Source organism: Aptenodytes patagonicus, chromosome W, assembly GCF_965638725.1.
Source record: "Aptenodytes patagonicus chromosome W, bAptPat1.pri.cur, whole genome shotgun sequence".
NCBI classification, from domain to species: domain Eukaryota; kingdom Metazoa; phylum Chordata; class Aves; order Sphenisciformes; family Spheniscidae; genus Aptenodytes; species Aptenodytes patagonicus.
In genome coordinates this window covers 20,440,408-20,696,363 of record NC_134981.1, presented here as the reverse complement: position 1 = coordinate 20,696,363, position 255,956 = coordinate 20,440,408, and the positions used below count along the sequence as shown (strand labels likewise).

At 43.5% G+C, this 255,956-nt stretch overlaps 1 protein-coding gene across 2 annotated transcripts; it reads left to right on the top strand.

Annotated features, from left to right (window-relative positions):
• The first annotated feature begins 36,591 nt into the window (after positions 1-36,591).
• LOC143171861 (SWI/SNF-related matrix-associated actin-dependent regulator of chromatin subfamily A member 2-like) lies at positions 36,592-246,237 on the top strand. 2 transcript variants are annotated; one of them, XM_076360967.1, is made up of 34 exons: positions 36,592-36,627; positions 53,826-54,086; positions 64,515-64,638; positions 75,071-75,400; positions 76,780-76,881; positions 78,013-78,262; positions 112,902-113,028; positions 114,288-114,461; positions 115,824-115,997; positions 118,894-119,071; positions 120,989-121,035; positions 125,382-125,512; positions 125,710-125,770; positions 127,095-127,195; positions 127,538-127,685; positions 129,600-129,763; positions 134,568-134,634; positions 135,184-135,294; positions 138,766-139,008; positions 139,315-139,428; positions 145,976-146,083; positions 149,460-149,546; positions 150,432-150,478; positions 157,761-157,927; positions 158,761-158,924; positions 164,239-164,466; positions 170,777-170,854; positions 190,676-190,894; positions 208,394-208,611; positions 238,687-238,792; positions 239,608-239,709; positions 242,873-243,008; positions 244,590-244,732; positions 245,358-246,237. In XM_076360967.1, the coding sequence occupies exons 2-34, from the start codon at positions 53,862-53,864 to the stop codon at positions 245,391-245,393; spliced, it is 4,710 nt and encodes a 1,569-aa protein (XP_076217082.1). In that variant the 5' UTR covers positions 36,592-36,627; positions 53,826-53,861; the 3' UTR covers positions 245,394-246,237. The 2 variants fall into 2 exon arrangements, with proteins under 2 accessions (XP_076217082.1, XP_076217083.1); XM_076360968.1 differs by lacking the exons at positions 36,592-36,627; positions 53,826-54,086; positions 64,515-64,638; ... (23 more) ...; positions 170,777-170,854; positions 190,676-190,894 and adding an exon at positions 206,589-206,697.
• The last annotated feature ends 9,719 nt before the right edge of the window (positions 246,238-255,956 follow it).

The following is a 255,956-nucleotide window of genomic DNA, read 5'->3' as shown; positions in this document are numbered from 1 at the left end:
ATGGTATGGAATGTCCCTTTGGCCAGTTTGGCTGTGCCCCCTCCCAGCTTCTTGTGCACCTCCAGCCTTCTCAGTCAGTAGAGCATGGAAAACTAAAAAGTCCTTGGCTAGTGTAAGCATTACCTAGCAACAACTAAAACATCGGTGCGTTATCAACTTTGTTCTCATCCTAAATCCAAAACACTGTACCAGCTACTAGGAAGGAAATTAACTCTATCCCTGCCAAAACCAGGACAGTAGGGGAATCAGTCCCATGGGGAATTCTAACTATGAATTTGACAAAAATAGAAAAAAATGAAACAACACATTGTGAACCAAAACCTGTGGTGGAATGGCAAGAACAGATCACAACCATTCGAAAACAATGGAAATTCATGGGTTATCAGGATGACTGTGAAAAATTGTTAAACCATGTTTTTACTAGAACTCAGTCATCTTTCTTCTCTTTTGGCACAACAAATATGGGATATTGTTCCTATGATGAACAAAGAAAGAAAAATGTGAGTCGAATGATCATGGAATGGAAATGCGATAAGTCAGGTACGAGAAAATGAGGCAAATTGGGATTCTGTTTGGACTATGGCCATCCTATCTCAATATCAATACATGGCTAAGGCACCTTGGTGTTTTATTTGGGATGGAACAATTTTTGCGACCTGGCCAAATGTAAATGATAGAAGTAGTACATTACGAGAAAAGGAAAATATTGTGTCTTGGTGGAAGTGTGGGAAAGTGTATAATTGCAGTACCATTGATGAGGCAATTCAGGCCATTCCTCTGTTAGCTGCTGCTTTAAAATATGGATGTTTGTGTAGGGGCCTTAGGAACGATCTCAAATTAACCGAGGAATATATACCTAAGAGAGGAACAATATTTAGTTGTAAAAGATCTGCAATCCGGAGCCCAGGACACTTAGTGTGGACAATGAGTGATGGGACTTGGACGACTCATTTACCTGTGGATGGTAAAGTAAGACAAATAACATGAGGCATGCCAACCTTATGTCCAATTTGGAAGAGATCTCCTTTTAGAGGAGCATTAGAAAATTTAAAAGTGGAACGAGTAAAGAGGTCAGAAGTGGATGAAGAATGGAACGAACCTGAGTCTGGAGTGAAAGTCGGTTGGGCTTTGGAATCTTTGCTGACTCCTCTAGGAGTATATAGAAATAGAGAATGGATATATCAATTAACGGGACAAGTAGAAAGAATAGCTAATGTGACTAAAAAAGGATTCAAGGATCTGAATTTACAACTACAGGCAACTTCAAGGATGACTCTACAAAATAGAATGGCTTTGGATATGCTCTTATTAAAAGAGCATGGGGTTTGTGGATACTTGAAAGATAGGATTGATCATTGTTGCATACACATTCCGAATGTGACACAAGATGTGGAGCATGACTTAGATTTATTGGAGAAGGTAGAAGAGGATACTCAAAAGCTTCAGCAAGACATACAGGAAAGTTGGATAGATAAAATCTTCAAGGGACTAGGATGGAATTTGAGTTCATGGATAAAATCATTGATACACACTGCATTAATCTTATTGATAATCATTTTAACAATTAGTTTGATCTATTACTATCTAAAAAGGCAAATAAACAGTAAGACGACATTTAATCGAATGATCATCCAAGCAGTGGCCAGACAACAGGATGAACCAAATACATTTCCAAAGATTCCCACTAAGATCATTGAAATGTAGTGATTAGCACATCACTAAAATAGATATTAAAATGAAAGTATTGAAATGATTTTCAAAACTTTCAAAGGGGGGAAATGTTGAACTTTATCTTAAGTTTTACTGAATCTTTAGGTTGTGAAATAATCAACTATAAGAACATTTTGATTCTAATAAGTTAGCCCCTATGGTAGCGTTATGTATTGGATGCTGTGTTACTTATTATTTGAGGCTGTGTTGCTTGAAGTCCCTATTCCCTATTCTCTGGACTCTCTAGACCATAACCAGAGCCCCTAGGTTCTATTGTATATGGGATGAGTTATTTGACAACCTGGCAAGGTAGATATCTAGCTGGCCAACTTGGCAACAAAACCTACTTTTAAGGTGTCCTGAAGTGAACTGCCTTCATTATAATACTAAAAACCACACCCACAGGTCAAGAAGACCCTTGCCCAGGTGAAGACCCTTCCCCCGCACAAGCGTAGTAACCGAAAAGAATGACATAACCGATATTATAATTATATGTAAATCACTAACCAATCATTGTAACTGGGAGTGTACTACCTTATAATTTTTGTGTATAAATGTAACGGTGATCTAGCCATAGGTGTGCTTGATTTGTGGAATTCCACCTTGCACCCAGCGCCGTGATAAAGAATGCCTGCTTTCTAAAACTCCAAAATTGAGTCTTAGAGAGTTCATCATCTGCCGACTTACGGTAACACTGGCACCTTCTGATAAAAAGGAACTTTCGTGTTTTGGAGGTCACACGTTCCTGGATTCAGCGTTCTAGCAAGACCTCTCTGTGATTCGCTAAAGAAAAACACAGTATGGAACTGGGAACAGAAACATCATAACGCATTAACTGCTTTAAAAGATTAAATTTTTACTTACCAATCTGTGGAACCCATCCACCCTACACGCCCATTTACACTACATGTAGGCGTAGGTGATTAGGGATATCCACGGGGATTATGGCAACAAGATATGCAAGGTAAAAAGGATTACCCTATTGCCTTTGGCTCTAAATCCTGTCAAGGCTCCCAACGGAACTACACTCTGAGAAAGTGCTATTAGTGGCATATGAAGTGCTGCTAACTACTGAGCCATTAACTCAAGAAAGGGAAATCAAGTTACGTGTGCCTATTTCTATCTTAAAACCGATTTTAACTGGTAAGCCGTTACCCCTAGGGGTAGCACAAAAGACTACAGCGCAGCGATGGGCTTTGTATATACATCACCGGGTGACAAGTGATGGGACGAATAAAAAAACCCAAGCTGTTGGAGAGTAGAGCGACTCGAGATGCCTGTGGAGTACTCCCAGCCGCCCTCCTCACCGATAACTGACGCCCCGCCCTGGGACGACAAGACAAAAGCAGGGATTTGGATCACAGACGGGAGCACCAGCGCATAGGGAAACAGTGGAGAGGCAAAGCTGCAGCTATAGCGTTAGAGACTGGAGAAGCTTTCACAGAGGAAATCGACGGCTCGGTCAAATTGGCAGAGCTCAGAGCGGTGGAAATGGCCCTGGAGCAAGGAGCTACTTGTGTCTATACGGACTCATATGCTGTATGGGCCGGTACCACTCAGTGGCTAGAGAATTGGGTGAAAACCAATTGGCAAGTAAATGGTAGAGACGTATGGGGAAAAACACACTGGGAAAAGATTTATGATATAGCTCAATCTAAAAGCATATCCATAAGACATGTATCTGCCCACCAAAAACCTAAAAACCCCGAGGCACAGCGGAATCAGATGGCTGATCATTTAGCTGGAATAAATGTATTACAAAATTCTGAGGCAGAATGGCTAGGTAAATAGTTACATGAATGGCTAGGATACACTGGGAGTTATGATTTATTGCAACAGGCTGCAAGGAGAGGATGGCCTGTGACAAAAGCTCTGGCAAAACAATTTGTGGACTCATACCATGTTTGTCAAACAGTGGTACAGTACATGTCAAAAGGACAACAGTTTGCCAGTCTCGGGGAAGGTAAACTTCTCTGGGAAACTTGGCAAGTAGATCATATTGGTCCCTTAAAGTGAACACATGAAGGCTGGAAATACATCCTCACAGGAGTAGAATTAATTAGTGGTATAGGGAATGTGCACCCCACCAAAGCTGCACCTTTGTAAACCAGCAACTGTTGCTGGTTTAAACCGGTGGTTTGCTACTTTTCCCTTACCCAGAGAAATACCATCTGATAATGGATCACATTTTAAGAATAAAGAAGTGCAAACTTGGTGTGCTTCTAAATGGAGTACAATGGACTTTTCACCTACCATATCGACCTCAAAGTAATGGAATAGTAGAAAGTTGGAATGGACTACTAAAACAGCAACTTCACACAAGAGTGAATCTATTAATACCTCTAAGTGGGGATCCGATTTGTGTTGTAAGTCAGCTAAATAAGTAACAAACCTCCATGGGAAGTCCCATAGATAAGGGATTCCTGTCAGTAGCTGCATGAATTCCTGTTAAATCAGAGATAAAACCCCATCGAAGTCCTGGAGATGTGGTTATGGTTAAACATCCAACTCAGGGATTAATCTGGGTGACTCTTGTTTTACAAAGGAAAAGGAGTATGGGATGCTGTAGACACTAAGGGGAGTAAATTAACCATAGCTGAGGCTTGGATTATGTCCAAGACCTAGATGTCTTCTTTTGCAGGAAAATGTGGTGTTACCTTATCACCGTGGGAACACTGATAATGGGAACATACACCTGAGACCTGTCTCTAACAGGTTCTGTGTGGGGATGGGAATCTCCTGAGTTTGACTCTAATGAGCAAACACTGTACCACCTGGCATGAGAAGGCACGTAAACAGAAGATAATGGAGGAAGGAATGTGCTGCAGCTGAAAGGAGAAAAAGGAATGTGCTGCAGCTGGAAGGAGAAAACAAGATAAAGGCCACGAAGGCATTTTGCAACAGATGAAGGAGGAAGAATGGGCTAGTCTGCTAGAGCATAGATGTGTGTGAACACGAGGCTATAACCTTTCTGCAAGCTGCAGGTAGCACATGAACACCTCTGCTAGCTATAAAAGATGCTAACAAAGAGCAATAAAGGTCTTTGGCTACTGCCTGCCAGAGTCCATGCTGTGTAAATCCCTACAAATAGTGCCCAAACAGGGACTGAATGCTGGAGTTAAGCAGAGTCTGTGGTGTTAACCCCCACAAATGGTGCCCTGTGTGGGGTGAAAATGCTGGAGCAGAGCACTGGTGGGGAGCCAGCTGAATGAGTCACAGCCAGTGGGAGATGGAGCTGGAACTTTGAATCATTGCCTTGTTGGAGTAGAGGTGAGCAGCTGGAAACTGGAAAATGGGATTGCATCTAACTAAGCAGAAGGAATCTATACTATGTATTATTAAGAAGCTGTTAGAAAAGCGTGGAATTAAGTATGATGACTATATCCTCTGCCTACTGTTTTTATGGCTAAAACTCTTTCAACTAACTAAGGAGGAGGAATCTATACTATGATGATGACTATATCCTCTGCCTATTGCTTTCATGGCTAAAACTTTTTCGGCCCTGATGATATCAAGTGATTTCAGACAGTCTCCTCAACAACAGAGACTAAAGAACAGAGACAAATAGAGGTCTCAAGCCATAACAATGAACCCTTAGACTATGATCTGGCTGCTCACTGGTAGGCCGTTTGACAACAGGAATTCCCTGCCTCCAGTGTCCTGGATCAACACATCACACACGAACTCAAGTGTAATAGTTGTGAAAGAAACTGGTAATGTTACTCTCAATTCCAGGCGGGAAGGTGCACAAGGTGTAAAGGGCATACCACCGGGAGCACCGAACCACAGATTCTACAGCTAGTGTGTGGGAGATCACATTGTGTCCCCCAGCTGTGGACTGTGTGGGAAACAGACTGGGAAAGTACCAAACGATAGTGTAACAAGCGCTTTGGGTGGAAATGGAACAAAAGAGAACGTAAACCATGACGCCAGTATGGGGGGGCATCTTGTGGCTAGTATCACTGTGTGCAGTTGCTGCGTTATGGGTACCCTCACAGCCGAAGGAAAATGTTTGGGTAACTCTGGCCAATCAGACAGGAACAGGATTCCATCTGCCTGTCGATATCTTCCCCCGGTAACCCCTTTTCTACCTGCTTAGTGGGGCTCCCTTTAGATAATTGGGACTTGGGCCTGAGTAGTCCTTTCAAGGAGGCCTGTGGGGGGGGGGGGAATGACACACCACTGATAATTGGGATGGATGCCTGCTGCATCTTAATCACTTGCCAATAGAACCTCAGGAACTCAAGCTATTAGGGTCCATAAAAATGGATTGGTGTTTGTATTTCAATTACTTTCAATTATTCAGGGGCCAAGGTTTCCTGAGCCTGGTCAGTTAACACTACCCTGGGAATCTATAAAAATGAATTACCTATAGGATTACCCAGGGGGGTCTTTTTAATATGTGGAGACTGGGCCTGGTCTGGCATTCCCTCTCATAAAGGTGGGCTGTATTCGTTGGGGAGATTAACTCTACTAATGCCAAACATGGCTAGCCAAGCTAGGGAGGGCTATGTTTAGTAATGTTCTTTTGCATCTTGGTTTGTGTGCTGTGTTTATTACAGGGAATGTGGAAAATGATTGAGAGATCAGTTTCAGCAGTGTTTCTAGTAAAACAAAAAGGGGGAGATGTGGGGATGGGAATCTCCTGAGTTTGACTCTAATGAGCAAACACTGTACCACCTGCCACGAGAAGGCATGTAAACAGAAGATAATGGATGAAGGAATGTACTGCAGCTGAAAGGAGAAAAAGGAACGTGCTGCAGCTGGAAGGAGAAAACAAGATAAAGGCCACGAAGGCATTTTGCAACAGATGAAAGAGGAGGAAGAATGGGCTAGTCTGCTAGAGCATAGATGTGTGTGAACACGAGGCTATAACCTTTCTGCAAGCTGCAGGTAGCACATGAACACCTCTGCTAGCTATAAAAGATGCTAACAAAGAGCAATAAAGGTCTTTGGCTACTGCCTGCCAGAGTCCGTGCCGTGTAAATCCCTACAGTTCTGCTTTTTCACATTTCCCATGGAACAACTTGGGTGTTGAATACCATCTGTAATAGCACAAGATCAAGGATTGATAGTAGATGATGATGTTACATTAACCCTAAGATCTAAAGTTAATCTGAATTTAGTTATATGTAATAACACTGGGTGGTAAGCTGCACATGGTTTTAACAATAAAATGAATTGGGTACTACAGACATGTAAGGCATGTACAGGTCCAGTCTCTCTGTTGGTCTCTCTGGGTCTCGGTCAATCTGTTGGTCTCTGTGCCTAAGTCCCAGTCTGTCTCGGTCACAGTCTGACAGTCTTCTCTTTCTGCATTTCGGTCTCTCTGTCTTGCCTGGGTCCCAGTCCCTCTGTCCTGCTCTTGTTTTATCTGTCTAGGTCCCAGTCCTTCTCTCGGTCTCTGTCTCGCTCTTGGTTTCTCTTCCTGTCTGTATGGGTCTCGGTCTCTCCGTGGGTCCCAGTCTCTCTGGCAGTCTTTGTCTCTCTGGCGGCCTCAGTCTCTCTGGGTCTCTGTCTAGGTTTCGATATTTCTGTCGATATCTCTCTCTGGGGTCCTGGTCTCTGTTGGTCTTGGTGTCTCTATAGGTCTCCCTTGGCCTCCATCTCTTTTGGTCTTGGTCTCTCTGGGTCTCAATCTTTATGTCTGCATGTCGGTCTCTCTGGGTGTCAGTGTCTCTGTCTGGGTCTTGCTGTCTCTGTGTCCTGGTCTCTGTCAGTCTCTGTCTGGGTCCTGATCTCTATGTCTGGGTCCCCGTCTCTCTGCATCTCAGTCTCTCTGTCTGGTTCTTGGTTTCTCTGGATCCCCGTCTGCCTGTTCATCTGTCTGGATCTCTCTCTCTCTGTCTGTCTGGGTCTTGGTATCTCAGTCTGGGTCCTGGTCTTCCTGTCAGTCTCTGCTGGTTTCTGTGGGTCTCTGTCTGGGTCACATTATGGGTCCTGTTGCATCTGGGTCCCAGTCTCTCTGGGGGTCCTGATCTCTCTGTGTGGGTCTCGGCCTCTCTGTCTTGGCCCCTTTCTCTCTCTCTAGGTTTTGGTCTCTCTGTTCGAGTACCAGTCTCTCTGTCTGGGTCTCAGTCTCTCTGTCGGTCTCTGGGTGTCTTGGTCTCTCTGGGTCTCTGGCTAGGTCTCAATTTCTCTTTCAGTCTCTCTGGGGGTCTCAGTCTCTCTGTCAGTATCTCTGTCTGTCTCTTTGGGGATCCCAGTCTTTTTGGGGGTCCTGGTTGTTATGGAAATTATGCATGCCAGCCACCATAACAGGGTTCGACTCTAGGTTTTCTGAAAAAGAGATTCTTCTATAAAGTTCCTTTTATTAATAGTGCTACAGCTTGAGCTGGGTGCCTCCGAAGAGAGACCCCGTGTTACCATAAGTCGGCAGATTAAAAACTCTCTAAGACTCAATTTTGGAGTTTTAAAAAGCAGGCATTCTTTATTGCGGTGCTGGGCACACAGGGGATCACTCCTCCTAATGTGCGCACTGAGTTGTTCAACTCCAGAAGTTATATACAATTAGAATATACATACTCATTAGATTTCTGAGAAATTATTAGCATATTCATGTTACTTCCTGGAACTCATCAACATATGTAAAAGTCTTTGATGCATGCGCTCTTATGTTCATTGGTGGCCTTTCAGGGTCCTCTGGTGGTTGTCAATAGTCTTCCTCACTGTGTCCTTTTGCTTACCTCTTCAATTTGGCGTCCTTCAGTCTGAGTCATTCTTGTCTTCCTTAAAGGTTAACTTTAAAGGTTAACTGTTGATGTATGGTTTGCCCTTGTTCTTTTCCTATTACTGTTACAGGGTGTTACATATACTTCTGAGCACTGATGTTATCATTCCCTCCTATTCTTTTGAGGATCTGGAGCTATACTTCTGAGCACTGATGTTATCACCTGAACAAAGAAATCCCTAGGCAATTATACCCTTACAATCTAAGTTCCCCACCCCTCACGTGACAGTTTGGACCAATAGTAATATTAAGGTCTGGGGTCGTCTTGCTTTTTTATTGGTTTGATTTGTTTGCCGCTTCGTTACTAAGCGGTTGCTAAGTGGTCATCTTCTTACACAATATATAGTGGTTCTATATCCTGTTTCACATCCTCTTAGGTCAATTTCAGCTGGTTCTGTAGTTAGCTATTCGGCATGTTGTAATACGGTTGTTACAGTTCATATACCATGATCTATAGGCTTTGTCTACTCTAGCTATTAATGTTTAAGCTGCTAGTGCTAAGTTTTGACTAACTTTTTCTACAACATGGTCTTTCTGACAGTCCCAGTCTCTTTGATGGTCTATATGTGTCTCTTTCTGGGTCTCACTGTCTCTGTCTTGACACCAGTCTCTCTGGGGGTTCTGGTCTCTCTGGGTCTCTATCTGGATCTCTGTCTGGGCCTCAGTCTCTCTGTCAGACTCTCCGGGGGTCCCATTATCTCTCAGTCCTGGTCTCCCTGTCGCTCTCTCCATAGGTCTCTGTCTCTCTGGTTCCCTGGTCTCACTGTCTGTGTCGTGGTCTCTCTCTCTCTGCATCTCGGTCTCTCTGTCTGACTCTCTGGGGGGGTGCGTGTCTCAATCTCTCTGTTGGTCTCTCTGGGTCTCTTTCTTGGTCCTAGTGACTCTGTCTGGGTCCCAGTCTCTCTGATGGTTGGTCTGGGTCTTGATCTTCCAGGCTGAGATACCGAGACCAGGACCCAGACTGTGTCTTGGTCTCTCTGTCTCTCTTTCTGGGTCCTGGTCTCTGTCGGTCAGTCTTTCTGTAGGTCTCTCTGGGGGGTCCTGGTCTCTCTGATCTCTCTGGGTCTCAGTCTCTTTGCTGGTCCCTCTGCAGGTCCTGGTCTATCTTGCTCCATGTCTATCTGGGGGTCCTGATCTCTTGGTAGGTCTCTCTGGGTCTCGGTCTCTCTGTCAGTCTCTCTGGAGGTCCTAGTCTTCCTCTGCCAGTCCATCTGTGTTTCTGTCTGAGTCCCACTCTCTCTGGGGGGGTCTGTATTGGGAGCCTTGTGGAAGACAACATTGTATTCAAGGATTTAGTGATACTGAACGGGCCATGTCTGCTCTATTGGGCTTCATGCTTAGGGCTTGAGAAGCCTGTATGTTATTAGTATAATCTGTAACTTATATCATTGGGAAAGGTAAACTGTATGTGGATCAAGGGGTGGTGGAATGTAGTGATCCTGACCGAGAGACTGTTGCACGTTTAGGAGTTAGTGATCCACATAACAATTAACCTGAGCAGGCACAGGGCTGTGCTGTGCTGCAGTACAGCATGACCTTCAGGCCTGTGTTGTGTTGCACAAATTCCCTAGCCGCAGGGTAAACTTAACCAGCTCATTGTAGTAGAGGATCCTGCAGTCAGCTCTGGGGATCAATAGGGCTTATGCAAGGAACCAAAGAGAAAATGTCATTCTAAATAGTAAAAGGAAAACTTAAATTCCAATTTCAAGGCAAATTTGGGCTTGTTTGAGCACAAGGATACTCCTGTGGTAGTTATAGTATTCCTAGAAGTGAAGCTGGCTAGAAAGAGAAGTCCAAATGAGGTAAATTTACTAAGACAGATGATCAAATTGCAAGTGACTATTGTAAGCAGTGAGATCTAAATGATGTTCCTGGATTGCTAGTGTGAATCCTTTAAGAATAAGGGAACCTAGGTTCTGATTGCTTTTAGCAGCATCATAAATGATGCATGTTCTGGCATTAGGTTACCTGATGTTCTGCACAGGGGAGGTATAGGATTCTTTCTGGACCTCAATAAGAAAGGCACAACAGCAAATAATATAATAATAAAATTGCTTTAAAATAGGATAGAAAGGGAGAAGAAATATAGATAGCGAGTAAATCTTACATCCCTTCAGATGCTGGGAACTCTGCTTTCATGCAGCATCGGACAGACTCCTGGTGGACAGCCATGGCATGCTGTGCAGATCCCATCCATGGAGAGGTTCACCCTCTCCCCTATACCATGGCTCCTTATATCTAGTGTAACAAACAAAACTATCCCTCTTGTTTTGACAGGTAGGAATGCTATCTCTTTCTTAATACCCACCAGAGCATATCTAGCTACATGTATCTAGGAACTGTATCCAGGAAGAGTACATACCCTTATGTTAGCATGAGTGACTGCTGTATAACCCCAGGTATATCATGCTGGAAGGCTCTGGGTATCTCAAGCTTTAAACACAAGACCCAATATGGCTGACAGAGCCTGTTCAAGATTACTAACTCCTCAAATATAATGCCTTCTGCAAGACTCCCTACACACCTCACCCCTTGATCTTGAGCACAGCCATGCTCACCATCTAATAAAAGGCCATTTTTATCAGTTAATTAACAAGCTGCTTAGCAACATTATGTTTGTAACTCCCCTGCAGTAGTGATTTTGTATCTCAAGGGATCACAACTAATGCAGGAGTAGTTTAAGGCAATCATAATTGACTGTGCCTTAGGGGATACCGATATAGTTGTGATACCATTTGTCCAGTGCAATATGACACCACCTGTTATTTGCTCTAAGTAAGTTCCACATCCTTGGCTCTCTATCACCTTCACGATGCAGGCTTAAATCTTGACTTTGAGCCCCTACCAGCCATCGGGCACTGCTCGCCATTCCATGTTCACTTAAACATTGACATCTTAGCTCCCAACAGAGTCCATCGTCTTAAATGATATACCAGGCAGGTGAGGCCTTGAACATTGGTGTAATTTGCAGGTTGTCAATGTTAAGAGTGGCTGCCTCCTCCAGCAGCTCTGGCCCAGGACTCCCTCCTGTCCGGCCACTGGAGCCCAGCCCAGTGTGTCCTGGGACCCGGGATCTCTGCCCAGGCTGAGGGACGTGAGGGATGTGGCTGCTGCTTTCCCGTTTGCAGGTTCAATCAGTAGCGAAGCTGAGCACATATCACAGAGATGCACATGCACAGCCATGCACACAGATGCACAAAGGATACTGACATGGCCAGTCACAGACTGCCACAGACAAGGCACTGCCTTCAACAGCATCTACTTACAGGAATCACATAAAGCATAAGTATAGACAGCCATGTCCCCTTCATCCTCTTTGGCTGGTAGAGATAGAAGTTCACTAGTGAAGGCACATACACAACACTCTAAATTCACAAGCACACACATGTTCGGGGATCCCCTGAGTACTGGCACAGCCCCTCTGTCAGCCTGGTACCCCTGCCCAGATCCCAGGCCCTCTTATCCACTTCACAGGTCCCCTGATCACTGGCTAGCTCAGTTTGATGCTCATTAGCAAACACACATGCACATACACTCCCACAGGCACTCCATACTCACAAGTCCCTTCAAATACCAGCATGGACCCTCTGCCTGCCTGATACCCCTGTCCAGACCCAGGGCCTCGTACTCACTGGCTAGTCCAGCTTGAAGTTTGCTAGAGAATTACACGTGCACACCCCCACACATACCAGGTTTGGGGAAGATACAGCCACTCAGTCCCCTGCCAACAGCCGGCTCCAGGTGCACAGGCTGTGACCCACAGTCCTGCTCCAGCCTCTGGCACTGAGCCTCTCGCTTGCCTCACTCATGTCAGTCCTCCCCAATAGTTGCTGGTGCCCAAGACCCCCACTCACTCCAGTAGCTGATACCACAGGGCACCTACACCCCTGTCTAACTCCAGTAGCTGGCCACAATTCCACTCACACAGGCCTCACCAGTAGCTGGCACTTAGTCCTCACAGCAAACATACACACAGGATAGAAAGATTACACAGAGAGCTAGTTAAGAAAACATTTAATAAGATAGGATAGAGTGCTGTGATCAGGTTGTGTGGCTCAGACAAGCGTACTGACTGGCCCTATTTTACATGTGACCGGCCCCTTTTATACCCCTTTCTGTCTACCCCACCTTTGTTCCTCCTCGATTCCCTTCCCCTGCACATTGCCTCATCGGTTTGCATAGTTCCACCGACCCCCCTCCAACATCCTGGAACCTCAGGTTTGAAGCCTTATCAGTTGCAAAGTCAGGGTTTGCCTGCAGTTTCTTGATAGCCCATCAATTAGTGTGACTGACCACGTTTGTTTCTGGTTCTTGTCTTTGTTAAGACTAATTGGTCAGGTTTTATGTCTCTGTGTTTGTCTCTCCCTCCCTTTCCTTAACATCCCAATTTGGCAAGATCCTTAGTCAGATAATCTTACTGAAAAAATTAAACATTCCTCACACTCCACCTATCCTTACCAATTAGCGTGACTGACCAGGTTTCTTCTCATCACTGCCTCCCTTATCATTTGTTGGTCAGGTTTGTGTCTCTGTATGTTCTTGTTTGTGGCTCCTTTGACCAGATACCTTTAAAGGAGCAGGCGCTCTCCTTCCACATACCCTTGCAGTCAATTCCAGGCTAGTGCAACAGTGAGACTTATCAGGTAGAGCATCAGTATCCACATTCTGCAAAATAAATTGAATTAACTATTTTCTGTAAATCAAATATTGCAGAACATATTTAGGGGTATGAGTAGAGTGTTCTAAAATTAAGAATGTAGCTCCTGGCCCTTGGGCTAGGATCTCGGCAGGGACCAATTGTAGTGATCCTAACAAGGAGACCATTGTACACTGAGGAGTTAGTGATACACATAACAGTTAACCTGAGTAGGCCCAGGCCTGTGCTACACATACAGCTTGCCCTTCAGGCCTGTGTTTTGCTGCACAAATTCCTTGGCTGCAGGGCAAACTTAACCAGCTCATTGTAGTAGAGGATCCTGCAGTCAGCTCCCACCTAGTACTGGTGATTGAACCACCTGTGTGGCCTTGCCTTTATCTAAAAGTGCAGCAAGAAGTTCTCATGTGAACATCCTTTAGGAATAGAATTGTTTTCTTCGAAGAAAATTATATAATAACTCAAATGATGAAAAAGGAGGAACCTCTCTCCACCAACAGGATCTGCTCTGTGCAGTGTGCCATGGAAAAATCCATCCAGGCTCCATCCGATGCTGCATGAACGTGAGGTGCCCAGCATCTGAAGTGACATAAAATTTACTTGCTATCCATATTCCTCTTCTTATTCTGTCTTATTAAAACAGTTATCTTAGTAAGCTGTTTGTTGTTGGGCCTTTCTTATTGAGATCTAGAAAGAACCCTGCATCGTCTCTCTCTCTCTCACCTCATCCCTTCCCCGCTGGTACAGAACACATGGTCAGAGCAGTAAGAGGTGCTCCATGTCAGAGCAGGTACAGCCCTGAAGGGACCGTGGCCTGTGGAGGGCCCACACCGGAGCAGAGGAAATGAGTAAGAGGGAAGGAACAGTAGAAGAAAAGAGTGAGAAACAAGGAGACACTGAAGGGACTGGGTGTAATGTGTGGCAATAACAAGGGGAAGGGAGACTAGGAAGCGGGGAGGAGCGGTGTCTGGAGTGAAGTTAAGCCTGGGAAAGGGGGAGAAAAGGTGTTTTCCCTGAGTGTTTAAATGTTTGTCGTCTTTGTTTCCCAACCTAATACCTGAATCAGTAATTAAATGTTTATGTTAATTGGCAATAAATTAACTTAAATTCTCCAAGTTGAGTCTGTTTTGCCCATGACAGTAATTGGTGAGTGATTTCCCTGTCTTTATTTTGACCCATTAGTTTTCTTGCTCCCGTTTTTCCTATTTTCTCTCCTGCTGGTGGGGGTGGATGAATGAGTGGCTGCGTGGGTGCTAGCTGCAGCCAACTCATGACAGTGAGCCAGAGCATGATCAAGAGAATGAGGAAGAATGCAAGAGCGAGTGAGTGTGAGCAAGAGACTGCAAGTGAGCAAGAGAGTGAGAAAGCAAAAGCAAGAGAGCATGAGCGAGGCAGCACAAGCAAGACCATGACTGAGAGAGTGTGAGGAAGAGTGAGTGTGAGCAAGATCAAATTAACACAAGCAAGAGTATGAGGGAGAGAGAATGAGATGGGGGGTGGGGGAGAGGGCATGACTGAAAGAGTGTGAGCGAGCAAAAGACTATAAGTGAGTCAGAGTATGACTGGAAAAGCATGGGAGCAAAAGAGCAAGCAAGAACGTGAGAGCAAGTAAGAACAAGCATGAGACTGTGAGCGAGCAAGAGAGTGCAAGAAAGCACACGTGAGCGAGAGAATGTGGGCGAGACAGCAAATGAGATTGCAAGCAAGCCTGAGGGTGAGTGAGCGAGACTGAGCGAGTGCAAGCAAAAGCACAAACGAGGGAGCGCAAGAGGGAGAGAGCACGAGTGAGAGCAAGAGAGTAAGAACGAGCAAGAGCGAGAGAATGAGAACAGGATTGAGCAAATGAGCAAGAGCACAAGGGAGAGCGCAAGCAAGGGAGCTCACAAGAGAGAGTGGCTGAGCGAGCACAAGAGTGTGTGTGCACAAGAGAGCACAAGTGTAGAGGGAGGGAACATGAGTGCGCGCACAAGTGGGCCAGAGTGAGCGAGAGAGCATGAGTTTAAGAGTGAGTGAGACTGACAGAGTGAGATAAGCATGAGTGAGAGCAAGGTCACGGAGTTTCTTTCCTTGGAGATATTCAAAACCTGACTGGAAAAGACCCTGAGCAACCTTCTCTAGTTGAGCCTGGTTTTAGCAGGAGGGATTGAACTAGAGTATCTCCAGATGTCCCTTCCAACCTCAACTATTCTGATTCTGTGATCCAAGGATATGTGAATAAATAAAATTACAAGATAATTTCTGAAGCGTTTAGTAATTTCAATATTGTATGGCTAAAAATCATGTTTATTACTGCTATTAGGCTGGTAATTTTTCAAGGTGAGATCATACTTTTCAGGTTATAAATGGTTTATTTTATGCTGCATTTTGAAATACTGCTTCTTGACTTTTTTCAGTGCTGTACTATAAATCAGCCCAGTAGTAAAGGAATTCTTATTCATATCAGGTGATGCATTTAAAAATGGGGAAGAAGTTAAGCTTATAATTTTGAATGGAGATAAACTGTCTTGAAGCTCTTACATTCTGGTCGCATCTGGTTTATGTGATTAGTCCTTTAAGAAAATAAATCAGATGAAAGTTTGCACAGTACACATAGTCAATGTATATACCTCTAGATGTGTAACTATGTACAGAGAATTCTTTCCCTGGTATTTTTTTTTTGTCTGGTTTTTTTCCTCACTAACCATACGTGCTCATGCTTCTGTCATGCCTTCTACTTTTTCATATATTTTATTATTTTTAAGGGAAAAAAAGTAAATTATATTTTGGTAATATGTTTCTAACATCTCAGCATCTTTATAAAGCCAGTTTGACCCTTAAATCATTGGGGGGGGTTGTTTTGATTTTTTTTTTCCCTTGAAGTTGCTATCTGTCTATCTGACCAGGTGCAATGCAGTAGTTAGACTAGCAAATCACACTAAAAAATGCTAAATACTGGGATCTCGTGCTCTCTGAGCAAGAAAAATATTATGTTGGATAGTCAATTAGTGGGATTTGGGGTAACAAGCCAGCGAACACACATTGTAAGCACATGCCTCTAATGTTCCTCTGTAGAATATTTTACAAGAACACTCTGAGTTTTACTTCATTTATAATTACACAAATTCCTCAGAAAGTATTGGTGATGCAGGAAAAAGTATAAGGCAATCAAAAATAAATTAGATTTGATTCCTGTGTGCTGGCAGTGGGGCAACTATGAAGGCAAGTTAGGGAGAAACTCAGGTGAAGTTAGAGTATGAGTAGAGCCTGTGCTCTAATTCAGGGACTATAGACTGTGGTAAGGCATGAGCCTTGCTCATGGATTGGAGGCTAATTCTGACTCCCCCATTTCTGTTCCTGCAATCCCTCCAAAAAAAAGAGGGAAGTATTTCATAGCTTTTAAAGCATTCAAAGGGCAATCTTAGGAATTATTGCAGACTGTCTTAATTGCCAAAAAACAACTTCAGATGAGAAATGCAGCATAGTTTCATAGCCTCCTGAACAATCCTGGTATTTTTCTTTTCTAGGACACAAAGCTGGAATCCTGTTAAGCATCACTGAGTGGTTGCAAGAGAGAACAAGTGTGCAACAGATAGTCTTACTACTTTTTCAGTCCTCCCTAAATTGGGTTTGAGAGTGCTGCTAAGGATGTTAAAAAAGCACCAAATCCAGTAGATGGTCTAATGCATTCCTCCTTCCTGGCCACTGAAGGCCAGCCTGGTGTACTCTAAGACTTGGGAGGTCTCTCTGTCCCAGTCGGATAGATGCGGATGCTGTTTCTGTTTGCAGGTCTGGCCAGTAGTGAGGCTGAGCATGTATTCTGGAGAGGCACATACACAAACATGTGATACTAACACAGGTGGCCACACGGTATAATAGACGGAGCAGTGCCTTTAGTAGCACTCACATATAACACTACCAGAACTCACATAAAATATTAAGTACAGAGCGCCAAATCCTGTTCCTCCTCTCTGGCTGATCAGGATTGAAATTCACTAGTGAAAACACACACATCCTCACTCTCTAGATTCACAAGCATATACACATTCATGGATACCTTGAATATTAGCATAGGCTATAAGTCCATCTGATATCCATGCCTGGGCCCCTTACCTGGTGTGCAGGGTCTCCTCTTACTCACCAGCTAGCCCAGCTTGATACTCACTAGCAAACAGATGCATGCGCTCACACACTTGTCTCACAAACACCCCCACAATCATGGAGCCCTTGAATATTATAGCACAGGTTTTCAGTCCACCTAATGTCCATGCCTGGCTCCTGTGTCCCCCCCCTTACCTAGCCACTGTTTCAGACCACGTTCAGACCATGAGTCTTTCCAGATGTGGGTCTTCTACTTGCTGGCTAGTCCAGCTTGAAGTTTGCTAGCAAATTACACATATGCACAGGATGAAATTTACTGGAGAAAAATAAAAACACCTAGGTGTGACCATCAACAAACCCCTACAATGGAAGAAGGCTCAGAGAAGATAGGCAAAGGTGATGTGCTCAAGAAGCTCCGAGAATAATGTATCTTCCTAAGCCAGCCAGACCAACATGGGGGAAGGGTATATGTGGCTCAGCCCAACATAGAGTATAAAAATCAAACCACCACCAAAATGAACTTTGAAGACAGCAATGGGCTTGAGCTGACTTCAACCCATTTATTCTCTCCCAGCGACTGGGGATGTGTGGTGCTGAGCATATAGAGACTGGTAATTGGAATCACATTTGTATTGTGATCCAACTGTACATTGCAATTGCTATATTGTGCTTGTATTGTTATTTCAGTATATTGCAGTATCATTCCTCTAAATCAAAATGCCATGTAATGTCAAATACTTACAAATAAGTAAACAAAATGCCATGTAATGTCAAATACCTACAAATAAGTAAATTTGCTATTAAACATTAAACCCTCCTCTTCTGGAATATCTAAAAGAACCTGGTCAGAGTATTGGACTCTGACATTAATAGGCAAGTAGGCTGGGGGTGGGCAAGCATTTTTGAGGGGACACAGCCAGGACAGATGATCCAAACTGACCAAAGGGATATTCCATACCATATGATGTCATGGGGGGAGTTTTTCCAAGGTAGCTGTTGCTCAGAGACTGCCTGGGCATCGGTCTGCTGGTGGGAGGTGATGAGTGATTGCTTTTGCATCACTTGTTTTTTCTTTCTTGCTTTTTTTCCTCTTCACTTATTCAACTGTCTTTATCTTGACCCACAATTTCTTCTCTCTTTTGCCCTTATGCTTCTCTCCCCCATCCTGCTGGGTGCAAGTGATCGAGTGACTGGGTGGGGGCTTAGCTGACAGATGGGGTCAACCCACCACAGTCCTTTTTGGCACCCAATGTGGGGCATGAGGGGTTCAAGATAACAACAGATTTGATTGGAGTGTGCTAGACTGAATTTATAGTTGTTATACCTGTTTAGCTGCTACTTGGCAGGCTGTTACTTGCTGTTGCTGATTGCGATGTTGACTTGTTTGCTCTCGATACTGGTTTATTTGTTCCCTCACCTGCTCCGTGGCGTGCTCCCTCTCTTGCTGTACATCAAACTTCAGGGCTTGTTAATGGCTGCTTTCGGCTTTTCCTGTTTGTTGTGTTATCACTTTGTTTTGCTTTGCCTGGGAGAGCACTGGCCTTGAGCCTAATCTGGTATTTAGCCCCTGCATTGCTGCTGTCCCAGTACTCCATGAATCATTTTGTGGAGACAATTAACAATTACACCTTCCTCCTCTTCTCCTCTCTGAGCCACTTTGTGGGGGAAATGAAGAATAGCACCTTCCCCTTCTCCTCCGGGGTAGAGGTTTTCTGCCTTGTTACAATGGCCCTTCAGTTTCTTGAATATCCAAGAACGCTCGTATTGGTGTGTGTCATAAATCTGATTTCGGCTTTTCCTAAGCTTAACCAACTGCTTGGGAATGCCACGCAGGGATGTGCCCTGAGGCAGTCAATTCATGGGTGGCAAGGTGTGTGGGAGAATTTGGGCAGGTACCTAGAGAGCAATTTTCACCTCCAATTGTTTGGGATTTCACACCTGAACAGGCATGGAATCCTGTTGAAGTGACAGAACACTTGAAGGAAGGATGCCTTGCCTATAGCAAAGAGATGCAACAACCTCTAGCACTGTGCTGGGGCCTGACTGATGCCTACCGAGCCTGTCCAGCACCCTCAAAGGAGCGAGAGGGTGTCTGGATCTGAGGACATACAAACAGACATTGTGGCTAAGCCAGAGACCTAACCCTCGACTATAACAGTTGCTCCTGTAGTCAAGAAGAAACAGTGGAAGCAGAAGTCAACTTGCTTAGTAAGGGAGGAAGAAGCTCCTCCTGAGAGGGAGCAGGAGGAAGAACCAGAGGAGACAGCCCGTTCTGCAGCAGGACAGCCGCAAGAACAGGAGGGGGAAGAGACAGAAATCATAAATGAGGCAGAAACCACCTGATCCCTATCCCTGAGTGAGCTGTGAGATATGTGAAAAGATTACAGCCATAATCCAGGTGAGTAAATTATCACATGGTTGCTCCAGTGCTGGGATAGTGGGGCCAATGGTCCCACCCACAGAACTAGAGGGTAAGGAAGCCCAGCAGCTGGGATCCCTTGCTAGGAAGCATGGAATCAACAAAGGTATCGGAAGAGGGGCAGCAATCCACAGGCTCTGGAGGCAGCTCCAGTCAAGTGTGAAGACAAGGTATCCCCTCAAAGAAGATCCTGCAAAACTTCTGAGGCAAGTGAACCACCGTTGAGGGAGGTATCCAGTATCTGAGGGAATTAGTGGTGGTGGAGGCGATCTACAGCAACCGGGACAATAACCAGGTCTCCAAAGATCTGGATGACATCCAGTGCATGCGGTCCATGTGGCCAAAGTTTGTATGGAACACACCAATGCTGTACACCAGCACCCTGGTGATAATGGACTGGACAGACATCAAGGCACCAACTGTGGATAGACTGGCCTACCAGCTCTGGCAATTCAAAGAGAATGTTTCTTCCTCTCCGACCCTACGATCCTGTGTCTTGGCTGTGAAATAACTGTCCCAACAGTTCCAGCAACTCAAAGAGAATCTTCCTCCTTGCCCTTACAGGCTGGTGTCTCAGCTATCAAGAGTGCCATACAGAGTTGACCTTTCTTTGCTCAAAGGAAAGGGAACCGTGGGCACACGCCATGTACCACTCTGTGGTTCTATCTGCGCGACCATGGGGAGGACATGGGGAAGTGGGACGATGTACCTATGTTGAACCTAGAAGCTCATGTACGTGAATTATGAGTAAAAACAGCATCCAAAAAGGGTCCATCCAGGAAGATGACTGCTCCGATTGCTGTTGAGCAATTCCCCAGATACAGTAGAAGGGCTGATCCCCCTTCTGATCCTGATGAAGGGACTTCTGGTTTGCAATTAGGGGAGTCAGGTGGATCTAGGGGTGTCCTGTCCACTACTGCCTTCTTTTCAGCTTAACTTTGTTTAGCTTTAGTGAACTGAATAAACCATTCTTAAACCCTAATCGGTGTTAACTAAATTAGTGAAGGTCTGCATATTGATGGGGCCAGTGTATTCTGGCTGAAATGATAAACTCCATGCACTAAACCACATACCTTTGTTATTAAACAGGAATACATAATTTTCTTGCTAATGCCTGATGCAGTGAGTGAGAAGCATAAAAATGAAACAGAAATATTTCTAGAGTTCTACTCATAATTGTTAACAAGGTTTTTCTGTTCATGCCCTTCTGTGTGTTAGAAGAAAATATATCTTGCCAAATCTGACAGCCCGAGAGGCAAGGCTGCTGCAGCTCCATGTCTCCAGGTCCAACCAGTAGTAAGGCTGAAGAGGTATTCCCAGCAGGCACATGCCCACAAAGCACACATATACACCACATATATACATTATATGCATGACTGGCCACACAGATTACAGACAGACTCACAGAGCACTCTCAAGAACACAGGTAGCACCAACAGCCTCATCCTGCTCCCCTCTCTGGCTGAGCAGGATGGAGGTCCGCTAGCGAGAATATATATATGTATGTACGAGGTAGGTCCCTCCAGCATACTGAGTGGGAGCTGCCTGCAAATCACCTAAACCCCTCCCTTGTCCTGCCTTTGGTATTTCCCCTAAACATCTGTGGTGAGTTAACCTTGGCTGGCTGCCAAGTCACTCTATCACTCCCTTTCCTCAGTGGTGGGGGGAGAAAATAAGATTAAAAACTCATGGGTCGAGATAAGGGCAGTTTAATAAAGAAAAGCAAAGGCTATATGCAGAAGCAAAGGAAAACAAAAAGATTTATTCTCTACTTCCTGTCAGCAGGCGATGTCTAGCCACTTCCTGGGAAGTATGGCCTCAGTACGCGTAGTGGTTGCTTCGGAAAACAAATGACTTAACGAATGCCCCCCCCCCCCCCTTTCTCTTAGCTTTTATTGCTGAGCACGATGTCATGTGGTATGTAATATCCCTTTGGTCAGATTGGGTCAACTGTCTTGTCTATGTCCCCTCCCAACCTCTTGCCCACCCCTAGCCTACTGGCCTTTGGGGGCAGGGGTGTGTGTTGGAGAGACAGCCTTGATGCTGTGTGAGCACTGCTCAGCAGTAGCCAAAACACTGGTATGTTATAGTTCTAGCTACAAATACAAAGCACAGCACTATGAGGGCTGCTATGGGGAAAGTTAACTCCATCCCAGCCAGACCCAATACAACATCCCATAATAAGTCCTGTGCAATCCCCAAATGCTCTTCCCCTGCATCCCATTATGAGTCCTGCACCCCTAGGCATTAATCCCCCCTTAGTCCCAAAGGTGATCCAGAGAGCTGCTCCTGATGGGTTTCACGCCTGGACAAGGGGGGTGATCCCTTGCCTGGGACAGCCCTGGGAGGTGCCTGGACAGGGTGTTCATTCCTCTGGAGTCGTTAATTTCAGTTCCCACCTGCCATTGTGCCCCTGTGCTCCTCTGGACTTGTGGAGGTGGGCATTTGATGGGCTGCTGGCTCCTCTGATGGGCCTGGGAGTAGCCCAGCAGGGTATTATTTGGTCTCCCCCTCCTGCCATTGTCTTTCTGTGCTCCTTTGTGGGTGTGCAGACAGCTTTTATCACATAGCATAACACTATGAGCTCATTAAGACTATATTTTGTCCTCATTCTACAAATTCAATAATATTAGAGTATGGCTCTAATTTATCCAGGTGTTTGATAGTGTCTGGAGAAGCTTACACATCCTAGGCCTGCTATCTGCCTTTGGCTTTTCTGATCAATTTCAGTGACTAAGCCAGGGAACTGTCACTTACCTGAGGAAGCCATGTTTGTAGTACATATGCCAAATATATTTCCTGCATGCCAGGACAGTTGTAATCATGTAACAAATCACTCAATTATCTTTTCTTTTTTATTGTTCAGTTTTTACCATTACTTTAAATTCTTCATAGGGAGGAGCTTAAGGTTCTCTACTAGTTTGCTGTTTGGCAAAATGGATTTTGAGATATGGAAACTAGTGAAAGTGATTAATTCTGGACTTACCTCAGACATTCCACCTTAAGGTAGAACAGAATCTCAAAAAAACTCTTCTACTTGATATAAAATATTTTGTTTGCTGCGCTGACTTGGGCAGAACATATTGATCAGTCATATTTTGTTTGACATATTCTGATTTATGTTATTAGGCAAATTAGAAAAAAAAGATGCTGAGGTTGGGAAACGAAATATATCCTACTGCTGGCTCAAGATATTTTCAAAGAAGACTGGAATTGCACTGACCTAATCATAGGTTTGCTTGTAGTTCACCACTTACTCTAAGCTATAAAGTACACATGAAACTTATGGCAGTATCCCAAAATGATAACATGAACATAGAAAAAATCTTTATCTATACTCTTTCTCTCCCAGCAGTGGGATTTGGAGTAGTGTTTTTTCCTGCAATGTTGTTTTTCCCCCAGGTTGCTGTCATGGTGTAGATCAGGACAGACTAAACACATGCATTAAGTATTATGCAATAATTGTGTGTGAAGGAGTTTGGATATTTATTGCCTCTGTGAAAGAGTGATTAATCACACAGAGAACACTACAAAGCAACAGAAAAGTTATCTCTACTTCCCCTTTTCCTTGCTGACAGGATCCACAGTTGTCAGCGGTCAAAAGGAGCAGGGTGTTAAGCATGCTGGTTCCAGATGCAGATTTGTGCCATCTCTTTTGGGCTGAGGTGGATAAATTTTATGAGGTGGAGAGCATCTTCCAGATTGTTTGATCTTTACTGGTTAGTGGGCTGCTTCAAGCTCTTGCTTGTGACTGGTGTAGTGAGTCGCCAGTCAAATATTCTTATATAAGTTTAGTTCTGCTATTTCTACCAATTAGGTGGTATCTTTTTTTCATAACACCTACCTTAATGTGCTTTATCTAACAAAAGTTACATCCCAAACAACTACCAACCAACATACTGAAGGTCAAGGAATTTGCTTAAGGAAAGCAAATGTCACTCCTATCTTGAAAAAGGGCAAGAAGGAGGACCCAGGGCCAGTCAGCCTCACCTCAATCCCTGGGAAGGTGATGCGTCAACTAATCCTGGGAACCATTTTCAGACACATTAAGGACAAGGAAATCATCAGGAATAGTCAGCATGGATTCACCAAGGGGAAGTCATGCTTGACCAACTTGATCACCTTCTGTGATGAAGTGACTGGCCTGGTAGATGAGGGGAGAGCAGTGGATATTGTCTATGTAGACTTCAGTAAGGCCTTTGACACTGTCTCCCATAAGACCCTCATAGACAAGCTGATGAAGTTTGGGCTGGATGAGCAGACAGTGAGGTGGATTGAAAATTGGCTGAACAGCTGGGCCCAGAGGGTGGTGATCAGTAGCACGAAGTCTAGTTGGGGGCCAGTAACTAGCGGTGTACCCCAGGGGTCAATACTGGGTCCAGTTCTGTTCAACATCTTCATTAATGACCTGGATGATGGGGCAGAGCACACCCTCAGCAAGTTTGCAGATGACACAAAACTGGGAGGAGTGGCTGATACACCAGAGGGTCGTGCTGCCGTTCAGAGGGACCTGGACAGGCTGGAGAAATGGGCTGACAGGAACCTGATGCAGTTCAACAAGGAGAAGTGCCAAGTCCTGCACTTGGGGAGGAACAACCCCATGCACCAATATATGCTGGGGGCTGCCCAGCTGGAAAACAGCTTGGCAGAAAAGGACCTGGGGGTCCTCATGGGTACCAGGTTGAACATGAGCCAGCAATGTGCCCTTGCTGCAAAGAGGGCAAACTGTATCCTCGGCTGCATTAGGCAAAGCATTGCCAGCAGGTTGAGGGAGGTGATCCTTCCCCTCTCCTCAGCACTGGTGTGGCCACACCTGGAGTCCCGTGTCCAGTTCTGGGCTCCTCAGTACAAGAGAGGCATGGACACACTGGAGAGAGTCCAGCAAAGGGCCACAAAGATGATGAAGGGACTGGAGCATCTCTCCTATGAGGAAAGGCTGAGAGAGCTGGGACTGTTCAGCCTGGAGAAGAGAAGGCTCGGGGGGGATCTCATCAATGTATATAAATACCTGAAGGGAGGGTGCAAAGCAGATGGAGCGAGGCTCTTTTCAGTGGTGCCCAGTGACAGGGCAAGAGGCAATGGGCAGAAGCTGAAACACAGGAGATTCTGTGTGAACATCAGGAAACACTTTTTCACTGTGAGGGTGACTGAGCACTGGAACAGGTTGCCCAGAGAGGTTGTGGAGTCTCCCTCCTTGGAGATATTCAAAAGCTGTATGTATATAGTCCTGGGCAACTGGCTCTAGGTGGCTCTGCTTGAGCAGGGTGGTGGACAAGATGACCTCCAGTGGTCCCTTCCAACCTCAACCATTCTGTGATTCTGTGAAACTGTGGACCTCCGACAACAGTCTAATTATTCGAGTGATGTCAGCTCAGTAGGCCAAAACACATTCCACCCCTTGCTCTACACCTCCGTAACTCTCACTCATGTAATGATATATAGTTGGAAGTTACTTGCATCGTAAATTACACCCTCTGTGACAGTCTCTAGATCTTTACATACAGGACTATAACAATGATAATTAAGATTATAAGTGCTCACAACAAATAAAAAAATGGGGTGAATGAGGAGTTGGAGCAAGGCATTAGCATTTGGTCTATAACTAGAGAATATATCATACGAATGTGCTTCATCTGCAGTGGCTACACAGTGAGCAGTCTTAAGTATATTCCCATGTTGATGTAACACTTCCATCTCTACCTCCCAGTGGGTATCTAGGCCTCCTAACAATTTTGCAATTTGTGTCTCTTGTTCTGCTTGGCTTTGGAGGATGCTATTTAGGTATTCCCCAACCTCATAGCTGGATACTGTCCATCAAATACTTTCTTTGGACAGATTTCTCACATCTGCCAATGCAATTGCTTGGGCATGATAGGTGTGATTACCAATGATAGCCACAGTAGCGTTGGTTTTACATTCTCACACGAGAGGGAATGAACATGTTCCATCTTCCCACTCTACTGGTAGATCTACAGACACTACACAAAAACTTGCGTTCCGATTAATGGATACAAATTCTCTAAAAGATATAGAGGGTACAGATATCTTGAGTTCCACTACTTGCATAAGAGTCAGTCACAGTTTTTCCATTCCTCCATCCATTACTTCTCTGTAAAGCAAAACAAAAAGACCTACCAAGGCCATTAGGTTGTTATACTTTGGCTTTAACTGTAACTGTTGAAACTATTTTTCTTAAGATTACTCAAGATGACATCCATCTACTACTTAAATTTGAACTGTTTACGTTGATTTTTTTCTTTATGAACAGAGATTTTATTAGATCTTGGGACATTTTCTAGCCCCTTCTGGTTTATTATAACAGTGTTGGTAATTGAAGATGCTGGCTCTACTTTTCTGGAGGTCTTGGGATAATAGGGGATATGGTATATCGAGTCATTTCCATGTTCATATGTCCATAACTTTTTCATTTCATTTTTGAAATGAGAGCCACTGTCAGACTCAATTCTTTCAAGTCTACCATGTTTCCACAAAATTTGTTTTCTGAGACCTGCTATCATGTTTTTAGCAGTGATATGGACTACTAGATAAGTCTCTAGGCAAGCCTGTAGTCATTTCTACCATTGTTAGGATAAATCCATGCCCCCTACTAGTCCTGCACAAAGCTCTAATCATAGAATCATAGAATGGTTTGAGTTGGAAGGCACCTTTAAAGATCATCTAGTCCAACCCCCCTGCTGTGTGCAGGGACAGCTTTCACTAGATCAGGTTGCTCAAAGCCCTATCCAACCTGACCTCGAACTCTTCCAATGATGGGGCATCCACGACTTCTCTGGGCAACCTGTTCCAGTGTCTCACCACCCTCAGTGTAAAAAACTTCTTCCATATATCCAGTCTAAATCTACCCTCTTTCAATTTAAAACTGTTGCCCCTTGTCCTGTCACTACAGACGCTGGCAAAAAGTCTGTCTTTCTTATAAGCCCCCTTTATATATTGAAAGGCTGCAATAAGGTCTCCCCAAAGCCTTCTCTTCTTCAGGCTGAACAACCCCAACTCTCTCAGCCTTTCCTCATAGGAGAGGTGTTCCAGCCCCCTGATCGTTTTTGTGGCCCTCCTCTGGACCCACTCTAACAGGTCCATGTCTTTCTTCTACTGAGGACTCCAGAGCTGGACGCAGTACTCCAGGTGGGGTCTCACCAGAGCGGAGTACAGGGGGAGAATCACCTCCCTCAAATTGCTGGCCACGCTTCTTTTGATGCAGCCCAGGATACAATTGGCTTTCTGGGCTGCAAGCGCACACTGATGGCTCATGTCCAGTTTTTTGTTCACCATTATTCCCAAGTCCTTCTCAGCAGGGCTGCTCTCAATCCCTTCATCCCGCAGCCTGTATTGATATCAGGGATTGCCCCGACCCAGGTGCAGGACCTTGTACTTGCCCTTGTTGAACTTCATGAGGTTCGCATGGGCCCACTCCTCAAACCTGTCAAGGTCCCTCTGGATGGCATCCCTTCCCTCCAACGAATCAACTGCACCACTCAGCTTGGTGTTGTCTGCTGTCGTGGTTTAACCTCAGTCGGCAACTGAGCACCACGCAGCCGCTCGTTCACTCTTCCTCCCCGGTGGGATGGGGGAGAGAATCGGGAGAGTAAAAGTGAGAAAACTCGTGGGCTGAGATAAGAACAGTTTAATAATTGAAATAATAAAATAATAATAATAGTAATAAGAAGAATATACAAAGCAAGTGATGCACAATGCAATTGCACCACCCGCCAACCGATGCCCAGCCAGTCCCCGAGCAGCGACCCCCCCGGCCAGCTTTCCCCCTGTTTATGTACTGAGCATGACATCATATAGTATGGAATATCCCTTTGGCCAGTTTGGGTCAGTTGTCCCGGCTGTGCCCCCTCCCAGCTTCTTGTGCACCTCCAGCCTTCTCAGTCGGTAGAGCATGGGAAGCTGAAAAGTCCTTGGCTAGTGTAAGCATTACCTAGCAACAACTAAAACATCGGTGCGTTATCAACTTTGTTCTCATCCTAAATCCAAAACACAGCACTGTACCAGCTACTAGGAAGAAAATTAACTCTATCCCAGCTGAAACCAGGACATCTGCAAACTTGCTGAGAGTGCACTCAATCCCACTGTCTATGTTGTTGATGAAGATATTAAATAGTATTGGTCCCAGTACGGACCCTTGAGGGACACCACTCGTTACTGGTTTCCACTTGGACATTGAGCCATTGACTGTGACTCTTTGGACGCAGCCATCCAGCCAGTTCCTTATCCATCTAACAGTCCATCTGTCAAACTCATATCTCTCCAATTTAGTGGCCAGAATGTTGTGGGGGACCATGTCAAAGAAGTCCATATAGATGACATCAGTTGCTCTTCCCTTGTCCACTGATGTAGTCACTCCATTGTAGAAGGCCAACAGATTAGTCAGGCACGATTTGCCCTTGGTGAAGCCATGTTGGCTGTCTCGAATCACCTCCCTGTCTTCCATATGTTTCAACATAGCTTCCAGGAAGATCTGTTCCATGATCTTACTGGGCACGGAGGTGAGGCTGAATGGTTGGTAGTTCCCAGGGTCCTCCTTTTTACCCTTTTTAAAAATGGATGCGATATTCCCTTTTCTCCAGTCACTGGGGACTTCGCCTGACTGCCATAACTTCTGAAATATGATGGAGAGTGGCTTGGCAACTACATCAGCCAATTCCCTCAGGACCCTGGGACACATCTCATCAGGTCCCATGGACTTATGTATGTTCAGGTTCCTCAGGTGGTCTCGAACCTGATCTTCTCCTACGATGGGAGTGACTTCATTCCCCTAGTCCCTGCCCTGAGGTTCAGGGACTCGAGAGATGTGGGAAGAGAGATTACCATTGAAAACTGAGTCTATTTATCATGCATCTCAAGATTGGTAGTTTAAATGTTGTCTTTAATGCTTCAGAATTTTTAATTGTTCAGCTTTTTTCACTAACATAAAAAATTTAGTCCTTTATTATTTGTATAATGGCATGTCTAGACAAGTCCACCCCTCAGTCTCTCACCCAGAGATAGGTGATATCTCATCCTGACATTTCGTGAGTCCATGAAGCTACAAATAGTTCCCCTCTATGTTCCCAGTACAGGTTTTTGTTGATTGTGGCAATCTGAGCAGCTTGGTCTGCTTGATGGTTGTTGGTTTGTTCTTTGGTGGCCCTTCCCTTTGGGATATGGGCATTGACGTGTCGTACTCCCACACTGAGTTTTTCCAAATCCTGTATGATGTTTATCCACGTGTTAGCCATCCAAATAGGCTTTTGTCATCTCTGCCAATTCCTGTTTCCACTGTGTGAGCCAGCCCCAGAGGGCACTGGCCACCATCCAAGAATCAGTATGCAGGTATAACCGGAACCATTTCCTCTGCAATGCAACATCGATGGCTAGTCTTATGGCTTGGACTTGTGCAAACTGACTCAATTGTCCTTCACTTTCATCCATTTTTATCACCTGATAGATGGGATTCCAAAGGACAGCTTTCCATCTTCTCTATTTGCCAATAATTTGACAAGAACTGTCAGCAAACAGAGCACATTGTCGCTCTTCTTTGTATAGTTTGTCGTATTTTGGGGCTTTGTGGTAATACCTTGAATGAGGCCCCAAAATCACAATTTTCGGGCCATTCCATCAGCTCTTCTACCAGACCTGGATATCCCTGTTTCCTCATCTGAGCTTGCTGGGTAATCAGGACTGTCCATTTACTCCAGGTAGCACTTGTCACGTGATTAGTGGAGGGCATTTTTCCTTTCAGCATCCAGAGAGGTGCTAGAAGTAGTTGTGATTCTGTTCCCACCATTTAAGATGCTTCCCAGATTCCCTCATACGCAGCTAATATTTCTTTTTCTGTTGGGATATAATTTTCCTATTATTCTCAGTAGCCTCAGCTCCAGAATCCAAGGGGTTTTCTTCTGGTCTCTCCTGGTGCTTTCTACCATAAACGCCATTGGACTGATTGGTCCCTTGCTGATGTGTAATAGTATGTTTCAGACATTTGGACTAGTTCTGATGGGGTCTAGGGCAACTGCACATGCTACTTCTTGTTTTACCTAGTCAAAGGCTTGTTGTTGCTCAGGTCCCCACCTAAATGAGTTCTTTCTCCTGGTGACTTGGTACAGTGGGTTCATGAGCTGACTGTACCTGGGCATGTGCATTTGCCAAAATCCCACCATTCAAAAAAAACCCCTTATGTTTCCTTTTTATTGGTTAGTGGCGCTATTGCCACGATCTTGTCATTCATGTGAGTAGGAATGTGATGGCGCCCATCTTGCTATTTGACACCCAGAAACTGTATTTCTAGCAGCTTCTAACAAGCTCTGTCAGCTATTTCTGATCCAAGGGTGGTTTGAGCTTTTTTTTCCCAGCCAACTCCTGATTAGGGAGGGTCAAGCACCCTTTCAGCATGTGCTAGGAAGAGGCTTATGTAACTGCTAGGCCCAGAGCACAGGCAACAGATGCAACAATTTACATAGCAGTTTGCATAGAAGGGGGCCAGCAACTCTGCTGAGGGCAATGTGCACATGCTCAGCAATGGTTGTGATGTGCCACAGGGCAAGGTTCCCAGCACCCAATGGAGCAACTATCCCTGGAACATCAGAGGCTCCAGAGGGAGGCTGTAGCTCTCCAGGTCTCAGGCCCTAGGGAATGCCTGGGGTCTTTTGTTGAGACTGGGGCAAGGAGAGATGGTCTCTTTGCCTGCAGCTGTGTGCTGGTAGAAGATCTGTGTTGCCAAGTAAAGGAGCTGGGAGAAGAGGTCAGCAGACTACATAGCATCAGGGATGACAAGGAACAATCCAACTGTATCTTTTCCAAGACTGCAGATACAAAGGCCTGAATCCCCAACTGCACTGAAGGAAGGGCAGCCAGAATCTGTGCTTATTGGGGTGGGAAATGGAGACTCCCATGATGGCAAAGGCTGGAAACTTGTGACTTCTGGCACCAGGAGGAAGGCTCCTGCTCTACCCATAGATCTGCAATTGCAGAATAGGTTCAGTACCCTAATTGTAAATGAAGGGCTGGAAGCTCTGTCCAACAAAGCATCAGAGCCAGCTGAGCCTGAACCAAGCAGTAGCACCAAAAGGAAGCAGCAACCAATAGTAGTGGGAGACTCCCTCCTGCAGGGGGTAGAGGCTCCCATCTGCTGAACTTGACCTGCTGTCCAGGGAGGTTTGTTGCTTGTCAGGGGCTCAGATCCAAGATGCTATGGAGAGACTGCTGAGACTTGTCCAGCCCTTGGACTATTAAGCCCTGCTGCTCATACATGTGGGCACCAATAATACTGCATATCAAGAGTGACCACATGGCTCTGGGGGCAAGGGCATTAGGGCCTACGTGGTTTACTCCTCAATTTTGCCAATGAGGGGGGAGGACTTGAGGAGAAGGGGACAGAGCCTGCAGGTCAACCATGGGTTTCATAGATGGTAACAACAACAGGGATTTGGCATTTATGACCAAGGGACCCTTTGGGGTTTGAGAACTGATAGGGATAGACAGGATCCACCTGACCAAGTGAGGCAAAAGCATCTTTACCAACAGACTGGCCAGCCTTGTGAGGAGAGCTTTAAACTAGGAACAATGGGGAAAGGGAGAGGACAACCCACAGTCAAGTGAGAAAGTGGTGGACTGGGTTGACAAGCAAAAAGGGTGCAGGGTGATGTGCACAGGAGAGACCTCAAAATCAACAAAACAGGGCTGAGAGGGAACCACTTCAAGCATATACACACAGATAAGGAAGTGCCAAGAGGACAGAATTAGGAGGAAAGTTCTAACACATTTTCTGGGAAATCAGCATGACTGCATGCCTCTGAAGTGCATATACACTAATGCACACAACATGCGGAACAGTCAGGAAGAATGAGAAGTTTGTGTGCAGTTACAGAGCTAAGATCTCATAGGGATCACAGAGATGTGGTAGGATAGTTCACATGATTGGAGTGCTGCAGTGGATGGATACAAGCTCTTTAGGAAGGACAGGCCAGGAAGGTGAGGAGGGGCAGCTGCCCTTCATGTGAGAGAGCAGCTGGAATGCATGGATCTCTGCCTAGACACAGATGAGAGCAAGCTGAGAGCTTATGGGTTAGGATTAGTGGGCAGACCAACATGGGCGATGTTGTGGTGAGTGTCTGCTACAGCCTGCCTGATCAGGAAGAAGTAGTAGATGAGGCCTTCTTCAGACAACTGGAAGAAGCCTCACTTTTGCAGGCCCTGGTCCACTTGAACCACTCTGATATCTACTGGAGGGACCACATAGCAGGGCACAAGCAATCTATGAGGCTTCTGGAGTGCATTGATGACAACTTCCTGACACAGGTGATCAAGAAGCCAAGGTGGGGAGGCACTCTACTGAACCTCATATTTACAAGGTTGAGGATGTGAAGTTTGGTGGGGAGGGGGCAGTGGAAGAGCAGCCTTAGTCACAGTGACCATGAGATGGTAGAGTTAAGGATCCCATGAGGAGGGAACAAGGCAAATAGCAGGATCACAATCCTAGACTTCAGAAGAGCTGACTATGGCCTCTTCAGGGAGCTGCTTGGAATAATCCAAGGGGCAAGGGACGTGGTGACAAAGGACACAGAAAAGGTTGATGTATTGATTGCTTCTTAGCCTTATTTTTTTACTGTTAAGATTTGCTTTCAGGAATCCCAGGCCCCTGAGACTACTGGGTAAATCTGGAGCAAGGAAGACTTACCCTCAGTAGAGGAGGATCAAGTTAGGGAACATTGAAACAAACTGGACATATCTAAGTCCATGGGACATGACAAGATGCACCCATGAGTACAGAGGGAGCTGGCTGATGTCATTGAGAGGCCACTCTCAATTATCTTTGAAAGGTCATGGTGATCAGGAGAGGTTCCTGAGGACTGGAAGAAAGCAAACGTCACTCCTATCTTCAAGAAGGGCAAGAAGGAGGATCCAGGGAACTAGAGGCTGGTCAGCCTCACCTCCATCCCTGGGAAAGTGATGGTGCAAACAATCCTGGAAGCCATTTCCAGACATATGACAAAAAGGTGCTTGGGATTAGTCAGCACGGATTTATGAAGGGAAAATCATGCCTGACCAACTTGCTAGCCTTCTGTGATAAGATGACTAGCTTGGTGTATGAGGGGAGAATAATGGATGTTCTTCTTGACTTTAGCAAGGCTGTTCACACTGTCTCTCATACTATCCTCATAGACACACTGATGAAGCACGGACTAGATAAGTTGCCGAGGGGAGCTGCTCTGGTGCCGGCCCGGTCCGCAGCGGAGCGGCAGATCTTGGTGTACAGGGGGGGTTTCCTGAGGCAGGGAAACGCCAGGGCAGCAGAGAGACCCGCCAGGAGCCGGCAGCTCTCGTGAAAGACGCTGACGAGGCCTGGGCATTGCCAGAGCAACCGCGGGAGATTTAAATGCGGTGTAACTGAAACTAGCAGTCAGTCGCCGAGGTGAGCTCCTCTGGTGTCAGCTCGGTCCGCAGCGGAGCGGCAGATCTTGGTGTACAGGGGGGTTCCTGAGGCAGGGAAATGCCAGGGCAGCAGAGAGACTCGCCAGCTCTCCTGAGAGATGCTGACCAGGCCTGGGCGTTGCCAGAACAACTGCAGCCACCCCTACACCTATAAAAAGCAGCTTAGGAAGTGCTAGCGACCAGGGTGTGGTGCGTCAGTTTGCGCGTGAAGGGTGTTGTCAACCTACCAGCTCCAAAGGTGAGTTCAATTGGTGGTCATCACCCTCCCAGAAGGAGCTTAGCTATGGTATCCACCCAGCAGAAAGCTATGTCCTCTGCACTCACCAGAACTGATGTGGCCACCCAGACAGAGCTCCCATGAAAACATGCAGCCATCCAGGTCTCAGGCTGCAGGGAGTGCCAGAGCCTTTCACTAGTATCTGATGGCAGTAGTGAGAACAGATGTGTGAGGTGTGACCAAGTGGATGATCTGCTCAGCTTGGTGGCAGAGCTTTGAGAGGAAGTGGGCAGGTTAAGGAGCATCAGGGAGTCTGAAAAAGAGATAGACTGGTGGAACCATGCTCTGCCCTCCCTGAGACAGAAACAGGAACATCCACCAGAAAAAAAACCAAGATCAAGGGGATCCTGTATCCTTCCCCCCGCCAGGCAGAAGGCAGTAACTTAAAGGAAAGGAGTGAATGGAGGCAAGTCTACACTCGGGGCGGCAGGCAAACCCCCTCCTTGCCTACCTCGCCTTCCCAGGTGCCTCTATACAACAGGTATGAGACTCTGGATGTGGAAGGTCAGTCAACTGATGGTGTGGATGATGGTCCATCTACGCCAGAGGTGTTGCCAAGGTCAGAAAGGCCTACCCCCAGTATCACGACCACCTCCACGAGGAAGAAAAGATGGGTTATAGTTGTGGGTGACTCCCTTCTGAGGGGAACAGAGGGTCTAATATGCTGGACAGACCCTCCTCTTAGGGAAGTCTGCTGCCTCCCTGGGGCCTGGGTTAAGGACATCACTAGAAAACTTCCTAGCCTGATACAGCCTTCGGACTATTACCCATTATTGCTCTTCCATGTGGGTGGCAATGAAGCCGCAATGCGTAGTTCAAGACAATCAAAAGAGACTTCAGGGCCTTGGGACGGTTGGTAAGGGAATCTGGGGCACAGGTAATTTTTTCCTCTATCCTTCCAGTTGCAGGCAGCAATATTGGAAGAAACAGACGGACCCAGTCTATTAATACATGGCTCCGTGGCTGGTGTCACCGCCACAATTTTGGGTTTTTCGATAATGGGATGGCCTACATGGCACCAGGCCTGCTGGCATCGGATGGGATTCACCTTTCTCAAAGGGGGAAGAGGGTCTTTGCTCACGAGCTAGCGGGGCTGATTGACAGAGCTTTAAACTAGACTTGAAGGGGGAGGGGGATAATATCAGGCTCGCCCGTGACAAGCCATGGGATGACATGCCAAGGTTTGAGGGACAGGGTGCTAGCGAGGGCCCTCAGCCTGTTGCTCTGAGACTTGCTGGGTACACTGGAGCACACCTGAAGTCTTACAGAGATGAGCCGGGGGCTCCTGAGGTAATAGGAGCCAACAGGGAAACACTGGTGAAATACCTCAAAGGAATTAAGGTGTGTTCCTCTAAGAAGGTGACACGGCCGACAGCCCAGCTGAAGTGCCTCTACACCAATACACGCAGTATGGGCAACAAACAGGAGGAGTTGGAAGCCACCATGCTGCTAGAAAGCTACAACCGAGTTGCCATTACTGAAACTTGGTGGGATGAATTCCGTGACTGGAGCGCTGCTATCGATAGCTACAAGCTGTTCAGAAGGGACAGGCGAGGAAGGAGGGGCGGAGGGGTTACCTTCTACGTCAAGAAATGGATAGATTGTGAAGAGCTGTCTCTGAAGAATAGCCACGAGCAGGTTGAAAGCTTATGGGTAAGAATTAGAGACCGAGGCAACAAAGGGAACCTTGTGGTCGGTGTTTACTACAGGCCGCCCGATCAAGGGGAGCCTATTGACGAAGCCTTCTTACTCCAGCTACAGGAGGCATCGCGCTCGCAGGCTCTCGTCCTGCTGGGGGACTTCAACCACCCCGACATCTGCTGGAAAAGTAGCACGGCGAGCTGTAGGCAATCCAGGAGACTCCTGGAGTGCATTGAGGATAACTTCTTAGGCCAGGTAATAGACAGCCCTACCAGAGGGGATGCATTACTGGACCTGATGGCCACCAATGCAAGTGAGCTAATTGGAGACGTCAAGATTGGAGGCAGCCTGGGCTGCAGTGATCATGCACTGGTGGAGTTCGCAGTCCTGAGGGATATGGGACAGGCGAAGAGTAAAGTCAGGACCCTGAATTTTAGGAAAACAAAATTCCAGCTGTTCAAGGAGTTAGTCAATAGGACCCCCTGGGAAACTGCCCTCAGGGACAAGGGAGCAGAACAGAGCTGGCAGATCTTTAAGGACGCTTTCCATAGAGCGCAAGAGCTCTCGATCCCCAGGTATAAAAAAATCAGGAAAGGAAGGCAAGAGACCGGCATGGCTGAGTCAAGACCTGCTGGTCAAACTAAAGGGCAAGAAGGAAATGCACAGGCAGTGGAAGCAGGGACAGGTATCCTGGGAAGTGTATAGGGACGCTGCCCGGTTGTGTAGGGATGGGGTCAGGAAGGCCAAGGCGCAGCTGGAGCTGAATTTGGCAAGGGACACAAAGAATAATAAGGGCTTCTATAGGTACGTCAGCCAGAAAAGGAAGGTCAAAGAAAGCGTACCCCCACCGATGAACATGACGGGCAAACTGGTAACAATGGACAAGGAAAAGACTGAGGTACTCAACAACTTTTTTGCCTCAGTCTTCACTGGCAATCTCTCTTCCCACACCTCTCGAGTGGATGGACCACAAGGCAGGGCCTGGGGGAGCAAAGTCCCTCCCACTGTAAGAGAAGATCGGGTTCGAGACCACTTGAGGAACCTGAACATACATAAGTCTATGGGACCCAATGAGATTCCTGAGGGAATTGGCTGATGTAGTTGCCAAGCCACTCTCCATGATATTTGAGAAGTCACCAAGCTGAGTGGTGCATTTGACATGCCTGAGGGACAGGATGTCATTGAGGGACCTGGACAAGCTCAAGAAGTGGGCCCATGTGAACCTTATGAGGTTCAACAAGGCCAAGTGCAAGGTCCTGCACCTGGGTCGGGGCAACCCCCAGTATCAATACAGACTGGGAGATGAAAGGATTGAGAACAGCCCTGCCGAGAAGGACTTAGGGGTACTGGCCTCACCAGTGCCGAGTAGAGGAGGAATGATCACCTCCCTCGACCTACTGGCAATGCTCTTCCTAATGCAGCCCCCACCCCCTCCGTTCCAGGCTAAACAACAGTTAATCGGATCGCCCTTTCTGAACAGGAGGCGGGTGCTCTCCTTGAGGTGAACCAATGGGAGAACCCTTTTCTTGAGTGATGGTGTCGGGTTGGAGAAGCGGTGGGACGAGGCAGGAGGAGGGAATAGTTGTCATCAATGAAGTCATAATCTCATCCCTCTCTGGTTTTGTACTCTGAGTGACTCACAGAGAGGGAAGCTGTTCAACACAACATTTTTCCAAAGCAAGGTAACTGTAATTTACGATTTCATCCCTCCCCTTTCCCATGTATGCTCTCAACCTTTTCCATTATAGGTTTTTTTTAAAAATAATTTATTTTTATTAATTATGTAAGCACGCATCATGCCCACTTTCACTCCTTAAAAAAACATGCTTGCTGGCTTCAAGGATTATGTGCCTTCCTTTTATTCCTTTATGCCGTCTACAACTTCCATTTCTCCAAAGATATTTATATTTTTCAGTGGGTGAAGAGAAAAAAGTTTTGATCCAGCATTTCTGGAATAATCATAATGTAAATCTCTAATAAGAATAAAAAAACCCACCAGCCTTCCTGATTTGCAATTCAGCTGCACCAACAGAGAGAAGGAGGAGGAAGCAGGGAATGGTGTGTATGTGTATCTATCAATCTATCCGTCTGTGTGTATATGTAATTTTTAAAGAAAGTGTCTGAAAAATTAAGATAAGAATAATTGGCTGCTTTTGTAATCCCTTGGTATTGCGTTTGAAAGGCTCTGGGCAAAGCAGTCTAAATAGAAATAGATCCCAGAAGCAATAGCCTCTTCAGGAGTAGCTCAGCAGCTATGATGGGGCTGGGAGTTGGTCTTGTCTTTTTGAATTTTTTTTTTCCCCTGCATTAATTGATTGATCTGTATTTTAGTGGCTCTAAACAGCGTGTTGGGAGGGAGATTATAATCTTCCAGTCTTTTGAGCAGAAGGGTTAGATTTATTGCAGCTGAACGTTGCACTTTGAAATTCATTGCCTTCTGTCTTGGGGAAGGGGACAACAAATGCTGCACTTTGTGAGTGTTTTGTAATGGCGTTGTTGTTTTCTATTGCAAAGAATTAAGTAGATGTGGCTGAGGAAAGAGAAGTGGAGTGGAAAGAGCTGTGTGTGAGGAGTGGTGTTAATTGTTAGAGCAGCAGCATTAACTAGCAATGCCAAGGAGGCTGTGAGCTGGATAATCTTCCTGTCTGACTGCCCCAAACATATGAACACGCGGGAGAACGTTTGGGGGGTGGGGGGATTCACTAACCAAGGCTGCAGCTCCTGTTGCCTTTCATTTTAGTATCTTTCAATCTCTGGTTTTAATTGCACAGTCAAGTCACTCCTCCTGTAAAAATTTTGTGATTAATTTCCTAAAATAGTTTCTCTCATTCCCTTTTTTTCTGGGAAAAAAAGCAAGTGTCGTCCGTCCCCCCCCCTCCGCACCTTGCAATAGTCTGAGCAACAAAGAGTAGCATAAAACAACATGCGCTTACAAATTTATAATTGTCTTCCATACATACCGGAAATAACATGCAAATTGCATGGAAAATCTGCCTTTTTTGGGGGAGTACATGCATCTATATTAATATAAGCGTGTAAGTTCTTTGTAAAGATGTGATTCTCATCATCCTGTTGGGAGAGGGATCTTGTATTTTGCACAAAAAAAAAAAAAGGGGATGGGTTGGGTTTTTTTGTTTGTTTTTCTTTTTCTCCCCCTCCCCCTCTCGGTGGTTAAGAGGAGGTAAGGAGAAAATGGGGCTTTCGGGAGTGTTCCAGTTTGTTACTGGGTGCTGTGTGCTGAGTAAACCTGGAGAAGGAGAGCAGTTACAGCCTGTCTCTATCTCTGGAGAGAGAAAGGCAGTGTTTTGTGGTAGCTGGGGGTGGTTTTTTGGTGTTTTTTGTTTTGTTTGTGTGTGGTGTGTTTGTGAGGTTTTTTTTCTTTTTGTTTTTTTTTTCTTTCTTTCTTCCCCCGCATATGCGTTCAGCGGCAGAGAATCGGGAAGTCACAGCAGCCAAATACAGACTTACACATTTATGGACGTGTTTGATTGGTGTGATATGATGACGGAAGAAGAGGAGGAGAGAGGCCTAGCTTTGCCATGAAACATGCTTCCTGTCTGTGCATCTGGTTCTTAACCCAAGTTGTGCGTGCTTAGATCTCACTTTTGGGTGTCACTTCATCAAGGTAACCCACCAGGAAAAGCAGTGCAGCCATTGCTTTGTAGAGTGAGAGAAGAAAGTAGGACTGGCTCTTTCAAAATCAATTTTGAGATCCTCTTGATTTGGGGCTAAAACTTCCTAGGAAGGAAATATAGTTCTGCTAAATATGCTTGCATGTCACTTGTGTGTTTGTGGATGGAGGTGCTGGGGTGTGTTACAGTTATAAAGTCAAGGCCTGTACATTCCCCAGCAATTCTGGAAAATTCATGTTGGGGTTTTAAAAGAAAAAGCTTACTGTTTAATGAAGACAATCAGAGTGGGAAACTTGCGATCTCTAACGATCTAGTCTCTTTGTGCGTAGGGGGAAGGGAGTGATTGAGTTTAGATCCTTTTTTTTAAAATATTATTTTATTTTAATATTATTCATATGAAGTTTGTATGTAGATAAAACAAGTGGTACTTCCCCTGACCACATTTAAGGAAGCACTTTATATTTGCTAGGGGAAGAATGGAGTTTATAAATTTGTCTTTTCGTGCCCAAACAAAATGTATGATTAAGGAGAAACAAAATATATACAATGGAAAAAAGTATTTTTTAACCTATAATTGGAATCAGATTTTTAAAAATTATTTTTAAAGTGAGTGTAAATATTATTGAATAAATACTGTGCTGTAACCTCAATATGACTAAATAGGTTACATTGGAGTTGATTTTTTTCCTTTATATTTGCTGTTTATTTTGTTTTTTGGTGTTCAATTTTTTTTTTTGATGTCTAACATTTCCAAACATTAGATGAACTCCATTCTTTCTAAGGTCTTTGATAAATATTTTAGGTAAATAATTGGCTGAAGAGTCAAAGATATATGGATTTTTTTTTTTTTCTTTAACTGTAGCAAACTAAATCTTGTGTTAGGTTCCATATCATTTAAACAGAAAACAATGGCAAATGGAACGATGCTGTAAATGACACCTTTCCTGTATATTTAGATCTTTCTTCGGTGTTACTCGCATCTAACCATAACCCCTGAGATCAAGGCAATAAATGTTACACCAAAATTTTCTTCCTTTAGTATTATGAGAGTTACATGTCAAGGCCGACAGCTTTTTTTGTGAGAGTCAGTGTATTGTTATACAAATGAAGGCCCTTCTTTCTAAAAGGGAATTTTAATTTAGCAGCAAATGAGACTGATTTTACAAATCATTGCAATACTCATTATATTTTTTGTTTCCTACTGCAATTGATCTCCGTATATAGAGCGTCCTTGGCTTCCGCCTCTTCTGTGCTCCTTCATTTCAGTTTTTCATTTCAGATTGATCCTCTAGTGGGAGTAATAAATGGAAAATTACAACATAAAGATCATTTGCCATGAAAATGGAAGCAAGTAGAAGCTTATGCCTTATTTGCACAGCTTTGATAGTTTGCAAATATATAGGATAATAAGACTGAGATTGAAAAAGATTTTGTCAGTAAAAAACCCACAACTATCACTTTTCGTATGAGCATCTCTTTCTCTCTGCTTCCCCTTGATCCCTAACCAGTCAACAAAGTCATGAGTGAGTCTTCTGTCCCCTAAAAGTAGAGTAAAATCTGTACATGTAGCACTGAATAGTGCTACTCCAAGTGTAGACTTGATTTTTAGGCACTGGCAGAGTGTTGTGAATATTGATATGTGGTGAAGTAGTTCCTTAACTCCAACTAAATAGTTTTACTCTTTTCCTGAAGGTTATTGCCTTCTGTAGCAAAGCTACCTTTAACAAGGGATCATATACACATGCCTCAACTTCTTCGGTGAAAAATTTGATAACATTGCTTATGCTCATCTTCTATGGGCACTGACTCTTGATGACTTCCCTTGGGATGGCTGTAGTAGATCCAGCCCCTAGCTGTTAGTTGCTCTTTTCTTGGTGCTGATTTTTTGTTTTATTAAATAACTTAGGCTGTAATTTACAGTGCTTCAGAAACTGCTTCATGAGAAACCAAAACAACTAGACAATAGGGATGAGCTTCTACAAGAGGACTGGGAAAGAGTTGGAGGTGGGGACTACTAGAACTATCCAAAAGTAAACCATCTCTCTTTGTAAAAGAGCCTTATGTTATTTGACCTCCACACTGAAATGTCTGTGATGCAGGTACACAACCCATTCTACTCGCTGTACTGTGGGTGAGGATGGTGATCTCTGTCAGAGGGCTGGAGAAAAAGCTGGGGCAGTGTACAGAGCTTGTTTGTCTCTGTCCTAAGTGTCTGGATCAAGAACTGAGGTGATGTGTGGGGATTTAAGCAGCACGGACTCTGGCAGGCAGTAGCCAAAGACCTTTATTGCTCTTTGTTAGCATCTTTTATAGCAAGCAGAAGTGTACACGCACTACCTGCAGCTTGCAGAAAGGTTATAGCCTTGTGTTCACATGCATCTACACTCTAGCAGACTGGCCCGTTCTTCCTCCTCCTTCCTCTGTTGCAAAATGCCTTCATGGCCTTTATCTTGTTGTCTCCTTCCAGCTGCTGCACATTCCTTTTCCTCCTTTCAGCTGCAGCATATTGCTTCCTCTGTTATCTTCTGTTTACGTGCCTTCTCATGCCAGGTGGTACAATGTTTGCTCATTAAAATCAAACTCAGGAGATTCCCATCCCCACAGTGATGTATTTCTGATTCTGTGGTTTGTATGCAAAACTGCAAGTTGCCTTCCAAGAGTGAACTTTCATGAGTTCAGCTCCTGTTATGTAAGTTGAATAACACTAGTTTATGTCAGCTGAAGATCTCTTTCATTTTTACTGGTTTTATATTGTTTCATATACATTTTGTGTTCATTGATTGAATCATTGTTTGACCCTGGAATGGCAATAGTTAGGTCCTGATAAATGTTATCTAACAAATGGTGTTTTATGGGGATCTAAAATGCAAAACACTGACTTGTAAGCTACTTGTTCTAATTATAGTGAGCTGTCTTCCTATTATCGGTTCTTAAACTTGCAGAATCTTAGTTTTGGTTATAGTTAGTAAATCAAGCAAATATCATGAAACATTCATAGTGTCATTTTGTATTTTTCATGATGTAAGAAAGGTGGCCCCAAGCTTTCCTGTTCCCAGTAACAGTGTGTTGTGATTTCATAATGTATTTTTTTTTTCCAAAAGTACCTGTGGATCGTGACTTCAGTTGGAGGGAGGAGGTGGACTAATTATTTTTCTGTAGATTTAAAGATAAGGGAATGTGATCTGCACAGTAACATTCTATTGGCATGCAGCTGAAGCTTGGGTCTACATTGCCTTTTCATCAGATCTAAATGGTTCAGTTTACTTGCTTTCCAATATCTTGCTAAGGCAGGGGATCTGATCAAAAATACCCTGTGGCTGAAACTCATTTTGGGTTGATTCAGGCTATAAAAAGACAAAAGCTATATTAGATAGCGAGGAGAAACAGAGGAATTGAAAATACTTATTGCTCTATGTGTTGCTAGAATCAGTGCAACTGTCTTGTGCCAAAGTAGTCTGCCATTTCTGGAACTTTTGGGATGTCCTGCTTGTTGTAAATTCCAAAGTAATCATAGAATTGCTGAGGTTGGAAGGGACCTCTGGTGATTGTTTAGCCCACCCCCCCACCCCCACCCCCCGCTCAAAGAAGGGTCAACTAGAGCAGGTTGCTCAGGGTCATGTCCAGTTGGGTTTCTAATATCTTCAAGGAGGGAGACTCTACAACCTTTCTGGGCAACCTGGTCCAGTTTTGGACCATCTTCACAGTAATATTTTTTTCCTTACATTTAAGTGAAATTTCTTGTATCTTAATTTGTGTCCATTGCTTCTTGTCCTTTCACTTGGGTACCACTGAGAAGAGGCTGGCTCCATTTCCTTTACGCCCCCCTGTCAAGTATTTAGACACATTGATAAGACTCCCCCTGAGCTTCCTCTTCTTGAGCCTGAGAGAGCGGGGATTGTTTAGCTTCTTTTTGTATGAGAGATGCTCCAATCCCATAATCATCTTTGTGGCCCTTCACTGGACTTGCTCCAGTATGTCCATGTCTCTCTTGTACTGGGGAGCCCAGAACTGGACACAGTACTCCAGTTGGGGTTTCAGCAGTGCTGAGTAGAGTAGAAGGATCACCTCCCTTGACCTGCTGGTGATGCTCTCCCTAATGTAATCCAGGGTGCTGTTGGCCTCCTTTGCCATAAGGGCCCCTTGTGGACTCACACTCAACTTGGTGTCCACCAGGACCCCCAGGTCTTTCTCTGCAAAGCTGTTTTCCAGCTAGTTCAGCCCCAAGCCTATACTGGTGCATGGTGTTATTCCTCCTCAGGGGCAGGACTGGGCATTTCCCTTAGTTGAACTTCATGAGTATCGTGGTTTAATTTCAGTCAGCAACTAAGCACCACGCAGCCGCTCGCTCACTCCCCCCACCCCCGGTGGGATGGGGGAGAGAATTGGAAGAGCACAAGTTAGAAAAACTCGTGGGTTGAGATAAAAACAGTTTAATAATTGAAATAAAATGATAATAATATGATGATGATAATAATAATAATAATACACAAAGCAAGTGATGCACAGTACAATTGCTCACCACCCGCCGACCGATGCCTAGCCAGTCCCCGAGCAGCGGCCCCCCCTGGCCAGCTTTCCCCCTGCTTATGTACTGAGCATGACGTCACATGGTATGGAATGTCCCTTTGGCCAGTTTGGTTGTGCCCCCTCCCAGCTTCTTGTGCACCTGCAGCCTTCTCAGTCAGTAGAGCATGGGAAGCTGAAAAGTCCTTGGCTAGTGTAAGCATTACCTAGCAACAACTAAAACATCGGTGTGTTATCAACTTTGTTCTCATCCTAAATCCAAAACACTGTACCAGCTACTAGAAAGGAAATTAACTCTATCCCTGCCGAAACCAGGACATCATATTGTTATTATTATTATTATCATTTTATTTCAATTATTAAACTGTTTTTATCTCAACCCACAAGTTTTTCTCACTTGTGCTCTTCCAATTCTCTCCCCATCCCACTGGGGGTGGGGGGAGTGAGTGAGCAGCTGGGTGGTGCTCAGTTGCCGACTGAGGTTAAACCATGACAGTCCTTTTTGGCGCCCAACGTGGGGCTCGAAGGGTTTGAGATAATAACAGATTAACCGGAGTGTATTAAGGAACTTATATCTGTTAGTAGTTGTGGGTCACAATGTTGGTTTCTCTGTTCTCGATATTGATTTGTATAATCTGCATCGCACTCTTTTTCCTGCTGTACATGTTAAAGATTGGTGTTGGGTTTTGCAGTTTGCTGTGGTCTGCAGTGATTAGTGATGTCTCACTTGTGAGGTTTGTTTTTAGAACATTGACCTTGACGTTAGTGTGGTATGTAGGTTTCGCAATGAAGCCGTTACTGTACCACGGATACCATTTCGTGGAGACAACTAGCAATTACAGTGACTTTTCTGAGAGTTTTTTTACGGAGGAAATACAGAATGGCAGCGTCACTACCTTCTTCTATGATGTTTCCTCCTTCATTACAGTAACTTCTCAGTATTTTGAACAGCCTTGGGTAGTTAAGATACTTCTATTGGTACTTCTTGGGAATATTGTTTCGGTTTTGTCTAAAGTTGGTAAGCAATTTAAGAATATCATCCAGAGATCTGCCCCAAGGCTGAATAGTTATGAGTGGCAGGGTGTGTGGGACAAGATGGGCAAGTACCTAGGCCAATGGGCACCCCCAGTGTTTTGGAACTTCACCCCTGAGCAAGTGCAGAATCCTGAAAAGTTAGTAGAACATTTGGACAAAGTATGCTGTCACCCTGGCAACTCCAGAGAGATGCAGATCATTGCAATGTGCTGGGGCCTGGCCCATGCCTACCGAGCCCTGTTCGACACCATTCAGTACCCTCAAAGGGAAGAGAAGGTCTCTGGCTCTGACAGTAAGACGACACGCCCTGCAGCCACTCAGACCCGGGCAACATGCCCTGCAGCCACTCCAACCCCGGCGCCAGGCCCTGTGGCCACTCAGACCCCAGCGACACGCCCTGTGGCTGAACCAAAGAACTAGCCTGTGCTGGTATCAGTCGCCCCTGTACACAAGAAGAAATCTTGGAAGCGGAAGTCGGCTCATTTAGTAAGGGAGGAAGAAGCTTCTTCTAAAAGGGGGCTGGAGGAAGAACTGTACGAATACCCTGGAGAAGGGCCATCACGAGAACGGGAGGAGGAGAGACGGCCGCTGATTGTGGAGGAAGAAGAGGAAGAACTCATAAACGAGGCATTGACCACCCGATCTCTATCCCTGAGTGAGCTGCGAGATATACGAAAAGATTTCAGCCGTCGCCCAGGCGAGCACATTGTCACCTGGCTGCTCCGATGCTGGGATAATGGGGCCAGTAGCCTGGAATTAGAGGGTAGGGAAGCCATGCAGCTGAGATCCCTTTCTAGGGAAGGGGGCATTGACAAAGCAATTGGAAAAGGGACACGAGTCCTCAGCCTTTGGAGGCGACTCTTGTCAAGCGTGAAGGAAAGGTATCCCTTTAAGGAAGATGTCATATGTCGCCCAAGCAAGTGGGCCACCATGGAGAAGGGTATCCAGTTTCTGAGGGAATTAGCTGTGCTGGAGGTGATTTATGATGACCTGAACAATGAACAACTATCCAAAGATCCAGATGAAGTCAAGTGCACACGACCCATGTGGCGGAAGTTTATAAGGAGCTCACCATCGTCATACGCCAATTCATTGGCAGTGATGACCTGGAAAGATGGAGAGGAGCAAAGACTGGATGAATTGGCTGGTCAACTCCAGCAATACGAGGAAAGTCTTTCTTCCTCCCTCGTCTCGGCTGTGGAGAAACTGTCCAAAAAACTGTCCCGGGAGATCCAGCAACTCAGAGAGGATAGGTCCTACTCCTCACCTGTACGGACCAGTATCTCGGCTATTAGGAGTCAGCGTTCTTTTCCTCAAGAGAGAGAATATAAAGGGTACACACCACGGGGCACCCTATGGTTTTACCTGCGTGACCACGGAGAGGACATGAGGAAGTGGGATGGGAAACCTACCACAGCCCTAGGGGCACGGGTACGTGAATTGCAAGGGAAAACAATCACAGAAAGGGGTTCTTCCAGGAAAATTGCTGCTCCAGTTTCCAGCGGGCAGTTCCCCAGACAGAGTAGAAGGGCTGATTTTACTCCTGATCTTAATGAAGAAACTTCTGACTCGTATGTACGAGAAACGAGTACTGTGATGAGGACTAGAGGGGCCCTCCCTCCAGCCAGGGGGAGGAAAGGGACAACTGGTTTTACTGGACTGTGTGGATTCGGTGGCCTGGCACATCAGACCCACAGGAGTATAAGGCTCTAGTAGACGCCGGTGCACAGTGTACCCTAATGCCATCAAGCTATATAGGGGCAGAACCCATCTGTATTTCTGGGGTGACAGGGGGATCCCAACAGCTAACTGTATTGGAAGCCAAAGTGAGTCTAACTGGGAATGGGTGGCAGAAGCACCCCATTGTGACTGGCCCAGAGGCTCCGTGCATCCTTGGCATAGACTACCTCAGGAGAGGGTATTTCAAGGACCCAAAAGGGTACCGGTGGGCTTTTGGTAGAGCTGCCTTGGAGACGGAAGAAATGAAACAGCTGTCCACCTTGCCTGGTCTCTCGGAGGACCCCTCTGTTGTGGGGTTGCTGAAGGTCGAAGACCAACAGGTGCCAATCGCTACGACCACGGTGCACCGGCGGCAATATCGCAGCAACCGAGACTCCTTGATTCCTATTCATGAGCTGATTCGTCGACTGGAGAGCCAAGGAGTGATCAGCAAGACTCGCTCACCCTTTAACAGTCCCATATGGCCAGTGTGGAAGTCTAATGGAGAGTGGAGACTAACAGTAGACTATCGTGGCCTAAATGAAGTCACGCCACTGCTGAGTGCTGCTGTGCCAGACATGCTAGAACTGCAATACGAATTGGAATCAAAGGCAGCCAAGTGGTATGCCACAGTTGATATCGCTAATGCGTTTTTCTCAATCCCTTTGGCAGCAGAGTGCAGGCCACAGTTTGCTTTCACTTGGAGGGGCGTCCAGTACACCTGGAACCGACTGCCCCAGGGGTGGAAACACAGCCCCACCATTTGCCATGGACTGATCCAGACTGCGCTGGAACAGGGTGAGGCTCCAGAACACCTGCAATACATTGATGACATCATCATATGGGGCAACACAGCAGGAGAAGTTATTGAAAAAGGGAAGGAAATAGTCCAAATCCTGATGAAGGCCGGGTTTGCCATAAAACAAAGTAAGGTCAAGGGACCTGCACAGGAGATCCAGTTTTTAGGAATAAAATGGCAAGATGGACGTCGTCAGATCCCAACGGATGTGATCAACAAAATAACAGCCATGTCTCCACCAACTAGCAAAAAGGAAACACAAGCTTTCTTAGGCGTCGTGGGTTTTTGGAGAATGCACATTCCAAATTACAGTCTGATTGTAAGCCCTCTCTATCAAGTGACCCGAAAGAAGAACGATTTCAAATGGAGCCCGAAGTCATGGACTAAATGAACTCACCGAACATTTTAGAGGGATGGCCCACAGACTAAGGGAATGATATCTCTGTGTGTGTGTTTGTATATAGAAAAAAAAGGGGTGGTGATTAGTGAAAATGTACTGGAAAATATGAGACTTGAGCATGACACAGATGGTGTAGAATAATGGGTGGATATTGTCCTGGTTTTGGCAGGGATAGAGTTAATTTCCTTCATAGTAGCTGGTACAGTGCTGTGTTTTGGATTTAGGAGGAGAACAAAGTTGATAACGCACAGATGTTGTAGTTGTTGCTAGGTAATGCTTACACTAGCCAAGGACTTTTTAGTTTCCCATGCTCTACCGACTGAGAAGGCTGGAGGTGCACAAGAAGCTGGGAGGGGGCGGGGCACAGTCAAACTGGCCAAAGGGACATTCCGTACCATGTGACGTCATGCTTAGTACATAAACTGGGGAAAGCTGGCCGGGGGGGCCGCTGCTTGGGGAGTGGCTGGGCATCGGTCGGCGGGTGGTGAGCAGTTGTACTGTGCATCACTTGCTTTGTGTATTATTATCATATTATTATTATCATCATTTTATTTCAATTATTAAACTGCTTTTATCTCAACCCACGAGTTTTTCTCACTTGTGCTCTTCCAGTTCTCTCCCCCATCCCACCGGTGGTGGGGGGAGTGAGCGAGCGGCTGTGTGGTGCTCAGTTGCTGACTGAGGTTAAACCACGACAGGGACTTTGTCAATTGGGAAACTAAGGTAAAAAGGGGGAAACCAGAAAGAAAATATGCAGAGACACAGACCTGACAAAACTAACATGGGGACAATGACAAGAAACAAACCTTGCCAGTTACACTAATTACTGGGATATCAAGAAGAAACTACAGGTGCCGCTTCCAGGAAGATCAACCTGGACTTTGCAACTTATAAGATTGTAAAGAGGGGGGAGGAGGATCCTCGACACCAGACTGGAAGAGGTGCGGGAATCGATAGCTATACAAACCCGTGAAAGAATGTGCAGGGGGAAGGGGGAGCAGGGAGGAACAAAAAGGTGGGGTAGGCAGAATGGGGTATAAAAAGGGCCGGTTGAGTGTAAAATGGGGCCAATCAGTACGCTTGTCTAGCTGAGCCCTGTGCCTGATCACTGCAGTCAGTCCTATCTTCTTATATGTACTTATTAAATCCTTTCTTAACTATCTCGCTGCATAATCTCACTCTCTATCCTGTATGTATGTGTGCTGCAAGGACTAAGTGCCAGCTACTGGTGAGACCTATGTCTGTGTGTGTGTGAGTGTCTGCATCTTCCCCAAATCTAGTGCGCGTGTGTACCCCAGGGATCAATACTGGATCCAGACCTGTCATCCAGACCAGATGCCTTCCCGAGGTCCTTTCCAACCTCAACCATTCTGTGATTCTTATTTACAAAATTCAGGATAATACAAGAAAATAAATATAAAAATGATTGACTGTTATGTGACTTTTTTATTTAAATATTTACTTAAGGACATTCCTGATTAGGTCTATGCAATCATAACATCAAGTGAAACACACAAAAGACAAGACTGCTTTAGGGTGAACACAGCTGTAATTCACTTGAGGGGTTCGACAAGCGTTGCAAACCATGAGAACACAGCTTAAGTGTCTTATACGATGCTAAGAGCCCAGAAAATGAATTATAGGCCTTCAACTTGCTGGAGAACCAACTACTGTTTTTTTTAGTTACTTGTACTTAACAAAAATTGAGGCAGACTACAAGTTAGAATCAGTCTGCTTTTCTAGCTTTCTGAAAACTCTTATCAGTGTCTAACAGTTGGAATTTGTAGTCTACTAAAATCCGTGTATTGCAACACAGATGCCATCCTTTTATAAAACTGCTGGTCAGTTGCTGCCAACAAGATCAGTCCTGTTTCTTGGTACTTCTCCCTCCCAGTGACACCAGTTCCACATGTCTGATAACACAGTAATTTCATTATCCGAAGAGCTAAAGCAGCAGAAAACTAACCCCACAAAACATAATTTTCTGCTGATTTGGGTTCCTGAACTGACTTGCTGTAGGGTCAGATGTGTGCCAGCACAAGGGAGGAGGTAGTAACACTCCCTTTAGTGGCAACTGGCCATTAGACTGGCTTAGTCTATTTGCTTCTTTTACTTGACTTTGAGAGCAGTTTTATAATAAGGGTACCTGCCCATGGTCACTTATCCCATAATAATAAGTATAATGCAATAAAAACCAAAGCTTTTTAAACAACATTTGACTATCAGATTTTGATTTATATCAAAATCTTCCCTGATCTTTCAAAGATAATTGAGTGTGGCATTGCAATGACATCAGCCAGCTCCCTCAGTACTTGTGGGTGCATTCCTGTCAGAGCCCATGGATTTGTGTATGCCTAATTTTTTATATGTTTCCTTAACTTGATCTTCCTCTACTTAGGGTAAGTCTTCCTTGCTCTAGAGTTTCCACCTGGTCTCAGGGGCCTAGGATTCCTAAAGACTGGTCTTAACAGCAAAGGCTGAGGTGAAGGCGGCGATGAGCACCTCAGCCTTTTTCATGTCTCCTTTCACCAGACCCCTTGCCCACATTTTCTTTAGCTTTCCTTTTGCTGCTGTTATAGCTGTAGAAGCCCTTCTTGCTGCCCTTCATGTCCCTTGACAGATTCAACTCCAGATGAGCTTTGGCTTTCCTAACCCCATGCCTGCATGCTCACAGTGTCTCTGTATTCCTCCTGAGTCACCTGACCCTGCTTCCATCTCCTGTACACTTCCTTTTTATGTTTGAGTTTAGTCAGGAGCTCCTTGTACATCCATGCAGGCAGTACATTCTGCTGCCTTTGCATGTTTTCCTGCTCATCAGGATGGACCATTCTTGAGTTTGGAGGAGGTAATCCTTGAATATCTACCAGCTGCTATATTTTTCAACATAGTGATTTTTGTCTTATAAAACTTCCTTTTGGTCTGTCTCATCTGTCATACAGCAGAATTGCTAGGCCCCTTCTAAGAAGCTTTGACATGATATATAAATTTCTGACGATTTTAAAATGTGGTTCCTTTTGTTGGTGATGCTGTGGGATTGTGGGGTGTTAATTAGCCCCTGTGGTGTTTTGCTGTGATTTTTTTTTTTTTTAACAGAAAAGCATCAGAGATATCAGCATGTCTTACCCTGCAAAGAAATGGGATCCCAAGGTAGTTAATTTTAATTGAGTTCAACCCTTTTTCTAATTTGTTTACTTGAATCAGAATAGAGATGTAACTAATAAAACATAACAAAAGGGAGTTTATAAGCAGAACCTAGTAAACATTTTTGGTCCTGATAGAACATGTAGGTAAGGGGGGGAATACCCAAATAAGGTCTTGATGCAACTGCGTTTTGCTTGCTTGAAATATTGGGTCTGTTGGGTAAATGCTGTTTTACTTGTGACAGGAACAAGGTTGGCGGTTCTGTAAACCTGACATTCCTCATTTGCAAGCAAATGGGGCAGCCAGCAGTAATGACCATCCTACTTTCCTACTCCATTACATCTTCTCAGTGAGCCTCTTCTCTGCTTTGGTGGGAATCCTGGGAGGGTACATTGTGTTAAGTGATGTTAGGAGCCAGGGCCACCTCCTCCAGCCGCTCCAGCTCAGGTCTCCCTCCTGCCCAGCTGCTGGAGCCCAGCCCAGGGACCCTGGGTCTCTGCGCAGGCTGAGGGATGAGGCTACCACTTTCCTGTTTGCAGGTTCAACCAGTAGCGAAGCTGAGCATGTATCCTAGGAAAACACACACAAACACAGGACACTGACACGGCCAGTCATATAGACTGCCGCAGACAAGGCACTGCCTTCAACAGCACCTACATATAGGACCCACATAAAACATAAACACAGACAGCCAAGTCCCCTTCCTCCTCTTCAGCTGGTAGAGATAGGAGGTCACTAGTGAAGACCCACACACAATGCTCTCTAGATTGACAAGCACACACACATTCGGGGATCCCTTGAGTACCAGTATGGCCCCTCTGCCCACCCGATACCCATGCCTGGATCCCAGGCCCTCTTACCTGCTTCACAGGTCCCCTACTCACCAGCTAGTCCAGCTTGATGTTTGCTAGCAAACATGCATGTGCTCACACGCTCATCCTACAGGCACTCCACATTTGCAAGTCTTCCTGGGCATAGCAGCACGGATCCCTACCTGTCTGATATCCCAGCCCGGACCTAATCCCCTTGCTCCCCCGGCGTTATTTACCAACTAGTCCAGCTTGAAGTTTGCTAGTGAATACACAGAATCACAGAATGGTTGAGGTTGGAAGGAACCTCTGGAGGTCATCTTGTCCACCACCCTGCTCAAGCAGAGCCACCTAGAGCCAGTTGCCCAGGACTATATACATACAGCTTTTGAATATCTCCAAGGAGGGAGACTCCACAACCTCTCTGGGCAACCTGTTCCAGTGCTCAGTCACCCTCACAGTGAAAAAGTGTTTCCTGATGTTCACACAGAATCTCCTGTGTTTCAGCTTCTGCCCATTGCCTCTTGCCCTGTCACTGGGCACCACTGAAAAGAGCCTCGCTCCATCTGCTTTGCACCCTCCCTTCAGGTATTTATATACATTGATGAGATCCCCCCCGAGCCTTCTCTTCTCCAGGCTGAACAGTCCCAGCTCTCTCAGCCTTTCCTCATAGGAGAGATGCTCCAGTCCCTTCATCATCTTTGTGGCCCTTTGCTGGACTCTCTCCAGTGTGTCCATGCCTCTCTTGTACTGAGGAGCCCAGAACTGGACACGGGACTCCAGGTGTGGCCACACCAGTGCTGAGGAGAGGGGAAGGATCACCTCCCTCAACCTGCTGGCAATGCTTTGCCTAATGCAGCCAAGGATGCCATTAGCCTAGTTGGCTGCAATACTCTGGCATATCAGCCACTCCTCCCAGTTTTGTTTCATCTGCAAACTTGCTGACGTTACACTCTGACTGTACTGGTTTTGGCTGGGATAGAGTTAATTTTCTTCTTAGTAGCTTGTATGGTGCTATGTTTTGGATTTGTGCTGAAAACAGTGTTGATAACACACTGATGTTTTAGTTATTGCTGAACAGTGCTTACACAGCGTCAAGGCCTTTTCTGCTTCTCATACTGCCCCGCCAGCAAGTAGGCTTGGGGTGCACAAGAAGTTGGGAGGGAACACAGCTGGGATAGCTGACCCCAACTGACCATATACCATACCATATGACGTCATGCTCAGCCATAAAAGCTGGGGGAAGAAGGAGGAAGTGGGGGACGTTCGGCTCAATGGCGTTTGTCTTCCCAAGTAACTGTTACTTATGATGGAGCCCTGCTTTCCTGGAAATGGCTAAACATCTGCCTGCTGATGGGAAGTAGTGAATAAATTCCTTATTTGCATTGTTTGCATGTACAGCTTTTGCTTTACCTATTAAATTGTCTTTATCTCAACCCACGAGTTTTCTCACTTTTACCCTTCTGATTCTCTCCCCCATCCCACTGGGGGGGGAGTGAGCGAGCAGCTGTGTGGTGCTTAGCTGCCTACTGGGGTTAAACCACGACAGTCTTTTTTGGTGCCCAACATGGGGCTCAAAGGGTTTGAGATAATGGCAGATTTGATTGGAGTTTGCTAGCTGATTTTATAGCCCATCATCCAGGTCATTAATGAAGATGTTAAACAGGATCAGACCCAGTATTGACCCCTGGGGTACACCACTAGTCACTGGCCTCCAACTAATCTTCATGCCACTGATCACCACCCTCTGGGCCCGTCCCTTCAGCCAATTTTCAGTCCACCTCACTGTCTGCTCATCCAGCCCATACTTCATCAGCTTGTCTATGAGCGTCTTATGGGAGACAGTGTCAAAAACCTTACTAAAGTGTACGTAGAGCATATCCACTGCTCTCCCCTCATCTACTAAGCCAGTCATTTCATCATAGTCGTTTCACCTCCCCTTGGTGAATCCACATGAATTTCCATGTGCCTGAAAATGGTTCCCAGAATTAGTCGCTGCATCACTTTCTCAGGGATCGGAGGTGAGGCTGACTGGCCTGTAGTTCTCTGGGTCTTCCTTCTTGAAGATACGAGTGATGACATTTACTTTCCTCCAGTCCTCAGGCACCTCTCCCAATCGCCTTGATTGTTCAAAGGTTATCGGGAGTGGCCTCGCAATGACATCAGCCAGCTCCCTCAGCGCTCATGGGTGCCTTCCATCAGGGCCCATTGGGCTTGTGTACATCCAGTTTGCTTAAGGATTCCCTGACCTGATCCTCTTCCTTGCTCCAGCCTTTCCCTGTGGTCTCTGGGACCTGGGATTCCTGAAGGCTGGTCTTGCTAGTAAAGACTGAGACGTAGAAGGCATTCAGTACCTCAGCCTTTTCCATGTCCTGTGTCACCACGGTGGAGCAGATATCCACACTGCAGCCCATGGAGGACCCCACACTGGAGCAGTTGGCTAATCCCTGAAGAAATTTCATCCCGTGGAGAGCTCACACTGGAGCAGATTTTCCTGAAGGAATTGTGTTCCATGAAGAGGACCCATGCTGGAGCAGGGGAAAAGTGTGAGGAGGAAGGACAGGCAGAGAGGAACTGTTACTACTGACTGTAACCCCCCATTCCCCGTCCCCTCTGCGCTGCTGGTGGGGAGGGGTAGAGAAGTTGGGAATGAAGTTGAGCCTGGGAAAAGGAGGGATGGGGAAAGGTGCTGTTTTAATTTTTTTGTCTTTGTTTCTCACCATCCAAATGGTCTCCAGTATAGTTTTTTTTCCTGGCTATATTCCACTGACCCTAATGACACATAGAAATTCTGTTTTATTTATTTTTTTCTTTTCATTAGAGCTATTCTGTTAATTGAAAAGGAGACAGAAAATAGATGTCTACACCAGTGGACCCTGGCACAATGCCTCATCCTGGTCCTTCCCCAGGGCCAGGTCCTTCACCTGGACCAATTCTAGGACCTAGCCCAGGACCAGGGCCATCTCCTGGCTCAGTACACAGCGTGATGGGGCCGAGTCCTGGACCGCCCAGTGTCCCACATCCTATGCCGACAATGGGGTCTACTGATTACCTGCAGGAGGGCATACACCAACGGCATAAGGTAATTTTGCTTTTAATAAATGAGATTTTTTCCTAGACTTCTCTCCATTGATTAAAAAGCATACTTTTACTACATTTAGACCTGCAAAACAAGCTACTGCACTTCATACATCACCTGCAAAACTGCAGCTACACTTTGATTACATCTTTATTACTAAAGATGGTATACATATCGGATCAAACAGAACTTGTTTGTTTTTAATAGACCAGTTCGAACTACAGTGCTAGCAATTATGCAAATCTTAACTTGTAAACTGCACATTTCAATAGAATAGGCCTTGCTAGAGAATAAAATTGAAGTGCTACAAGAGCATTCTAGTAGTCATTTTTTGTAGTTAAACCTACATGTTAGATCTTGTAAGGATCTTTTTTGACATCTGTTTGGAACTATTCTTTTTCCATATTATATTTTTCTGGGGTGACTTATTTTTTCATGAACTTTTATTTTTATTATTATCTCTTAAAAGGCTTAAATATTTGTTTCATCTTCCATGTTGATTTAAAAATTATTGTCAAATTAATTTACATAGGCTCTATCTCATTAAGGAATTTAAAACTATTTAATTTAAAGCATGTGAATAATCTGACTTGAGTGCTTGTCATGCTTAAATTTATGTGTGTGCTTACACAATCAATTTCCTTTGCTATAAGGAAATATGTCTGAAATTTTCTTTTTTAAGACATTCTCTTACTAATTCTCTTTTTTTTATTTAATTATGAAGTAAATTTATGGTAACTTCACTTTTACAGGTGTTTTACCTTCATAAATATGCAATAACTGCTTACAGAAGCAAGATATCATTTCAAAACCTTTTGGTGATTATCATTGGTGTCACTTGGAATTGTTGTTCTTATTGCTATAAGCATATAGACAAATTTCAAATTAAAATAAAAATGAACCACTTATTTACTTTTAAAACATTTTTGAACTCTCTGAAATGGCAACTTTTTCAACTTGCCTTTTTCACATATGGCTCAATCTTAGTTATTAAAACAATGATTGTCATGTCCAGTCAATAAGGACATGACACTGGTTGTCATCTACAGTATGAAAAAACACATCATTAAAACTTTTGATAATGCAAAGATGTCTAAGGTGGAGGGGAGCCATGGTCCCAAGTTGTATTGAACTGCTGAAATAATCATCTTTGACAGGTTGGTACATTCAATACTTGCATTTTATGCACATGAATCTTGAAGCATCAAGTTAGTTTAGTTGTTAGCCTCAAGTTGCACCAGGGGAGGTTTAGATTGGATATTAGGAAAAATTTCTTCACCAAATGGGTTGTCAAGCATTGGAACAGGCTGCCCAGGGAAGTGGTTGAGTCACCATCCCTGGAGGTATTTAAAAGACGTGTAGACGTGGCACTTAGGGACATGGTTTAATGGTGGACTTGGTAGTGTTAGGTTAACGGTTGGACTCGATGATCTTAGAGGTCTTTTCCAACCTACATGATTCTATGATTCTATGATAATTAGACATTTGCAATTGCCATTTCCTTGTTTGTGGGGTCAGTGACTGCCCAAGATGCCAGCATTCTAGTGAATACCAAAAACTCAGTAGGCAATCTGGGTTTACGTTCTTCAATTGTCTCTCTCTTGAGAGATTCCTGAACTGCACAAGAGAGGAAGCACCTGGAATTCTGCAGTAGAACAGTTGAATACTCAATACAGTAAGTGTAACTTCTACATCTGGCTCCACCTTGTGCATTCATCAGGAGCTGTATGCTATGTCAGCAATGGAAACAAATACATACCACAGAGCTTTTATAGAGATTTTAGGAGCATCTTGAAGTTCTGTGTACCAGAGTACAAGTTATGCCTTTGAGATACTTCAGGGCTTCTTTTAAAATTTACCATGACCGTAGAGTCCAGATAGTTGATCTAAAGGTGACCAATCAGTATAGCTAGAATAAAATTACTTCCCCTTCTCTCTACTGATTTTGCAAATGAGGCTAAGACTGTAACTACACAAGTATTTGTTTTAGCAGCACTGTTGGCTTAAACAGCCTTGTTCTTCTCTAGGCTGCCAGTTCATTTGTTGTAGTACACTTGTGTGTGTGCATGACTAGAGTAGACAAAATATACTCTGATTCATGCAGATATTTGTAGGATGGGCATATTTGTGCATATATATGCAATGGGATATGATTCTCACTTTTAAAATTGACAAACTAACCAGTAAACTACCTTCATTCTGTATTGGATACTTGACTAACTTACAGAGAATAATATAATGCATACAGAATTTGAAAGAATCCAAAGTATGCAGAAATATATGAAAAAAAATGCTTGATATAAGGGGTTGCTAAATCCTGTAATAGGGTAGGGGCAAGGCTGCCAGTGCTCTGTGTCTCCAGGTCTAGCCAGTCGTGACAGTGAGTGTGTGTTCCTAGTAGGCACATATGCACACAATACACATATACATACAGCTGCACAGATCAACACCAACAGAAAACACTGCACTTGCAAGCACAACCAGCACCAACAGCCTCATCCTGTTCTGCTCTCTAGCTGATCAGGATGAAAGCCTGTTAGTGGAAAATATATACTGTCGGAGTTTCCCTTTGTTCAGTGTCGACGACGGAGCGGGAGTTGCGATTCCGGAGTAATGACAGATCTCAATATGAGTATGGTCATTCTCCTTTATTTACACTTATAACAAGGCTTATATAGTTATCTACTATGGACACGCGCTACCTGCAGCTTGCAGATAGGTTACAGCCTTGTGTTCACGCGCATCTATGCTCTAGCAGATTGGCCCGTTCTTTCTGATCATGCGAAATGCCTTCATGGTCTTTATCTTGTTTTTCTCCTTCCAGCTGCACATTCCTTTCTCCGTTATTTTCTGCTTAAGTGCCTTGTCATGCCAGGTGGTACAGTGTTTGCTCATTAAAATCAAACTCAGGAATGTCCGTTAGTGAGACTCCCATTCCCACATCTCCCCCTTTTTGTTTTACTAGAAACACTGCTGAAACCGATCTTTCAATCATTTTTCGTATACATTGCAACAAACAGGGTACACAAAACAAAAATGCATATAAATACTATTACACATATCCCTCCTAGCTTGGCTAGTCCTTTTAACCAGCCACGAGGAGGAGCTGTCTGATACCCGCAAGTCTGCAAACGCAGCAGCCAGGGGGTCTTTCTCCCCGGCCACTCCCCCATCATTCACCGGAACGGATGGGGTGGCTGGGCACGCGCTCACAACACCTTGGGACACGTGCTTCATAACAACCTATAATTGGTTAATCACAGCTGTCCACGCGTTCACAACACCCTTCTCATTGGTAGCTGCCGGCTGGTCTCACCGATCTCTGCCTCCTCCTTATCCCGGGTGTTGTTCCGCTTTTGTTGTTCATCACGTGGCGAGGTTCCTTCTTCTGCTCAGGGAAGGATGGTCAAGGTCACCAGCCGTCTTTGTCAGCATATCCCTGCTACTGTTAAAAACATGGGTTGCTCACGGATCCTAGATCGTGCCCCTGCTGTACCAGCCACTCCTCCACAATTCCCCCTTCTTGTTTTTGAGCAACCCAGACTTGATTAACAATTTTCATAATTGCTTTCTTCACACAGCTAAAAATTATACAAGAGCATATACTTATTACTAATATAACAATTAAAATGCGTAAGCTTTCTTTTATTAAACTTATTATCCAAGATGGCAGTTCCCCAAATATATTCTTAAGCCAGGTATCGAATAACCCCTGATCTTGTTGAATATTCTTGGCGTGGTCCTTTAACCATTGTAGCTGTTTGTGGATTGACTCCCCATGGTCAGACAGATTCATACAACACATCCCTTCAAAATCCTCACACCCATGCCCTTGTGCTAATAACAGAAAGTCAATAGCAGCTCTATTCTGTAAAATCGCATGACGGAAGCTATCCTGATCTGCAAGTAATTTTTCAATAAGCTCTGTTGTCACATCAGCCTGCTTTTTAGCCCAACAAGCTAATTTCCCTACCTCATTTAGGGCCCTCGCAGCTGCAGCGCCTGGTACAAATAGTGAAAGGAAGACCTTTTCGGTGTCGCTAGGCAGAATTACGTCATCACGACAGTCTGGGGAAAGACCCGTGGCGGCTCTTTTTCGTCTTTGTTGTTGCCCTTTTCTTGTTATGGTTTTCCACCAATTTTGTCCCGGGGCCAGCAGGGTCAATTTTCCTAAGTAGCATGGCCCTCCTACAGCATTTGCTGGGATACCCTGCCAGGCCCTGTCCCCACATATTAAAAATACCTGTGGGGGCAATGCCTTTGGGGTACCATTGTTCCAGATCCCTATTCCTCCCTTTGTTTCCGCTCCAGCCGCTCCTAAACCATAGCTATTACCACTGTCGTTGGTACCACAAAAATCGCCCGCATCCTGATACTTGTAGTAAGATGCGTGAGAGGTGATATTAGTCCACCCTGTCCAATTTCTTGCCTGGTAGAACTGGATACCCGTCTGTAGGGGTCCCCCAAATATAAAACATGTCTGAGTCCAATTTTTAGATGTATTTCCAACTCGCATCGACCCTAACAGTTCCAACTCCTGGGGATTCCAGGGTAGCGAGTGATTTAATACTTTTATCAAGTTAGCACTACAGTTGCTAGTTGCAGTCACATTAGTACAGCTGCCATTACTGAACCCGGCAAAGTCACCCTCCTTATATCCAGGCATACCTAACAAACAAGTCCTAAACGGCTCAGTTGCTGAGGCGAGGGAAAGGCAAAACGCGGGCTGCCCTGTTTTATTTGCCCAGGTTACCCACATATTTTCCCTTGGGTTAATGCGATATATAGTTGCCGACCCTGGGATTATTAAGATTAGCCCAATTACGATCACATCTGCCCGGCTCACCGTTTTCCCTTCCAGGCGAATCGCCTTTGACATTAGATCTTTGCTGTTTCCCATCATTCTGCAAGCACGTCCCACAACTTTTTTACATTCAATCCCACAAACAATAATCAATTTGGCGTTTTCGTGGACTGTATTTCGTGTCCAGTGGTTATTAATATTCTATACAGCACTATTTCTTTCAGATAGCAAGTTTCAGATCACCTTTGTGTGCGCGTGCACCGGGCCCACCACTTCTTATCACAATGGTAACACTGACACAATACTCACGGTACACACCGTAGGCACTCTTTGTTTTTTTTTTTTTGTTTGTTGTTTTTTTTTCTTTTTTTTTCTTTTTTTTCTCTTTTTTCTTTTCTTTTTTCCTCCTTTTTTTTTCTTTTTTTTTCTTTTTTTCTTTTTTTTCTTTTTTTCCCTCTTTTTTTTCTTTTTTTTTTCTTCTTTTTTTTTTTTTTTTTTTAACCACCGTTTTTGGAAAACTCATCGCATGAGCTAAGTTCTGCGGTTACGGGTCCTCTGATTCTCTTTGTCCTGATGATAACGCAGGCTTCACAGATCTGCTGGGCACCCCGACCGGTCCATTACCTCCTTAATGGCGGTTTGTAGTGTGGCAGCCATCACTTCAGTCTGTTTCTTAATTTGAGCACGCTCTACTCGCATGAGCATGTCTTCTACCCCTGCATCTTTGGGTAGCGTGGCCAAAATGTTTTTAGTGGCATTATTGGCATTGTCAAAGGCCAAAATGCGAAACATTTGTTGTTTATTATCCTCCCCCAAATCTGGATGATCACGTATCGCCCCCCACAAGCGATCGACAAAATGACTATACGCTTCAGTGGCACCTTGCTGTACAGAACTAAAGGATGGAGTGGACGAACCGGGTAAGGCTAAAAAGGCGTCTAGCGCCAGTTTGGCAGACAACTGCAACAAAGCAATAGGAAAGACCAACTGAGCATTAATATCGTTAAACCTTCCCGTCCCCGTTATCATTTCCGCGGTAATCCCATAGAGGGGATCCCTCTGTGTTTGATGCTGTGCCGCAGCACTTGCCGCCCGCCGTGACCATTCCAACCCCCATAACAAATACTGCGTAGGTGACAATAAAAGCCTCATAAGGTTTTGGCAGTCAGCAGGGCACATCAGGTCAGCCGAAAAGATCCAGATTACAATTTGACGTGAAGCTTCTGATTTTATCCCATACTGGGACACAGTGTTTTTTGCTTGCTGTAGGATTTTCCAATCATGAGGCGCCCACTTATTGCTGTTATTCTCTTGCAGCACAGGAAAAGTACTCGCCCCCAAGCTGGATGCCGCTTGCCACTGCCCGTCCAGCATAGCGTCTCTAGCCACTTCGCTCCAGCGTCTGGGCTGAACCGTCGCTGGTGGTCCAGAGAGGCAAGGGGGTAGGGATTCCCCTGATGCCCCGGACAGGTGCTCCATTCCTCCCCTCTGGGCTGTAATTGTTGAGTCCTGTAACTGTTGCACTACCTTCTTCAGGAGCTCATTAGTCTCAGCCATACTCTGTGCTTTGCTGTCACCCTGTGGCGGAGTAGACGCACCTGAAGAGACTCCTAGAGGCGGGGCTGTTGGCCAGGGAGGGGTTAACGGAACCAGCCGCTCCTCCTCCCCGGGCCGTCGCTCTTCCGCGACCGCCTCAGTTGCCTGGTGAGCCTCCCCACCGGCAACTTCCGGACTCTTAGAACAATGGGTCGTAACCGGGAGACCCGGGGGACATGTTTTAGCCGGGTTGGACAAACCGGAGCGACACTCAACACTGTCCTTGAGCTCCTGTACAGTTTTAAATGGACTTCCCGACATTCCTCTTACCGCCGACAGCCCAAAAAACCGTGAGAGTCTAGACTCTGTGCTCTTTGGCTTTTCAGGCGGAGGCTGCGGGGCCAGCATCTGAGCGGCAGCACACGCCACCTCCCTCTCCGCCTTCATGGCTTTCAGAGTCTCTAAAACAGATCTCCACAGTTCTCGCACTGTTTTAATTTCTTTTTCCGTTTTTTCGTTCCCTTCGATAGTCTGTTCCCACATAGTGTTTCCTAAATCTCGCCATTCGAGCACAGAAAAGATCGTATGGCTGTCCTTAAAATGTCCCCAACGTTGTCCTAATTTAATCAATGTACATAATTGCTTTACCGTTGTCTCGATCCCTCTCTTTGAGAGGATGCTTACGAGCAACGCCGCTGCCGCCTCTATTTCCATGATAGCGGTCGCTCACTGGGAGGCAGTTGGCCAGACTGCTCCGTTATCTTATCCCCCTCCGATCATCGGGATAGTACAACTCCCAGCCACTTTTCTCCCGCTCCCCTTCTCTCGCTGCTCTTACCGCAGTCTCGAAGAGGCGCGCCGAACCATCCTCTGCTACCAGATGTCGGAGTTTCCCTTTGTTCAGTGTCGACGACGGAGCGGGAGTTGCGATTCCGGAGTAATGACGGATCTCAATATGAGTATGGTCATTCTCCTTTATTTACACTTATAACAAGGCTTATATAGTTATCTACTATGGACACGCGCTACCTGCAGCTTGCAGATAGGTTACAGCCTTGTGTTCACGCGCATCTATGCTCTAACAGATTGGCCCGTTCTTTCTGATCATGCGAAATGCCTTCATGGTCTTTATCTTGTTTTTCTCCTTCCAGCTGCACATTCCTTTCTCCGTTATTTTCTGCTTAAGTGCCTTGTCATGCCAGGTGGTGCAGTGTTTGCTCATTAAAATCAAACTCAGGAATGTCCGTTAGTGAGACTCCCATTCCCACAATATACGATATGGATCCTTCCAGGAGCTGGGGTCAGACACTCAGTCGACCCATTAGCTGGCCCCTGGATCCCCTGGTCTTCCAGTTGCTGGCACCTTGGCATGCAAGCCCTCAAGACCTGCAGCCTCATTCCAGTTCCTGGTACTTGCCTTGCCCCCCCACCCCTTGCACACACAGACACACACGCTATAGATCCTTGCAATAACTGGCCATAGACACTCAGTCTATTCAGTAGTTGGTCCCTGGATCCCTTGGCTTCCCAGTCGCCTCACAGATACACACACATGCAAATAGATCTCTCTGGTAACTGGTCCAGATCTATGGCCTTACCGGTAGCTGACCCCCATACCCCATCATCTCTCCAGTAGCTGGCTTGGACCTCCTGGTTCTTCTAGTAGCCAACTCGCAGACCCTCTGGTCTCTCCAGTATCTGGCCCAGGCTTATACCCTAGCTCCCAAACCTCTTATCCTACTTGCTGGCTAGTTTGGCTTGATATATGTTAGCAATCACACACTGACATACATACCCACACAATAAGCATGCACTCCAGTCTCTCCAGTTGCTGGTACCACAGACACATGGACCCCTATGACTTGTGGTTCCCCACTGCAATTGCTGGCACTTAGACCTCCATACACACACACATGCACGCAGAGTTGAGAGCCCCCTCACCCAGGGGGTGAGTTTAATGACAAGACAGGACAGACTGTGCTGATCAAGTGCAGGGCATGGTCAGACAAATGCACTCACCAGACCTGTTTATGTGCAACCAGCCCCTTTTATCCCCTTATACCTCCATTTTCCCACGCTTGTTCCTCCCAAAATCACCTAGATCCCTCCCTTTCCCTGCCTTTGGTTCCTCCCCTAAACATTCCATAATAAGTCTTGCATGATTCCAAAATGTTCTTCCTGTCATCCCATAATGAGTCCCATACCCTAGTAGGCAGTAACCCCTCTCAGTCTGTAGGTGCTTGGGAGAGCTGCTCCCATTGACTCATCAGGTGGGTTTCACACTGGAGCTGAGGGTCTCCTTGGGACAGCCCTGGGAGGAGCCGGGGCAGGGGCTCTGTCTCTAATTAGGTTATTGGGGTTCCTCCACCTGCCATTGTGCCTGTGCTCCTTTGTGTTTACAGAGATTTGCTTTTAATAGCATAATCTAACATTACATTGGCATTAATAAATCATATAGTTCCCATACTTAACAACAATTATGTGAAAATTAAATATTATATATTTAAATAACCAGAAAATCTGTACACAGGAAAATTTACTGTTGATTTATAGGATATAGTTAGGCCAGAAAGAATAAATGTAACTTTTTCTCACTAATTTTTGGAATACACTTTAGTCCATCAATCACATTATCAGCAGCATCAGGGTGTCAACAGCATCAGGAAATCTCCTGAACTCAAAATATTTGGAAGCTGGGAGGATAGAAGAGGGAAGCGTTGCTATATGTTTGCCCTGATCTTATTCTTCCTGGGTATTCACCTCTGGTCCCTTCTGGAGACAGAAGAAAGGGAAAGATGGTCTTGGTCGGAAGTGGTATAGCTGTTCTTATGCACCAACTGGGTCGTGTATTTTTTAACTATATATATTTATTAACCAGAACAATGGTATTTTCCATAGATCTTACTCGAGGGACAGAGAGAGAACTGTGCGCTCTATGATCTCTCTTCCTATTTGCTCATAACCAGAAGCATAATCCCTTGTTTTGGTTTTTTTTATTTATAACCATGTGTGGCAGGTTAGCCTTGGCCAGCAGCCAAATGCCCACCCAGCTGCTCACTCACTCCCCCTCCTCAACAGGACGGGGGAGAAAATAGGATGAAAAAGCTCATAAGGTGAGATAAAGACAGGGAGATAGCTTACCAATTACTGTCACGGACAAAACAGACTTGACTTGGGGAAAATTAATTTTATTTATTTATTTATTAAAATAGATTTGGACAGTGAGAAACAAAGACAAAAAAAATAAAGCATGGTGTCCTTCATGGGCCGCAGGGGAATACCTGCTCTGGCGCCCGGGGCACCTCCTCCCTCTCCTTCTTCTCTGACCTTGGTGTTTGCACTGCTGTTTCTCACTCCCCCCCCCCCCCACTTGTCCAGTATTTGGCTCAGCTCTGGCCTGCAGTGGAACTATTGCTGAGCTGGCTGGAACTGGCTGTGTCAGGCATAGGGCAGCCCCTTACCTCTTCTCCCTCTTCTCACAGAGGTCACCCCTGCAGTCCTGCCCCCTCCCGCTACCAAAGCCTTGCCACTTAAACCCAATACACCACGTATACCATAAATGATTGCTGGCTGTAGAAAAATTAGCATGATGTCACAAGCAGGATTTTTACTTGAAGTAAAAATATACGAATAAGAAATTGATTCCTTTAATGGAATCTTTGTGTTTGAAGGAAAACAGCATTTGGGACGTTCCAGTATAGTGGCAACTGAAAGGCAAAAGGTTGGGTTGATAATTTGGCCTAAGCCACAGGCTGTACTGTTCTAAGTTGGTCTGCATTACACTGCTTTGTTATATGAAGTCAACACAGTTCATTTGTTTCTGTTTGGACAATTTTCCTCCAGTTTGTAGTACTTGATATTGTCCAAACAGCTCATAAGGAATCAGAAAAAGAAAAGGAAGCAGCAGGAAGGGGGATAAATGTTCTCATGTTGTGCTCTGCTTTCCAAAAATCTGATTCCAGGGACAGAGTCCCATTGTATTTACTTATAATAGGTAGTATGAGAAGTTTATATGCTTCTTTATATACTTGTGTAAATTTTTATTTTATGACCCTTTGATTTGTTTTAGTAGATATATTTTTTTTTTACAGCCTACTGATGGCTTGCATGAAAAAGGAATGGTTGAAGATGTTCATTGTAGCTCTATGAAGAGTATGCGACCTCCTCACCCTGGAATGGGCCCACTTCAGAGTCCAATGGACCAACATAATCAAGGTTTATACATATTATGCATGCAGTATGATTTTTGGGGCCCTTTTGTGCTACAGGAAGTCACAAGTTCCTTGGAACAAGTTTCTTATATTTCCTCTGTGCTCTGTTTGGAAAAGATAAATTGTGATATTGAGGGGAGTAGAGGAATAACTTAATTATCTTGCTTTTTGGAGTGTTCATCAACCATGTACTGAAAAAAAGGGGGAATGTAAGGGCTTGGGTAAGGTTATAATCTGTGACCTGGGTAACTTTCTACGATCTTCAGCAAATCACTAAAGTCCATTATAGATTTCAGTTTCCATTTTTAAAACAGTTTTCTTCTTTTTTATGTCAGTATTGTAAACATAAGTGCATTAGTTTGATTGGTTTGAATCCTATGATGGAGGAATCACAAGGGAAAAGTCAAACCAGCCTGGAGTGGCCTTATTTAATATCTGCCGTGTTTGGTCAAGTACTGTTCATAGGTTTTGCCAAAAAATTGTGCCCAACAACAGAAACAAAATAGAAGCTAATTTCATCATATGTCTTCTTCATGTCCTTTAGTTCACAAGGTAAAAGGAAACGTATTCTATAAGCAGCTCAGTATGTTGAAGGTTTAACTGACAACACCTACTTTCATTAATTAGTTTAGCAGATAAGGTTCTGTATATTGCATAACTAGTTGTATTACAGCAATGCCTAAAGACCCTGACTAGAATTAGGAGGCCTGTTTTACCAGTCCCTGTACAAATCTATTAAGAGATGGTTACTTTTTTTGATGTGTTTTTGTGTTTGTTAGATTGGATAAGACAAATGGCGGGAAGAGAAAACAGGTATAGATTAGCAGAATGTCTTTGCTTGAACCGCTGTGTGACTCTGAGTGGGATCCTGGTCAATACTTGTTCCTGTACCTTGAGCATTGGAAAGTATTGGTTTTCAGTTACACCTTTCACTACCAATTAAGTGAAATAGAACTGACTTCTGAAGGTATAAATTCTCCATCAGATTAAAGTGTTTTTCTGCTGATTTCAGTGGAATTCAAGCATGCTCATCTGAGAGCAAAACTTTACCTGAGTATGCATTCAGAGACAGTTTTGCTTGTAACAAATGTGTTTCCTAAAATGAACAGAATGTTTACTCTGAAAATGAAAACTGGTTCAATTTAAACATAATGTGCTAATAATACAGTACAATACTTAGCACTGTGGGTCATGGCTCATGCATGGGACTTCTCTGTGCTACAATAAAACTAATAAGCAGTAATAACAGGTACGACTGTCTATATAATAGACATGTATAGTGCTTGGCTTGCTTCTGCATAGCATTCTAATTTAGAAGAAAAGTAGCACTAAGCAAAATGAATATAACCCATATTAAACAGACTAAAACTTGTTAAGTGATAGCTTATAAAAATAACTAAATAGCGAATCATCAACCAGTTGGGGACATTTCTAGTTGGTCTTGCGGGAATCTGAATATATTTGTCATAAATATGTCATAAACTCATTGCTGGTAGAATTTGCAGATAACAGTGGTGTAGCAGTAAATAACAAAAGGAACAAGTTGATTATATATGCTAATCAAGATCATAGAAAGATATCAATGAATTGAAACAAACCAAAAAACCCTCTTGTTTTTTTCATGGAATTTGGAACTAAATAAGTGCAATTACTGTGATACATCAGTGAAACCCACTCCAATTACAATGTTTAAAGTGCTCTGTTCACAGTTGATAAAAGAACTTGAAATGCAAAGATAAGCACTGCAGGGTTTTTAAGGCTCTGGGACTTAATCTCTATACATTTTTAATCATGAAGCAGTGTTTGCTGAGCTTTTTACAATAAAGCTACCCAAATTTAGGTTAACATAGAGTTCACCAAGTTACTGCTTCTTCACAGAGAATATTGATATTTACTGTCCCTACTGTTCTTAAACTTAGCTGCACTTTCTTTTCTGATCCTTTCAGCCTTTTAAAGATGAGAAAAATCTATTTGGTCATCTTATCCATCTGTCTGCTAGTGGAAGACTACCTCTCAACAGTATATTTCTCCAGTCCTAATTTTGAATGAATTGCATGCTTGGGGCCTTCATATCTTTCTCTTAGTTGACAGTTTCACAAGAGATGATATTAGCACTGGCCATATTACCAATGAGGAAAATTTTATACTTTGCTTACCTTAAATAAATCTTCTTGTAGCTTCAGTCCTGTATGAATATATTTCTCACTGTATATTTCTTCTAAGATGTTATGTGCTCTCACTGTGTATTGTGAATACCTATTCTGTTCCTCCTTCTGAGACTACATTTAATTAATGAAAAAAGTGATAGTCAACCTAAATGAGCCATTGAACTAAATTTCTTCAATTCTGGTTTATATCTCTCCTCCCAAAACTTGTTTGCATTCATCGTTTCAATAAAAATCCCATCCCCACCCCCCTGCCATCAGTTGTATCAGAGCTGACAGCAGTTGAAATTTTAATGTATATGGTCCACATACATTTTCATCATTTAAGTCATCTTAATATTTAGTGGTAGTTAAGAGCTTAGTTGACTTAAGCACTGTTGAATGTTCCACTGCTTGGAATGGTGGAATCTTGACTGTGCATCTAGTGCTATTATGGTATTGTGGTTTAGAATTAATAATGTCATCTGCTGTTTATTCATAGAGTGGAAAAGGAGTACAAGTTTTCCTCAGCTTTCAGCTCCCATTTTCTCAACTTTGAAAGAATTAGTCCAAATGAAGAAAAAGTTCTATTTGCATCTGCTAAATAAAATGAAAGCAGAAGCAATTAAGGCAAAAAAATTATATACGCTCCTCCCCCCCCCCCCCCCCCTTGCTTCTGGAGGTGTGTTAGAACTAGGGTTTGTTCCACTGTGAAGACTGAAAATAATATGCTTAATTTATATAACACATGATGCTATGACATACTTGTGTAGATCAAGTTGTATCAAAGTTTGAAAAAAAATTGGTTGCTAATTATATATATAGTTAAGAAAGCCTTTTAACTTCCTAAAATTTGAGAAGGACTCACAGGAACAGCCTCTTCTACTAGGGGTCACAGAGAAGATGGAGCCAGACTATTCAGAGGTGCCTGCTGCCTAGCAAGAGGTATTCTAATTGTGCATAAGGAAAAAAAAATTCACAGTGAGAGTTGTGCAGCACTGGAACAGAGGCCCAGAGAGGCCTTGGAGACTTTCAAAATTTGCCTGGATAAGGCTCTGAGCAGCCTGATCTAACTTTGAAGTTAGCCCTGTTTTGAGCAGAAGGTTAGAATACATGACCTCCAGAGGTCCAACCCAGATGATACTATGATTCTATTTTTTAACAAGATACTAATGTTGTTTGATTTTAAATAATTTGGTAAAAGAAAGTATATTCATATAAGAAAAAAAAAAAAGCTGATTGTTTCCATTCAGAATATTGGCAACCATTAGAATTATAGCATTAAAGTCTTTGTTATTATGGTACTATATGCATCTCTGATTTAAGTTGTCTTTGTAGCTCTGCATTTTAAATAGCAATGAATTAATACTTTTGTAATGCAGAGCATTGCATAGATATATGGTTTACATTAGGCCCAGATGCAAGTGGCAGAAAATTCACATGAAATCTGGGGAATTTACTTGCGATGTCAAGGCTATTTTTTTTCCTCATATTTCGTGTCTTTTCCCCTGTATATTTTCCAGAATTAACAGTTATCTGATTGTCCTCTGCCAGCACACAGAACTCCCTTGTTGCAATCACTCTGTGCTGGGGTCATCTTACCTTTCCCAGATTAAACTAAGCAGGATGGGTTTATGTCAGGACTAAAATCAAAGACATCTGAGGAAAATCTAGAAGTGGTGGTATTGGCATTCAGTAGGTAGCATTCTTCTGAGCAATTAATGGGCTGGGTTTTGAGAAATTGATGCATACTTATGGTAGAAATTTATGTGTACTGCAAAAATGCATTTGAAATGCCTGCTAATTGAGGAAAACTTGTTTGCAAAGTCTGAAAAGAAGTCCAGACTCTTCTTGTCTGTATCTTTAATATTCTTTAGCCCTATATCTTTAACTTTTCCTTTTTGATATATACCAGATAACCTTTACCTTCATCAGTCTCCATCATAAGTTTCTACCTTATTCAGCACTCGTGCATGCTCACCTGTAGTAGAGCATGTGTAGATAGGAAAAATCAAGTGGTATAGAGGCTTTATGAGTACAAGCTTGCAAGTACTGTCACTGGTAAACCAGTGAATCACAGAATAGTTGAGGTCAGAAGGGAACTCTGGAGATCATCTAGTTCAACCCCCCTGCTCAAAAACGGGTCAACTAGAGCAGGTTGCTCAGGATCTTGACCAGTTGGGTTTTGCATATCTCCAAGGATAGAGACTCCAGAATCTCTCTGGGCAACCTGGTCCAGTGTTTGACCACCCTCACAGTAAAAAAAAAGCTTTTTCTTACATTTAAGTGGAATTTCTTGTGTTTCAGTTTGTGCCCATTGCCTATTGTCCTTTCAGTGGGCACCACTGAGAAGAGTCTGGCTCCATCTTCCCATCCCATCTCATTCAATCTCTCCTCATATGTCAAACGCTCTGATCATACTTCATGATATTTGTGGCCCTTTGCTGGGCTCACTCCAGTATGTCCATGTCTCTCTTGTACTGGGAAGCCCAGAACTGGACACAGTACTCCAGGTGTGGTCTCACCAATGCTGAGTAGAGGGGAAGAATTGCCTCCCTTTATCCGCTGGCAACACTCTTCCTAAAGCAGCCCAAGGTGCTTTTGGCTGCCTTTGCTGCAAGGGCACATTGTTGGCTCATGTTACACTTGGTGTCAACAAGGACCCCCAGGTCCTTTTCTACAAAGCTGTTTTCGAGCTGTTTGGCCTCCAGTCTGTATTCGTGAATGGGGTTATTCCTCCTCAGGGGCAGGACTGGGCATTTCCCTTTGTTGAATTTCATGAGGTTCCTCTCTGCCCATTTCTCCAGCCTGTTGAGGTCCCTCTGAATGGCAGTACAACCATCTGGTGTATCAGCCACTCCTTTCCAATTCTTTATTATCTGCAGACTTGCTGAGAGTGCACTCTGTCCCATCATTCAGGTCATTAATGAAGATGTTAAACAGTACTGGCTGCAGTATATCTCATATCTCACCAATTTGGTTATAAGGATGCTGTGAGAGACTGTGCCAAAGGCCTTGCTAAAGTCAAGGTAAACAACATGCACTGATCTCCCCTAGTCCACCAAGTGAGTCATCTCATCATAGAAGGCTATCAAGTTGTTTAAGCTTGATTTCCCCTTCATAAATCCATGCTGACTACTCCCAATCGCCTTCTCATCTTTCATATGTTTGGAAATGGCTTCCAGGATTATTTGTTCCATCACCTTCCCAGGGACAGAGGTGAGGCTGACTGGCCTGTAGTTCCCTGGATCCTCCTTCTTGCCCTTCTTGAAAATAGGAGTGACATTTGCTTTCTTCCAGTCCTCAGGAACCTCTCCCAATCATCATGACCTTTCAAAGATAATCAAGAATGTCCTCGCAATAATATTGGCCAGTTCCCTCAGCACTCATGGGTGCATCACATCAGGTCCCATGGTCTTGCGTACATTCAGATAGTTTAAATGTTTCCCTAACCTGATCCTCCTCTACTGAGGGTAAGTCTTCCTTTCTCTAGACTTTCCCTCTAGTCTCAGAGGCCTAGGATTCCTGAAGGCTGGTCTTAACAGTAAAGACCAAGGCAAAGAAGGCACTGAATACCTTGGCCTTTTCTATGTCCTTTGTCACCAGGTTCCCAGCCTCATTCAGCAGTGAGCCCACATTTTTTTTTTTCTTCCTTTTCCTGCAAGTATACTTGTAAAAGTCATTCTTGCCCTTCACATCCCTTTCCAGTTTCAACTCCAGATGAGCTTTGGCTTTCCTAACCCCATCCCTGTGTGCTTCTACAGTGTCTCTATACTCCTCCTGGGTCACCTGCCTCTGCTTCCACCTCCTTTGCACTTCCTTTTTTTCTTTGATTTTAGTCAGGAGCTCCTTGTCCAAAACTGCAGGCCTCCTGTTGCCTTTGCTTGACTTCCTGCGTGTCATTGAGCTTGAATGATGTGATTCTTGAATATCAACCAGTTCTCTTGGATCCCTCTTCTTTCTAGTGCTGTATACCCTGAGATTCTTTCAAGCAGCTCCCTAAAGATGCTAAAGTCTGCTCTCCTGAAGACCAGGGTTGTGCTCGAGGTTGGCCAGTGTGTCTTGACTCTTTTTAAAGGTTTTGCACTTAAAGTAGAAAACCTCTATATGGCATCACAAAACTTTATAGAGTCCATGAATGTCACATTTTATAGCTAATAATGAGAAGTTTGGAAGGTTTTTGTCCTTACCTGAAATAATTATTGGTGTTTTATTTTAATCTTTACTTTTGTAAAACTTGTTTTCCTTATTACCAAGATTCCCAATGCATGTGACTTTGAGGGAGAGAAGAAATGTAATTATTAAATATGTAGAAATCTAAAAAAAAAATTCATTTCTAGAAATTCCTCTCTCCATAGCAATGTCATGCACTTAAGGCTTGAATTGTCAGGGTTAAAACCGAGTGCTGTATGTCTCATTTCACTTTTTTGACTTCACTTTTTTGTAGCTCAGATAGATTTAAGATCCAGCATCTCAAAACCTATCACTGATTTAGGACTAAATAACTTTGAAAAGTATAATGTAGCGGGGAGACAAAGAAATCTTTCTTTGGCAGACAGTTTTGAAAACAGCTTAGTTAAAAGTAGCTGCTATTTAAAGGAAATTGTGAGATTTGGAAATGTAACAGTAATGGAAAAATACAATAAATAAGAAACCAAAATTTAAAAGCATAAGACGATAGAGCAATTATATGCTTTTTTAACACCATAATGTATTCATTTAGAGCAGTGTCTTCAGTAAGTGGGATTTTAGCCCCCCCCTTTTCTTAATAAAGAAAGAATTATTTTTGAGAGTAATTAGTAGTCTCAGTCCTGACACCTTTGGTGGACAGAGATTAATAAATGGAATAAACCGTATGATCTGTATGATTATTTATAATGGCTTTTATTACCAGCAATATATTTATGAATATATGTATAAGCAATTTTGATATTAATCTTTCTATTGAATAATCTCAGTAATTTTAGCTTTTTACCCTTAATGTCTCTTATTCTTCCTTTTCATTCTTTCCTCAACTCTTTCTTTCTATCTTTCCCTTAGGTTCCTTATTTTTTCTTATTTTCAACAGGGTCGTCTTTTCTTGCCTTTTTGCTCTTTAGTTATAAAACTGAATTCTTAGTCTCTTTCTGTCTTATCTGATCTTTTCCCAACTAAACCTTCTTTTTCTGTCCTGTCCTTCCATTTCCTTTTCCTATTTTTGAAAAACAAAACAAAACACAACCAACCCCAAATCTTCTGTTCTTCTTTCTTTATCTTTTCTCTCAGTTATTTTTAACGTGTACTTCACAGTAGGATATTAGTATCCTCAGACCCCACCTTTCATTAACTTTCAGTTCTTTAGCACTCTCATGTCTCAGCTTGTATGAATTCTGAATCTACAGCTACTGGCATCTCACCAGTCAAAATTTGTAGAGTTCCCCTATGCTGCCCTTATTGGAAGAACAGTGAAATAAGGGAAGGAGTAAAATTGCTTGTTACTGTGACCAGGACTAGGTATCGATAAAGTTGGCATAGTTTTAGTTCAGAATGTCAGATCAGCCAAGGAATCACAGGACTAGATTTGATTCCACAGAACTCAGGGAAGTCTACATGAACTTTTGAGTTCTGTGACCTATAACTTGGTCAAAGACTGTGAAAGGGAACTAGATTTGTTGTTTTGTAAGGCTCATCAGATTGATACTGTGGTGGGTTGACCTCAGCCAACAACTAAGCACCCACCAGCTGCTTCCTCACACACCCCCTCCCCCAGCAGTATGGGGGAGAGAATTAGAAGGCCAAAAGGAAGAAATTACTTGTGGGCTGAGATAAAGAGAGTTTAATAAGTGAAGGAAAGAGAAAAAAAAACACCAAGTGATGCAAAGGCAATCGCTTGCCACCTCCCACAAGCAGACTGATGCCCAGCCAGTGTCCGAGCAACGGCTACTTTGGAAAGACTTCCCCATCGTTTTTTATTGCTCACCATGGCATGGAATATCCCTTTGGCCAGTTCAGATCAGCTGTCCCGGCTGTGTCCCCTCCCAACTTTTTGTGCACCCCCAGCCTACTCCCTGAGGGGGCAGAGTGAGAAACAGAGAAGGACTTGACACTGTGCAAGCACTGTTCAGCAATAGCCAAAACATTGGTGTGTTATCAACAGTGGTTTAGTCACAAATCCAAAACACAGCACCATACAGGCTGCTATGAAGAAAATTAACTCCATCCCAGACAGACCCAGTACAGATATAAATGTTATTTTTCTTCTGCAAATCTCTCTTTCACAGCTGGTGGACATCTTTAAAATCTAACTGTAGTGCATCACCTAAAGGAGTCTTAAGATTTTTTTGTCTTGGATATGCTTTGGAGTCTTTGATCTCTCACTTAAAAAGCATATCCATACCGTCTATTTTCATGGATGTGTTATGAAGCTCAGGGAAATATTTGTGAAGTATAATTAAAATTCAAAACCTAAACCCACCAAAAAGCAAGGATTGTAATAAGATGAATTCTGTTCCCTTCAGAGTTGTGCTCACCCTGTGTGGTGGGTCAACCGTGGCTGGCCTCCACGTGCCCTCCCAGCTGTTCTCTCACTCCCCCTCCTCAGCAAGATGGGGAGAAAATAAGATGAAAAAAACCTCATGGGTCAAGATGAGGACAGGGAGATCACTCACCAATTACTGTCACAGGCAAAACAGACTCAACTTGGGGAAGACTAATTTAATTTATTTCCAATTAAAAAGAGAGTAGGATAGTGAGAAACAAAAACAAAGCTAAAAACACCTTCCCCCCACCCCTCCCTTCTTCTTCCCAGGCTCAATTTCACTCCTGGCTCTTCTACCTCCTCCTCCACCACCGAGTGGCACAGGGGAGATGGGGAATGGGGGTTGCAGTCAGTTCATAAAGCTTTTTCTCTGCTGCTCCTTCTTCCTCACTGTGTTCCCCTGTTCCAGCATGGGGTCCCTCCCATGGGATACAGTCCTTCACGAACTTCTCCAATGTGGGTCCTTCCCACGGGCTGCAGTTCTTCATGAACTGCTCCAGCATAGATCCTTTCCACGGGGTGTAGTCCTTCAGGAACGGCATGCTCCAGCATGAGTCCCCCACAGGCCACAGTTCCTGCCAGAAAACCTGCTCCAGTGCAGGCTCTCCACAGGGTCACAGCTTCCTTCAGGGCACATCCACCTGTTCCGGCGTGGGGTCCTCCATGGGCTGCAGGGTGGATATCTGCTCCATCGTGGTCCTCCACAGGCTGCAGGGGGACAACCTGCTTCACCATGGTCTTCACCATGGGCTGCAGGGGAATCTCTGCTCCGGTGCCTGGAGCACCTCCTCCCCCTCCTTCTTCACTGACCTTGGTGTCTGCATAGTTGTTTCTCTCACATTTTTCTCACTCCTCTGTCTCCCAGCTGTTGTGCAGCAATTTTTACCCAATTTAGCAATTATTTAAATATGTTATCACAGAGGCACCACCAGCTTCACTGATTGGCTCAGCTTTGGCCAGCAGCGGGTCTGTTTTGGAGCCTGCTAGAACTGGCTCTGTCCAACATGGGGGCAGCCCTGTGTCTCTTCTCACAGAAGCCACCCCTGCAGCCCCCCCTCCCCACTACCAAAACCGTGCCATGTAAACCAAATATACCCTGTTAGATCTTTTATAGGATTTAATGTTCAACAGCTTCTTCAGAAGATAGTTTTTGTGTTCAAAGTTGATACTCTGGGTTTTCCAGCACCTGGATGGTAAAAGGTAGTGAACGTTATTTCTCAGACTAAAAGCTTTAATCTACGTAAGCTTGAGGAATTATATAAAAATATGAATTAGATACTGTCTGTTTTTATATTTGTATGTTGGAGAGTATTAGCAAAAAGGTTATGTATCATTAAATAGGTGCTTTGATGTATGCACATCAAAATAAATATATAAATATATAAATATATAAATATAATGCTGTTTTTATAAACTGTAAAATAGGCAAACATCTTTGAAAACATTCTACAATGAAATATTCATTCAACATACAGGTGAACCAGTGCCCTATCATGCCATTTGATTGCTGTATTTCACATGCAATTTAGTTTTAGGTTGTTTTACCCCAAATGTGAGGGGAGTTAATTATTCTGTTTGAATAATAGCTCTTGTAGCCTTCTTGCTGTCTCAGGGAATTTCAGATCATACTTCTGTTCTTGTAGAAAATATTACAGCTCTACTAATGTGAGAGAATTTTTTTATACTTCAGATACTGTTTAAGGTAAAGAAACTTCAGTGGAGTTTAGACTTGATTAACCTGGAAAATAAGTTTTTGAACCTCTTATCTGCTCCAGGCTATATGTCTCCACACCCATCTCCACTGGGAGCACCAGAACATGTGCCCAGTCCAATGTCTGGACGAGGTCCAACTCCACCCCAGATGACTCCAAATCAGCCAGGACCCATGATACCAGGAGACCCACAAGTTATGAGTCAACCCAACAGAGGTCCTTCCCCTTTCAGTCCTGTACAGCTACATCAGCTCCGAGCTCAGATTCTAGCATACAAAATGTTAGCTAGAGGTCAGTCTTTACCAGAAAACCTCCAACTTGCTGTTCAAGGAAAGAGGACCCTGCCTGGCATTCAGCAGCAACAGGTTCCTGCTGCCTATAGCAGGCAATCAAGTAAGTGAATGTAGGCACCATGTCATTGGCAAGATGCTTCTTTAAGTTCTACCTGTGGAAAATAACAGAAATTGTTGGTGTGCAGGCATATAATTTGGAACCATTTGCAGACATCTATATGAATAATGACCTATGGTTTTAAGTTGGAGTAAGTGCATAAAGCACATTATTAATAGGATACTGTAATTTTTTTAAAAATAGAGATAAAAGTAATTTATATACTGTCTGTCCCGATTATGCCTGCCACTTTTGCAAATGTTTGTCACAATTTGCCAATTACATTTTACTGCTTTTCTTAGAATGCGTTTTCACTCCCCTGTGAAAAATAGATATAAAATCTAGAAGTTGACTGATTATGCAGATCATGAAAATTGAAACTATATGCAGTATGCTGTCAAGTGCATAACATAGGGAAAAGAGTTTCTCATAATAATAATAGATGTTATAATGCAGTACGCAAACTTATTTTGGTCTTAAACAGCTGTGTTACTTTAAACAGCTTGCACCTGTTACGTTTTCTGAACAAGTCTAATCCTAAGATCAATTTAATGGGGAGGGAGGGAAAGGAGGGGAGTTTTCTGTTGTTGAAGTTTGGTTTTGTTTGTAAGTTCATTAATTTGTATGATGATTGTCTTTCACTTTTTCCCTCCTCCACAACCTCAAGAAAATAAAGAAATGGTTTATCTAGCTATATGGATATTATATTGATCCCATTGTGATATCTTAATAACAGTATTATGTGCATATTTTTTGACTCTTCGTTGCATTCAACCTCAGACCTTTTAGGACCTTTTCCCATGGGAAAAAAAAATTCCAGTTTACTTAAAGGCAGTTTTAAATATCCTTTATGTATTTCTTTTGTCTTTTCCATTTTGTACATTTTTTAACCAAGGGCTATGAAAATGTGATCTTTATTTTAAAAAATTTATCTCCTCCTGCTGTTTATTACTCACTTGAAATAATAATCCTGTCTTCGTGATATCATAATATACACCATACAAATTATTTTGGGCACAAAATTAGCTTCAAGAACAGAGTAAAAAATATGCTGATTATTTTAAAGAGTTAACGATTTCTGTAAACTGTTATTTAGCTTTAGAAACTGAGGGTAAAGATGATCCTATTTTCTTATAAAAAGTAATTTGAATAACTGGTCACAATTTCAATGCATGTGGCTTTGTCATCAAGTATTTTAAAAGATGTGATTTTAATATACCTCATTACATTAATTTTTTGCACAGTGGAATCCACTTAAATCTGTATTTAATGCACAAAGCTTATTTGCATAAATAGACTGGCATATTGGAATGCAGAAGGATTTTTTAATGTGTAGTAATGTTTTATATTTTAATAATTTTCTTTCCTCTGTTAAATTATAGGTATTGGGTCACATGCAATGAGTGGTCCTACAGCTGGCCCAGGACCAGCTCCAGGAGTACCTGGACATATAGCTGCCATGACCCCTAAACCTTGGACAGAAGGTAGAAGGGAGTATAGCAGTAATTTTATATCATGCATACAGTTAAGGTTAAACCGTGTGGGTAGGGATTGGGGAAGAGGCAGGAAAAAGAATGGGGAAATAAAAAGGCATAAAGAAGAAATGGTGTGACCTTTACTTTGCCTAGCACTTAAATATCAAGGAGTGTTTTACCACTTATTCAAAGGTGAATGAGTTGACCAGATGAAATTATTGCAGCTGTTAGGCAACCTGAACATGAAGCACCCTCTACAATCAGAATTAAATATATAAGCTTGTTCCTTTTCCACAGATTGATGCAGATGGTTGAATGCCAGATGGATGCTGGATCTGAAGTGAAATTGATTACAAAACTACAGGCATATTGTGTAGTTGTATTTTTAGCAATAAATTATTATGTTTCCTCAAACAATCAAGTGATATCTTTATTGTTGCAGATGTCTGTTCTCAGTGACTCTCTCACATCTGTGTGCATGAGTGACTTCCTGACTTGTTAGGGTACTGAAACCTGTGCTGTCATTGGCAGGTGCTATATTCATGTTAACTGATGAGTTAGTTAACTTTCAAAATAGTTAGAATGCTATAACATAAAAGAGTAATCAGATACAAAGTATTTCAGATACATAAATATATTTAATTGGGAGTTGGGGGCAAAATGGAAGCTATTTATATTTGCCAGGTATATTTAAGTACTATTGCTGAAATTTTAATACGGCTTACTGGTTCTCACAGAGAGTTGTAAAAGCAGGCCTACTCATGCTTCTAGTCAAATTGTGACTGTCGATTCATCCTTGCAAGCGGTATAAGGACAATGAACATATGAAGAGGCAGAATTTGGTCCTGCGCTTATATGAAACTAGTTCTAGAGGGCTCTTACTAACACTAGATATACTTAAAAAACAGTGTGAATTAAAAAAAAAAGAGGTGTTGTTCATAAATTGACATGCACTTTTTTTTTTTTTTTGATCACTTTCTGCAATGTCCATTTGAGTTTGTTTCTCTATAGGGAGGGAAACGTAATATTTTTCCTGATAAGTTTGAACGTTTGTCTTAGCTTCATGTTTTGACCTAAAAAATCATCTTGGATTTTTTACTGCATTCCATATTTCATGTTGTCATGTTTCTTATGTTCTAGGCCAAGCCCCAGATATGAGCATTCCCAATATACCACAAAAGCTCTCCATACCATCTCCTAGTGGGAGGCCTTCTCCTGCCCCTGCTGCTTCCCAGCCTTCTGCAGCCATGCCTGGGCCCTCTGTACCACAGCCCATACCTGGACAGCCTTCACCTATTGTGCAGCTGCAGCAAAAACAGAATCGTATCAGCCCTATCCAGAAACCACAAGGATTGGATCCAATTGAAATACTCCAGGAACGTGAATATAGGTAAAAGCTGAATAACAAGATTTAAAAGCATATGCTTATTTTTTACTTTCTCAGTGGGCACTCTTGCAATCATCCCCTGTATTGTAGTGATCGTAGTTTAAATTGAGTTTCCATAGAGGGACCATGTCAAAAACAAGTACAGAGACATCAAACTGTAAAGCATGATTTAATTTCAGCCCAAGTTCTGAATTAGCAAAGCATATTGGTAGTATCATTGCAAACCAGCTTAACTTTAAAATGGACTCAAGTACTTGGCTGGATTAGTGTGATATTTGGAAAGCTGCAAATAATAATAGCTATGAAATTAAAATCCTTGGAATCCACATGGAAACTATTTTAGTACAGAAAGTATTCAGAACCGTAAACAAAAGGAAATCAGAAGAAAAAAAAATGGCAATGAAAAGACTGAAGAATAAGTGGCCAAAGCAAAAACTAATTTTGTATAATGATAAATGGGTTGGCTGGACTACCAAAGAATAGTGAGAGTATTAAGGAGGTGAAAGTGAAGATGAAAAATAGGATACCAGGAAGTATGGTCCATAAATGTTGAGTTAGACTCCTAAGTAAGTACACTAATTAAAAGGTGATGAGTACCCAGTAATATTCCTAGTAACACACAGAGGATCTAATCTCTTATGATTTTCTGTGGTTAGAAAGTGTCGTGGTTAAATCTCAGTCGGCAACTAAGCACCACGCAGCTGCTCGCTCACTCCCCCCTCCCCAGGTGGGATAGGGGAGAGAATTGGAAGAGCACAAGTGAGAAGAAACTCGTGGGTTGACATAAAAAACAGTTTAATAATTGAAATAAAATGATAATAATATTAATATGATAATAATAATAATACACAAAACAAGTGATGCACAGTACAATTGCTCACCACCCGCCGACCGATGCCCAGCCAGTCCCCGAGCAGCGGCCCCCCTGGCCAGCTTTCCCCAGTTTATATGCTGAGCATGACGTCACATGGTATGGAATGTCCCTTTGGCCAGTTTGGGTCAGCTGTCCTGGCTGTGCCCCCTCCCAGCTTCTTGTGCACCTCCAGCCTTCTCAGTCAGTAGAGCATGGAAAACTAAAAAGTCCTTGGCTAGTGTAAGCATTACCTAGCAACAACTAAAACATCGGTGCGTTATCAACTTTGTTCTCATCCTAAATCCAAAACACTGTACCAGCTACTAGGAAGGAAATTAACTCTATCCCTGCCGAAACCAGGACAATATCCACCCCTTATTCTATACCATCTGCGTCATGCTCAAGTCTCATATTTTCCAGTACATTTTCATTAATCACCACCCCTTTTTTTTCTATATATACACACACACACACACACACAGACACAGATATCATTCCCTTAGTCTGTGGGCCATCCCTCTAAAACGTTTGGTGAGTTCATTTAGTCCATGACCTCGGGCTCCATCTGTCATAATAATCTTCCAGGGCAGGAAAAAATGGAGATGGTATGTGGTGTTGGATTGTTTCATGTTGAAGTCAGTTCTGGTACCGTCATCACTGTGCTTTGCTTGGTTTCACTGAAGTTATTCTTCATTAGTCTGGGTGATTCTTATTGTAATAACATTAGTATGGCATATAATATTATTAGTATATCTGTGTATTATTAGTATAACTATTATAACTATAATTAGTACTTAACATCACATAATTCAGATCATTGGCTATTCTCACCCAAAATCAAATCCCCTTGAGGTACACATCGGACTTCCCCATCCTTCCGCATTATCCACCAAGTGCACCCAGGTCCTTGAGCAAAAGCAATCCCACGGATGGGTTTGCCTTTGCCCGAGGCAGGAATAACCCAGACTGTCTTCCCCAACACATTTTTTATGTGCACTACAGGGACTTTATTCCCATCTACAGTACATAAAAGTTCTGACTGGGCAGGGCCTGCTCGATTGGCAGATCCCCTCGTGTTGACTAACCAGGTGGCCTTTGCTAAATGTGTATCCCAATGTTTGAATGTCCCGCCACCCATTGCTCTCAGCGTAGTCTTTAACAGTCCATTGTATCGTTGGATTTTCCCAGAGGCTGGTGCATGATAGGGGATGTGATACACCCACTCAATGCCGTGCTCTTTGGCCCAGGGGTCTATGAGGTTGTTTCGGAAATGAGTCCCGTTGTCTGACTCAATTCTTTCTGGGGTGCCATGTCGCCATAGGACTTGCTTTTCAAGGCCCAGGATAGCGTTCCGGGTGGTAGCATGGGGCACGGGATATGTTTCCAGCCATCCGGTGGTTGCCTCCACCATTGTAAGCATGTGGCGCTTGCCTTGGCGGGTTTGTGGGAGTGTGATATAATCGATCTGCCAGGCCTCCCCATATTTATATTTCAGCCATCGTCCTCCATACCAGAGGGGCTTTAACCGCTTGGCTTGCTTGATCGCAGCGCATGTTTCACATTCATGGATAACCTGTGCAGTAGTGTCCATGGTCAAGTCCACCCCTCGATCACGAGCCCATCTATATGTTGCATCTCTTCCTTGGTGACCTGAGGTGTCATGGGCCCACCGACCTATAACTAACTCACCCTTATGTTGCCAGTCCAGATCCACCTGAGCCACTTCAATCTTAGCAGCCTGATCCACCTGCTGGTTGTTTTGATGTTCTTCAGTGGCCTGACTCTTAGGTATGTGAGCATCTACGTGACGGACTTTTACAACCAGGTTCTCCACCCGGGCAGCAATATCTTGCCACAATGTGGCAGCCCAGAAGGGTTTGCCTCTGCGCTGCCAGTTGTTCTGCTTCCATTGCTGCAACCACCCCCACAGGGCATTTGCCACCATCCATGAGTCAGTACAGAGACAGAGCACTGGCCACTTTTCTCGGTCAGCAATGTCTAAAGCCAGCTGGATGGCCTTTACTTCTGCAAATTGGCTCGATTCACCTTCTCCTTCAGCAGTTTCTACAACTTGTCGCATAGGACTCCATACAGCAGCTTTCCACCTCCGATGCTTTCCCACAAGACGACAGGACCCATCAGTGAACAGGGCATATTGCTTCTCATTTTCTGGTAGTTCATTATGCAGTGGGGCCTCCTCAGCACGCGTCACCTCCTCCTCTGGCGATATTCCAAAATCTTTGCCCTCTGGCCAATCCATGATCACTTCCAGGATTCCTGGGCGACTGGGGTTTCCTATTCGAGCCCGTTGTGTGATTAGTGCGACCCACTTACTCCATGTAGCATCAGTTGCATGATGTGTACAGGGGACCCTCCCTCTGAACATCCAGGCCAGCACCGGCAGTCGGGGTGCCAGGAGGAGCTGTGCTTCAGTGCCGATCACTTCCGAAGCAGCTCGAACCCCTTCATATGCTGCCAAAATCTCTTTTTCAGTTGGAGTATAGCGGGCCTCGGATCCTCTGTATCCCCGACTCCAAAACCCTAGGGGTCGACCTCGAGTCTCCCCTGGTGCTTTCTGCCAGAGGCTCCAGGTAGGGCCGTTCTCCCCGGCTGCGGTATAGAGCACATTTTTTACATCTTGTCCTGCCCGGACTGGCCCCAGGGCTACTGCATGAACTATCTCCTCTTTAATTTGTTCAAAAGCTTGTCGTTGCTCAGGGCCCCATTTGAAATCGTTCTTCTTCCGGGTCACTTGATAGAGAGGGTTTACAATCAGACTGTAATTTGGAATGTGCATTCTCCAAAAACCCACGACGCCTAAGAAAGCTTGTGTTTCCTTTTTGCTAGTTGGTGGAGACCTGGCTGTTATTTTGTTGATCACATCCATTGGGATCTGACGACGTCCATCTTGCCATTTTATTCCTAAAAACTGGATCTCCTGTGCAGGTCCCTTGACCTTACTTTGTTTTATGGCAAAACCGGCCTTCAGGAGGATTTGGACTATTTCCTTCCCTTTTTCAAAAACTTCTCCTGCTGTGTTGCCCCACACGATGATGTCATCAATGTATTGCAGGTGTTCTGGAGCTCCACCCTGTTCCAGCACAGTCTGGATCAGTCCATGGCAAATGGTGGGGCTGTGTTTCCACCCCTGGGGCAGTCGGTTCCAGGTGTACTGAACGCCCCTCCAAGTGAAAGCAAATTGTGGCCTGCACTCTGCTGCCAAAGGGATTGAGAAAAACGCATTAGCGATATCAACTGTGGCATACCACTTGGCTGCCTTTGACTCCAGTTCGTATTGAAGTTCTAGCATGTCTGGCACAGCAGCACTCAGCGGTGGTGTGACTTCATTTAGGCCACGATAGTCTACTGTTAGTCTCCATCCTCCATTAGAGTTCCGCACTGGCCATATGGGGCTGTTAAAGGGTGAGCGAGTCTTGCTGATCACTCCTTGGCTCTCCAGTCGAAAATCAGCTCATGAATGGGAATCAGGGAGTCTCGGTTGGTGCGATATTGCTGCCGGTGCACCGTGTTGGTAGCGATTGGCACCTGTTGCTCTTCGACCTTCAGCAACCCCACAACAGAGAGGTCCTCCGAGAGACCAGTCAGGGTGGACAGCTGTTTAATTTCCTCCGTCTCCAAGGCAGCTATACCAAAAGCCCACCGGTACCCTTTTGGGTCCTTGAAATGCCCTCTCCTGAGGTAGTCTATGCCAAGGATGCACGGAGCGTCTGGGCCAGTCACAATGGGGTGCTTCTGCCACCCATTCCCAGTTAGACTCACTTCGGCTTCCAATACAGTTAGCTGTTGGGATCCCCCCGTCACCCCAGAAATACAGATGGGTTCTGCCCCTATATAGCTTGATGGCATTAGGGTACACTGTGCACCGGCGTCTACTAGAGCCTTATACTTCTGTGGGTCTGATGTGCCAGGCCACCGAATCCACACAGTCCAGTAAACCCGGTTGTCCCTTTCCTCCCCCTGGCTGGAGGCAGGGCCCCTCTAGTCCTCATCACAGTACTCATTTCTCATTTCTTGTACGTACGAGTCAGAAGTTTCTTCATTAAGATCAGGAGTAAGATCAGCCCTTCTACCCTGTCTGGGGAACTGCCCGCTGGAAACTGGAGCAGCAATTTTCCTGGAAGAACCTCTTTCTGTGATTGTTTTCCCTTGCAATTCGCGTACCCGTGCCCCTAGGGCTGCAGTAGGTTTCCCATCCCACTTCCTCATGTCCTCTCCGTGGTCACACAGACAAAACCATAGGGTGCCCCGTGGTGTGTACCCTTTATATTCTCTCTCTTGAGCAAAAGAACGCTGACTCCTCATAGCCGAGATACTGGTCCGTACAGGTGAGGAGTAGGACCTATCCTCTCTGAGTTGCTGGATCTCCCGGGACAGTTTTTTGGACAGTTTCTCCACAGCCGAGACGAGGGAGGAAGAAAGACTTTCCTCGTATTGCCGGAGTTGACCAGCCAATTCATCCACTGTTTGTTCCTCTCCATCTTTCCAGGTCATCACTGCCAATGAATTGGCGTATGACGATGGTGAGCTCCTTATAAACTTCCGCCACATGGGTCGTGTGCACTTGACTTCGTCTGGATCTTTGGATAGTTGTTCATTGTTCAGGTCATCATAAATCACCTCCAGCACAGCTAATTCCCTCAGAAACTGGATACCCTTCTCCATGGTGGCCCACTTGCTTGGGCGACATATGACATCTTCCTTAAAGGGATACCTTTCCTTCACGCTTGACAAGAGTCGCCTCCAAAGGCTGAGGACTCGTGTCCCTTTTCCAATTGCTTTGTCAATGCCCCCTTCCCTAGAAAGGGATCTCAGCTGCTTGGCTTCTTTACCCTCTAATTCCAGGCTACTGGCCCCATTATCCCAGCATCGGAGCAGCCAGGTGACAATATGCTCACCTGGACGACGGCTGAAATCTTTTCGTATATCTCGCAGCTCACTCAGGGATAGAGATCGGGTGGTCACTGCCTCGTTTATGAGTTCTTCCTCTTCTTCCTCCCCAGTCAGCAGCCGTCTCTCCTCCTCCCGTTCTCGTGATGGCCCTTCTCCAGGGTCATGTGTCTCGTACACTTCTTCCTCCAGCCCCCTTTTAGAAGAAGCTTCTTCCTCCCTTACTAAACGAGCTGACTTCCGCTTCCAAAATTTCTTCTTGTGTACAGGGGCGACTGATACCGGCACAGGCTGGTTCTTTGGTTCAGCCACAGGGCGTGTCGCTGGAGTTGGAGTGGCCGCAGTGCATGTCACCGGAGTCTGAGTGGCCGCAGGGCCTGTCGCCGGGGTTGGAGTGGCCGCAGTGCATGTCGCCGGGGTCTGAGTGGCCGCAGGGCCTGTCGCCGGGGTCTGAGTGGCCGCAGGGCCTGTTGCCGGAGTCTGAGTAGCTGCAGTGCATGTCGCCGGGATCTGGGTGGCTGCAGGGCCTGTCGCTGGGGTCGGAGTGGCTGCAGGGCCTGTCGCCGGGGTCTGAGTGGCCGCAGTGCCTGTCGCCGGGGTCTGAGTGGCCGCAGGGCCTGTCGCCGGGATCTGGGTAGCTGCAGGGCCTGTCACCAGGGTCTGAGTGGCTGCAGGGCCTGTCGCCAGGGTCTGAGTGGCCACAGTGCATGTTGCCCGGGTCTGAGTGGCCGCAGGGCCTGTTGCCGGCGTCTGAGTAGCTGCAGTGCATGTTGCTGGGGTCGGAGTGGCTGCAGGGCCTGTCGCCAGGGTCTGAGTGGCTGCACGGCGTGTCGCTGGGGTCGGTGTGGCTGCAGGGCGTGTTGCCCGGCTCTGAGTGGCCGCAGTGCGTGTTGTTTTACTGTCAGATCCAGAGACCTTCTCTTCCCTTTGAGGGTACTGAATGGTGTTGAACAGGGCTCGGTAGGCATGGGCCAGGCCCCAGCACGTTGCAATGATCTGCATCTCTCTGGAGTTGCCAGGGTGACAGCATACTTTGTCCAAATGTTCTACTAACTTTTCAGGATTCTGCACTTGCTCAGGGGTGAAGTTCCAAAACACTGGGGGTGCCCATTGGCCTAGGTACTTGCCCATCTTGTCCCACACACCCTGCCACTCATAACTACTCAGCCTTGGGGCAGATCTCTGGATGATATTCTTAAATTGCTTACCAACTTTAGACAAAACCGAAACGATATTCCCAAGAAGTACCAATAGAAGTATCTTAACTGCCCAAGGCTGTTCAAAATACTGAAAAGTTACTGTAATGAAGGAGGAAACATCATAGAAGAAGGTAGTGACACTGCCATTCTCTATTTCCTCCGTAAAAAAACTCTCAGAAAAGTCACTGCAATTGCTAGTTGTCTCCACGAAATGGTCTCCGTGGTACAGTAAGGGCTTCATTGCGAAGTTTACATACCACAGAAACGTCAAGGTCAATGTTCTAACAACAAACCTCACAAGCGAGACATCACTAATCACTGCAGACCACAGCAAACTGCAAAACCCAACACCAATCTTTAACATGTACAGCAGGAAAAAGAGCACGATGCAGATTAGACAAATCAATATCGAGAACAGAGAAACCAACATTGTGACCCACAACTATTAACAGATATAAGTTCCTTAATACACTCCAGTTAATCTGTTATTATTTCAAACCCTTCGAGCCCCACGTTGGGCGCCAAAAAGGACTGTCGTGGTTTAACCTCAGTCGGCAACTAAGCACCACGCAGCCGCTCGCTCACTCCCCCCACCCCCAGTGGGATGGGGGAGAGAACTGGAAGAGCACAAGTGAGAAAAAACTCGTGGGTTGACATAAAAAACAGTTTAATAATTGAAATAAAATGATAATAATAATAATAATATGATAATAATAATAATACACAAAGCAAGTGATGCACAGTGCAATTGCTCACCACCCGCCGACCAATGCCCAGCCAGTCCCCGAGCAGCGGCCCCCCTGGCCAGCTTTCCCCAGTTTATGTACTGAGCATGACGTCACATGGTATGGAATGTCCCTTTGGCCAGTTTGGCTGTGCCCCCTCCCAGCTTCTTGTGCACCTCCAGCCTTCTCAGTCGGTAGAGCGTGGAAAACTAAAAAGTCCTTGGCTAGTGTAAGCATTACGTAGCAACAACTAAAACATCGGTGCGTTATCAACTTTGTTCTCATCCTAAATCCAAAACACTGTACCAGCTACTAGGAAGGAAATTAACTGTATCTCTTCCGAAACCAGGACAGAAAGAAACTGTTCTTTCCCCTTACTGAGACTATTATACAATTCCCCTTGAGGACTGGGGGAGGAGAAAGGTTGACTTATATCTAAAGTATGTTCCTGGTCACTGTCAGTGACAGGAAGCAGACTCCACATAGTTTATTTGCTTGATTTGAAATGATAATGCCTCTTCTTGTTACTAAAACAATGAGGGTATAGGGGGAAAGTAGACAAAAGATGGTAATCTCACTGAAAACAGATTAAATGAATACTTGCTTTGTGAATGTGTTCTACCTTTTCAGATACAGGAGGGAGGGTAAGTGGCATGAACTTTTATAGGATATCAAGTGTCTCAGGAAGGATATGGTGTGATATCCAGAAACCAGGCCTTGATCCAGCAAAACACTTGCGGTTTTTACATAAGAGCATGCTTAAGTGCTTTTCTGACTTATAGTTGTGGTTGTTCTGTTAGTCTCATAATTTTGACCTTAGCATGGAATGGCTGTAGCTATTTTGGTGTGTACAGTCATGATCTAACAGCTTTTTCAGAAAACATGTAGGATGCACCATAATACAGTTTCACTGTTGCTCTGAATGAGGGATCATAGCATTAACCTGAGCCAGCAATCATTTGGCCGGTATTGCATAAACTCATTTGTAACCACTTCTGCCCTTCCAGCCCTGCTCCACTGCTGCACTGTTTGTGCCAAATTTTATGACTTGAGGATATGCATAAATGAGGGAGGAAGGGGAGTGAGGGACAGCAGAAAATAACTGAGGTAGATCTACTCAACTATGTAGAAATTGGTTGCAGTCACAGCATATCCATTAGGTTCTAAATAGCCTGATCTGGGCAGGCTAAATAAGATGGAAGTTTGAGAGGGATTCTGGAATAGTAGAATTGTTTTTGTAATGACTGGCTAGTAATTCAAGCTTTTTAAATATTGAGTGTTGTTGGGAATTTGTTTTGTTTTGTATACCAAGGTGCTTAGAACTTGTATAGGTCTTTTCATTATTTAAACCTAAATAAGTAACACCAAACTAAAGCTGTGAAAACAGCTTTTATGCTTTGGATGGTAATAGACTTAGTTTTAGTACAAGTAGAGTTAGCATAACAGTATGAAGTATTCATGCCTTCTTAGTAAAATGGGAATAGAAGTAAGTTAATATAAACATTTGCATCCTGAAAACCCAGTTAAGTTAGCAATATCTTTGAAAAACAATTACTGGATAGTAAACCAGAGTGCTCCTTTTTTTAATAAGAGAAAGCATTTTACTATGAAATAATTTTTTTAAATAAAAAAGGTGAATTATTCACATCTTCAAAAAAAGATGCAAGATGCTTCAACAAATCCCATAATTCAAACATCCAGACCAAAAGTTAAAATTTTGGCATATTGCTTCACTGTGGAGAAGTCTCTGCTTTGAATCATAGAATCGTAGAATAGTTTCGGTTGGAAGGGACCTTTAAAGGTCATCTAGTCCAACCCCCCTGCAATGAGCAGGGACATCTTCAACTAGATCAGGTTGCTCAGAGCCCAGTCCAACCTGACTTTGAACACTTCCAATGATGGGGCATCCACAACTTCTCTGGGCAACCTGTTCCAGTGTTTCACCACCCTCAGCGTAAAAAATTTCTTCCTTATATCTAGTCTAAATCTACCCCCCTTTAGTTTAAAGCCATTCCCCCTTGTCCTGTCACAACAGGCCCTGCTAAAAAGTTTGCTGCCATCTTTCTTATAAGCCCCCTTTAAGTACTGATAGGCTGCAATAAGGTCTCCCCAAAGCCTTCTCTTCTCTAGGCTGAACAACCCCAACTCTCTCAGCCTTTCTTCATAGGAGAGGTGTTCCATCCCCCTGATCATTTTCGTGGCCCTCCTCTGGACCCGCTCCAACAGGTCCCTGTCTTTCTTATGCTGAGGGCTCCAGAGCTGGACATAGTATTCCAGGTGGGGTCTCACCAGAGCGGAGTAGAGGGGCAGAATCACCTCCCTCGACCTGCTGGCCATGCTTCTTTTGATGCAGCCCAGGATACGGCTGGCCTTCTGGGCTGCGAGCACACATTGCTGGCTCATGTCCAGCTTTTCCTCCACCAGTACCCCCAAGTCCTTCTCGGCAGGGCTGCTCTCAATCCCTTCATCTCCCAGCCTGTATTGATATCAGGGATTGCCCTGACCCAGGTGCAGGACCTTGCACTTGGCCTTGTTAAACCTCATGAGGTTCACACAGGCCCACTTCTCCAGCTTGTCCAGGTCCCTCTGGATGGCATCCTGTCCCTCTGGCGTGTCGACTGCACCACTCAGCTTGGTGTCGTCTGCAAACTTGCTGAGGGTGCACTCGATCCCACTGTCCATGTCATTGATGAAGATATTAAACAGTACCGGTCCCAATACGGACCCCTGCGGGACGCCACTCGTCACTGATCTCCATCTGGACATTGAGCCGTTGTCCACTACCCTCTGGATGCAACCATCTAACCAGTTCCTCACCCTTTACTGGACAGTCCACCCATCAAATCCATACCTCTCCAGTTTAGAGAGAAGGATGTTGTGGGGGATCATGTCAAAGGCCTTACAGAGGTCCAGATAGATGACATCTGTAGCCCTTCCCGTGTCCACTGATGTAGTCCCTCCATCCTAGAAGGCCACTAGGTTATTCAGGCAGGACTTGCCCTTGGTGAAGCCATGCTGGCTGTCTCGAATCACCTCCCTGTCCTCCATGTGCCTTAGCGTGGCTTCCAGGAGGATCTGCTCCATGATCTTCCCAGGCACAGACGTGAGGCTGACTGGCCTATAGTTCCCCGGGTCTTCCTTTTTTCCCTTTTTAAAAATGGGGGTTATGTTTCCCCTTTTCCAGTCAGTGGGAACTTCACCAGACTGCCACGACTTCTCAAATACAATGGATAGCGGCTTAGCAACTTCATCCGCCAGTTCCTTCAGGACCCACAGATGGATCTCATCAGGTCCCATGGACTTGTGCACCTTCAGGTGCCTTAGATGGTCTCGAACCTGATGTTCTCCCACAGTGGGCGGCTCTTCATTCTCCCAGTCCCTGCCTTTGCCTTCTGCGGCTTGGGCGGTGAGGCTCAAGCACTTGCCGGAGAAGACCGAGGCAAAAAAGTCATTGAGTACCTCTGCCTTCTCCGTGTCCTGGGTAACCAGGTCTCCCGTTTCATTCCGGAGAGGGCCCACATTTTCCCTTGTCTTCCTTTTATCCCCGACGTACCTATAGAATCTTTTCTTGTTGCCCTTGACGTCCCTGGCCAGATTTAATTCTATCAGAGCTTTAGCTTTCCTAACCTGGTCCCTGGCTGCTCAGACAGTTTCTCTGTATTCCTCCCAGGCTACCTGTCCTTGCTTCCACCCTCTGTAGGCTTCCTTTTTGTGTTTGAGTTTGGCCAGGAGCTCCTTGTTCATCCATGCAGGCCTCTGGTGTTTTTGCCTGACTTCCTCTTTGTTGGGATGCATTGCTCCTGAGCTTGGAGGAGGTGATCCTTGAATATTACCCAGCTTTCTTGGGGCCCTCTTCCCTCCAGGGCTTTGTCCCATGGCACTCTACCAAGCAGGTCCCTGAAGAGGCCAAAGTCTGCTCTCCTGAAGTCCAGGGTAGTGAGCTTGCTGTGCGCCCTCCTCGGTGCCCTCAGGATCTTGAACTCCACCATTTCGTGGTCGCTGCAGCCCAGGCTGCCCTTGAGCTTCACATTCCCCACCAGCCCCTCTTTGTTGGCGAGAACAAGGTCCAGCGTAGCACCTCTCCTCGTTGGCTCCTCTATCACTTGGAAAAGGAAGTTATCATTGACGCACTCCAGGAACCTCCCGGATTGCTTATGCCCTGCCGTGTTGTCCCTCCAACAGATGTCGGGGTGGTTGAAGTCCCCCATGAGGACCAGGGCTTGTGAGCGTGAGGCTGCTCCCATCTGTCCATAGAGGGCCTCATCCGCTCGGTCTTCCTGGTCAGGTGGCCTGTAGCAGACCCCCACCGTAATGTCACCTGTCCCTGACTTCCCTTTAATCCTGACCCATAAGCTCTCGGTTGGCTCCTCATCCATCCCCAGGCAGAGCTCCATGCACTCCAGCTGGTCCTTGACATAGAGGGCGACACCCCGTCCTTGTCTCCCCTGCCTGTCCTTCCTAAAGAGCCTGTATCCCTCCGTCCCAGCACTCCAATCATAGGAGCCATCCCACCACGTCTCCGTGATGCCAATAAGGTCGTAGCCCTGCAGGTGTGCGCACGTCTCTAACGCCTCTTGTTTATTCCCCATGCTAAGTGCGTTTGCATAGAGGCATTTAAGTTGGGCCCCCGATGAAGCTGTCTTACTGGCTGGAGTTCCTTTGTGCTGCTCTTCAGGTGCTCTCCTGCTGACCTGTGATCCTTCTCCAGGCTCTGGGCATCTATTGCTGGCCCTGGCATCAAACTGGTAGGAGTGGGATGGATTGAGGTTCCCCTCCCCCGGCATCTCTAGTTTAAAGCCCCCTTCACCAGCTTGGCAAGCCTATGACTGAAGATGCTCTTCCCCTTCTCTGACAGATGGACCCTGTCAGCCCCCAGGAGACCAGGTTTCTCAAAGCGAGTCCCATGGTCTAAGTAGCCGAACTTCTGGCTGTGGCACCAGTCCCGTACAGTCTGTGGCCTTGAGCATGGTGTTTCTTGACTGAAGATGTGAAGTCTGCTGTGTCACATTCACTTACTGCTAATTTATCTGCTATATAAGAAGTCACTTGCTGAGGTATTTGGCCATTCCTCTTTGTGCATATGCACCCCCATAAGTGATTAATAGTTTGCTTTTGGGGGAGATGCATGTTTCTATAACACCTTTCAATTTTTATGGGTTGCTTATGTAGCATATATGTTAGAGCATGTCCTAGTTGCATGCAGGGCATCTCATCTCCCTCTTGTCCTCTCTCATCTCATCTCTCTCATCTCTTGCTCCCTCCTTTCTCGTATCTGTCTAACGTCTATCTTGTTTCTCGTCTCATCTCCTCTATTCTCTCAATCAGGGGAAGGGGTTCAGGAAGGAGGAGACAATTTGGACAGGTGAATGCCTGGCTGCATAGCTGGTGCCATACTCAAGGTTTTGGCTTCTGTCATCATGGATCTACCTTTGAGAAGCTGGGTCTGTTGGGAGCTGATGGGATTCACCTCACCAAGAGGGGGCAAGAGTGTCTTTGCCAACAAGCTGGCCAGGCTTATAAGGAAAGCTTTTAAGCAGACTTATAAGGAGAGCTTTAAACTAGATTTAAACTAGATATATTGGGGGAAAGGGATGGAGTTTTGAGTAACAGAGAAGAGCCAGGGGCTGCTGATGTATTAGGAACCAACAGGGAAACATCGGTGAAAAGCCTCAAAGGAATTAGGGTGTGTTACTCTAAAAAGGTGACACAGTTGACAGCCCAACTGAAGTGCCTCTATACCAATGCATGCAGCATGGGTAACAAACAGGAGGAGCTGGAAGCCACTGTGCAGCTAGAAAGCTATGATTTAATTGCTGTCACTGAAATGTGGTGGGATGAATCACACACCTGGAGCGCTGCAATCGATGGCTATAAACTGTTCAGAAGGGACAGGCAAGGAAGGAGGGACAGGGGGGTTGCCCTCCATGTAAAAGAATGGATTGACTGCACAGAGCTGTCTTCGAAAAACAGCGATAAACAGGTTGAGAGCTTGTGGGTGAAAATTAGGGGCCAAGCCAACAAAGGAAACCTCGTGGTTGGTGTTTACTACAGGCCACCCGATCAAGGGGAGCCTGTTGATGAAGTGTTCTTATTTCAAGGAATAACAATCTTCCGTGGACCTGAAAAAATATCTGTTGCTTTTAATGGTACTCTCTTGCCAGAAGAGTAACCCTTCTTGATTTGGTGGTCAATCAGTATGGAAAACTTTACTGACCTAATTCTGCTTTCATTTTCTGTTCTCTTGAGGACACTAAATGAGTCTCCTGCAGTTAATGCAGTATTACATACATTTTGTTTTTTTCAGGAATTTTAGAATCTTATATCAGACTGTCTACTGTGCCTTACTGATGTTAAGACAAAATTGAGCAGCACTTAAAATTACTAATACTAAGTTCCAATAAAAAAAATTAAAAATCAATTTTAAATCAGTTCTGAACATAATATTTTTGATGAATTTCTAACGTACCCTAATGCTTTCTGATGCATTGTCCCAAATACATATATATGCAGTATGGAACTTTGTTCTTTCTATTGCATTCTTGCTGTCATGTATGTGCAGCTGCACTTTGCACAAAGTGGCGTCAATAGGGGTATGTCTACTTTTGTCATCAGTTAATGTATGTATAATTCTCCATATCTGTCCTGGTTTCAGCAGGGATAGAGTTAATTTCCTTCCTAGTAGCTGGTATAGTGCTGTGTTTTGGATTTAGCATGAGAATAATGTGATAACACATTGATGTTTTAGTTGTTGCTAAGCAGTGTTTATACTAAGTCAAGGACTTTTCAGCTTCCCATACTCTGCCAATGAGGAGGTGCACAAGAAGCTGGGAGGGAATATAGTCAGGACAGCTGACCCAAACTGGCCAAAGGGATATTCCATACCATATGACGTCATGCTCAGTATATAAGCTGGGGGGGACTTGGCCGGGGGGCAGCAATCACTGCTCGGGGACTGACTGGGCATCGGTTGGTGGGTTGTGGGTTGTGAGCGGTTGCATAATTTTTTTTTTCTTTCCCTGTTTTTTTTTTGTTTTTTTTCTCTCTCTCTTGGTGTTTTACTTTCCATTACAATTAATGATAATAATAAAATAATATTTCAAGTATTAAACTGTTCTTATCTGAACCCATGAGTTTTCTTACTTTTGCTCTTCCAAATCTCTCCCCCATCCCACCGGGGGTGGGAGAGGGTGAGCGAGTGGCTGTGTGGTGCTTAGTTGCCGACTGGGGTTAAACCACGACAGTCCTTTTTGGCACCGAACGTGGGGCACAAAGGGTTGAGATAACGACAGATCTGACCAGTGGGTGTTAAAATAGATTTGTTATAAGCATTTAATAGTCGCTGGTCACAATGTTCTTTTATTTGTTTGCATGGTTGTATTATGTAAATCCTTGCTTGCAGTATGTATTCCCTGCGGTGCTGTTTATCACTTCTGGGAGATGGGTCAGGATTTCCATTTTGCTGTACTGTGAAACATCGGCTTATGATACGGTAATATTACTGGTAAAAAGACTAATTTGGTATTTGTATTTGGTGTTGCTGTCATCTCTGTACCTCAGGCACCATCTTTCAGAAATAATTAATAATGACACTTCACTTTTTCTCCTGGGAGAACAAATCTATGGAGAAGACGGGGGGATGACTTCCCCCATTTTTTCACCCTCCCTTTCTCCTTCAGGCTAGTTACACCAGTTCTCGAGAATGTTGAATATCCATGGGATGTTCAAGCCAGCATGCTCCTATTGCTATGTCTCCTGAATGTGTTTCAGGTCTTGTTTAGGGTTAAACAACTATTTAAAAAAATCACCCAGAGATGTGCCCCGAGGCTGAATAGTTATGAGTGGCAGGGCGTGTGGGATAGCATGGGCAAGTACCTAGGACAGTGGGCACCCCCAGTGTTTTGGAACTTTGTCCCTGAACAAGTACAGAATCCTGAAAAACTAGTGAAGTATTTGGACAAAGTATGCTGTCAGCCTGGCAACTCCAGAGAGATGCAGATCATTGCAACGTGCTGGGGCCTGGCCCATGCCTACCGAGCCCTGTTCAACATTATTCAGTACCCTCAAGGGGACGAGAAGGACTCTGGATCTGACGACAAGGTGACAGGCACTGCGGCTACTCCAACCCCGGTGACAGGCACTGCGGCTACTCCAACCCCAGTGACAGGTACTGTGGCTACTTCAACCCCGGCGACAGGCTCTGTGTCCACTCTAACTCCGGCGGCAGGCCCTGCGGCTGAACCAAAGAACCAACCTGTGCCGGTATCAGTCGCCCCTATACACGAGAAGAAATAATGGAAGCGGAAGTTGGCTCGTTTAGTAAGGGAGGAAGAAGCTTCTTCTAGAAGGGAGCCGGAGGAAGAAGTGAATGAGGCAGACTACCCCGAAGTAGGGCTATCACGAGAACAGGAGGAGGAGAGGCGGCTGCTGCTTGGGGAGGAGGAAGAACTCATAAACGAGGCAGTGACCACCCGATCTCTATCCCTGAGTGAGCTGCGAGATATACGAAAATATTTCAGCCGTCATCCAGGCAAGCATATTGTCACCTAGCTGCTTCGATGCTGGGATAACGGGGCCAGTAGCCTGGAATTAGAGGGTAGGGAAGCCAAGCAGCTGGGATCCCTTTCTAGGGAAGGGGGCATTGACAAAGCGATTGGAAAAGGGACACAAGTCCTCAGCCTTTGGAGGCGACTCTTGTCAAGCGTGAAGGAAAGGTATCCCTTTAAGGAAGATGTTATATGTCACCCTGGCAAGTGGGCCACCATGGAGAAGGGTATCCAGTTTCTGAGGGAATTAGCTGTGCTGGAGGTGATATATGATGACCTGGACAACAAGCAGCTATCCAAAGATCCAGATGAAGTCAAGTGCATGCGACTCATGTAGCAGAAGTTTGTACGGAGTGCACCATCGTTGTATGCCAACTCATTGGCAGTAATGACCTGGAAAGACGGAGAGGGACAAACGGTGGATGAATTGGCTGGCCAACTCCGGCAATATGAGGAAAGTCTTTCTTCCTCCCTCATCTCGGCTGTGGAGAAACTGTCCCGGGAGATCCAGCAACTCAGAGAGGATAGGTCCTACTCCCCATCTGTACGGACCAGTATCTCAGCTATGAGGAGTCAGCGTTCTTTTGCTCAAGAGAGAGAGAATATAAAGGGTACACACCACGGGGCACCCTGTGGTTTTACCTGCGTGACCACGGAGAGGACATGAGGAAGTGGGATGGGAAACCTACTGCAGCCCCAGAGGCATGGGTACGTGAGTTGTAAGGGAAAACAATCACAGAAAGGGGTTCTTCCAGGAAAATTGCTGCTCCAGTTTCCAGCGGGCAGTTCCCCAGAGAGAGTAGAAGGGCTGATCTTACTCTTGATCATAATGAAGAGACTTATGACTCGTATTTACAAGAAGTGAGTAATAAATACTATGACCAAGACTAGAGGGGCCCTGCCTCCAGCCAGGGGGAGGAAAGGGACAACCGGGTTTACTGGACTGTGTGGATTCAATGGCCTGGTACATTGGACGCACAGGAGTATAAGGCTCTAGTAGACACCAGTGCACAGTGTACCTTAATGCCATCAAGCTATATAGGGGCAGAACCCATCTGTATTTCTGGGGTGACGGGGGGATCCCAACAGCTAACTGTATTGGAAGCCGAAGTGAGTCTAACTGGGAATGGGTGGCAGAAGCACCCCATTGTGACTGGCCCAGAGGCTCCGTGCATCCTTGGCATAGACTACCTCAGGAGAGGGCATTTCAAGGACCCAAAAGGGTACCGGTGGGCTTTTGGTATAGCTGCCTTGGAGACGGAGGAAATTAAACAGCTGTCCACCTTGCCTGGTCTCTCGGAGGACCCCTCTGTTGTGGGGTTGCTGAGGGTCAAAGAACAACAGGTGTCAATCGCTATCACAACAGTGCATCGGCAGCAATATCGCAACCAACCGAGACTCCCTGATTCCCATCCATGAGCTGATTCGTCGACTGGAGAGCCAAGGAGTGATCAACAAGACTCGTTCACCCTTTAACAGCCCCATATGGCCAGTGTGAAAGTCTAATGGAGAGTGGAGACTAACAGTAGACTGTCGTGGCCTGAATGAAGTCACGCCACCGCTGAGTGCTGCTGTGCCAGACATGCTAGAACTTCAATACGAACTGGAGTCAAAGGCAGCCAAGTGGTATGCCACAGTTGATATCGCTAATGCGTTTTTCTCAATCCCTTTGGCAGCAGAGTGCAGGCCACAATTTGCTTTCACTTGGAGGGGCATCCAGTACACCTGGAACCGACTGCCCCAGGGGTGGAAACACAGCCCTACCATTTGCCATGGACTGATCCAGACTGCACTAGAACAGGGTGAATCTCCGGAACATCTGCAATACAGTGATGACATTGTTGTATGGGGCAACACAGCAGGAGAATTTTTTGAGAAAGGGAAGGAAATAGTCCAAATCCTGCTGAAGGCCGGATTTGCCATAAAACAAAGTAAGGTCAGGGGACCCGCACAGGAGATCCAGTTTTTAGGAATAAAATGGCAAGATGGACGTCGTCAGATCCCAATGGATGTGATCAACAAAATAACAGCCAGGTCTCCACCAACTAGCAAAAAGGAAACACAAGCTTTCTTAGGCGTCGTGGGTTTTTGGAGAATGCACATTCCAAATTACAGTCTGATTGTAAACCCTCTCTATCAAGTGACCCGAAAGAAGAACGATTTCAAATGGGGCCCTGAGCAACGACAAGCTTTTGAACAAATTAAAGAGGAGATAGTTCATGCAGTAGCCCTGGGGCCAGTCCGGGCAGGACAAGATGTAAAAAATGTGCTCTACACCGCAGCCAGGGAGAATGGCCCTACCTGGAGCCTCTGGCAGAAAGCACCAGGGGAGACTCGAGGTCGACCCCTAGGGTTTTGGAGTCGGGGATACAGAGGATCCGAGGCCCGCTATACTCCAACTGAAAAAGAGATATTAGCAGCATATGAAGGGGTTCGAGCTGCTTCAGAAGTGATCGGCACTGAAGCACAGCTCCTCCTGGCACCCCGACTGCCGGTGCTAGGCTGGATGTTCAGAGGGAGGGTCCCCTGTACACATCATGCAACTGATGCTACGTGGAGTAAGTGGGTCGCACTGATCACACACCGGGCTCGAATAGGAAACCCCAGTCGCCCAGGAATCCTGGAAGTGATCATGGATTGGCCAGAGGGCAAAGATTTTGGAATATCGCCAGAGGAGGAGGTGACGCGTGCTGAGGAGGCCCCACTGCATAATGAACTACCAGAAAATGAGAAGCAATATGCCCTGTTCACTGATGGGTCCTGTCGTCTTGTGGGAAAGCATCGGAGGTGGAAGGCTGCTGTATGGAGTCCCACGCAAAAAGTTGTAGAAACTGCTGAAGGAGAAGGTGAATCGAGCCAATTTGTAGAAGTAAAGGCCATCCAGCTGGCTTTAGACATTGCTGACCGAGAAAAGTGGCCAGTGCTCTATCTCTATACTGACTCATGGATGGTGGCAAATGCCCTGTGGGGGTGGTTACAGCAGTGGAAGCAGAGCAACTGGCAGCGCAGAGGCAAACCCATCTGGGCTGCCGCATTGTGGCAAGATATTGCTGCCCAGGTAGAGAACCTGGTTGTAAAAGTCCGTCACGTAGATGCTCCCGTGCCCAAGAGTCGGGCCACTGAAGAACATCAAAACAACCAGCAGGTGGATCAGGCTGCTAAGATTGAAGTGGCTCAGGTGGATCTGGACTGGCAACATAAGGGTGAATTATTTCTAGCTCGGTGGGCCCATGACACCTCAGGTCACCAAGGAAGAGATGCAACATACAGATGGGCTCGTGATCGAGGGGTGGACTTGACCATGGACACTTTTGCGCAGGTTATCCATGAATGTGAAACGTGGTGCAATCAAGCAAGCCAAGCGATTAAAGCCCCTCTGGTATGGAGGACGATGGCTGAAATATAAATATGGGGAGGCCTGGCAGATCGATTATATCACACTCCCACAAACCCGCCAAGGCAAGCGCCACATGCTTACAATGGTGGAGGCAACCACCGGATGGCTGGAAACATATCCCGTGCCCCATGCCACTGCCCGGAACACTATCCTGGGCCTTGAAAAGCAAGTCCTATGGCGACATGGCACCCCAGAAAGAATTGAGTCAGACAACGGGACTCATTTCCGAAACAACCCTGGGCCAAAGAGCATGGCATTGAGTGGGTATATCACATCCCCTATCATGCACCAGCCTCTGGGAAAATGGAACGATACAACGGACTGTTAAAGACTATGCTGAGAGCAATGGGTGTTGGGGTGTTCAAACATTGGGATACGCATTTAGCAAAAGCCACCTGGTTAGTCAACACGAGGGGATCTGCCAATCGAGCTGGCCCTGCCCAGTCAGAACTTTTACGTACTGTAGATGGGCATAAAGTTCCTGTAGTGCACATAAAAAATGTGTTGGGGAAGAGAGTCTGGGTTATTCCTGCCTCAGGCAAAGGCAAACCCATCCGTGGGATTGCTTTTGCTCAAGGACCTGGGTGCACTTGGTGGTTGATGTGGGAGGATGGTGAAGTCTGATGTGTACCTCAAGGGGATTTGATTTTGGGTGAGAATAGCCAATGAATTGAACTGTATGATGTTAATTGCTACGTAACATTATATGCCAAAAGTGACTCCACCGGAGAAACAGGTATTGAGGTGGGAGGGAAGCTTTCCTTAGGAGTTGCTTCATTTTTGCTCTTTGCAGTCCTATATCCCTGCTAGCCCACCAAAAATTTATTTTAAGTTCTTTTTAACTAGGACATCTGCCTTGCTCTCACTGAGGGCAGATTACCAACTTTGGTGTTTACTGTGTCACAGAAATAAAAGTGCAGGATTAATGGTTGCTGAGTACCGTGAATTGGGGTAGCTTACTAAAAGAAAATTAGAAAAGTAAATTTAGTGCTAGTCCAGTGTTCAATAACCCTGAAAATTTCATGTTGCTTGTCTGTTAATGCTGAAATCCAGTGATTGCCTGCCACTAAATTGTCACAAGGTATTGTAAGCAGACTTTTTTAACTTCTAAAGGATTTGAAAAAAAAATCTATATGGTTATATATAAATTGTAGCTTTATTGCCTGATAATGCAAATTTTATTATTACTTAGGTGTACAGTTGCTGTGGCAATATACATTAAATTTTTAAGAATGCAAGAACAGTATGTCTTAATGATTAAATGTATATCAGTTCTGTACCTGTTCTTATTTTACTGGATTCTTCTCCCATTTCTCTCCCCCCTGTAGTTTTTCCATTTATATTTATCATAGCCTTATGAAAGTAATTTATGATATTAATAAAAGGAAATATTTCATTAAACAACTACTGTCTGCAAACGAGGGGAAGAGATTTGTTTTATGGTTTGGAGGTTAGTTAAAGGTTGCAGTGTCTGGACTGCAAATACTGCAACTTTATTGTTCTTTCAAAAATCTATATAACAGAAGAAAACTTTTTAGGTTTGCTCAGGTTGATTTTGGAATCTTGTACTGAACCTGAGTCTAACGCCTCCTGGCTTGTCTGTTTCTGGTTCCTTTCAAATTTCTGGCACTGTCTTTTTTGTTAGGTTCAGAACTAGGGCTTTTGAACCACTAATGATAATGAACTAGCCATGATAATAAAGCCAATGAAAAGCACAGGCATGGTTTTAGGATGTATGAGGGGGGAGATATTTCCAATAGAGAGTAAAAACTATTAATATAATAATTCACATCCCTAAGAGGACCTACTATATGCTATTCTTGACACTCAGGTTAAAGAAAAGTTAGTTGAAACCAGAACAAATGCAGGAAGGGTTATCTTAGATGATGCAGAGAAAGGATGTTCTGGCTTAGCGACAAAAAAAAAAATAATAGTTTATATAGCCTAACCTAGTGAAGGCTCAAAAAACCATGGTTGCTTTATTTAATCATTCAGGTTGGAAGAAACTTGTGGAGAGCATCTAGTCCAACCTTCCTGCTCAAAGCAGGGCTAACTTCAAAGTTAGATCAGGTTGCTCAGAGCTTTGTCCAGGCAAATTTTGAAAATCTCCAAAGATGTAGATCCCACAACCTCTCTGGGCCTCTGTTCCAGTGCTGCACAACTCTCATTGTGATTGTTTTTTTCCTTATGTCCAATCAGAATTTCCCTTTTTTGCACCTGCCGTCTCTTGTCCTTGCAGTGTACGCCTCTGAGAAGTCTGGCACTCTTTTCTGTAACCTCCCTGTAGGTAGTAGAAGAGGCTATACCAATGAGTACTTCTCAACTTTTAGGACATTAAAAGGTACTGCTTTCCTTATTATATGTATATTTACATTAAAGAAGAAAGCATCAGTTCAGGAAAGAACTAGTTAATGTAACAGACAGTTTGTACAAGAACAAATGGTAATAAAGAGACCAGAAATAAATTTAGGCTGGGAAATAGAAGATGATTTCTAACTGTCAGAGGTACAGGGTTCTGGAACAGCTTTTCAGTAAGCATAGCCTCTAGTTTTAAGATGGAGTTTGAGCAGCACATGAAAGGAAGTTCTATGGTGTGGCTAGCTATGGCAGCAGGGGAATCTGAAGGCCCCCTCAAGTCCTATACCCCTCAATGCAGAGGAGAATGGGACTAAAAACTGACATAACTTGGATATGGAGGGTAAGATTGGATACATGCATAGAGGACGAGCGGAGAGAGAACTAGCACAAGCAGTTAGCTGAGACAGGTTTGAGGAGATGTGTCAGAGAAAAGAGACAAACTTAGGGAATGGACAGAAGCCTCTATACCCTCTAGAGAGTAATTCTCAACAGAGAAGTGCAACAAACAGGACCAGCGAACAGGGATATTGGTAGTTAGAGGGCAGTTTGTGTCGGAAAGGGGCCAGAAACTCTGCTCAATAAAGTGTGGGACTGCTTGAGGCTGCACAACAATGGTAGTGACGTGCCACAGGGCTTGGTCCCCAGCACTTGCTGGAGCAAGTACCCCTGGCACGTCAGGGAGCTTGACCCAGACACAGAGCCCACAGAGGAAGAAGGATGCAGCTGCCCAGGTCTGGGGCTGCAGGGAGTGCCTGGGGCCTCTCCCGGGGGCTGGGGGCAGTGGTGGCCTCACTTGTGGGAGACGTGCTATGTTTGAGGCACTGAGCCACCAGGTGAAGGAGCTATGCGAGGAGGGGAGCAGGCTATGTAGCATCAGGGAGTATGAGCAGGAAATGGACAGGATCTTCACAGAGACTCTTCAAAGAAAAGTGGAGGTATGGGGAACAGCAAAGAAGTGCCCACAGGGACAGCATGATGTGGAGGCCTTCACACTTCTCCTTCCCACTAGCATGGCTAGTGGCCCATTTTAAGTGACTGTACACAAACACATGCAGCATGGAAAAGAAACAGAAGGAATCAGAACTCCATGCACAGTCACAAAGGTCTGACCTCATTGTGTTTACTGACATGCTGGGATAGCTCATGTGATTTGAGTGTTGCAGTGGATACATAAAGCTCTTTAAGAAAAGAGCAGAAAAGCAAAACCCCACCTGGAGTTGAATCTGGAGAAGGATGTGAAGGACAACAAGAAGGGCTTCTACAGCCTGTCAACTTGACCTCGGTGCCGGAGAAGGTTATGGAGCAGATCATCTTGAGTGCCATCACATGGCACGTACAGGACAACCAGGTGATCAGGCCCAGTCAGCATGGGCTTGTGAAAGGCAGGTCCTGCTTGACCTGATCTCCTTCTATGACAAGGTGACCCACTTAGTGGATGAGGGAAAGGCTGTGGATGTTGTTTACCTGGACTTTAGTAAAGCCTTTGACACCGTTTCCCACAGCATTCTCCTGGAGAAACTGGCTGCTCATGGCTTGGACGGCTGTACTGTTTGATGGGTAAAAAACTGGCTGGATGGCCGGGCCCAGAGAGTTGTGGTTAAATCCAGTTGGCGGCCAGTCACAAGTGGTGTTCCCCAGGGCTCAGTATTGGGGCCAGTTCTGTTTAATATCTCGATCAATGATCTGGACGAGGGGATCAAGTGCACCCTCAGGAAGTTTGCAGACGACACCAAGTTGGGCGGGAGTGTTGATCTGCTCGAGGGTAGGAAGGCTCTGCAGAGGGACCCAGACAGGCTGGATCGATGGGCCAAGGCCAACTGTATGAGATTCAACAAGGCCAAGTGCCGGGCCCTGCACTTGGGTCACAACAACCCCATGCAGCGCTACAGGCTTGGGGAAGAGTGGATGGAAAGCTGCCCAGCAGAAAAGGACCTGGGGGTGCTGGTTGACAGCTGGCTGAACATGAGCCGGCAGTGTGCCCAGGTGGCCAAGAAGGCCAATGGCATCCTGGCCTGTATCAGAAATAGTGTGGCCAGCAGGACTAGGGAAGTGATTGTCCCTTTGTAGTTGGCCCTGGTGAGGCCGCACCTCGAATACTGTGTTCAGTTTTGGGCCCCTCACTACAAGAAGGACGTTGAGGTGCTGGAGCGCGTCCAGAGAAGGGCAATGAGGCTGGTGAGGGGTCTGGAGAACAAGTCTTATGAGGAGCGGCTGAGGGAACTGGGGTTGTTTAGTCTGGAGAAGAGGAGGCTCAGGGGAGACCTCATCGCTCTCTACAATTACCTGAAAGGAGGTTGTAGTGAGGTGGGTGTCAGTCTCTTCTCCCAAGTAACAAGCGATAGGACGAGAGGAAATGGCCTTAAGTTGCGCCGGGGGAGGTTTCGATTGGATATTAGGAAAAATTTCTTCACTGAAAAGGTTTTCAAGCATTGGAACAGGCTGCCCAGGGAAGTGGTTGAGTCCCCATCCCTGGAGGTATTTAAAAGATGTGTAGATGCAGCACTTAGGGACATGGTTTAGTGGTGGACTTGGTAGTATTAGGTTAACGGTTGGACTTGATGATCTTAGAGGTCTTTTCCAACCTTAATGATTCTATGATTCTATGTATATCAACAGCAAAAGGAAGATTAGGGGAAAATGCAGGCCTGCTGCTGATTGGGGCAGGGGACCTGGTGATAAAGGACACAGAAAAGGCTGAGGTATTCAGTGCCGCCTTCGTCTTGGTTTTTAACATGGAAGATTTGCTTTGTGGAATCCCAGGCCCCTGAGACCACTGGGAAAATCTGGAGCAAGGAAGACTTACCCTCAGTAGAGGAGGATCAGGTTAGGGAACATTTAAACAAAGTGGACATATATAAGTCCATGGGGCCTGATGGGATGCACCCATGAGTGCTGAGGGAGCTGGCTGATGTCATTGCAAGGCCATTCTCAATAATCTTTGAAAGGTCATGGTGATAGGGAGAGGTTCCTGAGGACTGGAGGAAAGCAAATGTCACTCCTGTTTTCAAGGACAAGAAGGAGGATCTGGGGAACTACAGGCCAGTCGGTCAGCTTCACCTCGATCCCTGGGAAGGTGATGCAGCAACTAATTCTGGGAACCATTTCCAGGCACATGAAGGACAAGACAGTGATTGGGAGTAGTCACCATGGATTTATGAAGGGGAAATCACACATAACCAACCTGATAGCCTTCTATGATGAGATGACTGGCCTGATGTATGAAGGGAAAGCAGTGCATGTTGTTTACCTTGACTTTATCAAGACTTTTGACACTGTCTCCCATAATATTCTCATAGACAAACTGATGAAGCATGTACTGGATAAGTGGACAGTGAGGAGGATTGAAAACTGGCTGAACTGCTGGGCTCAAATAGTGGTAATCTGTAGCAAAAAGTCCAGTCGGAGGTCAGTCGCTAGTGGTGTTCCTTAGTGGTCAGTTATTTGGCAAATACAATATCTTCATTAATGACGTGAATGATGGGACAGAGTGCACTCTCAGCAAATTTGCAGATGACACAATATTGAGAGGAGTGGCTGATACACCAGATGGTTGTGCTGCCATTCAGAAGGACCTTGACAGACTGGAGAAATGGGCAGAGTGGAACCTCGTGAAGTTCAGCAAAGGGAAATGCCCAGTCCTGCCCCTGGGGAGAAACAACCCCATGCACCACTACACTGTGGGATCCAGCTGGCTGAAAAGCAGCTTTGTAGAAAAGGACCTGGGGGTCCTGGTGGACACCAAGTTGAACATGAGCCACCAATGTTCTCATGTGGTAGAGAAGGCCAACAACATACGGGATTGCGTTAGGAAGAACAGTGCCAGCAGGTCTAAGGAGGAGATCCTTCCCCTCTACTCAGCACTGGTGAGGCCGCATCTCGAGTACTGTGTCCAGTTCTGGGCTCCCCAGTACAAGAAAGATATGGACATACTGCAGTGAGTCCAGAGCAGGGCCGCAAATATGATTATGGGATTGGAGCATCTTTCATATGAGGAGAGGCTGAGGGAGCTGGGACTGTTTAGCCTAGAGAAGAGAAGGTTCAGGGCGGAATCTTATCTATGTGTCTAAATATGTTGTGGAAGGGATTAAAGAAGATGGAGACAGACTCTTCTCAGTAGTGCCCAGTGACAGGGCGAGGCAGTGTGCACAAATTGAAATACAAGTAATTCCATTTAAATAAAAGAAAAGGCTTTTTTACTGTGAGGATGGTCAAACACTGGACCAGGTTGCCCACAGAGGTTGTGGAGTCTCCATCCTTGGAGATATTAAAAATCTAACTGGGCAAATTTCTAAGCAACTCCTTCTAGGTGACCTGTCTTTGAGCAGGAGGGCTAGCCTAGATCATCTCAAGAGGTCCCTTCCAACCTCAGCTATTCTGTGAAGAAGGTCAAGCTGGGAAAGCGAGGATGAGGGGTTGAGGGTTTCATTTAGACAGCTGGAGGAAGCCTTTTTGATCACAGGCCTCAGTACTTATGTGGGACTTTAATCACCCTGAGATCTTTTTAAAGGGCAACATGGCTGGGCACAAGCAGTTGATAAGATTTTTGGAGTGTGTTGAAGACAAATTCTTGACACAGGTTTTGGATGGCCTGACTAGGAGAGATGCTCTGCTAGACATGTTACTTGCAGACAAGGAAGAACTGCTCAAAGATGTGAAGGCTGAGGTCTTCACTGGCCGCAGTGACCATGAGATTGTGGAGTTCAGGATCCTGAGAGAAGCGAGTAAGACAAACAGAATCACAGCCCTGCACTTCAGGAGAGCAGTTTTCAGCTTGTTCAGGTATCTCCTTGGCAGGATCTCATGGGAGACTGCTCTGGAGGGCAATGGGGCCAAGGAGAGGTAGATAATCTTCAAGGACAGGCTCCTCAGAGCAGAAGTTGTTTCTTATGACGTGGAAGAAGTCGAGCAAGCATGGCGGAAGGCCAGCGTGGATGAACAAGGAACACATGACTGAGCTCAAATGCAAAAAGGAAGCACACAGAAGGTGGAGACAGACATGGGCTACCTGAAAGGAATATAGAGACATTGCCCAGGAGTGCAGGGATGAAGTTAGGAAAGCCTAAGCTCAGCTCAAGTTGGAACTAGAGAAGGATATGAAGGGCAACAAGAAGGGCTTCTATAGGTACACTGACAGTAAAAGGAAGGCTAAGGAAAACAGAGGCCCACTGCTCAATGGGGCAAGGCACCTAGTGCCAAAGGACACAGGAATGACTGATGTACTCAGTGCCTTTTTTTGCTTCAGTTTTCACTCGTAAGGCTTGTCCTCAGGCCTCACAGGTCCCTGAGCCTAATGGCAGAGTCTGGGGGAGTGAAGCATTACTCATAGTAGAGGAAAATACAGTTAGAGACCACTTAAACCAGTTTGACTGGCTATGTGGTCAAGGGGAGAGCAGTGGAATTAGTTTACCTTGACTTTAGCAAGGTTTTTGACACAGTCTCCCATAGTATCCTTATAACTGAAGTGGTGATATATGGACTGGATAAGTGGATGATAAGGTGGGCGGAAAATTAGCTGGACCATTGTGCTCAGAGGGTTGTGATCAGTGGTACAAAGCCTAACTGGTATGCAGTTGCTAGTGACATCCCTTGGGGATCAATACTGTGTCTGATATTGTTTAACATCTTTAATAAAGACCTGGATGAGCGGACAGACCACACTCCCAGCAATTTTTCTGACAATACCAATTTGGGAAGAATGGTCAATACGCTTGTAGGCAGGGCTGCTATTCAGAGGGACCTCGACAGGCTGGAGAAATGGGCTGACAGGAACCTCATGGAGTCCAAAAAAGGCAAGTGTAAAGTCCTGCATCTGTGCTGGAATAAGCAGGCTGGAGGCTGACTGACATATATAAAGCATGGGGAACCTAGGAAAATTCAGGAAGGACTAGGAAGTTCTTAGCTTTCTGATAGACGTTTGTTGTGGCTTAACCCCAGTTAGTAGCTAAACAACACACAGCCGCTCGTTCACTCCCACGCCCCGCCAAGTAGGATGGGAGAGAGAATAGGAAGAGCAAAAGAGAGAAAACTCATGGGTTGAGATAAAGATAGTTTAATCAGTGAAGGAAAGAGGAAGAAGAAACAAACAACGAAGTGATGCAAAGGCAATCACTCACCACCTCCCACAAGTAGACTGATGCCCAGCCAGCCCCCGAGCAATGGCTACCTTCCCAAACCACCCCAATCCCTCCATTTTATTGTTGAGCATGATGTTATATGCCATGGAATATTCCTTTGGTCAGTTTGCATCAGCTGCCCCAGCTGTGTCCCCTCCCAACTTCTTGTGCACCCCCAGCCTAATCTCTGGAGGATGCAGAGTGGGAAAAATAAAAGGCCTTGACACTGTGCTAGTACTGTTCAGCAACAACCAAAACACTGGTATGTTAACAACATTGTTTTAGCCACAAATTCAAAACACAGCACCATATGTGCTGCTATGAAGAAAGTTAACTCCATCCCAGCCACACCCAGTACAACGTTCCATGGGGTACAATCTAATGTTGCCCCCAGGTGTTCTCTAAGGTTAAGACATTGTGGTGGTCAGGGAATAGAACTTAAGGGCTCCATCCTTAGCAGCTGTTCAAAAGAAAAATTAGAACTGCCATTGTTTACAAAGATGTACCTCAAGAAGCAGACAACTGTGTTTTTGACCTAAATGTTCCAACCCTGATTATGAATAACATAGATGTCAATATGATGTCTTGTAATGAAACTTCTATTTTTTAAATCCACTTCATTTTTAAACTAAAGCTTTTTTATGTATGATGTGCTAGATTAAGTTAAAAAAAAAACTGAGTTCCCTTATGTTAAGTAATGATATTATTTCATTGCATAATGACATATTTATCATGGGAACTCTACCTCAGAGAGTAGGGAAAGCCAGCATAATATTGATTCTTGGAACATCTTCATTAAGCAAGGGTAGAGAAGATGTAATTATTTTCTTTAATTTGTTTTGCAAGACTATTGAAGCTTTGCATTAGAAAACTTTAGTAACCCCAAAACAGATTGAATAGCAGGGCAGAAACGTTGACATATTCTACTTCTGCAGGGCACCATAATTAAAAAAGCAGCATGTTCTTCTGGTGTGATTTGACAGTACAGCTAAGGCAGTCTAATTGTTAGCTGTTGCCAAAAGAGGTACTCCTGTCTCCCATTTTTACTTCTCCCTCCTGCTGACCCTTCCCACTGTCTCCCCATTGGCACTTCTCTAACGGTAATCTAGTTCAGGGAGCAAAACTGGCAGAAAGATACCCACACAAAATAGTGAATAGTGTTCTGCCCTATACACTTCACTGTGGAGTCACATGACCACAAAGGACAGTTGAAAGCAGGGGAGAGAAGTGTATGGGCCGGAAGGAAAACAAGGGAGGAAGTGTAGTCCCTTTGGGCAGCAAATCACCATTAGATGGGAACCTGAGTCATCATCACTTCTTATTTAGGTAAAGAGCCTATCGCCATTATATTTCTGTGGAATTTGATTAAGAATCCCTGTTTAATGGTTTCTTTGAAATAATAAAAATTTTAATTGCTGAACTGGGTCACTGATTAATAGAAAATCTAAGGTATTCCAAGAAATCATAGGTGTTATATGTTGTTTTAAAATTGCTATCCCATCCCTGATGGGATGCACCCATGAGTGCCGAGGGAGCTGGCTGATGTCATTACGAGGCCACTCTCAATAATCTTTGAAAGGTCATGGTGACTGGGAGAAGTGCCTGAGGAATGGAGGAAAGCAAATGTCACTCCTATCTTCAAGAAGAGCAAGAAGGAGGACCCGGGGAACTACAGGCCAGTAAGCTTCACCTCGATCCCTGGGAAGGTGATGGAGCAGCAAATCCTGGGAACCATTTCCAGGCACATTAAGGACAAGAAGGTGATTGGGAGTAGTCAGCATGGATTCACCAAGGGGAGGTCATGCTTGACCAACTTGATAACCTGTGATGAAATGACTGGCTTAGTAGATGAGGGGAGAGCAGTGGATATCGTCTACATAGACGTCAGGAAGGCTTTTAACACTCTCTCCCGTAACATCCTTATAGGGAAGCTAATGAAGTATGGGCTGGATGAGCAGACAATGAGGTGGACTGAAAACTGCCTGAACGGCCAGGCCCAGAGGGTGGTGATCAGTGGCACGATGTTTAGTTGGAAGCCAGTAAATTGCAGTGTACCCCAGGGATAAATACTGGGTCCAATCCTTTAACACATTCATTAATGACTTGTAAAATGGGGCAGAGTTTTCAGATGACCCAAAACTGGGAGGAGTGTCTGATACGCCAGAGAGTTGTGCTGCCGTCCAGAGGGACCTGGACAGGCATGAGAAATGGGCAGAGAGGAACCTCATGCAGTTCAACAAGAGGAGAGGAGGAACAACCCCATGCACAACTACACACTGGGGGCCACCCAGCTGGAAAGCAGCTCTGCAGAGATGGACCTGGGGGTACTGGTGGACAACAAGCTGACCATGAGCCACCAATGCACCCTCATGGCAAAGAAGGCCAACAGCATACTGCGGCACTGGTGAGGCCACACCTCGAATACTGTGTTCAGTTTTGGGCCCCTCACTACAAGAAGGACGTTGAGGTGCTGGAGCGTGTCCAGAGAAGGGCAACAAGGCTGGTGAAGGGTCTGGAGAACAAGTCTTATGAGGAGCGGCTGAGGGAACTGGGACTGTTTAGTCTGGAGAAGAGGAGGCTCAGGGGAGACCTTATCGTGCTCTACAACTACCTGAAAGGAGGCTGTAGCAAGGTGGGTGTCGGTCTCTTCTCCCAAGTAACTAGTGATAGGATGAGAGGAAATGGCCTCAAGTTGCGCCAGGGGAGGTTTAGATTGGACGTGAGGAAAAATTTCTTTACTGAAAGAGTGGTGAAACATTGGAACAGGCTGCCCAGGGAAGTGGTGGAGTCCCCATCCCTGGAGGTATTTAAAAGACGTGTAGATGTGGTGCTTAGGGACATGGTTTAGTGGGCCTGGTGGTGTTGGGTCGACGGTTGGACTCGATGATCTTAGAGATCTTTTCCAACCTAAATGATTCTATGATTCTATGATTCTATACTGGGCTGCAGTAGGAAGAACGGTGCCAGCAGGTCGAAGGAGGAGATCCTTCCCCTCTACTCAGCACTGGTGAGGCCACATCTCGAGTACTGTGTCCAGTTCTGGGCTCCCCAGTACAAGAAAGATACGGACTTACTGGAGCAATTCCAGCAAAGGGCCACAAAGATCATAGAATAGAATCATAGAATAGTTTGGGTTGGAAGGGACCTCTAAAGGTCATCTAGTCTAACCCCCCTGCAATGAGCAGGGACATCTTCAACTAGATCAGGTTGCTCAAAGCCCCATCCAGCCTGACCTTGAATGTTTCCAGGGATGGGGCAGCTACAGCCTCTCTGGGCAACCTGTTCCAGTGTCTCACCACCCTCATCGTAAAACATTTCTTCCTTATATCTAGTCTGAATCTACCCTCTTTTAGTTTAAAACCATTACTCCTTGTCCTATCGCTACAGGCACTACTAAAAAGTCTGTCCCCATCTTTCTTATAAGCCCCCTTTAAGTATCGAAAGGCCGCAATAAGGTCTCCCCGGAGCCTTCTCTTCTCCAGGATGAACAACCCCAAGTCTTTCCTCATAGGAGAGGTGTTCCAGCCCTCTGATCATCTTTGTGGCCCTCCTCTGGACCCGCTCCAACAGGTCCCTGTCTTTCTTGTACTGGGGACCCCAGAGCTGGACGCAGTACTCCAGGTGGGGTCTCACCAGAGCGGAGTAGAGGGGCAGAATCACCTCCCTCAACTTGCTGGCCATGCTTCTTTTGATGCAGCCCAGGATACAATTGGCTTTCTGGGCTGTGAGCGCGCATTGCCGGCTCATGTCCAGTTTTTCGTCCACTAGTACCCCCAAGTCCTTCTTGGCAGGGCTGCTCTCAATCCCTTCATCCCCCAGCCTGTATTGATACCAGGGGTTGCCCCGACCCAGGTGCAGGACCTTGCACTTGGCCTTGTTGAACCTCATGAGGTTCACACAGGCCCACTTCTCCAGCTTGTCCAGGTCCCTCTGGATGGCATCCCGTCCCTCTGGTGTGTCAACCACACCACTCAGCTTGGTGTCCTCTGCAAATTTGCTGAGGGTGCACTCGGTCCCACTGTCCATGTCATTGATGAAGATATTAAACAGTACTGGTCCCAATACGGACCCCTGAGGGACACCACTCGTCGCTGGTCTCCATCCAGACATTGAGCCATTGGCTCTCTGGATGTGACCATCTAACCAATTCCTCACCCACCGAACAGTCCATCCATCAAATCCATACCTCTCCAGTTTAGAGAGAAGGATGTTGTGGGGGACCGTGTCAAAGGCCTTACAGAAGTCCAGATAGATGACATCTGTAGCTCTTCCCGTGTCCACTGATGTAGTCCCTCCATCCTAGAAGGCCACTAGGTTGGTCAGGCAAGATGATTGACGGACTGGAGCACCTTTCGTATGAGGAGAGGCTGAGAGAGCTTGGACTCTTCAGCCTGGAGAAGGCCCAGGGGATATCTTATCAATGTGTTTAAATACTCAATGGGAAGGAGTAATGAAGAAGAGGGAGCCAGACTCTTCTCAGTAGTTTTCAGTGACAGGACAAGAGGTAATGGGCACAAATTAAAACACATGAAATTCCATCTGAACTCCCAAAAATACTTTTTTACTGTGAGGGTGGTCAAACACTGGACCAGGTTGCCCAGAGAGGTTGTGGAGTCTCCATCCTTGGAGACATTTAAAACGTGACTGGACACAGTCCTGGGTAACTTGCTCTAGGTAACCCTGCTTGAGCAGGGTGGTTGGACTAGCTGATTTCAAGAGGACCCTTCCAACCTAAATGATTATGTGATTCTGTGAAATAGAATTTATTTTTAAGATTAGAAAAACTGATAGCATTTTATTTTTATGTACTTAAGGTCTGTAAAATCAACAAGCTCTTAAAATGAAAACAGGATAAAATGCAGAAACCTCTATTAAAAAAATAAACTATTAAATTGAAGAGGAGATAGCAGGTTGTATGAGGAAGCCTAGAATGCTGGAGAAAAACTCAGAAAAAAAGGAATAATATATTAAATAATTTTTCTTTGTCAGTACCTGGGAAGACTCAAAATATATTATTCTTGAGTTTTGGGTAGGAGTACTGTTACAGAACGGGTACTTGTCTGCAGCTTTAAAAAAGAATTATATTTTCCTTTTCAGATTACACATTGTTCAGTATGCATATAGTTATTGTGAAATATTAATATTTTGATCTGTTAGCAAGTTATCAGGATTTATAAGTTATATGGTTATGCTAATAATGGATTTCTTATCTTTATTCTATTATAGTGGATAGGAGATAAGTAACTGTGAACTTCTCTGTAGAAATGAGTAGGTTCAGTCATCTAGTCCTTATAAACAGACTACCCACAGAAGAGTGTGTGTATGCATGTGTAGACATGAACTTGTATTCAGACACAAACTTGCTCTGTGATCTGCCTTCCAGCTGTGCATCTGGAACACTCAGTGTATGAGAGCACCTGTGGCACTGTGCTACTGCTGTAGTGTGATGTGGGGAAAGGGCAAGGGAAGTACAAAGAAAAAATTATCTTAATGTGCAGAGAAGCAACACTAGAAGATGTTTTCTTTCTGCCTGCAGGCTAGCGCTGAAATCCTCATCACAGGATAACATGTAAATATGCACCAGACACCTCTTCCTCATGTGATCTGATGTTTTATACATTAGGAGAGTGAAAAATGGAGATGTGATGTAGAGATTAAATATGTTTCCATTCCTGTGCTTTGGGGGATTTTAATTGGGGGTGTATGTGGTTTTTTTTTTTTAAAGTATGTAGGAAATAGAGGGAATGTGAGGAAGAGCTCTTATTTCTGATTCATTTGAACTTAAATGCAACTTTTGGACCACTTAAAATGTTGTGGTCTGTCATTTTGCTGCCTTGGCCAAATTTAGAGTTTGCAAATAAACATTTACTTGTAAATAAAAAAGCTCAAAAAGATTATATAAATGTTAGCTCTGTGATCTTGATTTTGAATGTGAAAAATAGAACCAAGTAAGTTTTTTCTGACTTGTGTATTATTGTCAGTCTCTTTTGGATTTGTAAATGAATTAAGAATTCCATGAAGAAAGAGTGAAATAGAACCCAGTTTGTAGTCCAATAGCTATGTAAGTGCTATCATTTTATTGAAAATGTGACAACTTTAAGTTGTCACAATAAAACAAGCAAGTAGAATTATGAATATTAATATTAGGAATATGTAATGTAAGAAAATTCCATTTGCATATGGTAACTATTCTGACAACACCATGTGTTAAAGGCATAAAATAGTACCCACCAAACAGACCTGCAGACAGAATGCTAGGAAGCATGAGTAAAATAAAATTTCCAAGTTGCTATGCACACATATACTTTCTGTCAGAATTAAAAGAGGGGAGGAGGGGCAGAGGAGGGTTTTCATTATTTGGCAATTTATTCTGTAAATGGAAAATTAAACCATATTATTCTCCATCTATACAAACACCTGTTAGTTCAGAAACAGGTAGTAAAAGCCAACTAAGTATCTGAGGTAAATTGCCAAATTTTACTATATACTGTTGATAACTACTGATGGATTTTTCCCAGTATCTTTTCCAATCCTATATTTGTTTAGGCTTCAGGCTCGAATTGCTCACAGAATCCAAGAACTGGAGAACTTGCCTGGCTCTTTGCCTCCTGATCTGCGAACCAAAGCTACAGTGGAGTTGAAGGCACTTAGATTACTGAATTTCCAGCGCCAGGTAATGCCTTTTGCTGCAGGGAAGTTCTTGTAGTGCTCACAGTCAAATGTGATGTTGTGGCATGGGATCAAATGTGATGTTGTGGCATGTGTCAAGAGATTTTACAGCAGCACTGACCTTAAACAGGAGATTTTGTACAAGAGCACACTTGATAAGAAGAATTTCACAGAAATGTTTAACTTAGTATTTATTTTGGTTTATTACTGAATATGTACATGTGTTCTCTTTCCCTCCTGCTCCATCCTCCAGTATAAGTTGTAATCCTAGAATTGTGGTAGTTTTTCATGAAAATAATGGCAGTGGCACAGAGACACAAGAGAAGGACAGGCTGCAAGCCTATTTTCAACACAAATCATAATAGATGTAATTTTCATGACACTCTATACTTGTCATGGGTCTTTTATTGGTGAGAGTTGAATGCTCTTGTTGTGGGTAGCATTTCTCTGTAATCTGTTTTCAGCATTCCCACTGTGACACACAGACTGTGAAAATTAAGCCTAACAAAAGCACATCTAAGATACAAGTTAGATCTTGAATACATGTAACAGCATCTGAATTTCAGAAAGGGAGTCACAATGCCAGACCATTCTGGGCCCCTTGTCATTGGCTTGCCTGGCTGGCCTGGAAGCAGCAGAGATGTGATTTGTCAGGCCAAGCAAAAATAGTTCCTTTAGAAGTCTTTGGCAATATTTGTACCATGTTATCTACATCTTCCTTCCCACTGCCCTTGCAATTCCTTTATAGTGAGGCTTTGTCAGAGGTTAGTTGAAAAGTGGCAGGCTTTCCCTGCTTGCATTGCTGGGACTGTGGCTGTATTATTCCAAGCCTTCCCAATTTCCTACTCCCTATTCTGTTTCCCATGCAACTGACAATGAGAACAGTTGTCACCTATGTTCAGCACCAATTCTAGAAAAGCATGCAATATCTGTTCTTTCATGCTTTACTTGGGTGGTGTAACATCTTGACTAGTGCCTTTCATACAAGCAGGACAGTCATTTTCAGTAGGTAGGAAGGAAAAAAGTGATGTGCCTACGTTGTTTGACTCTTTCTGTCATCCTACAGAGACTGAAGATTTATTTAGGGAGACAGACCTTTCTGCTACAACTGAGGAGTTGCAGAACTGTAATGGAAAGGGGAAAGGAAGCTGGGAGATCTCCTGCACCACTAAAATTTTAATTTACTGTATTACTAATTAAAGTTGTTCTTGTGTGTGTGAAAAATGGTTTTCTTTTGAACTGTTTCTTTTTTCTCACTGGTAGCTAAGACAAGAGGTAGTAGCCTGCATGCGTCGTGACACAACACTAGAGACAGCACTAAACTCCAAAGCCTACAAGAGAAGCAAGCGCCAGACTCTGAGGGAGGCCCGTATGACAGAAAAGCTTGAGAAACAGCAGAAGATAGAACAAGAGAGGAAACGTAGACAGAAACATCAGGTATTTTAACTCCTATTAACTGTTCTCCCAGACATGGACATGCCATTCAGTTGATTGTTGCATCTTGTTATGATCTGCCAGTCATTGTCATTTTATATTTTATTCACCTCTGGAGACTGAGGCACAAGAAAACAAGTTTATGCAATAAGCAAGCATAAAACTCTAAAATTACAACTCTTGTATTCCTGATCTCAAATCTTAGAATCATAGAATCATAGAATCATTAAGGTTGGAAAAGACCTCTAAGATCATCGAGTCCAACCGTCAACCCAACACCACCATGCCCACTAAACCATGTCCCTAAGCACCACATCTACACGTCTTTTAAATACTTCCAGGGATGGGGACTCAACCACTTCCCTGGGAAGCCTGTTCCAATGTTTAACCACTCTTTCAGTAAAGAAATTTTTCCTCACATCCAATCTAAACCTCCCCTGGCGCAACTTGAGGCCATTTCCTCTCGTCCTATCGCTAGTTACTTGGGAGAAGAGACCGACACCCACCTCGCTACAACCTCCTTTCAGGTAGTTGTAGAGTGCGATAAGATCTCCCCTGAGCCTCCTCTTCTCCAGACTAAACAGTCCCAGTTCCCTCAGCCGCTCCTCATAAGACTTGTTCTCCAGACCCTTCACCAGCCTTGTTGCCCTTCTCTGGACACGCTCCAGCACCTCAACGTCCTTCTTGTAGTGAGGGGCCCAAAACTGAACACAGTATTCGAGGTGCGGCCTCACCAGGGCCGAGTACAGGGGGACGATCCCTTCCCTACTCCTGCTGGCCACACTATTTCTGATACAGGCCAGGATGCCATTGGCCTTCTTGGCCGCCTGGGCACACTGCCAGCTCATGTTCAGCTGGCTGTCGACCAGCACCCCCAGGTCCTTTTCCGCCAGGCAGCTTTCCAGCCACTCTTCCCCAAGCCTGTAGCGCTGCATGGGGTTGTTGTGGCCAAAGTGCAGGACCCGGCACTTGGCCTTGTTGAACCTTATACAATTGGCCTCAGCCCATTGATCCAGCCTGTCCAGGTCCCTCTGCAGAGCCTTCCTACCCTCGAGCAGATCAACACTCCCGCCCAACTTGGTGTCGTCTGCAAACTTCCTGAGGGTGCACTCGATCCCCTCATCCAGATCATCGATAAAGATATTGAACAAGACCGGCCCCAGTACTGAGCCCTGGGGAACACTGCTCGTGACCGGCCGCCAACTGGATTTAACTCCATTCACCACAACTCTCTGGGCCCGGCCGTCCAGCCAGTTTTTTACCCAGCGCAGAGTACACCTGTCTAAGCCATGAGCCACCAGCTTCTCTAGGATCTTGTGATCTTGTGCTGTCACATCTCTGAATTAAATTGTTTTCTTTCTCTAGGAATATCTGAACAGCATATTGCAGCATGCTAAAGATTTTAAAGAATACCACCGGTCAGTGTCTGGGAAAATACAGAAAATTTCTAAAGCTGTGGCAACTTGGCATGCCAACACTGAACGTGAGCAGAAAAAGGAAACTGAGAGAATTGAGAAAGAAAGAATGAGAAGGCTAATGGTAAGGAATGGGGGAAGGGGTATGACAAGTTTGGCTAAAATTACATACAGTCTGATGTACACCCTCAGGTGCTTATGTATGCTCTTTTCAGAATAAAATCTCTTTAATTCAAGAAGTTTAAAAAGTATATACCTAAAACTACTGCAGAAGAGTTCCTTGTATTTCTAATGATGGTAGTGAACCTGATAGTGTTCACTTTGAGCTATAGCTACTTTTTTCTTAAGATTTCTGATAATATATAATTGTCTTTTCTACAAGCTTAAAAACTTGTCATTCATGCATATCACAGCCACTTTTTTATAACATCACTTAATCTCTTTGTCAACATTTTTACAACATTGCAGAGATATTCAAGTTATTTACTATACAAGTACTGTGTATTCTTTCTAGCTATTATAGTTTTGAAGACTACTTATGATTAACTTTTTATGGTATTACTCAGAAACTTTGTATTTGCACACATACATATTCAATAGCAGTAAATATATGCAGTTTTTTCCTGGGAATTAATGGCAGTCAGCTGTAGTTCCTCTTGCTGCTGTCATTTCTTATTCTCTCCCTTCTTTGCACCTGAACAATACCAGTTGCACCTTTTTTAAAAACAGAATATAATGGTTTTGTATATAACTGTGTGTCTTCAGAATGCTGTGGAATTGATCAATGGACTACTTACATTTCAAGAGTTAAAATATCTCTGTCTTAGAACTTAAAATGTAGACAGAGTAGTTTTTATGTACAAGTGTGTTAGCAACCAGAGTTAGATTAATTTTCTTATGAAAAACTTCTACCAGACACTGGGTAACTATAATGCTTTTTTTTGAATTGTTGAAACCTACAAGACAGTAGGTGACTGGGAAAATATAGATTCTCAGTCAGCAATTGAATGATACAATGTAAAAACAACATAGAAGTTAATGGGAATCGGCACGTTTTCATTGAAACACAGTGCTAATAAAAATCCAATTATTTAAGGTGATGTGAAATAAAACTTTAATCCTTGTCGAAAATCAGTGCCCACCAAGCATAAGGACTGAACAGTTTGGTTTTAAATCACCAATGAGGATTAAAAGTGCATATGAAATGTAACTGAAGGGCTTGTAGAAGAGAACAAATGTTTAGGCCCTATGGCTTTTCTCAAGGTTACATACCAATCTACATTATAGAGCTTCTTTATATTATCAATAGAGACAATTGCCAATGGTTTATCTGTTCAAGCTGTTGCAATGTTAATTATCAGATAAAAATATGATGACTTTTGTAAAGTCTCATTGTTTTAAAAATATTTTTTAGATTCTGAGGTGAATGAGCTTATGTCTCTCTGAAATATATATGATATATGGTAAAGAAGTCCACAGCTAATAAATACAAGATGGATTTGTATGTCCAGAAATATCACAAAACACTAATATCCAGTGCTTCCTCCTAAAACCTCCTACCCAAAGCCTGTGACTCAGATCTGCTATCAGAGACACAGCACTCAGTAGGAATCTTCAACTGGGTTTTGCAGTCAGAAGCACTTACCCTGTTTCCTTCTAAAAGCTTAATTAAATTTTCATGGAAAAGCAAAACAAAATGACACTAATTATGCATATTATGTTAGTGGAGTTATTTCCCCTGTTTAAATTTAGTCCAACTGTGATATGTTCTTACAGTTTTTACAGATCTTTAATTCAGTGTAGCCAGAAGTTAATCTTCTATATACTAGAAATTTCTAAAGACTTCATCTCCTCTCAGACACTTGGGCTAGCCTAGGAAAATAGGCTATGTTTAAAAGTATGATAACATACTTTTTAACCAAAGCATCTTAGATAATAGTGTTAGATTCCTTACGCAGATTGTCCTTAGATAACTAGGATTAGCAATGGTGATTGTGTCCCAGGGAAGTTCCTTAACATTTATATCGCATGCAAGAACATTCATGATATGCTTCAAAAGATCTCGCCAAGGAAAAGATAGTATGTATAGGGGAAATACCTTGGCTAAGTTATAATGATACTATATTTAATTATAATAGTCATAGAAGCTTACTTTTTGAGCACTGTAGTTCTGTTGCCTTGAATGCTGAAAATGGATTTTACCTTGCAAGTTCTTGCCAGGTTACTGCAGTTCTGGTATGTCTCCAGAAAGGCAGGAGTTTGTTCATATCTCACAACTGCGCTATTTTTATTGAAAGTAATGGTCTTCAAAATATTTCTTATTTTTGTTTGGTTTTATAAGGCCCTGTATACTTCTTCAATTATTAATTTATTCACTGAGTTATCTTGGCCAAGATCTGCAGTGGGCTTTGTGATGCTTGTCTTGTATTTCCTGATATGCATAAAGATGTCATTATATCTTTCTGGCATACACAAGTAATATTTCCTGCTATGCCCTAACAACACACTTATGCAGAGCTGTAGGGATATGGGAGTTGCTGAACTGACTCAGAGATGTGGCTGATCTGATCTGATATCCTGTTTCTAACAGTGGCCAGCATCAGATTCTCCATAGGAAGATGAAACAACACCAGAGTAGATAGATGATGCATAATCTGCCCTAAGGAAAATTTCTTGGTAACACCTGACAGATAAAGATTATTACTTATACTGGGTAAAGGGCCAAATAAGAGTTAATCATCTGGGTCCCATTATCTTTCTATGAGAGTGGGGGATAACTGTACTTCATGCTTTTGAAAAATCTTCTCTGTAGGAGTCTTATCAATTCCCTCAGTTTCCCAGCATTGTAACTTGTCTGATGTGCTGTTGTATAATTTTTTTCTGTTCTCAGTCCTGTTGTAGAATGCCCCCCCCCGCAAGAGTAGGAGATATTTAAGGTAACACATCATCATTGAGACTGCAATTGTAGGTTCTTCTTCAGAACATTTCTTTCATGGATGATGTTTGTCCTGTATTGCTAGGCTGAAGATGAAGAAGGCTACCGTAAGTTGATTGACCAAAAGAAAGATAGACGCCTAGCCTACTTATTGCAGCAGACAGACGAGTATGTGGCTAATCTGACCAATCTGGTATGGGAGCACAAACAGGCACAAGCAGCCAAAGAGAAGAAAAAGAGGAGGAGAAGAAAGAAGGAAAGTAGCTAAAACTAACATTTTTATCCCATTTCCCCCTCAAACCCCATTTTAACATTGGTAAATGCAGTGATCTCCAGTTGTCTTACAGAGATCAGAGTGTCTGTAATCTGCATTGTCAAATTCTTAACATTGAATGAATTCATATTTCTCTGAAGTCTGTTGTAGGAAATGCTGTATTTTTGCCATGCTAACATTATTCCAAAGATGGAAAGAAGAAGATGGGATTAGAAACCTGTGGGTTGTAAGCATTTGAATTACTGATAAACTTCCTATAGGCAAAAATGGGCCAACCATGTAAATTAGGAATAAGTTATGAGTCCAAACTAGAGTATATCAGAAAAGGCTAGTATATTCAATTGTAACATATAGAACTGCTTATTTAGACCTCTGGATTCTAAATTCAGTTCCATATTTGGTTTGTAGGGCCACTAGAAATAGCCAGAGAAAGAGAACTTTAATAGGTGTATTTTGTATAAATGGGTATTCTACAAGTAGTATTGTTCATTGTCTACATTGTAACCATTTAATTTAAGCCTTTTGAAAATCCACTTTGTATGTTATTAAATATTTCTATCCCTTTCAGAGAGACTAGTTGGTAACTGAACAAATTTATGGAAAAAAAAAAGTTATAATTAAGTAATAATTTGTCATTTTTGTGACCCCTAAATTCCTTTCCTCTCCCAGAGGATGGGTAAGATGGCCTTAATAGCCCATTTCCATCTCTAGTTTTCATGATGTGAATGATCTTACTATCAGCTTGTCGTGGTTTAATCTCAGTCGGCAAATAAGCACCACGCAGCCGCTCGCTCACTCCCCCCACCCCCAGTGGGATGGGGGAGAGAATTAGAAGAGCACAAGTGAGAAAAAGTTGTGGGTTGAGATAAAAACAGTTTAATAATTGAAATAAAATGATAATAATAATAATAATATGATAATAATAATAATAATACACAAAACAAGTGATGCACAGTACAATTGCTCACCACCCGCCGACCGATGCCCAGCCAGTCCCCGAGCAGCGGCCCCCCTGGCCAGCTTTCCCCAGTTTATGTACTGAGCATGACGTCACATGGTATGGAATGTCCCTTTGGCCATTTTGGCTGTGCCCCCTCCCAGCTTCTTGTGCACCTCCAGCCTTCTCAGTCGGTAGAGCATGGGAAACTAAAAAGTCCTTGGCTAGTGTAAGCATTACCTAGCAACAACTAAAACATCGGTGTGTTATCAACTTTGTTCTCATCCTAAATCCAAAACACTGTACCAGCTACTAGGAAGGAAATTAACTCTATCCCTGCCGAAACCAGGACACAGCTATAAGAAAAAGTGTCTCAGAAGTTTCATGTGCTTGTATATAAACAGATTGCTGTAGCTAATATTCCTGACAATTTAACTTTGTATAGTTTGGACACCAAAAATATATACCATTTAAAATGTTAATATATGCATTGCTTAAAAGCAATGCTCTACATGTGGTAATAAATGCCAATATATAATAAATGGACAATTTTGAAATGACTGACATAAAAAAATATTCCTTATTCCCCTCTATCCATCTCCAAGACAGCTGTACATTTTGTTAAGAATATATTTTTAACAGAGAAAATGGCCTGTGCCTCCAAAGTAAAGATGTAGCTTCTCCTGGACCAGAAATCCAGTAGGCTAGCCATGTACCAGGCACAGATTTACCAAGGCTACTAAGAGGGTAGTAGATTTCCCATTAATACTGCTAAGTGCTGTGAGTGCAGTAGTACCTGTATATATATCCCTCCTGCATCCATCAATATCTTTATTTGCATTCATCCCAGGCTATGAAAATGCAAAGTGAAAAACTGCTCATGCTCTAGAATGCTTTCATCATATAAAATGTTTTTTATGCTCATAGCTTAACTATAATAGTTTTGCCTCTATTTGTTGTAGAAGGCAGAAGAAAATGCAGAAGGAATGGGATCTGGTCTTGGTCCTGATGGAGAGGTATGAATTTTACAAGCCTTTTTAGTTTGTGGGGTTGGTTGGTTTGTTTAATTTTCCCAGAGCTTGTTATAACTTGTAGTGGTGGTAAAAGATTAAAATGTATGCAAGACATTTGACCTCTTTGTTCAGTTAGTACTCTGTAGGGCTTTTGCGTGTGACCAAGAGCCACGTATACATTCAGGGAGAGCGCAAAAATTAAACTGATTTGGGGAAATTAGTTCAAAAGGTGCCTACACATTTGGAATCTCTAAGGTCGAGGGTAGCAAGTGTGCATGCTGAGGTCCCCATGAGACACACACAGAGATCACAGTATTCATCAATTTAGTCTTATTTGAAAGAAAAGAAAATACAGTAACATGAATGTACAAGCATATATATTTTAGAATAGAATAGAATAGTTCAGTTGGAAGGGACCTACAGTGATCATCCAGTCCAACTGCCTGACCAATTCAGGGCTGACCAAAACCCTGACATGTTATTAAGGCCATTGTCCAAATGCCTCTTAAACACTGACAGGCTTGGGGCATCGACCACCTCTCTAGGAAGCCTGTTCCAGTTTTTGACCACCCTCTCGGTAAAGAAATGCTTCCTAATGTCTAGTCTGAACCTCCCCTGATGCAGCTTTGAGCCATTCCCACACATCCTGTCACAGGATACCAGGGAGAAGAGATCAGCACCTCCCTCTCCACTTCCCCTCCTCAGGAAGCTGTAGAGAGCAATGGGGTCGCCCCTCAGCCTCCTCTCCCAACTAGACAAACCCAGAGTCCTCAGCCGCTCCTCATAGGACATGCCTTCCAGCCCCTTCACCAGCTTTGTTGCCTTCCTCTGGACGCATTCAAGGACCTTCACATCCTTCTTAAATTGTGGGGCCCAGAACTGCACACAGTACTCAAGGTGAAGCCGCACCAGTGCTAAATACAGCGGGATAATCACCTCTTTTGACCAGCTGGTTATGCTGTGTTTAATGCACCCCAGGATGTGGTTTGCCCTCTTGTCTGTCAGGGCACACTGCTGACTCCTATTGAGCCTACTGTCAACCAGCACCCCCAGATCCCTTTCTGCAGGGCTGCTCTCCAGCCACTCCTCTCCCAATTTATACTTGTGTCCGGCATTACTCTGTCCCAGGTGCAGAATCCGGCATTTGTTCTTGTTAAATTTCATGCCACTGAAGATTTCCCAATGCTCCAATCTATCCAGATCCCTCTGCAAGGCCTCTCGTCCCTCGAGAGAGTCAACAGCACCTCCCAGTTTAGTATCGTCAGCAAACTTGCTAAGGGTGCATTCAACTCCTGCATCGAGATCGTTGATAAAAATATTGAACAGAACTGGCCCTAGAATTGAGCCCTGAGGAACACCGCTGGTGACTGGTTGCCTGCCAGATGTAGCCCCATTCACTACAACCCTTTGAGCCCTGCCACTCAGCCAGTTCTTCACCCAGCGCACCGTGTACCTGCTCATCTCCCAGTTGGACAACTTGTCCAGAAGGATGCTGTGAGGGACAGCATCAAAAGCCTTACTAAAATCCAGAAAAACTACATCCACCGCCTTCCCTTCATCCACTAGGCGGGTGACCTTATCATAGAAGGATATTAAATTTGTTAGACAGCACTTTCCCTTTGTGAACCCGTGTTGACTGTGCCTGATGATTGCATTGTCCTTTAAATGCCTTTCAATAGCACCCAGCATGATCTTCTCCATAATTTTCCCAGGTACTGAGGTTAGACTAACAGGTCTGTAGTTTCCTGGGACTTCCCTCGTGCCCTTCCTGTAAATTGGAATAATGTTGGCTAGCTTCCAGTCAGCGGGGACCTCCCCAGACTCCCAAGACCTTTGGTAGATGATCGAGAGAGGTCCTGCTGTAACGTTCGCTAGCTCCTTCAGTACTTTATTTTGTTTCTTAAAAATAGTTTCTACTATGAACAAAGAATCATATCTTCAGTTTGTCCTTTGTTAATTTAGCAACTCTCAATTTCATCAAATAGAGGCTATATCCCCAGGAATTCCTCTGACAAAAGGCTCCCCCAGAATCTGGAAGATTATCCAATTGCAATTTAAAGCAACTTACAGCAAGGATGACTGACTAAAGACAGAAGTCTGAGAGCATCAGGAAAAGAGAAAGAAAGACTATGAGAGAGTGTGTGTGAGAGACAGCTTCACTTTCTCATATGAGTAACGTGAGGAGAATTATACCCATCCTTAAGTTTTTGTGGAGTGTGGAGTCAAGGTCTCTGGTTTCGGGTTTGGACCTGCTTGCTTTCTTTCCTTTCTTCTTTTCTTCTACTTTTCTCTCTCTCTCTCTGTTGCTATGTGTAGACCCCATATTTATATGAAAAACTTATATTGATTCTTATGGAGTCTTGTTAGATTTACATGTGTTAACAAAAAGGAGCTCTTAAAAGCTCTGTTTGGGGCAGTAGAGTCAGAGAATAAAAGATGGCTGTTAATCCTGGTCTGAGTCATGGGAGTGGTATATGGCTTCTCCTCCTGGGAAGAAAAGAGAGGTTCCAGAGAGGCATTACCTTGGAAATCCCACCCAGAGCAGCAGCATCAAGAGCTACCAGCTCTTCCTAGCTCTCTCTATGTACTGGGAGTTGTCCAAAGAAGGAGACTGTACTGTCATGTGTGGAAGGAGAATTGCATGATCATGCATTCTCATCCCATGCCCATCATAGGTATTGCTATCCCTGAGCTGGCACAAGAGAGGGTCCAATTGATTCAGAAGCCTTTGATATTGACTACCAATCAAGCTCATTTACTCCTCTTCAATTGCTCACAGCTCCTGCCTGACTCGCCCTTAGGCATGGCTGGGCAAACCTTACTGTTTAATCCTTGCAGCTTCAGATCTGACCTTCTGCTTCAGCCAGCATGGCTGTGGGTCAGTGGATTGCCTGGGCACAAGCTGGGAGCTCTGTGTTACAGTACATAGGAGTGAAGGAATTTGGAGAAGTCATATACCATTGCCATAACTTTTTTTATAACCAGGAGAAAACCAATCTGGATTAACATTGGTGCTAACTTGTTTCTCTTCAAAGAGTTGAAGTCTACAACAAAGGTACATTGAATCTATCACTGAGTATGCTGAAAAATCCTTTTCAGCTTCGGCAGACACTTAAAAATAAATGTTTTTCTTGAGATAAAAATCTGTGTATAGTACATTATTTATTTTTCAAAATGCACTTGTAAGCACAACAGATATCATCTCATTACTAGAAAATACACTGTTGACATTGCACATCAATTCCCTTTCTGGCATAGGGTAAAATATACTGTCACAAAGGCTTCTCAAGATACCTGAAGGTACTTTGTCCCTCAGAAGCAACTGAAAATGAAAAGTTTTCCCATGTTGTTCTTTGAACAGTTAGCTCTCTTTTTCTTTTTTTTTTCAGTAGAATTGGAGGACATATGCTGCCTCATTAAGAGCTATACTGTTATGCCCTTTTTTACTCATTTATGTGTAAACACAACTTGAAAATTCTGCTTATTACTTTACTTAGTCTTACCTACACATGAAAGTAATATCTTTGCTGGCGTAGTTAAAAAAGTACAGCCACATCCTTTAATGTATATACAGTTGCACCAGGAAAATGTACATATACTGCTGTAACATAATCATTTATAGAAGGGGGAGTAAGTTTTATACTCACTGTAAGTCATCTTTATACCTGTTCAAGTCATCTTTATACCTGTTCAAATTTTTTTTCCAGTTTTGTGTTTATATATTTTGGGAAAGGGTTCTTTATTGTGCTAATTATTATTAAAAAGAAGATATTTAGCCAAAATAGTTTGTAAAGTAGAAAATCTGTGGTTTGAGCAGGCCAAAGAAGTATCAAAGACATAATTTTGTTCTGTTTTTCTTTTGTTAGAGCACCAGAGTAAGTGAAAGGGAATCAGGACAGTGAATCTTTAACTAGGCCTTCTTTACTTTAAAAGTTAATTAAAATCTTATAGCTCCATTTCTTCATCCATAAAGAAAGAAAAAGGCTGAAAGCTCATTGTTTTTTCTCCTTACAGATCTCCATCAGTATAAGCAGCAAGAGTGAAAGGACTGTAAGCATAATATACTTTCTCTCTTCTTTCAGAGAGATCAAGTTACTTCTGTTCCACACTGCTCTCATTTATTTACTTGGAATACTGTGATGCATGTGTGGATATCAAATGTAGAGATATGTTACACACAGAAATACTGTGACTTAGTGTTGACTTGGTAGCAGTATGGGAAGTCGAGGCTTCAGTAACACATTAACTTATTCAGAGTCATAACTTTGCAGTTGCTGTTAGCTCTCTTAATTAACTGTGGCAAACACAGGAAGACCAGTTATCTTATAAAATTTCATCTGAATTTTTAGCCCATAGATGAGAGCAGTCAGATGAGTGACCTTCCAGTCAAAGTGACTCACACTGAAACAGGCAAAGTTCTTCTTGGACCAGAAGCACCAAAAGCAAGTCAGCTAGATGCTTGGTTGGAAATGAACCCTGGGTAAGTAGCTAGCAACCAACGGGGTATTTTTATTATTGGGGGGGGTGTCAACTGTATTGTTATTTTTGATGAAACTTTTTTGTCTATTCCATTTGCCTTTTAATTTATTACTTGTAAGTTGAGTAGGAAATGTATTGAATCTATTCCATTCCTCCCTTTGTATTTCTAATTCGTATTCTTTTGTCTTCTCTGTACAGCTATGAAGTTGCTCCCAGGTTAGACAGTGAAGATGAAAGTGGCTCTGAATATGAGGAGGAGGTAGGTATGCTTTTCTTCAAATTTCATTTTTAGTAGTGCAGTAGAGCAAAACCCACGTTATTTTCCTGTGTTCCTTTTTTCATAGGCTTGAAGAAAAGCAGTAGCAAGTGTCTAATTGTTTTAAACATAATACAAACAGCAAAATACATCCTTTTTGCAGTGATGCTCATTGCATAGCATGTCTTTTATATGTGCTGTAAATGCCTACCTGATAATCTGAATGAGGGGAAAAGAGAACTTGTTTTACTCTCATATCATCAGAGTAAAAATAATGAAATAATCATGTCAGAACAGGCAAGCAGGTTCCTATTTTAAAATACACCTCTGTAAAGGATGTATGGTGGCTTTGTGCTGAATGAAATTAACATCTTTTATCTTCTAGATGCTTCTTGTGTCTGTTATGTAATACTTTTCTACAGAAAGCAATGCTTTCCTAGTCTTAACATTGAAGTATTGCCTATTGAGAGGATGAGAAAAGACAAATTTTATTGATTGTGGTGTGATTCTGACTCAGGTGTTTTGAGTCAGTAAATGGCAAAGGTTTATTAGGATCATTTGCTAGAATACACCTTCATTTTTACAGTTGCACATCAGCATTTGGAAGCTTTCAGGGTCATTTTGGTTTTTTTTCCTTGGTAATTCTTCAGTAGGGATGAAATAGGGCCAATGTAATAAGACATAGTTTGGTACATTCATTTGTCTGCTTATATCATCTTTGATAGATGCAATATTATAGAGCAATATTTTGCTCTGTTTAATAGTTAAGAATTTAAATTGTTCCACAACACCCTTTTCTTCAAATGGTTCAAGCATTGTTAGAGACCCCCCAGTAAAATCAGAAAAATTTACCCATTTGTCATCCATTGCAACTATAGCTAGAAGGGAAACTATAAATAAAGATTAAAAATATAATCTGTTTAAAAAAAAAACCAACCAAAAGCTTAAAACAGCATGAATGCAGGAGCTCTTGCCAGTTGTCTTACAGTATCGTGCATCTTGAATATGATACAAACATATGCATAATGTCAGTCTGCTCTATGAACAGGACAGGTAGAGTAAGATTTTTATAAATGAGAACACTGAAGAGGAAAATATTTTTTCTTAAAGTATTGTGACTTTCTGTTAGTTAATCTATGTATATTTTTTTTTGTTTTGTTGCAGTGCATCAAGGTAGCTGTCAGTTGAACTTTTTGGTTCAGGTTCCTGTCAGTATAAAGCATTGTTCAATGAAAACTGTTAATAAATATGTGAGTGTTAGCCAAAGTTACGACTGAGTAGCATTGGAGAGTACAACATTTTCCTGTCCTTTTTCCATCTTCTCTAGGATGATGAAGAAGAATCAAGCAGGTTAGAAGCAGATGAGAAGATACTTCTGGATCCTAACAGTGAGGAAGTTTCTGAGAAAGATGCTAAACAAATCATTGAGTGAGCTTTGGATTCTGCCTTTTTTTTTCTTTTTTTCTTTTTCTCTCCTCCCCCCCACTGCCCCTGAATGGTGATTTCTTATCAGGGCTCTCAAAGTTAGCGTGCTCTAGATTACCATGAGTGGCTGGTTGTTGTAGCACCTGTGACATGCATCTGCAGGAGAAGGGATATGACTGCTTGGTAGTACTTGTGTACTACTTAAAAAGTAACATGCATTCTTCTAAGGGTGAACTTCCCACAGTTGAGGATTTCTACTGCCTCTTTACCACTTGTATAAATAAGTGAACTGTATTGAAAAATATATGTATTTGTGGGAATTTACCTTTATTCTTTGCTTTCCAGGACAGCCAAACAAGATGTGGATGATGAATACAGTATGCAATATAGTGCTAGAGGGTCTCAGTCCTACTACACTGTTGCTCATGCAATCATAGAGAGGGTGGAGAAGCAGTCTTCTCTTCTTATTAATGGTACACTAAAACATTATCAGGTAAGAAATATAGTTGGAGTTAGCTTAAGTAGTTCCAAACCCTTTTATTCAAAATAATACCCTGCTCTACAGCCGACAGTTGCATAATAATGGCCAGGCTCCTATATAATATACTTTTTTCATTGAGTAAAGAATGTTATAATGTTTAAGACTTGCCTTATCCTGGATATTTCATTACAGTACTTAAAATGACAAACTGTTTGAAAATGCGTGCAGAAACACAAGATATCTATTAGGTTAGAAATTGATGATCATATGGAGAAAGGGAATGTAGTCTTCTATCCCAGATCAAATTTCATACATACTGCTTGAATAACAACATCAACTTTCTATATATACCTGTAAACATCTCTTTTCATTGCAGACCAATAGTGTTTTGGTTTTGCTCTCCTTCCCATCAACCCAGTATTTGGATTTTTGCTCATTATTTTAATTTTAATTTATTATTTTTTTAAATAAACTTTTTCTTCTTTTAATATTTAAAAATTTAACAATTTGAGCTTTTAGCACCTCAGCGTGGATCTCTAGTGATTGAATTGATAAAATTGTTCTATACAATATTTGTTTTATATACAGATTGTTAGCGTTACAGATAAGGTGCACACTTTTCCAGAGAGCTTTACAGCAGGCGTGTTGAGGCCTGGTTTTGGTTCTTGTCCTATCACTCTCCCTTTGACTCTTATGCCCTTCAATTTCCTCTAGATCTTATCCATTTTTTCCTGTCCCACTTTCCTTCTCTTTTTTTTCCTTTTTCATGTGTTCTTCATTCTTGATTTTAGTTAGGCTGCCTCTTCCTTCTGCACATCAGTACATGTCAGTGAAGGGGTGATTGATGACACAGGAGTTTCTCTATTATCAGTTCTGTAGCCACTTGTAAGTGGGAGACAATTGCAGAAAAAGTTCAGTAAGAGTTCAGTAAGAGTTCAGAAAAGTTCAGAAAGAGTTCAGTAAAGACAGTCTTCAGAGAATTTAGTACCTAAATATAAATCAATCAGCATATGTGTGAAGCTGATAGATTGGCTGTATTATTTTGTATAAATTTTCATGGATACAACAGATTACTTTTGACATACAATGTTTTCCCCATACTTCTTAGCTGAACTTTCTCAGACCTGTTAATTTACTTATCTCCCCATGCATGAGACTCATCAAACATCTGGATCATGGAAGTGGGAATGTGTCTAGATTACACTTGTATGGGATAATATGATATGTACATACATAGAAGGCTGTGTGACAAGAAAGTAGTCACTGTGCTAGGATGCAATAGAGTGTGCCTTCTAGCTAGCCCAGCTAGGTAGATACTGTTTACTACGCTGTTGTGGCTTCTTCCCAGCTCTGGGATTCTACATGTCAGGCATAGTTGATCAGTGGACCTCTTCTGACACATGGAATTGTGGACAGCAAACACTGGGTGTGTACTACAAGAGTTTCAAGATGCTAGTGATACAGTCAGGGGGTGTGAAGTGGAACCAAATGTGAGCCTTACGGCTAGTGCATGAGACTTGATAGGTTTGGTTTTGAGAAAGTTTTGGTTGAGGCAGAGATCTGACATGAAATTTTACTCCAAAGGTTTTAAATTTGATGGTGTCTAAATTAATGAATAGAATTTTTTAGTGGTGTTAAGAAACCTGAAGTATGGGCGGCAGTGTTAGTCTGCCTACAGTACAAAAAAACTTCAGTATGTATAAAATATGACTTTAGCATGGGCCATACTGGCCCTAAATAGCAGCGATGACTTTCATATAGATGTAAGTCATATCACCTTTTTCAAGACATATTGGGAACTGCATGCACATAGTACTGTAGAAGGAAAAACAGCATCTAAGTAGTAAGAGAAGAACCTCACTTCTGTAATATTAGTACTACCTACCTATGTGGATTTCAAATAATTGAGATGATTATTCATTTCAGCTCCAGGGCCTGGAATGGATGGTTTCACTCTATAATAACAATTTGAATGGAATTTTAGCTGATGAAATGGGACTAGGAAAAACCATACAGACTATTGCACTCATCACTTATCTGATGGAACACAAAAGACTCAACGGCCCCTATCTCATCATTGTTCCCCTTTCGTAAGTAAAGAAATTCATTCTGCTATTATTCTGTGTATTGTAGTTTGGTTTCTTAGCAACATGTACTTTTTTTTCACACAATGACAAGATGAGGCACATCTTGGAATTGCACTGAGCGTATACTCTGAATTTAGCCTGTGATTATTTCTTCCTAACTGATTGCCTAGCATTGGAAAGGTGACCAGATGGCTGATAAAAGCACTTTGTTTCATTAATTTTGCTGTTCACTCTGCTGGCATGCTATATAGTATGTCCTACTTCACTGTTACTCCTCACATTAGCCACGAGAGAGGAATGATACTTTTTTTTTATATTACATGCCTGTAGTTTTCCCCATTCTAGGAACCTTTTAAAGTTTCTAGAAGAGAGAAGCTGAAACTTCAGTGACTTTAGTTATTTTAAAACTCTTTCTTCCTTCTCTTCTCCCCTGTCGTGGTTTAACCTCAGTCGGCAACTAAGCACCACGCAGCCGCTGGCTCACTCCCCCCTCCCCCGGTGGGATGGGGGAGAGAATTGGAAGAGCACAAGTGAGAAAAACTCGTGGGTTGAGATAAAAACAGTTTAATAATTGAAATAAAATGATAATAATAATAATATGATAATAATAATAATACACAAAGCAAGTGATGCACAGTACAATTGCTCACCACCCACCGACCGATGCCCAGCCAGTCCCCGAGCAGCGGCCCCCCCGGCCAGCTTTCCCCAGTTTATGTACTGAGCATGACGTCACATGGTATGGAATGTCCCTTTGGCCATTTTGGCTGTGCCCCCTCCCAGCTTCTTGTGCACCTCCAGCCTTCTCAGTCGGTAGAGCATGGGAAACTAAAAAGTCCTTGGCTAGTGTAAGCACTACCTAGCAACAACTAAAACATCGGTGTGTTATCAACTTTGTTCTCATCCTAAATCCAAAACACAGCACTGTACCAGCTACTAGAAAGGAAATTAACTCTATCCCTGCTGAAACCAGGACAATATCCACCCCTTATTCTATACCATCTGCATCATGCTCAAGTCTCATATTTTCCAGTACATTTTCATTAATCACCACCCCTTTTTTTTCTATATATATACACACACACACACACACAGAGATATCATTCCCTTAGTCTGTGGGCCATCACTCTAAAACGTTTGGTGAGTTCATTTAGTCCATGACCTCGGGCTCCATCTGTCATAATAATCTTCCAGGGCAGGAAAAAATGGAGATGGTATGTGGTGTTGGATTGTTTCATGTTGAAGTCAGTTCTGGTACCATCATCACTGCTTTGCTTGGTTTCACTGAAGTTATTCTTCATTAGTCTGGGTGATTCTTATTGTAATAACATTAGTATGGCATATAATATTATTAGTATGATTAGTATATCTGTGTATTATTAGTATAACTCTTATAACTATAATTAGTACTTAACATCACATAATTCAGATCATTGGCTATTCTCACCCAAAATCAAATCCCCTTGAGGTACACATCGGACTTCCCCATCCTTCCGCATTATCCACCAAGTGCACCCAGGTCCTTGAGCAAAAGCAATCCCATGGATGGGTTTGCCTCTGCCCGAGGCAGGAATAACCCAGACTGTCTTCCCCAGCATATTTTTTATGTGCACTACAGGGACTTTATTCCCATCTACAGTACGTAAAAGTTCTGACTGGGCAGGGCCAGCTTGCTTGGCAGATCCCCTCGTGTTGACTAACCAGGTGGCCTTTGCTAAATGCGTATCCCAATGTTTGAATGTCCCGCCACATGGGTCGTGTACACTTGACTTCGTCTGGATCTTTGGATAGTTGTTCATTGTTCAGGTCATCATAAATCACCTCCAGCACGGCTAATTCTCTCAGAAACTGGATACCCTTCTCCATGGTGGCCCACTTGCTTGGGCGACATATGACATCTTCCTTAAAGGGATACCTTTCCTTCATGCTTGACAAGAGTCGCCTCCAAAGGCTGAGGACTCGTGTCCCTTTTCCAATTGCTTTGTCAATGCCCCCTTCCCTGGAAAGGGATCCCAGCTGCTTGGCTTCCCTACCCTCTAATTCCAGGCTACTGGCCCCATTATCCCAGCATCGGAGCAGCCAGGTGACAATATGCTCACCTGGACGACGGCTGAAATCTTTTCGTATATCTCACAGCTCACTCGGGGATAGAGATCGGGTGGTCACTGCCTCGTTTATGAGTTCTTCCTCTTCTTCCTCCCCGATCAGCGGCCCGCTCTCCTCCTGCTGTTTTCGTGATGGCCCTTCTCTAGGGTCATCTGCCTCGTACACTTCTTCCTCCGGCTCCCTTTTAGAAGAAGCTTCTTCCTCCCTTACTAAACGAACCGACTTCCGCTTCCAAGATTTCTTCTTGTGTACGGGGGCGACTGATACCAGCACAGGCTGGTTCTTTGGTTCAGCCACAGGGTGTGTTGCCGGAGTCTGAGTGGCCGCAGGGCCTGTCACCGGAGTCTGAGTGGCCGCAGGGCCTGTCGCCAGGGTTGGAGTGGCCGCAGTGCGTGTCGTCGGGGTCTGAGTGGCTGCAGGGCCTGTTGCCAGAGTCTGAGTAGCTGCAGTGCCTGTCACTGGAGTCTGAGTGGCCGCAGGGCCTATCGCCAGAGTCTGAGTAGCTGCAGAGCATGTCGCCGGGGTCTGAGTGGCCGCAGGGCCTGTCGCCGGGGTTGGAGTAGCTGCAGTGCATGTTGCTGGGGTCGGAGTGGCTGCAGGGCCTGTCGCCGGGGTCTGAGTGGCTGCACCGCGTGTCGCTGGGGTCGGAGTGGCCGCAGGGCATGTCGTTTTACTGTCAGAGCCAGAGACCTTCTCTTTCCTTTGAGGGTACTGAATGGTGTTGAACAGGGCTCGGTAGGCATGGGCCAGGCCCCAGCACGTTGCAATGATCTGCATCTCTCTGGAGTTGCCAGGGTGAGAGCATACTTTGTCCAAATGTTCTACTAACTTTTCAGGATTCTGCACTTGCTCAGGGGTGAAGTTCCAAAACACTTTGGGTGCCCATTGGCCTAGGTACTTGCCCATCTTGTCCCACACACCCTGCCACTCATAATTATTCAGCCTTGGGGCAGATCTCTGGATGATATTCTTAAACTGCTTACCAACTTTAGACAAAACCGAAACAATATTCCCAAGAAGTACCAATAGAAGTATCTTAACTGCCCAAGGCTGTTCAAAATACTGAAAAGTTACTGTAATGAAGGAGGAAACATCATAGAAGAAGGTAGTGACACTGCCATTCTGTATTTCCTCCGTAAAAAAACTCTCAGAAAAGTTACTGCAATTGCTAGTTGTCTCCACGAAATGGTCTCCGTGGTACAGTAAGGGCTTCATTGCGAAGTTTACATACCACACTAATGTCAAGGTCAATGTTCTAAAAACAAACCTCACAAGCGAGACATCACTAATCACTGCAGACCACAGCAAACTGCAAAAACCAACACCAATCTTTAACATGTACAGCAGGAAAAAGAGCGCGATGCAGATTATACAAATCAATATCGAGAACAGAGAAACCAACATTGTGACCCACAACTATTAACAGATATAAGTTCCTTAATATGCTCTGGTTAATCTGTTATTATCTCAACCCTTCGTGCCCCACGTTGGGCGCCAAAAAGGACTGTCGTGGTTTAACCTCAGTCGGCAACTGAGCACCACACAGCCGCTGGCTCACTCCCCCCACCCCCGGTGGGATGGGGGAGAGAATTGGAAGAGCACAAGTGAGAAAAACTCATGGGTTGAGATAAAAGCAGTTTAATAATTGAAATAAAATGATAATAATAATAATAATAATATGATAATAATAATACAGAAAACAAGTGATGCACAGTACAATTGCTCACCACCTGCCGACCGATGCCCAGCCAGTCCCCGAGCAGCGGCCCCCCTGGCCAGCTTTCCCCAGTTTATGTACTGAGCATGACGTCACATGGTATGGAATGTCCCTTTGGCCATTTTGGCTGTGCCCCCTCCCAGCTTCTTGTGCACCTCCAGCCTTCTCAGTCGGTAGAGCATGGGAAGCTGAAAAGTCCTTGGCTAGTGTAAGCATTACCTAGCAACAACTAAAACATCGGTGCGTTATCAACTTTGCTCTCATCCTAAATCCAAAACACAGCACTGTACCAGCTACTAGGAAGGAAATTAACTCTATCCCTGCCGAAACCAGGACATCCCCCCATAAGATGCACATTAGACCACATTGGTGCTGCCTTGGCATGTCCAATGACTTCACAAACAAAAAGGTTATCTTCTGTTCCCGTATCATACTGGCAAACACACTTTTACCCATTTTAAAGACTATTTATTGTGATCGTAAAGCTGAAACCACACAGTGCAAAACCAAATTTGCCTAGTGGTAATAGTATATCATTACAGCTGAATACAGATGTATTTTACTGTAGACTTCATATGGCTATATCTGAAAAGTTTCAGGCTCAATTTATGAGAGGCGATCAGCTTACAATGACACATAAGTCTTTCTATGTAGGTATATCTTCCCCTTAATACGTGTCAAAATACAAAGGTATACTTCAAATACTTTGCTGAATTGGTCTGAAAGGGACCCCTGAATATAAGGGGAAGAGACATTTTCCCCACTTTATTTCTATTTCCTCCCCTCTCAAATAAAGATACATATATCCTGTTACAATATATTATGTGTTTCTTTTTAAATATACTGTTTATTATAGGGGGTGTAAGAAGCACGTTGAGAATCCAGCATTCAGTGGGAAACAGATGGCATAATTGTGAAGTTTAACTTTTTTTCTTTTAACAAATAATGTAATATATTATTTTTACCTATTAATCTTGTATTTAGAACTTTATCCAACTGGACATACGAATTTGACAAATGGGCTCCTTCTGTGGTGAAAATATCTTACAAGGTTTGATTTATTTTTTTATATGAACATCAAGCTGAAAGAATAAAACATGTTTTTTCCTCAGCCCCTACATTCATTTGTAAACTGTTTGTAAAGTTTTGTCATGTACATTATGTACTAAGCAGTGAGAGTTAATCATCCCAAGATTACTGTAATTAACTATAATTGCTTTCGGTTAGCGAAATGCAGAATAAAATTGTTAAATACCATATTGCAAGGATTTGCTGAGAGCAATACAAATGATAAATACTGCACATTTTGTATACAGCTGAATATTTTGTTTTTTGGCTACTGCAGTTCCTATAAATTCAAGCAATTAGTAAGGTGACTAGACTGCCGGCTGCATGCTTCCATTCCCATATAAACAGAGCTTTACAGTCCAGCAGCTGGTTAGGGAAACCACTCTTGAAGGAGTATGGAATATAACAATATATTTGGTATGATTTTGCAGGATTACAAGGTCATATATTGGCTCTTTCTCTGCTAATTCATGACTCTACTGCATAGAAATATAGGTATATCTGTTTTCTTCATCCTTTGTCTCTCTTTTAGGGGACACCTGCCATGCGTCGCTCACTTGTTCCTCAGCTTCGAAGTGGAAAATTTAATGTTCTTTTAACTACTTACGAGTACATAATAAAGGACAAACATATTCTTGCTAAGGTAAGGAATGTCTGTCATCTCTTAACAGCTAACCCTTAAAGACATCATCTTATTTGGTGCCTAGCACAAAACACCTGTTTTTGATTTATAGCCCTGGATTGCTGTTTTGTCTTGCTAAAAATTAAGCATTTCATCTACCTTTTCATTCCCTTGTTGACAATTGGATCTCTCCCTCCTGAAAACAGCAGGATTTTCCTGGATATAATTCAGAGAATAATATTATTGCTCTGGAATTTTGTCAGTACTGTAGACTTACCTGTCTTTAGAAAAGTGTGATTTTTCTTTCCACTGCCTGATAGCATTTATCCTAATCTATCCTCCTGACTCTACTTTTTTAGTTCTGTTTCTGAGCTGAAGCTCACTGTTATTACAACCTCTCCAGCTGTGTGGTGTGTTTTTCCCAAGTGACCACCTATATAATGAATTTGATATCCAGACACTTTATTACATAAGACTCAGTTTTTAAAAGCTCACAAACTGATCTGTGGATATTGGTGCCTCAGACGTAATGAACTGTTTTGAAAACTGTATGGTAGTGTAAGAGTATTTTATAAAATACACACAAACCCGACCAGGTAGGTATGTTTTGCCATACCGTGAAACCTTGTGATCCTATTGTCTTCCTTTTATCCTATTATATATTTAGATGTCTCATTTGTCCTCTCTGGAACATAGACAATACATGATCTTAGCATAATTCTGAATGGTTGAAAACAGTTTTAATCTGCACAGTTTTTCTATCCCTCTAGTTTTTGCCCACCATTACTAAAAGATAAGAGCAGGGAACAGCAGTGTGGCACCGATCTTTTCTGTGCAATGGAGCTATGTAGCATCTGATGAAAGCACTTGAGGACTACAAACTGTGACCTTACTGGTCATGTGATCAGTACTTCATAGTCTTGTTATGTTTCTGTGTACCCTATCACATGACTCAAACGTTGTACATAACTACAGAGGTATCCTGTGGTTTATGACTAGCATGCCCTTGGCATAGGGATTTAGGGATCTGGGGGTGCTGGTTGACAGTAGGCTCAATAGGAGTCAGCAGTGTGCCCTGGCAGTCAAGAGGGCAAACCACATCCTGGGGTGCATCAAACACAGCATAACCAGCTGGTCAAAAGAGGTGATTATCCCACTGTATTCAGTGTTGGTATGGCCTCACCTTGAATACTGTGTGCAGTTCTGGGCCCCATAAATTAAGAAGGATGTTAAGGTACTTGAATGCATCCAGAGGAGGGCAACAAAGCTGGTGAAAGGGCTGGAAGGCATGTCCTATGAGGAGCAGCTAAGGACTTGTCTAGTTTGGAGAGAAGGAGGCTGAGGGGTGACCCCATTGCTCTCTACAGCTTCCTGAGGAGGGGAAGTGGAGAGGGAGGTGCTGATCTCTTCTCCCTGGTATCCAGTGACAGGATGCGTGGGAATGGCTCAAAGCTGCGTCAGGGGAGGTTTAGACTGGACATGAGGAAGCATTTCTTTACCGAGAGGGTGGTCAAACACTGGAACAGGCTTCCTAGAGAGGTGGTCGATGCCCCAAGCCTGTCAGTGTTTAAGAGGCATTTGGACAATGCCCTTAATAAGATGCTTTAATTTTTGGTCAGCCCTGAAGTGGTCAGGCAGTTGGACTGGATGATTGTTGTAGGTCCCTTCCAACTGAACTATTATTCTATTCTATTCTATTCTATTCTATTCTATTCTTGGCATGTGACCTGACTTACATGAAGCCTCTGGTCACATGGCCTAGGATTTGGATATATGCCCAACTTCTGTTGGGGGTGGTGGTTATATTTTTGGTTGTGTGACACATGCTTGTCTACTGGTTATCTGCCCACTTCTTTCTGATCACTGAGGGCCTCAGCAAGCATATAAAGCAGCAAGAGGCACTGAAAGCTTCACATCTGTAACAAAGTAGGTTGTGAGGCAGTATTTGCTTTTTAAAAAGCAAAAACAACAAAAAAAGCCCTAAACAGCTGTCATTAAGTGTCTGAAAGGACCGAACTAAAGAACTGCCTGAATGTCCTGGTTTCGGCAGGGATAGAGTTAATTTCCTTTCTAGTAGCTGGTACAGTGTTTTGGATTTAGGATGAGAACAAAGTTGATAACACACCGATGTTTTAGTTGTTGCTAGGTAATGCTTACACTAGCCAAGGACTTTTCAGCTTCCCATGCTCTACCGACTGAGAAGGCTGGAGGTGCACAAGAAGCTGGGAGGGGCACAGCCAAACTGGCCAAAGGGACATTCCATGCCATGTGACGTCATGCTCAGTACATAAACTGGGGAAAGCTGGCCGGGGGGGCTACTGCTCAGGGATTGGCTGGGCATCGGTCAGCGGGTGGTGAGCAATTGTACTGTGCATCACTTGTTTTGTGTATTATTATTATAATTATTATAACTATAATTAGTACTTAACATCACATAATTCAGATCATTGGCTATTCTCACCCAAAATCAAATCCCCTTGAGGTACACATCGGACTTCCCCATCCTTCCGCATTATCCACCAAGTGCACCCAGGTCCTTGAGCAAAAGCAATCCCATGGATGGGTCTGCCTCTGCCCGAGGCAGGAATAACCCAGACTGTCTTCCCCAGCATATTTTTTATGTGCACTACAGGGACTTTATTCCCATCTACAGTACGTAAAAGTTCTGACTGGGCAGGGCCAGCTCGATTGGCAGATCCCCTCGTGTTGACTAACCAGGTGGCCTTTGCTAAATGCGTATCCCAATGTTTGAACGTCCCGCCACCCATTGTGGGGGGGAGTGAGCGAGCAGCTGCGTGGTGCTTAGTTGCCGACTGAGATTAAACCACGACACTGAATCACTGATGTTCTGAGGTTCAAGCAGTGTCCCATCAAACTCATCCTATGGGGTATAGGTTAGCTATCCATGTCTTAGCACAGAAAGTAATAAAAACCATGGCAGTTTTCTTTCAACATCTGCTCTGACTGCATTAAAGTTTTATTTCAGAAGATGCAGTGACTGAGATGTCCTTTATTATGTTGCTTCATTTTGGGGTTAGAAGAAAGGGATTAACTGAATCAAAGCAAAGTTCAGGGTTACTATCTTTTGAGAGAATACAGTTATTTTGTCTGAAAATGCCTTTGCATCCTGTCTATTTTCTTCTTTCTGACAGTTTCATTTGGATTTCTCGTGTTCTTTTTCTTCCCCAGTAAGACAAATTCTGACCTTATGGTGCCAGTCTCCTGAACTCCTCCCAAGAAATGAGGGGATTCAGCTGTTTGCTGATGCAAGCTTATTTACAGATGTAGCCTACCTAGTATTTGTTTCTCCTCTTGTTGCTTGGGAGGCCACTAATGCTTGGATAATGTCAGATTTGGGTTTCCAGTCATTCAACAAGAATGACTGATGTTTCGGTTTTGAAACGTTCCTGTTTTAAATCTACTGGGAGGTAGGTTCTAATTCTGATGATATCTGACCTGCTTTTTCTTTACCAGCTTTTATTCTTCTTGCAGATTCGATGGAAATACATGATAGTAGATGAAGGCCATCGAATGAAGAACCATCACTGCAAGCTGACTCAGGTCTTGAACACTCATTATGTGGCCCCTAGGAGGATATTGTTGACCGGGACTCCACTTCAGAACAAATTGCCTGAACTCTGGGCTCTTCTCAACTTCCTCCTCCCTACCATTTTCAAGAGCTGCAGCACCTTTGAACAGTGGTTCAATGCTCCATTTGCCATGACTGGAGAAAGGGTACTGCAACAGTTTGCTTAAAGTTCATTAGAAACAAACCATGGAAAAAAAATGGAGGCCATGTTATAGGAATAGTCTTTGAACTCTCCTTTGTGCTCAGAGAATTAGCATACTTAAAAGCCACCTTTATTACAGCTTTAAAAGTCTTCATTAAAGTGTCTCTTTCTGGACTCTGAGTCAATTTAGTTGTAACATAACAAGTAATTACTGCAAACATTTATAATGAGAAATAATCTTTTACCTAATCACAAAGACATTACATAACACACTGAGTTGCCTTGTTGTGACCTTTATAAACTTTTGTAGGTGGACTTAAATGAGGAAGAGACTATCCTGATCATCCGTCGTCTCCACAAAGTGCTCCGGCCCTTTTTGCTAAGGAGACTGAAAAAAGAGGTTGAATCTCAACTGCCAGAAAAGGTTTGCAATAGAAAGGGGTTTTATGCTTCTTTTTTGAGCACTATATAATATTGTTTTTTGAGATGCATCCTAGATAAGAGGACTTATTAAGCGTCCGATATTGTTGTGGTTTATGTTTTTAACTCTGCAAAGAAGAAATACCGGCCACTGAGGAATCCTGATTTCTGCATTCTCAGTCTTAATCCTCAGTCCTACAGCTTTAATTCTGTATGTAGCCACCCAAGGTTTATATAAGACATACAGCTTGTTTCCATAGTATTTGGTTTCAAGGCATTAATAAAAGCCAGTCATACCCTGAGGGTCAGATTGTGCCACTCTCTCATGCACTGAGAAGAAACTTTGCTCGCTGAATTGTTTCACTGAAACTCCTAAAGGACTGTGTGACATTCATAAAGTTAGCAGAATTTTAGTTAACTTTTCAGGACTCTTGAGTTGTGTGAAGTATTTTGTTTGGCTTGTATATGTATCTTAACCAGTTTGTGCATCTCAGAATGTAAAATTCAACGCTAATTGAAAGACCACTATTTTAATTTCCAGGCATCTCACTCTACCCACACCCCTGCCCTCCTTTGTGATTTTGAGCCTCTTTCCCCTTTCACCCTTCCCCCCAAACCCACAAAAACATAACCAAAAATGAAAATTGAAGGCAGGTTGGGGGGACATTTGATACTTAAACCTGCTGGGTTAAAACCATAACAAAAATCAAGTTATTGTTACATGTGAGTTGTGAGGTTGTATTTACATTGAATGAATGAAGAGTTCTTTATCTGCATTTAAAAAAAAGACTTCTAATTAAAGAACTAAAAATTTAGAATGTTATGAAGATTGTTGCTATTTTGACCTTCTGTTCCCCCAAATGTCATATTCACAATAGCCTTCTACGTAGCATTTATTTGAGCTTGAAACATAGATCTGAAAATGTTGTCTGACATTCTACCAGGAAAATCTCATTACTGAAATTTTTATTGCATTTCAAATTTCTGCCAATTAGAGCCACTGTATTTGATAGAACAATTGAGAGTCATGGGAGAAAAAGGATTTATAAGTTGCATATGCAGTTACTTAGCGGAGCACTTATTTCATTTCTGTCCCCCTGTTTTCAAAACAAAGCATGTCTGACTTGAAGCATCAGACTTTTTGACAGAAGTCTGTTGGTGACAGTTTTAGCTGCTCTGACAGGCCCCTGATAAAGATGCTAAGTGGATGTTCATGTTTCTTACCTGTGAGCTCATCCCCCTGTCCTTCTGAGATGAAAATAACCTATTGATTTTTTAGTCATAAAATCATATAGGTTGGAAAGGACATCTGGAGGTCTCTAATACAACCTCCTGCTTAGAGCAGGTCACTCAGGACCTTGTCTAGTTGAGTTTTGAATATCTCCAAGGATGGGGATCCCACAACCTCTCCGGGTTCCTGTTCTAGTGTTTGACCATCCTCATGGGGAAATTTTTTCTTTATATCTAATCAGAATTTCTCACTTTCCAACTTGTGACCATTGCCACTTGTCCTTGTGCTGAATGTTTCCAAGCAGAGTCTGGCCCATTAGGTAGTTAAAGAAAGCAATAAGGTCTCCCGAGCCTTCTCTTCTCCAGGCTGAACAAGTCCAGCTCCCTCAAACTCTCCTCATGTGTCGTGCTCCAGCCCTCTGTCCATTTTGGTGGCCCTCTGCTGGGCTTGCTCCAGTATGTCCATGCCTGTTGTGTAGTGGGGAGACAAAAGCTGGGCACAGCACTCCAGATGTGGCCTCACCAGTGCTCAATAGAAGGGAAGGGTTGCTTTCCTTGACCTGGTGGCTGTACTTTTGCTAATAAAGCCCAGGGTGCTGTTGGTTTTCTTTGCTGCAAGGGCACGTTGCTGGCTCATGTTCAACTTTTTGTCCACCAGGATTCCAAGGTACTTTTCTGCAAAGCTGCTTCCTAGCCAGTTGGCCCTCAGAGTATACTGGCATTATTCCATCTCCAGTGCAGGACTCGGCATTTCCCTTTGTTGAACTTCATGAGGTTCCTGTCAGCCCATTTTTCCAGCCCGTTGAGGTTCCTTTGAATAGCAGCCCTGCCTCCAGCATATTGACCATTCATAGAATCATAGAATCATAGAATCATTAAGGTTGGAAAAGACCTCTAAGATCATCGAGTCCAACCGTCAACCCAACACCACCATGTCCACTAAACCATGTCCCTAAGTGCCTCATCTACTCGTCTTTTAAATACCTCCAGGGATGGGGACTCCACCACTTCCCTGGGCAGCCTGTTCCAATGTTTCACCACTCTTTCAGTAAAGAAATTTTTCCTTACATCCAATCTAAACCTCCCCTGGCGCAACTTGAGGCCATTTCCTCTTGTCCTATCGCTTGTTACTTCGGAGAAGAGACCGACACCCACCTCGCTACAACCTCCTTGCAGGTAGTTGTAGAGAGCGATGAGGTCTCCCCTCAGCCTCCTTTTCTCCAGGCTAAACAACCCCAGTTCCCTCAGCCGCTCCTCATAAGACTTCTTCTCCAGACCCCTCACCAGCCTCATTGCCCTTCTCTGGACACGCTCCAGCACCTCAATGTCCTTCTTGTAGTGAGGGGCCCAAAACTGAACACAGTATTTGAGGTGCGGCCTCACCAGGGCCGAGTACAGGGGCACGATCACTTCCCTACTCCTGCTGGCCACACTATTTCTGATACAGGCCAGGATGCCATTGGCCTTCTTGGCCGCCTGGGCATACTGCCAGCTCATGTTCAGCCGGCTGTCGACCAACACCCCCAGGTCCTTCTCTGCTGGGCAGCTTTCCAGCCACTCTTCCCCAAGCCTGTAGCGCTGCATGGGGTTGTTGTGGCCGAAGTGCAGGACCCGGCACTTGGCCTTGTTGAACCTCATACAATTGGCCTCGGCCCATCGATCCAGCCTGTCCAGGTCCCTCTGCAGAGCCTTCCTACCCTCGAGCAGATCAACACTCCCGCCCAACTTGGTGTCGTCTGCAAACTTCCTGAGGGTGCACTCGATCCCCTCATCCAGATCATCGATAAAGATATTAAACAAGACCGGCCCCAGTACTGAGCCCTGGGGAACACCGCTCGTGACCGGCCGCCAACTGGATTTGACTCCATTCACCACAACTCTCTGGGCCCGGCCGTCCAGCCAATTCCAGCCATTCCCCCCAATTCGAGTGTTATTCCATCCCAGATGCAAGACTTGGCATTTATCCTTGTTAAACTTCATGAGGATCCTGGCAGCCTGTTTCTCCAGCCTGTCCAGGTCCCTCTGACCTACAGCATATTGAGCACTTCCCCCCACCTCCAATTTGGTGTCATCCACAAACTTGCTGAGAGTGCACTCTGTCCCATTATCCGGGTCATTCATAAAGACATTAAACAGTATTGGCCAAGTATTGACCCTTAAGGGACACCACTGATAACTGGTTGCAAGTTGGACTACTACTGAGTAGTAGTACTGGATTTGTACCCTTTGAGCCTGGTAATCCAGCCAAATTTCCACCCACTTATCCAGTCCATATCTTACTAGTTTGGTTATAAGAATACTATGGAAGACCATGTCAAAGGCCTTACTAAAATCAAGGTAAACAAGATCCACTGCTCTCCCCTTGTCTACACAGCCAGTCATCTCATCATAGAGGGCAATCAGTCAGGCATGATTTCCCCTTGATTAATCTATCCTGGCTGTTGCCAGTCACCTTCTTGTCCTTCATGTACTTGGAAATGTCTTTGAGAAGGATTTGTTCCATAAGCTTCCCAGAGACAGCGGTGAGGTTCACTGGCCTGTAGTTCCCTGGATTCCCCTTCTTGCCCTTCTTGAAAATGGGTGTGACATTTGCTTTTACCAGGCATTCAGAACCTCCCCTGATCAACATGACCTTTCAAAGATGATAGAGAGTGACCTCACAATGACATCAGCCAACTCCTTTTGCTGCCTTAGATGAATCCCATCTGGTCCTATGGACTTGTATATGTCAAACTGGTTTAAGTGGTCTCTAACTGTATTTTCCTCTACTATGAGTAATGCTTCACTCCCCCAGACTCTGCCATTAGGCTCAGGGACCTGTGAGGCCTGAGGACAAGCCTTACGAGTGAAAACTGAAGCAAAAAAAGGCACTGAGTACATCAGTCATTCCTGTGTCCTTTGGCACTAGGTGCCTTGCCCCATTGAGCAGTGGGCCTCTGTTTTCCTTAGCCTTCCTTTTACTGTCAGTGTACCTATAGAAGCCCTTCTTGTTGCCCTTCATATCCTTCTCTAGTTCCAACTTGAGCTGAGCTTAGGCTTTCCTAACTTCATCCCTGCACTCCTGGGCAATGTCTCTATATTCCTTTCAGGTAGCCCATGTCTGTCTCCACCTTCTGTGTGCTTCCTTTTTGCATTTGAGCTCAGTCATGTGTTCCTTGTTCATCCACGCTGGCCTTCCGCCATGCTTGCTCGACTTCTTCCACGTCATAAGAAACAACTTCTGCTCTGAGGAGCCTGTCCTTGAAGATTATCCACCTCTCCTTGGCCCCATTGCCCTCCAGAGCAGTCTCCCATGAGATCCTGCCAAGGAGATACCTGAACAAGCTGAAAACTGCTCTCCTGAAGTGCAGGGCTGTGATTCTGTTTGTCTTACTCGCTTCTCTCAGGATCCTGAACTCCACAATCTCATGGTCACTGCGGCCAGTGAAGACCTCAGCCTTCACATCTTTGAGCAGTTCTTCTTTGTGTGTGGCTATCAAGTCCAGCAGAGCATGTCCCCCATGAGCTGTGTAAAGAAGGCTTCATGTGCTTCCTTTTGTCAATCAGAAAGCCTGTAGCAGATGCCTACCACAATAGCACCTGCACTGGTTTGTCCTCTGATCCTTAATCATAAGCTCTCAACTGGCACGTCACCTGCTCCAAGGCAAAGCTCTGTGCATTTGAGCCCCTCCTGTGCATAGGGCACAATCCCCTGTCCTCACCTTCCCAGTCTGTCTTTCCTGAAGAGCCTGTACCTATCCACGGCAGCACTCCAATCACGTGAGCTATCTCCCGCATCTCTGTAATCCCAATGAGATCAGAGTTTTGCAAATGTGCATGGACTTATAATTCCTCCTGTTTGTTGCCCATGCTGCGTGCATTTGTGTACAGGCACTTGAGATGGGCCCCAAATCATGCTGCTTTCATAGGGGAAGCACAAGAACCTCCCAAGTCATGCTATCTCCCAGATACTTCTTTGCTGCCCCCCATACCTTTGCCTTTCTTCAGGTAATGACAGTCCTTCCCTGATGTACCTAGTTGAAAGCTTTCCTCACTAGGTTAATGAAATTGTTAGCAAAGATGCTCTTTATTTAGTTTGTTGCAGAATAACTGGAATTACAGTTTTGACCAGGTCAGAACAGAAGCAGTTTATTACTATAGCTATAGGAGAGAACACAGAGCAGCAGTGACAGCCTCTGCTGATATGAACTCTGCCCAAATGAGGCAGTTACAGAGTTTATATACCTTTGGGTTATACAACTCGTTCTTCACCAAACCATGTCAGAGAAACAGGACTATAGTAAATTGCAACAAAGAGCGGTAACGTGGATTTCTTCATATAGGGAGGCTCCAAACAGTCAGATAAGGAAGCTCTAGCCAGTACCTCTTTTTTACAAATAATTCACTCCTTTGTTAATTAAATTGTGCTGACTCAGTGAGGCTGTTAGGTCATGCTGACACGTATTTCTTAACTAGTGAGGCCTCCAAAGGCCTATGAAGTGTTAAATATAACTGTTAACTTCCACAAGTTTATTTATAAAACATTAAGCATCTTGCTCTTTTTTCTTTTAACCACTTCTTGCATTATTTGTCACCATTATTCTGGCTTCATTATGTGACTATTTTCATTTTAGCCTAGTTATTAAAGACAGTGAAGTATACAAGTCTGCAGTCTAAAAAATGTGTGTTAAATTGATACATGAAAACTTTACTTGTGTTACTGGACTTAAGGGTGGTGTGCAGTCAAAACATTCTGAAACTAACTTATTTTAATCATATTTAACAAGAAATCAAAATGAATTTGGTGTTCATACTCTACTTCATTAGTTCCCCTTTTTTTAGTAGATATTGAGAAACAAAATAGCATGTTTCCATCCCCACATTGGTAAGTAGAATGCTACTTGGGACTGTAAGTGATGTTATTTATTTTGTGCCAGGTTGTGCCAGTTGTGATTGATGCTATGCAGGTATAATAAATTTCACAGGTTATTAGCCATTCAGTCTTTTGACAGTTGGTTAAAGTTATAAGAAGAGAGAAACAGGAAATAATAATTCCTTTTTAATATGTTTGGTAAAACAACACTGAATCTACAGTCATGCCCTTAGAATCTATGTGTCTTGTAGTAATCATAAATCCCACAGTTAATCTTTTCAAATAGTCATTATTATGCTTGCAAGTGGATTGCAACTTGTTTAAAGGTGCTGTTATGATGAGGATCAAAGAAATATAGGTTTTGTTTTATTTGTTTAGGAGGGCAAGGACTTAGAATTAAAATCACACTGAAATGATTATATCTTGGTAAAACTTGACACTGTATTTGTTAATTGTGTTTTTACACTAGGTTGAATATGTAATCAAATGTGACATGTCAGCTCTTCAGAAGATTCTGTACCGCCACATGCAAGCCAAGGGAATCCTTCTCACAGATGGTTCTGAGAAAGACAAGAAGGTACAAAGGGGAAACTAGAATGCTTACGGAACAATAGATCATGATCATGTGTTAACTACATGACTTCTTTTTAAAAAAAATAATAAGTAGGTTCTTACCACAGATATCTTTGAAGAAAGAAATCTCAATTAGACATGTTTGTGTTTTAAAAGACAGTAGTTTGTGCTCTCCATTCATAAGGTAAAAATATGCTGAGTTTAATCCAATAAAAAACCTGACTAATTGGGATTGTGGCAGCACTGACTACTACCGGGCATTCATCTTTTCTCTCAGAGCCATTATTAAGCACAAATCTTGTTTTGGCCAGCTAGGGTATGAGTGCCTCTGTTCATACATACAAATAACATCTGTTCATGCAAAAAGGTGTTAAAAGAAAAATAAGATTCAAAGTCATGTAGTCATACATTACAATATGCCAAAATAAATGTTGACTTTTCTATCTTAGGACTTCGGCACATGGTCAAGTTATTGTAGAGAAAACAAGTAGCCATGCATCAGCTTGTCTGTAAATACATATTTTGCATTGCAATAGATGTGAGGTAGGTTGGATTTACTGTGAGATTCCTCAGAGTAAGGTCATGTAGGCACTTAACACAGAGCAACAAACATGAGCCAGCAATGTGCCCTTGTGACAAAGAGGGCCAATGTTATCCTGGGCTGCATTAATAGGAGTATTGCCAGCAGGTCGAGGGAGATGATCCTTCCCCTCTCCTCAGCACTGGTGAGGCCACCCCTGGAGTACCACGTCCAGCTCTAGGCTCCCCAGTACAAGAGAGAGATAGAGCTACTGGAGACAGTCCAGCAAAGGGCCACAAAGATGATGAAGGGACTGGAGCATCTCTCCTATGAGGAAAGGCTGAGAGAGCTGGGACTGTTCAGCCTGGAGAAGAGAAGGCTCGGGGGGGATCTCATCAATGTATATAAATACCTGAAGGGAGGGTGCAAAGCAGATGGAGCGAGGCTCTTTTCAGTGGTGCCCAGTGACAGGGCAAGAGGCAATGGGCAGAAGCTGAAACACAGGAGATTCTGTGTGAACATCAGGAAACACTTTTTCACTGTGAGGGTGACTGAGCACTGGAACAGCTTTCCCAGAGGGGTTGTGGAGTCTCCCTCCTTGGAGATATTCAAAAGCTGTTTGTACATAGTCCTTGACAAAAAGGCTCTTGGTGGCCCTGCTTGAGCAGGGGGGGTTGGACCAAATGACCTCCTGAGGTCCCTTTCAACCTCAACCTTTCTGTGGTTCTAAGCAGCTGGTGTGTAATAGCTTGTATGTGCGCCAGTCCCATATATTGGCCCCATATAATGTGTTTTCATGATACAATATGATCACATACTATTTTTCCACCTGCCTCCTGCCAATTTCATTGTCATAATGGATGATATTTTTGTTCAATATCTTATTTTGTTTTAACCTCTATTTGGTGTGGTCTGATGTGTTATTTACTGTTGAGTATTCAAACCCTGCTCTAAAAACAAAGTTAGTCCTTTCCTCATAGGATCTTCTATGACAGTCATCTCTATATAGGTTCTGAGTACTTTGCAAACATTGGTTTACTTTCTTTTGTTGTATTTTTAATGTAATTTTTCAGCTACCATTTTTTAAGCCTTAGAAAATGTCATTTGACACATTTACATCCAAAGGAGGTCATCAGAATGATTGGAAGTTTAGAAGCACTACAGAGACCTATGCTAGAGGTTTGAGTTACTTGAATAACTGATAGTAGTTGCCTTTTACAATGCAACGTTTGATGTGGTTGAGGGTTTAATACATATTTGATGACAGAAGAACAGTGAGACTGGGGAGTCTTCAATTTGCTCTAAGATCTGGAGAGAGGGTACTTGAATGGATGTTGTCCCTCCTGCTCATCTCCTCCTATTCCTGACCTGACTGTGATGCCTTTTACCATAACCACTTTGACTGGTTCATGTCCAGTCTATTTTCTTCCTTATCCCAACATCTTCTGCTAGTTCAGTTCTCTGTGCCTAACTAGGCCCAGTTTCTTGGCACAGCCATTCCTGTTGCCCTTCCTCTGACTCAAGATTTGTGTGCAGTCACCTTACTCAACTAAATAGAGGTCAGCCATCTCTATGCCCTCATTCCCTGTTCCCAGTCCACCTCAGCAGGTTTATGTCCACCTCAGTGTTGCCTATCTTACATCCTGTTCCTTATTCTAACTTCCCCCCCACCCCCCCCAATTTCTTTTTGCATCCCAGCCTTCTGCTTACCTCTCTGTCTGGTTTCTCTTGTTCACTAGTTCAGAATCTTCTCTGCTTTTTCTTCCTTGCTTCCCTGCCCAGCTCTTTGCCTTAAGCAGTTCTAATTGCCTCTGCTGTCCTCTAGCTTTCTAGTCTCTTTGGCCAGAACATTACAATCTCAACTTCCTCATGCTCATAGGTCCAATTTTTCTCCATCCTCCAACTTTTTTCTTTTCTGTAAGTAATTCATCAGGTTCTCTTATTCATGCTTCCTGGTGCCAGCAGAAGGAGGTCGTGGTCATTGAGAACTCTTGGCTTTGAAGATCCAATAACTATGGTTTTAGGGAAAACTCTGTCATTCTGCAGCTCTGGCCTGCAATCTGCTCAAACTAGAGAGAATTCATTAGGATGCAAAGCTCTAGTAAACGTTTCATAAACAAATGCAAACTGCAGTTTGGAGCAAATTGAGATAGACTTTCAAGGGATCAACAGTAGACTTTGACATGTGGACTACCCCCAATCAAATGTCAGTTCCTTTCCAGAGATGAATTTACCAGAACATAAAATGATCACATAATGTAATTTTTCCTAATCTCACCCTTGGAAATGTCTGAATTGTTTTGGCTGAGATATTTTAAAATAATTTCACCTGAGTGACATAGTGAGTTTGGAAATTGTACCAACTCTGGTAACAGTTTCACAAAGTTATAGCAAATCAAAATGGAACCTTAAAGTGAGAAGTGTTAGTCAATCTTAATATGGTGTTACCAAATGTATTAATCAGTGATAATTAGATTGTAACCATCCCAGCTTAGTGGAACACCTGATAATATTTTACTGTTTACAATTTACATGGTTTCATAAATAAGCAGTAGAAATAAGCAGTAAGTGCTTATTGTGACTGCTGTAGACAGATATGAGATATAGTACACTTTCCAGGTTACTTGGAAGTCTTTGATCTCCCTGTCTTTTTGGATCATCCTCATGATATTTTAATTTGAGCAGCCAGATAACTGCACCTTATTTCACAGCTTCAAATATTTTTATTTCATGGTGATATGGTGTTCTGCTTTGGGGTAGAAGTATTTTTATGTCTCCTTTTGAAATTGAGTTTCAAAAGTTTCATTAACAAGCTAGGAAATGGGTTTCATAATATGATTTGTGTTCTTTGCTTCCCTAGGGAAAAGGTGGGGCAAAAACTCTTATGAACACAATCATGCAATTGAGAAAGATATGCAATCACCCATATATGTTTCAACATATTGAGGTAAGTCTGTCATGTTTGATTTTGGGGGCCTTTTTTATTCAGGTGGCTAACAAAGTCAAAAACTGCTAGCGCGAGAGGGAACATCTTTGGTAACAACACTTGTGCTGGAAAGAACACATTTGAGAAACACTCATTCCATTCCTCTGTATAAGTGAAGAAATGGAGCAGTCACCAGATTTTTATCCGCAGTTTTAAATTCACTTTTACAGCATTTGTTCTTTTTGAGGCACTATCTTTAAAAAATATAGTTTTCTGAGTTTAAGATATTCCATATCAACCTACCACTACCTGTGCTTAAAATAAAACTAAATTTTAAAATAGAGATATCAGTTTAAAATGCCATATAGTAGAACATATAGTAGAACCTTGTTATCTAGCAGACTGCTAATCCTTTAGAATATCTATCAAAAATTGCCCCCCCTCCATACCCCTCCTTTTTTTCAGCAAAGATTTGTTTACTGTGTAGCATTTCTCATTACTGAGCTAAAGCTAACTAAAATGTAGCTACAATATACAAAGAAATGAGCAAGTATCTCCTGTGGTGTATTATTGTGTTTTTTATTGTTTGCTCACTTGCTTATTAACTCATGAAATTCAGTATTTTGCAAATGGGTCTCCCTGTAATCAGTGCAAATTAATTAGGTTCTACTGTATTTCTCATCTAGTAAAAAGCATACAGAGGGAAATTATTCCTACAAGCCACGCATTTTAAATAAAGCAGTAGCAGGAAAACATTAGAGTACTTGTGCCACAAGGCAAATTCCAAGGGTATGAGTGTAATGGGACTCAAACCCCATTCATATAATTTCTTGATATAGGGATACATAATTCTGGCCACTGTATAAACTGTGTCTAATATTCTGTTTATTGCTTATAATTCTGCAGGAATCCTTCGCTGAACATTTAGGCTACTCGAATGGTGTCATCAATGGGTAAATCTTTATCTTTTTCATATATGCTGCAATGAAACTATTGTATCATATCTTGTTTCCAAAAGCTATACGTTCTCAAAAACTAAGCAGTTTCTAAGATAAATCTAATCAGCTATAGAAATAACATGCTTTAGAAGGAACCTAACCAGCTTAAAACTCTTCCCATAGTCCCCCAGCCTAAGGGACTGCTTCTTACTTCAAGGGGTGTTTCTGCTCTGAAATGGCAGTTTAAAGTTGCTTTTATAGCTGGATGGTAATTAGAATCTTCTGGACTCCAGTCTTGTCTTTGACTGATGCTGAAGCCCTGCTGAGTGACTAATGTCAAAGCAAGAAAGTTTTTATCTGATTTAAAGTAGTCTTGTGCTTTGAAAAGAAGCATTTGGCTAAAGCAGAGAATAGTTAGGAGAATTCTGAAGATGGATTTCCATTATTTTCATTAACATCATACCAAGATATAGGATCCTTTCTTTCACAAAACTTCCAGTCCTTGGGAAATGATTGAACATGGTAGAAATGATTGCTGGTTCTTCAGAAAGCTTTTATTCCTGTTGCAACAAGAGTCTTTTTTCTTTCCCATCACATAAGGAAGAATTATGGTGGTCACATGCAGGATTCTTGTTTATTTATTGATAACTGTATGCTAGTCCTTGCTAAATTAGGGACAAGATTGACACCTTTGCCCAACTGCAATGGCATGAGACATTATGTCACATGGAGAAGACAAGGGGCAACGGGTACAAGTTGCACCGGGAGAGGTTTCATCTCGACATAAGAAAGAAATTTTTTACAGTAAGAACAATCATTCACTGGAACAACCTCTCCAGGGACGTGGTAGAGTCCCCATCACTGGAGGTTTTCAAGATGCAATTGGACAGGGTGCTAGATAATCTCATCTAGGCTTCCTTTCCCATGAAAGGTTGGACCAGATGATCTTTCAAGGTCCCTTCCAACCTGGGCTGTTGTATGATTCTATGATTATCAAAACTTCCTTACAGAGGTCCCTGGTGTTTTCATATCTGTGATTTATTATTATTTGTTACAGTACCATTTCTCAGTTTTAATTTATCTCCTCTTTGTTTTTATTCCCCTTCAAATTAGGGAAATATTAGCAAACTCTCTCTAATGGAAAGCATTTAAATTCCTCTGTTATTGTGGCTCATTCAAGTATTGGGCTAGGAATGATTTCCAGTTATCCTTAATCTACCTCTGATTTTATGGGGGGTATGTTTTCTCATTACACTTGCAATTAGATTATTGGCATCTGTCCACTCAAATTTTTTGTCAGCTATTTAAATGAACCTTGTCATAACAAAATTTTAAGTTTATTACTAAACTACTATTATTTTGCTTTTCAAAAACTTTCTGTGTAACCTTTAACACAATTCTTATAATCCAGCAACACATTATATTTACATAAAATGCTTAAACTGATACTTCAGTGATACTTGTACCCAGTTCTTAATTGTTCAAAGGCTATGTCAGTAATTTCCATAAAGAACTATTAGACTTTAAAGATCTCTTGGCAGCAAGTCCTGGCTCATTTGCTTACAGATTCTCTTGACATATACGTTTTTGATAAAGACCATGTTAAAAAAGGTTAGAATCATAGAATAATTTAGGTTGGAAGAGAACTCCGGAGGTCACCTGGTCTAACCCCTATGCAAAGCAGGTCAGGTTGCTCAAGGACTTGTCCAGTCAAGTCTTGAACATCTCCAAGGATGCAGATTATACAGCCTCACTGGGCAACCAGTTCTAGTATTTGACCACCCTCACGGTAAAAAATATTTTTCCTAATATCTTATCAGAATTTCCCATGTTCCAACTTGTATCCATTGCCTCTTGTCCTAATACTATGCAGCTCTGAGAAGTCTTCACTGTATCCTCCCATTAGGCAGTTGTAGACAAGCAATAAGGTTTCTCTGAGCCTTCTCTGATCTAGACTGAACAAATCCATCTCTCTCAACCTTTTCTTCTATGTCATGTGCTCCAGTCCCCTGAGCATCTTGGTGGCCCACATCTGGACTTGCTCCAGTATGTCAATATCAATGCGCAGCAATAAGGATGATGAAAAAAGAGATGGAAAGGATCTTCTCCAACACCCTGCAGAAACAAGAGTCTGAACCCCCACCTGCACAGAAAGAGCAACCAGAGTCTGTACTCATTGGGGTGGCAAGTGGAGACTCCCATGATGGCGAAGGCTAGAAGCTTGTGACTTCTGGCAACAGGAGGAAGGCTCCTGCTCCACCTGCAGATCTGCAACTACAGAATAGGTGTAGTGCCCTGGTAGCAGATGAGGGACTGGAAGCTCTGTCTGAGGAAACATTGGAGCCAGCTGAGACTGAACCATGCAGCGGCATTAGGAGGAAGCGGCAAGTGAAAGTAGTGGATGACTCCCTCCTGTGGGGGACAGAAGCCCCCATCTACTCTCTAGGGAGGTTTGCTGCTTGCCGGGGGCTCAGATCTGGAACTGAGAGACTGTTGATGCTTGTCTGGCCCTCAGGGTATTATCCTCTGCTGCTCTTCCACATGTGCACCAATGATACTGCCAGGGGAAACCTTGAGTATATCAAGAGTGACTACATGAATCTGGGGATGAGGGTCAAAGGTATGGGGCCCAGGTGGTTTTCTACTTGATCCTATTGATGAAGGGGAAGGGCTTGAGGAGGAGTGGATGGATCCTGGGGATCAACAACTGGCAGCACAGCTGGTGTTGCTGATAGAGATTTGGCTTTAATGACCACAGGACCCTCTGAGGATAAAGGACTGATAGGGAAAGACAGGATCCACCTGACCAAGTGGGGCAAAAACATCTTTGCTGACAGGCTGGCCAACCTGATGAGGAGAGCTTTAAACTAGGAATGACGGGAGGGAGAGGACAACCCACAGTCAAGTGAGAAAGTGGTGGACTGGCTTGGTAAGCAGAGGGTGCAAGGTGATGTGGACAGGAGAGACCTCAAAATGAACAAAACAGGACACAAGGGAACCCACCCCAAGCGTATGCAGACAAATAAGGAAGTGCCAGGAGGGGACAGTATTGTGGGGGAAGCTCTCAGTATGACTGCGTGCCTCTCTGAAGTGCCTGTACACTAATGCGTGCAGCATGGAGAACAAACAGGAAGAATTAGAGGTCTGTGTGCAGTTGCAGGGCTACGATCTCATTGGGATCACGGAGATGTGCTGGGATAGCTCACATGACTGGAGTGCTGCCATGGATGGATACGAGCTCTTTAGGAAGGACAGGCTGGGAAGGCAAGGGGGGGGAACTGTCCTTTATATGAGACAGCAGCTGGAATACATGGAGCTCTGCCTTAGGGATGGATCATGTGCCAGTCAGGAGCTTATGGGTTAGGATTAGAGGGTGACATTGTGGTGGGCATCTGCTATAGACCACCTGATCAGGAAGAAGTAGATGAGGCTTTCTTCATGCAACTGGAAGAAGCTTCATATTTGCAGGCCCTGGTTGTCATGGGGAACTTTAACCACCCCGATATCTGCTGGAAGGACAAGACAGTAGGGCATAAGCAATCCAGGAGGTTTATGGAGTGTTTTGGTGATCACTTCCTGACACAAGTGATCAAGGAGCCAATGAGGGGAGGCACTCTGCTGGACCTGAATACCTCCAAACAAGGAAGGACTGGTTGGGGCAGTCTTGACTATAGTGACCATGAGATGGTGGAGTTCAGGATCCTGAGAGGAGGGAACAAGGCAAATAGCAGGAACATAACCCTAGACTTCAGGAAAGCAGACTTTGGCTTTTTCAGGGATCTGCTTGGAAGAATCCCATGGGAGACAGTCCTATAAAGCAGAGGGGGTCCAGGAGAGCCGGTTGATATTCAGGGATCACCTTCTCCCAGCTCAAGAATGGTTCATCCCAACATGCAGCAAGTCAAGCACAGGTGGCAGAAAGTATGGATGCACAAGGAGCTCCTGAGTAAATTAAAACATAAAAAGGAAGCATACAGGAGGTGGAAGCAGGGACAGGTGACCCAGGAGGAATATAGAGACACTGTCCAAGCATACAGGGATATGGTTAAGAAAGCCAAAGCCCATCTAGATTTGAATCTGGAGAGGGATGGGAGGGGCAACAAGAAAGGCTTCTGCAGGTATATCAACAGCAAAAGGCATGAAGTCCAGTTGGAGGCCAGTCACTAGTGGTGTCCCCCAGGGGTCAATACTGGGGCCCATACTGTTTAACCTCTTCTTTTCTGACCTGGATCTTGGGACAGAGTGCACTCTCAGCAAGTCTGCAGATAATACAGAATTGGGAGGAGTGGCTGATACACCAGGTGGTTGTGCTGACATTCAGAGGGACCTCAACGGGATGGAGAAATAGGCAGTTCAACAAAGGGAAATGCCATGTCCTGCACCTGGTATGGAATAAACCCATGCACCAGTACAGGCTGGGGGCTGACCAACTGGAAAGCAGCTCTGCAGAAAAGGACCTGAGGGTCCTGATGGACAAAAATTTGACCATGAGCCACCAATGCACTCTCATGGCAAAGGCCAACAGCATCCTGGGCTGCATTAGGAAGAGCATTGCCAGCAGGTCGAAGGGGGAGATCCTTCCTCTCTACTCAGCACTGCTGAGGCTGCATCTCAAGTACTGCGTCCAGTTCTGGGCTCCCCAGTACAAGACCAACACGGGGATACTGGAGTGAGTCCAGAAAATGGCCACAAAGATGACTAAGGGTTTGGAGTGTCGTGGAATAACCAGAATTACTATTTAGATCAGGTCAGAACAGAAGCAGTTTATTAATATACCTACAGGAGAGAACACAGCAGCAGTGAGAGACACTGCTGATATGAAACCTGTGCAAATGGGGCAGTTACAGAATTTATATACCTTTTAGGTTATACAACCAGGTTCTTCACCAAAACTGTGTCAGATAAGCAGAATATGGTAAATATCAACAGCGATTGGAATTCTTCAGATAAGGAGGGTCTAGGCAGTATATCCTTTTACGAATAATTCACTCCTTTGTTAATGAAATCTTGCTGATTGGTGAGACCATTAGCTGCAAATGTTTCTTAACTAGTGAGGCCTGCAAAGGCCTATGAGGCATTAACTATTTTGCTTCCACAAGGGCATCTGTCATATGAGGAGAAGCTTAGAGCTGGGACTGTTTAGCTTGGAGAAGAGATGGCTATGGGGGGGATCTTATCAAAGTGTCTAAATACCTCATAGGAGGAGTAAAGAAGATGGAGCCAGACTGTTCTTAGTGATACCCAGTGGAAGGACAAGAGATACTGCCTCATTCCACATCTACTATGTCCATTTCAAGGATCAATCATTAAAGTCTGCACATGGCAATGATCTCATTTAGAAGTTACAGAAGATATTTCAGGGTTAACAGAATGGTTTGATATTTTTTCTGATTCTGTACAAGAAGGAAGTGTGTTTTTCCTATCCTAAAATCCAAGTGCATATATCATCCTAAATTATTTATAACACTTGACTCCATCATTCCATGTCTCCAAGCTCAAGACTGTTTACAGATTTCCATCTGTTGGATTCATACTTTCACATTAGGAATCTCCCCTTCCCTTGTCAAAGAAGATATTTCAGATTCTCAGTGAAATCTAGGTGGTAACAGGATGCTCTACCCAGGGACTTTCCCCACTATCAAAAAGTTCTCAGAGTGACATGATGTAATGGAAAGGTATTTAAGAGCATGGAAGACTATTCATGTCCAGATGATTTTCTGATCAGGGGCAAATCCCAGCAGGCAACCACAGCAGCCCTGTGATATATCTCATCTTCTCATCAGTTTTTCATTAGCATGGATTTCAGTTTGGGAGGGACCTGAAGGAGAATCCCGATTCCTTTGTCCTCTATGCCCTCTGAGGACAGAGAGGCACAGGATCCACACCTGAACCAAAAGATGCTGGTTATGTGAAGCTTTTCTGCCCCTCTGTCTGTCTCGGGACAATAGGGAAAGATGATTATCACACTGCATGTCAATATACTGAATAATAAATCCTGTCTTCGTGCAGACAAACCAATGCCTGCCTGCCTGCCTTCCCTCCTGCCTATCCTTCCTGCCTGCTTGCCTGCCTCCCTCCCTTCCTTTTTTTTTAAACAACAAAGACACTATCTGAAATTTATTGTGGAGACTCTTTAGGGATTTCAGTAGGGGGTTTCATTTCTCTCACTCGCTCCCTCTTCTACTCTTCCTTTTTTATTTATTCCAAATTAAAGTTATGTTAGCACTTTTCCATTGCTTAGATAAAAAAATTAAATAGATTTAAATTTGTTCTCAACACTTCTGTCCAACTGGCTAGAAATGGTTCCCGTCTTACTTTGAGCAAGGGATAGAGGAGGTTGTGTGTATCCTCTACATGGCTCCCTTCCTGTTTAAGTGTCAGCAATGTCTTTTTTTTTCTTTATTAGTATATGAGACCATCTGTCTCTCAAATAGTTTGGCCTTTTGCATAGCAATTATATATGTATACATCTCAGAAGGCCTTATATCTTGTGGACTGAGTATACAGTTCCTAATGATGAATTATATTTTAAGGCTACAGATTTAGAGTTAGAGGAGAGTTATGTGTAATTTGATTTTCTAAACTATATGGTTGTCCTACTCATTTAGCCACCTTTGTTATTCTCTTTCTGATTTTTGGCTTAAACATCTTGGTGTACAAATCTAGTGCTCAGTCTGTTTTGCAACTCATCTTGATAGCACAGAAGACAGAAGATTAGTAATCAGAGCAAATAAAGATAGTTCAAGACAGTTATAAGTGTATACAATAAAAGAATATGTCCACTATCAAACTTTTCCCATTGTTTCTGTATATAAACTAGTCTGGTCTGGACTCTGCTTTCACATGCACAGTAGTGAGTGGAAAAGTAATCAATTCTAACATACACTTGATGAATATAAATTGTGGCTCCAGTAGATGCTGATTGAAAGCAGGCCCTGTGGGAGAGCATCTAAACCAATAAAATGCTTATGTACTTCAGAAATAATGCTTCTTTTGAGAAATAATGAAAAAAAAATACTGGGCTCATAAAGGAAGATATTTGATGTGCTTGAGAGTCCACAGAATTCTTATATTTGGGGGGAGGAACCCTTTCCTAACAAATAAATACATAGATGCAATTCATATCAACCTCATAAACAGTTTTAAAGAGAAAAAAGTAATATCAGTTTTGTTTTCCTTTGAGTAAAGTAATCTCCATTATCATGATATGACACAACTGTAATTAGAATGCATTATTAAAAACTCTTCTAAAAGCACACTTGTCATGGCATTTATTATGTTTTTTCCTCTTAAACAGAGCTGAGCTTTATCGGGCCTCAGGGAAATTTGAACTACTTGATCGTATTTTACCTAAGTTGCGAGCCACTAACCATCGTGTGCTTCTTTTCTGTCAAATGACATCACTCATGACCATTATGGAGGACTATTTTGCATTTCGAAATTTCCTTTACTTACGTCTTGATGGTAAGCTGAATGAAAATAAATTTGGGAGTGTTTTTCTGGTTCAGCAATTTGACTATGTAGTAGAAAAACTTCCTCCTCTGTACTATATGTGTATGGACATCTGAATAAAAATATCAAACTTCTGTCTGTCTTCAGCTACAGGCAGAGGTGTAAAAAGATAAAACAAGCAGAGGGTCAGACCAAGCTGATCAGTAAAAACTGCTTGTCAAAGTACAGGAAATTCACCTTGTTGCCAATGTGTACAGTGCTTAGTTGTTACTTAGAGCTTTGTGTAGGCCTTTTACCGTGGTTGAATCGTCTGCTTTCTCTCCCTCCCCTATCGACACCATTGTGTTTTGAATGTGATCTTTTAAGAATTTTTGTTCCCTTGATATTAATCTTGATTTTTAAGGCCAATAGTGAAATGTTAATAAATCTATGTTTGTGTACACATATAGTTTTAAAAATATTTAGATTCTGTGAGTGCTCATAAGGCCTTAATCAAAACTGAAGCTCCATTTTGCATGTGTATATCATCTATTGAAACTTGTCAGTCATAAAATGTTGTCAAATAGATAGTTGCATCTTTTCAAAGTCCCCTTTTGAAATGTCAAGCCTACTTAAAATAGAAGTTTGGGAACCCTCCTCCCAAGTGCTATAGACAGTTGGCTGAAACATCCATGGTTAGTGTTTGTGTCTATATTATAGAAAATATAGCTGAGATGGCAAAGAACAAGTGAGCTAAAATTTCCCTTCCACATGTGCCTTAAACAACTAAGATTGCTTTTAAATTATTTCAGTAGAAGATCTTTGTCATAGGGTTTCTTTTTATTTCTTTTTTAATTTCTTCTCAGGTACAACAAAATCAGAGGATCGAGCTGCCCTGCTGAAGAAGTTTAATGAACCTGGCTCACAGTACTTCATCTTCTTGCTGAGTACAAGGGCAGGAGGGCTGGGCTTGAACCTCCAGGCTGCTGACACTGTTATAATCTTTGATAGTGATTGGAATCCTCATCAGGTTATTTTTATTTAATTATCTTCATGTAATATGGAAATAATTGTTTGTGCTTTTTTAGGCTTTGTGTTTTAATTTGGGAAGATTGACAGTGAAATGAAAGTATATCATAAAACGCTGCTTTGAGAAGAATTGGTAAGGCAAACTGCTACAATCAAGTAGTGTTTTGTTTTAAATCGGTAAAGAGATACTGTGTCTGCGTATATAGTTTTTCTGAGTGTCAGGGAATCCTCAAAGTTAGAGTCTTACAGTCTGCATTTTCTGTTTCATTGGTATAACTTTGTTCACCCTTTAATCATAAGGCACTAATAAATGGCTCTCCATTCAAAGTTAAAAGCTCATGCAGCAGATGAAATAATTTCTAAGATTACTAATGCATTTAAGATTCTCAGGAATAATGATTTGCTCTAGATACACAGGTCTATAGCTATATTGTATATATCTCCAGCTATATTGTTGCCTCTGTTCTCGTACCTGGACTAGAGTCTATACTGGGTCTGGCTGGGATGGAGTTAATTTTCTTCATAGCAGCCCATATGGTGCTGTATTTTGGATTTGTGACCAAACCAGTGTTGATAATGCACGTGCCAGTGTTTTGGCTGTTGCCAAACAGTGCTTGCACAGCCACGAGGCTTTTGATTTTTCCTACTCTGCCCCACTAACGAGTAGACTGGGGGTGGGCAAGAAGCTGGGAGGGGACACAGCCGGGAGAGCTGACCCAGACTGACCAAAAGGATATTCCATACCATATGACGTCATGCTCAGCAATAAAAGCTCAAGGAAAGGAAGAGGAAGCGGGGACGTTTGTGGTCATGGCATTTGTCTTCCCAAGCAACTGTTATGCGTGCTGAGGTCCTGCTTTCCAGGAAGTGGCTGGACATCTGCCTGCCAAAAGGAAATAGTAAATAAATTCCTTCTTTTGCTTTACTTGCACGCACAGATTTTGCTTCACCTATTAAACTGTCTTTATTTCAATCAACCATTCTTTTCACTTTCCTTCTATTTTCTCCCCATCCTGCGGGAGAGGGGATTGAGCGAGTGGCTGTGTGGGTGCTTGGCCGTTGTCTGGGGTCAACCCACCACAGTCCTTTTTGGTGCCCCACATTGTGGTGGGTTGACCCTGGCCAGCAGCTAAGCACCCACACAGTCGCTTGCTTACTAGCCCCTTAGCGGAATGGGGGAGAGAATCAGAAGGCCAAAAGGGTGAAGAGTCCTGGGTTGAGATAAAGACAGTTTAATAAGTGAAGGAAAGATATAAAAGAGACATTGGAAGAAACAGGCATGCCCAAGACATCAGTACCTGGCTCCAGGACTGGTGCCTCTGCCAGAACTTTGGTTTTTATAACCATGGAAGAGTCTTTGAAACACAAGGTATGCTGGGCCCTGACGGGATCCACCTGACCCGACGGGGGGAACGCATCTTTGCTCGTAAGCTGGCAGGACTGATTGAGAGGGCTTTAAACTAGAATCAGCGGGGGATTGCCAAAGGTAAACCAAGGGTTGGCATGGCATCGCCTGAGGCTGGCAATGCTAATGGGAGCATTTACTCTGCTCCAGAGAGCACTGAGGGCTTAGGAGCACATCTGAAATGCCTGTACACCAATGCACGCAGTATGAGAAACAAGCAGGATGAACTGGAAGCGTTGGTCCGTTCCCAGAGCCATGATGTCATTGGTATTAGTGAGACTTGGTGGAATGAGTCCCACAACTGGAGTGCTGGGATGGAGGGCTACAGGCTGTTCAGGAGGGATAGGCAGGGCAGGCGAAGTGGAGGAGTTGCACTGTATGTAAGGGAGAGGTTTGATCGTACAGCCCTCACAGTTAGGGATGATGTGGTTGAGAGCCTCTGGGTGAGGATTAGGGGGATGGAAAACAAAGGAGATGTCGTTGTGGGTGTTTACTATCGATCGCCCAGCCAGGATGATCGCGCTGATGAGTTATTCTATAGGCAATTAGGAGAAATCTCTGGATCGGTAGACCTTGTCCTTATGGGAGATTTCAACTTCCCAGGCATCAACTGGGAATATCATACTGCTGTGATGAGCAAGTCTGGGAAATTCCTGAAGTTTGTGGAAGATAATTTCTTGTCACAAGTACTCAGTGAGCCAACTAGGAAAGAAGCCCTCCTAGACTTGTTGTTTGTGACTAGAGATGGACTCGTGGGAGATGTGATGGTAGGTGGCTGTCTTGGCCACAGTGATCACGAAATGGTTGAGTTTAAAATTTTCAGTGTAATGGGAAAAAAGGACAGCAGAGTTGCTACCCTGCATTTGAAGAGAGCAAACTTTAGGCTACTCAGGGAGCTGCTTAGCAGTGTCCCCTGGGAATCTGCTTTTGAGGGCTTAGGAATCCACGAATGCTGGTCAGTTTTCAAGAACCACCTTTTAGAAGCACAGGAGCAGGCAATTCCAGTGTGTCGCAAGTCAAGCAAGCGGGGCAGAAGACCACCTTGACTGAACAGGGAACTCCTCTTGGAACTCAGGCGGAAAAAGAAATTGTATGATCTCTGGAAGCGAGGTCAGGCTTTGCATGAAGATTACAGAGCCGTGGCTCGCATATGCAGGGAGAAGACACGAAAGGCTAAAGCACAACTAGAGTTGAAACTGGCCAGTGTTGTGTCAGACAACAAAAAAAGGCTTTTTCAAGTATGTTAATAGCAAGAGGAGGTCTAAGGAAAACATTGGACTGATACTTGTTGAAGATGGTCACCTGACAAATAGGGATGAAGAAAAAGCAGAGGCATTCAATGCTTTTTTTGCCTCAGTCTTTAATATCAGTGACAGACCTTGGGCTGCCCGGTCCTCTGAGTTGGAGGACCACGAGTGTGGGAACAGTGACTTTCCATTTGTGGACACTGGAATTGTAAGGGACCAGCTGTATCCGTTGAATGTTCATAAGTCCATGGGGCCTGATGGGATTCATCCCAGAGTACTGAAGGAGTTAGCAGATGTTACGGCAGGACCCCTCTCGATCATCTACCAAAGGTCTTGGGAGTCTGGGGAGGTCCCCGCTGACTGGAAGCTAGCCAATGCTATTCCAATCTACAAGAAGGGCGTGAGGGAAGACCCAGGAAACTACAGACCTGTTAGTCTAACCTCAGTACCTGGGAAAATTATGGAGAAGATCATGCTGGGTGCTATTGAAAGGCATTTAAAGGACAATGCAATCATCAGGCACAGCCAACACGGGTTCACAAAGGGAAAGTCCTGTTTAACTAATTTGACATCCTTCTATGATAAGGTCACCCGCCTAGTGGATGAAGGGAAGGCGGTGGATGTAGTTTTTCTGGATTTTAGTAAGGCTTTTGATGCTGTCCCTCACAGCATCCTTCTGGACAAGCTGTCCAACTGGGAGATGAGCAGGTACACGGTGCGCTGGGTGAAGAACTGGCTGAGTGGCAGGGCTCAAAGGGTTGTAGTGAATGGGGCTACATCTGGCAGGCAACCAGTCACCAGCGGTGTTCCTCAGGGCTCAATTCTAGGGCCAGTTCTGTTCAATATTTTTATCAACGATCTCGATGCAGGAGTTGAATGCACCCTTAGCAAGTTTGCTGACGATACTAAACTGGGAGGTGCTGTTGACTCTCTCGAGGGACGAGAGGCCTTGCAGAGGGATCTGGATAGATTGGAGCATTGGGAAATCTTCAGTGGCATGAAATTTAACAAGAACAAATGCCGGATTCTGCACCTGGGACAGAGTAATGCCGGACACAAGTATAAATTGGGAGAGGAGTGGCTGGAGAGCAGCCCTGCAGAAAGGGATCTGGGGGTGCTGGTTGACAGTAGGCTCAATAGGAGTCAGCAGTGTGCCCTGACAGACAAGAGGGCAAACCGCATCCTGGGGTGCATTAAACACAGCATAACCAGCTGGTCAAAAGAGGTGATTATCCCGCTGTATTTAGCGTTGGTGCGGCTTCACCTTGAGTACTGTGTGCAGTTCTGGGCCCCACAATTTAAGAAGGATGTGAAGGTCCTTGAATGCGTCCAGAGGAAGGCAACAAAGCTGGTGAAGGGGCTGGAAGGCATGTCCTATGAGGAGCGGCTGAGGACTCTGGGTTTGTCTAGTTGGGAGAGGAGGCTGAGGGGTGACCTCATTGCTCTCTTCAGCTTCCTGAGGAGGGGAAGTGGAGAGGGAGGTGCTGATCTCTTCTCCCTGGTATCCTGTGACAGGATGTGTGGGAATGGCTCAAAGCTGCATCAGGGGAGGTTCAGACTAGACATGAGGAAGCATTTCTTTACCGAGAGGGTGGTCAGACACTGGACCAGGCTTCCTAGAGAGGTGGTCGATGCCCCAAGCCTGTCAGTGTTTAAGAGGCATTTGGACAATCCCCTGAATACGATGCTTTAATTTTTGGTCAGCCCTGAATTGGTCAGGCAGTTGGACTGGATGATCATTGTAGGTCCCTTCCAACTGAACTATTCTGTTCTGTTCTGTTCTGTTCTGTTCTGTTTTGTTCTACCTTGGACGCCAACACACATATACACACCCTTCCCCCCCCCCACGCACACACACACACTCTGCCCAGTTTTTATTGCTGAACATGACATTATATGGCATGGAATATCCCTTTGGCCAATTCAGGTCAGCTGTCTCTGCTGTGTGCCCTCCCAACTCCTTGCCCACTCTCAGCCTGCTCCCTGGGGGGGCAGAGTGAGAAACAGAGAAGGCCTTGATGCTGTGCAAGCACTGTTCAGCAATAGCCAAAACATTGCTGCGTTATCAACACTCTTTTGGTGACAAATCCATATCACAGCACCACCCCGGACAAGCCCCCAACAGGCTGGTATGAAGAAAGTTAACTCCATTCCAGCCAGACCCAATACATAAAATTACTAATGCATTTAAGATATTCAGAAATAGTGGTTTGCTTTAGATACACAGGTTTATATCTGGACTTTATAATATATACCTAGTTATATCGTTGCCTCTGTTCTTGTACCTGGACTAGAGAGTTGCTTTACTTCAGGGTTCCTTTCTGACCTGAAAGGCCATGAACTCTGAGTGGCAGAGAAGAATTACATACTGTGGCCTATCTTGGTCACTTACTGCACATGCTTTCAAGAAGCGTTAGACTTACTGCATTCACATTGTACAGAGCATGCACATATTTTTTTCCCTCCAGTTTGCCTGCCTGGGTCTGATGAACTCACAAGAGGGAGGATAATCAGGAATGAGCTAGATGAATTGTGGTGGGCTGTAGCTTGAGCACTTCTTTTTGTTATGCTAATAAAACCCAACATTACAGTGTCCTTTAAGCAGGGAGTGATTTGTGTAGCACAGTTACGTTATGCATCATTCCATATTCTTTGCCTAATAGGACTTGCAGGCCCAAGACCGAGCTCATCGAATTGGTCAGCAGAATGAGGTTCGAGTCCTGCGACTGTGTACTGTGAACAGCGTGGAGGAGAAGATACTCGCTGCTGCAAAGTATAAACTGAATGTAGATCAAAAAGTTATTCAGGCTGGAATGTTTGATCAGAAATCTTCAAGCCATGAGCGGAGGGCTTTTCTACAGGCTATATTAGAACATGAGGAAGAAAATGAGGTAAGGCAGTTCAAAACAATCAACGAGAAGATGTTTCAGTTGGTGCTTGGGAAGCAGCTATATAACTGGTAGGCAAGAGTGCAGTTTGAGTGCAGCTTGGGACTGCTTGAGACTGCAAGCTATTATATAATTTCCTTACAAGACAACAACTCTATTCCTAAAGGATATTCTCATGAGAACTTGTTGCTGCGCTGTTAGATAAAGGCGAGGCCACGCAGGTGGCGTAGTCGCCGGTACCAAGTGGGAGCTGCCTGCAGGCTCCTCTGTTACAATGAGCTGTCTGAGTTTATCCTGTGGCCAAGGAATTTGTGCAACACAACACAGGCCTGAAAGCCAAGCTGTACGTGCAGCACAGCACAGGCCTGGGCCTACTCCCATTAACTGTTGTGTGGATCACTAACTCCTAAATGTGCAACAGTTTCTCGGTCAGGATCTCTACATTCCACCCCTACAGTTTACCTTTACCAAAGATATATTGTAAGTTACAGATTATATTAATAATGTACGGGCTTCTCAAGCCCTAAGTACGAGCCCCAATAGAGCAGACAGCCTGTTCAATATCCCTAACTCCTCGAATACAATGTCTTCTGCAAGGCTCTCAATACAGCTGTGTAGCATGGGGGAGGATGGGCAGGAGATGGTCTTCAGAGACCCTGCAGAGGCGAAAGCTTGCAAATGATGCAAAGGAGGTACATTTAGAGGCTGTGCTCAGAGGAGCATAAAGCCCTAAGCAACCTGGTCCAATCTCGTAGCTGACCCTGCTTTGAGGAGGAGGTTGGACTAGATGACCCTTCCAACCCAAATTATCATGTGATCCTATGGCCAGTAGATGGAGACTCCCGTGTCAGGGGAGACCTGAAGCTTGTGACTTCTGGCAACAGAAGGAAGACTCCTTCTCTGCCTGCAGATCTGCAATTACAGAACAGGTATAGTGCCCTGGGAACAATTGAGGAGGAACAAGCTCCGTCAAGGGAGGCATCAGAGTCAACTGAGCCTATACCAAGTATCTACTCAGCACTGATGAGACCACATCTGGAGTACTGTGTCCAGTTCTGGGCTTCCAACTACAAGAAAGAAATGGACATACTAGAGTGAGTCCAATAAAGGGCCACTAAGATAATTAAGGGATTGGAGCATCTGACATAAGGAAGAGGCTGAGAGCGCTGGGATTGTTTAGCCTGGAGAAGAGAAGGCTCAGGGGGGGAATCTTATCAATGTGTCTAAATACCTGATGGGAGGAAGTAAAGAAAATGGAGCCAGACTCTTCTCAGTGAAAGGACAACAGGCAATGGGCACAAACTAAAATACAGGAAATTCCGTTTAAACATAAGAAAAAACCCTCTTTTTTACTGTGAGGGTGGTCAAACACTCAAACAGGTTGCCCAGAGAGGTTGTGGAGTCTCCGTCCTTGGAGATATTAAAAACCCAACTGGACATGGCCCTGAGGAACCTGTTCTAGTTGACCCTGTTTGGGGTGTGGGGGTGTTGGGCTAGACAGTCTCCAGAGGTCCCTTCCAACTTCAACTGTTCTGTGATTCTGTGATTCCTTAAAGGAGTCTAATTTTCATATCACCTCCAAACAATTCAACAAAACAATTAACTATCTCAATTAAGATAACAGTGTTTTTGCATGCATAACACACCTCTCAGCTTAAACAGAATAACTGTCAGATCCTGATATAATTTCTGTGGCTTAATGAGTTGTCTTAGGTTATTGAAAGGTTTTGTCATCTGTAATTCTTTATTTTAGGCTTTCAAAATACTTAACTATTTTTAATAAAATTTAAGCAAAATCTTTGTGAATATCTGCCAGAATCTTTCCATATTAAAAGAAATTCCTTCAGTAGTCATTAAATCTATTGTATTGAAAGCAGTTAAAACTGTGAAATAACAAAGCTAATACATTTTTTATATTCACTGTGACACAGGTTTGATTTATACTATTACTTCACATGTTCATACAATTCTTTCCAGTGTGACATATATTAAAAGCAATGTTGCTGCTCCCTATCATTCAGTTACAAACATGCCTTTTTGTAGGATTGGAACATCTCTGAAAATGCATTCTAGGAATGCTCCCAAAGAGGGTACTGAAGGTGTCATCAGTTAAAACTTAGCTTAATATGTGATATGTTGCATCAGTAGTATTTGTTGTATACTTCTCACAATTTTCACTTGCATTTTTTACTAGACTACATTAAAAATTACACATGCTTTCTCTTCTAGCTCTGCACATTTCTGGGTTTGGAGAAAAATATGATAAAATTGAAGGAAAAAATATTATTGAGTAATTCAAGATGATAGTAAATGCACACACATGGAGAGGAAGAAAGAGAGTTTCACTAGTTCAGAATCCAAATATTTTGGACTTCTTGTATTCTTTTGCAGGATTTTTGGGGCAGTTTTTAATAGTTTACTTAATGAAGGCTTTTTATGCATGTGATTTTTTCATTGTTGTTAGGGTTGGTGTTTTTTTTTTTAACTCTCAAATTTCTTCTGTTCCCCTCCACTTCTTATTTTCATTTCTTTCCATACACACACGCGTTCAAGTATATGCACACCCACAAAATATGTAATGAGGTTTTTTTAAAAAAAGAACAGCTAGCTTTTTCCAAATATTGAATGTATGAAATGTTGGTGGGGAGGGGAATCAACAGTTCCAGAGCTCATGCCACGAGAACACTGTGTCAGAACACTATCACTTTTCCAACTGCTTTACTTATTTCATGTTTGAATTACAAATTACATGAGTATTTAGTGAGAGCTGAAGTGGTAATCATACTTTTTTCCTGAAGTGTAGAAATATTACCAATGGAGGGAAAATGGGATGTATAGATATAGATGCAGGCTTCTTTTGATTATTTTGAAAATAAAAGACTGTAGAAAGTTAATTTTGAGGTACTATATACTGCATTCTACTCCACCTCCGTTTTAGTGAGTACGAAACATTTATTGTCATGTAAAACCCTTAACTGTAGGTTTACAATATACTGTAACACAGATTCAGTAAATGTTTTAAGGTTTTTATGTGGGAACCAAACTAAAGTTTGTAGCTTTGATTTACCTGTCCTGTTATGAAATTTAAAATACCACGTACTTTCAAAATAGTTGCTGTATTTGGAGAGATGAACTGAGCATTATGGAGCCTGATCATGTTAAAAATGGGCACCATAGCTCTTCAACATTTATGTTTTCAGTTGAATCCTAGAGTTTTGGTTTATTTTGCCAATGAATGTTTTTGATTTTATGAAATAACTTTTTGTCAAAAAGACGGATCTTCACCAGACCCACTTCTTAAGGGAAGTCTGCTGCCTCCCTGGGGCCCGGGTTAAAGATGTTATGAGAAAACTTCCTACCCTGGTACGGCCCTTGGATTACTATCCATTATTGCTTTTTCATGTAGGCAGCGACAATGTTGCAATAAGAAGTCCAAGGGTGATCAAAAGAGACTTCAGGGCCTTGGGACGACTGGTTAAGGGATCAGGAGCACAAGTAGTGTTCTCCTCTATCCTTCCAGTTGCAGGGAATGATGAGGGAAGAAACAGGAAGGGTCAGCAGATCAATACCTGGCTCCGTGACTGGTGTCACCGGCAGAATTTTGGGGTTTTTGATCATGGGTCGGTCTACACGACACCAGGCCTGCTGGCAACAGATGGGGTACACCTTTCTCAAAGGGGGAAAAGGATCTTTGCGCAGGAGTTAGCAGGGCTCATTGAAAGAGCTTTAAACTAGACTTGAAGGGGAAAGGGATAAAACCAGGCTCGCTAGTGATAAGCCATGGGATGGCACGCCAATGTTTGCAGGACAGTGTTCTAGCGAGGTCCTTTGGTCTGCTCCACGATGTGCTGAGTACACTGGAGCACATTTGAAATGTCTCTATACTAATGCACGCAGCATGAGGAATAAACAAGAGGAGCTACAAGCTTTGGCCCTGTCCCAGAGCTACGACATCATTGGCATAAGCGAAACCTGGTGGGATGAGTCCTGTGACTGGTGTGCCGTGATGGATGGTTATAGGCTCTTCAGGAGGGATAGGCAGGGCAGGTGAGGCGGGGGGGTGGCGCTGTATGTAAGGGAGGGGTTGGATTGTATGGCGCTTGCAGTTGGCGATGACACGGTTGAGAGCCTCTGGGTAAGGATTAAGGGGAAAACAAATAAAGCGGATGTTGTTGTGGGAGTCTACTATCGACCATCCAGCCAGGACAATGACATCGATGAATTATTCTACAAGGAATTAAGGGATATCTCTAGATCAGCTGCCCTTGTCCTTATGGGTGATTTTAACTTCCCAGACATCAACTGGGAATATCATACAGCAGACACAAACAGGTCCAGGAAATTCCTGAAGCACGTTGAAGATAACTTCTTGGTGCAGGTACTAAGGAAGCCGACTAGGAAAGGTGCCCTCCTAGATTTGTTGTTTGTAAACAGAGGGACTCGTGGGCAAAGTGGTGATTGGTGGCTGTCTTGGTCACAGTGACCACGAAGTAGTTGAGTTTCAAATTGCTGGCGATAGGAGAAAAACTGCCAGCAAAACTTCGACCCTGGATATGGGGAGAGCAGACTTTGGGCTGCTGAAGGAGCTAGTTAGTAAGGTCCCCTGGGAATCTGCTTTTGAAGGTATTGGGGTCCATGAATGCTGGTCACTTTTTAAGAGCCATCTCTTAAGAGCGCAGGAGCAGGCAATTCCAAAGTGTTGGAAGTCAAGCAAGCGGGGCAGAAGGCCAGCTTGGCTGAGCAGGGATCTTCTTCTAGAACTTAGGCGGAAAAGGAAAGTGTACGAACATTGGAAGCAAGGACAGGTGACACGGGAGGACTACAGAGATGCTGTTTGCCACTGTAGGGAGGAAATTTGTGCGGCCAAAGCTCGATTAGAGTTCAAGCTGGCCAGCACTGTGAAGCACAACAAAAAGGGCTTTTTAAAAATATGTTAATAGCAAAAGGAGAATCAGAGATAACATTGGTCCATTGCTTGACGGGGTCAGTCACCTCACAAATAGGGATGTAGACAAAGCAGAGACGGTTAATGCCTTCTTCGCCTCTGTCTTCAACACCAATGATGGGCCCTGGGACCCCCGGAGCCCTGTGTTGGAAGACCGTGACTGGGGGGATGATAAACTCCCAGCCGACTCTGAAGTTGTTTGAGACTTGCTGCTCCAGCTGGATGCACATAAGTCTATGGGGCCCGATGGGATTCATCCCAGGGTACTGAAAGAGCTGGCTGATGTTATCGCGGGACCTCTCTCCATTATTTTTCAACAGTCTTGGGAGTCTGGAGAGGTCCCAGTTGACTGGAAGCTGGCAAATGTTATTCCCATTTTCAAGAAGGACATCAAACTATTGGAGTGTGTCCAGAGGAGGGCGACCAAGATGGTGAAAGGTCTCGAGGGCGAGACTTATGAGGAGCGGCTGAGGTCACTTGGCTTGTTCATCTTGGAGAAGAGAAGGCTGAGGGGCGACCTCATCGCAGTCTACAACTTCCTCAAGAGGGGCAGCGGAGGGGGAGGTGCTGATCTCCTCTCTCTGGTGACCAGCGATAGGACACGAGGAAATGGAATGAAGCTGCATCAGGGGAAGTTCAGATTGGACCTTAGGAAAAGGTTCTTCATTGAGAGGGTGGTCGGTCACTGGAACAGGCTCCCCAGGGAAGCGGTCACGGCACCAAGCCTGTCAGAGTTCAAGGAGCGTCTGGACGATGTTCTTAGTCATATGGTTTAGTTTTAGGTAGTCCTGCGAGGAGCGGGGAGTTGGACTCGATGATCCTTATGGGTCCCTTCCAACTCGAGATATTCTATGATTCACATCTCACTTTGTGAGTGGACAGTGGTCTACAGAAATATGGAATGTGCAGGCTTTGTTTCTAGGAAATTTTTTTCAGGATTGTTTTCCTTCCTTCTGCTTTGACAGTAAAGACCTCATAGTGTAGAATGCTATTACTGGGGGAGCGCTGTAGAGCAGCAGAAGGGAAATGTGTATGTTTTAACTGAAAAACAAGCTGACAACTAACTGTGCTTGTGATCCTGAAAAAAACCACAAACCAAAATTTCCTGGTTGCATGTTTGCTCACTTCCTCATTCTCAATATATGAAAGTGATAAGAAGTCCTAATTGTCTCTTTGATTAAGTCTATTTTGTGTTACTTCTGAATCGATGAACAGCTAGGCACTTTCAAATTTTTAGTTTTCATTTGAGCGTTTCACACTCCTTTTGAGAGAGAGAGAGAGATCAGTGCAACAGTGGCTCAATGCAAATGGTTGCCTCACTTTGGACATTGCTTTGTATTTTTCTAATGCCTTTTTCTATTTAAATAGGAAGAAGATGAAGTTCCTGATGATGAGACTCTGAATCAGATGATTGCTCGGCGTGAAGAGGAGTTTGATCTCTTCATGGTAAGGACATTATGATGATAAGTAGTATATCTTCTCTAGCCTTTTTAACACTTTTTTTTTGCTTAAAGGTGTTATCCTTCTGTGATTCAAATGTTGGATTATTATTGTGGAAGGGAAAGGCTTCATTTACTCACATTGTTCATCTGGGAAAAAGAAAGAATCTAAACAGAGAACAGCATCCTCACATGACAAACAAAATGCAGAAATCCCTGCTGAGTGGTACAGTGGAACACTGTCCATCCAGAGGAGGATTCGTAGGTGGTTTGATGGATTTAGACAGTGCAAAACTGATGATCACTGCTTGTCATGCTAATCCTACAGCATTTTTTTTGATGACTCCTTCCTTCTTGTACTCACATATTATAGTATTAGCTAGGGCAAGTACAGGTATTTAACAAAATAGTAAGATAGGATATTGATGGTGCTGTTTTCCTTTAGGAATTAGTTGGGTTTGCTGAAAATTATGTCAAGGGCTCAGTTAGCTGTGTCTCTGCTACTAAAACTTTTGAACAGTTCTCAAAGCACACCTAGATGACAGTGGTTCAAATGCCACCAATCTATCTGTATTAGTACTTCCCTTGTTGTTAGCATTGATGGAATAATTACTAAAACATCAGTGTAGGTAATTGGCCTTTTGGCAAGTATCTGTCGTGGTTTAATTTCAGTCGGCAACTAAGCACCACGCAGCCGCTCGCTCACTCCCCCCACCCCTGGTGGGATGGGGGAGAGAATTGGAAGAGCACAAGTTAGAAAAACTCATGGGTTGAGATAAAAACAGTTTAATAATTGAAATAAAATGATAATAATAATATGATAATAATAATAATAATACACAAAACAAGTGATGCACAGTACAATTGCTCACCACCCGCCGACCGATGCCCAGCCAGTCCCCGAGCAGCGGCCCCCCCGGCCAGCTTTCCCCAGTTTATGTACTGAGCATGACGTCACATGGTATGGAATGTCCCTTTGGCCAGTTTGGCTGTGCCCCCTCCCAGCTTCTTGTGCACCTCCAGCCTTCTCAGTCAGTAGAGCATGGGAAGCTGAAAAGTCCTTGGCTAGTGTAAGCATTACCTAGCAACAACTAAAACATCGGTGTGTTATCAACTTTGTTCTCATCCTAAATCCAAAACACTGTACCAGCTACTAGAAAGGAAATTAACTCTATCCCTGCCGAAACCAGGACAATATCCACCCCTTATTCTATACCATCTGCGTCATGCTCAAGTCTCACATTTTCCAGTACATTTTCATTAATCACCACCCCCTTTTATATATATATATATATATATATATACACACATACACAGATATCATTCCCTTCATCTGTGGACCATCCCTCTAAAATGTTCGGTGAGTTCATTTAGTCCATGACTTCAGGCTCCATCTGTCATAATAATCTTTCAGGGCAGGAAAAATGGAGATGGTATGTGGTGTTGGATTGTTTCGTGTTGAAGTCAGTTCTGGTACCATCATCACTGTGCTTTGCTTGGTTTCACTGAAGTTATTCTTCATTATTCTGGGTGATTCTTATTGTAATGACATTAGTATGGCATATAATATTATTAGTATTATTAGTATATCTGTGTATTATTAGTATAACTCTTATAACTATAATTAGTACTTAACATCACATAATTCAGATCATTGGCTATTCTCACCCAAAATCAAACCCCCTTGAGGCACACATCGGACTTCCCCATCCTTCCGCATTATCCACCAAGTGCACCCAGGTCCTTGAGCAAAAGCAATCCCACGGATGGGTCTGCCTCTGCCCGAGGCAGGAATAACCCAGACTGTCTTCCCCAGCATATTTTTTATGTGCACTACAGGGACTTTATTCCCATCTACAGTACGTAAAAGTTCTGACTGGGCAGGGCCTGCTCGATTGGCAGATCCCCTCGTGTTGACTAACCAGGTGGCCTTTGCTAAATGCGTATCCCAATGTTTAAACGTCCCACCACCCATTGCTCTCAGCGTAGTCTTTAACAGTCCATTGTATCGTTCAATTTTCCCAGAGGCTGGTGCATGATAGGGGATGTGATACACCCACTCAATGCCGTGCTCTTTGGCCCAGGTGTCTATGAGGTTGTTTCGGAAATGAGTCCTATTGTCTGACTCAATTCTTTCTGGGGTGCCATGTCGCCATAGGACTTGCTTTTCAAGGCCCAGGATAGTGTTCCGGGCAGTGGCATGGGGCACGGGATATGTTTCCAGCCATCCGGTGGTTGCCTCCACCATTGTAAGCACGTGGCGCTTGCCTTGGCGGGTTTGTGGGAGTGTGATATAATCGATCTGCCAGGCCTCCCCATATTTATATTTCAACCATCGTCCTCCATACCAAAAAGGCTTTAACCGCTTGGCTTGCTTGATTGCAGCACATGTTTCGCATTCATGGATAACCTGGGCTATAGTGTCCATGGTCAAGTCCACCCCTCGATCACGAGCCCATCTGTATGTTGCATCTCTTCCTTGGTGACCTGAGGTGTCATGGGCCCACCGAGCTAGAAATAATCCACCCTTATGTTGCCAGTCCAGATCCACCTGAGCCACTTCAATCTTAGCAGCCTGATCCACCTGCTGGTTGTTTTGATGTTCTTCAGTGGCCCGACTCTTGGGTACGTGAGCATCTACGTGACGGACTTTTACAACCAGGTTCTCTACCTGGGCAGCAATATCTTGCCACAATGCGGCAGCCCAGATGGGTTTGCCTCTGCGCTGCCAGTTGCTCTGCTTCCACTGCTGTAACCACCCCCACAGGGCATTTGCCACCATCCATGAGTTAGTCTAGAGATAGAGCACTGGCCACTTTTCTCGGTCAGCAATGTCTAAAGCCAGCTGGATGGCCTTTACTTCTGCAAATTGGCTCGATTCACCTTCTCCTTCAGCCGTTTCTACAACTTGTCGCATAGGACTCCATACAGCAGCTTTCCACCTCCGATGCTTTCCCACAAGACAACAGGACCCATCAGTGAACAGGGCATATTGCTTCTCATTTTCTGGTAGTTCATTATACATTGGGGCCTCCTCAGCACGCGTCACCTCCTCCTCTGGCAATATTCCAAAATCTTTGCCCTCTGGCCAATCCATTATCACTTCCAGAATTCCTGGGCGACTGGGGTTTCCTATTCGAGCCCGTTGTGTGATCAGTGCGACCCACTTACTCCATGTAGCATCAGTTGCATGATGTGTACACGGGACCCTCCCTCTGAACATCCAGCCTAGCACCGGCAGTCGGGGTGCCAGGAGGAGCTGTGCTTCAGTGCCGATCACTTCTGAAGCAGCTCGAACCCCTTCATATGCTGCTAATATCTCTTTTTCAGTTGGAGTATAGCGGGCCTCGGATCCTCTGTATCCCCGACTCCAAAACCCTAGGGGTCAACCTCGAGTCTCCCCTGGTGCTTTCTGCCAGAGGCTCCAGGTAGGGCCATTCTCCCCGGCTGCGGTGTAGAGCACATTTTTTACATCTTGTCCTGCCCGGACTGGCCCCAGGGCTACTGCATGAACTATCTCCTCTTTAATTTGTTCAAAAGCTTGTCGTTGCTCAGGGCCCCATTTGAAATCATTCTTCTTCCAGGTCACTTGATAGAGAGGGTTTACAATCAGACTGTAATTTGGAATATGCATTCTCCAGAAACCCAGGACGCCTAAGAAAGCTTGTGTTTCCTTCCTGCTAGTTGGTAGAGACCTGGCTGTTATTTTGTTGATCACATCCATTGGGATCTGACGACATCCATCTTGCCATTTTATTCCTAAAAACTGGATCTCCTGTGCAGGTCCCTTGACCTTACTTTGTTTTATGGCAAACCCGGCCTTCATCAGGATTTGGACTATTTCCTTCCCTTTTTCAAAAACTTCTCCTGCTGTGTTGCCCCACACGATGATGTCATCAATGTATTGCAGTTGTTCTGGAGCTCCACCCTGTTCTAATGCAGTCTGGATCAGTCCATGGCAAATGGTAGGGCTGTGTTTCCACCCCTGGGGCAGTCGGTTCCAGGTGTACTGGATGCCCCTCCAAGTGAAAGCAAATTGTGGCCTGCACTCTGCTGCCAAAGGGATTGAGAAAAACGCATTAGCAATATCAACTGTGGCATACCACTTGGCTGCCTTTGATTCCAATTCGTATTGAAGTTCTAGCATGTCTGGCACAGCAGCACTCAGCGGTGGCGTGACTTCATTTAGGCCACGATAGTCTACTGTTAGTCTCCACTCTCCATTAGACTTCCACACTGGCCATATGGGACTGTTAAAGGGTGAGCGAGCCTTGCTGATCACTCCTTGGCTCTCCAGTCGACGAATCAGCTCATGAATGGGAATCAGGGAGTCTTGGTTGGTGCGATATTGCCACCGGTGCACTGTGGTGGTAGCGATTGGCACTTGTTGGTCTTCGACCTTCAGCAACCCCACAACAGAAGGGTCCTCCGAGAGACCAGGCAAGGTGGACAGCTGTTTAATTTCCTCCGTCTCCAAGGCAGCTCTACCAAAAGCCCACCTGTACCCTTTTGGGTCCTTGAAATACCCTCTCCTGAGGTAATCTATGCCAAGGATGCACGGAGCATCTGGGCCAGTCACAATGGAGTGCTTCTGCCACCCATTCCCAGTTAGACTCACTTCGGCTTCCAATACAGATAGCTGTTGGGATCCCCCCGTCACCCCAGAAATATAGATGGGTTCTGTTCCTATATATCTTGATGGCATTAGGGTACACTGTGCACCGGTGTCTACCAGAGCCTTATACTTCTGTGGGTCTGATGTGCCAGGCCACCGAATCCACACAGTCCAGTAAACCCGGTTGTCCCTTTCCTCCCCCTGGCTGGAGGCAGGGCCCCTCTAATCCTCATCACAGTACTCGTTTCTCATTTCTTGTACGTATGAGTCAGAAGTTTCTTCATTAAGATCAGGAGTAAGATCAGCCCTTCTACTCTGTCTGGGGAACTGCCCGCTGGAAACTGGAGCAGCAATTTTCCTGGAAGAACCTCTTTCTGTGATTGTTTTCCCTTGCAATTCGCGTACCCGTGCCCCTAGGGCTGCGGTAGGTTTCCCATCCCACTTCCTCATGTCCTCTCCGTGGTCACGCAGGTAAAATCACAGGGTGCCCCGTGGTATGTACCCTTTATATTCTCTCTCTCGAGCAAAAGAACGCTGACTCCTAATAGCCGAGATACTAGTCCGTACAGGTGAGGAGTAGGACCTATCCTCTCTGAGTTGCTGGATCTCCCGGGACAGTTTTTTGGACAGTTTCTCCACAGCCGAGACGAGGGAGGAAGAAAGACTTTCCTCGTATTGCCGGAGTTGACCAGCCAATTCATCCACTGTTTGTTCCTCTCCATCTTTCCAGGTCATCACTGCCAATGAATTGGCGTATGACGATGGTGAGCTCCTTATAAACTTCCGCCACATGGGTCGTGTGCACTTGACTTCGTCTGGATCTTTGGATAGTTGTTCATTGTTCAGGTCATCATAAATCACCTCCAGCACAGCTAATTCTCTCAGAAACTGGATACCCTTCTCCATGGTGGCCCACTTGCTTGGGCGACATATGACATCTTCCTTAAAGGGATACCTTTCCTTCACGCTTGACAGGAGTCGCCTCCAAAGGCTGAGGATACGTGTCCCTTTTCCAATTGCTTTGTCAATGCCCCCTTCCCTAGAAAGGGATCCCAGCTGCTTGGCTTCCCTACCCTCTAATTCCAGGCTACTGGCCCCATTATCCCAGCATCGGAGCAGCCAGGTGACAATATGCTCACCTGGACGGCGGCTGAAATCTTTTCGTATATCTCGCAGCTCACTCAGGGATAGAGATCGGGTGGTCACTGCCTCGTTTATGAGTTCTTCCTCTTCCTCCTCCCCGATCAGCGGCCGGCTTTCCTCCTCCCGTTCTCGTGATGGCCCTTCTCCAGGGTCATCTGTCTCGTACAGTTCTTCCTCCGGTTCCCTTTTAGAAGAAGCTTCTTCCTCCCTTACTAAACGAGCTGACTTCCGCTTCCAAAATTTCTTCTTGTGTACAGGGGCGACTGATACCGGCACAGGCTGGTTCTTTGGTTCAGCCACAGGACGTGTTGCTGGGGTTGGAGTGGCCGCAGTGGAAGTGCATGTCACCGGAGTCTGAGTGGCCGCAGGGCCTGTTGCCGGGGTTGGAGTGGCCGCGGTACATGTCGCCGGGGTTGGAGTGGCCGCAGTACATGTCACCGGGGTTGGAGTGGCCGCAGTGCAAGTGCATGTCACCGGAGTCTGAGTGGCCGCAGGGCCTGTTGCCGGGGTTGGAGTGGCCGCAGTGCATGTCGCCGGGGTTGGAGTGGCCGCAGTGCAAGTGCATGTCACCGGAGTCTGAGTGGCCGCGAGGCCTGTTGCCGGGGTTGGAGTGGCCGCAGTGCATGTCGCCGGGGTTGGAGTGGCCGCAGTACATGTCGCCGGGGTTGGAGTGGCCACAGGGCCTGTCGTCGGGGTCGGAGTGGCTGCAGGGCCTGTCGCCGGGGTCTGAGTGGCCGCAGAGCCTGTCGCCGGGGTCGGAGTGGCTGCAGGGCCTGTCGCCGGGGTCTGAGTGGCCGCAGAGCCTGTCGCCGGGGTCGGAGTGGCCGTAGTGCGTGTTGCCCGGGTTTGAGTGGCCGCAGGGCGTGTTGCCCGGGTCTGAGTGGCCGCAGTGCGTGTCGTTTTACTGTCAGATCCAGAGACCTTCTCTTCCCTTTGAGGGTACTGAATGGTGTTGAACAGGGCTCGGTAGGCATGGGCCAGGCCCCAGCACGTTGCAATGATCTGCATCTCTCTGGAGTTGCCAGGGTGAGAGCATACTTTGTCCAAATGTTCTACTAACTTTTCAGGATTCTGCACTTGCTCAGGGGTGAAGTTCCAAAACACTGGGGGTGCCCATTGGCCTAGGTACTTGCCCATCTTGTCCCACACACCCTGCCACTCATAACTATTCAGCCTTGGGGCAGATCTCTGGATGATATTCTTAAATTGCTTACCAACTTTAGACAAAACCGAAACAATATTCCCAAGAAGTATTAATAGAAGTATCTTAACTGCCCAAGGATGCTCAAAATACTGAAAAATTACTGTAATGAAGGAGGAAACGTCATAGAAGAAGGTAGTGACACTGCCATTCTCTATTTCCTCCGTAAAAAAACTCTCAGAAAAGTTACTGCAATTGCTAGTTGTCTCCACGAAATGGTATCCATGGTACAGTAACGGCTTCATTGTGAAGTTTACATACCACAGAAACGTCAAGGTCAATGTTCTAAAAACAAACCTCACAAGCGAGACATCACTAATCACTGCAGACCACAGCAAACTGCAAAAACCAACACCAATCTTTAACATGTACAGCAGGAAAAAGAGCGCGATGCAGATTATACAAATCAATATCGAGAACAGAGAAACCAACATTGTGACCCACAACTACTAACAGATATAAGTTCTTTAATACGCTCCGGTTAATCTGTTATTATCTCAAACCCTTCGAGCCCCACGTTGGGCGCCAAAAAGGACTGTCGTGGTTTAATTTCAGTCGGCAACTAAGCACCACGCAGCCGCTCGCTCACTCCCCCCACCCCCGGTGGGATGGGGGAGAGAATTGGAAGAGCACAAGTTAGAAAAACTCATGGGTTGAGATAAAAACAGTTTAATAATTGAAATAAAATGATAATAATAATATGATAATAATAATAATAATACACAAAACAAGTGATGCACAGTACAATTGCTCACCGCCCGCCGACCGATGCCCAGCCAGTCCCCGAGCAGCGGCCCCCCTGGCCAGCTTTCCCAGTTTATGTACTGAGCATGACGTCACATGGTATGGAATGTCCCTTTGGCCAGTTTGGCTGTGCCCCCTCCCAGCTTCTTGTGCACCTCCAGCCTTCTCAGTCAGTAGAGCATGGGAAGCTGAAAAGTCCTTGGCTAGTGTAAGCATTACCTAGCAACAACTAAAACATCGGTGTGTTATCAACTTTGTTCTCATCCTAAATCCAAAACACTGTACCAGCTACTAGAAAGGAAATTAACTCTATCCCTGCCGAAACCAGGACAGTATCCAATGTGGGAATTGCTGGAGGACCTATCAAAATCAGTCCCTTATATTGATACAGCCACAGGAGCACACTTAAATAAATGTTAAAGGGAAACCGCCATCCCCTATCTTTCTGCACTGGTGGGAGCAGGTTGATCTGTTCTCTAAAGTGAAGCAACACAGGTACTCTCACACATGCAAGTATATCAGGAAGTATCCATGGAGTCAATTGTTAACAGGAACCCCAGATATTACATTCTCATACCATCTCATTCTATAAAACATAGTCTTTGTACAGCTATGCAAGTTACAAAACTTCAGGTGGACAGTTGGCAAAGGCCATGTTCCCTTATTATGGCAGTGCATTATGTTGAAGTGCCAGTCTAGTCCTTTAGGTGCTAAGTTTTATTTAAGGAGTTAAGTTTTTCTCAGACAGCATTAAAGACTTGATGCACTGGAAGTGAATGCTTGCAGGGATCTCTATCATTTTAAAATTTCCCTCAGTTGGCAGGCCAGAAGTCAAGAGATGATAATTTGATCCATAACTCAAAGGAATAATTGCAGCCAAATGTCTCCTTCCTGGCCTCCATCAAAGATGCTTGCTTCTGCACACTGAGTGGAATTTCCAGCTGTTGCTATATCCAACCTCACTAACTGAATGTGGAAGATAGATACACAGTGACTGATGTGAATGCTGTTGTGTCACACATCAGGGCTGAAAATGAAGTATCCGGAGTTCACTGTGCTGTAGAAATAGATTTGCTGCCTGAAACAGCATTTTAGTGCTAAAGATCAAGAAAGAAAGAACCAAAGCATGGATTGAAACTCGTTGTTTAATTGAAGACTATTTAGAGAGAAAGATACAAAGATAAGTAGATCTAAATGGAAGAAGTGCATCATTGGCTGTGCTTATTAAATCATGATACTCCTTTATCACTCCCATCCACTAATTATGCAAAGGTTCTTCTTGAAATATGGCTAGTAAATGTCCGTCTTCCATGATGTCAATCAGTTGTTCTTGCAAACTAATTGGAAGGTGTTGCATTTTTATGTTTTTAACAAATGGGTTCAAAACCCACTGAAACTCTTCATTTGGAAGATTTCTAAACAGGTTAGGAAATTCTGCTTCCAAGTTTTTTAAGTGTATGAATATGAGAGTTTTTATAGGTGACACGCATCATTTTCAGCAACAAAGCCACATAATGATGGAAACATTTCCAAAAAGACGTTTTCAAAATGCTCTCTCCATAGCATGAGTTTCTTTCGAAAAGCAGTTACTTTCTCACGCCTTGTTAAAACATTACCTTCACCTTGAAGGGACACATTAAGTGTGTTTATTTTTTCAAAAATAAGTGTTAGGTAGCATACTACTGGCAGCCAGTTGTCATCACAGAAAAGGTCAGCAAACTTGGAACACGTCTTATTGTGAAAGAAAAATGCGTAACTCATCTTTAAGTTCGACAACTCTTTCAAGCACTTTGCCACGAGATAACCAGCAAACCTCTGTGTGGAACAAGAGATTTCCATGGTCACTCCCCATCTCATTACAAAGTATTGCAAAGATTCTACTATTTACAGGTCTTGTTTTTATAAACTTAACCACATTGATGGCATCGTGTAGCACTTTGTGCACTTCTGGCTCCAACATCTTTGCTGCAATAGCTTGCCTATGAATGAGGCAGTGGATGAGTTCCACGTGTGGTGCTATCTCTGTAACCTTACCCCGGAATCCTTTTTTTATTCCAGTCAAAGCAGCCGCTCCATCAGTGGTTACACTTGCACAGTTTTTCCACAAAGCATTGTTTTTTATTAAAGAAGTCATTTATTGTCGGGAATATATCTTCTCTGGTGCATTTTTCCTTTAGTGGCTCACAAAAAAGTAGTTCTTCATGTATTTCATTCTTGAAACGGAATCTAGCAAATACCATAAGCTGAGACATGTTAGAAACATCTGTACTTTCATCCAACTGCATAGCAACCCTCCCACACTGCGTAATTTGTTCTAATACTTGTTTCTTCAAATCTTCAGCAGTTTTCTGTGTGTCTTCCAGCGGCATTTCCTGACAAAGGAATGCATTTTAGTTTGTCGCCATATTGTTTTCTGTGTACTATTTCAGCCATTTTTACTGTGGCAGGAAGAACAAGTGTTTCCCCAATGGTATGTGGAAGTATCACATGACTTGAAACATCGCTGAAAAAATTGTAGAGGTTTGTCTTCATGTTCTGGATGTTTAGTTTTTAAATGTCTTGCTAATCGTGATGGCTTCATACTATCATTAGCTAATATCTCAAGGCACAATATACACTTAGGGTGAGGGTCAACATTGATGATAGTGGATGTAAATCCATATTTCACATAGCCTTCTTGATAATTTTGAATTTTTTTGGCCAACTTCTTGTCAGATCTGATTAGATCGTCATTGTTTTTACCTCGTAATGTGGCTGACAGAGAGTACTCCTGCTAGGAGTAGAAGTGTCAGCTCTGCCATTTTCTTGTAGTTTGCTTGTGCTAGCATTATTAGTATTATCTTCAATCTGCAGTTTCTTTGCAGGAATCTTTTTAAGCCACATGTCCATTCTGTGAGGGTTAGTTTAGTTAAAACTAGATAATATAATCTGTAAATCCACTTAACTGGGCACATGTAAACTGCAATATATCGCAATATGCTGAAAGCGAACAAATGAATGAAGGTGCCACTGTGAACCCCTCCGTGTTGTGGAACACCCACCCACTCTTCCCCCAGGACATCTTGTGTACAGCACCTGACACATAACTGTCTGACGTACGGACCGAGTGAGGGCGCCAGTGTCAATCCGTATATTAGCTATTAGTAAAGGTTAATTTCTTTCTTAAAGTTTTAGATAAATAAATATAAGTAGAAGTTCTAATATTTTCTCCCACTTTGGAGACCACTGGAGTAGACAAAAAACAGCTTGAGAAGTGACTGTTTCAATGTCCTATGCAAAGCTATTTCAACATTGCTTAGTAGTGTGCTTCAACGAGTGTTACATTTCCTGTTAAAACTGATAAATAAAAAGGAAAACTTGAAAGTAATTTTTAATGCTATTTTTATCCTAAATAAAGATTCTCAGTCTAAAAACTACCATTAAAGTCAAATTCTAGGCCTCCCACCAAAATGGCAGCTGATGCTCTAGTTGTGCTAATTTACTTTTCCTTCTTGAAGCCAAAATGGCAATACAGCATGTGGTGGGTTGACTCTGGCTCCTCATGGGTCGAGATAAAGACAGTTTAATAAGCGAAGGAAAGAGGAAGAAGAAATAAAAGAAAAAAACCAAAACAAGTGATACAAAGGCAATCACCACCTCCCACAAGTAGACCAGTACCCAGCTCGGTATCCCGAGCAATGGCTACCTCCCCAACCCCCCCTCCCCTCTGTTTTTATTGCTGAGCATGACATTATATGGCATGGAATATCCTTTTGGTCAGTTTGGGCCAGCTGTCCCGGTTGTGTCCCCTCCCAACTTCTTGTCCACCCCCAGCCTACCCACTGGGAGGGGCAGAGTGAGAAACAGAGAAATCCTTGACACTGTGTAAGCACTGTTCAGCAACAGCTAAGCTATTAGTGTGTTATCAACACTGTTTTGGTCACAAATCCAAAATATAGCACCATATGGGCTGCTGTGAAGAAAATTAACTCCATCCCAGCCAGACTCAGTTCAATCTCTACCCCTTATTCCATACCACTTATCTCATGCTCAGGTCTTACACTGTCCAATACATCCTCATTAGCTACCTCTCCCCTTCCCATCCTTTGATATAATACACAAATATCATTCCCTTAGTCTATGGGCCACCCCCATAAAATGTCCGTAAAATTTTCATAAAATTTTTATTTAGTCCATGAGTTGAGCTCCATCTGTTATGGTGGTCACTCAGGACAGGAGAGGCAGTGTGTTGTGTTGAGTTATTAGGCACCAAAGCCAACTCAGGTTGGGTCACTGCTACACTTGCACAGCTTCTTGTGAGGCTCAGGTTGGTTCGGGCAATTCCTGCTGTAGTACTTCCTATAATCAACTCAAACCATGGGTTATTTTCCCCCAAGGTTAAATCTCCTTGAGGTACATGGCGGATTTCCCCATCCTCCCGCATTACCCACCAAGTACACCTGGGTCCTTGAACAAAAGCAATCCCACGAACAGGTTTGCCTTTTCCTGATGGAGGAGCAACCCATGCTGTCTTTCCTAGCCAGTTCCCTACACACACTACGGGGACCTTATCTCCTTCTACAGCACATAGGGTTTTTGTTTGGGCAGGGCCGGGTCAGTCATCTGTTCTTCTGGTGTTAACCAGCCAAGTGACTTCTGCTAAATTTGCATCCCCGGTGCTTGTGTGTCCCAGTGCCCATCGCTATCAGTATAGTCTTTTACAGTCCATTGTATCGTTCAGACTTTCTGCAGGCTGGTGCATGATAGGAAATGTGGTACACACAACTAGTGCCATGTTTCTTGGCCCAGGTGCTTATGTAGTTATTTTGGAAATGAGTCCCGTTATCTGAGGCAGTTCTTTCTGGGGTGCCATGCCACCACAGAACTTGCTTTTCAAGGCCCAGGATGGTGTTTCGGGCGGTGGTATGCGTTACAGGGTAAGTTTCCAACCATCCAGTGGTCGCCTCCACCATTGTAAGCACGTGACACTTGCCTCAGCAGGTCCGTGGCAGTGTGATATAAACAATCTGCCAGGCCTCCCCATATTGATATCCCAGCCATCATCCGCTGTACCAGAGAGGCTTTACTCACTTGGCTTGCTTGATTATGATGCATGTTTCACATTCATGAATAACCTGTGCAATGGCTTCAGTGGTCAAGTCCACCCCTTGATCATGAGCCCATCTGTTGGTTGCATCTCTCCCTAGATGTTCCAATGTTTCATGGGCCCATCGAGCTACAAATAGCTCACCCTTACGCTCCCAGTCCAGGTCCACCTGAGCCACTTCAATTCTGGCAGCCTAGTTTACCTGCTCTTTGTTTGAATGTTCTTCGGTTATGCGGCTCTTCGACATGCGAGCATCTACATGATGTACCTTTACAGCAGTGTTTTCTACCCAAACAGCGATGTCTTGCCACAGTGCAGCAGCCCAGATGGGTTTACCTCTGCAGTTGGTCCATTTCCATTGCTGTAGCCACCCCTACAGGGCATTTGCCACCATCCATGAGTCAGTATAAAGTACTGGCCTCTTTTCTCATTCAGCAATCTCTAGGGACAGCTGGATGGCTTTCACTTCAGCAAACTGACTTGACTTGCCTTCTCCTGTGACAGCTTCTGCAATTTGTCGTGTGGGACTCCACACAGCAGCTTTCCAGTTCTGATGGTTTCCCCCAGTACGACAGGACCCATCAGTAAACAGAGCATATAGCTTCTCATTTTCTGGTAGTTCATTATACAGTGGGACCTCTTGGGCATGAGTCACCTCCTTGGGCAATGCTCCAAAATCTCTGTCTTCTGGCCAGTCCATGATCTCTTCCAGGATTCCTGGGCAGCTGGGGTTCCCCATTCAGGCCCACTGCATGATCAGTGCAATCCACGTAGCATCAGGTGTATGATGGGTAGAGGGGGCCCTTCCTTTGAACAACCAGTACAGCACAGGCAATTGTGGTGCCAAGAGGAGCTGTGCTTCTGTACCAACTATTTCTGAAGCAGCTCGAACCCCTTCATATGCTGTTAATATCTCTTTTTCAGTCAGGGTGTAGCAGGCCTTGGATCCTCTATATCCCCAGCTCCAAAACCCTATAGGTTGACCTTGAGTCTCTTCTCCAGGTGCTTTCTGCCAGAGGCTCCAGGTGAGGCCATGCTCCCTGGCTGCAGTGTAGTGCACATTTCTCACATCTGGTCCTGTCTGGACTGACCCAAGGGCTACCTCATAAATTATCTCCTGTTGGATCTGTTGGAAGGCATGCTGCTGCTCAGGGCCCCACTCAAAACAGTTCTTCTTTTGGGTCACTCAATAGAGAGGATGCACAAGCTGACTAACCCAGAATATGCATTCTCCAGAATCCCACAGCGCCTAGAAAAGCATGTGTTGCTTTTTTGTTAGCTGGTGGGAACATGGCTGTTATTTTATTGATCACATCTATTGGGATGCGATGATGTCCATCTTGCCGTTTTATTCCCAAAAAATGGATCTCTCGTGCAGGTTCTTTGACCGTACTTTGTTTTATCGCAAAACTCTTTCAGAAGGATCTGGATTATTCTTTTCCCTTTCTCAAACACTTCTTACTCGCTGTTGCCCCACATGATGATGTCATCAATGTATTGCAGGTGTTCAGGAGCTTCATCCTGTTCCAGTGCAGTCTGGATCAGTCCATGGCAAATGGTAGGGCTGTGCTTCTACCCCTGGGGTAGTCGATCCCAGGCGTGTTGGACACCCCTTCACGTGAAAGCAAAATATGGCTTGCACTCTGCTGCCAAAGGGATTGAGAAGAACACGCTGGCAATTTCAGTTGTGGCATACCACTTGGCAGCCTTCGACTCCAGGTCATATTGAAGCTCTAGCATGTCTGGTATGGCAGCACTCAGCAGTGGCGTGACTTTGTTCAGGCCACAGTAGTCCACTGTTAGCCTCCACCCTCCATCAGACTTTTGCACTGGCCATATGGGACTATTAAAGGGTGAGTGAATCTTGCTGATCACTCCTTGGCTCTCCAATTGATGCATCAGCTCATGGATGGGAACCAGGGAGTCTCGGTTGGTGCGATATTGTCGCTGGTGCACTGTCATGGTAGCAACTGGCACCTGCTGTTCTTTAACCTGCAGCAACCCCACAACAGAAGGGTCCTCCGAGAGGCTGGGCAAGGTAGACAGCTGTTTAATTTCTTCCGTCTCCAAGGCAGCTATACCAAAAGCCCACCGGTACCCTTTTGGGTCCTTGAAATACCCTCTCCTGAGGTAGTCTATGCCAAGGATGCACGGAGCCTCTGGGCCAGTCACAATAGAATGCTTCTGCCACTTGTCCCCTGTTGGGCTCACCTTGGTCTCCAACACAGGCAACAGTTGGGATCCTCCTATCACTCCAGAAATCCAGATGTGTTCCACTCCCTTGTACCCTCATGGCATTATGGTACACTGCACCAGTGTCCACCAAAGCCTCATACTCCCATGGGTCCGATGAGCCAGGCCATTGAATCCACACAGTCCAGTAAACCCAGCTGTCCCTTTCCTCTGCCTGGCTGGAGGCAGGGCCCCCCTATTCCCTTTCAGAGCATTCATAACCTGACTCCTGTAATTGCAAACCAGAAGTCCCTACATCATGGTACCAGGAGTGGCATTCAAAGCCACACAGACATATGTTCATTGATTCAGTATCAGAAGGAAAAGAGGCATCCTCAGCCCTTCTAGTGCATCTGGGGAATTGCTCGACAGCAACTGGAGCAGTAATCTTCCTGGATGGACCCTTTTTAGCTGCTGTTTTTCCTTGCAATTCCAGGTCCAAGGTAGGTGCACCTTCCCACTTCCTCATGTCCTCCCCATAGTCTCACAGATAGAACCACAGGTTGGCACGTGGCATGCACCCACAGGTCCCTTTCCTTTGAGCAAAGAAAGACCAACTCCATACGGCACTCGATAGCTGAGACACTGGCCTGTAGGGGCAAGGAAGAAGAGAGATTCTCCATATTCTCTTCGAGTCGCTGGAACTGGTGGGACAGCCTTTCCACAGCTGAGATGCGGGCCTGTCATGTAGAGGGGGAGGGGAAAGAGAGATTCTCTTCGAATTGCTGGAGCTGGCAGGCCAGTCTATCCACAGACATCCTCAATGTCTGCCCAGTCCATTATCACCAGAGCGTTGTCATAGGATGTCAGTGTATTCTGTACAAACTTCTGCCACATAGACTGCGTGCACTAGACATCATCTGGATCTTTGGAGGCCTGGTTGTTGTCCGGGTCGCTGTAGACCACCACCACCACTCATTCCCTCAAATATTGAATACCTTCCTCTGCAGTAGTCCACTTGCCTCGGTAGTTTACAAGATCTTCCTTGAGGGGGATACATTGTCTTCATGCTTGATAGGAGCTGCCTCCAGAGCCTGCAGATGGCTGTCCCTCTTCCGATCCCTTTGTTGATTCCATGCTTCCTAGCGAGGGATCCCAGCTGCTGGTCTTCCTTACCATCTAGTTCCAGACCGTTTGCCCCACTATCCCAGTATCGGAGCAACCAGGTAGCAATTCACTCACCTTGCTGACCTCTGTAATCTTTCCACATATCTCGCAGCTCACTCAGGGATAGGGACCAGGTAGTTTCCGCCTCTTTTATGATTTCTGTCTCTTCTCTCTCTTCTTCTTGTGGGTGTCCTGCTGCAGAACAGGCTGCCTCTTCTGATTCTTCCTCCTGTTCCCTCTTAGGAGGAGCTTCTTCCTCTCTTACTAACTGGGTCAACCTCTGCTTCTTTTGTTTCTTCTTGATTACAGGAGCAACTATGAAAGTTGAGGGTTGGGTCTCTGGTTTAGCCACAGTGTCTGTTCACGTGACCTCAGAGCGAGCAACCCTCTCAGTGTCCATTTGTGTGCCCTCAGAGCAAGAGATACTCTTGCTCTATTGAGGGTGCTGGACAGGGGCTCGATAGGCATGGGCCAGGCCCCAGCACAACATTAGAATTTGCTGTGTTTCATTGGGGCAGGCAAGGCCCCTTTTTCAAATGCTGTACCAATTCAGTGACATTACATGCCTGTACAGGTGTAAAATCCCAGGCTAACAGAGGTGATAATGGCCCTAGGCACCTACCCAAATCCTCCCATACACCCTGACACCCAGGGGTCAACAGCTTCGGGACATGTTCCTGTGTGGCATTCCCAATTAGTTGTTTAACCTTATGAACATTAATCAAAATTAATATCAGGCTCATGACACACACCAGTACAAACAGTCTGATTGCATAAGGATATTCAAGAAACTGAGAGGCCATTACAAAAAGGCTGGAAAGACCTATCCTGGAGGAGAGGAAGGGGTAGGTGCCGTTCTTCCCTCTCTCCACAAAGCATCTCTCAGAGGAGAAAAGGAGAAAAGTGTAATTGCTAATTTTCTCCATGAGATGGTTCTTGGAGTACTGGGACAGCAGCAATGTAGGGCCCAAATACCAGATTAGGCTCAAGGCCAGTGCTTTTATCATAGCTCTCCCAAGCAAAGCAAAACAAAGTGATAAACAACACAGCAAACAGCAACAATTGAAAACAGTCATTAACAGTTCTTGGAGTTTGTTGTACAGCAGGAAAGAGATGAAGCACCAGAGCAGGGGAGGGAACACATAAGTCAGCATCCAGAGTAAATACGTCAGCATCACGACCAGCAACAGCAAGTAATAGCCTACCAAGTAACAACTCAGCTAAACAGGTATAACGGCTAGAAGTTCAGTCTAGCACACTCCGATCAAATCTGTTATTATCTCAAACCCGTTATTATCTCAAACCCCTCGAGCCCCATGTTGGGCTCCAAAAAGGACTGTGGTGGCTTGACCCCAGCTGGCAGGTAAGCCCCCACCCAGTCACTCACTCACTCTCCCCCCCCCCCCCGCCCCAGTGGGATGGGGGAGAGAATCGGAAGGGCAAAAGTGAGAAAAAAACTCGTGGGTCGAGATAAAGACAGTTTAACAAAGGAAAGAGGAAGGAAAAAAAAAAAAGCCCCAAACAAGTGGTACAAAGGCAATCACTCACCACCTCCCACAAGTAGACCAATGCCCAGCCAGTTCCCGAGCAATGGCTACCTACCCCAAAACGCCCTCCCCTCCCTTTTTATTGCTGAGCACGACGTTATTTGGTATGGAATATCTCTTTGGTCAGGTCAGGTCAGCTGTCCTGGCTGTGTCCCTTTCTCAACTTCTTGCAGCCTACCCGCTGCGGAGAGCAGAGTGAGAAACAGAGAAAGCCTTGACACTGTTCAGCAATAGTGAAAACACTGGTGTGTTATTAACACTGTTTTGGTCACAAATCCAAAACACAGCACCATGTGGGCAGCTATGAAGAAAATTAACTCCATCCCAGCCAGATCCAGTACATGGCATTTGAGCTAAAAGTCAGTGGGTTTGATATGAGTGTTTTTTTATATAAGGACAGTTATAGTTGCAATTTAGAAAGAATAAGATAACTTTTCAAAGGTCAGCAATATTGTGTGCTTTTTGAAATTGAAAGTTTTAGGCCCTAATTTTACCAAAGCATGCATTCTTTGCTCACATATAAGCATTTGTGGCATATGAATTTCTTTGTTTCTAGGCTTTCGCCCTCACTGAGGACACTGTGAATATAATTACTTGGTTAGTTTAAATAAAATAAGGTGGATCTCTTTTGTAAATATATGTTTTGCTAAAACATGGGAAGATGAGACTAGAGGTTTCTCAGAGATAAAAGGGATTTGAATAGAATCTTTTGAGAAAAAGCAAATGGTTATTTGTCTCTTATTTCTCAGCTTAATTGGGAGTGTCTTTAATTTCCCCTGTTATGCTCTTTCCTTTCAAAAAAACCAGCAACTAACATATCCTTAGTTCTTCAGTCTGTACATTTCAAATGCAAGCATATTAATCAGTGAAAAAATAAATACAATTTTTGGGCATTATGTGTTTCATTAAAGTTTGTTACTATATAATAGAAAAGTATTTTGATTTGGGCCTTGTTTGACTGCAGTTCTTCATTTCTTGCCAGTTGGCAGGTTTGTCAATAAACTAAACCACGTGCATGCCCAGTTTGAATGAATACATCATTTAAAAGGGGGAATATGAAAGTCTGCTATGCAAATAGAAGTCTATACAGTCACTTCCCCATTATGAAGTAATGAGATATGGAATATCATTGATTCTGGAATCTAGTTGGACCTGCATAGTCAGGTTGCATGTATTGCATTCTGTTTTTCATCTGGATTTAGAAATCAGATCATAGGATAATTCAGGTTGGAAGGGACCTCAGGAAGTGTCTAGTCCTACCTTCTACTGAAAGCAAGGTCAGCTATGAAATCAGACCAGATTGCTCAGGGCTTTATCCAGGATGGAGACTGCACAACCTCTCTGGGCAATCTGTTCCACTGGTGAAAATATTTTTCCTCATATCCAGTCTGAACCTCTCCTCTTTCAAATTATGCCTGTTGCCTCTCATATTCCCAACATGTACCGCTTCCTTGTATGTATTGGAAAGCTACTATTATGTGTCCCGAAGTCTTCTCTTCTCCAGGCTGAACAAGCCCAGTTCCCTCAGCCTCTCTTCACAGGGCATGTGCTCCAACCCTGTGACCATCTTGGTGGCCCTCTGCTGAACTCTCCCCAGTTCATCAAAGTTTTTCTTTTTTTGGGGACCCAAATCTGGATACAGTATTCTAGATGTGGTCTAACAAGCCCTCAAGCATATCAACTTAACCTCCCCCCCCAATTTGGTGTCATCTGCAAACTTTATGAGCAAGTACTCTGTCACCTCTTCCATATCATTTATAAAGATGCTAAATAGGACAGGTCCCAGGATATACCCCTGTGGTACTACGCTCGTGACTGGTCTCCAGGTAGAGTACGACCCATTAACAACTACTCTCTGTGTCTGATTATCCAGCCAGGTTTTTTTACACATCTGGTTGTCCACCCATCCAGACTATAATATCCTTCACTTCAGTGAAATTCACTTTGTAATAATGAATTTGACTGAAGATCAACTTTCATGTGGGGATATTCCTTTTTATAGTGGCATTTTATAAGTATTGGGGTGGAGGAGGGAAATGCCAGCAGAGGAGTTGGTTTAAAGTTTCAAGCATAAGTAAATAACCAGGTATTCCCATGGTTTATTTAATCAAGACCCTTCAAATTGTTGTATCTTTTCCCAACTGCCATTGCAGCGCATGGACATGGATCGTCGTAGGGAAGATGCCAGAAACCCCAAGCGCAAGCCCCGCTTGATGGAGGAGGATGAATTGCCATCTTGGATTATTAAGGATGATGCTGAAGTTGAAAGGCTCACATGTGAGGAAGAGGAAGAGAAAATATTTGGAAGAGGGTCCCGTCAGCGCAGGGATGTGGACTATAGTGATGCTCTTACAGAGAAACAGTGGCTACGGGTAGGTACTGCTTTTTTCTTTTTGACAGCTGCTATTGGGGGCATGGGTGTTCTCACTGAAGATTACAAAGTTGCACAAGTTAAAACACCGTGTAATATCTAAGGTCCATGTATTCTTATTATTCAGTTTTTACAACTCTGCTCAAGACATAACTTAGGTTTCAAGCTATGTTGCTGAAGCTTAACTCATTGCTAGATACAGAATCATGATTACAGTTGTTTTCTATTGCAACTATTCTGTGGCCGTAGATATTGACATATTTCACTTATGTTTTTCGACACACTAAGCAGATTGTCATCATTAAGAGACTTTTCAATTTAAAATATGGGAAACCTATGATCAGTGTGTATTACAGCTTTCTGTGCTGCAGGTGTATAAGAAAAAACCCAAACTGATCCATTTTAAATGTTTGGAAACTTTCAAGCAATTCTTCTCTCTCTTAAGCTTTTTCATTTCCAAGTGCCTCTGTGTTTCTTGATCCCAGTGAGATCAAAAAACTCGATGAAGACCATGTTGCAGGATTTCCATGCCTGAAAGTAAAGAATCTAAACTTACTCTTACTGAATCTATGATTTTGTTGCCCTTGAGGATTTCTTGTCATTCCTCTGCTTAAAAAAAAGTGGAGATAATGAAAATGCTTAAAAATGCTTACAAAAAGCATTAGATAATGAACGCTAATGTATATGGCTTTTCAGAATGTTAATATCAAGGGTGGTAAAGAAATGAGGTTTGATCTCTAGAAAGTCTCGTCAAAACCAGGAAATTTCATAATTTTTAACTCAATTATGATTTCTAAAGCATATTAGTAAGATTTTTCATGTACAGATCTAGTCTCTGTGATTTGATAGGCAGTATTCTACCATGGTAGAACAATCATATGCTTATGTGGTTGACACTAATACACAGTGCAGCTAGGACCATAAAAGCTAGGGAAAAAAACCTCCAAAATAAAGTGTATATCGGGTAGATCTGCTCAAGCTTATTTTAAACTAGTTAGCTTCAGTACTGAAATACTCTGGCTATGGCAAAAGCTCAGCTTGGACTTTCATACTTTACTTCTCTGGTTGGTTTTGTACTCAATGTTAAGCTGTTTTCTGTCAAAAAATAATAGCCCTCAGGAAGTCATCTTTCTACCTCAAGGCAAGATCAACTATTCCTATTTCATTCCTTATAGATGTTTGCCTAAAGGCCTCCACTGATGGAAAATTTAGAACTCCCTAAGGGAAGCTATTGCTGTGATTTATTTTTCCCTAATACCTTATCTGAATTTCTTTGCTGGTTTTTAAGTGCATTACTTCTTGTTCTGTTCACTGTGTTCATGAAGAACAGGTTGTTCACTTCTTTTTTTTCCCCATCTTTTTACGTCTTAAAAGACTGTTATCATACCCCTGCTTAGTCTTTTTTTCTTTGCATTAACAACCCCTGCTCATATGATCTTTTCCCATAGGCCCTGTTTTCTAGACCTCTGATCATTTTCATTCAACTTCCTTAAACTCTCTCCAAGTGATTAACAACTTTGTTTAAGTTTTATTCAAAGCTAGACACCTTGGCTGCCTGCTAAATGCCCACCTAGCCACTCTTTCACTCCCCCTCCTCAACAGGACAGGGGGAGAAAATAAGATAGAAAAGCTCGTGGGTCAAGATAAGGACAGGGAGATCATTTACCAATTACCGTCACAGGCAAAGCAGACTCGACTTGGGGAAAATTAATTTAATTTGTTGCCATTTAATAATAGAGTAGCATGGCAAGAAACAAAGACAAAAGTAAAAACACCTTCCCCCCCACACCTCCCTTCTTCCCAGGCTCAACTTTACTCCTTCGTTCCTGTCTCTTCTACCTCCTCCCCCCACTCCGAGCAGCACAGGGGTTGGGGAATGGGGGTTGTGGTCAGTTCATAACGCTTTGTCTCTGCCACTCCTTCCTCCTCACACTCTTCCCCTGCTCCAGCGTGGGGTGCCTCCCACAGGAGACAGTCCTTCACAAACTGCTTCAATGTGGGTCTCTCCCACGGGCTGCAGTCCTTCAGGAACAGACTGCTCCAGCATGGGTGCTATCCATGGGCCGCAGCTCCTGCCAGAAAACCTGCTCCTGCATGGACTCCTCTCCACAGGCTGCAGCTTCCTTCAGGGCATATCCACCTGCTGAGGTGTGGGGCCCTCCACGGGCTGTAGTGTGGCTATCTGCTCTGATGTGGTCCTCCACAGGCTGCAGGGGGACTACCTGCTTCACCATGGTCTTCACCGCAGGCTTCAAGGGAATCTCTGCTCCAGCACCTGGAGCACTTCCTCCCCCTCCTTCTTCTCTGACCTTGGTGTCTGCAGGGTTGTTTCTCTCACATTTTTCTCACTCCTCTCTCTCACAGCTGCTGTGCAGCGTTTTTTACCATTTTGTAAATATGTTATCAGAGAGGTGCCACCAGCGTCGCTGATTGGTTAAGCTTTGGCCAGCAATGGGTCCATCCTGGGGCTGGCTGGAACTGACTCCATCCAACATGAGGGCAGCTGCTGGTCTCTTCTCACATAGGCCACCCCTGCAGACCCCCCTGCTACCAAAACCTTGCCACGTAAACCCAATAAAACAGTTGATTTTTCCTTGCCTAATAGAAATACTTTGCATATATCCTTGTTGTAAATTATCCACGTTTTCTCCAGTTGTTACACCAATTTATCAAAATAATTTTGAATTTTAATCTCGTTATCAGGTATACTTGTGGTCCCTGTCAACTTGGTGTTCTTTGCAGATATAATAGGCATACTTTTCATTCCATAATCCAGGTAATTAAAAAAAGATATTGAATAGCACTGGATCCCTATTTCCACAGCTTTCCATTTTGACAGAGCTACTCTGAGTTTTAAAAAGTGTTCTGAATAGAATTTTCTGACTATTTGCTACACACCTGATAGTAATTTTATGTAGTCCATGTTTTCTTGGTTTGTTTGTGATAATGTCGTGTGAAACAAGGTCAAAGACCTTGCTAAAGTCAAGATACAGTATGTACTGCTACTCCTTTTCAACATGGCTTGTTATCTTGTTGAAGAAAACTTCAAGTTCCTTCCTCCACTGTTAAACTGTTAACTGTGTACTCAAATTAGCTAGTTTAAAGCTAGATCAGATGTTTCCATACTACATAGCAGTCACTTCTAACTGTATTGTGTACATATTTTCAATTGCATTTTCAGGTGGCAAGTCTGTATACTTCAGAGTGTTACAGCAAATGCTAATGTAAGAGCTACTAATATTTTTGAATGCTTGTATTCTGAGGATTAGATTTACAGTGTAGCACTGGTCATGCAGCTTCACAGTAAAAGGTCCTCTCCATTAGGTGGACACTGAAAACTTGAATAAAGTGAAACTTTCCTGAGTGTTTTCATGAGATTTATTTTGCGGGGAAAGTAAGGAGTTCTGTTTTCTGCATTTTTACCCCTCACTTGTCTTTTCTTTGAGTAATTTAAAATTTCCTGTTGTTTTTTTTTTAAATGACATACCTCGGGGATCATAGAAAAAGAGATGACAATCATGTACAACATTTTCAAGGGAATCTTTACATGTGTAAAATTATCAGAGGGAGTTAATAAGCAGCTTTACCCTGAGGTTTTGCCACTCCAACTTGCAATGTAATATCATACACATTGTATGGAAATTTTAAATCAAATCATTTTTTGTTAAAATGGACACAATAAATACTTAAATGGCTAAGGCTTTTTAAAAAGTACCCACAAGTTTCAATACATTCTAAATTAAGGATGGCACTTTATTTCATAAAAGTTTTCCCTTTACTACCCCGCATGTTTTATTATGCCACTGTCCACTGCTCTTTTGGAGCACCGTAGAAGAAACAGACCTGTTGGTCACTAGCAGCAGGGCTATATCTCTAGGTTTTTTTCTTTCTCCAGCTGCTGATACCTTTAAGCTATACTTGCATGAGGCTTTTCAGAAGGAAACTTTACGTTTCTGATGAATATATTGGTTTGATAATATGATTATCCAACTCGCAGCTGTCTCCTTAGCTGCATTTGTCTTTGAGAGATTCAGTTGAATTTTACTTTAATTTCTGAGGAGTTTTGCCTGGGTCAGCAGCCAGAATTCTGACTGCAGGTCAGCTACCTGCTCCTTCTGAGCTGGACCCTGCTGTTCTGCACCAGGTGGGGCGGGGGGGGGCAAGGGCGGGAAGAGAGAGATGGCACAGGGTTCTTTCTGGATCTCAGTAAGAAAGGCCTGACAACAAATAGCATAATAAAATAGCTGTTTTAATAAGATAGAATAAAAAGAGGAATATAGATAGCGAGTAAATCTTACGACCCTTCAGATGCTAGGAACCCCACTTTCATGCAGCATCGAACGGACCCCAGATGGATTTTCCCACGGCACACTGCACAGATCCCATGTCCGTGGAGAAGTCCCTCCTCCCTCCTGTACCATAGTGCCTTTTATCTTGTGTGAAAAACAAAACCATAGATCTTATCCTGACAGGTTGGAATGTTATCTCTGTCATAACATCCACAGCACAGGCTGGCACAGGGCATTCCAGCAGATTCCCTTACAGTAGCTACTCATGCTAACCTATTGGCTTTTCAAGCCTTAAGTACAAGACCCAATAGAGCAGACATGGCCTGCTCAAGATCACCAATTCCTCAAATACAATGTCTTCCGCAAGGCTCCCAATATACCTGGCCATAACACAGATACCTCAATGCTGAATAGTCCAGTAAGGGTCTTATAGGCTTAATTCCTTCTTGTTGCCTCTGAAGGGGAAAAAAAACCCAAAGAAACAAACATCTAATGCCAGTTTTCCCTTCCTGGAGTTCTGGGTGCTGGGTAGTACTTGGTGCCTATGCTCACGTTCATGAGCATATGCATCATTGCAGATCCCCAAAGGAAAAAAAAAAACCCTCAAGGCATTTGTGCATGTGCATATACAGACAAAAATGTCATCTTTCTCCTTATCAGAAGACCTGAGTTCTGAGTTTGGAAGCAGTGGACCAAAAATAAAAATTATTATTAAAGCCAAGGGGATGAACACATGCAATATGTAGTGAAACTGCTTTGGAGGCCTGCAGCTGCCCTAGGCAAACTGTAATTGAATATCACTCTTCAGACTCCCTGGGAACTTATAACAGAAGAACAGGCTTTGATCACTAGCTGATGCTGCAGGGTGCTGTGCCCTAACTATTGGTATGGCAACTGCATTTTCTATAAACAGAGAAGTAGGAGCTTGCCTTCTGATATTAGAAAGCATTTAAATTGTGGAATTATTGTATCTTCTAGCATATTTCTCCCACAACAGTGCTCCTCACAGGGCGGCAAAATGATAGATCAGCAATCAGATTATTTCTTAAAGGGCCATGAGTGTTCTGTTAAGGACAATGAATCAATGGATTTGTTTGCAATAGTCGCAAATTAGTGTATCTGAGCTGCTGCTCAGAGGCTAAATTGACCAGGATTGCTGTTAGATGTGTTCCATGATGTCTGAGATACTTATCCTGACCTGATCTTGATTCTAATAGTTTTGACTCAGGCAGAGGCATCAAGACAGCTCTTACCTGGCTAAGCTAGTTCTGATACTCTTTAACTCATCCACCAAACCCTTACTGTGAAGCTAAATCTCTTAAGACAGTTGAAATGTTTTGCATCTGGATTCAGTTTCTCATTCAACCTAGTTGCTTGCTTGTTGACATGAAAAAAGTTCTGTTCTGTAGATGTGCAGATTAAAAGTAGATTTGCATGTTGCCAAGTGGAACAAGTCTGAAATCTGAGATGAGCAGTGTCAGATTTATCTCACATGGGCATTCAAAACCAAGCTACTGTAGACTACTTACTTTTGCTGATCTAAAAAATTCAAGTGAAATTAAGGCATTAAGTCCATATTTATTTTTCTTATTTAAATTAGAAGAAAGCCAATATTGACATACATACACACAAAGTATGTGATGGATATTTTTAATATCCTCATGACTATTTTGAATTCCAAGTGTTGGAATATAAAAAAGTATTGGAATATAATAGTGTTGGGATATAATAAAAAATATTGAATTCCAAGTGTTGGAATATATTCTCAGTAAAACGATTTAAAATGTCTCATAAACTGTTTTTGTATAGTGAAAACCTGAAGTCAGGAAATCTGAACAGCTATTTCAGAGAAATATCTATCAGCAAAACATCTTGATATATTTTCATAGGATTCTTTTACCTTTCACTTTGCCCTAAGGGTTTTCCTTGTAAAGTACCATAAGAAGTGTTAGCATGTTTTCTGTTGGAACTGTAAGTATATTCTCCTCTAGGAAACATTGGAATAAATGTTTGACATAAAAATCCTTTTCTATTTTGGACAACTATGAGTAGCCTTGTTGAGAGCATTAGACTAAAATAAATTGTATTTTGTTTGAAATAGCTAGATTTATCTCACGTATTGAGTTGCTATATCCCAGAAATCATGAACTAAAACTTTCATACTTGAATTGTAATATTTTTCCTCTTCTGAGGTGTCAAATTTTGCATGAAACAGTTAAAGACCATGCAAATAAGATTTCTGAGATATCTCATGCTAAAAGTCAAAATTCAAATGACCTACTAAAGTGAAGCCTAAATAATTATTACAAATTTCACAGAAATACAGAAAAAAAGAAATTCTGCATTAAATGTTTTAGATTCAGGTTCCTAGGAGCAGTTTGGGATCTGAAGGAGAAGAAACAATCATTTTAATATTGGGTGCCCACTGGATCCTTCCTTTCTCTGAGATTGATAAGAGGCTTGACAGTTAAAATGATGGAGCTTATGATACAGTAGGCCATGACATTTTGTCACATATCAGACTTTTGAATAGTGATTAGTCATTAATAAGCTGCTTCTGTTGATTTGCATTTGCAACATGGATGAAAAGTTGCTGATATTTTTCCAAGCAACTTGTTATATATTTTGGCCAAAGTACTTATTCACTCTGCAAATATAGAAGAATTTAATATTTTGCCTTGTCTAGAGGAGCAATTTCTGGGACTGTTAGTGTCCTAATATACAATAAGAAAAGAAATATTAACCTAGCAAACATGGAAAACCAGTTAAGTTTAAAACTGGGCTTCACAAAAATTATTAAACCCATCCCTAGGCATAACTAGAAGGCTTTCAGATTCTTGAGTTATCTTGAAGTAATCTGCTCAGTGAATTGAATGCTCTGTTTTCTGTACCCTAGGAGTGGGATTTTATTTTTAAAAGAAGAAAAAAAAATCTTTCCAATAATATAGAAGACCTGTCCAAGTGTAGAGTCTAAACTTGATAATTTTGGATTACAGTATTTCAGAGAAGTTAAGGATTAGTGTACTGGACATCTGTTTCAGTTACCTCTGAGTACATATAATGAGACATTATCAGATGGATCTCAAAGACTCAGAATATTAGGACTTCATTGCTGCTTGGGGCCTTGCTTGAATTTAATTAATTTCATATATGCACTTACACTCCATTCTCCATTCTTTTGTGGAGGAACTTCGCTTCCTCCTAGACCATTCTTAAGAGCCTGTGCCTTTCTTAGAAATTTCTTTGTATTCTTCAGTAAGCTCCTGCATAAATAATAGCTTTTACTCATCAGTCTGTGATTTGCACTGTAATTTATCCCAGAAGACCAAGAAGTCCTTCTAGACACATGTACATTAAAGAACAGAGTTCCACTGTAAATCCTGCAGTATTCTAATCAATGTAGCCAACTCTGTAACTAGAAATGTCCTGAAAACTTTGAACTCGCTGCATCATTGCTAGAAGGTAGCTTTGCAAAATGTTGTGCACAGCTAGTCTGAATATATCTTTTTGTATTACTGTTTCATCTTCTAATTTTATTTAATTTACTGAAAAAGCGTGACTTGGTTTATGTTATCTTTCTCTAAATTATATAAATTGGGAATCTCTAACAAGGGTACTTCCTGCTGCTAGCACTTCTTGTTTGAACAGTCCTTCTTTCTTTGTGTTAAAATTTTTCTTCTGCCTGCTCTAGTAGTGAGTTTGTTAAGAGCGACAACATAACAGAGTAAGAAATGAGAAAATGTAAGGTGAGATAAGATTACTCACTACTAAGCAGACAGAAGTCTCAGACTTACCTGCATTAATAGCAATAGATTTCTACAACCAATTTCCCATGCTACTGGAAAATTCTCTAAAGACACTTTCTCTAAGTAAATGGATGTAAGAGGTCACTACAAATGAAAAAATAATAAAAACAGAAAAGGTTTTTGAAAGTTTTTTCAATTATTTTTGTTTTTATCTAGACTATTTTGTCTCTTCTTGTTTTCCTTACTTATTTTCTTCATTTTGTTCCTGTTTGCTTATCTTCTACATCTTAAACTTGGAATAAAGTCTGCTTATTTCAAAATGAGAAGTGTTACTCCACCCAAATACAAGGAAAAAAAGAAAACATAATGTCGTGGTTTAACCCCAGCCAGCAACTAAGCACCACACAGCCGCTCACTCGCTCCCCCCACAGTGGGATGGGGAAGAGAATCAGAAGGGTAAAAGTGAGAGAACTCATGGGGTTGAGATAAAGACAGTTTAATAGGTAAAGCAAAAGCCGCACACGCAAGCAAAGCAAAACAAGGAATTAATTCACTACTTCCCATCGGCAGGCAGGTGTTCAGCCATCTCCAGGAAAGCAGGGCTCCATCAGTGCACCCCCAGCCTACTCGTTGGCGGGGTGGTGTGAGAAGCAGAAAAGGCCTTGACTCTGTGTAAGCACTGCTCAGCAGTAACTAAAACATCCCTGTATTATCAACACTGTTTTCAGCACAAATCCAAAACATAGCCCCATACAAGCTTCTATGGAGAAAATTAACTCTATCCCAGCCAAAACCAGCACAGATAAGAAAGAACATAAGAGAACATAAGAAAGAAAGAACATGATGTGACATATGATGACTTTATTGCCATGAATTGAGATTACTTTGCAACAAAAATAAATTCCAGTTAACTCTTTATACCACTGTCCTATATGGGTATCTCATAATGTACAGAAAAAATTAGTGGCTTCATGTTTCAAAGATTTTATTCAACTGTAAAATAAGAGAAATTTTTGCTACTCTGTTTATAGCTCAAAAGGAGAGAAATTATTTTAATATCTTTTCAAGACAACTGGCTGTCATCACTAGATGATCACTTCCTTCTCCCTAATGGTCTTCCTTTCCTTGTGAAGTCTATGGGTTCCAACATCATTTCTAGTGATTGTGCCCTTCTGTCTTTTTGTCCCCATAAGTTTATGAAAGGTTCACAGTTGCAAAATCAGGTTTGACTGATTAAATTTTAAAACACTGATTACGTTGTTGGATATTTCATTGTTGGATGTTTCAATTATTTGTTTTTAATCAGGTTGCACTGAAAAAAACCAACAACAAAACCAACCAAAAACCAGAAAATGCGTTACTACTGTAGTTCATTATAACTGAGGTGAAATTTATCGGTGCTGGCTGTGTGTGATGCTTTACATTAAGAATATATTCTATTTGAAATATTTTTAGACAAGAAATAAAATATTGAAAATTAAAACCTTGATCCCATAAGAATTTTAAATAGGTATATATTTTTATTTTTTATGACATGCTTTTGCTTCAAAGGTAAATATGTAAATATGTACTTGCATTGTAATAAAAGTTTATTATAATAAATCTTCAAATCAAAATGCTTGTGTTTCAGTTTAATCCCAACAAAATCAGTCTTGCTTATCTGTTGGGTGATGCTATCCAAGAGTGAAAAAACAACTCGGTTAAAATAACCCTATCAATCCTTGTATTATCCTCAGATGTTCCGTATCTGAATTATCTGACTTAAATGACTGATTATCTTCAGCTGTATTATCAATAGAATATCTTTGTGTCATCTGATTGGCCATGCCTGCAATATTGTGTCATTAGTCTTCTTCGTAGTCTTTATTAGTAATATATTGCCCTGTATGCTGTAGCATAGCAAGAACTATTCAGTTATTGCATCTCTAGGGAGATAACAAAAAAAATCAGATATATGGAAGCTGTAAACAGCCACAGACATCAGGAAGACCAGTGTTGAGAAACTAAACAAGATGATAACTGGATTTTAAAGAGAGGGCTCTTTTGAGGACTTAAAAAGTTAGATTACATGTTAGAGACAGTGCGAGCAAAAATGTAAAGCAAAGAAGGATGGGATTTCAGATAGGGCATAGAAGGAAGAAAAGTGGAATTGGTATTAGGACATCTCTGCAGGACCTGAAGGATAAAGCTGGGGAGATAAATTGGAGGGGGCAGGTTGAGAAAGCAAACTTTAATATAGGATTAATTTTACCACCCTGGTCTCCTAGTAGTTTATATATATTGCAATCTGTATTATATTGTCATAGTATTACTGATGTGTATTTTGAGCATCTAATTTAAGTATACTCCATGAAATAGTATTCTGACTATTATCACATTTATTTTCTAAATATACTAGAATGTGTAATCCTTAAATGCCTGACTTTTCTGCTTGTGCACTCTGTTTTGATTGTGCATAAAATAAAATTAAAATAGAAACTAGGATGATCTGGGAGTTTCAAAGTAGAATGCTCTTCATTAGAATCCCATGCTTGACAATAATTTATCAGCAGTCCTGGCTAACTGGGGAGGTCCCAGTTGACTGGAGGTTAGCAAATGTGACGCCCATCTACAAGAAGGGCCGGAAGGAGGATCCGGGGAACTACAGGCCTGTCAGTCTGACGTCGGTGCCGGGGAAGGTTATGGAGCAGATCATCTTGAGTGCCATCACACGGCACGTACAGGCCAACCAGGTGATCAGGCCCAGTCAGCATGGGTTTATGAAAGGCAGGTCCTGCTTGACCAACCTGATACCTCCTTCTATGACAAGGTGACCCACTTAGTGGGTGAGGGGAAGGCTGTGGATGTTGTTTACCTGGACTTTAGTAAAGCCTTTGATACCGTTTCCCACAGCATTCTCCTGGAGAAACTGGCTGCTCATGGCTTGGATGGGCATACTGTTCGCTGGGTAAAAAACTGGCTGGATGGCCGGGCCCAGAGAGTTGTGGTGAATGGAGTTAAATCCGGTTGGCAGCCGGTCACAAGTGGTGTTCCCCAGGGCTCAGTATTGGGGCCAGTTCTATTTAATATCTTTATCAATGATCTGGACGAGGGGATCAAGTGCACCCTCAGGAAGTTTGCAGATGACACCAAGTTGGTAGAAAGGCTCTACAGAGGGCTGGATCAAAGGGTCAAGGCCAATTGTATGAGGTTCAACGAGGCTAAGTGCTGGGTCCTGCACTTGGGTCACAACAATCCCATGCAATGCTACAGGCTTGGGGAAGAGTGGCTGGAAAGCTGCCCAGCAGAAAAGGACCTGGGGGTGTTGGTCGACAGCCGGCTGAACATGAACCGGCAGTGTGCCCAGGTGGCCAAGAAGGCCAACAGCATCCTGGCTTGTATCAGAAATAGTGTGGCCAGCAGGAGTAGGGAAGTGATCGTGCCCCTGCACTCGGCCCTGGTGAGGCCGCACCTCGAATACTGTGTTCAGTTTTGGGCCCCTCACTACAAGAAGGATGTTGAGGTGCTGGAGTGTGTCCAGAGAAGGGCAACGAAGCTGGTGAAGGGTCTGGAGAACAAGTCTTATGAGGAGCGGCTGAGGGAACTGGGGTTGTTTAGCCTGGAGAAAAGGATTCTCAGGGGAGACCTTATCGCTCTCTATAACTACCTGAAAGGAGGTTGTAGCGAGGTGGGTGTCGGTCTCTTCTCCCAAGTAACTAGCGATAGGATGAGAGGAAATGGCCTCAAGTTGCGCCAGGGGAGGTTTAGATTGGATGTAAGGAAAAATTTCTTTACTGAAAGAGTGGTTAAACATTGGAACAGGCTGCCCAGGGAAGTGGTTGAGTCACCATCCCTGGAAGTATTTAAAAGACGTGTAGATGAGGCACTTAGGGACATGGTTTAGTGGTGGACTTGGTAGTGTTAGGTTTACAGTTGGACTCGATGATCTTAGAGGTCTTTTCCAACCTAAATGATTCTATGATTCTATTCTAATATATCACGTCTCCTTTCTTAGGATATTTTGTTGTTTGAAACCCAGGATCCTGTTGGTTTTAAAAAAAAAAAGAAAAGCTTTGAGTCCCATGAAACTTATGATTACCGGCTAACAGTGTAGGTCTTGTGTCCCAGACAGCAATGGTTTACCTCTTACTGCTACCCCAGCTTGCTAGAAGAATTTGTTGGGGAATCTGCCATTCAGCATAGCAGGAAGTAGTTCTATAAACAGTATGCCTTTGCCCTAGGAAGAGTTCAGACTTTAGGATCCTGTGCATTGTTAGATTTTTTTTTTTAAGAAATTGGAAGCTAATTTTTCTGTTTAATTATATTTTTTATGCCTTCAGTGAAAATACTGAGTTAGATAATTAGCATTGTGGTGGGTTAACCTTGGCTGGCTGCCAGGTGCCCACCAAGCTGCTCTCTCATTCCCCCTCCTCAGGGAAACAGGGGGAGAAAATAAGATTAAAAACTCATGGGTCAAAATAAAGGCAGTTTAATAAAGAAAAGCAAAGGCCACACGCAGAAGCAAAGGAAAACAAAAAGATTTATCCTCTACTTCCCATCAGCAGGCCATGTCCAGCCACTTCCTGGAAGTAGGGCCTCAGTACATGTAGCGGTTGCTTAGGAACACAAACACCTTAATAACGAATGCCCCCAGCTCCTCTTCCCTTTTAGCTTTTATTGCTGAGCATGACGTCATATGATATGGAATATCCCTTTGGTCAGTTTGGGTCAGCTGTCCCAGCCGTGTCCCCTCCCAACCTCTTGCCTACCCCCAGCCTACTGGCCTTTGGGTGGGGTGGGTGTGTTGGAGAGACAGCCTTAATGCTGTGTGAGCACTGCTCAGCAGTTGCCAAAACACTGGTGTGTTATCAACACCGTTCTAGCTACAAATACAAAGTACAGCACTATGAGGGTTGCTATGGGGAAAGTTAACTCCATCCCAGCCAGACCCAATACAAGCATGTTAGCAAATCTGTCTGTATGGCAATATTAGTTGCAGGAACTCTGTTCTCTTATGCAGCTTTGAGAGATGTTGAGCATTAATGCCTGGGAGGGAGGGGAGTAAGCTATAGTAACACTCTTTGGACATGCTTCTTTGGGTTAAGAGGGAATAAGAGTGGGATGCAGCATATAGGAAGAGATTTCCTGTTTTGCACAGTATCTAATTTAATCCAAAGAGGGTTTCAACATTACATTGTTTATTATCACTAGTTTTAAGTGTCTGTATACAGTTTCCATGACTGTAGGGAATAGTAATAGCTTTCTTTGACTCTTAACTTTCTAGTAGTAGTACTTAATAATGAGTTCAGAGCAAAGGAAACTAATATATATCTTGGTCCATGACAAATACCTCTCATAATGTAATCATTGAAATATTAGAGAAAAGCATTGGAGTGCTGAACACCAGAACTGATTTTTATGCCCAACCCTGCTACCACCATGTGACTGTACTCAAATCACTTGATTCCTGCTTCACATAAAATGAATCTAATAACTAATATAGGACTGGTCTGAGAATTTTTTTAAGGTCTTTGAGAACCTTTGATACATGTGAGGTTTAATATATTTCATCTTATGTCACTAGTTACCTTATTATAACATACAATGTCAGTTTTTTATTTAATAAAATATCCATGGGTGATCTCACCAAGATAGCTTCTTTGTTGCTGCTGTTGTTGATTTCCTCAGGTATTATCAGGTTGGTTTGCGAAAGGACGTTGTCACCAAAGAAGTCAGAGCTATAGATCTGTACATTTTGTTCCATAATTCTTGACTGAAGAGTTGTATGTGCGTGATGTTGTGCCATGTTTTCCAGACTCTCAACTAAGTCAATGTTAAGAATGCAAACAAAGCAGTTTCTATTTTGATCTTTCTTTCTTTACTTCATTTCTTGATGCTCATGTAACAGTATCCACTTTTACTAAGAAGACTTCTTTATGTAAGAAACGAAGAACCGGTCCTTCGTGATTGATGAGAGAAATGTAACTGCAATTAACAATAGAAAAGCCCAGAACCAACTTCTAGTTGCCTTCTGAAAATTCTTTTGTTTGTTTGTTTGTTTCTCTTTAATCTATGGTCAATATGCTGATTAATATTCTGGTGCCCTGAGAGACTTTCATGGTCTCAGCTCTTCAGCAAGGGAATTGTTTTATATAACATGAACCAAGACACAGCAATAAGGTACTGAACAGCAGGAAGATTTTCTTGGTACAGGATACAGCACTGAGTCCTCGTGATTTCCACTGGTTTTCCATTGGCTTCCACATTGGAATGTGGCTGGAAATCAATACCCAGTATGTCTCATGAGATGTTCAATTCTTTGCAGAATTGGACTCTCTAATAGTTTTTACTGCTTTCTTTCAAGAAAACAGGCTCCAAACTTTATTGTAGTATTTGTCCTATTGCCTTAAGGGAAGCGTTAAATATTTATTTGTACAGTAGTTTTCTTTACTTCCTTTCTATTCACCTCACTAATCCAAAGGCATTTGAGCATGGGAGATGTCTGCTGTGTCCTATACTCTTGTGCAACACATCATCCATCAGAAACTGGAGATTTGTTTCTGGGATGTGTTGCATTATCCTGCTGGTAAAGGTTTGGAAGGATGTTCTCTTGGATGTGGCACTTTAGCCTTATTGTAGTAAGTTTCTTCTAATGAAGCACTGTCATTTGAATTAGTTTCGTAAATAACTTGTTGGTACATGAGCACACACATAAATGAATGTGTGCACGTACGCATACACACACGTGTGTGTGATTTTTAGTGCTTTCACTAAAACCTTTTTTAAGGAAAATTGTATGAATTTACATGTCTGCACAAAATTTTAAGATCTAATTATAATAATAGATTTCTATATATCCAAATAGACAGTTTTTAATATTCATTTGCAGATTTATAATGTGCTGGCAATTAATTTGTTGTATACTACTCATTAATTTACAGAGTGGAAGAGCAAATGTCACAATTTGCCTGTTTTCTTTTTTTACTACATTGGCCAATGTCATTTAAAAAAAACAACCCCAAACATTCTTTTGACTTTGATCTTACCCCCCGCAACAATTTTTCAAAATAGTATATATCCTAAGTAACAACTGTATGCACAGTTCTAAATGAGATGTTAGTACTCAGGGGTGGTGACAACACCACTGATTTGGAGGGTGTGGGGGGGAACATTTGGCAAGAAAATATTTTTTTTGTTTTGGTTAATGAGTGAATATTCATTTTCTAAAGCACATTACATCAAAATGCTAACCTTGTTTTTTGTTTCTTGTCATTCTGAGTATTTTGTTGTGTTAGTTGTAATAACCAAAATCTAATCTGTTCAGTACAGAACAATAAAAATATTGTTTGCATTTTAAAACTGTATTTATTGCATACAATCTATTTTAGTTTTAAAATCATACATGAAATATTGACCAATTTTGCTCTTACAATTAAAATACTAACAAGAATTGGTAACTGCCCAGCTAAAAATCTAGAATCTGAGTGCCTAGAATAATAAGAGAAAAATATGATAAGTAGTTGTCAATATTAAAGCAAGCTGAAGGAAGAAGGCCTTGGGCCTTGTAGTAGGTAGAATGAAACAGCAGATTTGAGTATCTACAATCCTTTCGGTATTAAATTTTCACTAAAATAAAATTACTTGTATCTGAAAACATAGCCTTTCCCCAGCTCTCTTTTTTTTCCCCTGATCAGCTGATGAAGAGACTAGCAGCTCGCTGCTTTGCTGGTTTGTTAATTTTATCCCCACTAACTGTGATTTCCGATAGCCGGCCTGCTGATAGTGGTAAGGTAAATAACCTTTTTCATTGCAGTCTTGAAGGTTCAGTAGAACTACATCACAGGAATGTGTAGGTGTATAAGACATCAAAAGCTGGTGTTCTCTGTATTTCGATGTGCAACTGAATGCTTAAGGAGAGCAATAACATTAACTGTTGACAGCTTTGCATGCTGTATTTATTATTATTTTTAGCTTCTAAAATTTGTGGAGAAATTTCCTTTTCTTAATCTTTGCTAGCTGCAGTGGTGTATGGTAGGTGTCCTGATTTAACCAAATTAATATTAATGAGTTTTTGTGCAGTTTTTTCCTTACTTATTCTTCCTAACTCATCAGATCTCAGGCCTTCTTCATAGTGGCTATCTGAATGCTTGAAAGCATGATGGAAATTGTCTTTTGATTATTAAAGCCTTGTTTCAGGCTGTCCCTCAGGATTCTGTGTTCATGTATTTTCTATGGATTTGCACATTAGAGAATGAATAGGAAAGAGATTTTGAAATCCCACTAGTGGTTTTAACATGCCAGGTTGTTTTGTATAGTGAACCAGGTTTTGTTCATAAAATGTTTTTCAAGAGACACTGTATGCAAATGAAATAAATTATGTCTGGACTGTCATCACTCTTTTTATATTGATTGTTATTCTCATATGTTCATAAATATTAGTCATGTTTGGTTCTGTAGAGAAATGAAGGCAATTGCTTTATGATTATAGCTCTTTCAGCTATGAGAAATGATTGATTAGTATTTCATGTATTCAAGACAATATTGAGAGGCAAGAGGGACAAATATCAACATCAGTTATATTTCAGAAAGCATTATTCAGAAAGCCTACTTTTAAGATTTTTAATTTTTTTTTCCTTTTAGTTTCAGTTCTCTTATGGCTCAATATATTTTTTATCTGTTTATGGGATTTTTTCCCCCCAAAGAAAAAAGTTCAGCTGCTTGTTTTTTCACCTGGATCTGTTAGTGTGTGAACAGGTTTCCTTTATGCCTGGTTTGTTTTCATAGAGATTTTATCTCTCTACCTGGTGCTGCTGGCTCTGGTTAGAAGCACGCATTTGCGGGTAATTGAAACTGTTAATTTTTTGAGGCTATATGTGTGTTTTTTCTTTTTTCATTCTATGATGAGTTCTCTTTACTGCAAAACACTATTGTCAGCGATTCTGCCTCTTTATTGATTGTTATTCTAAATGAAAATTATACATTTTAGATATGGTTTTAACTGTTAGGACACTTACTTAAATTCTTTGAAAGAGAAGCTGAGTCTAGTATGTTACTACATAAAGTGTGTGTGTGTCTGTATGTAAAAAAACATTAAAAAACTGTAATCTCTTTCATTGGAAGCTGAGCATGGTGTGGACTATCCTGTCTGTAAACATGCACATCAGAGTCTTTCTCTTGAACTACATTCTCTAGGACTGCTACTAAAGTGAACAAATTGATGCAAGCCCCCATATATATGAAATTCAGGATCAGATGAATATGTATTTAGGTGGTAGAGTTCTTTATAGAACTAATTTCATTTTAGTGTCTTATTGTTTGTCAGTAACTGAATTTCCTTTTGAAATCTTTTTAATAAATAGACTGAGCATTTAATGTTGAATTATCTATATCTTGTTGCATTGTATTTTTCTTGGTTTTTTTTTTAAATACTTGTTAATTGTCTTTGCATATTTCTCTTTTGGGTTTTTTGGAATCAATGGTTGTCAGGCAATTGAAGACGGCAATTTGGAAGAAATGGAAGAGGAAATACGGCTTAAAAAACGGAAGAGACGAAGAAATTTGGATAAGGATTCTGGGAAAGAGGATGGGGAGAAAGCAAAGAAAAGAAGAGGAAGACCTCCTGCAGAGAAGTTGTCACCCAACCCACCTAAATTGACAAAACAGATGAATGCCATTATTGATACTGTGATAAACTACAAAGACAGGTGAGCTCAGTCTTTTTTGGTTTTGACAAATAACTTCTGGAAACTTAATCCTGTGTAATTTTCAATTGTAGTTATTTATTTATTTATAAATAAAATAATTCCATTTAGGGCCTGATCTTGTAAGTCTTCCTCTACATAGAGGGCTTTTTAAAGGATCTGGTTGATCGAAACTTGTCAAAATGTAATTTAAAAGATGGGCATATCATGTCTGCTTAGAAACGCTACTGTCCTGTTTAGTAGATATATTTCAGTACTGCAGGTTTGGGAAGGGGTTTTCTTTAGCTTAATGGAGTATTCTGTCTTAATAATTATATAAATAATTTTAAATGCGCGGATATAGTTTTGTCAATACAAGTTCTCACCATGACACTTAAGAATACTCCCAAAATATTTAGGGTTTGCCTGATGAACACTTGACTTTTAAAAGGAAAAACTGTAGAAATACTGAGCACTAGTAGGTTGTTCATAAATGAGACTGAAGCTTTTTTGTCCTTAAAACCCAATTTTCAACATATATATACATTTCACGTTAGACAACTGAACCTCAGGAAGAAATATAACTAACTTCTAATCCAAACTGAAGTTGTGAGATTTTGATTTTGTTGACTTTCCAACTGAAAATCATCTTTTTTATTGAGAAAGAACTTGAGAAACGGCTCATCTTTGGCTATTGCTTAATAGCAACTCTGTATCAGGCTTCAGATATGTGGGAAACTTTTACTGTTTGATCTCAGGTGTCTGATTTACTTAAATTGGTGCAACCTTCCTGTGTAGACATTCCTATTTTGCCATATATTTATTTACTTAAGTTGAATAAGGAGCAGGTGTAAACTAAATCGATATAAAATTCATTCAAAAAGAAGGTGTTTTCACACCAGAGGAGCTGCACTGGTGTAACCTATTTAGTTCCTGAACTCAGTACCTAATTTACTACAATTTATATATAAACAAGCTTTTCAGAGTGCGTGGCTTCAAATGGCAGGATATGTTTTCCTTTTTGCAGCTACAGTTTGATCTGTGCTTATATGGGGATAACTTGGGCAAGATGCAATAAAGGATTTAGAGTGGTGATACCTTATTTTTTAGGCACGTAACTGCAGAAGTGGACTCCAGATCGTCCTGTGATCTATAGGTTCTCTTTAGAGTGTGTTGAAAAGTTTATTGCTTCAAAATGGGTTACAAAAAATGAGCATGATGAGCAGGAGCTGCCTAAAAGGTCAGCAACATTCAGTTTGCTGTGGCTTTTCACCAGCAGAAAAGCTGGGAAGTGTTTTAAATTCAGCATGTCCCGGTTTCAACTGGGATAGAGTTAATTTCCTTCCTAGTAGCTGGTAGAGTGCTGTGGTTTGGATTTAGTATGAGAATAATGTTGATAACTCACTGATGTTTTAGTTGTTGCTAGGTAGTGCTTACACTAGCCAAGGACTTTTCAGCTTCCCATGCTCTACCGACTGAGAAGGCTGGAGGTGCACAAGAAGCTGGGAGGGGGCACAGCCAGGACAGCTGACCCAAACTGGCCAAAGGGCTAGGCCATACCATGTGACGTCATGCTCAGCATATAAACTGGGGGGAGTTGGCCGGGGGGCGGTGACCGCTGCTCGGGAACTGGCTGGGCATTGGTCGGCAGGTGGTGAGCAATTGCATTGTGCATCACTTATTTTGTATATTATTTTATCATTATCATTATTATTATTTTCCCTTCCTTTTCTGTCCTATTAAACTGTCTTTATCTCAACCCATGAATACTTTTTTTTTTTTCCCCGATTCTCTCCCCCATCCCACTGGGTGTGGGGGGGGAGTGAGCAAACGGCTGTGTGGTGTTTAGCTGCCTGCCGGGTTAAACCACAACAGTCCTTTTGGCGCCCAACGTGGGGCACGAAGGGTTGAGATAATAACAGATCTGACCAGAGTGTGTTAAGGCAAGTTTTTTATAAGCATTCATTATATTGGTTTAATAGTCGCTGGTCACAACGTTGATTAATTTACTCTCAAAGTTGCTGTGCTTGCTCTCAAAGTTGTGTTATGTAATACCTTACTTGCTGCATATGTTCCCTGTTGTGCTGTTTATCACCTCTGGGAACTGGATCAACGTTATCGTTTTACTGCACTGTGTAACACTACTGTTTTATGATGTGATAAAATTATTGTTCAAGAGACTAACCTGTATTTGTACTTGGCATTGCCATCATCTCCGTACATCGGGAGCCACATTTCAGAAACTATTAATAATTACACCTTTTACCTTTTCTCCTCAGGGAACCAATCTATGGGGGAGACAGTGGGGGATACTTTCCCCTGCTCCTTCACCTTCCCTTTCTCCTTCAGGCTAGTTACAACAACTCTTGAGAATTTTGAATATCCTTGGGATGTTCAAACCAGCATGTTCCTATTGCTATGTCTCCTGAATGTGGTTCAGGTCTTGTGTAGGGTTAAACAACTATTTAAGAATACCATCCAGAGATCTATCCCCACAACAGGCACTGTGGCTACTCCAACCCCGGCGACAGGCACTGCAACTACTCCAAGCCCCGCGACAGGCACTGCGGCTGAACCAGAGAATCAAACCATGCTAGTACCAGTCGCCCCTATACACAAGAAGAAATACACAAGAAAATCAACTCGTTTAGTAAGGGATGAAGATGAACCAGGGCCATCACGAGAACAGGAGGAGGAAGAGGCAGAACCCATAAATGAGATGGTAACTACCCGATCCCTACCCCTGAGTGAGCTGCGAAATATGCAAAAAGATTTCAGTCGTCGTCCAGGTGAGCACGTTGTCAGCTGGCTGCTCCGATGCTGGGATAACGGGGCCAGTAGCCTGGAATTAGAGGGTAGGGAAGCCAAGCAGCTGGGATCCCTTTCCAGGGAAGGGGGCATTGACAAAGCGATTGGAAAAGGGGCACGAGTCCTCAGCCTCTGGAGACAACTCCTGTCAGGCGTGAAGGAAAAGTATCCCTTCAAGGAAGATGTTATATGTCACCCAGGCAAGTGGACCACCATGGAGAGAGGTATCCGGTAACTGAGGGAATCAGCCATGCTGGAGGTGATTTATGGTGACCTGGACAACAAGCAGCTATCCAAAGATCCAGATGAAGTCAGGTGCACACGACCCATGTGGCAGAAGATTGTACCGAGTGCACCATCGTCGCATGCAAACCCATTGGCAGTGATGACCTGGAAAGACGGAGAGGGACAAACGGTGGATGAATTGGTTGGCCAACTCCAGCAATACAAAGAAAGTCTCTCTTCTTCCCTACGGATCTGCATCTTGGCTGTGGAAAAACTGTCCAAAAAACTGTCCTGGAGTTCCAGGAATTCAAAGAGGATATGCCCTACTTCCCACCTGTACGGACCAGTATCTCAGCCATTAGGAGTAAGCGTCCCTCTGCTCAAGAGAGACGATACAGTGGATATACACCACGGGCCACCCTGTGGTTTTACCTACGTGACCACGGAGAGGACATGAGGAAGTGGGATGGAAAACCTACCTCAGCCCTAGAGGCATGGGTACGTGAGTTGCAAGGAAAAACAAACACAAAAGGGGGTTCTTCCAGGAAAATTGCTGCTCCAGTTTCCAGCGGAAAGTTCCCCAGACAGAGTAGAAGGGCTGATTTTACTTCCGATCTTAATAAAGGGACTTCTGATTCACATTTACAAGAAGTGAGTAATGAATACTATGACCAGGACTAGAGGGGCCCTGCCTCCAGCCAGGGGGAGGAAAGGGACAACCGGGTTTACTGGACTGTGTGGATTCGGTGGCCTGGCATATCAGACCCACAGGAGTATAAGGCTCTAGCAGACACTTGGTGCACAGTGTACCCTAATGCCATCAAGCTATATAGGGGCAGAACCCATCTGTATTTTTGGAGTGACAGGGGGATCCCAACAGCTAACTGTATTGGAGGCTGAAGTGAGCCTAACTGGGAATGGGTGGCAGAAGCACCCCATTGTGACTGGCCCAGAGGCTCCGTGCATCCTTGGCATAGACTACCTCAGGAGAGGGTATTTCAAGGACCCAAAAGGGTACCGGTGGGCTTTTGGTGTAGCTGCCTTGGAGACGGAAGAAATTAAACAGCTGTCCACCTTGCCCGGTCTCTCGAAGGACCCTTCTATTGTGGGGTTGCTGAGGGTCAAAGACCAACAGGTGCCAATCGCAACCACCACGGTGCACCGGCGGCAATATCGCACCAACCGAGACTCCCTGATTCCCATTCATGAGCTGATTCGTCGACTGTAGAGCCAAGGAGTGATCAGCAAGACTCGTTCACCCTTTAACAGCCCCATATGGCCAGTGTGAAAGTCTAATGGAGAGAGGAGACTAACAGTAGACTATCGTGGCCTGAACAAAGTCACGCTGGTGCTGAGTGCTGCCGTGCCGGACATGCTAGAACTTCAATATGAACTGGAGTCAAAGGCAGCCAAGTGGTATGCCACAATTGATATCGCTAATGCGTTTTTCTCAATCCCTTTGGCAGCAGAGTGCAGGCCACAGTTTGCTTTCACTTGGAGGGGCGTCCAGTACACCTGGAACCGACTGCCCCAGGGGTGGAAACACAGCCCCACCATTTGCCATGGACTGATCCAGACTGCACTGGAACAGGGTGAGGCTCCAGAACACCTGCAATACATTGATGACATCATCGTGTGGAGCAACACAGCAGAAGTTGTTTTTGAGAAAGGGAAGAAAATAGTACAAATCCTTGTCGCGGATGGAGTGAGACTGCACTTCTCTCTTACGAGAGAAGCAACAATACACTTTATTGATAGAAAACAGTGAGTTAACAAAGTTCAATGGTAAATGTGACTGGTTTAACAAGATTCGATGGCAAGGTACACTTGATTTACTGCACAGAGGACAGGGTCAGACAAAATTGTGAGGGAGACCCTCCCGTTGAGTCATGAGGCTCAGAGAGGACCCCCTTGCTTTCTGAACTGCTCCTCAGAGAGGAGTGTAGGTGCGGCTGGATCCAATACTGGACTTGGTCAACCATTTATGTCTAAAGGATTATATATGCGCAATTAATCCTTTATATCACTTAGCTAAGATTTCAAAGTTTAGCATGCTATTAGTCACTTACCGAGGATCTGTTGTGGCAAGGAATCTCTCAGCCTCGAGGAGTAACCTTGAGAGGCGTTCCTACTCAAGGGGAGATCCTGCCATGCAGCCCGCTGCCGTGCAGGAGAGCTCAACGGGCCCTGGGCTGTCCACTATTTATAGAGTAAGATGATTGACATACAGTCATATTTGCATATCAGCAAGACATTTGGGTCACTGCTCCAGACAGCCCTTGGCTACTATGTTGCCATCCATCCCCAAATTCCAGCATAAGCTGGATGCAGCCATCATGACCCCCCACTGGTGGTCATTGCTTACGCAGGGGAGGGGGGAGCACACTGCCACAATCCTTCTGAAGGCTGGTTTTGCCATAAAACAAAGTAAGGTCAAAAGACCTGCACAGGAGATCATGTTTTTAGGAATAAAATGGCAAGATGGACGTCATCAGATTCCAATGGATGCGATCAACAAAATAACAGCCATGTCTCCACCAACTAGCAAAAAGGAAACACAAGCTTTCTTAGGCGTCGTGGGTTTTTGGAGAATGCATATTCCAAATTACACTCTGATTGTAAACCCTCTTTATCAAGTAACCTGGAAAAACAACAATTTCAAATGGGGCCCTGAGCAACGACAAGCCTTTGAACAAATTGAGTGGTTAAACATTGGAACAGGCTGCCCAGGGAAGTGGTTGAGTCACCATCCCTGGAAGTATTTAAAACATGCGTAGATGAGGCGCTTAGGGACATGGTTTAGTGGGCATGGTGGTGTTGGGTTGACGGCTGGAGACAATGATCTTAGAGGTCTTTTCCAACCTTAATGATTCTATGATTCTATGATTCTATGAAATTAAAGAGGAGACAGTTCATGCAGTAGCCCTTGGGCCAGTCCGGGCAGGGCAAGATGTAAAAAATGCGCTCTACACCGCAGCCAGGGAGAATGGCCCTACCTGGAGCCTCTGGCAGAAAGCACCAGGGGAGACTCGAGGTTGACCCCTAGGGTTTTGGAGTCGGGGATACAGAGGATCCGAGGCCCGCTATACTCCAACTGAAAGAGAGATATTGGCAGCATATGAAGGGGTTCGAGCTGCTTCGGAAGTCATTGGTACTGAAGCACAGCTCCTCCTGGCACCCTGACTGCCAGTGCTAGGCTGGATGTTCAAAGGGAGGATCCCCTGTCCACATCATGCAACTGATGCTACGTGGAGTAAGTGGGTCGCACTGATCACACACCGGGCTCAAATAGGAAACCCCAGTCGCCCAGGAATCCTGGAAGTGGTCATGGATTGGCCAGAGGGCAAAGATTTTGGAATATCGCCAGAGGAGGAGGTGACGCATGCTGAGGAAGCCCCAATGTATAATGAACTACCAGAAAATGAGAAGCAATATGCCCTGTTCACTGATGGGTCCTGTCGTCTTGTGGGAAAGCATCGGAGGTGGAAAGCTGCTGTATGGAGTCCTATGCGACAAGTTGTAGAAACGGCTGAAGGAGAAGGTGAATCGAGCCAATTTGCAGAAGTAAAGGCCATCCAGCTGGCTTTAGACATTGCTGACCGAGAAAAGTGGCCAGTGCTCTATCTCTAGACTGACTCATGGATGGTGGCAAATGCCCTGTGGGGGTGGTTACAGCAATGGAAGCAGAACAACTGGCAGCGCAGAGGCAAACCCATCTGGGCTGCCGCATTGTGGCAAGATATTGCTGCCCGGGTGGAGAACCTGGTTGTAAAAGTCCGTCACGTAGATGCTCACGTACCGAAGAGTCGGGCCACTGAAGAACATCAAAACAACCAGCAGGTGGATCAGGCTGCTAAGATTGAAGTGGCTCAGGTGGATCTGGACTGGCAACATAAGGGTGGATTATTTCTAGCTCGGTGGGCCCATGACACCTCAGGTCACCAAGGAAGAGATGCAACATATAGATGGGCTCGTGATCGAGGGGTGGACTTGACCATGGACACTATTGCGCAGGTTATCCATGAATGCGAAACATGCGCTGCAATCAAGCAAGCCAAGCGGTTAAAGCCCCTCTGGTATGGAGGACGATGGCTGAAATATAAATATGGGGAGGCCTGGCAGATCGATTATATCACGCTCCCACAAACTCGCCAAGGCAAGCGTCATGTGCTTACAATGGTGGAGGCAACCACCAGATGGCTGGAAACATATCCCGTGCCCCATGCCACTGCCCAGAACACTATCCTGGGCCTTGAAAAGCAAGTCCTATGGCGACATGGCACCCCAGAAAGAATTGAGTCAGACAACGGGACTCATTTCCGAAACAACCTCATAGACCCCTGGGCCAAAGAGCATGGCATTGAGTGGGTATATCACATCCCCTATCATGCACCAGCCTCTGGGAAAATTGAACGATACAATGGACTGTTAAAGACTACACTGAGAGCAATGGGTGGTGGGACATTCAAACATTGGGATACGCATTTAGCAAAGGCCACCTGGTTAGTCAACACTCGGGGATCTGCCAATCGAGCTGGCCCTGCCCAGTCAGAACTTTTACGTACTGTAGAAGGGGATAAAGTCCCTGTAGTGCACATAAAAAATATGCTGGGGAAGACAGTCTGGGTTATTCCTGCCTTGGGCAAAGGTAAACCCACCCATGGGATTGCTTTTGCTCAAGGACCTGGGTGCACTTGGTGGGTGATGCGGGAGGATGGGGAAGTCCGATGTGTACCTCAAGGGGATTTGATTTTGGGTGAGAATATCCAATGAATTAAATTGTATGATGTTAATTGCTATATAATACTGTATATCATCACTTCTATGGTGGCTATATGCCATATCAATTGTATTACAGTAAGAATCACCCAGATTAATGAAGAATGGACTTTGATGAAACCGAGCAAAGTGCAGCGATGATAGAACCAGACAAGTGCAGTGATAATGGAACCAAAACTGGCTTCAGCATGCAACAATGCAACACCACACACCATCACTCCTGCCCTGAAGGACTGTTATGACAGATGGAGCCCAAAGTCATGGACTAAATGAACTTAACAAACTTTTTAGAGGGATGGCCCATAGACTAAGGGAATGATATCTGTCTGTACATATCAAAAGACAGGAAAAGTGGTGATTAATTGGGATGTACTGGAATGTGTGGGGACTTGGGCATGACATAGATGGTATAGAATAAGGGGTGGATACTGTCCTGGTTTCGGCTGAGATAGAGTTAATTTCCTTCTTAGTAGCTGGTATAGTGCTGTGTTTTGGATTTAGTATGAGAATAATGTTGATCACACACTGATGTTTTAGTTGTTGCTAAGTAGTGCTTACACTAGTCAAGGACTTTTCAGCTTCCCATGCCCTGCCAGCGAGAAGCTGGGAGGGGGCACAGCCAGGACAGCTGACCCAAACTGGCCAAAGGGATATTCCATACCATATGACGTCATGCTCAGTATATAAACTGGGGGGAGTTGGCCTTCGGGGTGGCGACCACTGCTCAGGAACTGGCTGGGCATCGGTCGTTGGGTGGTGAACAATTGTATTGTGCATCACTTATTTTGCATATTCTTTTATCATTATTATTTTCCCTTCCTTTTCTGTCCTATTAAACTGTCTTTATCTCAACCCATGAATTTTAATCTTTTTTTTTTTTCCCTGATTCTCTCTCCCATCCCTATGGGGGGAGGGGGATTGAACGAACGGCTGTGTGGTGTTTAGCTGCCTGCTGGGTTAAACCACAACACAGGCATTCCAATCAGAGCTGCAAAGAATTATCTCTTTCCATTTAGGGTCCCTAGCCTTGGACCTTTTCCAGAAGGCAAGCACTTCTGGTCAGAGCTCCTACTTTTAATTTTAAACATAGCAGGCTTAAGTCACTTCTATCTTCCTCCTATGTATCATAGCTCAGTGGTTAAAGCACTCACTTAAGAAGTAGGAGATTTGGGCATTTTGCTTCCTCTGCCCAGTGACTTTCAGATCTGTATCTCTATCACCCAGGGAACTACTGCACTAAGAGGGATACCACTCCCTCTTCCAGTAATTGATTTTTTTTAAAAGACAGAATTGGTTGCCAATGTAGAAAGCGTATGGAGCCCTAGTCCGTTAGGCATTAGAAATGCTTGTGTTGTGGTTTGAGCTTTTGAAGGGAATGAGTTAGGCAGAAGAATGCCAAGTTCCTTTATTTTGATTGTGTATGAGCTAGCATCAAACCACTTAGTCATATTAAGGCTGGGAAAGCAGAGAAATGCAAATTTAGGCTCTTAAAAATTTAAAGATTTAAATATTAAAAAATCTTTGGAGTTATTCCTTTGGATTAGAGGAGCATTTTCAGGATTGGCAGTTTCATAATGAGTTTTATTTTAGCCATTTGAACCCTTGAATTCAGGGGGGGGCTTTTTTGTTTTTTCAGCTCTGGGGTTTTAGGGCAAGTATAGAGGGACAGGTTCATTAGAAAGGGAGTAGGCCATGAAGCTTCATTTTTGCATGCATTTAGTATTTGAATGCTTAAAACTGTTTACATCTTCAACTTAAGTTTTCAGTACTAGTAAATGTTTCATCTCTACTTTATGAAAGTCCAAAGGGTTAATCTAGACCAAAGGGTGATCAGGAGACACCCACCCAGAAGTCTTAGTGGCTCTGGCCTGAGTTGCTTCCTCAAAATCAAATTTGCACTCTTTATTGCAGCTAATAAGCCAGGAGAAAAAAAAAATCAAGAAAAAAAAATCAAGAAAAATATTACTTGGAGTAAACTACTAAACATCTCTCTGCTTTTTCTCATGCTTCCCTCACACTTGAGCTTCTTGTACTCATTGAACCACTTCTCTGTTCTACTTACAATCTTTCTTTTAAAAAATGTCTTTTTCCATGATGCTTACAAAACTCTTGAATATAAGTTGGCTGCTTATGTATAGAGACCTCTGCATAATGTTGACAAGGGGGAGGAGTCCCTATATACTTCCTCCACTGTCATGACTTGTCTTAGTGTTCTGTTGTAAGCATTTTGGGGCAGGGACAGTCTTTTTCTTATGTATTCAAACAGCATCCAACAAAACAGGATGGGTTGGGTTAGGATTTCTAAAGGCTATAATAATGCAAATAATAAACCAAAGGTTGAGCTATACAGTTATTAAATTGAGGTCAAAATAAAGTCAAATAGACAAATTAGCAACATTTGAGATAAATATTCAATGTAGTCAAATACAATATATAATTCCTTTAAATCCTGTGACAGGAAATTCAACGAAGTAGATATCCAGTTATTTGTAAATCCCAATTAAAGGACTTTACATGAGGCAGTAAAAGCTAGCTTAGCTGGGCGTATGTTTTAGTACAGAAATCAAATTACTGTTTCTCTCTGCCATGTCCTCAGAACAAATGAAAGCTTCCTCCTTAGAGTTCCCTATTATATGCAGGGATATTCAGCAACTAGTATGCTTCCTTTTCTTCCCATTCCACATTCCAACATAAGTACAGATTTTAATGAAACATTCCAATAAGTATAAGCTTAGTAGTCTTCGCAGAACAATTTATAGCTGCCAGCTGAGTGTCTCTCAATTGTTTCACAAAACTAGGTAATTCACTAACTTACTGAATGGGAGAGCACTTCATTGTTTGTGCTGAGATGCTTTTTTTCTGGCACCCTAACTACATGAAGACTTTAAGGGCCTTCTTCCACACACCAGTTTCCTGATATCTGGGGTGTCTCCCAAGTAATAAGGAAACCTCTCTTTCAGAAGTGTTAAATACATTCCTTTCCTTTCTCCTCATCTCCCCCCCACTGACAGCTTTCAGTTTTGTCTGGTAGGGCAGGTATGTTTTAACATTACAATTTCTTCTCTTTATGAATTTAAAAATGTTAGTCTAGGCTCTAAATTCGATAATTTAGAATACAGAATGAAACCAGAAGCAAGAGAAAACAAGATAAGAAAGCTGGACAAAATCCTCTGCCTTCAAGGAAAAAATGTCCTAAGTAAAAGGAAGCTTATGACTGAGAAGGAGAATTTCATTGTATTAACTTTTCTGACTCCTCTTTTTGTTGTTGTTATTGAGATATCATCTGCCAACAGGAAACCTGGTTATAGAAAAAAAACTTTGAATTAAGTGATCAAGTTCCATAGAACCATAGAATAATTCAGGTTGGAAGGGACCTCAGGAAACCTCTAGGCCGAATTCCTGCTCAAAGCAGGGTCAGTTATGAGATCAGACCACATTGCTCAGAGCTTGAAGAGCTTCGGTCTTGAAGACCTCTAGGGACGAAGACTGCACAAACTCTCTGGGCAACCTGTTCCACTGTTTGGCTGTCCTTGTGGTGAAAATTTTTTTCCTCATATCCAGTCTGAACCTCTCCTCTTTCAAATTTTGCCCATTGTCTCTCTCATCCTCCTGCTATGCACCGCTGAAGAGCCTGGCTCCATCTTCTTAGTAAATTCTTTGTATGTATTGGGAAGCTACTATCAGGTCTCCTGAAGCCTTCTCTTCTCCAGACTGAACAAGCCCAGTTCCCTCAGCTTCCCTTCACAGGGCATGTGCTCCAGCCCCGTGACCACCTTGGTGGCCCTCTGCTGAACTCACCCCAGTTCATCAAAGTTTTTCCTTTATTGGGGGACCCAAATCCTGATGCAGTCTTCTGGATGTGGTCCAAGGAGTGCTGATTAGAGGGAGATGATCCCTTCCTTCAATCTACTGGCTATGCTCCTCTTAATCCAGCCCAGGATACTGTTGGCCGCCTTTACTGCCAGGGCACACTGCTTGCTCATGTTCAGCTTGTTGTCTACTAAGACCCCCAGATCCTTTTCAGCAGAGCTGCTCCCCAGCCAGTCAATCCCCAGCCTGTATCATTATGATAAGGTGTTCTTCCTTCCCAGGTGCAGGACTTGGCACTTGTCCTTGTTGAATTTCATAAGGTTCCTGTCTAGGTCCCTCTGGATGGCAGTCCTGCCCTAGAGTATATCAACTGGAATCCAACTCCACCCCACCCCCCCAGCTTGGTGTCATCTGAAAACTTGCTGAGAGTGCACTCTCAGTTGCCTCCTCCAGGTCATTGATAAAGATGTTAAAAAGGACAGGTCCCAGGATAGACTCTACTTGTTACCAGCCTCCAGGTACAGTAAGCTGTTCCAGAGCTGGAACAGCTCTCCTATGAGGACAGTCTGAGAGAGTTGGGGTTGTTCAGCCTGGAGAAGAGAAGGCTCCGGGGAGACCTTATTGCAGCCTTTCAATACTTAAAGGGGGCTTATGAGAAAGATGGGGATAGACTTTTTAGTAGTGCCTGTAGCGATAGGACAAGGGGTGATGGTTTTAAACTAAAAGAGGGTAGATTCAGACTAGATATAAGGAAGAAATGTTTTACGATGAGGGTGGTGAGACACTGGAACAGGTTGCCCAGAGAGGTGGTGGATGCCCCATCCCTGGAAACATTCAAGGTCAGGTTGGACGGGGCTCTGAGCAACCTGATCTAGTTGAAGATGTCCCTGCTCATTGCAGGGGGGTTGGACTAGAGGACCTTTAAAGGTCCCTTCCAACCGAAACCATTCTATGATTCTATGATTTTATTGAGGGGATGGGAGAAAACTTCTGTACTAAGTAAAGCAAGGAATAGTATGAGAAAGACAGGTGATTGATGTAGCGATTTGTGTTAGCTATTAATGACCACACTTTGAGAAGGGAGTGAGGCATATATCATAGAACAGCCCAGGTTGGAAGGGACCTCGAAAGATCATCTGGCCCAATGTTTTGTGGGAAAGGGAGCCTAGATGAGATTGTCTAGCACCCTGTCCAATCACATCTTGAAAACCTCCAGTGATGGGGACTCCACCAGGTCCCTGGGGAGGTTGTTCCAGTGAATGATTGTTCTCGCTGTAAAAAATTTCTTTCTTATATTGAAATGAAACCTCTCCCAGTGCAACTTGAACCCGTTGCCCTTTGTCTTCTCCATGTGGCTCCTTGTGAAGAGAGAGCCTCCGTCCTCTTTGTAGCCGCCCTTTAAGTACTGGAATATTGTGATGAGGTCCCCCTTGAGCCTTCTCTTCTCCAGGGAGAAAAGACCCAAATCCTTCAGTCTCTCCTCATAGGGCGGGTTCTCCAGCCCTTTGATCGTCTTCATGGCCCTCCTTTGGACCCTCTCCAGTCTGTCCGCGTCTGGAATTGTGGAGACCAGAACTGGACACGGTACTCCAGGTGCAGCCTGACAAGCGCTGAGTCGAGTGGGATGATCACATCTCTGTCTCTGCTAGTAATGCCCCTGCGGATGCAGCCCAGGATCCCATTTGCTTTTGTTGCTGCAGTGGCGCACTGCTGACTCGTGTTCAGCTTGTTGTCCACCAGGACCCCCAGGTCCCTTTCAGCAAGGCTGCTCCCCAGCCACACAAATCCTAGCCTGTGCTGGACTCTTTGGTAATGTCGTCCCAGGTGCAGGACTTTGCTAAACTTCATACTGTTCTTGCTTGCCCACTCTTCCAGACTGTCCAGGTCTCTCTGTAAGATGTCTCTCCCTTCTGACGTGTCCACCTCACCACCCAGCTTGATGCCATCAGCAAACTTGGTGAGGGTGCTTTCAATCCCATTGTCCAGATCATTTATGAAGATGTTCCGGGGGAGGTCCCGGACGACTGGAGGCTTGCCAATGTGACGCCCATCTACAAGAAGGGCCGGAAGGAGGATCTGGGGAACTACAGGCCTGTCAGCCTGACCTCGGTGCCAGGGAAGATTATGGAGCAGTTCATCTTGAGGGCGCTCACAAGGCATGAGCGGGACAACCAGGGGATCAGGCCCAGCCAGCACGGGTTCATGAGAGGCAGGTCCTGCTTGACCAACCTGATCTCCTTCTATGACCAGGTGACCCGCCTAGTGGATGAGGGAAAGGCTGTGGATGTGGTCTACCTGGACTTCAGCAAGGCCTTTGACACTGTCTCCCACAGCATTCTCCTAGAAAAGCTGGCGGCTCATGGCTTAGACAGGTGTACTCTTTGCTGGGTAAAAAACTGACTGGACGGCCGGGCCCAGAGAGTTGTGGTGAATGGAGTTCAATCCAGTTGGCGGCCAGTCACGAGCAGTGTTCCCTAGGGCTCAGTTTTGGGGCTGGTCTTGTTCAATATCTTTATCAATGATCTGGATGAGGGGATCGAGTGCACCCTCAGGAAATTTGCAGACGACACCAAGTTGGGCAGGAGTGTTGATCTGCTCGAGGGTAGGAAGGCTCTGCAGAGGGATCTGGACAGGCTGGATCGATGGGCCGAGGCCAACTGTATGAGATTCAACAAGGCCAAGTGCCGGGCCCTGCACTTGGGTCACAACAACCCCATGCAGCGCTACAGGCTTGGGGAAGAGTGGATGGAAAGCTGCCCAGCAGAAAAGGACCTGGGGGTGCTGGTTGACAGCCGGCTGAACATGAGCCGGCAGTGTGCCCAGGTGGCCAAGAAGGCCAATGGCATCCTGGCCTGTATCAGAAATAGTGTGGCCAGCAGGACTAGGGAAGTGATTGTCCCTTTGTAGTTGGCCCTGGTGAGGCCGCACCTTGAATACTGTGTTCAGTTTTGGGCCCCTCACTACAAGAAGGATGTTGAGGTGCTGGAACATGTCCAGAGAAGGGCAACGAGGCTGGTGAAGGGTCTGGAGAACAAGTCTTATGAGGAGCGGCTGAGGGAACTGGGGTTGTTTAGCCTGGAGAAAAGGAGGCTGAGGGGAGACCTCATCGCTCTCTACAACTACCTGAAAGGAGGTTGTAGCGAGGTGGGTGTTGGTCTCTTTTCCCAAGTAACTAGTGATAGGACGAGAGGAAATGGCCTCAAGTTGCGCCAGGGGAGGTTTAGATTGGACATGAGGAAAAATTTCTTTACTGAAAGAGTGGTTAAACATTGGAACAGGCTGCCCAGGGAAGTGGTTGAGTCCCATCCCTGGAGGTATTTAAAAGACGTGTAGATGTGGTGCTTAGGGACATGGTTTAGTGGGCATGGTGGTGTTGGGTTGACGGTTGGACTCGATGATCTTAGAGGTCTTTTCCAACCTTAATGATTCTATGTTCCGGAAACTGACGTTAACAAGACTAATGTAAACATCTGGCAATCATTTTTGTTAGGAAAAGAAAGAGGTGAGGGCCCTTGGAGTGAATATATTATTCAAATGAAATTTAACAAAACCATAATAATGTCATGATCTCACAAATAAAGCATTATGGGGAATGATGAAAGGCCAGGGGATTTTACGAAAAGCAAGAGACCTGTCAGGTACACTCAGTGTTTTAGAAAGTCTAAGCATAGGAACACAAATGGGAAGCCTCCAAGCCCAACTCCAAGATGCAGTAAAATTTATAGGCATGTGGATAGAATCAAGCAGGGTTGCTTTGCAAGGAGGTGTGCAAGCTGTAAAACTAGAATTTGTATTGGAACAAAAACTGTTTAATGCCACTGCAACAGCAGGTTTTGGTTTGGCAGGAACAATAAATGATTCTTTAAAGAACTTAACATGTTATATAATACAACAGCAACTCAATATGGAAACACAAGCATTGATGTCTCAAGTGCAGGTGGGGTGGTGGCAGAAGGAAATGGACTGATTACTAGGAAAAGATAAGACACCCTTTTTATCTTTGAAACAAGGCAGTTGTCAGCTGCAATGGATTATAAGATTGGGGTCAACAGGATGGTTCTGGAAAATAAGATGTGCAGGAAAAAGAGTTAAACCTCCAACAATGTTGGTTAAAAATGCTTTGATGCAGAACAATGAAACTGGCCCACAATGTCCTTAAATTCACAATGGTGCAGTGTTATACCCAACAGTTCTGGTATACAACAAGCTGATATGATTAGTTTAAGCAATTGTGAGATGATGGGGATAGAAAGTGGCAGTGACCACAAACAACATGAAAACTGATACCCCATATAGATGGATTTGCTTTTGCTTCAAATGTCACCAGCTGAAATTATAGAGGAGGGAAACATCACCCATGTGGAAGTGAAATCAGAATATGTATTGCAAACTAATAAGGGCAATATTACAAGCACAGGGTGTAGGAATGATATAACCTGGTGGGTGTTACCTGGAATGAATGGAAGTGTGATTGAGAGGGCATTTGCCCCAAACTGATCATGTTAAAGAGAAAAATAACCATCAGCTGGATTAAGCAGTAACCTGGGAATTAATTACCAAGAGATTTCTGAAACAAAGAAGGAGTCGGCTTGAAAAGAATAGAAGCAGCATGAAAATCGGAAACAAGGGAGGAGAGGCCTTGGACTGGAAACAGCAAGGTTCAAAATTGTGTTTGATACTGCCAGATGTGGCCCCTCCAGCATCTCAACCTCTGTTTAGACCTGGCAGAGCAGCCTCCTTCCTGTGGGATGCTGTGAATAGCCTGCATGATGGAGTGACTACATCAGTGGACATGGGAAGGGCTACAGATGTCATCTATCTGGACCTCTGTAAGGCCTTTGACATGATCCCCCACAACATCCTTCTCTCTAAACTGGAGAGGTATGGATTTGATGGGTGGACTGTCTGGTGGATGAGGAATTGGTTAGATGGTCGCATCCAGAGGGTAGTGGTCAACGGCTCAATGTCCAGATGGAGACCACTGATAAGTGGCATCCCGCAGGGGTCCGTATTGGGACCGGTACTGTTTAATATCTTCATCAATGACATGGACAGTGGGATCGAGTGCACCCTCAGCATGTTTGCAGAGGACACCAAGCTGAGTGGTGCGGTCGACACACCAGAGGGACGGGATGCCATCCAGAGGGACCTGGACAATCTTGAGAAGTGGGCCCATGTGAACCTCATGAGGTTTAACAAGGCCAAGTTGCAAGGTCCTGCATCTAGGTCAGGGCAACCCCCGGTATCAATACAGGCTGGGGGATGAAGGGATTGAGAGCAGCCCTGCCAAGAAGGACTTGGGGGTACTGGTGGAGGAAAAGCTGGACATGAGCCAGCAATGTGTGCTCACAGCCCAGAAGGCCAATCGTATCCTGGGCTGCATCAAAAGAAGCGTGGCCAGCAGGTCGAGGGAGGTGATTCTGCCCCTCTACCCTGCTCTGGTGAGACCCCACCTGGAATACTATGTCCAGCTCTGGAGCCCTCAGCATAAGAAAGACAGGGACCTGTTGGAGCGGGTGGAGAGGAGGGTCACAAAAATGATCAGGGGGATGGAACACCTCTCCTATGAAGAAAGGCTGAGAGAGTTGGGGTTGTTCAGCCTAGAGAAGAGAAGGCTTTGGGGAGACCTTATTGCAGCCTATCAGTACTTAAAGGGGACTTATAAGAAAGATGGGGACAAACTCTTTAGCAGGGCCTGTTGTGACAGGACAAGGGGGAATGGCTTTAAACTAAAGGGGGGTAGATTTAGACTAGATATAAGGAAGAAATTTTTTACGCTGAGGGTGGTGAAACACTGGAACAGGTTGCCCAGAGAGGTGGTGGATGCCCCATCCCTGGAAACATTCAAGGTCAGGTTGGACTGGGCTCTGAGCAACCTGATCTAGTTGAAGATGTCCCTGCCCACGGCAGGGGGATTTGACTAGATGACCTTTAGAGGACCCTTCCAACCCAAACTATTCTATGATTCTATGATCCAACTAGTGGGCTGACAGCATAGGGTGCACCCTTCAGGTATGTATAGGTGACCTCATGGGGGCTTTCTCACCAGCATGTGGATGAGTGGGTTGTAGGGAGTAGCACAGGCACACGTAAAGCTGGAGCACCCACATCTCCCACAGAAGGGGTGTGCAATTAGGGAAACACACACTCCCAGAAGCGTTTATGTGTTTGTAACCCACACTGCCTCTTTGTGTGTGTGCGCGTGTGTGTGTGTGCATGGGATTATTTTGGTATTAGTTACAGAAGGGGTTTTAGGTGTTCTGGTGTAGGTGTTTACTGAACTTTGTGTGTCTGGTATTGTGTTTTTTCTGTTGTATTGCTGATATGGATCCTGAATGTAGTTCACTGATTGCAAATTAATCATGTGTTGCTAATAAATTAAGAAACCACCTGATTTGGTTTAAACCATGCAAGTTGAGTAGTTTTTCCCTGTAGCAGATGGGCTTTACTTTACAGAAGTGTTTCTTGTCCTTTGTCCCCTGTTAGCCAAGACTTCACAACTAAGCTTGATTTTTCATATAATGGATCAGGCCCATGATCAGGTGGATATTAAATGAGTATCATTAATATATTACAATCCATCCCAACACAAATCTTTCGAGAACTTCAGTGTTATCTTCCTTCCAGCCTCATGTTCTTCTTTCAACATTGCTTTTAGTCACATCTTTATCCAAGTCCTCATACATCTTAGAAATCTTGCATTACACTCCTCTCTTTTTCATCTTAACTAAAAATTTTCTTGTAGTATCATATCAAATGCTTTACTAAAACCCAACTATATTAAATTTACCATGCTCACTTTGATAAAATATTTCATCTACAAAATGAGTTATCATGTTAGTCTGGCACAACTTATCTGGCTATTAGATCACTGACTAGATATATCAATTCCTTCAAAACCCTGGGATTTATATTATTTGACTCATCCCCACAACTGAGTGCTTTAATTGCTTGACTTTTGCTTCCCTCTTGTAGATGGCAATTTCAATATCTATCTTCTCACTACCACCACTCATCCTCCCTTTCATATCATCATCCTTACTGAAAAGTAAAACTTCAGAATTATAACTATGTAATCTTTATTTAATCTCTATGCCATCAACAATGCATGATAGCTCTGTCTTTCCTCATTCTCTTTTTATTCATACACCTGAAGAGCCTTTGTGTTTTAATGTACTTTCCAAATTTTAATTCACCTGACTTAGCAATTCTCACTTTCCCCCTATACTTCTTGCCCTCTAAGAAATAATTTTATAATGAGACTTTTTCCTCATGCTATCTAGAGGATAGGCTTTATAATTATTCTGCTTCATTCAGTTAGAGCTGCAGCTGTTTCCCACAAGACTGCTGTCTTCCTTGAGAAAAACATTTCAACTGTCCCAGACAAAATCATAGAATCATAGAACGGTTTGGGTTGGAAGGGACCTTAAAGATCATCTAGTCCAACCCCCCTGCCATGGGCAGGGACATCTTTCACTAGATTAGGTTGCACAAAGCCTCGTCCAACCTGACCTTGAATGTTTCCAGGGATGGGGCATCCACCACCTCTCTGGACAACCTGTTCCAGTGTCTCACCACCCTCATCGTAAAAAAATTTCTTCCTTATATCTAGTCTAAATCTACCCCCCTTTAGTTTAAAGCCATTCCCCCTTGTCCTGTCACAACAAGCCCTGCTAAAGAGTTTGTCCCCATCTTTCTTATAAGCCCCCTTTAAGTATTGAAAGGCTGCAATAAGGTCTCCCCAGAGCCTTCTCTTCTCCAGGATGAACAACCCCAACTCTCTTAGCCTTTCCTCATAGGAGAGCTGTTCCAGCCCTCTGATCATTTTTGTGGCCCTCCTCTGGACCCGCTCCAACAGGTCCCTGTCTTTCTTGTATTGGGGACTCCAGAGCTAGACACAGTACTCCAGGTGGGGTCTCACCAGAGCGGAGTAGAGGGGCAGAATCGCCTCCCTCGACCTGCTGGCCATGCTTCTTTTGATGCAGCCCAGGATACAATTGGCTTTCTGGGCTGTGAGCGCGCATTGCCGGCTCATGTCCAGTTTTTCGTCCACTAGTACCCCCAAGTCCTTCTTGGCAGGGCTGCTCTCAATCCCTTCATCCCCCAGCCTGTATTGATACCGGGGGTTGCCCTGACCCAGGTGCAGGACCTTGCAACTTGGCCTTGTTAAACCTCATGAGGTTCACATGGGCCCACTTCTCAAGCTTGTCCAGGTCCCTCTGGATGACATCCCGTCCCTCAGGCATGTCAACTGCACCACTCAGCTTGGTGTCGTCTGCAAACTTGCTGAGGGTGCACTCGATCCCACTGTCCATGTCATTGATGAAGATATTAAACAGTACCGGTCCCAATATGGACACCTGAGGGACACCACTTGTCAGTGGTCTCCATCTGGACATTGAGCCGTTGACCACTACCCTCTGGATGTGACCATCCAGCCAATTCCTTAACCACCAGACAGTCCACCCATCAAATCCATACCTCTCCAGTTTAGAGAGAAGGATGTTGTGGGGGACCATATCAAAGGCCTTACAGAGGTCCAGATAGATGACATCCATAGCTCTTCCCTTGTCCACTGATGTAGTCACTCCATCATAGAAGACCACTAGGTTGGTCAGGCAGGACTTGCCCTTGGTGAAGCCATGCTGGCTGTCTCGAATCACCTCCCTGTCCTCCATGTGCCTTAGCATAGCTTCCAGGAGGATCTGTTCCATGATCTTCCCAGGCACAGAGGTGAGGCTGACAGGTTGGTAGTTCCCAGGGTCCTCCTTTTTACCCTTTTTAAAAATGGGTGCGATGTTTCCCTTTTTCCAGTAACTGGGAACTTCACCTGACTGCCATGACTTTTCAAATATGGTGGAGAGTGGCTTGGCAACTACATTAGCCAATTCCCTCAGGACTCTGGGATGCATCTCATCAGGTCCCATAGACTTATGTTCAGGTTCCTCAGGTGGTCTTGAACCTGATCTTCTCTTACAGTGGGAGGGACTTTGCTCCCCCAGGCCCTGCCTTGTGGTCCATCCACTCGAGAGGTATGGGAAGAGAGATTGCCAGTGAAGACTGAGGCAAAAAAGTTGTTGAGTACCTCAGCCTTTTCCTTGTCCGTTGTTACCAGTTTGCCCGTCGTGTTCATCGGTGGGGGTACGCTTTCTTTGACCTTCCTTTTCTGGCTGACGTACCTATAGAAGCCCTTATTATTCTTTGTGTCCCTTGCCAAATTCAGCTCCAGCTGCGCCTTGGCCTTCCTGACCCCATCCCTACACAACCGGGCAGCGTCCCTATACACTTCCCAGGATACCTGTCCCTGCTTCCACTGCCTGTGCATTTCCTTCTTGCCCTTTAGTTTGACCAGCAGGTCTTGACTCAGCCATGCCGGTCTCTTGCCTTCCTTTCCTGATTTTTTTTATACCTGGGGATCGAGAGCTCTTGCGCTCTATGGAAAGCGTCCTTAAAGATCTGCCAGCTCTGTTCTGCTCCCTTGTCCCTGAGGGCAGTTTCCCAGGGGGTCCTATTGACTAACTCCTTGAACAGCTGGAATTTTGTTTTCCTAAAATTCAGGGTCCTGACTTTACTCTTCGCCTGTCCCATATCCCTCAGGACTGCGAACTCCACCAGTGCATGATCACTGCAGCCCAGGCTGCCTCCAATCTTGACGTCTCCAATTAGCTCACTTGCATTGGTGGCCATCAGGTCCAGTAATGCATCCCCTCTGGTAGGGCTGTCTATTACCTGGCCTAAGAAGTTATCCTCAATGCACTCCAGGAGTCTCCTGGATTGCCTACAGCTCACCGTGCTACTTTTCCAGCAGATGTCGGGGTGGTTGAAGTCCCCCAGCAGGACGAGAGCCTGCGAGCGCGATGCCTCCTGTAGCTGGAGTAAGAAGGCTTCGTCAATAGGCTCCCCTTGATCGGGTGGCCTGTAGTAAACACCGACCACAAGGTTCCCTTTGTTGCCTCGGTCTCTAATTCTTACCCATAAGCTTTCAACCTGCTTGTGGCTATTCTTCAGAGACAGCTCTTCACAATCTATCCATTTCTTGACGTAGAAGGTAACCCCTCCGCCCCTCCTTCCTCGCCTGTCCCTTCTGAACAGCTTGTAGCTATCGATAGCAGCGCTCCAGTCACGGAATTCATCCCACCAAGTTTCAGTAATGGCAACTCGGTTGTAGCTTTCTAGCAGCATGGTGGCTTCCAACTCCTCCTGTTTGTTGCCCATACTGCGTGTATTGGTGTAGAGGCACTTCAGCTGGGCTGTCGGCCGTGTCACCTTCTTAGAGGAACACACCTTAATTCCTTTGAGGTATTTCACCAGTGTTTCCCTGTTGGCTCCTATTACCTCAGGAGCCCCCGGCTCATCTCTGTAAGACTTCAGGTGTGCTCCAGTGTACCCAGCAAGTCTCAGAGCAACAGGCTGAGGGCCCTCGCTAGCACCCTGTCCCTCAAACCTTGGCATGTCATCCCATGGCTTGTCACAGGCGAGCCTGATATTATCCCCCTCCCCCTTCAAGTCTAGTTTAAAGCTCTGTCAATCAGCCCCGCTAGCTCGTGAGCAAAGACCCTCTTCCCCCTTTGAGAAAGGTGAATCCCATCCGATGCCAGCAGGCCTGGTGCCATGTAGGCCATCCCATTATCGAAAAACCCAAAATTGTGGCGGTGACACCAGCCACGGAGCCATGTATTAATAGACTGGGTCCGTCTGTTTCTTCCAATATTGCTGCCTGCAACTGGAAGGATAGAGGAAAAAATTACCTGTGCCCCAGATTCCCTTACCAACCGTCCCAAGGCCCTGAAGTCTCTTTTGATTGTCTTGAACTACGCATTGCGGCTTCATTGCCACCCACATGGAAGAGCAATAATGGGTAATAGTCCGAAGGCTGTATCAGGCTAGGAAGTTTTCTAGTGATGTCCTTAACCCAGGCCCCAGGGAGGCAGCAGACTTCCCTAAGAGGAGGGTCTGTCCAGCATATTAGACCCTCTGTTCCCCTCAGAAGGGAGTCACCCACAACTATAACCCATCTTTTCTTCCTCGTGGAGGTGGTCGTGATACTGGGGGTAGGCCTTTCTGACCTTGGCAACACCTCTGGCGTAGATGGACCATCATCCACACCATCAGTTGACTGACCTTCCACATCCAGAGTCTCATACCTGTTGTATAGAGGCACCTGGGAAGGCGAGGTAGGCAAGGAGGGGGTTTGCCTGCCGCCCCGAGTGTAGACTTGCCTCCATTCACTCCTTTCCTTTAAGTTACTGCCTTCTGCCTGGCGGGGGGAAGGATACAGGATCCCCTTGATCTTGGTTTTTTTTCTGGTGGATGTTCCTGTTTCTGTCTCAGGGAGGGCAGAGCATGGTTCCACCAGTCTATCTCTTTTTCAGACTCCCTGATGCTCCTTAACCTGCCCACTTCCTCTCAAAGCTCTGCCACCAAGCTGAGCAGATCATCCACTTGGTCACACCTCACACATCTGTTCTCACTACTGCCATCAGATACTAGTGAAAGGCTCTGGCACTCCCTGCAGCCTGAGACCTGGATGGCTGCATGTTTTCATGGGAGCTCTGTCTGGGTAGCCACATCAGTTCTGGTGAGTGCAGAGGACATAGCTTTCTGCTGGGTGGATACCATAGCTAAGCTCCTTCTGGGAGGGTGATGACCACCAATTGAACTCACCTTTGGAGCTGGTAGGTTGACAACACCCTTCACGCGCAAACTGACGCACCACACCCTGGTCGCTAGCACTTCCTAAGCTGCTTTTTATAGGTGTAGGGGTGGCTGCAGTTGTTCTGGCAACGCCCAGGCCTGGTCAGCATCTCTCAGGAGAGCTGGCGAGTCTCTCTGCTGCCCTGGCATTTCCCTGCCTCAGGAACCCCCCTGTACACCAAGATCTGCCGCTCCGCTGCGGACCGAGCTGACACCAGAGGAGCTCACCTCGGCGACTGACTGCTAGTTTCAGTTACACCGCGTTTAAATCTCCCGCGGTTGCTCTGGCAATGCCCAGGCCTCGTCAGCGTCTTTCACGAGAGCTGCCGGCTCCTGGCGGGTCTCTCTGCTGCCCTGGCGTTTCCCTGCCTCAGGAAACCCCCCCTGTACACCAAGATCTGCCGCTCCGCCGCGGACCGGGCTGACACCCGAGTAGCTCGCCTCGGCGACTCAATGTTGCATTACTGTTCAAAGTACAGAAGCACTAGAACAGTTGTAAGAATAGAATTTTTAACTTCACAGGAGTTTGTCTGCTAGCTTTTATTTTTAGAAGTTTAATTGTTTGAATGACGTCTTCCAAAACAAATCACCCTGAAGCAGATATCTGGCATTAAAAAATAAACAAACAAAACCCTTTTCTACGTAATTAATTTCCCAAAGTTACAAAAAAAAGGAAAACATTAGGAAATTGTACTTATTAGCCCCTGTAATATCTGTGCTTTTTTTCACTACACGGTTCTTACTGTTGTCTCTAGTATGAATTTCTAACACCAAATTATGAGTGGGATATTATTTCATTAATCTTTTGGTATCTATAAACATACTATCTTTGTGTCAGAGATCACATTTGCCCGCTTTGTAATTTAGAATTAAAATCACAAGTGGGGAAAAACTTGGGGATGATGCTGACATTTTTAGACATAAGCATCATCTTTACAGACCTCATCTGCAATGTCTAAAGTGTTTTGGTTTTGGATTTTGTTGCAATTATTACACTTAAGAAACTAATATCTGCAAGTTAGAAAAGGTGCCCTTGTAGGTGTTAAACCTTGGTCTGTATTTGTGGTATCAGACAATTGTTTAGGGTGTTAGGGAATTTTTATTGTACCCCTTGAGGCAAATTAAACATGCCTTTGTGCTTAAATATAAAAAGTTTTAATGAGCAATGCATTGGACAGAGTCCTACTGCAATAAGCGGTTCTACAAGGAGTCTGCAAAGATGCGGCATGAGCCAGTTCCTTATATACACTTACACCTGTGCCAATCATGTGAGTGTCAGTATCAGGCACCTTAGCCTGGTGTTTGGTTCATCCACTAGCCAGTTGTGTTTACCAAAAGTGGCCCCTGAACACTTTCATTCCAGGATTGTTACAAGACAATACTGTGGCATTTCTTATCAGGCATTTTAACCCATTCTGCAGTTAGGCCTTCTTGCCCTCCATGCCAGATCATTCCTTTGTCACGAATTACCATTGCTGAGCAGTTACAATTTGAATTTCCCCTTCAAGGGGAAAGATGGTTGAAATGAATGCGTCCAGCACTTCGGTCTTTCTTTTTTCCAGTTCTGATCCTCATTTTTAACCTTTCTGTCTTTCATTCCCTCTGAAATTGAGAATGTCCACATAGAAGGCTGGTGCAGAGATTAATCTGTAATTCTTTTCTTATGTTTTTAGAAACCAAAGTTTCTCTATATGACCAGGGTAATTATTTTACCCTTTTGAAATTAGGAACAATTTTACTGGAAATAAAAACATGTTTTTACTGAACTAGGAATTTATATGCCAAATGAGATCAAGCTGAGCCCTAGCTGCTCTGTTTGCACCATGGACATGCATGCTGCCTTAGACTCCAAAACCATCTTCTTCCTCCTGTGAGTGCTTTCCCTTATTTTTAAATTTCAAAGTAAGATAAACTATTAGTCTAGAATCCTCAGAAGTTAGTTTTTCCCTTTCCTGATTTTTAAATGCAAAAAAATTAATTTGGTCCAATATTCCTCCATCTTCCCTACAACTTCACTGTACTCTCCTCCCTTGCAGTAGCTTGTTCTTTAATGCCTTGGTGACATTTTGCCCCACCTGTTACTTTGCATTAACTTTGCTTAGATAGCAACAGTTGACTCCTACCAGATCTCTACGACCATAACAGCTCTGTTGTATGAAGTGGTGTGCTTCTGTGATCCACCTACTCTCTACTCAGCTCATTAGACCTAGACAAAGTAGTGAGTGCAGAGTCTTACCTGATAACTTCATAAAGCTTCCTCCTCTTCATAGGTGGTTGTTAACCATGTTTAATAAGGCTTATAAGAAAGTTGGAGGGTTGGGTCATTGTGTCCTGCCCATGTTTCTTGCTTGAACAGAAGACTTCCCATAGTTTTGGTGTGTAGCATTTTGATCATTAAAGCTAAAAATGTTTAAATTAGTACTTGTACCATCCTAGTTTTGACAGATTAGTTCAGGGGAGAGGACTTTTCTTTGTATGTAAAATTGTTTTCATTTGGACTGTTTCAGTGGTTTCCTCAAGTGACTAGCTTTTAGCTGTGTTATAAAATAGTGAGTAATGTAACTGGTCATCAGTAATGTAAATAGTAATTAATTATACCAATCAATACTCTGAAGTCTTCAAGCATACGAAATAAATAGTTGTGATTGATACCCTGATCAAGATTATGGCCTATGTAGCCATACATCAAACCCAGGAATTGCTATTTCTATCTATTCCCATTTAAATAATAGGGAAATGTCTGCCATCTACTAGTGAAGTCAAATAATCTTGGAAAAAAAATAAAATAAATTTAACAAAAGTGAATAATCTCTCCACCTGTCTGGATTACTGCTGGAAGGTTATAAATACAAAATAACAACCTTACCATGAAGGTGGTTTTTTTTGTATTTGTTTGGGATGTTTTTAGAACAACTTCACTGTGAGTTGCACTTGAATGGGAGTTGTAATTAGCACACTAGTGCTAGGTGTGAGAACTCTGACTAGAGCAAGCATGCATGACTCTTCACTCAACCCATGTAAATGGAATTTCAGTGTTTGTTGAGAAGTGTGAAATTTGCCAAAGAAATGTGAACATCTTGCAGTTTCAGCTTCATTGTTATCTTTCCTTTCTGGTTTCATTAGTTTTAAATACCTGAAGGGGAAAGAGTTTTGATAAAAAGGAGTAGTATTCCTTAAGGAATTTTAACCTATATAATATGTAAGTATTCACATGTGAACACACATGGGAATAAAAGGATGAACTAATACAATAGTAGTGAACCATCACTCATCTTTCTGTCACAGTCAATTCTGTTAATTTATTCTGGTCACTCTTGCTCTTCAACATGTAGTCTGCTAGTTGCTAGGCAAACGTAAATGATTACTGCTCATGCTTTTTTATATGGTGGCTATAGAGTTTATTATTTTTTAATTATAAAAGTGGAAATATGGATTAAAAGTCAGAGAATGGCATTCAGAATTAATAATTTTCTTCCACCATACCCATAGCAGTCATTTTTTATTACATAAATATTGTCTTTTCAAACATGCAATATGGAAACACATACACAAAGGGAGCAGGAGGTAATATTTCTGTGATAGGAGATTCTGGGAAAATGGTACAACAGAATAAGTTGTTACTGATCTGGGTAGACAAAATTAAAGGCCAGTACATCTGGTTTTACCATTTACATGACATATCAGGAGACATGCTCTTTGTGGGTTTTTTGGGTGTTTTTTGGTTTTTTTGTAAGCACTTTGAATATTTTGACATTTTGATATTTCATATCTACTATAATGGTGCAATTGTAAATTTGTCTTTGTTCCCATTAAAGTATAGTATTAGCTGCTGAAAGTAGAGTTTTACTACTTTCTTTTTTAAAAATTAATTTAGTTTTTACTAATTTTTGTTTTAATGGGAAAATGTTTTGTTTTAATTTTTGAGTAAGTACAGAGTGAGGATGTCTACAAAATAACATACCTTCTGGCTTCTGAAGACACAGTTTTGTCACAATATTGGATGACTCCACAAGTCATCTGCTAATTGTGTGCTAATTTTGCAAGTAACTTGTGCCTTTTAAAGAATTAGCTTACATCTGCATGATATATGTTGTAAAACAGAATTATTAAAAGAACATTATTAAGTTTGTGAAGTCAAGCAGGCAGAAGGTAAGTACAGCCTGTAATGCCATGACAGAGTACTGATTTCATTTGTTTTTTTCCACAGGATCTTTGCCTCATATCATGCACAAGATGGGCAATGATCACTTAATGAACAGCTATTTGTTATTTTGCTTTATCTTCATTCCTGAATACGTGGTTTCGTGCCTTACTTGTTGTGTCCATTATTCAAACCCTATTAGAAGACAGAATTATGAATTTTCTTATGGGCTTCTTTATGGTGTTCATCAGTATATAGTATCTAAATGCTTTGCAAACATATAACTGAGTTTCACAACACCATAGCATTATTTTAATTTTATGGATGACAAATACTTAAACTTTAAGATACCATTTGGACACCAGAGGTCTGTTTTCAGAGTACTTACTGTTTTATATGTTCAGGAACAAATTTCATTGATGTCATTTGCAGCTGTGAATGTTCTACACTTTTGGCTATTAAAGAAAATAATGTAAATGTAGCTTTTGTTTGCAACTTCCCATTTCTCTCTGAAAACGCAAACTGAAACAAAAACAAATCCTGTCATGTGGAATCACATTGTCACTCACATAGATCATTGATAGGATTGGAGCCTTTAAATCCACAGCACAAACCTCTCTCCCTTTGACTCATGAAGTATAGAAGTAGTAAATTGACCTCTTCTGTGTGAATGAGTACTAGAAGGGGATGAGAGACAGAGCGGCATGACAATTTCACAAATATTTGCTGATGGGAGAGGAATAATAAGAATTTGGATTAGGATTATCTATTTTACGATTTTCTCTTATTACAATATCCAGGTGCTTCCCAAGTAAATCAGATCTGTTTGGTGAGTTGCTAGTAAACTTTCTGTAGTTTGGTTTTCTCATGTGTGGTACAGAACAGGGTGGTCTGGCCTCAACAGCTATGAGGGTTGGATCTATGCTCAGAACACTTTCCCTTCCCTAGTGGATATACATAGCCAGCCTTCTCTTCTCACCCTGCAGCAGCAGCTGCTAAAAGTATATTCCTGCACCTGCCATAACCTAACAGGCATCTGACTGCTAGGGATTGTGTTTGCTGTAAACTGGATGGAAAAATACTCTACACAAGATTTACGCCACAGGATATTGATTGGACCACACCGAATAGGAAGCTGTGCTTGGAATATTTGAATTATTGTCCTTCTCTCTCATACAATGTCTATAAGAAGAAATGTCCTAGAACTAAACCAAGAACATTAAGAAATCTTGGATCAGTTAAACAACATCTCCATGTAAAAGAAGAAAACTGTTTATTCCTAATTGTTCATTGACCTACTAGGTCCATAGGCAAAATAGTATCTACCCAAATCCTGAGACTATTTTACACATTAAGAGATCCCTATTGAGAAGGCATAGATGATGACATTCATAGAGGACACAGCTGTCCCATACATCTTATCCTTCTTCATCATGACAGAATTACCTAAATTAACCTTTGATTCAGCATTAGTTCCAGTGTGTCTGATAAGATACCTGCAGTTTCAACAGAATGCTGTATTGTGGAGGACAGCTGTAAGAGAGAAGCTCAGGTGGGGGGCTCAAGAACTGGCAGCAGGCTCTGTGTTGCCCAACTCCTACAAATTACCATTCAAAGGTGGAAATGAGAAAACAGGGCCCCTTTGGAGTAAGTTGTGATAGAATTAAGCAGTGATATTTCTGTCTGTGAAATATGGGCTGAGAAACACTGGTGAATGCTGTCTATGTAAACAGGCTACAGTTCTTCTCAGAAGCTGCTTTTTTCTGCTATCATGACTGTCAGATAAATGGCAATACATACATAAAAATATATATATATACTTGAGCCCATAAGTGCCATCAACAGATCTTTCCTCTCCAAATAACTCATAGTCAGCTATTACCTGGGAAGCCACAAATGAGAGGATATAAAGAACTTTTATTCAGAAGCATTAAAGTAGCTATTAATAAGGGGAAAATCTGGAAATCTCAGAGAATATAAACAGTTGCAAATCTTAGGCAAAGTGTATCTTAGGGTATCCAAGGAATTTAAATAATCCATTACTTTACTTCTGACAATTCTTTCCGGATGATTAAAGAGGTACAAACTGCAGTACTGATTTTCAACGCACTTACAATTATCTTCCCAGAAACCTAACATTCATTAATGAAAGTTAATACTGGCATTTATTGTAAAACCTAGTTGATCTGATTTCAATCAACATCTGGTATAATAGCACTCAGTATGGACAAATAGTTCACTATGAACCACAGCTATAAAAAAAGCTATAAAAAAGACCAAGAGGAAGATAAATTTAAGGTGACAAGAAAGAGGATAGTTAAGAATAATAAAAGAAAATGAAGAAAAGAATAAAACTGCCATAGACAAAGCACTAGAAAATTCAGATTCAAATCCTGATCCTTCTCCTTTATGATCTACACATATGATGGTGGTGATGTATCAGGACAAGAACATGAAAGTTGTGCATTAAACTGTAGATTAATTATTTATATCAAATCAATAAGATCAATTCAGAACAAAGTTTGTTACTAATTCTTTACAAGAAAAAAAATGCTAGATTTTTAATTATTTGATTGTATACAATTTCTTTTCTGAGAAAGTTGGAGTAATTCTTTGTATTGTGTGCTTGTTTTTCTCAACAGTTCAGGACGGCAGCTAAGTGAAGTCTTCATTCAACTCCCATCTAGAAAAGAATTACCAGAGTATTATGAATTAATTAGGAAACCAGTGGACTTCAAAAAAATAAAGGTGAGAACCATTTTTGGGTGTGGACATTTCTTTATTCCTTTTCACTATATAGAAATATGAACATTGTCATTAAAATTATGATCATATGGATATTAAATTTGCCTGTTCTTTGCTTAGATTTTAAATTTTAATATACCCCTTGTTATGAATTTTGCTTAATGTATATTGCAGTACTTCACTACTAACACTTAAGTCAAAGCAAAACACAGGATGACATAAATCATACTTTCAGAGATGATACATTAATTTTTTTTTGTAAAGGACCAAATCCTGAATCTGTAAGTAAAACTTATTTGTGTAGTGCTTGCAAAAATTTTATGTTGTTGGGAGGGATATAATCATCTTTCAACTAGCATCACATCTTGGAACAGCCACAGTTGGATAGGTGAGGATTAGGCAACTTCTTGCATCTTAGAGGCCATGAGGAGTTCATGGCTCTCTCTTTTACCTTCACTCACACTGTACCTCTTTTTGTTTCTGTACTAAGAAGAAACTTGGAATTGAACTCCTTTCTTACCCACAACAATACAATTTCTGTTGCTTTTGGCCCCTCCAATTCACACAACGATTGCACAATTTTTAGTCTACCTTTGGCCATGATGCATTTTGTCAGCATATTCCTCTCACATAGACTTTATATTTTGTTTGTTTGTTTTAATCAGATACTTGTCATTCCACTTAGGTAAAATGTTTAAAGAGAAGGTTTTAATGTATTGAAAAGCAATATTAATTGATTGTCCTGTCTGTTATTTTTCTTTTTCTCTCCCCACTGCTGCCATCCATCCTTCTCCCCATCTTCTTAACAAATGCAACAGGAAAGAATTCGTAACCATAAATATCGGAACCTCAGTGATCTGGAGAAAGATGTCATGTTGCTGTGTCACAATGCTCAGACATTCAATTTGGAGGGATCACAGGTCTGATTGAACCACTTTGTGTTAAACGTGTCTTCCCTACTCAGTGTTTTCAGTGTTTGTTTAATTATGACAATTCTGTATATAAAACCTCTATTTTTAATCTTATTAGTGCTTTTAATGAATAAAAATGCCCAGATTCTTTGAAGCATCCAGAATCCTTTGGTCACAACTAGAATTCAAACATTCAGTGAATTTAGTTTTGATTCCATAATCCTGAGATCAGTTTGTTCTCATATACTTTAGGATAGTTTTCAGACTATTTGAATCTATGTTAAATGGCTGTGCCCTGAAGAGCCATATGTTGGTTTGATCTCACCAAAGTGCATAATACAAGTAATTGAGAGAATGGTCCAGCTTAGGGAAAGTTGTTAAGTGTTTAGTGGTGAAATTTTCAGCTCTCCTAATGGAAGATAAAGTTTAAAGTTTGTCTGACACTAGATCTTTGTGTATATAGTTCATATTCTCTGGACATTGTTGACATTTTTCTCTTGTTGAAAGAACAATATCCATTTTGAGAGACTGGAATAATGTACCCTCATTAATAAATAATGTACCCAAATCTCTCATCTTGGAGAGATATAGAGTTCAAGATTTTGCCTGGTTTATACACAAGGATGCACTCAGTCCTGTGAATTCACAATAGAAGAAGTAAACAGTGATACAAAAGAAAAGAGTACAAAAACCTGTAAGACAGATGAGAAAGTTGAAATATATGCTCTGGATTCCCTGAGATTTAGTTATGAAAGGATAAGATCTAAATCTTGGATGGCAGAGACTCACTAGGCTAGTCAAGAAGGCATTAAACAAACAAAGGGTTCTGTGAAAAGGGGGAAAAATAAGTGTTGAACAAAATTAAGATCATTGGAACAAAATACATCTAAGCACTGCAGGACATGAAGAGAATAAACTCTTTGCTTTCCTATACACCAGTCTCAGGAACCTGGGCAAACAAACAGAATTAGAATTGTTCATTATGAAAACAAATTCAGCCTACTTGGTCATGAAAGCTGGTGGGAAGATTGGAATGTTTAAATTTTTATCAAAAGATTGAGTTGGCAGTAGGAAAGAAGATAGGGAATGGCAACATATGTGGAAATTTATATTTATATAGCAACATATGTAGAATAAAGTGCTACCTGTATCAGTCTCTGACACAATTTTAAATACACATTCTAGCAGATGAGGCCCAAATAGCATGATGCAACACACTATAAAACTGCGGTAGATAACATGATGACTGCTTCTGTAATGTTCAAGGAAAAAAATAAAAAGATGTCATGGGGGACTTCAGTAAAAATGTTATAAACTGGATGTCACATGCTGCCAATATCAATGCATTCTGCAAGCGTCAAAACACTATAGATGACCCTTTGCTATACAGAGGAATTTTATATCACGTTATCTTGACAAATAACAAAGAAATTGAACATTCAGTTAAAAATGAGGGGTTGTTTAGTACAAATGATCGTTACTTGATTATTTTTGTTGTGTACAAGCAGAATAAAATGTCTGTTGTACAGACATTTTTGATATCTTAACAACATTCAATTAAATGAAAAAAATAAAAATCAGCTCAATTATTCAAGCAAAAAATATTAATGATTGGAAGTGTGGGAGAAAATTTTACTAATTGTTCAGAAGCAATGATTTTGTTTAGTGATATAGATGTTTATAGCTATTTTGCTGCTAATGAAAGTAAATGGAAAAAGTAAGAAGGGAAGCTGATATCAAAAAACATGACAAGTTTGAAAATGTTTGGAAGTTGATCAGGGAGGTAAAAATATGCAAGGAAAAATCAATGGTCACATGAGAAATCAATATAAATAATTATTCTTGTCAGAAAACTTTGATTGCTATTCTCTTGGTAGGATTATCAGTAATGATACTGAAATGGTAGAAATGTTCAGTAGATATTTCTGTTCTTTGGAAATAATCAGATTCATATCACAGAATGATACAGAAATATTTTCCGTTCCAACATAGTAATGTTATCTACCAAACTTAGTATTACTTTTTAAAGCATGAAGTCCAAATAACTTGTAGCTACGATTTTTTAAGTTCTGTCTGAGACACTCCCTGTACCATTAATTTTGATTTTCATTAAACCTTGGGACATTCCTGCAGTAGTTCTCAAATTTTTTAGGTTTTCTTTTATTTTTTAGGTTTTCTTTTATTCTGTGTAATAGTTTGGATCCACTTTTGCTCTGACACATACTTATATCATTAAAATATAATATTTATGTGTGCACTACTTACATTAAAAGATACAAACCCATAAGTTTAATTCGGACAGAGATATTTAAGCATACAATAAAGTAAAATTTAAGTGAGATAGATACTTCATATTTGTTTTATTAGTATGATGCATGCTCCTCTATTTTTTTTTTTTGAGCAAAGCATTTCCATCTGGGCTGGAGGCTTAAAAGGTGCTTTCAGGGAGAGACAGATCTTATATGGTGTGTTCAATTTAACCAATGCATTGCTTCCAAAGTTTTACAGAGCAGTATGTGCAAGCTCATTTTGTTAAGATGATTATAGTGTCTCATTATTATTTTTAATTTTTATTTCTGTTAAATTAATCTGTCAAATACATTACAAGCCAGATATAGTCCTCTCGTTCATAGATGTTCTTCCAATGAGGTTAATATAAAAGCTGATAGTACCAAAAATACTTAGCAGGCTTCAAAATATTAATAGAGTTTTGGATGAGCATTGATTTTCAGTCTTTTGAGATCTTAAAGGAAGGAGTCTTAAAGGAATCCCAAAGCTGCTTGGGATAAATTATTTTCTTTTTTACCCACTTTGGATTTTGGAACAACAATTTTTCAAGGCTGTTATGATCTAATTAAAATATATCATAGTTCTAGTGGTAATAAAATAATAATGAAAGCAAAACAATTGCATTCCAGGATGGACTCTTTCTCTAATTGGATGTTTTAAATGTGATACATTTTAAGAGTCGTATTTTTGTGGCTCACTGTTGGCCGGATTCTTCATTTAGAGCATGAAAATTCAATATTGGCATTTTTTTGTAAAATTCATTAAACAAGCATTGTTACTTGTAATAAGAAGGCTAAGTTCTGTGAGTTTGTATAGGAAAAAAAGTGAATTTTTGATGATGCTTGGCTTGCAGTTCTGACATAGGTTTGCTTTCATACTGTAGATCTATGAGGATTCCATTGTTCTTCAGTCTGTATTCAAAAGTGCACGACAGAAGATTGCCAAAGAAGAAAGTGAGGATGAAAGCGATGATGATGATGATGATGATGATGATGAAGAAGAGGAGTCAGAGTCAGAATGTAAGTTCCCTGCTGAATGCTGAGAAGGAAATACATTTAGGGAAGAGGGGGGAATTGATTTTTCCATTTGTGTACTGAGACTGGTTATAGACTTTCATTTTCCACTGGTGGAAGTAGCTTATAAAGTTTGCTGTTTTGGCTGCTTCCATTCAGCTTAAGTCTCTTGGCTACTCTATTCTGGCTATATTTCTTAGAATTGTGCTGAAGACTTCAAGTGCTTTTAAACACTGCTCAGATGGAAACAGATCTGACTTATCCTTATCTGACTGACCATGAGTATATATGGACCCTTCTTTTCCTGATCATGTCGCTTGTAAATATAAGTGCCTAGAACTAGTGACTTCCTTAATCCATAGGTGAGCAACCTTTCTGATATTATGCAACATATATGATTAAGAACCAGAAAATGTTACTTCAGTGAGACAAAGGGAAAATGGAACTCAGATTGTTTGGCAAGCAGGAGATGACATTTATAATTTAAGAGGCCCAGCTAATCTGCTGTGAGATGGGCCCAGACAGGGCCAAAAATTCATCTAGGATCTAGGGCGTGCTACAGGTTAAGTTGGAGCATCTCTTTTAAGAAGTGATACTCTCATCTCTTATTAAATTATTCTGATATAATTTATTATCTCCGTTAGTAAAAATGTATGTCTTTTATTTCCAATTTGAATTTTAATTTGCTGCATCTCTGCTATTCCACAGAATTGCCAGTAGGTTCAGAACACAGTGATGTCAAAAAAATGACTATAGAAAGAGCCAGATCTGCATATTACCTTTCAGCTCTCCTGACCAATTAAAGTTTCCTCAATAGGTACCTTCTCACATAACCTCTGAACTTGAAGTCCCTGCAATTTTGGAAACATGATATTGTGGAAAAGGAGGGATCCCTTCATTCTGCTTTCTGCCACCCAAGTGCTTCTACCCCATACTTTCTAACTACCTAGAACTGCACTTTGAAAGTGTGTCTGGATAGAGAAACTAGAGTACTTTTGCCTTGAGCTACTCTGCAAGTATTACAAGCAGCTGTGCAGAGCATGCAACTTCAGCAGTTCATATGGAAATACCCTGGAACTGGGCACTTGTGTTCTCTTCAGTAAGCTGTCAACTCAAAAATTTCCAATCACCTCCACATGGAGTTTGTGTGGTTAAAAAAACCCAAAATTGTCTGTTCCTACTGAAGATAGACATTTTTCTATGTGCAGGCAACAAAAACTACTTTATTTCTTAACATGCATCTTCTTGTACAAGGTTCCCTGAGTGTAGTTGCAACACTAAATGCTATCTGTAAGTGCCATGAATTCTAAAAGTGAAAGGAGGATGCACCTGATCAACTCTCAGATTTTCTTGATAGTTTAATGCAAATTAGCACTACAACTATCAAGAACACAAGTAAAAGCAAATATCTCTACTTAATTAATTCCACAATCCAGACAAAGAACAGAAAGAGGATTTTTTTCGGGCTACAAGGGGAGAATTTACATGAAGAACAGACTGTTTAAAAGTTGTTTAAAAGTTATTTAGTAGGAAAATGGTATACAATAAATAAAGGCAGATGTTACATTCACATTCTACTTTTTACAGCAAAATCAGTGAAAGTCAAAATCAAGCTGAACAAGAAGGATGAAAAAAGCCAGGACAAAGGCAAAGGCAAGAACAGGCAAAGCCGAGTAAAAGCCAAGCCTGTTGTGAGTGACAATGACAGTGATGAGGATCAAGATGAAAACGTAAGTTTTGTTCACTGAGATTTTGGAAATGGTTGCAGTGATTTCATCTATACCCTGTCCTGTTTGCACTCAGAATTTTCACCTCTTCATGCTTAGAAACATTAAGCATTGTTTTTAATCTGTGTCATCATCTTGGGAGGATGGGGGAGCAGGTTCAAACTCTGTTAGGGTTTGCTTGTGGGATCTGGTCTTGGTGCTGGAAGACAAAAAGTCTGACATTTTTGACACATTTTTTGAAGATGTTCTTTCTTTCTTTCTTCGAAACTTTAAAACTCATGGTTTGTTTGCTTTCATTCCCACCCTAGAAACACTTGGTTTTAATTTCTCGTAGGTGTTTCTATTAATGCAACAAATGAAGACAGATCCTTCCAGACATTTTTAAAATACCTGGGTAGACAGAAAGGAGCTAGTGATTCCTGACTCTGTGCCTTTTCTTCTCTAAAGAGGTGCACAGCAATTTAATTGGAATGAAATATCATGAAAAGCAAATAGTGAATAACATATTACTTTTCTTATGGCTATCTTGATTTGTCAATTTAATTGTAATTTTTCTTTTTTTCTTTAACAAAATCCATAAAATACTTGGCAAAGAATTTCTGACTTTTCTTGTGTCACTTACCTCTAGGACCAGTCAGAAGCAAGCGGAAGTGATGATGAGTAATTCACAGAGTTTATTTCCTTGGCAGAACTGACCCCATCCCCTTCCCTTCTCTCATTTTACAACCACTGAATTCATTTTGTCAAACAGACATTGGGTTGTATTTTCATCCTCTATAAACTAGCTCTAGGATAGTGCCTGACAAACATATGATATCATAGTGTAAAAAAGGAAAAAAGTAATATACTGTGACCAAATGGGCCTCAAAGACTTTTTTAAAAATCTCCAAAACAACAAAAAAGCTTTTGATGAAAAAATGTGCATTGATAGTATATTTCTCTGGGTTGGGTTTCCTTGGTAATGGTTTCATCATGCCTGGTTTTATCATTTTATGTTTTCAGTGTCATCAGAAAGACAAAAAAATGTCTTTTGTAGCATTGATAACCAGGAGAAGCCATAAAAAGCCACTGGTTATTTTATTTTTCATCAGGCAGTTTTCTGCTTTACTGTTTTTTTACACTATGGTGCATATATGCAACTTTGTTTAATAGCTTATAAATGTACAGTAGTTAGCCTTTATCTCACCTTGTCCTGTATACATTTTTTCACTTTATGCTTAATGATCTTCAGAAAAATGCTTTTCTGAATTGTAGCAAATTTATGTGTACTGTAAACTTTGCTAAACTTTTCTCCTCTTGATTAAAAACAATGGGTTGAAAAATGTTTTAGAATATTGCAATCTATATAGTATAATGAATGGCTTCTTTCATCAAACTGATCTTCTATATTACCAGTGTGAATTCTCACCTTTTCCCTAAAGTGTACTTAATCTTTGCTTTCTTTGCACAATGTCTTTGGTTGCAAGTCATAAGCCTGAGGCAAATAAAATTCCAGCAATTTTGAAGAATGCTGTATTGGTGCTTTCCTAATAAAGGGATAATTTATCTCAATAAACACAGCCTTGTGTTATGAATTCTACAAAAATCCTTTTTACTATAGTGGCAAGAGTGCCTCTTGTAGAGAGATCCAAGGTGCTCTGCTCTAAATAGGTAACATAAGAGCTTGTCTGAATTCCATAGGAACATCCTCAAAGAGAGATACAAGACAAGTGACAGCTATTAAAAGATACCTTGAAATGGAAGCATAATTCCAGTCCCTAACTAGAATTCAAGTGATTAATAAATAAAACAAACAAACATCTTTGTTCCTTTTTATTTTTTTTTAGGAAATGTTTCTGTCCATATGTTTTAGTGGGAGTGAATACAATTAGTTATGTAGGCAGTCACCCCATCTATAAATTAGTTTATTTTCTTCATTACAAAGAATCAGATCATGCTTTCCAGGACTGAGATGCACTAAAATGTGGTAATGTAAAGAGACTACAAGTATGTAATATCTACACTTAATACTGCTGTTACTTCCTGTAGAAATCCAAACTTCTCACATTCTAAATATACAATCAATATAAATTTTTTACACCTAGAACATTTTTAAACTGAAGATTTCTAAGTTACATGAACCGTTTGTTTCTCAGTATGTATCCTCACTGTTAAGGATGTTATGGGAGCTGTCAAACCTAGAGGACTCCGGGACTTGTGAATTCCTCCTTCTTGGCCACTGAAGTCCAGCTGGGTGCACTCTAAGACCCACTCTAAGATGCAGCTACTGCTGTCCACATTAGCAGGTTTAGCCAGTAGTGAGGCTGAGCGTGTATTCCAGAGAGGCGCGCACGCACACAAACATGGGATACTAACACAGGTGGCCACACAGAGTATAAAAGACAGAATCATAGAATAGAAGCAATGTCCAAAGTGAGGCAACCATTTGCACTGAGCCACTGTTGCACTGATCTCTCTCTCTCTCAAAAGGAGTGTGAAACGCTCAAATGAAAACTAAAAATTTGAAAGTGCCTAGCTGTTCATCGATTCAGAAGTAACACAAAATAGACTTAATCAAAGAGACAATTAGGACTTCTTATCACTTTCATATATTGAGAATGAGGAAGTGAGCAAACATGCAACCAGGAAATTTTGGTTTGTGGTTTTTTTCAGGATCACAAGCACAGTTAGTTGTCAGCTTGTTTTTCAGTTAAAACATACACATTTCCCTTCTGCTGCTCTACAGCGCTCCCCCAGTAATAGCATTCCACACTATGAGGTCTTTACTGTCAAAGCAGAAGGAAGGAAAACAATCCTGAAAAAAATTTCCTAGAAACAAAGCCTGCACATTCCATATTTCTGTAGACCACTGTCCACTCACAAAGTGAGATGTGAATCATAGAATATCTCGAGTTGGAAGGGACCCATAAGGATCATCGAGTCCAACTCCCCGCTCCTCGCAGGACTACCTAAAACTAAACCATATGACTAAGAACATCGTCCAGACGCTCCTTGAACTCTGACAGGCTTGGTGCCGTGACCGCTTCCCTGGGGAGCCTGTTCCAGTGACCGACCACCCTCTCAATGAAGAACCTTTTCCTAAGGTCCAATCTGAACTTCCCCTGATGCAGCTTCATTCCATTTCCTCGTGTCCTATCGCTGGTCACCAGAGAGAGGAGATCAGCACCTCCCCCTCCGCTGCCCCTCTTGAGGAAGTTGTAGACTGCGATGAGGTCGCCCCTCAGCCTTCTCTTCTCCAAGATGAACAAGCCAAGTGACCTCAGCCGCTCCTCATAAGTCTCGCCCTCGAGACCTTTCACCATCTTGGTCGCCCTCCTCTGGACACACTCCAATAGTTTGATGTCCTTCTTGAAAATGGGAATAACATTTGCCAGCTTCCAGTCAACTGGGACCTCTCCAGACTCCCAAGACTGTTGAAAAATAATGGAGAGAGGTCCCGCGATAACATCAGCCAGCTCTTTCAGTACCCTGGGATGAATCCCATCGGGCCCCATAGACTTATGTGCATCCAGCTGGAGCAGCAAGTCTCAAACAACTTCAGAGTCGGCTGGGAGTTTATCATCCCCCCAGTCACGGTCTTCCAACACAGGGCTCCGGGGGTCCCAGGGCCCATCATTGGTGTTGAAGACAGAGGCGAAGAAGGCATTAACCGTCTCTGCTTTGTCTACATCCCTATTTGTGAGGTGACTGACCCCGTCAAGCAATGGACCAATGTTATCTCTGATTCTCCTTTTGCTATTAACATATTTTTAAAAAGCCCTTTTTGTTGTGCTTCACAGTGCTGGCCAGCTTGAACTCTAATCGAGCTTTGGCCGCACAAATTTCCTCCCTACAGTGGCAAACAGCATCTCTGTAGTCCTCCCGTGTCACCTGTCCTTGCTTCCAATGTTCGTACACTTTCCTTTTCCGCCTAAGTTCTAGAAGAAGATCCCTGCTCAGCCAAGCTGGCCTTCTGCCCCGCTTGCTTGACTTCCAACACTTTGGAATTGCCTGCTCCTGCGCTCTTAAGAGATGGCTCTTAAAAAGTGACCAGCATTCATGGACCCCAATACCTTCAAAAGCAGATTCCCAGGGGACCTTACTAACTAGCTCCTTCAGCAGCCCAAAGTCTGCTCTCCCCATATCCAGGGTCGAAGTTTTGCTGGCAGTTTTTCTCCTATCGCCAGCAATTTGAAACTCAACTACTTCGTGGTCACTGTGACCAAGACAGCCACCAATCACCACTTTGCCCACGAGTCCCTCTGTTTACAAACAACAAATCTAGGAGGGCACCTTTCCTAGTCGGCTTCCTTAGTACCTGCACCAAGAAGTTATCTTCAACGTGCTTCAGGAATTTCCTGGACCTGTTTGTGTCTGCTGTATGATATTCCCAGTTGATGTCTGGGAAGTTAAAATCACCCATAAGGACAAGGGCAGCTGATCTAGAGATATCCCTTAATTCCTTGTAGAATAATTCATCGATGTCATTGTCCTGGCTGGATGGTCGATAGTAGACTCCCACAACAACATCCGCTTTATTTGTTTTCCCCTTAATCCTTACCCAGAGGCTCTCAACCGTGTCATCGCCAACTGCAAGCGCCATACAATCCAACCCCTCCCTTACATACAGCGCCACCCCCCCGCCTCACCTGCCCTGCCTATCCCTCCTGAAGAGCCTATAACCATCCATCACGGCACACCAGTCACAGGACTCATCCCACCAGGTTTCGCTTATGCCAATGATGTCGTAGCTCTGGGACAGGGCCAAAGCTTGTAGCTCCTCTTGTTTATTCCTCATGCTGCGTGCATTAGTATAGAGACATTTCAAATGTGCTCCAGTGTACTCAGCACATCGTGGAGCAGACCAAAGGACCTCGCTAGAACACTGTCCTGCAAACATTGGCGTGCCAACCCATGGCTTATCACTAGCGAGCCTGGTTTTATCCCTTTCCCCTTCAAGTCTAGTTTAAAGCTCTTTCAATGAGCCCTGCTAACTCCTGCGCAAAGATCCTTTTCCCCCTTTGAGAAAGGTGTACCCCATCTGTTGCCAGCAGGCCTGGTGTCGTGTAGACCGACCCATGATCAAAAACCCCAAAATTCTGCCGGTGACACCAGTCACGGAGCCAGGTATTGATCTGCTGACCCTTCCTGTTTCTTCCCTCATCATTCCCTGCAACTGGAAGGATAGAGGAGAACACTACTTGTGCTCCTGATCCCTTAACCAGTCGTCCCAAGGCCCTGAAGTCTCTTTTGATCACCCTTGGACTTCTTATTGCAACATTGTCGCTGCCTACATGAAAAAGCAATAATGGATAGTAATCCAAGGGCCGTACCAGGGTAGGAAGTTTTCTCATAACATCTTTAACCCGGGCCCCAGGGAGGCAGCAGACTTCCCTTAAGAAGTGGGTCTGGTGAAGATCCGTCTTTTTGACAAAAAGTTATTTCATAAAATCAAAAACATTCATTGGCAAAATAAACCAAAACTCTAGGATTCAACTGAAAACATAAATGTTGAAGAGCTATGGTGCCCATTTTTAACATGATCAGGCTCCATAATGCTCAGTTCATCTCTCCAAATACAGCAACTATTTTGAAAGTACGTGGTATTTTAAATTTCATAACAGGACAGGTAAATCAAAGCTACAAACTTTAGTTTGGTTCCCACATAAAAACCTTAAAACATTTACTGAATCTGTGTTACAGTATATTGTAAACCTACAGTTAAGGGTTTTACATGACAATAAATGTTTCGTACTCACTAAAACGGAGGTGGAGTAGAATGCAGTATATAGTACCTCAAAATTAACTTTCTACAGTCTTTTATTTTCAAAATAATCAAAAGAAGCCTGCATCTATATCTATACATCCCATTTTCCCTCCATTGGTAATATTTCTACACTTCAGGAAAAAAGTATGATTACCACTTCAGCTCTCACTAAATACTCATGTAATTTGTAATTCAAACATGAAATAAGTAAAGCAGTTGGAAAAGTGATAGTGTTCTGACACAGTGTTCTCGTGGCATGAGCTCTGGAACTGTTGATTCCCCTCCCCACCAACATTTCATACATTCAATATTTGGAAAAAGCTAGCTGTTCTTTTTTTAAAAAAACCTCATTACATATTTTGTGGGTGTGCATATACTTGAACGCGTGTGTGTATGGAAAGAAATGAAAATAAGAAGTGGAGGGGAACAGAAGAAATTTGAGAGTTAAAAAAAAAAACACCAACCCTAACAACAATGAAAAAATCACATGCATAAAAAGCCTTCATTAAGTAAACTATTAAAAACTGCCCCAAAAATCCTGCAAAAGAATACAAGAAGTCCAAAATATTTGGATTCTGAACTAGTGAAACTCTCTTTCTTCCTCTCCATGTGTGTGCATTTACTATCATCTTGAATTACTCAATAATATTTTTTCCTTCAATTTTATCATATTTTTCTCCAAACCCAGAAATGTGCAGAGCTAGAAGAGAAAGCATGTGTAATTTTTAATGTAGTCTAGTAAAAAATGCAAGTGAAAATTGTGAGAAGTATACAACAAATACTACTGATGCAACATATCACATATTAAGCTAAGTTTTAACTGATGACACCTTCAGTACCCTCTTTGGGAGCATTCCTAGAATGCATTTTCAGAGATGTTCCAATCCTACAAAAAGGCATGTTTGTAACTGAATGATAGGGAGCAGCAACATTGCTTTTAATATATGTCACACTGGAAAGAATTGTATGAACATGTGAAGTAATAGTATAAATCAAACCTGTGTCACAGTGAATATAAAAAATGTATTAGCTTTGTTATTTCACAGTTTTAACTGCTTTCAATACAATAGATTTAATGACTACTGAAGGAATTTCTTTTAATATGGAAAGATTCTGGCAGATATTCACAAAGATTTTGCTTAAATTTTATTAAAAATAGTTAAGTATTTTGAAAGCCTAAAATAAAGAATTACAGATGACAAAACCTTTCAATAACCTAAGACAACTCATTAAGCCACAGAAATTATATCAGGATCTGACAGTTATTCTGTTTAAGCTGAGAGGTGTGTTATGCATGCAAAAACACTGTTATCTTAATTGAGATAGTTAATTGTTTTGTTGAATTGTTTGGAGGTGATATGAAAATTAGACTCCTTTAAGGAATCACAGAATCACAGAACAGTTGAAGTTGGAAGGGACCTCTGGAGACTGTCTAGCCCAACACCCCCACACCCCAAACAGGGTCAACTAGAACAGGTTCCTCAGGGCCATGTCCAGTTGGGTTTTTAATATCTCCAAGGACGGAGACTCCACAACCTCTCTGGGCAACCTGTTTGAGTGTTTGACCACCCTCACAGTAAAAAGAGGGGTTTTTTCTTATGTTTAAATGGAATTTCCTGTATTTTAGTTTGTGCCCATTGCCTGTTGTCCTTTCACTGAGAAGAGTCTGGCTCCATTTTCTTTACTTCCTCCCATCAGGTATTTAGACACATTGATAAGATTCCCCCCCTGAGCCTTCTCTTCTCCAGGCTAAACAATCCCAGCGCTCTCAGCCTCTTCCTTATGTCAGATGCTCCAATCCCTTAATTATCTTAGTGGCCCTTTATTGGACTCACTCTAGTATGTCCATTTCTTTCTTGTAGTTGGAAGCCCAGAACTGGACACAGTACTCCAGATGTGGTCTCATCAGTGCTGAGTAGATACTTGGTATAGGCTCAGTTGACTCTGATGCCTCCCTTGACGGAGCTTGTTCCTCCTCAATTGTTCCCAGGGCACTATACCTGTTCTGTAATTGCAGATCTGCAGGCAGAGAAGGAGTCTTCCTTCTGTTGCCAGAAGTCACAAGCTTCAGGTCTCCCCTGACACGGGAGTCTCCATCTACTGGCCATAGGATCACATGATAATTTGGGTTGGAAGGGTCATCTAGTCCAACCTCCTCCTCAAAGCAGGGTCAGCTACGAGATTGGACCAGGTTGCTTAGGGCTTTATGCTCCTCTGAGCACAGCCTCTAAATGTACCTCCTTTGCATCATTTGCAAGCTTTCGCCTCTGCAGGGTCTCTGAAGACCATCTCCTGCCCATCCTCCCCCATGCTACACAGCTGTATTGAGAGCCTTGCAGAAGACATTGTATTCGAGGAGTTAGGGATATTGAACAGGCTGTCTGCTCTATTGGGGCTCGTACTTAGGGCTTGAGAAGCCCGTACATTATTAATATAATCTGTAACTTACAATATATCTTTGGTAAAGGTAAACTGTAGGGGTGGAATGTAGAGATCCTGACCGAGAAACTGTTGCACATTTAGGAGTTAGTGATCCACACAACAGTTAATGGGAGTAGGCCCAGGCCTGTGCTGTGCTGCACGTACAGCTTGGCTTTCAGGCCTGTGTTGTGTTGCACAAATTCCTTGGCCACAGGATAAACTCAGACAGCTCATTGTAACAGAGGAGCCTGCAGGCAGCTCCCACTTGGTACCGGCGACTACGCCACCTGCGTGGCCTCGCCTTTATCTAACAGCGCAGCAACAAGTTCTCATGAGAATATCCTTTAGGAATAGAGTTGTTGTCTTGTAAGGAAATTATATAATAGCTTGCAGTCTCAAGCAGTCCCAAGCTGCACTCAAACTGCACTCTTGCCTACCAGTTATATAGCTGCTTCCCAAGCACCAACTGAAACATCTTCTCGTTGATTGTTTTGAACTGCCTTACCTCATTTTCTTCCTCATGTTCTAATATAGCCTGTAGAAAAGCCCTCCGCTCATGGCTTGAAGATTTCTGATCAAACATTCCAGCCTGAATAACTTTTTGATCTACATTCAGTTTATACTTTGCAGCAGCGAGTATCTTCTCCTCCACGCTGTTCACAGTACACAGTCGCAGGACTCGAACCTCATTCTGCTGACCAATTCGATGAGCTCGGTCTTGGGCCTGCAAGTCCTATTAGGCAAAGAATATGGAATGATGCATAACGTAACTGTGCTACACAAATCACTCCCTGCTTAAAGGACACTGTAATGTTGGGTTTTATTAGCATAACAAAAAGAAGTGCTCAAGCTACAGCCCACCACAATTCATCTAGCTCATTCCTGATTATCCTCCCTCTTGTGAGTTCATCAGACCCAGGCAGGCAAACTGGAGGGAAAAAAATATGTGCATGCTCTGTACAATGTGAATGCAGTAAGTCTAACGCTTCTTGAAAGCATGTGCAGTAAGTGACCAAGATAGGCCACAGTATGTAATTCTTCTCTGCCACTCAGAGTTCATGGCCTTTCAGGTCAGAAAGGAACCCTGAAGTAAAGCAACTCTCTAGTCCAGGTACAAGAACAGAGGCAACGATATAACTAGGTATATATTATAAAGTCCAGATATAAACCTGTGTATCTAAAGCAAACCACTATTTCTGAATATCTTAAATGCATTAGTAATTTTATGTATTGGGTCTGGCTGGAATGGAGTTAACTTTCTTCATACCAGCCTGTTGGGGGCTTGTCCGGGGTGGTGCTGTGATATGGATTTGTCACCAAAAGAGTGTTGATAACGCAGCAATGTTTTGGCTATTGCTGAACAGTGCTTGCACAGCATCAAGGCCTTCTCTGTTTCTCACTCTGCCCCCCCAGGGAGCAGGCTGAGAGTGGGCAAGGAGTTGGGAGGGCACACAGCAGAGACAGCTGACCTGAATTGGCCAAAGGGATATTCCATGCCATATAATGTCATGTTCAGCAATAAAAACTGGGCAGAGTGTGTGTGTGTGCGTGGGGGGGGGGAAGGGTGTGTATATGTGTGTTGGCGTCCAAGGTAGAACAAAACAGAACAGAACAGAACAGAACAGAACAGAATAGTTCAGTTGGAAGGGACCTACAATGATCATCCAGTCCAACTGCCTGACCAATTCAGGGCTGACCAAAAATTAAAGCATCGTATTCAGGGGATTGTCCAAATGCCTCTTAAACACTGACAGGCTTGGGGCATCGACCACCTCTCTAGGAAGCCTGGTCCAGTGTCTGACCACCCTCTCGGTAAAGAAATGCTTCCTCATGTCTAGTCTGAACCTCCCCTGATGCAGCTTTGAGCCATTCCCACACATCCTGTCACTGGATACCAGGGAGAAGAGATCAGCACCTCCCTCTCCACTTCCCCTCCTCAGGAAGCTGAAGAGAGCAATGAGGTCACCCCTCAGCCTCCTCTCCCAACTAGACAAACCCAGAGTCCTCAGCCGCTCCTCATAGGACATGCCTTCCAGCCCCTTCACCAGCTTTGTTGCCTTCCTCTGGACGCATTCAAGGACCTTCACATCCTTCTTAAATTGTGGGGCCCAGAACTGCACACAGTACTCAAGGTGAAGCCGCACCAACGCTAAATACAGCGGGATAATCACCTCTTTTGACCAGCTGGTTATGCTGTGTTTAATGCACCCCAGGATGCGGTTTGCCCTCTTGTCTGTCAGGGCACACTGCTGACTCCTATTGAGCCTACTGTCAACCAGCACCCCCAGATCCCTTTCTGCAGGGCTGCTCTCCAGCCACTCCTCTCCCAATTTATACTTGTGTCCGGCATTACTCTGTCCCAGGTGCAGAATCCGGCATTTGTTCTTGTTAAATTTCATGCCACTGAAGATTTCCCAATGCTCCAATCTATCCAGATCCCTCTGCAAGGCCTCTCGTCCCTCGAGAGAGTCAACAGCACCTCCCAGTTTAGTATCGTCAGCAAACTTGCTAAGGGTGCATTCAGCTCCTGCATCGAGATCGTTGATAAAAATATTGAACAGAACTGGCCCTAGAATTGAGCCCTGAGGAACACCGCTGGTGACTGGTTGCCTGCCAGATGTAGCCCCATTCACTACAACCCTTTGAGCCCTGCCACTCAGCCAGTTCTTCACCCAGCGCACCGTGTACCTGCTCATCTCCCAGTTGGACAGCTTGTCCAGAAGGATGCTGTGAGGGACAGCATCAAAAGCCTTACTAAAATCCAGAAAAACTACATCCACCGCCTTCCCTTCATCCACTAGGCGGGTGACCTTATCATAGAAGGATGTCAAATTAGTTAAACAGGACTTTCCCTTTGTGAACCCGTGTTGGCTGTGCCTGATGATTGCATTGTCCTTTAAATGCCTTTCAATAGCACCCAGCATGATCTTCTCCATAATTTTCCCAGGTACTGAGGTTAGACTAACAGGTCTGTAGTTTCCTGGGTCTTCCCTCACGCCCTTCTTGTAGATTGGAATAGCATTGGCTAGCTTCCAGTCAGCGGGGACCTCCCCAGACTCC

Coding starts and splice junctions, on each gene's coding strand:
- LOC143171861 (XM_076360967.1), top strand. CDS start 53,862: ATGTCTACACCAGTGGACCCTGGCACAATGCCTCATCCTGGTCCTTCC. Junction 127,196..127,537: donor GATGCTAAACAAATCATTGA/GTGAGCTTTGGA, acceptor TTTGCTTTCCAG/GACAGCCAAACAAGATGTGG. Junction 139,009..139,314: donor TTGCCATGACTGGAGAAAGG/GTACTGCAACAG, acceptor AAACTTTTGTAG/GTGGACTTAAATGAGGAAGA.